Raw genomic sequence first — 271502 nt, forward strand, 5'->3', positions numbered from 1 at the left:
GGTGAAACTCCACCTCTACTAAAAATACAAAAATTAGCCAGTGTGGTGGCTCGTGCCTGTAGTCCCAGCTACTCACGAGGCTGAGACATGAGAATTGCTTGAGCCCGGGAAGCGGAGGTTGCAGTGAGCTGAGATTATACCACTGCACTCCAGCCTGGGTGACAGAGTGAGACTCAGTCTCAAAAAAATAAATAAATAAATAAAAGACATTAGAAAACTAAGTTGAGGCCGGGCATGGTGGCTCTTGCCTGTAACCCTAGCACTTTGGGAGGCTGAGGCAGGAGGATATCTTGACCTCAGGAGTTCGAGACCAGCCTGGGCAACATAGTGAGACCCCGTTTCTTTCAAACAAAAGAAGGAAAACTAAGTTGAAAGTGTTATTTTTGCTTCAATTTTTATTTCTTTACATAAAAGGTTTCTTGTGATACCTGGGTAAAAATTTGATGAGCTGGTTTCATTTTGAAACTCTTTATTTTAAAAATAAGTATGTATCTTTGTATGATTTATAAGTGTACCAGTAGGTAGAAATACATGTGTTCTTGGCCAGATGTGGTGGTGCACTCCTGTAATTCCAGCATTTTGGGAGGCTAAGGTGAGTGGATCACCTGAGGTCAGGAGTTGGAGACGAAACTGGCCAACGTGGAGAAACCCCGTCTCTACTAAAAATACAAAAATTAGCCAGGCATGGTGGCAGGTGCCTGTAATCCCAGCTACTTGGGAGGCTGAGGCAGGGAGAACTGCTTGAACCCAGGAGGCACAAGTTGCAGTGAGCCAAGACTGCGCCATTGCACTCCAACCTGGGCGGCAGAGTGAGACTGTATTAAAAAAAGAAAAAGAAAAAGAAAAGAAATACATGTGTTCTTAAAACCATTTGTATATTTTCATTTGTAGACCACACTGTAGCTAATTATTGTTATTAAATCTTAAGATTTAAGTATATAAAATAAGTATCAGGCTGGGCACAGTGGCTCACACCTGTAATCTCAGCACTTTGGGAGGCCGAGGTGGGTAGATCACAAGGTCAGGAGATCGAGACCATCCTGGCTAACACGGTGAAAACCCATCTCTACTAAAAATACAAAAAATTAGCCGGGTGTGGTGGCACGCACCTGTAAGTCCCAGCTACTCAGGAGGCTGAGACAGGAGAATCGCTTGAACCTGGGAGGTGGAGGTTGCAGTGAGCCGAGATCGTGCCACTGCATTCCAGCCTGGGCGACAGAGCAAGACTCCATCTCAAAAAAAAAAAAGAGATACCTCAGTTACGTTATCAGTAAAAGGGCATTGCAAATATTCTTTTAAATAAAAATTTGCATTCTATATGTTATAAAATACAGAGGATATTAAAAATAAATTTTATCCATGTTTTGGCAATTTCTTTCTTTTAATTGTTTACATATTGAAGCACAAATGCTAAACATAAGTCAGAATGGAAGAATATTTAAAATAATGACTGTGTTTATATCTGATTTATTTCAGATAGATTACCCAAAGTGCATCTTGCCAGATTATCTTCCACTTGAAGATTGACATTTTATTTCTTTTTTGATCTTTATTGTTCCTGTCTTCCACCTCTCAGTGGGTATAGCTCTCTGGTCTGTAGAATGGGACAGTGATCTGGTTTCCGGATTGATAAGTGAGGTATACCTCCTAGTCTTCAATGATTACCTGTAGAAGGTGGAGAAGTTACTGGATATGTTTAATAATATCTCATTACGTTCTCTCTCTTTTTTTTTTTTTTTTAACGACAGAGTCTTAACTCTGTTGCTCCAACTGGAGTGCAGTGGTGCGACCTCAGCTCACTGCAATCTCCACTTCTGGGTTCAAGCGATTCTCCTGAGTCATCTTTCCAAGTAACTGGGATTGCAGCCATGTGCTACCATGCCCAGCTAAGTTTTGTATTTTTCTTTCTTTTATTTTCTTTTTTTTTTGAGACAGAGCCTCACTCTGTTGCCCAGGCTCGAGTGCAGTGGTGTGATCTCAGCTCACTGCAACCTCCACCGCCTGGGTTCTAGCGATTCTCCTGCTTCAACCTCCCAAGTAGCTGGGATTACAAGCACCCACCACCACGCCCAGCTAATTTTTGTATATTTAGTAGAGCTGGGTTTTGCCCTGTTGTCCAGGCTGGTCTTGAATACCTGACCTCAAGTGATCTGCCCACCTTGGCTTCCCAAAATGCTGGGATTACAGGCATGAGCCAGTACTCCTGTTCTCATTCCATTCTTCACCATGGTACTGACCATCCATTTATTCAGCACCAATTGTGTGCCAGACCTTGTGTCAGCATTATGGAGGACTTCCCTTGGTAGGCTTGTTAGCTGTACTTGCAATCTGATTTGGATTCCCAAATCAGCATATAACACCAGGTATTTCTCTAATAGAGTACGTGCCATACTTTATAACTGCCTGTTTATCAATGTCCTCACCTCCCAACATCTGGTTCTTTCAAGGGCAGGGAGCACTGGGTATGGTGTCAGAGTGGTACTCAGTGATGTTTACTGGTGGGTAGAAAGAAGGGTTAGTCCCTGTTTTTGAAGACTTTATGTTCTAGCAGGGAGAAATGAAGGACAAATAGTTCAAGAAATAAACAATTTAGAAATAAAGTCATTTGGTTTGTTTCGCAGAAATGTCTTATTGCTGATTTGCCAGCTTGAGTGGCAAATATATAATAAAACCTGGCCGGGCGTGGTGGCTCACGCCTGTAATCCCAGCACTTTGGGAGGCCGAGGTGGGCGGGTCACGTGGTCAGGAGATCAAGACCATCCTGGCTAACATGGTAAAACCCCATCTCTTCTAAAAATACAAAAATTAGCCGGGTGTGGTGGCAGGCACCTGTAGTCCCAGCTACTTGGGAGGCTGAGGTAGGAGAATTGCTTGAACCCAGGAGGCAGAGGTTGCAGTGAGCCAAGATCGCGCCACTGCACTCCAGCCTGGGCGACAGAGTGAGACTCTGTCTCAAAAATAAATAAATAAATAAATAAAATACATAAAATAAAAATATATGTGTATATATATCATTAAAAAATATATATATATATATAATAAAACCTATGAATAGTTTTTATGGCTGGGTGAAGTGACTCATGTCTGTAATTCTAGCCCTTTGGAAGGCTGAGCAGGGAGGATCACTTGAGCCTAGGCATTTGAGCCCAGCCTGGGCAACATTGCAAGACTTTGTCTCATTTTTTTATATAAATTTTTTTTTTAAATCCTATATACAGTTATTTATTTTTTTCCCAAGGATTATTCCCAAACTACGTACAATTAATGGATTGCCTTGCAGAGTTGGATCAATAATACCTGACACACTTGTATAGCAAGCATACACTTTACACAGTTCCTCGCATCTATTCCTTGAATCCCAGACACTGTATTGGGCACTAGAAACCGGTGATAAATAATAACAGTTATGTACATTTCCTGAAGAATTATGTGGCATTCTTTGTTTTAACCACTTTTGATGCCTTAACTCAATCTCTATTACAATACTATGATATGAGTATCATTTAATATTTCTTTTTGGCAGATGGGAATAATCGAGGCCTAGGGAGATTCCTAGGGAGATTAAACTACTTGGCCAGGTTCACGTAAGTGGTGGATCTAGGATTCAAATTCAGCCGGTCTGAATCTAGAGCCTATTCTTTTAGGTATGATGCTATACTTTAATACAGTAATACACTGTTCAAATGAAACTGTAATGTGTTATTAAATTTGAACATGTCAATAAACATACCAAGCAATAAAACAATTACAGCTTGTGGAAAGTGCTTATGAAAACAGTAAATAAGCTACTTGAGAATGGTCAAGGAAAGGTTTCTTTGATGTGCTATATATACATTCAACAGACACATGGAGGATAAAAAGTAAACAGCCATGCAAAGAGTTCTGGGGAAAGACTGGCCCAGGTGAAGAGAAAGCCAGGTACAAAAACCCCAAAACAGGAAAAACTTTGGTTTGACAATGGAATTACCAAAAGACCAGTGTGACTGAAGTATTGTGCATGAAGGAGTAGCAATAGATGGGGTTAAAGTAATAGACAAAGGCGGCGGGGCATGGTGGCTCACACCTATAATCCCAGCACTTTGGGAGGCCGAGGTAGGCGAATCTCGAGGTCAAGAGATCAAGACCAGGCCAGGCACGGTGGCTCACCTGTATTCCCAGCACTTTGGGAGGCCAAGGTGGGCGGATCACAAGGTCAGGAGTTCAAGACCAGCCTGGCCAACATAGTGAAACTCCGTCTCTACTAAAAATACAAAAATTAGCCGGGTGTGGTGGCATGGGCCTGTAGTCCCAGCTACTTGGGAGGCTGAGGCAGTAAAATCGCTTGAACCTGGGAGGCGGAGGTGGCAGTGAGCTGAGACCATGCCATTGTACTTTAGCCTGGGTGACGGAGTGAGACTCTTATCTCAAAAAAAAAAAAAAGAAAAAAGATCACGACCATCCAGGCTAACATGGTGAAACCCCGTCTCTACTAAAAATACAAAAATTAGCTGAGCATGGTGGTGTGCACTTGTAGTCCCAGCTATTCGGGAGGCTGAGGCAGGAGAGTCGCGTGAACCCAGGAGGCGGAGATTGCAGTGAGCTGAGATCGCGCCACTGCACTCCAGCCTGGTGACAGAGTGAGACTCCATCTCAAAAAAAAAAAAAAAAAAAAAAAAGAAAAGAAATAGACAAAGGCCAGATCATGTAGCCATCTGCAGGAGATGGTAATGATTTTGTCTTTTATTCTAAATGCAATGGGAAGGCCGGGTGCAGTGGCTCACGCCTGTAATCCCAGCACTTTGGGAGGCTGAAGCGGGTGAATCACCTAAAGTCAGGAGTTTGATACCAGACTGGCCAATATGGTGAAACCCCATCTCTACTTAAAATACAAAAAATAGCTGGGCATGGTGGTGCATGTCTATAATCCCAGCTACTTGGGAGGCCGAGGGAGGACAATTGCTTGAACCCAGGAGGCGGAGGTTGCAGTGAGCTGAGATCACGCCACTGTACTCCAGACTGAGTAACAGAGTGAGACTCCGTATCAAAAAAAAAAAAAAAAAAAAGAAAAAAAGAAAAAAAAAGAATACAATGGGAAACTATTGAAGATTTTCAGCTGGTGAGTATCATTGTCTGATTATGTTTTTACAAAGATCACTGCTTTGTCAGTGATGGTTTGCAGTTAAAACAGAAATAAAAGGCCGGGTGCGGTGGCTCACACCTGTAATCCCAGCACTTTGGGAGGCCGAGGCAGGTGGATCACCCGAGGTTGGGAGTTCAAGACCAGCCTGACCAACATGGAGAAACCCATCTCTACTGAAAATACAAAAATTAGCCAGGTGTGGTAGTGCATGCCTGTTATTCCAGCTACTCAGGAGGCTGAGGCAGGAGAATTCCTTGAACCCAAGAGGTGAAGTTTGCGGCGAGCCGATATTGCACCATTTCACTGCAGCCTGGGCAATAAGAACGAAACTCTGTCTCAAAAACAAACAAACAAAACCAGAAATGAAAATAAAAAAGACAATAGAGAAAATAAACCCCAAATCTCAAGAATGAGAAAGAGGACATCATTGTGGATTCTACAGACGTTTAAAAGATATTAAGGGCCAGGCGTGTGTGGTGGCTTATGCCTGTAATCCCAGAATTTTGGGAGGCCAAGGTGGGTAGGCAGCTTGAGCTCAGGAGTTGGAGTCCAGCCTGGCCAATATAGCTAAACGCCATCTCTACAAAAAATACAAAAATTAGCTAGGTGTGTTCGCACGCACCTGTGGTCCCAACTACCTGGGAGGCTGAGGTGGGAGGATGGCTTGAGCCTGGGAGGGGAAAGTTGCAGTGAGCCAAGATTAGGCTGCACTCTAGCTTAGAGAGTAGAGCCAGAACCTGTCTCAAAAAAGAAAAAACAAAAAAAAAGGGAAAAAGAGAAATTTGATAATTTAGATGAAATGGAAAAATACTTTGAAAAATTCAACCAAGACTGACATAGATGAAGCAGAAAATCTGCATAGCCAATTAAAGAAAGTGAGGCCAGGCATGGTGGTTCATGCCTGTAATCCCAGCACTTTGGGAGGCCAAAATGGGAGGATCACTTGAGCCCAGGATTTTGAGACCAGCCCAAACAACATAGTGAGACCCTGTGTCTGTTTTTAAAAATATACCTGGGCATAGTGATGTGCACCTATAGTCTCAGCTACTTGGGAGGCTGAGGTAGGAGGATCAACTGAGTCTAGGGAGGTCAAGGCTACAGTGAGTTGTGATCGCAGTACTGCACTCCAGTCTGGGTGACAGAGTGAGACCCTGTTTCAAAAAATTAAGAAATTGAGTGCTGGGCGTGGTGGCTCACACCTGTAATCCCAGCACTTTGGGAGGCTGAGGCAGGTGGATCACCTGAGGTTGGGAGTTTGACAGCAGTCTGACCAACATGGAGAAACCTCGTCTCTACTAAAAATACAAAGTTAGCCGGGCGTGGTGGCACTTGCCTGTAATCCCAGCTACTTGAGAGGCTGAGGTAGGAGAATTGCTTGAACCTGGGAGGCAGATGTTGTGGTAAGCCGTGATCGTGCCATTGCACTCCAACCTGGGCAACAAGCGCAAAAATCCGTCAAAAAAAAAAAAATCATAATCAAAAACCTTTCCACAGGGCTGGGCGCGGTGGCGCACGCCTGTAATCCCAGCGCTTTGGGAGGTCGAGGCGGGTGGATCTCAAGGTCAGGAGATTGAGACCATCCTGGCTAATATGGTGAAACCCCATCTCTACTAAAAATACAAAAAATTAGCTGGGTGTGGTGGTGGGCGCCTGCAGTCCCAGCGACTTGGGAGGCTGAGGCAGGAGAATGGGGTGAACCCAGGAGGGGAGCTTGCAGTGAGCCGAGATAGCGCCACTGCACTCCAGCCTGGGCGACAGAGCAAGACTCCGTCTCAAACAAACAAACAAAAAAATGTTTTCATGAAGAAAACTCCAGGGCTAGGTAGTGTATTGTACTAAATAGCTAAGGAATAATCTCACAAACTTCTAGAAATTAGAAGAGAGCACTTCCCAACTCATTTTATGATGCCAGTATAACCCTGATACCCAAACCTGACAATGTTGTTACAAAACAGAAAATTACAAATCAGTATCCTTCAAGAACATAGATGGGCTGGGTTTGGTGGTTCACAGCCATAATCCCAGCACTTTGGGAGGCTGAGTTGAGAGGATTGCTTGAGCTTAGGAGTTCAAAACCAGTTTGGGCAACACAGCAAGAGCTTGTGTCTACTAGAAATAAAAAAATATATATATTAACTGGGTGTGATGGCACACTCCTGTAGTCCCAGCTACTTGAGAGGCTGATACAGGAGAATCACTTGAGCCTGGCAGATTGAGGCTGCAGTGAGCTGTCATTGTGCCAATGCACTACAGCCTGGGTGACAGAGCAAGATCCCGTCTCTAGAAGCAAAAACAAAACAACCAAAAAACCAACATAGATGGAAAAATTCTTAACAGCAGAGCAAATCAAATCCAGCAATACCCAAAACGTTTATTGTATGACCAATTTGGGTTTATCTTAGGAATGGAAAGTTTTTTTTAACATTGTGAAATCAACGGTAAAGCTTCTCATAATAGCAGAATAAAGGAGAAAAACCATACAGTCCTTCTATAGATGCAATAACTGCTTGACAAAATCCAGCATTGATTCGTTATCAAAATGAATCATATTTAGAACAGAAGAGGTCTTTCTTAATCTAATAAAGGACATATCGGCAGATTATATCTTTATACTTTCCAACAGTGACCAGAACACATCCCAATTCATATGGTTTTATTTTATTTTGAGATGGGAGTTTCGCTGTTGCCCAGGCTGGAGTGCAGTGGCACAATCTTGGCTCACTGTAACCTCTGCCTCCCAGGTTCAAGCGATTCTCCTGCCTCAGCTTCCCAAGTAGCTGAGATCACAGGCGTGTGCTACCACGCCTGGCTAATTTTTGTATTTTTAGTAGAGATGGGGTTTCGCCATGTTGGCCAGGCTAGTTTCAAACTCCTGACCTCAGATGATCCATCTGCCGCAGCCTCCCAAAGTGATGGGATTTCAGGTGTGAGCCACCAGGTCCCATATGCTTTTCTTATGTGTCATTGACACTCATCCCATCAAGAGGTAGGAACTGTGTCCCCCTTCCCTTGAATCTGACTGAGTGGGCCTGTGACTACTGTGATGTTATGTCACTTGCAAAGGTAGGTCATAAAGCTAAAACAAGGTCCACGTGGTCTTCTTGGAACACTTGCTCTTGGAATCCAGATAACATGCTGTAAGAACACCAAGCAGCTCCTATACAGGAATTATCAACTTGCTAGCCATCTGAGTAAATCATCTTCAAATTAGATCCTTCAACCCTTAAACTTGCTTCATGGAACAGAGACCAGCCTTCCCCACTGAGTCTTGCCTATATTGCAGATTCATAAGCTAAATGAATGATTGTTATTTTAAGTCACTAAATTTTTGAGTTTTGTTGTGTTCTGTTTTTTTTGTTTTGTTTTGTTTTTTGAAATGGAGTCTTGCTCTGTTGCCCAGGCTAGAGTGCAGTGGCACAATCTTGGCTCACTGCAAGCTCCGCCTCCCGGGTTCACCCCATTCTCTTGCCTTATCCTCCCGAGGAGCTGGGATTACAGGCGCCCACCACCACACCCTGCTAATTTTTTGTATTTTTAGTAGAGACGGGGTTTCACCGTGTTAGCCAGGATGGTCTTGATCCCCTGACCTGGTGATCCACCCACCTTGGCCTCCCAAAGTGCTGGGATTACAGGTGTGAGCCACCGTGCCCAGCCTGTTGTGTTGTTAGTTTTGCTTTTGTTTTTATAAAGCATTGGGTAACCATAAAAGGCATCCATGAAAAACCTTCAGCTAGCATCATACTTATTGTTGTAATAATGAATTCTTCCTAAGGTCATGTAGAAAGTAAGGATGTCCAGTGTTACAACTTCTATTTAACCAGTGAACCTAGGCAAAATAAAATAAAATAAAATAAAAATAAAAATATAAAGATAAGTGGAAACAAATTTTATAAATTTTATTCAAATAAAACTGTAAAACTAAATAGAAAATAAAATTTAAAAATGAAAAAGTTGGCCGGGCGCGGTGGCTCAAGCCTGTAATCCCAGCACTTTGGGAGGCCAAGGCGGGCGGATCACAAGGTCAGGAGATCGAGACCACAGTGAAACCCCGTCTCTACTAAAAATACAAAAAATTAGCCGGGCGCGGTGGCGGGCGCCTGTAGTCCCAGCTACTCAGGAGGCTGAGGCAGGAGAATGGCGGGAACCCGGGAGGCGGAGCTTGCAGTGAGCCGAGATCGCGCCACTGCACTCCAGCCTGGGCAACAGCGTGAGACTCTGTCTCAAAAAAAAAAAAAAAAAAAAAAAAAAAAAAATGAAAAAGTAAAACTGCTTCTTTTCACAGATGACACAATTATTTACACAGAAAGTCTTTTTTTTTTTTTTTTTTTGAGACGGAGTCTCGCTCTGTTGCCCAGGCTGGAGTGCAGTGGCCGGATCTCAGCTCACTGCAAGCTCCGCCTCCCAGGTTTACGCCATTCTCCTGCCTCAGCCTCCCAGTAGCTGGGACTACAGGCGCCCGCCACCTCGCCCAGCCAGTTTTTTGTATTTTTAGTAGAGACGGGGTTTCACCATGTTAGCCAGGATGGTCTCGATCTCCTGACCTTGTGATCCGCCCGTCTCAGCCTCCCAAAGTGCTGGGATTACAGGCTTGAGCCACCGCGCCCGGCACAGAAAATCTTAATGGATCTACAAACCAACTATTAGAAATTATAGGTGGTGCTTGCTATGGCAGCACATACACTAAAATTGGAACAATGCAGAAAAGATTAGCATGACATAAATATTCATGAAGTGATAAGTCAAAGATAGCAAAATGAGGCCAGGTGCGGTGGCTCAAGCCTGTAATCCCAGCACTTTGGGAGGCTGAGGTGGGTGGATCACCTGAGGTTAGGAGTTTGAGAGCAGCCTGGCCAACATGGCAAAACCCCATGTCTACTAACAATACAAAAAAATTAGCCGGTGTGGTGGCAAGTGCCTGTAATCCTAGCTACTGGGGAGGATGAGGCAGGAGAATTGCCTGAACCCAGGAGGTGGAGATTGCAGTGAGCTGAGTTTGCGCCACTGCACTCCAACCTGTGAGACCCCGTTTCACACACACACACACAAACACACACACAAGAGAAAAAAGGATGGGCCGAGTGCGGAGGCTCACACTGTTCATCCGAGCACTTTGGAAAGCCGAGGATGGCAGATTTCTTGAGCCCAGGAGTTCTTTGCCTCAGCCTCCCGAGTAGCTGGGACTACAGGCTACACCTTGTTTTGTTGAAACAGCTCATAAAACATTGTACCACAGGTATTGAGACAGTAGAGGTATTTCTGTTGATATCAGGGACAAATACTAATAGAATAACTCCCATTCCAGTGTGTACATATTTGAAAGCCCATGTACATGATAAATATATTAACCTTTTGCCAATTTTTTTTTTTTTTTTTTCAGACCGAGTCACTCTTTCACCCAGGCTGGCGTGATCTCAGCTCACTGCAACCTCCGCCTCTCAGGCTCAAGTGATTCTCCTGCCTCAGTCTCCTGAGTAGCTGGGATTACAGGTGTGCACCATCACACCCGGCTAATTTTTATATTTTAGTAGAGACTGGGTTTCACCATGTTGGCCAGGCTGGTCTTGACCTCCTGACCTCAAGTGATCACCCACCTCAGCCTCCCAAGGTGTTGGGATTACAGGCCTGAGCCACCGCATGCGGCCCCTTTTGTCCATTTAAAAAATGAATAACAAAAATAAGGATAACCGTTATACCACTGATATTTAACATGGCTCTGGATGTTCTAGTCGATGCCTCCAGAACAGAGAAGTATATAAATATGAAAAATCGGTGCATACCACCGCGCCCAGCAAGGAAACATCTTTTAAAAATGGGAGACACCAGGCCATATTAGAGGCTCAATCCAACAGTGAGGGTGAGGCCGATGATACAAGAGAATGAGGCAATAATTGAAGAAGCGATGCCCTTGAGAATGTTTGAAGCCCAGGGATGCCAAGTGCAAGTGGAGCAATTGCCCTTTAACCAGAACACTTTGTCTGCTATTGAAAAAAAGTGGAAAGAGGTTATGAAGAGTGGTTCAGATATCAGAAGTTTTGCAGAATTTATTTATTTATTTATTTGAGACTGATTTTTGTATTTTTAGTAGAGACGGGGTTTCACCATGTTGGCCAGGCTGGTCTTGAACTGCTGACCTCGTGGTCCTCCCGCCTCAGCCTCCGGAAGTGCTGGGATTACAGGCGTGAGCCACCATGCCCGGCTAGAAGTTTTGTAGATTTAGCCGTGGCATGATCAAGGAGTTCCTATCTGACAGTTTCTATTTTCTCAATGAGTTTTCCGAAGAAAAGGGGAGAGGCTGTTTCCCAGGGAGTGCGCAGTTCTGAAGGCTAACCAGGGACGCCTGGTTTTGGGCAACTACAAATGGTTGTGTTCAAACTAAGCGTGTGTCAGACACGGGTTGGAGTGTCAAGAGAGAAGGCAGGAGCGTTTAGTCTGCTTCAGATATGAAGACTCCCTGTATCCCCAAGGCGGCGGCCAGAGGCCTGCTGCTCAGGAGAGGCGCCCCACGTGGAACGTGCCGGCGCAGGAGGGGCGGCCTGGCGCAGGTCATTTGGGACCTCGGCGGGTTGGCGCATGCGCGCGAGACGCGCAGGCGCGCGCCCCTTTCTCTTTTCTGAGTTTTCTGTGTCACCCCGGTTCCGCTGGTTTTTCTGGCTATAGTTCGCCGGTTTTTCTGGCCATAGTCCCCGCGTCCAGCATGGAGCAGCTGGACGAACTGGAGCTGCTGATGGAGAAGAGTTTTTGGGAGGAGGCGGAGCTGCCGGCGGAGCTGTGAGCGGAGCGCGGGGGAGGGTGTGGGAACAAAGCGGGAGATTTGAAAGAAGGAGCGGGAGAGGCCGCGTCCGCACCTCCGCAGACTGACCGGGCCCAGGGCGCAGGGGCCCGGGGCAGCTCCCTGGGCACCCGACGAGCCTCCGGAGTCGGGGCCCGCCTCCCAAGGTGTTCTTTGGGGCCACCCTCAGCCAGAGCCTGGACTTTCCCTCGCCCAGCAGTTCATTGTTTCCCTTGATTTCACCCGTTTCCCTAATTTGAGGAGCTTCGGCCACTGAAATGTTTTTATAATAGGAAATTGCGACCGCCCTAGGCTTTTCTCGATGTTTAGTTGGATGAACTTATCCTTGGGAGATCTCTGCACCCTCAGCCTGGTGTATATAAATGATCAGAGGAAGTTAACCACGGTCATAATGTGGAATTACTTTCAATATAATAGCAATAATGCTAATTAGCGTTGAGGGATTTTTGCGTTTGGGCTTTTGATCAGCAATACCTTTTGAGAAACATCTTTAAGGCATCATAGCCAATCTTGGGAAATTCATGGCCTGAGGCTAGGTGGAGTACATGAATAAAGCGTTTGCAAAATAATAGAACGGTCACATAACAAAAGATAACTTGTAGGGTAATGTGAAAGGCATTTGGTGTTATCACTGGAGAGGTAATGACTTTGGACTCTCGGTTGGTCCCTCACTGATGCCGCAGTCAAACGGGGAAGACTTGGGAGGTACTTAATAGGAGAAGGGCTGTTTTCTTGAGGAGAGATTATTATTTTGCATAATTTTAGACGGCTTGGACCGATGGATGAAAGCATTGAGAAATTGACTTACCCACTTTAAATATAAGGAATAAAGTTCTGAATTACTATGTAAAGGATTGAGCTAATTCGATACGTATTAAGCTTGCGTTCTGTCCAGTGAGATTTTATCGAAAGATTTCCGGCATTACGTTAGCAGGTTGGACTAAATTATTTCTAAGTACAATTCTGTGGCTCATGGTAGGACTTTCAGTGAACCACGGACACTACCCTTTTCCATAACATAAGACTCATATTTACAAAAAGGATCTTGTCCAAAACATCTCCTTTTACTTGTACTTTGGGAAGGCTTGCACCAATGGTAGAAATTTCTTGTTTAATAATATCCAATTTATACTTTCCTTTCTTTTTCTTCCCCCCCCCCCAGAAACGGAGACTTTTTCTGTCGCTCAGGAAGGGGCGCAGTGGCATGACTGTATCTCACTGCAGCCTCAAACTCCTGGGCTCAAGCAATCCTTCCTCCTCAGCCTCTTGAGTAACTGGGACTACAGGTGTGCATCATCATGCCTGGCTTCCAGTGTATTCTTAATCCTCATTGTAATGGGTATCCCACAGAACTCCTTACAGAAATTAAAATGGAAAATCTCATATCATGAGCATGTTTGAAATGGCATTACTTCTGGGAAGTTTTTATAATAGGAATTGTGTGTCTTTGCTCTCTTAATTTTACCTATTTTGGCTAAATGTCATTGCAATAAGCTTTTCAGAAGAAAGAAACCTAGAAAACTGGAAGATTGGTTTGTAGATAAAACAGATTGGATGGCTTCTTATTTCATGGTTGTGCTAAAATAGTTTTGTATGTGTGTGCTTTAGATTTCAGAAGAAAGCGGTAGCTTCCTTTCCCAGAACAGTTCTGAGCCGAGGAATGGATAACCGGTACCTGGTGTTGGCAGTCAGTACTGTACAGAACAAAGAGGGAAACTGTGAAAAGCACCTGGTCATCACTGCTTCACAGTCACTAGAAAATAAAGAACTATGCATCCTTAGGAATGACTGGTAATTTTTATGTGACTTTGAGCACTGATTCGAGTCTTAAGGGTACCATCGTAAAACTCATCAAATGGCTTCTGTGAATGTTACTATAATTTAATTGTTTAAAAGAGAGTAGATTTGATCCTAGCCTAATTCTGCATGAAAATTGTATCTATTACTCTTGTATCTCAAGTATCATATTCCAAAAATTGACTTTTGTTGTCATTTGAAGATCATGTGGGCCAGACATGGTGGCTCACACTTGTAATCCCAGCACTTTGGGAGGCCAAGGTGGGCGGATCACCTCAGGTCAGGAGTTTGAGACCAGCCTGACCAACATGGAGAAACCCCATCTCTACTAAAAATAAAAAAAATTAGCGGGGCGTGGTGGTGCATGCCTGTAATCGCAGCTACTCTGGAGGCTGAGGCAGTAGAATCGCTTGAACCTGGGAGATGGAGGTTGTGGTGAGCCGAGATCGTGCCATTGCACTCCAGCCTGGGTAACAAGAGCAAAACTTGGTCTCAAAAAAGAAAAAGAAAAGAAAAGAAAATCACGTACAAAGAGCCTTATTAATGACTACTTCCTATTTCCCAGTACATTCTAAGATTGCAGCTTAAACGCATGTTAGTGTTAACTAAGAGCAAAATTAATTAACACATATGAACATTCTTAGGCCTTAGATTTCTCTACTCAGAATGTGGTATGTGAGGGGTGGAGTGTAGATGCAGAAAAGCTAGAGGTCTAACTTTGGCTCTTTGTTTAAGCTGTGAATTAGTTTGTTTTTGTTGTTGTTGTTGTTGTTTTTGGAGATGGAGTCTTGCTCTGTTGCCCAGGCTGGAGTGCAGTGGCACGATCTCGGTTCACTGCACCCTCCACCTCCCAGGTTCAAGTGATTTTCCTGCCTTAGCCTCACAAGTAGCTGAGATTACAGGCGTCCGCCACCACGCCCAGCTGATTTTTGTATTTTTATTAGAGACAGGGTTTCACTATGTTGGCCAGGCTAGTCTTGAACTCCTGACCTCAGGTTATCCACCCGCCTCGGCATCCGAAAGTGCTGGGATTACAGGCATGAGCCACCGCTTCTGGCCTAGTTTGAACTAGTTCAGTATGATTTTATTCTTGCTACACTGGGTTTGGCTTCATGCTTCAAGACTTATAGAAGCTGTAGATTTCCTATAAGTCTTAAGAAAGAATTATTAAAACAACCCAATTCATAATTGGAGCTATATATATTACATTAGCAAAGGTTTTTTGATAGCTTTTGCAATAGACTTTACTGGCACTAAGTTGTTTTTCTCTTTGGGATTTATAGAAGACTCTTGAGTATTCTCAGATGTGTTTGGCACGTTGTTTTAGAAGACTTTATCCTGGTATTTTATTTTATTTTTTTGAAGACCCAGAAATTTAGAAATATTTTTTTCTTCTTCAGATAAAATACTCATTTATTTTTTTGAAGCCTCCCTAATGTGTTTAAATGTAGGAACCTAAGCAATGTATTTATACTTTAACTTTGCTTTATTTTCAGGTGTTCTGTTCCAGTAGAGCCAGGAGATATCATTCATTTGGAGGGAGACTGCACATCTGATACTTGGATAATAGATAAAGATTTTGGGTATTTGATTCTGTATCCAGACATTCTGATTTCTGGCACAAGCATAGCCAGTAGTATTCGATGTATGAGAAGAGCTGTCCTGAGTGAAACTTTTAGGGTAAATAATAGTAACAGTTAATGTTTCTGCAGGGTCTGAGAGTGTTACAGAGCACTTTTACATTTATTATTTCAGTTAATCCTCCCAGCAACCCTATAAAATAAATGGTATTAATCAGCTGCATTTTATAGATGAGGAAAAATGGGCTCAGAGAGGTTAAGTGACTTGCCCCGCAGCCACATAACTACGAGGTGGCAGTGCTAGGACTAAAGGCCAGGTTCCTGAGTCCTTCAAATCTTGTTCAGGGCTTAATAAGTAATTATAGTAAGAAAATTAATTTAAATGATAAACTTTTAAATTTAAACACAGCTAGACATTTCCAAACTTGGCTTCATGTGATTCCCACTAAACTAAAAATAAATGTGTAAATCACTGTTTAAAAATGTATTTTGGTAGAAAAATTAACCAGGTGTGGTGGCATGCGCCTGTAGTCCCAGCTACTCAGGAGACTGAGGCAGGAGAATCGTTTGAACCCGGGAGGCGGAGGTTGCAGTGAGCCGAGATCAGGCTACTGCATTCTAGCCTGGGCGACAGAGCGAGACTCTGTCTCAAAACGAATAACAAACAAATTGTATTTTGGGCTATTTCAAACATACTAAGAGATGATTGTAATAAACTCCCATGTACTCAACACCCAGCTTTTAATTTATTTTTCTTGAAACATGCAGTTTTATTTTAAAATAAAATAAGTCTCAAAAAAAGTGTATTTGGGGGCTGGGCGCAGTGGCTCACGCCTGTAATCCCATCACTTTGACAGGCCGAGGTGGGAGGATCACGAGGTCAGGAGTTCAAGACCAGCCTGACCAACATGGTGAAAACCCGTCTCTACTAAAAATACAAAAATTAGCCAGGCATTGGGGTGCGTGCCTGTAATCCCAGCTACTCGGGAGACTAAGGCAGGAGAATCGCCTGAACTCTGGAGGCGGAGGTGCAGTGAGCGGAGATCCTACCACTGCACTTCATTCAGCCTAGGGGACAGAGTGAGACTCCATCTCAAAACAAACAAAAATGTATTTTGGGCTATTTCAAACATACAAAGAGATTATTGTAATAAACTCCCATGTACCCAACACCCAGCTTTTTATTTATTTTTCTTGAAACATGTACTTTTATTTTATTTTGAGTCTCACTGTGTCACCCAGGCTGGAGTGCAGTAGGTCACCAAAGCCTTGACCTCCCAGGCTCAAGCAATCCTCCCACCTCAACCTCCCGAGTAGCTGGAGCTATAGGCATGAGCTACTGTGCTTGGCCTGAATATTAAGTTTTAAAAAACTTTTTGGGCCAGGCGCAGTGGCTCACGCCTGTAATCCTAGCACTTTGGGAGACCGAGGTGGGCGGATCACGAGGTCAGGAGATCGAGACCATCCTGGCTAACACGGTGAAACCCCATCTTCGCTAAAAATACAAAAATTTAGCCGGGTGTGGTGGCAGGCGCCTGTAGTCCCAGCTACTCGGGAGGCTGAAGCGGGAGAATGGCGTGAACCTGGGAGGTGGAGCTTGCAGTGAGCCGAGAGAGAGAGCGGGCCACTGCACTCCAACCTGGGCGACAGAGGGAGACTCCGTCTCAAAAAAAAAAAAAAAAAGGGTCTAGCCTAATACAAGAGTTAATCAAGAAATGAAGTATGAAGTAGTTTTTCTTTTTGAGTAGAGAAAAATTCTTTGCCAAAAATCTCTGCTGTAGGTTAAAAAATATTTTTTTCTTCCCAAACATTACTGTTAAGTAGGTTTAACTTTTATATTTGAATAGTATCTTTTACTTACATGAGTTTATCAGCTATGCCTTTATTGACTTTTCTATTGGGTGGATTATCAAGTGAAATTAGAGTATAATACTTTAAATATTATTTGAGAATATTTTGAATTTTTAAATATTGGTTAATTTTTTTTCAAAATGGAGAACATTGATTTTAAAAGTAACTCATACTCAGCCTGGCCAACATGGTGAAACCCTGCCTCTACTAAAAATACAAAAAATAAAAGTTAGCTGGGCATGGTGGCACACACCTGTAATTCCAGTTACTTGGGAGGTTGAGGCATGAGAATCATTTGAACCTGGGAGGTGAAGGTTGCAGTGAGCTGAGATTGTGCCACTGTGCTCCAGCCTGAGTGTCAGAGCAAGAGTCTGTCTCAAAAAAAAAAAAAAGTAACTCATGCAATAATAATTCAGACAATTCTGAATAGAAGAAAGTGAAAGTCACTTATAATTCCACCCACCAGAAAAAAAATTGTTTAATATTTTGGCATTTGTCTTACCAGTGCATTTTGGCTATGGTGGTTTAATAGATTAGATAATAAATATATACAATTGTGTCTGTTAATATGTTGTGAAATAAATTGTGTGATTTGTTTTTGTAGAGCTCTGATCCAGCCACTCGCCAAATGCTAATTGGTACGGTTCTCCATGAGGTGTTTCAAAAAGCAATAAATAATAGCTTTGCCCCAGAAAAGCTGCAAGAACTTGCTTTTCAAACAATTCAAGAAATAAGACATTTGAAGGAAATGTAAGTAGTTATAAGAGGAACTGCAGGTATAATTTTATTATATAACTTCTGTCCTAGAAACTATAAAGTATTTGTATAGACTATCCAATATAAATTAGTGTAATCTAAAATGCAGATTTCACAGTTCCAGTACACTGTTGGAACTCTGTGTAGAGTTTTTGAAATTGCCCAACAGGATCTTTTTGGGTAAAAATATCTAAATATTTTGTACATGTGCGTAACAGATTCCTTAACTACTTTCAGAGAATGTATAAAGAACTTTTTTTGCATTAGTTCTAGAAACAGTGTGATATACTGAGAATTATATGGGGTTGGGAATAAGATGAAACTAGTTTCAAAATACAGCTTTATGACCAGGTGCAGTGGCTCATGCCTATAATCCCAGCACTTTGGGAGGCTGAGGCAGGCGGATCACCAAGTCTGGAGATTGAGACCATTCTGGCTAACACGGTTAGACCCTGTCTCTACTAAAAATACAAAAAATTAGCTGAGTGTGGTGGTGGATGCCTGTAGTCCCATCTTCTCGGGAGGCTGAGGCAGGAGAATGGTGTGAACCCGGGAGGCGGAGCTTGTAGTGAGCTGAAATCACACCACTGCACTCCAGCCTGGGTGACAGAGTGAGACTCTGTCTCAAAAATAAATAAATAAATAAATAAAAATAAAAAATGTAGCTTTACAGTATTTTTTTGGGGGGGAGATAGGGGTCTTGCTATGTTGTCCAGGCCTTACTCAAACGACTGGGCTCATGTGTTTCTCCCCACCTCAGCCTCCTGTGTATCTGAAACAGGTACATGTCACCATGCCTGGCCTGCCTTACCAGTTTTTGTTTTGTTTTTGAGACGGAGTCTTGCTCTGTCGCCCAGGGTGGCGTGCAGTGGCTTGCTGTCGGCTCACTGCAGCCTCCACCTCCCAGATTCAAGCAATTCTCCTGCCTCAACCTCCCGAGTAGCTGGGATTACAGGCATAAGCCACCACACCTGGCTAATTTTTTTGTATTTTTAGTGAAGACGGGGTTCTGCCATGTTGGCCAGGGTGGTCTTGAACTCATGACCTCCAGTGATCAACCCACCTCGGTGTCCCAGAGTGCTGGGATTACAGACATAAGCCACCATGCCCGGCCTAAAATTTTGATACATATTACCAAATTGCTCTCTATAGACATTGTCCCAGTTTACATTTGTACTGGCAATATATGAGACTTTGTGAGACCGTATGGTCATCTACATCATTTTTAATCAACTGGAAACTGCCTGATTTCAAACAGCCTTTTGCAAGGATAACCTTCACTTTCAGTAGTCTAACTGTGTGTTTCTCTAGATCTTTTTGGATGCTTTGGTATTAGCAGTTGCTTCCTGGCTTGAAGAATTTCAGCTTCTCTTTCAACCTGCGGCTGCTATTTTGCTTAAGACAATTTTGGCAGAGGTAGCATTGTTAATTTTGTTTTCTCTGTTGGACTGGCTCTCTCAGAGGGCTGACACAACTCTGCTCTGTCAGTCTTGGTAAGCTGGAGGTGGCAGAAACCTAGGAAAGTAACAGCTTATTAAATCTGGTATTAGAAATATTGCACAGTTATATGGTAAATGTGTAGTGTCCTAAAGTCTCAATGTCTCATGAATGTGTTATTATGCTGCTCCCTTGAGCAAGTGAGAAAAATTATAAGTTGTATCTTTTTTTTTTTTTTTGAGACAGAGTCTCGCTATGTTGCCCAGGCTGGAGTGCAGTGGCTCACTAGGCTCACTGCAAGCTCCGCCTTCTGGGTTCACGCCATTCTCCTGCCTCAGCCTCCTGAGTAGCTGGGACTACAGGCGCCTGTCACCATGCCCGGAACAGTGCTGACCTATAGTTAGCACTGTATTTGTTGTTATCATCATGGTCTTTATACCTTAATGATTTTCTTTTTTCTTTTTGAATCTCGCTCTGCTGCCTAGGCTGGAGTACAGCACCGCGATATCCTCTCATTACAACCTCTGCCTCCCAGGTTCAAGCTAGTCTCCTGCCTCATCCTCCTGATTAGCTGGGATTACAGGCATGCGCCACCGCGCCCGACTACTTTTTTTGCATTTTTTAGTAGGATGGGGTTTCACCATGTTTGCCAGGCTGGTCTCGAACTCCTGACCTCAGGTGATCCACCCTCCTCAGCCTCCCAAAGTGCTGGGATTAAGGGTGTGAGCCACCACGCCCAGCCTATACTTTAATGAGTTCTTATCATCAGCTAAGTGCTTTACATACATTGTTCTATAATCCTCAGACTAACTATGTAAGGTAGTTATTATCTCCTCCTTACAGATGAGGAAACAGGCTTAATTAACAGTGACTTGCTCTTAGTCATATATCTGGTAGTGCAGAGTTAGGATTCAAACCTAGGTGTGATTTTTATATACAAACTGATAAGCCCCTACCACCCTAGAGTAGTTACTAAGATTGGGGAGCTTAAATATAAAGAAGGAACTGGAATAATCATCCTGGGAGGGTAAGTTTATAACAGCAGTTCTCAAGACTTTTGCTCTCAGGACCCCTTTACACTAAAAAATTATTGAGGACTGGAAAGAGCTTCTGTTTATGTGGGCTATATCTATGATTAATTACTGTACTAGAAATTAGAACAGATGTTTATTAATTCATTTGAAATTAACATGTATATTCATTTATTTTGTTGTTGTTATTGAGACAGTCTTGCTCTGTTGCCCAGGCTGGATTGCAATGGCATGACCTCGGCTCACTGCAACCTCCGCCTCCTGGATCAATCGATTTTCCTGCCTCAGCCTTCCGAGTGGCTGGGATTACAGATGCCTGCCACCACGCCTGGCTAATTTTTGTGTTTTTAAGTAGAGAGGGGGTTTCACCATGTTGGCCAGGCTGGTCTTGAACTGACCTCAAGTGATCCACTCCTCTCGGCTTCCCAAAGTGTTGGGATTACAGGCATGAGCCACCGCACCTAGCCTAAAATATATATTCATTTAAAAATATCAATCTATGCTTGTTAACATAACATTTTAATGAAAAAAACTGTTGTAAAAAATATATAATGCATGTCATTGTTTTACGTTTTTTCAGTTTCTTCTTTCTTCTTTCTTCCTTATTTTTTTTTTGAGGTAAGGTCTCTCTCTGTTGCGCAGGCTGGAGTGTTGTGATGAAATTATCACCCACTATAGCCTCAAACAATCCTCCAGCCTCTATTTTTTTCTTTCTTTCTTTCTTTTTTTTTTGAGATGGAGTTTTGCTCTTGTTGCCCAGGCTGGAGTGCAGTGGCATGATCTCAGCTCACCGAAAACTTCCGCCTCCCAGGTTCAAGCAATTCTCTTGTCTCAGCCTCCCGAGTAGCTGGGATTACAGGCATGTACCACCATGCCTGGCTAATTTTGTATTTTTGGTAGAGACGGGGTTTCTCCATGTTGGTCAGGCTGGTCTTGAACTCCCCACCTCAGGTGATCCACCCGCCTCGGCCTCCCAAAGTCTTGAGATTACAGGTGTGAGCCACAGAGCCTGGCCGTTTTTTTTTGTTTTTTTTTTCTTAAAGCTACAGCACCCAATATTCCCAGGTGGTCTCCCATCCAAGTAGTAACCAAGCTCAACCCTGCTTAGCTTCTGAGATAAGATGAGATCAGCTGCGTTCTGGGTGGTATGGGTGTAAACCAAGCCTCTATTTTTGCAAATGTTTTAAAATATGACTTCATAGAAGATCGTGGATTCTTGTGTCTGCTTCTGCATTCAAAATATTTCTATATTTTATGTCATGTAGCCTCAGAAAATTCAACTGTACTGTCATGAAAGGAAAATGATAAATAATGTATTCATATTGTTATGACATAATTTTGACCTTGTAAGAACCCTGAAAAATTGATAGTTGGGTTTTTTTGTTTCTGCAGATTTCTCACGTAAGAAGTTAACCTTCCTATATACTGTCCTTTGATGTTGTAAGACTGTTACTACCTTTCTGTCCATATGACCCTTTTTCCTCTTTAACGTTTCTACTTTCCATTGCTTGGTTTCAGGAGCAATATCTCAATTTTTTTTTTTTTTTTTTTTTTTGAGACGGAGTCTCGCTCTGTCGCCGGGACTGGAGCGCAGTGGCCGGATCTCAGCTCACTGCAAGCTCCGCCTCCCGGGTTTACGCCATTCTCCTGCCTCAGCATCCTGTGTAGCTGGGACTACAGGCGCCCGCCACCTCGCCCGGCTAGTTTTTTGTATTTTTTTAGTAGAGACGGGGTTTCACCGTGTTAGCCAGGATGGTCTCGATCTCCTGACCTCGTGATCCGCCCGTCTCGGCCTCCCAAAGTGCTGGGATTACAGGCTTGAGCCACCGCGCCCGGCCTCAATTTTTTTTTTATATCCCAAAGGTATAACTGGGACTCTTCCAATTAGACCATGGTATGAATTAGAGCAAATTATCTGAAATTTGATGTCATGTCACTGTTTCAGTGTTATTTGGATTTTTTTTTTTTTTTTCAGACAGGGTCTCACTGTCACCCAGGCTGGAGTACAGTGGTGAGATCACAGCTCACTGTAACCTCAAACTCTTGGGCTGAAACGATCCTTCCGCTTCAGCCTACTGAAGAGCTGGGACTATAGTTCCACACCACCATGCTTGTTGTTATTTGGATGTTTTTTAAAAATTGTGGTTAAATACATATAAAAATCACTGTGTTAGGCTGGGCGTGATGGCTCACCCCTGTGATCCCAGCACTTTCAGAGGCCGAGGCAGGCAGATCACGTGAGGTCAGGGGTTCAAGACCAGGCTGGCCAACATGGTGAAACCCCATCTTTACTAAAAATACAAAAATTAGCTGGGCATGGTGTCGTATGCCTGTGGTCCCATACAGGCATATGACATACAGGCATAGTCACTGAGGGGACTGAGGCAGGAGAATCACTTGAACCTGGGAGGTGAAGGTTGCAGTGAGCCGAGATTGCGCTAGCTTGGGCAACAAGAGCGAAACTCCATCTAAAAAAAAAAAAAAAAAAAAGATTACCTTATTAGGTCACGCGTGGTGGCTCATGCCTGTCATCCCAGCACTTTGGGAGGCCAAAGTGGGCAGATTGCTTGAGCCCAGGAGTTTGAGACCAGCCTAGCCAACATGGTGAAACCCTATCTCTACTGAAAATACAAAAAAATTAGCTGAGCATGGTGTTGTGTGCCTGTAATTCCAGCTACTCTGAAGGCTGAGGGGGGAGAATCACTTGAGCTTAGAAGGCAGAGGTTGCAGTGAGACGAGATCGCGCTACTCTACTCCAGCCTGGGTGACAGTGTGAGACCCTATCTCAAAAAATAAAGAAAAGAGATAAAGAAAAAGAAGAAAAAAAAATTACAATTTTAACTTTTTGTGGGGATGTGTGTGTGTGATGGAGTCTTGCTCTCTTGCCCAGGCTGGAGTGCAATGGCGTGATCTCGGCTCACTGCAACCTCTGCCTCCTGGGTTCAAGCAATTCTCCTGCCTCAGCCTCCCAAGTAGCTGGGATTACAGACATGCACCACCACGTCTGGCTAATTTTTGTATTTTTAGTAGAGACAGGGTTTCACCATGTTGGCCAGGCTAGTCTCCAACTGCTGACCTCGGCCTCCCAAAGTACTGGAATTACAGATGTGAGCCACCGTGCTCTGCCTGTGTTAACCATTTTTAAGGGTATAGTTCAGAGGCAAAGTACATTCACCTTGTTGTGCAACCATCACCTATCTATCTCCAGAACTCTTTGCATCTTCCCAAACTGAAGCTCTGTGCCCTTGAAACAATAACTTCTCCTTTCCTCCTCCCAGCCTCTGGCAACCCCCATTCTACTTTCTGTCTCTGTGATTTTCACTGCTGTATGTGCCTTATATGAATATTAGTCCTTTTGTGACTGGCCTATTTCACTTAGCATAATGTCCTGAAGGTTATTCAATGTTGTAGCATATGTCAGAATTTCCTTCCTTTTTATAGCTGAATAATACTGCATTGTATGGAATATGCCACATTTTGCTTATCCATTTATTGGCTGATGAACAGTTGGATTGCTTATTTGTGTTTTTGTCCTCATTTACTTTTCTAATATTTATACTTTCATATTTACTATCATATTTTTGGCAGGTACCGCTTAAATCTAAGTCAAGATGAAATAAAACAAGAAGTAGAGGACTATCTTCCTTCGTTTTGTAAATGGGCAGGAGATTTCATGCATAAAAACGCTTCGACTGACTTCCCTCAGATGCAGCTCTCTCTGTAAGAAACACATTTTGTTTATATAGTCTTCTTATTTTTAGACCAGGATGCTATTCTGTGTGTTGAATCAAAGTTTTTAAAAGATTGAGCAATTACAATTAGCTGTTTTGCTTGCTTACTTTATAAATTACTGTCCTAAGTATCTTTACATGACAAAAAAGAAACCAGTGAATAGAAAATTTTATTTTCATTATTATAAGATAGCTTATTTTTTATACGTAGATATGTATTTTCTTTTTCTTTCTTTTTTTTTTTTTGAGATGGAGTTTTGCTCTGTCACCCAGGCTGGAGTACAGTGGCACTGATCTTGGCTCCCTGCAACCTCCGCCTCCCTGCAACCTCCGCCTCCCACGTTCAAGAGATTCTCCTGCCTCAGCCTCCCAAGTAGCTGGGATTACAGGCGCCTGCCACCACGCCTGGCTAATTGTGTATTTTTTGTAGAGACGGTGTTTCACCGTGTTGGCCAGGCCGGCCTCGAACTCCTAACCTCAGATGATCCACCTGCCTCGGCCTCCCAAAATGCTGGGATTATAGGCGTGAGCCACTGCGCCCAGCCTTTCTTCTTTTTTTTCTTTTTTGAGACAGAGTCTTGCTTTGTTGCCCGGGCTGGAGTGCAATGGCATGATTTAGGCTTACTGCAACCTCCGCCTCCCGGGTTCAAGCGATTCTCCTGCCTCAGCCTCCCAAGTACCTGGGATTACAGGTGCCCACCACCACACCTGGCTAATTTTTTGTATTTTTAGTAGAGACGGGGTTTTGCCATATTGACCAGGCTGGTCTTGAACGCCTGACCTCAGGTGATCCACACACCTTGGCCTCCCAAAGTACTGGGATTACAGGTGTGAGCCACTATGCCCAGCCTGTATTTTCTTATAAAGTAATCAATTTTTGGCATCCTAATTTTTTTCATTTGATTCTTTTTTTTTTTTTTTTTAAAACGAAGTCTCATTCTCTTCCCCAGGCTGGAGTGCAATGGTGTGGTCTTGGCTTACTGCAACTTCCACCTCCTGGGTTCAAGCTATTCTCCTGCCTCAACCTCCTGAGTAGCTGGGATTACAGGTGTGTGCCACCACACCTGGCTAATTTTTGCATTTTTATTAGAGATGGGGTTTCATCATGTTGACCAGGCTGGTCTCGAGCTCCTGACCTCAACTGATCCTCCCACCTCGACCTCCCAACGTGCTGGGATTACAGGCATGAGGTACTACGCCTGGCCTCATTTGATTTTTTCATGTGTATTTCTCTGTGTTACTAGCATATAGTCTGTGTCATGTGTTGACTGTCATATGGATGTGCTATGTATTTAGTGTGTTTACCCATTTAATGCTGTTTGGCGTTACGTGTATTTTCAAGTTTTTTTTTTTTCCCTCAAAGTGGCATTATTATAATTTTATAGGGGAGATATGTTTTTTTCTGTTATTCATTCAGCAAATATTTATTGGGTGTCTAATATGTGCCAAGTAATGTTTTAGGTGCTTGGATCATGGTAGCAAAAAAGGAAACAAAACATACAACCACCTTCTTTCTGGAGTTTCTATACTACTGCACAAGTAAACAGCAGGGGACCAGACCGTGATCAATGTAGTGCCAAACAATGAGGAGGGTAAGAAGAAAGGGAGAATAGGTAGGTAGTGATGGCAGGGGTATTCCATAGAATGTTCATGGAAGGCCTTTCTCATAAGGTAGCATTTGAGCAGAAGCTTAAAGGAAATGAAGTAGTGAGACATACAGCTGTCTGTCGGAGGAATGTTCCAGGTAGAGGAAACAGGGCAAAAGCCCTGTGGCTGACACATACTAGCTGTGTGTGTAGTATTTCAGCGAGTCAGTGTGATGGCTAGAGCAAAGTGCAGTAGGAGAAGAGCAGCAGTAGTTGCCCTGGAGCCTCATCATCCTGGTCAGGACTTGGATGCTGCTCTGATTAGAATGGAAGCCATTGGAGGGTTTTTATCTGATTTCCTTTTTTTTTTTTTTTTTAAACAGGCAGCATTTTATTTTTCTTTAAATGGGCACAACTTCCATGTATACTAATATTCTCAGTGTTCTCTCAATATTTTCAATATTTTGTAACATTTTGTGATCTAAAAAGTTTGTTTTAAGGGTATCCAGGCATGGTGGCTCATGCCTGTAATCCCTGTACTTTTGGAGGTCAAGGCGCTGTGTCAGCTGAGCTCAGGAGTTTGAGACCAGCCTGGCCAACATGGTGGAACACCATCTCTACTAAAAATATGAAAATTAGACAGGCGTGGTGGTGGGTGCCTGTAATCCCAGCTACTCGGGAGGCTGAGGCAGGAGGATCGCTTGAACCAGGAAACAGAGGTTGCAGTGAGCTGAGATCATGCCACTGCACTCTAGCCTGGGCAACAAAGCGAGACTCTGTCTCAGAAACAAAAGAAAAGCTTTAAGATTTGTGAGTCAGAAAGATTTGGAGTAGTTAGTTCTTTGGACCTATTCCTTGTGGTTCGAAGGATATAATGAGCCTGGATGTGAATCCCAGTTTGGCCATAATTTGGCCGTATAACTACAGCAAGCTCCGTAAGTTGTGTGTGCTAGTTTCTGCTTTGATCTCATTTACTTTTTTTTTTTTCTCTCTCCTTTTTTTTTTTTGAGACAAGGTCTCACTCTGTTGCCTAGACTGGAGTGCAGTGGTGCGATTTAGGCTCACTGCAACCTCTGCTTCCTCCTGAGTTCAAACAGTCCTTCCACCTCAGTCTTCTGAGTAGCCAAGACTGCAGGTGCACACTACACTGCCTGGTAATTTTCGTATTTTTTGTAGAGATGGTGTTTCACCATGTCACCCAGGATGGCTAGTCTTGAACTCCTGGACTCAAATGATCCTCCTGCCTTGGCCTCCCAAAGTGCTAGGGTTACAGGCATGAGCCACCTTGCCTGGCCCTCTAATGGGATTTTCATATGTATTTTTAAAATATTTAGTAGTTTAGAAAAAGGCTTGTCTTGATGTTAGAGTTGAGTTTGTTTGTTTTGTTTTGTTTTGTTTTGTTTTTGAGATGGAGTCTCACTCTATCACTCAGGCTGCAGTACAGTGGCACAATCTTGGCTCACTGCAACCTCTGCTTCTCGGGTTCAAATGATTCTTGTGACACAGCCTCCTGAGTAGCTGGGACTATAGACATGAGCCACCACGCCTGGCTGATTTTTGTATTTTTAGTAGACGAGGTTTCACCATGTTGGCCAGGCTGGTCTCGAACTTCTGACCTCAAGTGATCCGCCTGCCTCGGCCTCCCAAAATGTTGGGATTACAGGCATGAGCCACTGTGCCTGACTGAATTTGTTTTTCATATTTTTTATTTCTGTAGTGGTCGTAAATTTTTCACCAGCTTCCTACACTTAGAAAAAAGCTAGAGTGAGTAGATTGTTTAGCTTTTCTTGTGTTTTAAAAATAAATTTACAGCCGGGTGCGGTGGCTCACGCCTGTAATCCCAGCACTTTGGGAGGCTGAGGCAGGCGGATCACAAGGTCAGGAGTTCCAGACCAGCCTGGCCAACATGGTGAAACCCTGTCTCTACTAAAAATACAAAAATTGGGTGTGGTGGCATGTGCCTGTAATCCCAGCTACTCAGGAGGCTGAGGCAGGAGAACTGCTTGAACCGGGACCCGGGAGGTGGAGGTTGCAGTAAGCCGAGGAGATCACGCCATTGCACTCTAGCCCGGGCAACAAGCATGAAACTCTGTCTCAAAAAAAAAAAAAAATATATATATATATATATATATATATATATAATATATATGTATGTATATACGCATGTTTCATTCTTTTCATTCTTTGTTATTTCTTTGGAACAGATTGACATAGGGGATGGATATTGGGCTTCACTATGATAAACTATGTTTATCAAGTAGTCATCCTTCACCTAGTTCCTTGCTTTGCTTTATAATATTTCTGTCATTCTGGTCTCTATCAATGTTCTGTGACACTAAGAAAGTTGATTTTATTGGCCGGGCGCAGTGGCTCATGCCTGTAATCCCAGCACTTTGGGTGGCTGAGGCGGGCAGATCATGAGGTCAGGAGTTCGAGACCAGCCTGGTCAAGATGGCGAAACCCCATCTCTACTAAATATATAAAAATTAGCTGGGCATGGTGGCGGGCACCTGTAATCCCAGATATTCGTGAGGTCAAGGCAGGAGAATCGCTGGAACCAGGGAGGCAGAGGTTGCAGTGAACCCAGATCGCGCCACTGCACTCTAGCCTGGGTGACAGAGCAAGATCCCATTTCAAAAAAAAAAAAAATGGGGCCGGGTGCGGTGGCTCAAGCCTGTAATCCCAGCACTTTGGGAGGCCGAGGCGGGTGGATCACGAGGTCAGGAGATCGAGACTATCCTGGCTAACATGGTGAAACCCCGTCTCTACTAAAAATACAAAAAACTAGCCGGGCGTGGTGGCGGGCGCCTGTAGTCTCAGCTACTTGGGAGGCTGAGGCAGGAGAATGGCGTGAACCCGGGAGGCGGAGCTTGCAGTGAGCCGAGATCACACCACTGCACTCCAGCCTGGGAGACACAGCGAGACTCCGTCCCCCAAAAAAAAAACAAAAAAAAACAACAAAAAAAAAATGTTAATTTTATCTTCAACTGCTCCTAATTATTTATCCTCATTTACCCTCCTTCCTCCTCCCTCCCTTTTTTCCCCTTCCTTCCTCCTTTATTTCTTTTTGTCATTTACATTTGCTTGAAATTTTTTTTTTTTTGAGATGGAGCCTCACGTTGTCGCCTAGTCTGGAGAGCAGTGGCGCAGTCTTGGCTCACTGCATCCTCTGCCTCCCAGGTTCAAGCGATTCTCTTGCCTCAGCTTCCTGAGTAGCTGGGATTACAGACGCCTGCCACCATGCCCGGCTAATTTTGGCATTTTTAGTAGAGACGAGGTTTCACCATGCTGGCCAGGCTGGTCTCGAACTCCTGTCCTTAGGCAATCCACCCACCTCAGCCTCCCAAAGTGCTGGGATTACAGGTGTGAGCCACTGCACTCAGCTGCTTGACATTTTAAATTACGGTAGATGTCTATTTTTGTAGTTTTTTTGGACATAAGCTTTTCTTTTACTTTTTGTTAATTGTTTTAGCATCCTGTCTGCATGTTTGCTTGTTTGTTTGTTTGTTTTCCTTTGGTGGAGTCTTAACCCAAATGTGTTTTTTTCTTTTTGGTTAAAATTAACCCATTGTTTTTACAATGATAAGCATGATTCTCAGAATTCTGGGTTAATAAATTCTGCAAACATTTATTCAATGCTATATATGTGCCAAGGATTATACCAGGTACTGTTGTTGTAGGGATAACCAAAGCCCTCAGGAACTCAGTGTATTGGTGGTAGATGAAAATAATAAAAGTGAAGGGGTTTGCTGGTGGAGAAAATGTAGGTGACAAAAGCAGCATGGAACCCTTGGAGGTAACAGCATATAAGGGACAGAAGGACAGAATAGTATCTGTTGAAGGAGGCTTAGGATAGGTCAGCAAGGGATTTGCAGCCTGGAAGAAGGGCATCATAGATGCTAGGGAAAGAGGGTGGAATTCAGACTCATCTTTGACTTGCAAAGAATCTTTGAAATAAAATCCTACATTTTTTTGTCAAAATACAAAATTATATACATTTTATATACAATGCACTCATGCTGGCTTAATGATGGGGATATGTTTTGAGAAATGTGGTGTTAGGCAATGTCATCATTGTGTGAATGTCAGAGTGTACTTGTGCAAACCTAGATGGTGGAGCCTACTACACACCTAGGCCATATGGTATAGCCAGTTGCTTCTAGGCTACACACTTGTACAACATGTTACTGTACTGAATACTGTAGGCAGTTGTAATAACGGTTAGTATTTGTGTATCTAAACATATCTAAATATAGAAAAGATAGTGTGTTGCATTACCACCATAGCTAGATGTCACTAGGCAATGGAATTTTTTAGCTACATTATAATCTTATGGGACCACCATCCTATGTTGATGAAATCATTGTTATACAATGGATGACTGTATATATAATTTTTCAAGTCACACAGAACTTTTATTGAAATAGATGATGCATTATGCCATAAGGGAAACACCAATAAATTTTAAAGGATCAGTAGTATCTTAGAGACGATATTCTGCAACTGTACTGTAACAAAGTTAGAATAATTTTGATTCAAAGTTAGATAACAAAAGGATATCTAAAATTCTCATGGTTTGTAAACTAAGGAAATGTTGATAAACATTTTAAAAGGTCAGTCATAAAGGAAATTAACACATTTAGAATAGGTGGTTACATACCAAATTTTGTAGACTATAGCTAAAGTAGTACTTAGAAATTAATTTTTGTTACCATTTAAAAAAATTGTGGTGGCTGGGTGTGGCGGCTTACGCCTGTAATCCCAGCACTTTGGGAGGCTGAGATGGATAGATCACTTGAGGTCAGGAATTAGAGACCACCCTGGCCAACATGGTGAAACCTTATCTCTACTAAAAAATACAAAAATTAGCAAGGCGTGGTAGTGCACGCCTGTAATCCCAGCTACTTGGGAGCCTGAGACAGGAGAGTTGCTTGAACCGGGGAGGTGGAGGTTGCAGTGAGCCGAAATTGCGCTACTATACTCCAGCCTCTGCGACAGAGTGAGACTCCATCTCAAAAAAAAAAAAAAAAAAAACCTGTGGTAATAAACATATAGTGGCCGCGCATGGTTGCTCATAACTGTAATCCCAGCACTTTGGGAGGCCAAAGCAGGAGGATTGCTTGAGACCAGGAGTTCAAGATCAGCCTGGGAAACATGGTGAGAACATAGCTCTACAAAAAAAAAAAAAAAAAAAAAAAAAGGCTGGGCGCGGTGGCTCACGCCTGTAATCCCAGCACTTTGGGAGGCTGAGGCGGGCGGATCACAAGGTCAGGAGATCGAGACCACAGTGAAACCCCGTCTCTACTAAAAATACAAAAAATTAGCCGGGTGCGGTTGTGGGCGCCTGTAGTCCCAGCTACTCGGGAGGCTGAGGCAGGAGAATGGCGTGAACCCGGGAGGCGGAGCTTGCAGTGAGCCGAGATCGCGCCACTGCACTCCAGCCTGGGCGACAGAGCGAGACTCCGTCTCAAAAAAAAAAAAAAAAAAAAAAAATTGGCTGGGCCTAACAACTGATGCCTGTAGTTTCAACTACTTGAAAGGGTGAGGCGGGAGGATCTCTTGAGCCCAGGAGGTCAAAGCTGCATAAACTGTGTTCGTGCTGCTGCATTCCAGCCTGGGTGACAGAGTGAGACTCTGTCTCAAAATAATAATAATAGTAAAGCCACATTGCTTCTTTTTCCAGGGCATTGGATTTTAGTAACAACTTTAAAAGTTTTTTTTCCCTGTATTCTATTAGGTATAGATGTGACATTTCATAAATAATAAGTTTTGCCTTATTTATAAAAGCATATCTGAATATACACCATGAACAAATAACAGTGAGAGAAGATAAATATTTAAGAAATTTCAGACCAAGTGCGGTGGATCATGCTTGTAATTCCAGCACTTTGGGAGACCAAGACAAGAGGATTGGTTGAGTTCACCATGTTGCCCCGCCTTTTGTAGACTCTGTCTCTACAAATTTGAAAATAATTAACAGGGTGTGGTGGTGCACACCTCTCATCCCAGCTCCTTGGGAGGCTAAAACAGAAGGATTGCTTGAGCCCAGGAGGTCAAGGCTACAGTGAGCCGTGTTTATGCCACTGTTCATGCTTGGGCGACAGAGAGAGACCCTGTCTCACTAAGACAGAAAAAAAGAAAAAGAAATTTTAGATAAATTATGACTTCTCTGAATTTCACTATTGTGTTCAACGATTCTGGAAGGATGCATATCTTCCATGAGATTATATTTGAAGCATCTTGAAATAGTTTTTTTTAATGAAAAATTGTATGGGGAGGGGGTAAGGGGGAGGGATAGAGGGATAGCATTAGGAGATATACCTAATGTATAATGGCTACAGCACACCAACTGGCACATGTATATATATGTAACAAACCTGCATGTTGTACACATGTACCCTAGAACTTAAAGTATAATAAAAAAAAAGAAAGAAAAATTATTTAAGACAGCATTTTTTTTTCTTGGAAAATATTCTCATTTGTTAAAAAATTGCTGTCCATGGCCAAGTGTGGTGGCTCATGCTTGTAATCCAGCACTCTAGGAGGCCAAAGCAGGTGGATCATTTGAGGTCAGGAATTTGAGACCAGCCAGGACAACATGGCAAAAGCCTGTCTCTATTAAACAAAAAAAGGAAGAAACAGCTGTCCAACAAAAGAAATGGGGTTGACCATAATAATATGAACTAAACAAAAATCAACTAAATTATCTATTCTAACAACTAGAATTATTCTATTTTTAAAAATCTTCATTTTGATATGATAGGAAATGTTTTATTACTAGAAAAGTCATCTTTTTCATGTAAGATTTCCACTAGATTTAGTATTTTATGTGGCTGGCTTTGAATCTAAAAGTGTAAAATATTTTCCCAGTAGATAGGATTAATAAGAGGTAACACTTATCTTTCTTTTCTTTTAATCTCTTCTGCAGAATAACTGTAACTGCTCTGAAAATGAGTAAATCTTAGATAAGAGAGGAGATTTGTAAGTTATTTCCACCTCTTCTCATTCCTTCAGCATTTATATATTCCCTTTTTTTCTCCTTGTGCTCATGGTTTATTTACCAATTAAGAGATTAAAGTCAGAACCTTTTTATAATAAAAAAAATTGAGTACTTCCTTATTGATAGTGGTAGACATGGTTTCGTTTAGTTATTAAGTAAAGAAAATGGGACACTTGGAAGTGACCATGAGCTCCTTTGAAGATTGTCATCTGGGGGTGTGTGGATGAAGTGTTGGGTGAATGAGCCCCAGACTTCATAGATGATGGAGATAGCCAATTTTTTTTTTTTTTTTTTTTTTGCTACTGAGTCTTGCTCTGTCACTCAGGCTGGAGTGCTGGAGTGCAGTGGCACGATTTTGGTTCACTGCAGCCTCTGCCTCCTGGGTTCAAGCGATTCTTCTGCCTTAGCCTCCCGAGTAGCTGGGATTACAGGCATGTGCCACTCTGCCTGGCTAATTCTTGTATTTTTTTTAATAGTGATAGGGTTTCACCATGTTGGCCAGGCTGATCTTGAACTCCTGAACTCAAGTGATCTGCCTGCCTCGGCATGAGCCACCAGGCCCAGCAGACAACTCATTCTTAATCAGTGTAATCTAGTGTTATGTGAAGGAATACATCTCTCATTTTTTAGGGTGCAACCTCATGCAAGCCATTATATACTAATTTGCATAATAATTGTATATCAGAATACTTAGATTGGAATTGTGGCTCTAGCAATTAAAGTAGCAAGACGGTTGTAATCTAGGCCTGAGAAAATAAGGGCCTGAGTTAAGAAGATTATAGTAGGAATGACTGAAAGGAACAGATGATAAATACTGAGAAAGACTAAATTCCATGAGCAGAACCTGTAGGACAGTGGTTCTTAAACTTGAGCATGCATCAGAATTGTGGAGGGTTGGTTAAACAGACTGCTAGGCCTCACCCCTAGAGTTTGTGTTTGAGTAGGTTTGGAGTGGGTCTTTGAGGATTTACTTTTATAGCAAGTTCTCAGGTGATGCTGATGCTACTGGTCAAGGGATCACAGTTTGCAAATCACTGCTGTAAAAGTAGGTAGACTCTTTCCCTCCCCACATTCTCTGTGTGTAATAGACAGTCAGAGCCAGCAGATGTGAAATGAGCTAAGTGTTCTAATTAAGTGTTTTTGTGCTTTTTTTTTTTTTTCAGGCCAAGTGATAGTAGTAAGGATAATTCAACATGTAACATTGAAGTCGTGAAATCAATGGATATTGAAGAAAGCATTTGGTCCCCTAGATTTGGATTGAAAGGCAAAATAGATGTTACAGTTGGTGTGAAAATACATCGAGGGTGTAAAACAAAATACAAGATAATGCCGCTGGAACTTAAAACTGGCAAAGAATCAAATTCTATTGAACACCGTAGTCAGGTATAAATGTTAATAAGAACATTGTCTGTTTTATACTTTTAAAGATGCAGTCTGCTTTGTATATTTTGGTTCAATTCAGGTCATTTTTATTTCAGTTTCATGTACTTTTCCATTTACATACATTTAGGGTACTCAACTTGTTTTATAAATATATACATGCTACAGTAGAAATGTTTATCAGCCAAGTAATGTAACAGCTGAATTTGTAAGCCAATGTTGCCAGATTCAGGCTGCCAAACGAATCTAAGCAGATGCTCCTAAGAAAAATAATTATTGGCTTGGTGTGGTGTTGGGAGGATCAGCTGAGCCCAGGAGTTCAATACCAGCTTGGACAACATAGCAACACCCCGTCTCTACAAAAAAATCAAAAACAAAAAAATTAGCCAGGCATGGTGGTGCACACCTGTAGTCCTAGCTACTCGGGAGTCTGAGGCCAGAGGATAGCTTGATCCCAGAAGGTTGAGGCTGTAGTGAGCCATGATTGCCCCAAAGCACTTCTGCCTGGGCAAAAGAACAAGACCCTGACTCAAAAGAAAAAAAAAGATACAAAATTAGCCGGACGTGGTGGCGCATGCCTGTAATCCCAGCTACTTGGGAGGCTGGGGCAGGAGAATCATTTGAACTCGGGAGGCGGAGGTTGCGGTGAGCTGAGATCGTGCCATTGCACTCTAGCCTGGGCAACAGGAGTGAAACTCTGTCTCAAAAAAAAAAAAAAAAAAAAAAAAAAGAAAAATTGATGTAAATTTATTCTTTTATTTCCAACCTTTATGTGATTTTATATTGATTTTTATCTGAGATGAAATACAGAGATCTATCTTACCATTATGTTAAATTCAAGTTTTAAAAATTATTTTAGGCCAGGCGTGGTGGCTCACCTCTGTAATCCCAGCACTTTGGGAGGCTGAGGCGGGCACATCACTTGAGGTCAGGAGTTTAAGACCAGCGTGGCCAACATGGTGAAACCCTCTCTCTACTGAAAATACAAAAACTAGCTGGGCGTGGTGGTGTGTGCCTGTAATCCCCAAGGCTGAGGCAGGAGAATCACTTAAATCCAGGAGGCAGAGGTTGCAGTGAGCCGAGGTTGCACCACTTCACTCCAGCCTGGGTGACAGAGTGAGAGTCCATCTTTAAAAAAAAGTTATTTAGCCGGGTGCGGTGGCTCACGCCTGTAATCCCAGCACTTTGGGAGGCCAAGGCGGGTGGATCACTAGGTCAAGAGTTGGAGACCAGCCTGGCCTCCGTGGTGAAACCCCTTCTCTATTATAAAATACAAAAATTAGCCAGGCATGGTGACTCATGCTTGTAGTCCCAGCTACTCTGTAGGCTGAGGTAGGAGGATCACTTGAACCCAGGAGGCGGGGGTTGCAGTGAGCCGAGATCATACCTCTGCATTCCAGCGTAGGCGACAGAGTGAGAATCCGTCTCAAAAAAAAAAAAAATTATTTAAAAAATTACAGTGGCTTACGCCTGTAATCCCAGCACTTTGGGAGGCCGAGGCGGGAGGATCACAAGGTCAAGAGGTCGAGACCATCCTGGCCAACCAATATGGTGAAACCTCTTCTCTACTAAAAATACAAAAATTAGCTGGGGTAGTGGCACACGCCTGTAGTCCCAGCTCCTTGGGAGATGGAGGCAGGAGAATCGCTTGAACCCGGGAGGTGGAGGTTACAGTGAGCTGAGATCGTGCCACTGCACTCTAGCCCGGGCGACAGAGTGAGACTCTGTCTCATAAAAACAAAACAAAACAAAACAAAAATTGGCCGGGTGCAGTGGCTCACGCCTGTGATTCCCAGCACTTTGGGAGGCCGAGTGGATCATGAGGTCAAGAGATCCAGACCATCTTGGCTAACACAGTGAAACCCCGTCTCTACTAAAAATCCAAAAAAATTAGCCGAGTGTGGTGGCAGGCGCCTGTAGTCCCAGCTACTCGGGAGGCTGAGGCAGGAGAATGGTGTGAACCCGGGAGGCGGAGCTTGCAGTGAGCCGAGATTGTGCCACTGCACTCCTGCCTGGGTGACAGAGCAAGACTCCGTCTCAAAAAGAAAAAAAAAATTATATTTCTCCTTGATAAACAATTTTCTGTTGTCCTTCAAAATTATTTTTAATTTACATTAATTATAGTGATTTAACAAATCGGTTAACACTAAGTTGTGTTTTATTTTCTGATTATCGTTATCCCCTCTGCGGATCTCTGCTTTGTCTATCTGTAGTATGTCTTCATAGAAACTTTTTTATTTTTTATTTTTGAGATGGAGTCTTGCTTTGTCTCCCAGGCTGGAGTGCAGTGACGGATCTCGGCTCACTGCAACCTCCACCTCCTAGGTTCAGGTGATTCTCCTGCATCAGCCTCCCAAGTAGCTGGTACTACAGGCATAGGCCGCCATGCCCAGCTAATTTTTTTGTATTTTAGTAGAGATGGGGTTTCACCATATCGCTCAGGCTGGTATCAAACTCCTGAGCTCAGGCAATCCATCTGCCTCGGCCTCCCAAAGTGCTAGGATTACAGGCGTGAGCCACCAAGCCTGGCCTGTAGAAGCTTTTGTTTTTTTATTTTGTTTTATTTATTTATTTATTTTGAGATGGAGTTGCACTCTTGTTGTCCAGGCTGGAGTCCAATGGCACGATCTCGGCTCTCCGCTACCTCTACCTCCTGGGTTCCAGCGATTCTCTTGCTTCAGCCTCCCGAGTAGCTGGGATTACAGGCATGGGCCACCACACCTGGCTAATCATGTGTTTTTAGTAGAGATGGGGTTTCTCCATGCTGGTCAGGCTGGTCTTGAACTCCTGACCTCATGTGATCTGCCTGCCTTGGCCTCCCAAAGTGTTGGGATTACAGGCGTGAGCCACCGCGCCCGGCCCATAGAAGCTTTTAAATCAGAAAAGATAAAACTAAAAGATAGTAACATTATTATATTTTTATGATATAATATTTGCTAAGGGAATAAAAAAACAAGAGTTGATAATATAACTTAAATTTCCATTGCCCTTACAATTTTGCATATTATTTGAACATATATAAAATAAGGTTCAAAATACTGACTTGTATAATCAGATATTAAAGAGACTTTCTCTATTAAATCTTTTTTTTTTTTTTTTTTTGAGACGGAGTCTTGCTGTGTCACCCAGGCTGGAGTGCAATGGCCAGATCTCGGCTCACTGCAAGCTCCGCCTCCCGGGTTCACGCCATTCTCCTGCCTCAGTCTCCCGAGTAGCTGGGACTACAGGCACCCGCCACCTCGCCTGGCTAGTTTTTTTTTTGTATTTTTTATTAGAGACGGGGTTTCACCGTGTTAGCCAGGATGGTCTCGATCTCCTGACCTCGTGATCCGCCCGTCTCGGCCTCCCAAAGTGCTGGGATTACAGGCTTGAGCCACCGCGCCCGGCCTTTTTTTTTTTTTTTGAGACAGAGTCTCGCTCTGTTGCCCAGGCTGGAGTGCAGTGGCGCAATCTCGGCTCACTGCAATCTCCGCCTCCCAGGTTCACGCCATTCTCCTGCCTCAGCCTCCTGAGTAGCTGGGACTACAGGCGCCCGCCACCGCGCCCGGCTAATTTTTTGTATTTTTAGTAGAAACGGGGTTTCACCGTGGTCTCGATCTCCTGACCTTGTGATCCGCCCTCCTCGGCCTCCCAAAGTGCTGGGATTACAGGCGTGAGCCACCGTATTAAATCTTTCTTGCAGGCTGGGCGCGTTGGCTCATGACTGTAACCCAACACTTTGGGAGGCCGAGGCGGGCGGATCACCTGAGGTCAGGAGTTTGAGACCAGCCTGGCTAATGGAGAAACCTTGTCTGTACTAAAAATACAAAAATTAGCCAGGTGTGGCAGCGGGTACCTGTAATCCCAGCTATTTGGGAGGCTGAGGCAGGAGAATTGCTTGAACCACCTGGGATCCAGAGGTTGCAGTGAGCTGAGGTTGCGGCGCTGCACTCCAGCTGGGCAGCCTGGGTGACAGAGGGAGACTTTGTCTCAAAAAAAGAAAAAAAGAAGTCTTTCTTTCTCTTCTTTTTCTTTTTTTTTTTTTTTCTGAGACAAGATTTGGTTCTGTCACCTAGGCTGGAGTGCAGTGGCTCGATCTTAGCTTTGCAACCTCCGCCACCCGGACTCAAGCCATCTTCCCACTTCACCCTCCCAAGTAGCTAGGACTAGAGGTGCACACCACTACGCCTAATTTTTTTTTTTGAGACTGAGTCTCACACTGTTGCCCAGGCTGGAGTGCAGTGGCGCGATCTCAGCTCATTGCAACCTCTGCCTCCCCGGTTCAAGCGATTCTCCTGCCTCAGCCTCCTGAGTAGCTGGGATTACAGTCCCCTGCTACCATGCCCAGCTAATTTTTTGTATTTTTAGTAGAGACGGGTTTCACTATGTTGGCCAGGCTGGTCTCGAACTCCTGACCTCGTGATCTGCCTTCCTCAACCTCCCAAAGTGCTGGGATTACAGGCATGTGCCACCGTGCCGGCCTTATGCCTGACTAATTTTTGTATTTTTTGTAGAAATTGAGTTTTGCGCTGTTGCCCAGCCTGGTCTCGAACTCGTGACCTCACATGATACTCCCACCTCGGCCTCCCAAAGTTCTGGAATTACAGGCATAAGCCACTGCACCCAGCCTTTTGCTATTAATTGTGTACCAAATACTGAAGGTTTTCACAAGAACTTTACATTTGGGAATGAAAAGTAGGGTAACTTTGTTTCACCTATTATTAGATTTTGTGTAGGTGTTGGAAGTGGAAGAAAAAATATTTCCCCTTTTTAAAGACTTTAAATTTTTACTTTGATAATACAGAAATAACTGAAATTACAAACTTAAATACTTGGCTAAATTACAACCCTCTTGAGAAAGGAAAATTATGCCAATAGAAGAAAGGCTGTTTTTGGCCGGGCGCGGTGGCTCACGCCTGTAATCCCAGCACTTTGGGAGGCCGAGGCGGGCGGATCACAAGGTCAGGAGATCGAGACCACGGTGAAACCCCGTCTCTACTAAAAATACAAAAAATTAGCCGGGCGCGGTGGCGGGCGCCTGTAGTCCCAGCTACTCAGGAGGCTGAGGCAGGAGAATGGTGTAAACCCAGGAGGCGGAGCTTGCAGTGAGCTGAGATCGCGCCACTGCACTCCAGCCTGGGCGACAGAGCGAGACTCCGTCTCAAAAAAAAAAAAAAAAAAAAAAGAAAGGCTGTTTTTGAAGTCAAAGATCAGAAGGAATGTGTTTTGTGTATATGAGACTGAAATTTTTAAATTGATTTTTAAAATCACAAGTTTAAATGAAATCACTTTATAATGCTAAACAGGAGCTAAATATAAAAGCATTTTAGACTGGCACAGTGGCTCACGCCTGTAATCCCAGCACTTTGGAAGGCCGAGGTGGGCAGATCACTTGAGGTCAGGAGTTTGAGACCAACCTCACCAACATGGTGAAACCCCATCTCTACTTAAAAAAAAAAAAAAAAAAATTAGCTGGGTGTGGTGACATGTGCCTGTGGTCCCAGCTACTTGGGGGGCTGAGAATTGCTCAAACCAGGGAGGCAGAGGTGGTAGTGAGCTGAGATCGCGCCACTGCACTCCAGCCTGGGTGACAGAGCCAGACTCCATCTCAAAAAAAAAAAAAAAAAAAAAAGCATTTCAATATCTTAAGTGATATCTAGATTCCAAGACTTTTTTCCATTGAGATTGTTGCTCTAATTCGCCATTGCTTCAAGGTAAAGAATATTACTGTATTTAATTTTGTTCAGTTGGAGATTTTATTTTTGCAAGAAGTGCAAGAAAATTTTAATAATAAAGTAGTAATTCTTGTATTAAAAAAATGAGGAAATTTGCTAGAACAAGGCTTAAAAAATTGGAATTTATATTGCATATTTATTATGCAAGAGACAAGACATTGAAAAATTAATTATGATAGTTCATTATTATGTTGGGTATAAGGAAAAAACCAAGGTTCCCTGCTTAAAAGATTTGACTTTTTAATTTTGATAATAAGAAAAGGTTTAAGAAAGTTTTTTTTTTTAGATGGGGTCTTGCTATGTTGACTTGCAGCTAAAGCTGTTACATGAGCTAAAAGGACTATTTTTAACTTGTCTTAGATGGTTTCTCCCAAGAATTTCATGAAACCTAAGGTGGTTAATGACATTTCATACTCTGGAGAAACAAACTCTGTAGAGTTAGTATTACTTGTCATAGTAGCTATCATGTAAATGATAGTCATTTTTGTTTTGGTTCATTTATTTTAAATGGAGAAAATATTGTCTACAGACTGTTAACTTCAAAATGTAAATCATAGTTTGATTAATTTCCTTCTTCAATTTATTGGATATCTAAATATTTGCTTTCTAAGAAAATTCTCTATAGGATTCTTGGTTGTCCAAGTAAAACTGAGAAGCAGAACTATGTTTGTTTTGTGTAAATTAAATTTTTATTTTTTTTAAGACAACATCCTTCTGTTACTCAGGCTGGAATGCAGTGGCACGATCTCGGCTCACTGCAGCCTTTACTTCTCAGGGTCAATCAATCCTCCCACCTCAGCCTCCTGAGTAGCTGGGACTATGGACGCACATCACCATGCCCGGCTAACTTTTTTTTTTTTTGAGATGTGGTCTCCTTCTGTCCCCCAGGCTGGAGTGCAGTGGTGTGATCTCGACTCACTACAATCTCCGCCTCCCGGGTTCAAGCAATTCTCCTGCCTTAGCCTCTCAAGTAACTAGATTACAAGCATGTGCCGTCATACCTGGCTAATTTTTGTATTTTTAGTAGAGACAGGGTTTCACTATGTTGGCCAGGCTGGTCTCGAACTCCTGACCTCAAGTAATCTGCCCGCCTCGGCCTTCCAAAGTGCTGAGAGTTTAGTTATGAACCACCACGCCCAGCCGTACCTGGCTAATTTTTAAATTTTTCTACATACATCTCTTTTTGTAGAAATGGGGGTTTCACTATGTTTTTGTTTTTATGCTTTTAAATTTTTGTGGCACTTAGTAGGTGTATACATTCATGGATTACATGAGATATTTTAATACAGGCATGTAATACTTAATAATCATATAATGGTAAATGGGGTATCCATCCCCTCAAACATTTATTATTTGTGTTACAAATAACCCAGTTATACTCCTTTAGTGATTTAAAAATGCACAGTTAAATTATTTTTGACTACAGTCACTCTGTTGTGCTAGCAAATACTAAGTCTTATTCATTACTCTTTTTTTTTTTTTGGTACCCATTAACCACCCCCACTTCTCCCCCTGACCACCCTCACTATCATTCCCAGCCTCTGGTAACCAACCTTCTACTATCTGTCTCCATGAATTCAATTGTTTTAATGTTTTGCTCCCACAAGTAAATGAGAACATACGAAGTTTTCTGTGTCTGGCTTTTTTTACTTAACATAATGACCATCAGTTGGTCTCACTGTATTGCCCAGGCTGGTCTCAAACTCCTGGGCTCAAGTGATCCTCCTGCCTTGGCCTCCTGAAGTGTTGGGATTGCAGGCCTGAGCCACCATGCCTGGCCTAGATTAAATGTTTGACATCAAATTTGTCGTGTTATCTTTACCAGTTTGGCTCATGTTACTTTTTAAATAGAAATAGCTTTATTGATCTTTTGACTTTAAAATTATGTGTTGGTTGCAAGACAATGTAGGGAAATACAAGAAGTTATAGTTTTGTTTGAGCAAATGTCAATGTTTGCACAGGTTGTTCTGTACACTCTCCTAAGCCAAGAGAGAAGAGCTGATCCAGAGGCTGGCTTGCTTCTCTACCTCAAGACTGGTCAGATGTACCCTGTGCCTGCCAACCATCTAGATAAAAGAGGTTGAGCTGCTTTCTTTTAGTTGTACTTCTTTGCCCATCCCCCACTTCAGCTTCTGGTGATACATATTTATACCTGACAATCTACTCACAGTACTTACTAGGTTATAATTTGTAGCTGTGGGTTTTTTGTTGTTGTTTTGTATGTGTGTATTTTTGTTTTTGTTTTTTGAGATAGAGTCTCACTCTGTTGCCCAGGCTGGAGTGAAGTGGCACAATCTTTTCTCACTGCAACCTCCACCTTCTGGGTTGAAGCAATTCTCCTGCCTCAGTCTCTTGAATAGCTGGGATTACAGGCATGTGCCACCATGCCTGGCTAATTATACTTTTAGTAGAGATGGGGTTTCGCCATGTTGGCCAGGCTGGTCCTGAACTCTTGGCCTCAAGTGATCTGCCCGCCTTGGTCTCCGAAAGTGCTGGGATTATAGGCATGAGCCACTGTACCTGGCTAATTGTGGTATTTTTTAAAAAGAAGTTTAATAATATACTCCATAGTTGAAAACATTATTAATCTTTTAAAATTTTATTATGCAAAACTTTATTTCAAACTTTCTATTTTATATTAAAGAAAGATATTCTAGATAGCTGTATTTATCCTCAGCATTCAGCTAATACCAACTTCACGATGCTTACTAGTTATGAAATACATAGTTTAAAGAACTTATAAAGTGAACAGAAACTTAAAGGAAATGTACCAACATGTTGTTATTCTTTTTTTTTTTTTTTTTTTTTTTTGAGGCAGAGTCTCGCTCTGTCGCCCAGGCTGGAGTGCAGTGGCGCGATCTCGGCTCACTGCAAGCTCCGCCTCCCGGGTTCCCGCCATTCTCCTGCCTCAGCCTCCTGAGTAGCTGGGACTACAGGCGCCGCCACCACGCCCGGCTAATTTTTTTGTATTTTTAGTGGAGACGGGGTTTCATTGTGTTAGCCAGGATGGTCTCGATCTCCTGACCTCGTGATCCGCCCATCTCGGCCTCCCAAAGTGCTGGGATTACAGGCTGCTTGAGCCACTGCGCCCGGCCTGTTATTCTAGTATAGTGGGAAATATGAATACTGTTTTCTCCTTTTTAAAATGTTTTTATTTTTATTTATTTATTTATTTTTTTGAGACCGAGTTTTGCTCTTGTTACCCAGGCTGGAGTGCAACGGTGTGATCTCAGCTCACCGCAACCTCTGCCTCCCGGGTTCAGGTGATTCTCCTGCCTCAGCCTCCTGATTAGCTGTAACACAGTCATTCGCCACCAGTCCCGGCTAATTGTGTATTTTTAGTAGAGACAGGGTTTCACCATGTTAGTTAGGCTGGTCTCGAACCCTTGACCTCTGGTGATCCGCCCTCCTCGGCCTCCCAAAGTGTTGAGATTGCAGGTGTAATCCACTGCGCCCGGCCCTGAAATGTTTTTAAATCTGAAAGTTTTACATATGTAGTGAAAAATACATAATACACTTTATTTAATTCTTAAAAAGACATTAACCTTTTTTTCATAGAATTATTAAAGCTAAGAAACCAGATGGCATTCTCATTGTTTCACCGTATTAGCAAATCTGCTACTAGACAGAAGACACAGCTTGCTTCTTTGCCACAAATAATTGAGGAAGAGAAAACTTGTAAATATTGTTCACAAATGGGCAACTGTGCTCTTTATAGCAGGTAAGTATTGTCTACCAAAGGCATTATTTCTAGTTGAGTATGAACTCAACTAAATATATTTAAAATTGGTGGCCAGTCCAGCATTGGTAACATCATTTTCGTTATTTTTCCTTTATATTTTCCTTTGTGTGTATTATTTCTAAAATTAAGATAATAGGGGGAAAAAAAAAAACACAGTACTTTTTTTTTTTTTTTTTTTTGAGACGGAGTTTTGCTCTTGTTGCCCATGCTGCAGTGCAATGGTGCGATCTCGGCTCACCGCAACCTCTGCCTCTCCGGTTCAAGCAATTCTCCTGCCTCAGCCTCCTGCGTAGCTGGGATTACAGGCATGCGCTACCATTCCTGGCTAATTTTGTATTTTTAGTGGAGAAGAGGTTTCATCATGTTGGTCAGGCTGGTCTCGAACTCCTGACCTCAGGTGATCCACCCATCTCAGCCTCCTGAAGTGCTGGGATTACAGGCATGAGCCACTACGCCCAGCTAATTTTTTGTATTTTTAATAGAGATAGGGTTTCACCATGTTGGCCAGGCTGGTCTTGAACTCCTGACCTCAAGTGATCTGCCTTGGCCTCCCAAAGTGCTGGGATTTTAGGCTTGAGCCACTGTGCTAGGCTGAAGTTAACATAAATACTTTTTTTTTTTTTTTTGTGACAGAGTCTCACTCTGTTGCCTGGGCTGAAGTGCAGTGGTGCAATCTTGGCTCACTGCAGCCTCTTCCTCCTGGGTTCAAGCAATTCTCCTGCTTCAGCCTCCCGAGTAGCTGGGACTACAGGTGTCCACCACCACTCCTGGCTAATTTTTTGTATTTTAATAGAGACGGAGTTTCACTGTGTTGCCCAGGTTGGTCTCGAACTCCTGAGCTCCGTCAATCTGCCCACTTCGGCCTCCCAAAATGCCAGAATTACAGGCGTGAGCCTCTGTGCTCGGCCTTACATAAACACTCTTTAAGGTGTTTTTTCAAGGGATCTCTTAATGGCAGAGGACTGTGAACCATAGGAAGTCTGGGCACATTTCTTTGAAATCTTATGTTTATTGTCAGTGTTTTGTATGCTGTCCTATAGCATGTTTGTTTCTATAGAAAATATTTTAATCTGGTATTAAGTAAAATCCAAATGATTCTCCATGTTTTTATGTGTACCTACGTCACTGAGCTGGGTGTACAGATTGTGATTTTTGAGAAATGAAGTTGTATTAAAAGCCAAAACTTGTTGCATATGGGAATGAAGATTAGAGTATACCCAACCTGAGTTGTTTGGGGGATAGTCACTGAAGGCAAAATAATGCAGTATTGAGTTTCTTACACATTTTGTTTTATAAAAAGCCATATGGCTTATAAAATGTTGAAATGACTTTTAAGGAAAATTAGGGGCTGTGGTTATGAGTTATGATGATCATATATGTGTTCTTATTTTGGAATTATCTCACTTCATGCCCAGCCAGGGAAATGGTTTATAAGCATCTCTAACTTGGAACTTTATATTTAGAGCAGTTGAACAACAGATGGATGGTAGTTCAGTCCCAATTGTGATGCTGCCCAAAATAGAAGAAGAAACCCAGCATCTGAAGCAAACACACTTAGAATATTTCAGCCTTTGGTGTCTAATGTTAACCCTGGAGTCACAATCAAAGGATAATAAAAAGAATCACCAAAATATCTGGCTAATGCCTGCTTCGGAAATGTAAGTAGTCCATTTATTACAGTAAGATTTCAGTAGTTTGGATTAGTTAGTGAGGTGGCATTTGGAATTTATGACAAATACAGGTTATGTAGCATGTTATAGATAAGTGATTTCATTTATTCATGACAACTGCAGATAGCTCTTAGTTGTTGCTAACAAGAGCACCATTCCTGTGTATCCTATGTGCTACAATGATTGCTAGTTAATAATAAAGTTTCAGTAGACTAGATATGCCTCAAGAAATATTGTTGTTGTTTTTTTTTTCTTTTTTTGTTTGAGACAGAGTATTGCTCAGTTGCCCAGGCTGGAGTGCAGTGGCGCGATCTCAGCTCACTGCAAGCTCCGCCTCCAGGTTCACACTATTCTCCTGCCTCAGTCTCCCAAGTAGCTGGGATTACAGGCACCTGCTGCCACGCCTGGCTAATTTTTTGCGTTTTTAGTAGAGATGGGGTTTCACCATGTTAGCCAGGATGGTCTCGATCTCCTGACCTCGTGATCCACCTGCGTTGGCCTCCCAAAGTGCTGGGATTACAGGCGTGAGCCACCGTGCCCAGCCAAGAAATACTGTTTTAAAAATTACTTTTCTTTGGGTGGCCGAGGTGGGTGGATCACCTGAGGTCAAGAGTTTGAGACCAGCCTGGCCAACATGGCGAAACCCCATCTTTACTAAAAATACAAAAATTAGCTGGGCGTGGGGGCGAGTGCCTGTAATCCCAGCTACTCTGGAGGCTGAAGCAGGAGAATCGCTTGAACCTGGGAGGCGGTGGCTGCAGTCAACCAAGATCGTGCCATTGCACTCCAGCCTGGGCAACAAGAGCAAAACTGTCTCAGAAAAACAAAAACAAAAAATTAGCTGGGCGTGGTGGCAGGCGCCTATAATCCCAGCTACTTGGGAGGCTGAGGCAGGAGAATTGCTTGAACCTGAGAGGCGGATGTTACAGTGAACCAACATTGCACCACTGCACTCCAGCCTGGGTGACAGAGCGAGACTCTGTCTTAAAAAAAAAAAAAAAAAATTACTTTTGTCGGGGCGGTGGGTCATGCCTGTAATCCCAACACTTTGGGATGCTGAAGCAGGTGGATTGCTTGAGCTTTGAGTTTGAGACCAGCCTGGGCAACATGGCAAAACCCTGTCTCGGCCGGGCGCGGTGGCTCACGCCTGTAATCCCAGCATTTTGGGAGGCCGAGGCGGGCGGATCACAAGGTCAGGAGATCGAGACCACCCTGGCGAACACGGTGAAACTCCGTCTCTACTAAAAACACAAAAAAATTAGCCGGGCATGGTGGTGGGCACCTGTAGTCCCAGCTTCTCTGGAGGCTGAGGCAGGAGAATGGTGTGAACCCGGGAGGCGGAGCTTGCAGTGAGCCCAGATCACGCCACCTCACTCCAGACTGGGAGACAGAGCGAGACTCCATCTAAAAAAAAAAAAAAAAAACCCTGTCTCTACAAAAAATACAAAAATTACCTGGGTGTGGTGGTGCATGCATGCCTGTAGTCCTAGGCTGAGGTGGGAGGATGGCTTGAGCCAGAGGTGAAGGTTGCAGTGAGCTGAGATTGCACCAGTGCACTCCAGCATGGGTGATAGATCCAGACCTTGACTCAAAAAAAAAAAAAAAAAATTATTCAAAATCCTGTTAAAAGTTTTCAGTATATACTTTTTCATTGGTGATAACATTATAAACTTGAGTATATCTTAAAGTGAATTGTTATATAGTGTATATATTGGTATAATGCAAATTAGTGTGGCTTTTTTTTTTTTTTTTTTTTGAGACGGAGTCTCGCTGTGTCTCCCAGGCTGGAGTGCAGTGGCGTGATCTCGGCTCACTGCAAGCTCCGCCTCCCAGGTTCACGCCATTCTCCCGCCTCAGCCTCCCAAGTAGCTGAGACTACAGGCGCCCGCCACCACGCCCGGCTAGTTTTTTTTTTTTGTATTTTTAGTAGAGACGGGGTTTCACCATGTTAGCCAGGATAGTCTCGATCTCCTGACCTCGTGATCCACCCGCCTCGGCCTCCCAAAGTGCTGGGATTACAGGCTTGAGCCACCGCGCCCGGCCATTAGTGTGGCATTAACTTGATTTTTTAAATACTCGCTTTTTAAAAATTTTTTTTTTTTTTTTTTTTTTTTTTTTTGAGACGGAGTCTCGCTCTGTCGCCCAGGCTGGAGTGCAGTGGCCTGATCTCAGCTCACTGCAAGCTCCGCCTCCCGGGTTCATGCCATTCTCCTGCCTCAGCCTCCCGAGTAGCTGGGACTACAGGCGCCCGCCGCCTCGCCCGGCTAGTTTTTTGTATTTTGTAGTAGATGGGGTTTCACTGTGTTCACCAGGATGGTCTCGATCTCCTGACCTCGTGATCCACCCGTCTCGGCCTACCAAAGTGCTGGGATTACAGGCTTGAGCCACCGCGCCCGGCCTAAAATTTTTTTTTAACTTTTTTGAGATGGAGTCTCACTCTGTCACCCAGGCTGGAGTGCAGTGGCACGATCTCAGCTCATTGCAACCTCGGCTGTCTGGATTCAAGCTATTCTCCTGCCTCAGCCTCCAAGTAGCTGGGATTACAGGTGCCTGCCACTGCGCCCGGCTAATTTTTGTAGTTTTAGTAGAGATGGGGTTTCACCATCTTGGCCAGGCTGGTCTTGAAGTCCTGACCTAGTGATCCACCCACCTTGGCCTCCCAAAGTGATGGGATTACAGGCATGAGCCACCTTGCCTGGCCTAAATACTCGTATTTTAAATGTTTATATTTTCAGTAACTTTTGATACAGATGCAAATTTTCTAAAGGTCCATTTCATAGTCCTTGTGGGATTCACTTAAAAAAAAATAAGTCACTTGTAAAATTAGAATTTTTTTTTTTTTTTTTTTTAAAGACCCAGGGTCACAGTCTACTGCCCTGGCTGGAGTATAGTGGTGCAATCATGGCTCACTGTAGCCTCGAACTTCTGGGATAAAGTTCACAGTCTTCCTGTCTCAACCTGAGTAGCTAGGACCATAGGTGTGCACCACCAAACTTGGCTAACTTTTTTTTTTAGAGATGGGGTCTTGCTGTGTGCCCCAGGCTGGTCGTGAACTCCTGGCCTCAAGTGATCTTGATCACCCAAAGTGCTGGGCCACTGCATTACAGCTGCGAGCCACTGTGCCATGGCTAATTTTTTTGTTTTATTTTATTTTACATTATTGTAGAAACATGGTCTTGCTATGTTGCCCAGTACAGTCTTAAATTCCTGAGCTCAAGTGATCCTCCCATCTTGGCCTCCCAAAGTGTTGAGACTATAGGTATAAGCCACTATGCCTGGCCTAGAATTTATCTTTGCATAGTATTTTTCTTTATGTAAAATTTCATTGCTTTAGCTTCATTTTTTCTTTGCAGAATGAATATTAATGATGTGACTTTAGAAATAATTGGATCATCATTTCCCTAATATTAGACTTTAACACAAGGAAACATTGCAGTGGAGAAAGTTTATGTAATTGTGGATAGACTGCGTATGTGTAGTGAGTATACTATACATATGTAACATTTATGTAAAATTTAATTGCTTTCATTTTTTTAATCTCAGGCCTTTTGTAATATGTAAAACTTTTTTTTTTTTTTTTAGACAAAGTCTTGCTCTGGGCCGGGTACGGTGGCTCACGCCTGTAATCCCAGCATTTTGGGAGACTGAGGGGGGCGGATCACAAGGTCAGGAGATGGAGACCATGCTGGCTAACACAGTGAAACCCCGTCTCTACTAAAGATACAAAATATTAACTGGGCATGGTGGTGGGTGCCTGTAGTCCCAGCTACTCCGGAGGCTGAGGCAGGAGAATCCCATGAACCCGGGAGGCGGAGCTTGCGGTGAGCCAAGATTGCGCCACTGCAATCCAGCCTAGTCAACAGAATGAGACTCTGTCTCAAAAAAACAAAAAAAAATAAATAAAAAAGTCTTGCTCTGTCACATAGGCTGGAGTGTCTCGGCTCACTGCAACCTCTGCCTCCTGGGTTCCAGTAATTCTCATGCCTCAGCCTCCCAAGAAGCTGTGATTACAGGCACGTGCCACTACGCCTTACTAATTTTTGTATTTTTAGTAGAGACAGGGTTTTGCCATGTTGACCAGGGTAGTCTCGAACTCCTGGCCTCAAGCAGTCTGCCCACCTCAGCCTCCCAGAGTGCTGGGATTACAAGTGTGAGCCACTGCACCCAGCCAAATTTTTTTTTTTTTTTTGAGATGGAATCTCACTCTGTCGCCTAGGCTGGAGTGCAGTGGCACAGTCTTGGCTCACGGCAACCTCTGCCTCTGAGATTCAAGCGATTCTCCTGCCTCAGCCTCCCAAGTAGCTGGGATTACAGGCATGTGCCACCACGCCTGGCTAATTTTGTATTTTTAGTAGGGATGGGGCTTCTCCATGTTGGTCAGGCTGGTGTTGAACTCTCAGCCTCACGTGATCTGCCTACCTCGGCCTCCCAAAGTGCTGACATTACAGGTGTGAGCCACCGCACCCAGCCTCAAGATTTTTTAAATGTAAAACTTAGTTGTTTTAGTTTCATTTTTTTCTTTCCAGAATGAATTATTATTATTATTATTTTTTGTGCGGGACGAATTCTTGCTCTGCTGCCGAGGCTGGAGTGCAATGGCATGATCTCAGCTCACCACAACTTCCGCCTCCCGGGTTCAAGTGATTCTCCTGCCTCAGCCTCCTGAATAGCTGGGATTACAGGTGCCCACCACCATGCCTGGCTAATTTTGTATTTTTAGTAGGGATAGGGCTTCTCCATGTTGGTCAGGCTGGCGTTGAACTCTCAGCCTCACGTGATCTGCCCACCTCGGCCTCCCAAAGTGCTGAGATTACAGGCATGAGCCACTGTGCCTGGTTATAATTTTTTTTATATTACATTTGGGAGCAGGTTATTATGTTTTGTTTTCTGTAATGGTATTATATGTATCAGCCCAAGAAGTCGGGGTATCTACCCTTCAGGGATCAAAGTGCCAATAAAACACCGTGTTTGGAGATCCCAGCCTGTGGGTGCAACAAAGGTGGTGTGCTCCCTAACACTTTCTTGCAAGACTGTTGTTGAGCAATTAATGAAAAACTAATAGAGGGCTGAGCATGGTGCCTCAGGCTTGTAATCCCAGCAACTTGGGCGGCTGAGTCTTGTGGGTCACTTGAGGCCAGGGTTTCGAAAGCAGCCTGGCCAACATGGTGAAAACCTGTCTCTACTAAAAACATAAAAAATTAGCTTGATATGGTGGTGTCTGCCTGCAATCCCAGCTACTCAGGAGACTGAGGCATGAGAATCGCTTGAACGGGGCAGGGGTCGGAGGGTGTCTCAAAAAACCCAGAAACTAATAGAATGTTTACTTAACATTTCTAACATTTTTACTGTAGGTTGTGGAAAATGTAAAAATGACAGGCTCAATATTAGTTTTTAAAATTTTTTTGTTTCTTTTTTTGAGATGTAGTTTTGCTCTTGTTGCCCAGGTAGTTGAGCAATAGTGCAATCTTGGCTCACTGCAACTTCCACCTCCCAGGTTCAAGTAATTCTCCTGCTTCAGCCTCCTGAGTAGCTGGGATTACAGGTGAGCACCACCACACCTGGCTAATTTTTTGTATTTTTTATTTTAGTAGAGATGAGGTTTCACCATGTTGGCCAGGCTGGTCTTGAACTTCTGACCTCAGGTAATCCACCTGCCTCATCCTCCCGAAGTGTTGGGATTACAGGCATGAGCCACCACACCCGGCCTCAATAATACTTTTTGGGAGTCAGATGAACAAATAAGTTGTTGGAAAATACAGACACAATACTTATGTATGTAATATAAACGGAAGTTTTTTCTCTTTGGTCTTTTCATAGGGAGAAGAGTGGCAGTTGCATTGGACACCTGATTAGAACCGAACATGTAAAGACAATTTGTGATGGACAATATTTACATAATTTCCAACGTAAACATGGTGCCATACCAGTCACAAATCTACTGGCAGGTGACAGAGTTATTGTAAGTGGAGAAGAAAGGTCACTGTTTGCCTTGTCTAGAGGATATGTGAAGGAGATTAACACGACAACAGTAACTTGTTTATTAGACAGGTAATGAAATGTTACTTTTTTTTGAGAATATCTTTATTGATATATAATTCACATCTGTGTAGTTCATCCATTTAAAATGTACAATTCACTGGTTTTTATTATATTCACAGCATTGTGCAGCCATCACCACAATTAACTTTGAGTATTTTCATCACCCCAAAAAGAAACCCCCAAGGAAGAAGCCCTATACCCTTTAGTAGTCGCTTCTCATTTTCCTCCAATTTCCCCAGCCCAAGGCAACCACTAACCTGCTTTCTGTCTCTGTAGATTTGCCCATTCTGGACATTTTATATAAATGGAATCATGCAATATGTGGTCTTTGGTGACTGACTTTTTTCATACAGGATGCTGTTTTTGAAATTCATCTTCATGTTTTAACATGTATCAGCATTTCATTCTTTTTTTTTTAAATAAATTGAGGTAAAATTCATGTAACATAAAATTGATCATTAACCATTTTAATGTGTAGTATTGAGTGGCGTTTAGTGTATTTCCAATATTATGTCGCCATCATTTCTGTCTATTTCTAAGACACTTTTATTACCCTAAAAGGAAACCTCATTCCTATTACGCAGTCACTTCCCACTCTCTCCTCCCTGAAGTCTCTGGCAACCACTAAATTGGCTTTGTTTCTGTATGGATTCATCCATTCTGGATATATGATATAAGTGGAACCATACAATATGTGACCTTTTGTGTCTTGCTTCTTTCACTTAACCTAATGTTGGAAAGTTTATTCATGTTTTAGCATATATGATACCCTCATTTTTTTTATGGCTGAATATATTCTGTTGTATGGATATACCACATTTTGTTCATCCGTTCACCAGCTGATGGACATTTGAGTTGTTTCCACTTTTTTGCTGTAATGATTAATATTGCTATGAACATTCACATGCATAGTTTTAGGTAGACATATTTTCATTTCTTTCATTTTCTTTGTAGTTACCTAGGCATGGGTCATGTGCTAATTTCGCATTTAACATTTCGAGGAACTACCAAACTGCTAAAGTTTTGTTTAGTACATTATATTCCATAGTGATGATGTGGACGTAATCTTATCTAATTCTTACAACCGCATGTATAGCAGACAGCATAGATGCCATCCTGTGTTAGCTATAATGCTTATTTCTCCTTGCATGCTGGGCACTTACTATTTTGTTCTCTCCTTTTTTAAATAAAAATGTTTATTTTTGCCATTTATAGTTGTGATATAAGTATACCCATTTCAGTTACAACGAAGTGGCTGGTTTAAATAAAAATATGTAGGCGGGGCGCAGTGGCTCATGCCTGTAATCCCAGCACTTTGGAAGGCCGAGGTGGGCGGATCACAAGGTCAGGAGATCGAGACCATCCTGGCTAACATGGTGAAACCCGGTCTCTACTAAAAATACAAACAACTGGCTGGGTGTGGTAGCATGTGCCTGTAGTCCCAGCTACTCGGGAGGCTGAGGCAGGAGAATCACTTGAACCTGGGAAGCAGAGGTTTCGGTGAGCCGAGATCACGCCACCGTACTCCAGCCTGGGCAACAAGAGCGAGACTCAATCTCAAAAAAAAAAAAAAAAAGAGGTTGAGGCTGCAGTGAGCTGAGATCACACCTCTGCACTGCACATAGCCCGAGTGACAGAGTGAGACCCTGTCTTAAAGAAAAAAAAATTGTGGCAGAGAACAATATCCAATTCACTAATAATCCATATTCCCTCTTCTTTCACAGTCAGCTGGATTGTGTTTTCCGGCATTTCTTACAGTTAATACAGGCATGCCTGACCATTTCTTAATGGATAGAGGTCAGCAATTGGGACTCAGTTATATCTGAGTAACTGTAATGGAAATGTCCAGGCTTGTTCCCTACTGATCAGTAATCTTAGTTGAGTCATAACCACCCCTTGTCTAGATGTCATGATATATTCCAGTTGTCTGCTCAGATTTGTGTATCCTTTGCAGTATTTATTTAGTGTCTACCATGTATTAAGTACTTTGCAAATCCTTGAGGAATTTACGGTCTTGCATGTAGACATACGTATTTTCTTTTTTTTTTTTTTGAGACACGGTCTCACTCCAGCCCAGGCTGGAGTACAGTGGCATGGTCACAGTTCACTGCAGCCTGGACTTCCTGGGATCAAGCAATCCTTCTGCCTCAGCCTCCTGCATAGCTGGGACCACACATGCATGCCACCATACTCGGCTAATTTTTAAATTTTTTGTAGAGATGGGGGTCTCACTATGTTGCCCAGGCTGGTCTTGAACTGATGGGCTCAAATGATCCTTCTACCTCAGCCTCCTGAAGTGCTAGTATTATAGGCGTGAGCTGCTACACCCAGCTTATTTTCAGTCTAATATGATATGTGTTCAAATTGATAGGAACACAGAGGAGAAGTATTTAATTCAATTTTAGGAGGCTCAGGGAAGGCTTTTTTTTTTTTTTTTTTTTTTTGGAGACAGTCTCACTGTTGTCCAGGCTGGAGTGCAGTAGCGCAATCTCAGTTCACTGCAGTCTCTGGCTCCTGGGCTCAAGCGATTCTCCTGCCTCAGCCTCCCAAGTAGCTGGGATTATAGGCATGTGTCACCATGCCCGACTAATTTTTATATTTTTAGTAGACATGGGGTTTTACCATGTTGGCCAGTGATCTCAAGTGATCCTCCCATCTCAGCTTCCTGAAGTGTTGGGATTACAGGCGTGAGCCACCGTCCCTGGCCAAGGGAAGCCTTTTCGAAGAGCTAATTCTGAATCTTCATCCTGTGGATTAATAAATTAGTCTGGTGAAACAGTGTGAGAAGAGAATACTATACTGGGCAAACCTGTTGCACAAAGGTGTGATGTAGTGTGACATGAAGCATTCAGGAAAATGCAGGTGATTATGTTATTTCTGGAATATAAAATATAAGGAAGAGAGTTATTAGAGAGATCAGGTCATAGAATGTCTTATATACCATGTTAAAAAGTTTGCCATTCTGGGCCACATAGTGAGACCCCCATCTCTCCAAAAAATTAAAAAATTAGCCAGGTGTGGTAGTGTACATGTGTAGTCCCAGCTACTCAGGGGACTGAGGTGAGATAATTGCTTGAGCCCAGGAGTTCAAGGCTTCAATGAGCCATGATCATGCCACTGCACACTAGCCTAGGCAATAGAGCAAGACCCTCTCTCAAAAAAAAAAAAAAAAAAGTTTAGATTTTATTTATTCTGATGTATTGAAAGGTTTTAAACAGAAGAGTAGAAAATCATTGGATTTGCATTTTCCTTTGGCTACATTATAGAGAATTGAGTTAATTAATGGAAGAAAAACTAAAAGCAAACCTGGAAGCTGTTGCAGTGACCCAGGCTAGAGGCAACTGAGGCAGGGTAGTGTTGGCAGAGCGAATGGAATGACTTTGAGAAGTATTTAGAAAGTAAAATTGGCTGACGTTTGGATACTGATTGGGTATGCGGGTTGGGGAGAGAATGAGGGAGAGGGAAGGATCAAGACAGCAGTGCAAATGCAAATGCCATTAATTGTGATCAGGACCAGAGAAGGAGCATCGGGTTCAGCAGGGATGAGGAGGAGTTCTGCTTTGAAGGTACTGTGCTTTCATAGCCTGGGTTTAGCTAAGTGGAGAGATTTCACTGCCTACCAAATATCCAAACCCAAAGCTTGGGTGAGGAACCAGGTGGGAGAGGAGTGTGAAGTCAGGCCTAAAGATGGAATTTGGAATTTGGAGGTACGTGAGGGCCTGGGACCTTGGGGAAAACAACGAGAAAGAGTATTACAATGAACCAGGGAAGGAATTCTTTTTTTTTTTTTTTTTTTGAGACTGAGTCTGGCTCTGTCGCCCAGGCTGGAGTGCAGTGGCCGGATCTCAGCTCACTGCAAGCTCCGCCTCCCGGGTTTACGCCATTCTCCTGCCTCAGCCTCCCGAGTAGCTGGGACCACAGGCGCCCGCCACTTCGCCCGGCTAGTTTTTTGTATTTTTTAGTAGAGATGGGGTTTCACCGTGTTAGCCAGGATGGTCTCAATCTCCTGACCTCGTGATCCGCCCGTCTCGGCCTCCCAAAGTGCTGGGATTACAGGCTTGAGCCACCGCACCCGGCCCCAGGGAAGGAATTCTAGGGAATACCAGGGATTAAGGGACAGATAGAAGAGCGGGAGAAGGTGGCAGGAAAGAAGCCTGCACTCCAGGTTAGAGGAGGGAAGAGCCATGCATTCAGGATCACTCTGGGGATGGTGAACCCATGTTTGATTGCAAGGGTAAGTGAATTTTCAGCAAATGTTGCAGGTTCCCAATTATTAATTGCTTTGACCTTGGTGCCTTGTACCTTCCCCTTCCCTCTGCCTTTTCCCACCAATCCAGGGCCTCATGCTGTCCTTGATTGGCAAGTGTGACTGAGGACTGGTAGCTATTTTAATAGCTATTCTGGCCCATTTATTATTTTAGCAGATAGCAGGATATTTCTTATACAGACTATGCGAAACAGAAAACATTCATGCATATTTGTTTTGTTGTTTTAGAAACTTGTCGGTCCTTCCAGAATCAATTTTGTTCAGATTAGACCAGGAAGAAAAAAGTTGTGATATAGAGACCCCATTAGGAAATCTTTCTAAATTGATGGAAAACACATTTGTCAGGTTTGTAACAATGAGCAAATTTGAATTTCACTCCACTTTTCTAAGGAATATTACTAAAAGTGCTTTTTCACTTTTCAGCAAAAAACTTCGAGATTTAATTATTGACTTTCGTGAACCTCAGTTTACATCCTACCTTAGTTCTGTTCTTCCACATGATGCAAAGGATACAGTTGCCTGCATTCTAAAGGGTATGCTAAAATCACCATGTCTGCTTTGATTAATTTTTCTTGTTTCTATTTGATTTATACTGTGGTCTAATATCTTGATTAGACTTGCAATTACAATGTTTAGACCAAGACTCTTTGGAAATGGTTTTGTATTGAAGAATAGACTTGAATAGAGACTGCTTTTCTGATAAAATAATTAACTTTTCCTTTGAAATTCAACACTCTTTTTCCTGTTATTTTTGAATTTAAATGTAGGTTTGAATAAGCCTCAGAGGCAAGCGATGAAAAAGGTACTGCTTTCAAAAGACTACACACTCGTCGTGGGAATGCCTGGGACAGGAAAAACAACTACGATATGTACTCTCGTAAGATTATTATTCTTCTGCTTAGAAACGAAATATTTGTATCAGCTTCTCCTCAGTTCAGAGGATGTAATATTTAATATCAAAAGGGCTGAATTTTAATTCAAACTGTCATTGTTTCAAATGAACTTTTTGGAATGACATGAGAAATAGTAAAGCCGAATCACAAACAGTTGTAATCATGTTGTAGGTTTCTTGCATTTAGAATTTTCTAAGATCTCTTTCCGTTAGTGGTATGTGATATAAATCACTGTATGTTTTCTTTTTTTTTTTTTTTTTTTTGAGACGGAGTCTCACTGTGTCTCCCAGGCTGGAGTGCAGTGGCGTGATCTCGGCTCACTGCAAACTCCGCCTCCCGGGTTCACGCCATTCTCCCGCCTCAGCCTCCCAAGTAGCTGAGACTACAGGCGCCCGCCACCACGCCCGGCTAGTTTTTTGTATTTTTAGTAGAGACGGGGTTTCACCATGTTAGCCAGGATGGTCTCCATCTCCTGACCTCGTGATCCACCCGCCTCGGCCTCCCAAAGTGCTGGGATTACAGGCTTGAGCCACCGCGCCCGGCCCACTGTATGTTTTCTTTTCCCTTTAAAGATGATGTTAGAGGCTGGGCATGGTGGCTCATGCCTGTAATCCCAGCGCTTTCGGAGGCTGAGGCAGGCAGATCACTTGAGGTCAGGAGTTCGAGACCAGCCTGGCCAACACGGTGAAACCCCATCTCTACTAAAAATACAAAAATTGGCCGGACGTAGTGGCGGGCGCCTGTAGTCCTAGCTTTACTTGGGAGGCTGAGGCAGGAGAATCACTTGAACCCAGGAGGTGGAGATTGCAGTGAGCCAAGATCATGTCATTGCACTCCAACCTGGGCAACAAGAGCAAAGCTCTGTCCTAAAGAAAAAAAAAAAAAGTTAGAGATTTTTCTTGGATTTTTTTTTTCCATGTCAGTAAATTTCTTTTTTTTTCTTTTTTTTTTTTTGAGACGGAGTCTTGTTATGTGGGCCAGGCGAGGTGGATCATACCTGTAATCCCAGCACTTTGGGAGTCTGAGTCAGGAGGGTTGGTATTTGAGACCAGGTTGGAATGCAGTGGCATGATCACAGTTCATGCAGCCTCAACCTCCTGGGCTGAAACAGTCCTCGTTCCTGAGCCTCCCAAGTAGTTGGGACCACAGGGGTGTACCACCTCACCTGGCTAATTAAAAAAAAATTTTTTTAAAAGAGATGGGATCTCACTTTGTTGCCCAGGCCAGTCTTGAATTTCTGGGTTCAAGTGATCCACTTGTCTCAGCCTCCCAAAGTGCTGGGATTACGAGCATGAGCCACCATGCCTGGCCTATGACATATTATTGATGTATTATTAATAACGTATAATATTGTCATGTGATTTTTGTAAAATGTTTTGGCTTCATAATTTTTTTAAAATCAGCTCTTAGATATGGTTCTTGTTAAATTTATAAACATGTTAAAAATTATCTGGAATTAAAAGTAAGGCTGTTTTTTCTTTTTTCTCTTACCCATTATTAGGTAAGAATTCTCTATGCCTGTGGTTTTAGCGTTTTGTTGACCAGCTATACACACTCTGCTGTTGACAATATTCTTTTGAAGTTAGCCAAGTTTAAAATAGGATTTTTGCGTTTGGGTCAGACTCAGAAGGTTCATCCAGCTATCCAGCAATTTACAGAGCAAGAAATTTGCAGATCAAAGTCCATTAAATCCTTAGCTCTTCTAGAAGAACTCTACAATAGTCAAGTAAGCACAATTATTGTATAATAATGCTAACAGTTAATGTCCACAGCCAGAATGAGGGGAGAAACTCTTGTGATTTTAGTCACATTGACTGAATTTGCACATGTTATATGTACTATACGACCAGTTTATTGCCTTATAGTTTGCTGTTTCCTTCTGAACTGAAATAAGATTTTGGGTTTATTATTTAGGGCTCTCTTCTAGTTTCAAATATCCTAGAAAACTGGTAATTATCAGGATTTCAGCCAGGCGTGGTGGCTCACGCTTGTAATCCCAGCACTTTGGGAGTCCGAGGTGGGCGGATCATGACGTCAAGAGTTCGAGACCAGCCTGGCCAATATAGTGAAACCCTGTCTGTACTAAAAATACAAAAAAAAATTACCCGGGTGTGGTGGCGGGTGCCTGTAATTCCAGCTACTTGGGAGGCTGAGGCAAGGATAATCGCTTGAACCTGGGAGGCAGAGGTTGAAGTGAGCCGAGATCGCGCCACTGCACTCCAGCCGAGGCGACAGTGCGAGACTCCAGGTCAAAAAAAAAAAAAAAATCAGGGTTTCTTAGCAAGTTTGAATTAGAAGCAATGGTACTTAATAGTCTTGTGATGACTGTCTCTAGGCTTTTATATAGAACCTAACTTTTATTTTATTTTCTTATTTAATGTTTATTTATACTGGCAGTTCTTTTTTTTTTTTTTTTTTTTGAGACAGAGTCTGGCTCTGCCGCCCAGGCTGGAGTACAGTGGCCGGATCTCAGCTCACTGCAAGCTCCGCCTCCCGGGTTCACGCCATTCTCCTGCCTCAGCCTCCCGAGTAGCTGGGACTACAGGCGCCCGCCACCTCGCCCGGCTAGTTTTTTGTATTTTGTAGTAGAGACGGGGTTTCACCGGGTTAGCCAGGATGGTCTCGATCTCCTGACCTTGTGATCCGCCCGTCTCGGCCTCCCAAAGTGCTGGGATTACAGGCTTGAGCCACCGCGCCCGGCCTATACTGCTGTCGCCCAGGCTGGAGTGCACCAGCGCAATCTCGGCACACTGCAAGGTTTGCCTCCCGGGTTCACGCCATTCTCCTGCTTCAGCCTCCTGAGCAGCTGGGACTACAGGTGCCCACCACCACGCCCGGCTAATTTTTTTTTTTTTTAGATGGAGTTTCGCTCTTGTTGCCCAGGCTGGGCAATGGCGCCATCTCAGCTCACCACAGCCTCTGCCTCCTGGGTTCAAGTGATTCTTCTGCTTCAGCCTCCCAAGTAGCTGGGATTTACAGGCATGCGTGACCACACCATGCTAATTTTGTATTTTTAATAGAGGTGTGGTTTCTCCATGTTGGTCAGGCTAATCTCGCACTCCCGGCCTCAGGTTACCCTCTTGCCTCGGCCTCCCAAAGCGCTGGGATTACAGGCGTGAACTACCGCGCCCAGCTTTTTTTTTTTTTTTTTTTTTTTTTTTTCTTTTAAGCGAACCTTCCATCAAGTAGCTGGGATTATGGGTGCGGCTGTAGTGCCTGGTTTAACTGATATTTTTGTCTTTAAAAAATTTCCCAAGAATTAGATTTAATAGATTGTTCCTTTACCTTTACCTCCTTTGTCTAATGCTAGCATATTTTTGTCTAATATCTGTTCCTGTTATTTATAAATTTAGAACTGGCTAAGATGTATATCGGGTTAACATTTTTATTAAATTAAATGTTTTATTTTAAGGTAATTGTAGATTCACATGCAGTTGTAAGAAATACTAGAGAGAGCTTGTGTCGCCTTTATCCAGTGGTGACATCTTGCAAATCTGTAGTACAATGTCACACCCAGGATGTTGACATTGATACAGTCCCTATTCTATTACCACAAGATTCCTTGTGTTGCACTTTTTTAGTTGTATCCACTTCTGTCCTGCCTTGCCCCTCTTTAACCTCTGACAGCCATAACTCTGAGACTCTGATCTCCATTTTCATAATTTGGTCGTTGGAGAATGTTACCTAAATGCAGTAGCCTTTTGGGATTGGTGTTTTTCACTCAGCCTGATTATCCGGAGCTTCCCCTAGATAGTTGTATCTATTAATAGTTTGTTCCTTTTTGTTGCCAAGTATTTTTCCAAAATATGAATGTACTGCATTGTGTTTAAGCATTCACCCTCTGAAAATTTGGATTGTTTCCAGTTTTCAGATATTATGAATAAAGCTGCTGTAAACACTCATGTTACAGGTTTTTGTGTAACGTAAGTCTTCATTTCCCTGGGATAAATTCCCAGTAGTACGATTTCTGAATTGATTAGTAGTTGTGTGTTCATTTTTTTTTTTTTTTAATCTGCCAAAGTGTTTTTCTAAGTAGGAACATTTTACATGTATGAGTGATCTCCTCAGCATTTGGTGGCGATACTATTTTTTTTTTTTTTTTTTTTTCTGAGATGGAGTCTCGCTCTGGCACCCAGGCTGGAGTGCAGTGGTGCAATCTGAGGTCGCTGCAACCTTCGCCTCCCGGATTCAAGCAATTCTGCTGCTTCAGCCTCCTGAGTAACTAGGATTACAGGCATGTGCCACCACGCCTGGCTAATTTTGTTGTATTTTTAGTAGAGATGGGGTTTCACCATGTTGGCCAGGCTGGTCTTGAACTCCCGACCTCATGATCCACCTGCTTTGACCTCCCAAAGTGCTGGGATTAGAGGCGTGAGCCACCATGCCCAACTGATACTATTTTTAATTTTAGCCATTTTGGTAGGTGTTTGGAGATTTTAATTTGCATTTACCCAGTAGTTAAAATGTGTGTGTGTGTGTGTGTGTGTGTGTGTGTGTGTATGTGCGTATGTATGTTTGAGACAAGGTCTTGCTCTGTTGCCCAGGCTGGAGTGCACTGGTGAGACCACGGCTCACTGCAGCCCTGACTTATTGGGCTCAAGTGATCTTTCTGCCTCAGCCTCCTGAGTAGCTGGAACTATACAGGCATGTACCACCTCGCCTGCCTAAATATTTTAAATTTTTTAATGTTGTCCAGGCTGATCTTGAACTCCTGGGCTCACGTGATCCTCCTACCTCTGTCTGCCTCCCAAAGCGTTGGAATTACAGGTGTGAGCCAGTGTATCCAGCCATAATGTGGTGGATTTTTTTTTGTTTTGTTTTTGAGACGGAGTTTCCCTGTTACTGCCCAGGCTGGAGTGCAGTGGCGTGATCTTGGCTCACTGTAACCTCTGCCTCCCAGGTTCAAGTGATTCTCCTGCCTCAGCCTCCCAAGTAGCTGGGATTACAGGCATGCGCCACATGTTTTTTGTTTTTTTTTTTTTTTTAGTAGAGACAGGGTTTTACCATGTTGGCCAGGCTGGTCTCGAACTCCTGACCTCAGGTGATCCACCCGCCTCAGGCTCCCAAAGTGCTGGGATTATAGGCTTGAGCCACTGCACCCGGCCCATAATGAGGTTTTCATGTGCTTATTTGTCATCTGTATCTCCTCTTCATGTTTTTGCCCATTTTGGATTATATGCTTTGTAGTGTTGAGTTTTGAGAATTTTTAAGATGTATATTCTAATAGTAGCCCTTTAATGGATATGTGGTTTGCAGGTATTTTCTCTCACTCTATCACTTGCTTTTTATCCTCCTCATAGGGTCTTATGCAGAGCAAAAGGTGGTTTTATTTATTTATTTTTTGAGACAGACACTTACTGTGTCACCCAGGCTGGAGTGCAGTGGTGTGATCTCCACTCACTGCAACCTCTGCCTCCCAGGTTCAAGCAATTCTCCTGCCTCAGCCTTTCAAGTAACTGGGACTACAGGCATGAGCCACCATGCCTGGCTAATTTTTGTATTTTTAGTAGAGATGAGGTTTCGCTGTGTTGGCCAGGCTGGTCTCAAGCTCCTGACCTCAGGTGATCCTCCTGCCTCAGCCTCCCAAAGTGCTGGGATTACAGGCATGAGCCACTGTACCTGGCCGCAAAAGGTTTTTTTTGAGGAAGTCCGGTATATAAATTTTTTCCTTTTATAGATTATACTTTTGGTCTCAAGTCTAAGAACTCTGTCTGGCCCCAGATGCTGAAGGTTTTCTTTTTTGAGACAGAATCTTCCTCTGTCACCCAGGCTGGAGTGCAATGGCCCGATCTTGGCTTGCTGTAACCTCTGCCTCCCAGGTTCGAATGATTCTCATGCCTCAGCTTCCCAAGTAGCTGGGACTACAGGCATGCACTACCATGCCTGGTTAATTTTTTGTATTTTTATTAAATACAAAATATAACCACCTTGCTCTGATGAGTACCCACATGGGCGGTTGTGCTGTTGGCCTACTCATGCTGCACCTGCTTGATGTAGATGACATATTTCTTTCTGTACACCTGGACTACCTTGCCAATTTGCTGACCTTTGTAGTGTCCTTGAACTACCTGGACCTCGTCATCCTTGCGGATGGACATGGAGTGGACATTGTACTTCTGCCACAGCTCCTTGGAGAGCGGGATGACATGATCTTCCTGTGCACGTGCAAGGAGGCATTGAAGTGACGTTTGTGGTTTTTGCTGCGGTCCAAGGTCACGAAGGGATTGAACTTCATGGTGACCCTCTGGCTACCAGTGGCCTCAGGCTTGTTTTGTTTTGTTTTGTTTTGAGACAGTGACTCACTTTGTCACCCAGGCTGGAGTGCAGTGGCATGATCATGGCTCACTGCAGCCTCGACCTCCTTGGCTCAAGTGATCCTCCTGCCTCAGCCCTCCAAGTAGGTGGGACTATAGATGTATGCCACCATGCTCAGCTTATTTTAGTATTTTTTGTAGAGACAGGTTTTCACCGTGTTGCTCGGGTTGGTCTCAAACTCCTGAGCTCCAGCAATCTGCCCACCTTGGTCTCCCAAAGTGTTGGGATTACAGGCGTGAGCCACTGCGCCTGGCCCAGTTATCATATTTTTAGTTCTAAAATTTCCATTTGGCTCCTTTTATCTTCTATTTATTGACCGAGACTTTGTTTTTTGATTCATATTCAAGTGTGTTCATAATCACTCGTTAAAATGTTGTTACCATGCCTACTTTAAAATCTTGGTCAGATAGTTCTGACATCTCTGTCATTCTGGTGTCAGCATTTATAGATTGTCATCTTTTTTCATTGAGCTTGAGATTTTCCTGGTTCGTCTTATAATGATTGTTTTTTTTATTGAAACATGAGCATATTTTATTGTGACTGAAAACTTCTGTTTTAGCTGGCTTCCTCTCACACTGCCGTGGTGGGGGAAGAGGGGGTACCATTTCATTACTGCCAGGTGGGAATCAGAGTCTGGGTTCACCACTCAGTCCTCTTTGACCGAAATGCGAGGTTCCTCATTACCGCTGGGTCTGCTTGGTAGGGGTGGAAGTCTAGGCTTCTGATGTGGTCTCTACTAACATGTGGGGTTGGTACCAGTTACCAGTCATCAGGGATGAAAGACCTGACTCTACTTGGCTTTCTCTGACACCAGCCTGGTGGGGTGTGGGGCACCTTGTTACAGCCTTGAGAAGGGCAGAGATCTACCCTCCTCAGTGTTTGCTGGTGTCTGTGGTTGTGGGGCTATACTTTTTTTCCTGCGATATGTGGCTAGAGTGGTTATTGTGTGAAAATTTTCTGTCTAGCTAGGCTTTCCCTTTCCTGTTCCTTCAGCTAAAGAGAGCAGACTTTGGTTGCAGCTGTTTTTAGTCAGCACCCGCTGGTGTTTCTGGGTTGTGGCTCTCTCAGTTCCAAATCTGGGATCTATGAGGCAAAAAGAAAGCCCAGGGAATCAACTACCATGTTGTTTCTTTGGTCCTAAGCTCCCTAGCTAGTCTGCCTTCTGTCCACCTTTCAGAGTCTTCTTTTGTTTGTTTTATATACATAATGCATAAGGATTTTAGTTGTGTTTGTGGAAAGAATAAGGCAAAGTACTCCATTTTCCCAGAAGCAATGTCCTGGTTGACATTAAGAAAAAAAAAACAACCTAACTAACTTACTGCCTCTTGAATGTTCCAGATTTCCACAGGGAAATATCCGAATGTGAGCATTGGAATTAAATAATATCGAAGAATTCCTGATGCCATAGAACAAAAACCTTTTGATCTTTTCATTTCAAAAATGAGAGAAACAAAGCTACATTTCTTTTACATATTAAATAACTGATCTGTTTTCCTTGTTTTTAGCTTATAGTTGCAACAACATGTATGGGAATAAACCATCCAATATTCTCCCGTAAAATTTTTGATTTTTGTATTGTGGATGAAGCCTCTCAAATCAGCCAACCAATTTGTCTGGGCCCCCTTTTTTTTTCACGGAGATTTGTGTTAGTGGGGGATCATCAGCAGCTTCCTCCCCTGGTGCTAAACCGTGAAGCAAGGTAGGCAGACATTTAAGTGTTAATTTTGAACCAGATTCTTTTCAAGGAGTATATTTAGTACACTGATAAATCTGAATCTGATTTGTTGACAGAGCTCTTGGCATGAGTGAAAGCTTATTCAAGAGGCTGGAGCAGAGTAAGAATGCTGTTGTACAGTTAACCGTGCAGTACAGAATGAACAGGTATTTGTAACAGTGTTAGCTGGGAGTGGTTTTCATATTTGTTTCCGTCTGCTGAAACTAACATTATCTTTTGTAATTCCCTTAGTAAAATTATGTCCTTAAGTAATAAACTGACCTATGAGGGCAAGCTGGAGTGTGGATCAGACAAAGTGGCCAATGCAGTGATAAACCTACCTCACTTTAAAGATGTGAAACTGGACCTGGAATTTTATGCTGACTATTCTGATAATCCTTGGCTGATGGGAGTATTTGAACCCAACAATCCTGTTTGTTTTCTTAATACAGACAAGGTAAAAAAAATTTTTTTCTCTTTAGTTTTTGTCATTTTGTCTTATTATTTAAATTTCTCAGTTTGCATTAGCATATGCCCTGATTAGAGCTTATCAGTTAAAAGGCAAAACTAGGCCGGGCACGGTGGCTCACACCTGTAATCCCAGCACTTTGGAAGGCCAAGGTGGGCGGATCACAAGGTCAGGAGTTCAAGACCAGCCTGGCCAACATGGTGAAACTCTGTCTCTACTAAAAATACAAAAATTAGCTGGACATGGTGGCAGGCGCCTGTAATCCCAGCTACTCAGGAGACTGAGGTATGAGAATTGCTTCAACCTGGGAGGCAGAGGTTGCAGTGAGCCGAGATTGTGCCAATGCACTCCAGCCTGGGTGAGAGTGAGACTCCATCTCTGGGGGGATAAAAAGGCAAAACTAATGTACTTCTCACACTTCAACCCAAAATAGTCTTTTCTTTCTTTTTCCTTTCTTTTTCTTTTTCTTTTTTTGAGACACAGTCTTGCTCTGTTGCCCAGGTGGCACGATCTTGGCTCACTGCAACTTCCTCCTCCCAGATTCAAGCGGTTCTCCTGCCTCAGCCACCCAGGTAGCTGGGATTACAGGCACCCACCACCACACTGGCTAATTTTGTATTTTTACTAGAGATAGGGTTTCATCATATTGGCCAGGTTGGTCTTGAACTCCTGGTTTCAAATGATCTGCCTGCTTCGGCCTCCCACAGTGCTGGGATTATAGGTGTGAGCCAATGTGCCTGGCCCGAAATAGTCTTTCTTTCTATAGGTTGAATATTTTTGGGGGGAGGTTTATTCTGGAGGTCAGTAGATGTCAAAATTGACTTTTGAAGAAGGAAAGCCACAAAGTGAACTCAAGGATATAATTCTATTTCCTAGAAAAGGAATTTGCACTGATACTATCAAAGGGCTGGGTTTACAAATGGACAGTGAGTATAATAAATCGATGTCCTTTTAAAGACTTTTTTAAAAATAGACTTTAAGGCCGGGCACAGTGGCTCATGGCTGTAATCCCAGCACTTTAGGAGGCCGAGGTGGGTGGATCACCTGGAGTCAGGAGTTCGAGACCAGTCTGGCCAACATGACGAAACCCCATCTCTACTAAAAATACAAAACTTAGTTGGGTGTGGGGCGCCTGTAGTCCCAGCTACTTGGGAGGCTGAGGCAGGAGAATTGCTTGAACCTGGGAGGCGGAGGTTGTGGTGAGCTGAGATCACACCACTGCACTCTAGCCTGGGTGACAGAGTGAAACTCCGTCTCAAAAAAAAAAAAAAAAAAAGGTTTTATTTTCTTTTGGAACAGTTTTAGGTTCATAGCAAAATTATGTGGAAGGTACGGAGGTTTCTTATAACCTCCCTCCCCCACAAATGCACACGAAGACCTTTTTACAAACCAATCATTAAACAGAAATCTGCATAAGGACTTTTTTTTTTTTTTTTGAGACAGAGTCTTGCTCTGTCACCCAGGCTGGAGTGCAGTGGTGCAATCTCAGCTCACTGCAACGTCCACCTCCCAGGTTGAAGCAATTCTGCCTCAGCCTCCCAAGCAGCTGGGATTACAGGCAAACACGACCACGCCCAGCCAATTTTTTGTATTTTTATTAGAGACAGAGTTTCACCATGTTGGTCAGGCTGGTGTCAAACTCCTGGCCTCAAGTGATATGCCCTCTTCCACTGCCCCAAGTGCTAGGATTACAGCCGTGAGCCACGGCGCCTGGCCTTTCACAAGGACTTTAAATGACTTGATTCTTATTTCTGGGAACTAAGAATTAAGTTTTTACCCTATATTTCTACATTTTGCTTTATGTAGTGTTTCTCAGCATTGAGTTGGAAGTCTTTACATAAGTTCAAATAAAAATATAGTAACCATCTGGGCTTGGTGGCTCATGCCTATAATCCTGCAACTTTGGGAGGCTGAGGCAGGAGAATCACTTGAGGCCAGGAGTTCAGGGCCAGCCTGGGCAACATAGTGAGACCCTGTTCCTAAAAAAAAGAAAAAAAATTTCTTTATAAAATTATCTAGATGTGCCTGGGCATGGTGGCTCATGCCTGTAATCCCAGCACTTTGGGAGGCTGAGGCAGGCGGATGATTTGAGTTCAGGAGTTCAAGACCAGCCTGATCAACACGGTGAAACCCTGTCTCTACTAAAAATATAAAAAAATTATCCGGGTATGGTGCTTGCCTGTAGTCCCAGCTACTCAGGGGGCTTGAGGTAGGAGAATCGCTTGAACCTGGGAGACAGAGGTTGCAGTGAGCCAAGATCACGCCGCTGCACTCTAGCCTGGGCGACAGAGCGAGACTCTGTCTCCGAACTTAAAAAAAAAAAATTGCCGGGCGCGGTGGCTCAAGCCTGTAATCCCAGCACTTTGGGAGGCCGAGATGGGTGGATCACGACGTCAGGAGATCGAGACCATCCTGGCTAACACGGTGAAACCCCGTCTCTACTAAAAAATACAAAAAACTAGCCGGGCGAGGTGGCGGGCGCCTGTAGTCCCAGCTACTCGGGAGGCTGAGGCAGGAGAATGGCGTGAACCCGGGAGGCGGAGCTTGCAGTGAGCTGAGATCCTGCCACTGCACTCCAGCCTGGGCACAGAGCGAGACACCGTCTCAAAAACAAACAAACAAAAAAATTATCTGGTGTGGCATTGTGCACCTGCAGTCCTAGCTACTTAGGAGGCTGAAGCAGGAGGATCACTGAATTCCAGAGGTTGAAGCTGCCGTGAGCTATGATTGCACCACTGCAATCCAGCTTGGACAACAGAGCAAGACCCTGTCTCAAGAAAATAAAATAAGGATATAGCAACCAATTATATGAGCATATTACTCTAAAATCATTGTCTCCTGTTATTAAGATGGATGGCTGGCGGCCGGGCTCGGTGACTCATGCCTATAATCCCAGCACTTTGGGAGGCCAAGGCAGGCAGATCACCTGAGGTCGGGAGTTTGAGACCAGCCTGACCAACGTGGAAAAACCCCGTCTCCACTAAAATTAGCCGGGTGTGGTGGCACATGCCTGTAATCCCAGTTACTTGGGAGGGTGATACAGGAGAATTGCTTCAACCCAGGAGGCGGAGGTTGCAGAGAGCTGAGATTGCGCCATTGTACTCTGGCCTGGGCAACAAGAGTGAAACTGTCTCAAAAAAAAAAAAAAAAAACAGATGGATGGCCGGATTGGGTGGCTCATGCCTGCAATCCCAGCACTTTGGAGGCCGAGGCAGGCAGATCACCTGAGTTCAGGAGTTTGAGACCAGCCTGACCAACATGGTGAAACCTCGTCTCTACCAAAAATACAAAAATTAGCTGGGCCTGGTGGCGCACGCCTGTAATCCCAACTACTCAGGATGCTGAGGCAGGAGAATTGCTTGAACCCAGGAGGCTGAGGTTGCAGTGAGCCGAGATCACGCCACTGCCCTTCAGCCTGGGCGACAGAGCGAGACTCCATCTCAAAAACATAAAAATAAAATAAATGAAAAAGATGGATGGATGGAGCCAGCTTGATATATGTGTGTGTGTGTGTGTGTGTGTGTGTGTGTGTGTGTGTGTGTTTTTAATGCCCTTGTCTGCATTTCTCAAAGCTGGTTGTTAAAAATAGGGCTCTACTACATGTCTGTGATGGAATTTTCATCTCATAGATACTACCCTTAACAACTCAGGTTGAAGAATTTTATTTTATCTTAACACCTAGGCGCAGGCAGACTTTGGAAAACTGATTCAGATAAACTCATTTCACAAATGACTACTTTCTTTTTTTTTTTTTTTTTTTTTTTGAGATAGAGTCTTGCTCTGTCGCCCAGGCTGGCGCGATCTCGGCTCACTGCAAGCTCCACCTCCCAGGTTTACGCCATCCTCCTGCCTCAGCCTCCCAGATAGCTGGGACTACAGGCGCCTGCCACCACGCCTGGCTAATTCTTTGTATTTTTGGTAGAGACAGGGTTTCACCTTGTTAGCCAGATGGTCTCGATCTCCTGACCTTGTGATCTGCCTGCCTCAGCCTCCCAAAGTGCTGGGATTACAGGCGTGAGCCACCACACCTGGCCACAAATGACAGCTTTCATAAACCATGATTCTAGCTTACTAATTGTAAGTTGCATTTATTTCCTTCACCAGTGATCGCTCAGAATCTTTATTTTTGCTACTTGGATTTTCTCTTTTTTACCATCAGGATTCCAAGTAAGTTGTATTAAAAATAATCAAGTTTGCTTAGGGATGATGTAGGAGGAAAGTAGTCTTTGAAGAGATGTATCAGGTATGGCAGCAGTTTTATCTGCTCCGTTATTTGTATAAAAGGGGACAAGAAAATGGAAAGAGCATAGATATGAGACCCAGATCTAAGTTTGTTTGTTTCTGAGACAGAGTCTCACTCTGACTCCCAGGCTGGACTCCCAACCTCCGACTCCCAGATTCAAGCGATTTTCCTTCCTCAACCTCCCGAGTAGCTGGGATTACAGGGACGTGCCACCACGCCCAGCTAATTTTTGTATTTTTAGTAGAGACGGGATTTCACCATGTTGGCCAGGCTGATCTCGAACTCCTGACCTTGTGATCTGCCTGCCTCCGTCTCCCAAAGTGCTGGGATTACAGGTATGAGCCATCGTGCCCAGCCACCCTAAGTTCAAATACTAGTGCCACAGTTTATTGTGAGGCCTTGGGAAAGTTACTTATTCTTTTCTGCCTTTGATTCCTGTAAAATGGGGGATAACAAAGTAAAGTATGTGAAGTTCAGTGTGTGATCAGCTTTTGTAGGTATTTTAGCCTCAGTCATAGCATGTTTAAGATAGATGGCCTCTGCGTAGCTTTCTGAAAGTGACTAATATTAATATAATTCGTTTTTGTTGATTCTTTCACCTTCATCTTTTAGACAAAGAGATTTTTCATCTCCAAATCAGTAGTACAGTCTTAATGGCCACTTGCTTACTTATAGTACTCTTTACTTTAGAGATTGTATTATCAGCAGGCTGTATATTTTTCTACTTAGGTTCCTGCACCAGAACAAGTTGAAAAAGGTGGTGTGAGCAATATAACAGAAGCCAAGGTCATAGTTTTCCTAACCTCCATTTTTATTAAGGTAATTTAGAATTTTCAAGGCTAATAAATATTAAAGTACAGAATAATAGAATATTAGACTGTAAGAAACTTCTGATCTGACATTAACTCTCATTTATTAAGATAAGGGGATTGAAGCCCCATTGTTTTTATTTTGAGAAAATGTATCTAAGACATGTAATATTTTATAATGACATTTGGAGTTTTCATTTACGATAATAACTTTTTGTAATGTCAGCTGATTCTAATTGCGACAATACTGTGACTATTGTCACAGTAGGGATTGGGGATTGGAAACTTTTCTGTGAAATAAATAGCAGAAGGTGAAATGTATTTCTTTGTACTGTGTGTGTGTGAGCACTGTTTTAATGGCATATAATCCATTACATTGCCATGAAACTCTCAAAATTAAGGGAGCAATGTCTAAGGAATTATTTCATCATGGGAAATACGGACAAATTTAGAGCAAATTCAGTAATTGTATTCAGTCTTTGAGATAGGAAAGTGTTATAAACATCAGTTGGTCATATAATGTAAGCATTTAATTATTAAATTCAGACAAGTTTAACTTAATCAGGATTTCTTTCTTTTAAATTGTGTCTTTTTCTATTTAGGCTGGATGCAGTCCCTCTGATATTGGTATTATTGCACCGTACAGGCAGCAGTTAAAGATCATCAATGATTTATTGGCACATTCTTCTATTGGAATGGTCGAAGTTAATACAGTAGACAAATACCAAGGAAGGGACAAAAGTATTGTCCTAGTATCTTTTGTTAGAAGTAATAAGGATGGAACTGTGAGTTAATTGTGTTTGCTACTGATTGATTTGGGGCATTTCTCTCTCTCTAAAAAATTGTGGGCCAGGCGCGGTGGCTCACGCCTATAATCCCAGCCCCCTGGGAGGCCGAGGCGGGTGGATCACCTGAGGTCAGGAGTTTGAGGCCAGCCTGACCAACATGGCGACACCCCATCTCTACTAAAAATACAAAAATTAGCTGGGCGTGGTGGTGTGCGCCTGTATTCCCAGCTACTTGGGAGACTAAGGCAGGAGAATTACTTGAACCCAGGAGGTGGAGGTTGCAGTGAGCAGAAATTGCACCATTGTACTCCAGCCTGGGCAACAGAGCAAGACTCTGTCTCTAAAAAAATAAAAAATAAAAAATAAATAAATAAATAAAAATTGTGGTTTAACATTGAGAACACGTGGACACAGAGAGGGGAACAACATATACCATGGCCTTTAGGGGCTTGGGGGTGAGGGGAGGGAACTTAATCGACGGGTCAGTAAGTGCTGCAAACCGCCATGGCACATGTATACCTATGTAACAAAATTGCACATTCTGCAGATGTATTCCATTTTTTTAAAAAAATAAAATTGTGGTTTAAAAGAACACATAAAATGTATATCTTACCATTTTTTTCTTTTCTTTTTTCTTTCTTTTTTTCTTTTTTGAGACAGCATTTCCTCTTGTCACCCAGGCTGGAGTGCAGTAGTGCGATCTCGGCTCACTGCAACCTTTTCTCCCAGGTGCAAGTGATTCTTCCGTCTCAGCTTCCCGAGTAGCTGGGATTACAGGCATCCGCCATCATGCCTGGCTAATTTTTGTACTTTTGTAGAGACTGGGTTTCACCATGTTGTCCAGGCTGGTCTCGAATCCCTGACCTCAGGTGATCCGCCCGCCTTGGCCTCCCAAAGTGCTGGGATTCCAGGCCTGAGCCACCGTGCCCGGCCCATCTTACCATTTTTAGGTGTACGGTTTAATTAGTGTTAAGTACATTCACACTGTTGTTCAACAATCTCTGGAACTTTTTTTTTTTTTTTTTTTTTGAGACGGAGTCTAGCTTTGTCGCCCAGGCTGGAGTGCAGTGGCCGGATCTCAGCTCACTGCAAGCTCCGCCTCCCGGGTTTACGCCATTCTCCTGCCTCAGCCTCCCGAGTAGCTGGGACTACAGGCGCCCACCACCTCGCCCGGCTAGTTTTTTGTATTTTTAGTAGAGACGGGGTTTCACCATATTAGCCAGGATGGTCTCGATCTCCTGACCTCGTGATCCGCCCGTCTCGGCCTCCCAAAGTGCTGGGATTACAGGCTTGAGCCACCGCGCCCGGCCGGAACTTTTTCATTTTCAAATCTAACTCTGTATTCATGATTAACCACCCATTTTATTCTTCCCCAAGCTCCTGTAACCACCACTCTACATTCTGTCTCTGAATTTGACTAATCTAAGTACCTCATATAAGTAGAATCGTACAGTATTTATCTTTTTGTGACTAACTTATTTCACTTAGCCAGCTAGTTCATCCTGTTGTAGTATGTGACAGAATTTCTTTCCTTTTTAAGAATGAATAATACTCCATTGTCTCTATGTACCACATTTTATTTATCCATTCATCTGTCAGATGGAATGGTTGCTTCCACCCCTTGGCTGTTGTATTTGAGGCCTGTTTCGTATAAGATCTTCCTTGTATACTTTCAAATTTATAGATAATTGAGGTTTGATTTTTTTTTTTTCCCCAAGACAGGGTCTGCCTCTGTCACCCAGACTGGAGTGCAGTGGCACAATCTCGGCTCACTGTAATGTCCACCTCCCTGGCTCAGTGATTCTCCCATCTCAGCCTCCTGAGTAGCTGGGATTACAGGCATGTACCACCACACCCAGTAAATTTTTTAATTTTTTTGTAAAGATGGCGTTTCGCCATGTTGTGCAGGCTGGTGGGCGACTCCCAAGCTCTAGCAATCCTCCTACGTTCATCTCCCAAAATAGTTTTTTTTGTTTGTTTGTTTTCTTATTTTTACCTCTCCTTAGTTCATTTTTCTCAACTGTATAGTATATCCATATGGTTTTAAAATATACATAATAAAAGGTTTCCTTTGTACTCCATCCCTCATCTACTCAGTTCTTACCTCAGATAGTCTCCTTTTTTTTTTTTTTTTTGAGACAGTTTCCCTTTGTCACCCAGGCTGGAGTGTGGAGGCATGGTTATGGCCCACTGCATCCTTGCCTTGACTTCCTGGGCTCAAGCAGCCCTGGCTCAGTGATCCTCTCATCTCAGCCTCCTGAGTAGCTGGGACCACAGGTGCGCACCACCACGCCTGGCTAATTTTTGTATATTTTGTAGAGATGGGGTCTCACTGTGTTGCACAGGCTGGTCTTGAACTTCTGGTCTCCAGTGATCTACCTGCCTCAGCCTCCCAAAGTGCTGGGATTACAGGCATGAGCCACCATACCTGGCCTCATTCTATTCTTAAATTTGCACAGTTGTCCATTGTATAGGGGTGTGTTATAATATATTCAGCCATTCCTTTGAACTTGAATAATTGAAAATTATATTTCTTACAGGTTGGTGAACTCTTGAAAGACTGGCGACGTCTTAATGTTGCTATAACCAGAGCCAAGCATAAACTGATTCTCCTGGGGTGTGTGCCCTCACTAAACTGCTATCCTCCTTTGGAGAAGCTGCTTAATCATTTAAATTCAGAAAAATTAATATCCTTTTTGTTTTGTATATGGTCACATTTGATTGCACTGTTGTGAGTATTTATATACTTGTTTAAATTAAAACTCTATGTTGCATAAGCTGGTCTTGAACTCCTAAGCTCAAGCGATCCCCCCGCCTACGCCTCCCAAAGTGCTGTGATTACAGATGTGAGCCACGGCTCCCGGCCTATAACCTTTTTTTAACCCGGAACAAATGATTAGATTAAAATGGAGTATTATTTATTTTTTAAGATTTTTTTGTTTGTTTGTTTTTGTTTTTTAAATACAGGGCCTTGCTTTGCCACCCAGGCTGCAGTGCAGTGATATGATCAGAGCTCACTGAAGCCTCAATCTCCCAGGCTCAAGTGATCTTCCTACCTCAGCCTCCCCAGTAGCTGGGCCCACAGGTGCATGCCACCATGCCCAGATAATTTTTGTATTTGTTTTGTAAAGACAGTGTTTCACCATGTTGCCCAGGCTGGTTTTGAACACCTGGGCTTAAGTGATTCACTCGCCTCCTCCCAAAGTGCTGGGACTACAGGTGTCAGCCACCACACTCAGCCTTTTTTTCCCCCAAGAAGTGGTGCCTAACTTCACTCAGGCTGGAGTGTAGTGGTGGGATCACTGCTTACTGCAGCCTTGACCTCCTGGACTCCCACCTTAGCCTTCCCAGTACCTGGGACCACAGGTATGTACCACCATGCCTGGCTAATTTTTAAAATTTTTAGTAGAGAGGAGGTGAGCCACTGCACCTGGCCTTAAGATAAATCATTTTTAAAAAATGTGTATGGGCTGGGCGCGGTGACTTACGCCTGTAATCCCAGCACTTTGGGAGGCCGAAGTAGGTGGATCGCAAGGTTGAGATTGAGACTATCCTGGCTAACATGGTGAAATCCTGTCTGTACTAAAAATACAAAAATTAGTTGGTCATGGTGACATGCGCCTGTAGTCCCAGCTACTCAGGAGGCTGAGGCAGGAGAATCGCTTGCACCCGGGAGGCGGAGGTTGCAGTGAGCTGAGATTGCGCCATTGCATTCTAGCCTGACGACAGGGCAAGACTCCATCTCAAACAAACAAACAAACAAACAAAAAAAGTGTATGAAGTTCTTAGGCTTCATAAGAACTTTGTACTTCTTATGAAGGTATGAATTAGGCTAAGATAAATAACTGAGGCCAGGCGCAGTAGCTCACGCTTGTAATCCCAGCACTTTGGGAGGCCAAGACAGGCAGATTACCTGAGGTTGGGAGTTTGAGACTAGCCTGACCAACATGGAGAAATCCTGTCTCTACTAAAAATACAAAATTAGCCGGGCATGGTGGCGCATGCCTGTAATCCCAGCTACTCGGGAGGCTGAGGCAGGAGAATCTCTTGAACTCGGGAGGCAGAGGTTGCGGTGAGCCGAAATTGCACCATTGCACTCCAGCCTGGGCAACAAGAGCAAAACTCTGTCTCAAAAAAAAAAAAAAGAAAAAAGATAAATAACTCTTATGGCTTAAGGGCGTAATTATTCATAGAATGCCATAAAGATCTGTATTTTTTTTTGTGGTCCTCTAAATCAGATTACAAAATATTAAATAATAACGTCATAAATTTATGCCATTCTGTATTGTGCTAAATATTTCTTCCTTAATTTATTTTACATCATTGATCTTCCATCAAGAGAACATGGAAGTCTTTGCCACATATTGGGTGACTTTCAAAGAGAATAAAACACTATTTCCCTTGCCTTTTCATACTAGGGCAGTATCTCCTCTAGCTCGTGCCTATACAGAAAATTCTATCACCATACAAAATTTCATGCAGTATTTATGTTTTTAAGCACAGGTGTACCCAAAACTGTGAAAAGTCTAAATTTATGGGTTCTATACATGTATTTTTGCCTGACCTAGAGAAAGAGTTTGATAAATTTTTACCAGCTTTGAAGATGGATTAACTTTTGACTTTGGGCTTTAAACTTTTAAGTCAGACATTTCAGGACTAATTTGATTTTGTAGATATCATTGTAAGAACTTTATATGAAAGACTTGATAAAGGGATTTGATTTGTTTTCATCATTTAAGCACAGTCTTGTGATGATGAGAATGTAAGTGTGATTCTTTTCTGTATTTTGAGGTCCCTAATCCAAAGGCCATTTTGCTAGGATTTTTTCTGCTATCAGATGTGTTTTCACTCTAAACCTAGTCTTTTATGACATGAATCGATTACTTCCTGTTAATTTTCTATCCTCCCTTACTATCCCCCTTTTTTGTTTTCAGTATTCAGTATTTCGGTATTCTAGAGTGGATTTTGATATAAAAGAAAATAATTCTTACATCATCTTTTGCAACAAATATTGTTTTCTGAATTGATAACAAATTTAAAAAGTAGATTCCTATTTTCACATATGTTCATATGCCCCTATGTTTGGGGGCATCACTCAGTTTTCCCTTTTTGTGTAAAGATGTTTTGTAAAACAAAATAGCCTCAAGATGATTAATTATTTATATGGGAACAGATTTTAACCTTTAAGGTTAAAATCTTGGGGTAACAGATCTTCTGGGGGTTGGAAATCTTCCATTTCTCTTGAGGGTTTTTTTTAAATGAATGCTAAATATGTTAAAATTTTTGTTTCTACCTCATGTGTTTTTTTAAATTATTACTTGAAGTTTTTTAATAAATTTTTTTACTAATGGATCTTACTGTGTCAATTATTAATACTGAATAGTAATTAAACTCAGGGTTATCATAGTGACAAGTGAATAGTTTAATAGTAATTAAACTCAAGGTTCTAATAGTGACAAGTGAAGTATTGATCATGCTGGAAAGCTGAAACCAAGCAGCACTGATATTATTAAGAGATTTATGAAGGGCACCCAGGATGGGCTTGTTCGTGGAGAGGTTATAGATCAGATAGGACAAACGGGAGAGGTTGCTGTGATGAAACGTAAATATTGGTTAGATATAATGAGAGTATAAATCAGGAAGGAATCTGATAGTAATTTCAGTTTCTGGGAATGAAATGAATAAGAAAGTCCTTTTGCTTCATTACAGGTTCATATGGCTGGAAAAGTAAAGCTCCATAGAAGAGAACCTGGGGATGTGTTCTTTGTTTCCTTTTTTTTTTTTTTTTTTTTTGTTGATCTGTCTTGGTGATAAGAGTTTAGCCATTTAATTGTTTAAAAGAGTTAGGAAGCTGGGCATGGTGGCTCACGCCTGTAATCCCAGCACCTCGGGAGGCTGCGGCAGGTGGATCACCTGAGGTCAGGAGTTCGAGACCAGCCTGGCCAACATGGTGAAACCCTGTCTCTACTAATAACACAAAAAAATTAGCTGGGTATGGTAGTGGGCGCTTGTAATCCCAGTTACTCAGGAGGCTGAGGCAGGAGAATTGCTTGAACCGGGAAGGTGGAGGTTGCAGTGAGCCGAGATCACACCACTACACTCCAGCCTGGGTGACAAGTGCAAGACTCCATCTCAAAAAAAAAAAACAGTATAAAGCCACAATGCAAAGACAATGTGGCTGTTCCAGTGGCCCCTCTCCTGAATCAGTTCAGAGTTCCTGTCCCCCTCCCCCTGACTTCCCTTTTGCTGCTGTCTCCAATTCCTTTCTTTTCTCCTTATTCCTGGCTGTCTAACAGTGGGTTTTCCCCAGAGCTCCAAGTCTGGTTTGGTCCTCTTCTTTCTCCTTGGACAGTTACTGGCTTCACCCATCACCCATGTGGCTGTTTACTAAACCTGTACTACACCCTGTCTTCCAAGTTTTAGTTATATAGCTGCCTTCCAGCCAATGCCTTCAGAATATTCTGTGAACATTTTAGACTTAGTACAAAGAAGTTGGAAATTTCCATCTTCATTTAATGCCTTCCTCCTGTGATCCCTATTTCTGTAAATGACATCATCTCACAGTTCTCTGTGCTTAAAGATCTTGGCATAATTTTTCTTTCTTTAAAACATTTTTGGCCTGGGTGCGGTGGCTCATTCCTGTATTCCCAGCATTTTGGGAGGCCGAGGCGGGTGGATCAGCTGAGGTCAGGAGTTCGAGACCAGCCTGGCCAACACAGTGAAACCCTGTCTCTACTAAAAATACAAATATTAGCTGGGTGCGGTGGCGGGAGCCTGTAATCCCAGCTACTTGGGAGACTGAGGCAGGAGAATCACTTGAGCCTGGGAGGCGGAAGTTGCAGTGAGCCGAGATTGCGCCATTGCACTCCAGCCTGGGCAATAAGAGTGAAACTCCGTTTCAAACAAAACAAAACAAAACATTTTTCCCCCTCTAATTACAGAGCAGTACATATTTTAGTAAGAATTTCAAACACTACATATTTTAGAAAATGAAATTTCCTTTTTTTTTTTTTGAGATGGAATCTAGCTCTGTCACCCAGGCTGGAGTGCAATGGCAAAATCTCAGCTTATTGCAACCTCCGCTTCCCAGGTTCAAGCGATTCTCCTGCCTTAGACTCCCGAGTAGCTGGGATTACAGGCACCTGCCACCATGCCAGCTAATTTTTGTGTTTTTAGTAGAGTCGGCGTTTCACTGTGTTGGCCATGCTGGTCTCGAACTTCTGACCTCATGATTTGCCTGCCTCGGCCTCCCAAGGTGCTGGGATTACAAGCATGAGCCACCGTGCCCGGCCAGAAAATGAAATTTATTTGTAATCTCATCCTTTAGTAATTACATAGTTTGGTTTATGATGATCTAGGCTAGTATTTAAACCAAAATACCACACCCGCAATAAGAAAATCCATTTTACATCATGACTCAATGTAAATTTGTATATGCATATGCATCTGAAACAATACTGCCATAAGACAATATTTACCCTTTGTGATATACCCTGGTATGTTCCATTCTATTCCATTAAAAACAAAGTGTGGCTGGGCACGGTGGCTCACGCCTATAATCCCAGCACTTTGCGAGGTTAAGGTGGGCGGATCGCTTGAGGTCAGGAGTTCAAGACCAGCCTGGCCAACATGGTAAAACCCCGTCTCTACTAAAAATAGAAAAGTTAGCTGGGCATGGTGGTGCACGCCTGTAATCCCAGCTACTCGGGAAGCTGAGGCACAAGAATCACTTGAACCCGATTCAAGCAGGTGGAGGTGGAGGTTGTAGTAAGCCAAGATCATGCCATTGCACTCCAGCCTGGGTGACAGAGTGAGACTTTGTCTCAAATAAAATAAAATGAAAAATAAAAACAAAGCTAATTGCAACCTGTTAAAATTGCTTTCATGTCCCACTAGTAGGTCGGAACCCATGGTTTGTAACAGTGATTATTCTTTAATGGGGTCTTTGTGTATTGGTTGTAACCATATGAAACTATTTTTGCTGTTCCTGTGCATGCCTATTCTGTTTCCCATTTGATCTGCTCTCTAGATTTGTCTGTTCTTCCATCACCATTTAGGCATCTCTACCCACTTAGAAAGACTTTAAGGTGCCACCTTCTCCAAAAAGCCTTTTCTGATTTTTCTCCCAGCCAAAAGAATTATCTTCATCTGCATACAGTACTATAATAGTACCTATATGGAGCTTCATAGTATTTACTGCTTTTATTTATTTATTTATTTCTCAAGAGATGGAGTCTCTGTTGGCCAGGCTAGAGTGCATGGCAGGATCACAGTTCACTGCAACCTCAGACGCCTGGCCTCAAGTTGTCCTGTCACAGCCTCCTGAGTAGCTGGGACTACCAGTGCACACCACTACACCCCGCTAACTAGAAAAAATTTGTTTTTAGAAACAGGGTCATGCTATGTTGGCCAGGGTAGTCTGGAACTTTAGGCCTCACGCAATCCTCCTGCCTCAGCCTCTCAAAGTACTTGGATTACAGGCATGAGGTACCACATCTGGCTGTTTACTGCTTTTTTTCTTTTTCTTTTTTTTGAGATGGAGTCTCACTCTGTTGCCCAGGCTGGAGTGCAGTGGTGAGATCTTGGATCACTATAGCCTCTGCCTTCTGGGTTCCAGTGATTCTCCTGCCTTAGCCTTCCAGGTAGTTGGGATTACAGGTATGCACCACCATGCCTGGCTAATTTTTGTATTTTTAGTAGAGACGAGGTTTCACTGTGTTAGCCAGACTGGTCTCGAACTCCTGACCAGGTGATCCTCCCACCTTGGCCTCCCAAAGTGCTGGGATTACAAGCGTGAGCTACCAAACCCGGCCTGTTTACTGCTTTTTTAAAGCAGCAGTTGTAATTAGTAGGATACTTTAATATTTATCAATATTTTTCATGGATATTTTCTCAAACCCTATAGAGAACCTAGCATAGATAGTCTGTGTTAGCATATGACCCCATGGCAAGTCATTGCCAGAACCCACATTTTCTGATTAGGAATTCTGCAGTTTTCCCGGCCACTATGTGTATCTCCCTTCCCCTGCACCGCCCGGCGTGGTAACATCTTCCAGGTGCTATACAAATGTTCAGAAGCATTACAATTGTCATTGTAAGAAAATCAGGTCATGAGCCAGCTAAGGCTAAGGCTGAAAGCTCTGTGGCATGATGTGACAAGGTGGTCCATCTGGATTCAGTGGACCATATTGCTCATGAAAAAGATGACTTGTAGGCTGGGTATGGTGGCTCATGCCTATAATCCCAGCACTTTGGACGGTTGAGACAGGAGGATCACAAGAGGCCAGGAGTTTGAGACCAGCCTGGGCAACATAGTGAGACCCCATCTCTATAAAAAATAAAATAAAAATTAATGGTAGCTAAATAACTCATGAAACACAAAGAAGGGAAAAGAAAGGCCAGGTGCGGTTGCTCATGCCTGTAATCCCAACACTTTGGGAGGCTGAGGTGGGTGGATCACTTGAGCTGTGGAGTTCGAGACCAGCCTGGCCAACATGGTGAAACCCTGTCTTAAAAAAAAAGGGGGGAACAAAACTAGCCGGGCGAGGTGGCGGGCGCCTGTAGTCCCAGCTACTCGGGAGGCTGAGGCAGGAGAATGGCATAAACCTGGGAGACAGAGCTTGCAGTGAGCTGAGATCCGGCCACTGTACTCCAGCCTGGGTGACAGAGCGAGACTCCGTCTCAAAAAAAAAAAAAAAAGGGGGGGAACAACAGACACTGGGGTCTACTTGAAAGACGAGGATGGGAGGAGGGAGAGAAGTAGAAAAGATAACCATCGGATACTGGACTTAACTGGGTGATGAAATAATGTGTACAACAAACCCCCACGACATGAGTTCACCTATGCAACCAACCTTCACATATGCCCTCAAACCTAAAAGTTTAAACACACACACACACACACACACACACACACACACACACACACACACAAAATAGTTTAGGGAAAAAAGTAATCACAATGCCCCCACCCACACATTGTAACTATTAACATTTTCAAGTACTTTACTCAGTCTCTTACCTATGCATTTATTTTTCTAACTATATATATACGTATATAGGTATATATTCATATTGCTGTATTTATTGGTAAACTAAAACTGGGATCATAAGATGTATATATATATAATTTTTTTTTTTAATAAAAAGCACAAAAATACAAAAAATTAGCTGGGTGTGGTGATGAGCGTCTGTGGTCCCAGCTACTAGGGAGGCTGAGGTGGGAGAATCACTTGAGCCTGGGAGGTGGAAGTTGCAGTGAGCTGAGATCTTGCCACTACTCCAGCATGAGTGACAGAGTGAGACCCTGTCTCAAAAAAAAAAAAAAAGAAAAATCTCTTGTAGCTAATAGGATATGCCTATCTAATTCTACTTGAGTCACTACTGGCCCTTAAGGTGACTAGGGCTCATAATCCTGGGAAATGTGAACCAAGATGGATCCAGGGATGAAGTCTGACTTTTTTTTTTTTTTCCTCTCTGACGTAATCTTGGTATTACAGGCATGCGCCACCACGCCCAGCTAATTTTTGTGTTTTTTGTAGAGATCAGGTTTCACCATGTTAGCCAGACTGGTCTCGAACTTCTGACCGGGTGATCCGCCCGCCTTGGCCTCCCGAGTAGCTGGGACTACAGGCGCGTGCCACCAGGTCTGCCTAAATTTTGTATTTTTAGTAGAGACGGAGTTTCACCATGTTGGTCAGGCTGGTTTCGAACTCCTGACTTCGTGATCTATCCAACTTAGCCTCTCAAAGTACTGGGATTACAGGCATGAGCCACCGCACCCAGCCGAGGTCTGAATTTTAGTGCTTGTGTGGATATTGCTGTAGCACATAATGAAATATTTTTGAATTGTTTTCTTTCTTTTTTCACTTTAGCTTTTTGTAATGAGTTTTATCAACTTGCTTTAGGACGGGCTCTGTGGCTCGGGCCTGTAATCCTAGCACTTTGGGAGGCCGAGATGGGCAGATCCCCAGGTCAAAAGATCAAGACCATTCTGGGCAACATGGTGAAACCCCGTCTTTACTAAAAATACAAACATTAGCTGGGCGGGGTGGCGCTCGCCTGTCATCCCAGCTACTCGGGAGGCTAAGGCAGAAGAATCCCTTGAACCCGGGAGGCAGAGGTTGCAGTGAGCTGAGATCGCGCCACTGCACTCCAACCTGGTGACAGAGCGAGACTCCATCTCAAAAAAAAAAAAAAAAACAAACCCAAAAAACAAAAAAAGTCGTAATTTGGGGCTAACTAGTTTTAGTAGGTTTCTGCCTGCTGTTAATTGCTTCAGATTTTCTAAATTCTTTTGGTCCCCTTTGTGTTTGTGAAGGTGAAGGGGCAGTAGTCAGGCGTGTTATTAGATCAGGCCCCGCCAGCCCGGTGGAAGCAACGTTTGCGTGTGGCCGGCCGCCCCTTGAAATCCGGCCTTCGCGCTCCGGCGAAGCCCCCGGGGCACGGACCGAGGGCCCAGCACTCTGGCTCCTCACACCCGTGGTTTCCATCACGTTCCTTTCCTTCTTGCGGTCCCAGCGGATGCGAGGAGGCTTAGAGACAGGGGGCTTGCTCTCCCGCCCGCCAAAGGCTCCGCGGGTCCCCGCCCGACCTGGGGCGCCGCTCCCCCTGGGGCCGCCCGGGCGCCCTCCCGCCGCCGGGGGCGCTGTGGGCCGCAGCGGGCCTGGCTGCAGATGCGGTGGTGGCCGCCGAGCGCCTGGAGGGAGCTGCTGGCCAGGCCAAGGAAGCCCCAGCCCGAGATCGCACAGCCGCCGCCGCCGCCATGGGTAAGGCGAGCGGGCCGAGACCGAACCCTCGGCCCTCAGTCCCGGGCCGAGGGCTCCGGCCAGGCGGGGTGGACCGTGAGCTGTGGGAGACGCCGAGGCCGGCAGTCGGAACTGGGGCCCGAACCCGGGATGGGCGGGGACTGCCTGGGACTCGGGGGCTCCCGGGGTCGTCATGGCAACGTGCCCCCTCCCTTGTTCCGGCCCGTTCCCGCCCAGGTTCTGAGGCATAGTGGCCGAGGGCTCGAGGTGCCACGGCGTCCAGGAGCGAGGACTGGGCCGGGCAGGGTGTCACTCCGGAGTCGGGGAGCAGTCGGGGAGGGGCGATGACTTTTCAGGTTTGGGGGTGGCGGAGGGAAGACGCATCTCAGGTTTTGGCCTGGGTGCCTGACGCCGAGGGCGGGAGACGGGGAGTGCTGACGCGCAGGAGCCTGGGTGAGCCCGCCGCGATGGTCCTGGGGGGCCCCAGGCCTCTGGGCAGCCTTGCTGGGGGGAAGGGGCAGGAAGAGAAGCAGGGAAGGGGTTGGTCCTGGCAAGGTGCGGGCACTGGCCCTGGGAGTCCTCGCGCGCCTGCGGCCGGGTTTGGGGGTCACGTCCCGGCCGGAGGAGTCCTGGAGCGCAGCCGGGGCGTGGCCGCGGTGTGAGCGCCCCTCGGCGTGGGAACTGCCAGTGCCCAGCACCCATCTGCCTCCCAGCAGCTGCAAAACACCCTTTGTGTGGTTGTGGCATCGCACGTTAGGAATTATGATGGGCTGTGTTAAAAATGAGAGTTGCCACGAATTATGAAACATCAAGTGGTTTCACTCCTGAAAAGTAGTGGGAGTCAGACCACGATGCAGATTTAAAGGAATGTCGTGTGTGGACATTTTTCCACCAGGCAGTTTGGCCACAGCAGTTGTGGCTGTTTGCATTTTAGGTTGCTTAGGATTCAGTGTCAGTCTTCATGCCTAGCTATCTAGAAATCAGAGCTAGAATACTAGATCTTTGGAGACTCTAGGTTTTGTTGTTGTTGTTGTTCAGTGAAGGAAAAACGGACACATTGATGACTTATACATTTGTCAGAGATTATGAAGTGTTATATTAAGTGCTTTGTTTTTCCACACCTTAGTTTTGTCATCTGTGTTTGTTGAAGGTATTTCCACCAGTCACAACAGTGACGAGATGATGGGGAAGCATCTGAATTTCTAAGTAAACAGAATAAAATTTGTGGGAAGGAGGACAATAGTTTTGTGAATTGAAAACATCTTGCTTGATGATACTGTGTCTTCAAAATATCAATTAAAAATCAGGCCTTTTGGAATATACATCTATTAACTTGGTATTCAGACTGGCGCTGTGGCCTTTCTCAACTGTGTGGATGGCTGAGAAGCATTAATGTAAAACTGGTCTCTGCTTTTCTCTTTGAAAATAAAACAGTCATGCAATACAGAACTACAGTCAGAATGAAGAAGCCAGACAGAAAGAGGATAGACTGAAAGAATTGGACGGCTTCTCCTGTCTCCCCTTACTTGTCAGTGTATTTTACCTATCATGTTTGTTGTGGGTGACAGTGGAATCGTAGAATTTTAACTACCTTTATTTTATTGCCAGTTTATTCTGAACGTTTTTGCCTTGGAATTCATCCGTAGATGGTACCTGCTATTCACCTTTTGCATGAGGCCCTTAAACATGTTTTCTTTCAGCCCAAATTTATCTCCACAGAAGATCATTTTAAAAACTCATTCTCTATGAAGAGGTACCAGGAAAGTTAAATAAATACAGGAGAATGACAGATTTGCAGGATCTTGAGAATAATTCATAAACTTTGGCTGGAGTGGTCATGGAGATTTTCTGTTTTCTTTTCTTTTTTTTTTTTTGTGAGACGGAGTCTCACTCTGTCACCAGGTTGGAGCGCAGTGGCGCGATCTCGTCTCACTGCAACCTCTGCCTCCTGGGTTCCAGTGACTCTCCTGCCTCAGCCTCCCAAGTAGCTGAGATTACAGGTGCACACCACCACGCCCAGCTAATTTTTGTATTTTTAGTAGAGACGGGGTTTCACCATGTTGGCCAGGATGGTCTCAATCTCTTGACCTCGTGATCTGCCTGCCTCGGCCTCCCAAAGTGCTGGGATTACAGGTGTGAGCCACCGCGCCCGGCCGGAAATTTTTTACAGTATATGTGAGAGACATAAAGAGAAGTTAATCAAGGGTGTAGTTTAGCTGGGGAGAATTTGTCAACCAAGGAACAGCAAACTACTGTTGGTTTTTATAGGAGAAGGGAAGGGTTTGTGTATTTTTTTCATTGTCATGTCTTGCAAATGATGTTGGATTCCTTTCTTGTGTTTTCAGCTACAAAAGACCCCACAGCTGTAGAGAGAGCAAACTTGTTAAACATGGCTAAACTGAGTATCAAAGGACTCATTGAATCTGCCCTGAGCTTTGGCCGCACTTTGGATTCTGATTATCCCCCCTTGCAGCAATTCTTTGTTGTTATGGAACATTGCCTGAAACACGGTCTTAAAGGTATTGTGAGATTTAAAAAAATTAATTCATTTTAGAATTTCCCCTTTTCCATTTTAAGTGCCCTTGAGAATGGGTTATTTTTTGAGGCCATAATTACTATTACTATGAACTAAAAAATATTGAGTGGATTGATTTTGGGAGAAAATATCTCTTTATGTTTTCTAATAATGGTCTAATAATGATCTTCAGAAAATGCTTAGTTGTTAATGTTTTGTAAACAGAATATTTGATTTTTAAATTTTTTAAACTTACATAATCTGAACTGGTTTCTGTTTTCTAGGACAATTATAGAGTCATATTTTAAAGCTAATGATACTGTTATGAGCTCATTAATACTTCAAACCCTGTTGAAAAGTGCATTGAAATAGTAGATTGTTGAAATAGAAACCTCCTAGATACATACACGAACATATGTAGAAATATCTTCTGGATGGAGTTATTGTAGAAATGTGAGCCATCCTGAAGATGATAACAGCAGATATTGTATTCTACTATCAGCACATATTGAATTATTGTTACATATAAAATGTTTGTTTTATATTTACTTTAAAATATTAATTGCATAATAACTGTGCTTTTACTTATAATAATTGTTCACAGTTTTGGCCTCTAGTTCATATGATGAGTATCTATGTAGAGGGCTGTGTAAGAGTTGTACACTAGAGTGACTATTATAGAGTAAAAGAAGCTTGACTGGCCGGACATGGTGGCTCATGCCTGTAATCCCAGCATATGCCTGTGGTCCCAGCTATTCGGGAGGCTGAAGTGGGAGGATCACCTGAGCCTGAGAAGGTCGAGGCTTCAGTGAGCTGTGATTTTACCACTGTACTCCAGCCTGGGCAACAGAGACCCTGTCTCAAAAAAACAAAAACAAAAACAAAAAAACCAAAGATTTACCTAAACCTTGTTTTAATAAAAAGTACTTCAAAACAAGAAGGAAGCCTTGACATCAAAATTTGAGAAAATCCTATGTGATGTTATTAGCATACTCGTTTCTTTTTCTTTAAAGACTTAAAGCAATTTCTTAAAATATATAAACACTAGCAAACTATACTCTTTTTGTACGTGAATCAAACAACAGAGAAGTACACAGAGCAAAACACGGTTTTTATTCATTCTCTTTTATTAATTTATCTAAAGGAAATTGGGCACCTGTAATCCCAGCACTTTGGGAGGCTGAGGCGAGTGGATCACTTTGAGGTCAGGAGTTTAAGACCAACCTGGCCAGCATGGTGAAAACCCGTCTCTACCAAAATATACAAAAATTAGCCAGACTGGTGATGTTCACCTGTAATCCCAGCTACTCAGGAGGCTGAGGCAAGCGAATCGTTTGAACCTGGGAAGCGGAGGTTGCAGTGAGCTGAGATTGTGCCACTACCCTCCAGCCTGGGGCTACAGAGTGAGACACTGTCTCGAAAGAAAGAAAATGGGAGAATTAGATATTCTCTTATCCCTTTTCTGTTTTTTTTTTTTTCTTTTACTCTAATTGTACTCATGCTATTATTCTGTGACTTCCTTCTTTAAAAAAAAAATGGCTGGGTGCAATGGCTCATGTCTGTAATCTCAGCACTTTGGGAGGCTGAGGCCGACAGATCACTTGAGGTCAGGAGTTCGAGATCAGCCTGGCCAGCATAGTGAAACCCCATGTCTACTAAAAATACAAAAATTAGCTGAATGTGGCACTGCATGCCTGTAGCCCCAGCTACTTGGGAGGCTGAGGCAGGAGAATTGTTTGAACCTGGGAGGCAGAGGTTACAGTGAGCTGAGATCGTGCCACTGCACTCTAGTCTGGGAGAGAGAGTGAGACTCTGTCTCAAAAAAAAGAAATAAATAAAAAATAATAATATAGCTTGGAGATCTTTCCATTTACATAGATGTCTATATCGGAATTATATCAGTATATATATGGCATATTTTATTTAACCATAACCATGCTCCTCTTTTTTTTCTTTTTTGAGATGGGGGTCTCACTCTGTCACCCAGGAGTGCATCTTGATTTTCCCCAAGCCTACTGAAATATAGTTTGCCAAATTATAGCCAAAATAGTTAAATTTAAAACTAGTTTTAGACTGTATTATCCTTTACTTCACAATATATGTTGAACCATGTCCTAGCAGTTATAGGCTTATCTGGATAAATCATTGTAAAGCTACTTTGTGTGTGTGATTTTTCTACCCCCGGGAAAAATTGCCTATCTTGGTTATCCTTGGGTGGTGTATATGATAGGCACCCTTTTTTGCGGGAGATCTGGTCAGTAATAACAAATAAATGTATGGCAATTTCATGGTTTTATATTGACTAAATCTCAGAATAAAATACAAGGAAAAGGAAATTAACAATTTTTCATATTTAAAATTAAAATAACTTCTTAGGCCGGGTGTGGTGGCTCATGCCTGTAATCCCAGCACTTTGGGAGGCTGAGATGGGAGGAACACTTGAGGCCAGGAGTTCAAGACCAGCCGTGTCAACATAGCAAAACTCCATCTCTACTTACTAAAAAAACAAAAAGCAAAAGCATTATTATAAAAAATAAAATAACTTTTTATTTGTGCTATGTTTATTTAATAAACTTATAAAGATCAATCAGCTAGGGCCACTAGCCTTTATTTTGGTACTGGTAGAGAATGAGTGCAGGTATTTTTCACTTTAATTGCCTGACTGCCTATTTGATATGAAAGAATGGTCACTGTGCCTTTTTATCATGCAGGAAAAAAATAGCAGGATGGGCAACAGGATCCTACTTGCACAGGCTCCATATCCACTGGGATATGTAGTGGATAAAAGAGAGGAAAGGTCTCTGAATAATTGTATGTTAAGTTAGAAATGTTGAAACTAAATATTTAAAAATAAGTTACTAAAGTTTTATATGTTGACATTGTGTGTATTATGTGTTTTATGTGTTCTTTTTTTTCAGTAAGAAAATCATTTTTGAGTTATAACAAAACCATCTGGGGCCCTTTGGAACTGGTGGAGAAGTTGTACCCAGAAGCAGAGGAAATAGGAGCCAGTGTCCGGGATCTGCCTGGTCTGAAGTAAGGAGGCCTATTACTTGTTCATCCCTAGCCACAGAAGCGTATTCATTGTACCTCCAAAGTACCTCACACTCTAGCTTATTGTCTTCTCTTAGTCTTAAGTCCCCTTTTTCTAATCCTCTTCTAATAAAATTATGTTCATTCTTTATGGCTCAACTCAAATCCCATTTCCTTTATGAAGTTTTTCTCAGCCCCTTCAATCAGAATTAACCACTCACTGTTCTGCCTTGTATTGTAGGAAATTGAAAGTCCTTTTAAGATAGGATATATCAATTATGCATCTTTGTTTTCTGAGTGTTAAATTAGTTTGACTGTAGTAGAAAGTCAGTAAGTGTTTGATAAAAGACTGATTTAGGCTGAATCCAGGGCACAGGCTCAGGAGATTCCAGTTCTCAGATAAGCCACTTATATACCCTAGGACTGGTGTAAATTACTGTGCTTCCTCTGAAAATTGGTACCTATAATGTCACCAGCCTGTTTCATCAGACAAATGTATGTAAAATATCCTAAAAGTTGGAGTATGTTAGCTAAGAACTCATAAGTATTGAAAATTTTTTATAGGTATAAAGTGTTAAGTCTCAGTTCTTACATTCTTTTTTTTTTTTTTTTGGAGACGGAGCCTTGCTCTGTCGCCCAGGCTGGAGTGCAGTGGTGCGATCTTGGCTCACTGCAACCTCAGCCTCCTGGGTTCAAGTGATTCTCCTGCCTCAACCTCCTGAGTAGCTGGGACTACAGGCACCCGCCACCACGCTGGGCTAATGTTTTTGTATTTTTAGTAGAGATTGGGTTTCACCGTGTTAGCCAGGATGGTCTCGATCTCCTGACCTCTTGATCCGCCCACCTTGGCCTCCCAAAGTGCTGGGATTACAGGCGTGGGCCACCGCACCGGGCCTACTTGGCTAATTTTTGTATTTTTAGTGGAGACAGCGTTTCACCGTGTTGGCCAGGCTGGTCACGAACTCCTGACCTCAAGTGATCCACCTGCCTTGGCCTCCCAAAGTTCTGGGATTGCAAGCGTGAGCCACCATGCCAGGCTGCTTTTGTTTTTAATAACAGATAGAACTTGGGTAAGAGAGGTATGAGATTTAATTTCCTAAATGCAACCGGATTAAAGAAACATTTGAAAACCAGTAAGCAGCACAGTGATTTCTCTTTAATTACTAGCCTGGCACCCTCTTAGCTTTGTTATGATTTCTAGAATTCAGATATAATGTTACCTATGTTTTTGAAGACATTATGGTGCTTTATTGTTGAAACAATTTTTTTTTTTGAGACTGAGTGTTGCCTTGTTGCCCAGGCTGGAATGCAATGGTGCAATCTTGCCTCACTGTAACCTCCGCCTCCTGGGTTCAAGTGATTCTCCTGCCTCAGCCTCCTGAGTAGCTGGGATTATAGACAACCACCACCAAGTCCAGCTATTTTTTTGTATTTTTAGTAGAGATGGGGTTTCACCATGTTGGCCAGGATTCTTTCGAACTCCTGACCTTGTGATCTGCTCGCCTTGGCCTCCCAAAGTGCTGGGATTACAGGCATGAGCCACTGAGCCCAGCCTGGTGAAGTTTTAATATTTATTTTTAGAGGGCTAAGCCCATTCAGGCTAAATATTTCTTTTCTTTTTTCTGAGACAGTGTCTCACTCTGTCGCCCAGGCTTGAGTACAGTGAATCACTGTTCACTACAGCCGGTGCCTACTGGGCTTAAACAGCCCTCCTGCTTCAGCCTCCTGAGTAGCTGGGACTACAGGCACATACCTGGCATTTTGATTTTTTAATTTTAATTTTTTTGACTTAATTTTTTTTTTTTTTTATAGAGACAGGGTCTCCCTATGTTGTCCAGGCTGTCCTCTAACTCCTGGACTCAAGTGATCCTCCACCTTAACCTCTCAAAGTGTAGGGATGACAGGTGTCAGCCACCATGTCCACCTAAACATTTCTTATAGAAGTATTCTCACCACAGTCCTGCACTGCATAACATTTCATTCAATGATAGTGGTTCCATAAGATTATAATACTCTATTTTTACTTTACCATTTCCATGTTTAGATATACAAATACTTAACAATTGTATAGCAATTGCCTACAGCATTCAGTACAGTAGCACGCTATATAGGTTTGCAACCTAGGAACAATAGGGTATACTATATGGTGTAGGTGTGTATACCATCTAGGTTTGCAAATGTACACTCCATGATGAAATCACCTAACAACGCATTTTTCTGAGCGTATCCCTGTCATTAAGCGACACACTATTGTGTTTAGAGTCATTTTTTCCAAGACATTAAGTAGTACCTACATGTCCTACAGGAGGAGCAGATTTACCCAGCTCTCAGGGATTGGTCTGTGTGCTCAAAAAGATAAACCTATAAAAATGAAAACAAAACTATTATAAAAATGCCCTTCTTCCTTGTTAATGTGTACCTCTCGAGATAGAAGATGTGATCTTTGGGCTAGGGCTGTTTTCTGATCAATTGGTTCTTCTCTTTAGGACCCCTCTGGGTCGAGCAAGAGCATGGCTTCGATTAGCCCTTATGCAAAAAAAAATGGCCGATTACTTACGTTGCTTGATTATTCAGAGGGATCTCTTAAGGTTAGTACTATTAAGTCGTGATCTTTTCATTTTTAATTTTATTTATATGCTGTCTTCCAAAAAGGATTTAAGATGTAATATGAAAGGATATGTAACATATAATAAAATGATATAAAATAAAAGGAGGAGCAAAATGAGACAGAAAAACATGATGGAGGCATAACATGGATCAGGAACTAGCCTTATATATGAATACCATAAGCTTGTTATCAGCCAGGATGGGGAAATTTATATATATTACATTTCTTCCTCTTTGTTTAAAATTTTTTTCTTTTCCCCTGCCTGGAAACTGCTATATATAGTACATTTCTCAATTAGTTTTATTTTTCTGAATATGGTTAATTCTATGGATAAAAATTTGTGTTGGAATTTGGGGCTTTAATTTCATAGGCTTTTTGTTTTTTGGGTTTTTTTAGAATTTGAATATCCATATTATTGCTTCAGCTGTATTGTGGGCACACTTTAAATTGAAGGCCAAACATTTATTTTGGCTGGGTGTGGTGGCTCATGCCTGTAATCCCAGCACTGTGGGAGGCCAAGGCGGGTGGATCATTTGAGGTCAGGAGTTCAAGACCAATGTGGTGAAACCCCGTCTCTACTAAAAACACAAAAATTAGCTGGGTGTGGTGGCACATGCCTGTAATCTCAGCTACTTGGGAGGCTGAGGCAGGAGAACTGCTTGAACCCGGTAGAGGGAGGTTGCAGTGACCTGAGATTGTGCCACTGCACTCCAGCCTGGGTGATAGAGTGAGGCCCTGTCTCAAAAAAATAAAATAAAATGAAGGCCAAACATTTATTTAAGACAGACTTTTAGAGCAAGGCAATCAGTTCTCCAAGGGAGTGGGCCCATGGTGGCCCTCCATTCATTCTTGTTCTGTTAGAGTGCCTCTCTGATGTTGTGGAGAATTTAGTCCTGGTTTTGGTTTTACTTGTGACTCTGATTTTACATTGTGGTTTTCCCAGTTGTTAAACGAGAATGACCATATGTTAAGTACCCACAGCTTCTCAGTATTCTGAAGGATAATAAAAGTGATTAAATAATGTACATGGGACTTATTAAAGAAGGCATGAGACAGTGATAACTACTTCTCTGAATGTATGTTGATGAGACTTAGTTTTTGGACCATCGTATTTCTTTCACAACTCTCTTTTTGAACAGTTTTTAGAATGTAGATATCCCAAAGTGTCTTTAATTTATAATCATCTATTAAGATTTATAATACACCTATCAAATGCATTGACTTGAACATGGGCTTTGAAATGTTGCATATGTTCATTTTCTTCGTTAGTCTTTATCCCAAGGTCTTAATAAATCTGAGGATTGAAAGTTTAACTTTAATAAAATATATCATAATCAGATCAGCAGCAGTCACTATATCCGCCTGAGTCAGAAATATCCCAGGGCTTAGTGTTGCCTCTCTTTATTTTTATTTTTTTGAGACGGAGTCTTGTTCTGTTGCCCAGGCTGGAGTGCGGCGGCGTGATCTTGGCTTACTGCAACCTCTGCCTCTTGGGTTCAGGCAATTCTCCTGCCTCAGTCTCCTGAGTAGCTGGAATTACAGGCATGTGCCACTACGCCTGGCTAATTTTTGTATTTTTAGTAGAGGTGGTGTTTCACCATGTTGGCCAGGTTGGTCTTGAACTCCTGACCTCAAGTGATCTTCCTGCCTTGGCCTCTCAAAATGCTGGGATTACAGGCATGAGGCACCGTGTCTGGTGCCACTTTTTCTTTTCATCCCTTTTTGCTCCTCTTTTCTCTCTCTCAAAACATTTTTTCCTCTTTTATCTCCTTCAGTCCTTTTGATTTTTCAATAGAGACATTTAAATTTAAAAAATATAAAAAGTTATTCACATGTGTAAAGCCTAATTTGAAGGTACCTAACTGAGATGGCTTCCATTTCTGTAAGGCAGAAGATTAGGAAGATAACGGTGATTTTAAATTTTAGTTTTTGAAATAAATTTGTGATTTAAAGTCCTTATTTTTTAAATTCACAGTGAGTTTTATGAGTATCATGCACTAATGATGGAAGAAGAAGGAGCAGTAATTGTTGGGCTGCTGGTTGGCCTGAATGTGATCGATGCTAATCTGTGTGTGAAGGGAGAGGATTTAGACTCACAAGTAAGTGAAAGTGATTAGTGCCAAATGCAGAGTGTTTTCAGTTTGCACAGTTCCTCCTTGATCAGGTGTCATTTGAAGTTGTAAACAGGACTGTTAAACACTAAAGGAATATTAAGAGTGACATTCAGTAAAGGTACTTCTGATAAAGTATTTTCTCCCCTTTAAATAAAAAAAAATCTTTATTTACTTCAGGTTGGAGTGATTGATTTTTCTATGTATTTAAAGAATGAAGAAGATATTGGAAATAAAGAAAGGTATGCTTTTCATAAGTTATTTCACATATTGGGTTCTTTATATAGCTCTTTACAAATCATTATAAGATCCATCTATCTACAGTGTGGTTTTATTTTGTTGTTTTCCCCCCTGTGACTTCTTCATTTCATTTTCACTTCCATTACAAGCTTTACAAAGCAGATTATGGAAAATCACTTAGGAGAAGGAGATTTTATTAATTGTATGAAGTGGGACCGTTGGTTATAACTGTAGTTTCTGAGACCCATTTTAATAACTGTTTTTTGGAATAAAAGAGATGAAAGCTTATTATTTACAAGTTTGCAAATACTGGTTTACTTCAAGATCGAACTATGTTTTTTTTTGTTTTTTTTTGTTTGTTTCTTTCTTTTTTGAGACAGAGTCTTGTTCTGTTGCCCTGGCTGGAATGCAGTGGTTCGATCTTGGCTCACTGCAACCTCCGCCTCCTGGGTTCAAGTGATTCTCCTTCCTCAGCCTCCCCAGTAGCTGGGATTACAGGCACCCGCCACCATGCCTGGCTAATTTTTGTTATTTTTAGTAGAGACAGGGTTTTACCACATTGGCCAGACTGGTTTTGAACTCCTGGACTCAAGTGACCTACCTGCCTTGGCCTCCCAAAGTGCTGGGATTACAGGGGTGAGCCACCGTGCCTGGCCCTAATTATGTTTAAATTTAAAATACACTAATGGTATTGTTAAGTCTATTATTGACAAGTGATTTATTCAACAAAGGTTATAGATTCTTAGTACATAGCTTACTGTTATTCTTATGTTTTATTTTAAAGGCAAGACACTTTTATTATTTTAGTTTTATAATTTTAGATGATTTAGATTTTTTTTACTTAATAAATACCTTTTAAACTAGCACAAAGCTACTTTTTTCCTCATTTAGGAATGTTCAAATTGCTGCCATATTGGACCAAAAGAATTATGTTGAAGAATTAAATAGACAACTGAAGTAAGTATTATGGATACTTAGCACATTGATGAATATTGTCTTAGGTTTTTGTTTTTGTTTTTTTCCCTTCAGTTCAGCTTACCCTATTCCTTTCTTCTAAGAGTCTTTGAGAAGGGGTTGAGGGGATAGAGAGAAAATGGAAAGTAAGAATACAGATAATTATTGGAGATAATTCGTTTTAAGCAGAAAATGAGAGTCAGGGTTTTTTTTTTTTTTTTGAGATGAAGTCTCACTCTTGCCAGGCTGGAGTGCAGTGGCGTGATCCCGGCTCACTGCAACCTCCGCCTCCCAGGTTCAAGTGATTCTCCTGCCTCAGCCTCCTGAGTAGCTGGGACTATAGGAGTGCACCACCACGCCTGGCTAATTTTTTTTTTTCTTTTTTTTGTATTTTAGTAGAGATGGGGTTTCACCATGTTGGCCAGGCTGCTCTCAATCTCCTGACCTCATGATCCGCCCACCTTGGCCTCCCAAAGTGCTGAGATTACAGGCGTGAACCACCACGTCCGGCCCGAGAGTCAGATTTTAAAAAAGAATCTTCATCGGATTTAAATAGAAGTTAAAACTTATTGCTGTACCCTTACAAAAAAGTCTAGATAAGGTAAAAGTTTGTTATCATTTTGATGATTCAAAAATTCATTTTTCCTACTTCAGAAGGCTTCATATGTAAATGTGGCTGTCTGTCATCATTCTATGGTGGAAGTTTTTGCCTTCTTACATCGTCAACTGGTCTTTTTTTTTTTTTGAGATGGAGTCTCACTCTGTCCCCCTGGCTGGAGTGCAGTGGCCGGATCTCAGCTCACTGCAAGCTCCGCCTCCTGGGTTCAGGCCATTCTCCTGCCTCAGCCTCCCGAGTAGCTGGCACTACAGGCGCCCGCCACCTCGCCCGGCTAGTTTTTTTGTATTTTTTAGTAGAGATGGGGTTTCACTGTGTTAGCCAGGATGGTCTCGATCTCCTGACCTCGTGATCCACCCGTCTCGGCCTCCCAAAGTGCTGGGATTACAGGCTTGAGCCACCGCGCCCGGCCGTCAACTGGTCATTGAAGCCATCAGTGAATACTCTTGTTGCGAATTTTTGAGACCTGTATGTAAAATAGTAAAATGCAGTTCTAATAGAAATATACGAGATGCGGCCAGGTGCAGTGGCTCATGCCTGTAATCCCACTTTGGGAGGCCGAGGCAGGTGGATCACCTGAGGTCAGGAGTTCGAGACCAGCCTGACCAGTATGGTGAAACCTCGTCTCTACTAAAAAATAGAAAAAATAGCCAGGTGTGGTGGCAGGCACCTGTAATCCCAGCTATTCTGGAGGATGAGGCAGGAGAATCGCTTGAATCCGGGAGGTGGAGGTTGCAGTGAGTCAAGGTTGTGCCATCGCACTCCAGCTTGGGCAACAAGAGTGAAATGTGAAACTCCGTCTCAACAAAAAAGAAAGAAAGAAAGAAATACATGAGACGCGTAGGGGTTTTTTTGTTGTTGTTTTTGTTTTTGTTTTTTTTGAGGTGGAGTCTTGCTCTGTCGCACAAGCTGGAGTGCAATGGCACCATCTCAGCTCACTGCAACCTCTGCCTGCCCTCAGGGTTCTAGCTACCCCCAGGATTCTCCTACCTCACCTTCCCGAGTAGCTGGGATTACCATGCCCACTACCACGCCTGGCTAATTTTTTTGTATTAGTAGAAACGGGGTTTCTCCATGTTGACCAGGCTGGTCTCAAACTGCTGACCTCAGGTGATCCACTAACCTCTGCCTCACAAAGTCCTAGGATTACAAGCATGAGCCACCATGCCTGGCCTTTTTTTTTTTTTTTTTTGAGACAGGGTCTCACCCTGTTGCCCAGGCTGGTGGGTGGAGGGCAGTGGCACAATCAGGCTCACCACAGCCTTGACCTTTCAGGCTCAAGCGGTCCTCCTGCCTCAGCCTCCAAAGTAGCTGGGACGACAAGTGTGCACCACCGTGCCTGGTAATTTTAGATTTTTTCATAGAGATGGGGTCTCATTGTGTTGCTCAGGCTGGTCTTCAACTCCTGGGTTAAAGCAGTCCTCCCATCTCAGGCTCCCAAAGTACTGAAATTACAGGCATGAGCCATTTTGCCCAGCCACATAGGTAATTTAAAACTTCTGGCCGGGCGTGGTGGCTCAAGCCTGTAATCCCAGCACTTTGGGAGGCCGAGGCGGGCGGATCACAAGGTCAGGAGATCGAGACCACAGTGAAACCCCGTCTCTACTAAAAATACAAAAAATTAGCCGGGCGCGGTGGCGGGCGCCTGTAGTCCCAGCTACTCAGGAGGCTGAGGCAGGAGAATGGCGGGAACCCGGGAGGCGGAGCTTGCAGTGAGCCGAGATCGCGCCACTGCACTCCAGCCTGGGCAACAGCGTGAGACTCCGTCTCAAAAAAAAAAAAAAAAAAAAAAAAAAAAAAAAAAAAAAAAAACTTCTGGTAACTACAATAAAAATTTAAAAAAAAACCCCAAAAATTAAAAATATATTTTAGTTTACCCAGTATTCCCCAAATATTATTCCAACATGCAATCAATATAAAAAATTAGGGAACAGGCACAGTGTCTCACTCCTGTAATCCCAGCACTTTGGGAGGCCGAAGTTTGTGGATCACTTGAGATCAGGAGTTTGAGACCAGCCTGGCCAATATGGTAAAACCCTGTCTCTACTAAAAAATACAAAAATTAGCCAGGCATGGTGGCATGTGCCTGTAGTTCCAGCTATTCGGGAGGCTGAGGTAGGAGAATCGCTTGAACCTGGGAGGTGGAGATTGCAGTGAACCGAGATCACGCCATTGTACTCCAGCCTGGTGACATAATGAGACTCTATCTCAAAAAAAAAAAAAAAAAATAGGCCAGGTGTGATGGCTCACGCATGTAATCCCAGCACTTTGGGAGGCTAAGGCAAGAGGATCTCTTGAGCCCCGGACTTCAAGGCTGTAGTGAACTATGATCGCACCACTGCATTCCAGCCTCGGTGACACAGTGAGACCTTGTCTCAAAAAAAAAAAAAAAATTATTATTAGCCTGGCATGGTGGTGCATGTCTGTAGTCCTAGCTACTTTGAGGCTGAGGCGAGAGGATCACCTGAGCCCAGGAGTTTGAGATCAGCCTGGGCAACATAATGAGACCCCCATCTCTTAAAAAACAATTATTATTGATAACATATTTTACACTCTTTTTTTTTGGCACTGTATACAAAGTCCAATATGTATTTTACCCTTATAGCACATTTCAATTTGGACTAGCCACATTTTAAGTGTTTAGTAGCCACATGTGGCTCATGGCGGCCATACTGGACAGCACAGGTATAGTGAGTAATATGTGCTATCTAATTAGAAATGAACTGTTCTCGTTAATTACATTTAATAATTAGTAAAATACCTTTCTTTGGGTGATAGGATTATGAATAATTTTTATTTTATTCTTTGTACTTTTCTATATTTTCTGAGTACTACTCAATGAATATGTATTATAATCAGAAGATACAATTAAACATTTTCCCATTTTAGGACAAGAAACTAATAAGCTGTGACTCTTGCTTTTCTTCTAAAATTGTAGAAATAGGAAAGACTTCATATCGATCTTTTTTAAATGGAGTTTTAATAGAAATCATAGGAAATACACGTATATTTTGTAATTTGTGTTTCTGAGATTGTATTTCTAAATGCAAACTTGTAGTTGCTTAATTATGTTAAAACTTCTAATCATTTTTTGGTAACAGGTAATATTAATATATTTATATGGCTCAAACTTCGAAAGGCACGAAAGGAACATAAAACAAAAGTCTCCCTCTCCCTGATCTTCATCCATCTAGTTTCCCTCTTCACAAGCAATTAATATATTAAGTTCTTGTGTATACAGAGATACTTTATGCTCATAGCAATAATATGTATATATATTCTCATATCTCTTCCCCCTCCCTCTTCTTGCATATTAGGTAGCACACTTTCACACTACTCTATACCTTACTATTTTCACTTAACTTTTTTTTTTTGAGACAAAATCTCTTTGTGTTGTCCCTGGCTTGGGTGCAGTGGTGCAGTCTCAGCTCGCTGCAACCTCCACCTTACTGGGCTTAAGCGATCCGCCCGCCTGGGCCTCCCAAAGTTCTGGGATTACAGGTGTGAGCCACTATGCCTGGCCAACAATTTATCTTGGGGTTATTCCACTCAGTTCAAAAGAATTTTCTTTTTTTTTTTTGAGACAGAGTTTCACTCTTTCACCCAGGCTGGAGTGCAGTGGCGTGATCTCGGCTCACTGCAACCTCCGCCTTCCAGTTTCACATGATTCTTCTGCCTCAGGCTCCCGAGTAGGTGGGATTACAGGTACTCGCCACCATGCCCGGCTAATTTTTGTATGTTTAGTAGAGATGGGGTTTCACCATATTGGCCGGGCTGGTCTTGAACTCCTAACCTCATGATCCACCCGCCTTGGCCTCCCAAAGTGCTGGGATTACAGCGTGAGCCACCGCGGCTGGTCCAGTTCAAAAGAATTTTCTCATTCTCAGTTGTTTAAATCATGTGTGTTAATCAGTTACAGCAATACTGGTGTCTGACTTTTGTATACCTTATGTTTTATAAATGTTTCATTGCACCGGGAGCAGTGGCCCATGCTGTAATCCAGCATGTTAGGAGGCTGAGATAGGAGGATCACTTGAGCTCAGGAGTCTGAGACCAGCCTGGGCAACATGGTGAGACCTTGTCTCTATACACCCAAAACAGTACAAAAAATTAGCTTGTCATGGTGTTGTGCGCCTGTAGTGTCAGCTACTCAGGAGGCTGAGATGGGAAGATCACTTGAACTTTGGAGGTTGAGGCTACACTGAGCTGAGATTGTGGCACTGCACAATAGAAATCATATCGATCATTAAATCATTTATTTATTTATTTCAAAATAAATAAATAAATAAAGATAAAAGTGTTTCATTGCTTTTGGTTTTTCTTTTTTTTCTTTCTTTCTTTCTTTTTTTTTTTTTTGAGACAGGGTTCTCACTCTGTCAACGCAGGCTGGAGTGCAGTGGCCTGATCTTGGCTCACTGCAACCTCTGCCTCCAAGCTCAAGCGATCCTCCTGCCTCAGCCTACCAAGTAGCTGGGAGCACAGGCTCGCTCCACGACACCCAGCTAATTTTTTTGTATTTTTGATAGAGCTGGAGCTTCAACATGTTGCCCAGGCTGGTTCAAACTTCTGAGCTAGGCCATCTGCCCACTTGGTCTCCTAAAGTGCTGGTATTATAGATGTTAGCCACTGCTCCTGGCTTTTCATTGTTTTTCTAATAAAGAGTAGTTATTGTACATTTAGACTATATAGAAAACATATAGAAAAAAGTAGAATTCACTTTTTAATAGAGTCTTGGTCTTGTCGCCCAGGCTGAAATGCAATGGCGCGATCTCAGCTCATTGCAACCTCCACCTTCCAGGTTCAAGCAATTCTCCTGCCTCAGCCTTCCAAGTAGCTGGGATTACAGACATGCACCACCACACTGGGCTAATTTTTGTAATTTTAGTAGAAACAGGGTTTCACCATGTTGGTCAGGCTGGTCTCAAACTCCTGACCTCGTGATCCACCAGCCTCAGCCTCCCAAAGTGCTGGGATTACATATGTGAGCCACCATGCCTGGCCTGAATTCACCTATTATTCCTCACTCAAAACTACTATTGAGGGTTTGTTTTCAAAGTGCTTTTATTGATGATTATTGCATCCTCACATAAAGGCAGGGTGAATATTATTGTCCAATTTTGTAGAAAAGAAACTGAAGCTCAGGAAGGTTTTGCAACTTTCTTTTATTATTATTATTATTTTTTGAGACGGAGTCTTCCTCTGTCACCCAGGCTGGAGTGCAGTGGTGCGATCTCAGTTCACTGCAACCTCGGCCTCCTGGGTTCAAGCGATTCTCCTGCCTCAGCCTCCCGAGTAGCTGGGATTACAGGCGTGTGCCACCACGCCCAGCAAATTTTTGTATTTTTAGTAGAGAGGGAGTTTCATTATGTTGGCCAGGCTAGTTCTGAATTCCTGACCTCGTGATCTGCCTGCCTCAGTCTCCCAAAGTGCTGGGATTATGGGTGTGAGCCACTGTGCCTGGCCAGTTTTACAACTTTCAAGGTGACACAATTAGGAAGTAGAAAAGCAGGGCCCTTAGTCTTACGTCTCCTAGACCTGTGTTTGTCTGTCGTACCATCAGGACATCCTGGTGCTATTTGTGAAAAACTCAAGTTGTCTACCTAAGAATGATTATGTCTTAAAAATGATTTAATATGATTGGAAAAACATTTTTCTTGTTTCACTAGTAAAATTAAAATACCAATACTTGTTTCCGAGGCTGGTATAAAATTTATTGTATCTATTATTGATTTTGCTGAAACATACTATATATAGAACGTTACATTTTATTAGAGAAGGTTTTGAGATGGTAGTATCAAGCAGGCCTTGGACAACATTCTTGTTTTTTTGAGATGGAGTTTCGCCCTTGTTGTCCAGGCTGGATTACAGTGGCATGATCTCAGCTCACTGCAACCTCTGCCTCCCAGGTTCAAGTGATTATCCTGCCTCAGCCTCCCAAGTAGCTGGGATTACAGGCTCCCACCACCACGCTTGGCTAATTTTTGTATTTTTAGTAGAGATGGAGTTTCACCATGTTGGCCAGGCTGGTCTCCAACTCCCGACTTCAGGCGATCCGCCTGTCTCAGCCTCCCAAAGTGCTGAGATTGCAGGTGTGAGCTACCACGCCTGGCCAACATTCTTAATAAAATATACAATAATGTCCAGTCTTGATTCATTTAAATAAAAATGCAAGAAACAAGTGTGTTCATCTGGCATAATCTGACCTTCGACTATTTCCTTTGAAAGACAGCGTGTTTAGCTGCCAGATACTTGTTACTAAGAACCTGATGCTGGGTATCTTGTCTTCATATTTCTCAAACCATGGTTGACTTTGGACGTCTCTAAGTTCTCATGAAAATGGATAGGGTGGGGGGAGGGGGGAGGGATTGCATTGGGAGTTATACCTGATGTAAATGACGAGTTGATGGGTGCTGACAAGTTGATGGGTGCAGCACAGCAACATGGCACAAGTATACATATGTAACAAACCTGCATGTTATGCACATGTACCCTAGAACTTAAAGTATAATAATAATAAAAAATAAAAAAAATAAAAAAAAAAAAAAGAAAATGGATAGGGGAAACAAAATGGAGCTTGAATTAAAGACCATTGTTTATATGCTTCATCAAACCACATAATTATAAAGTAGACATTTAAAGTTCATCCTTTTAAATATAATTTTAACAATACTTAGTAATCTTTGTGTGAAATTTTTATTCCCAAATATTTTCAGTTAAATTTAAGAAGGACCCTAAGAAGACAATGTAAAAAAATGAGTAGGCTGGGTGCTGTTGCTCACGCCTGTAATCCCAGCACTTTGGGAGGCTGAGGTGGGTGGGTCACGAGGTTAGGAGTTCGAGAACAGCCTGACCAACATGGTGAAACCCCGTCTCTACTAAAAATGCAAAAATTAGCCGGGCATGGTGGCATACGCCTGTCAACCCATAGGCTGAGGCAGAAGAATTGTTTGAACCCGGGAGGCGGAGGTTGCAGTGAACCAAGATTGCGCCACTGCACTCCAGCCTGGACAACTCCGTCTCAAAAAAAAAAAAAAAAAAAAGAATCAGTAGCACCAAATGGAATTTTAATAGAAATATTATTTTGCTACACTCTTTGTTGCCCTCCTAGCTAAATCAAGTTATCTAAGTTAATGAAATTTTCCACACCCAGAAATGTGGACAAGGCAGTTGGTGCCTGTCGGTAAACATAGTAAGTCTAGGATAACATATTTTTTTGTGCTTTTTTGAGTTTGTGTGATTTTGAATGAGTTTTTTTCTTTCTTAATTTCAGCAGCACAGTCAGCAGCCTCCATTCAAGAGTTGATTCATTAGAAAAGTCAAATACTAAGCTGATTGAAGAGGTATTGTCTAATGGATAAATGTATTTCATGGAACTAGTGTTTGTGATCCTTTTCCATTTTAAGTATGAGTGCATTAAACATATGCACACACGAACATACACTCATCATTGTGATGCGATACTTGTAATACAGTTGTAACTGATGATTATACGTTCTAGAGAAACTATATTCTTAGGCAAATCCTCAGTTATAAGAATCTGTGAGATACTACATTTGAAATACTCAACTTCTAAAAATGAGCCTCAGAGACTCTTCAGTAGATAAGCTGTGATTTTCATTTTAAAATCTGGATGACCTATATTTACCTAGTGTAATCACCTGTAGTTAGAAATTCTTGTTAAGTGCAGTAAACCACGATGGCACATGTATACCTGTGTAACAAACCTGCACGTTCTGCGCATGTATCCCAGAACTTAAAGTATAGTACAAAAAAATAATAATACACATTAAAAAAAAGAAATTCTTATTAAAACGATACCGTCCCTCTGTTCCACTGTTCCACTAGTCAGATTACTTTTCTTCACAGGCATCACTGCATGATCATGGTGACCTTTTTTCCACCATCCCATGTGTAAAACTCATCCCACGTGCTCTGGTTTCTTATGTTGTGAAAGTAGCTATCTGGCGATCCCAGAGTGCATTTGAAGCAGACCCAGAAATTTATCTCAGCTCTCTTTTTTGTAGAGTTGCTTCTAGGTGTGTTGTTTGTTTTTTTTTTTTAATCTATTAAACCAAAGAATTATTACTTAACATATTTTCAGAAATATTTAGGCTTCTGTTATTTGTATTGTGAACCCTATTTTCCGTGTTAATTAACATTCTCATTTCTTTTAAAATTGGCCCAATTTTTCCAAACCAAGGAACACATGATAACTTACATGACTGCAGTTAAGAATGCATCTTTATTTTGATGGTTGGGCTCCTGATCAGGACCATTATAGAGCTGCTCACTAGTTTGTGCCTCTTATTGACTTTAGTAGGACTGTGAAGTTCAGGTTGATCCCTGATAAAGTGTTCAGAAATGTGTTAATTGCAAACCATTATTAGGGAATGGTCTCTGCTTTGCTTTCATAGGATCTCTCTTTCCATTCTGGGCCTCAGAGTCCCACCACTTAATCATGCATGTTTAACTCATGGTGAGAATTGTGTCTCTTGTTTGTCATAGTCACTTAAGTTCCTGTTAAATGTCCAGATTTCATGGGGTGTCCTACTCAGTTACCACAAATGTCTGTATTACATTTTTCAATGATAGCACAACCTCCTTTCCTTATATGTGTTTTTATCTTTACACAAGTCTTTAAAGCCTTTGTTATTTAATGCATAATTCTCTATTTGTTTACTCAGAAACTTTGTATTCTGGACATACTGTAAATCATACAGTAAGCATAATATGTTTATTATAAGCATAACAAATTAGCCTAATGTGTTTCAACTATAAAAGAAAATAGGAATAGTTCAAAAGGAAATAAGAGTTTAATTTTTAAAATTGGTATCTTGGGATAATAATGAGCATATTTTTCTTATGAACGTTTCTTTGAATGTGACAGACCTTTTGCTAGTTGTGAGATTTTATTTTCTGTTGTTTATGGCCATGCACATAACCTGGAAAGCAAGTATAAGGGTGTTTAAAATCTTTTTTCTTGCCCGTTTCATAATTTTTAGTTAGCAATAGCAAAGAATAACATCATTAAACTCCAAGAAGAAAATCATCAATTACGAAGTGAAAATAAATTGATTTTAATGAAAACACAGCAGCACCTAGAGGTAAGTATAGACTGCTTTCAAGCAGACAATCTCATGTCAGAAATTACTATTTTTAGGGACTTTTGCATGAAGTAGGTATTTCTGTGCTGTATTAATAGTAGTGATTATAGAATGAAAAATTTTGTTTTCTTCCTAGGTTACCAAAGTAGATGTGGAAACTGAGCTTCAAACATATAAGCATTCTCGTCAGGGGCTAGATGAAATGTACAATGAAGCCAGAAGGCAGCTTCGAGATGAATCTCAGTTACGACAAGTAGGTTATATTGAAAATTATATTAGCAAAATCATCCTGGGAGTAATTTACTCTCTAGCAAGCACCATTTAAAATCTCTTTCAGCCTTATCCTTTTTGGTGTGGTATATAGCAAGTTCACCCCTTAATCTTCTCAAATTTTCTAAGCTTCCACTATATCAATGTTTTGTTGTTGTTTTGAGACGGAGTCTCACTCTGTCGCCCAGGCTGGAGTGCAGTGGTGCGATCTTGGCTCACTGCAGCCTCTGCCTCCCGGGTTCAAGTGATTCTTGTACCTCAGCCTTTAAAGTAACTGGGACTACAAGGCATGTGCCACCATGCCTGGCTAATTTTTGTATTTTTTGTAGAGACGGGATTTCACCATGTTGGCCAGGCTAGTCTCGAACTCCTGGCCTCGAGTAATCTGCCTGCCTTGGCTTCCCAAAGTGTTGGGATTATAGGCATGAGCCACTGCGCCCGGCGTATTATTGTTTTGAGACAGAGTCTCGCTCTGTCACCCAGGCTGGAGTGCAGTGGTGCGATCTTGGCTCACTGCAGCCTCTGCCTCCCAGGTTTAAGCAATTCTTGTACCTCAGCCTCCCAAGTAGCGGGACTACAGGCATGTGCCACCATGCCTGGCTAATTTTTGTATTTTTTATAGAGATGGCGTTTTGCCATGTTGGCCAGGCTGGGCTGGAACTCCTGGCCTCAGGTGATCCACCTGCCTTGGCCTCCCAAAGTGCTGATATTATAGGCATAAGCCACTGTGCCTGACCTGTATCAGTGTTTTTTAAACTGTAAGTTACAATATGATTGTGAATGAATGGGTTGTGACCAACGTTATAGTAAATGAAACAGAACAACATATTCAAATATTAGGAAAGTCATATTTAAAATTAACTTTTTTTTAACCTTTGAAATTGTGAAATATAATGCCAACAGAAAAATATGAATATACAGCTTAATGAATTATAACGCAAATAACCTGTGTAACCACCACCCAGGTCAAGAGAATATTGCCCATCTTTTTAATCATCTTTTCTCTTTGTCTTTAATGTTAATAAATTTCTTTTTCTTTCTTTCTTTTTTTTTTTTTTTTTTGAGATGGAGTCTCCCCCTGTCGCCTAGGCTGGAGTGCAGTAGTACGATCTCGGCTCACTGCAAGCTCTGCCTCCCAGGTTCACGCCATTCTCCTGCCTCAGCCTCCCGAGTAGCTGGGACTACAGGTGCCTGCTACCACGCCTGGCTAATTTTTTGTATTTTTAGTAGAGACGGGGTTTCACCATGTTAGCCCAAATGGTCTCGATCTCTTGACCTCGTGATCTGCCCGCCTTGGGCTCCCAAAGTGCTGGGATTACTGGCATAAGCCACCTTGGCAGGCCAATAAATTTCTTAAGATAAATCATAAGAAACTTTTAAATTCTTCTGATAAAAAATTCTTAAGAAATTAAACTAGTTGCCCAGGTGCGTTGGCTCACACCTGTAATCCCAGCACTTTGGGAGGCCGAGACTGGTAGATCACAAGTCAGGAGATCGAGACCATCCTGGCTAACATGGTGAAACTGTGTGTCTACTAAAAATATATATATAAAAAAAAAAATTAGCCAGTCGTAATGGCAGGCCCTTGTAGTCCCACCTACTCAGGAGGCTGAGGCGGAGAATGGCGTGAACCTGGGAGACGGAGCTTGCAGTGAGCCAAGAATGCGCCACTGCACTCCAGCCTGGGCGACAGAGCGAGACTCCATCTCAAAAAAAAAAAAAAAAAGGAAATTAAACTGTGCTTTGAGTTACTTTGGCCTTTACTTGTATAGACCACTTCATTTCCTTTTGTTTAAGGAAAATTAATATTCAATTTATGAAGCACAAAAATGATTAATTCTTGTACCAGTAAAAGAGTAATGATTAACAGAATATAGAAAATGCTTTCATTTTAGCAAAAACTGCATTTGAAAATATTTACTTATTTTTTGAGACAGGGTCTTACTCTGTTGCCCAGGTTGGAGTGCAGTGGTGTGATTTTGGCTCACTGCAACTTTTGCCTCCTGGGTTCAAGTGATTCTCTCACCTCGGCCTCCCTAGTAGCTGGGACTACAGGCGTGTGCCACCACACCTGCCTAAGTTTTTGTATTTTTTTGGTAGAGACGGAGTTTCACCATGTTGGTCAGGCTGGTCTCGAACTCCTGACCTCAAGTGATCCACCCACCTCGGCCTCCCAAAGTGCTGGGATAACAGGTATGAGTCACTGCACCTGGCCCTGCATTTCAAAATGTTTATTGTGTTGTTAGAGGGCCTGGTTGATTCCCTTTAGTGGACTTAAAAAGTGTAGTCTGTATATTGAATGGACAACCTTTATTAAAGTATATCTAATTTTTACATCCTGAAGTAGCATGTGAATTGAGGATATATTGAAATTGCAGGATGTAGAGAATGAGCTAGCAGTACAAGTTAGTATGAAGCATGAGATTGAACTTGCCATGAAGTTGCTGGAGAAAGATATCCATGAGAAACAAGATACTCTGATAGGCCTTCGACAACAGCTAGAGGAAGTTAAAGCAATTAACATAGAGATGTATCAAAAGTTGCAGGTAAGGATTGTTCTTAAATTTCATTTTATGGAAATTGAAAGTGAATATTTGTAGAAAGGTTTTGGTTTTTAAGAGATAAGCCCATTTTAACTGTGCCGTATTAGTTATGAAGGCCAATGTCTTTTTTTTCTAAATGAAAGCTCTTAAATGTAATGAAAAAGGTATCAACAAACAAAATATCCCCTGTCTATCCCTGTCTAAATTTTTAATGTTGAAAGGTTAAGAGTATGAAGATTAAATCTTTTGGGAAAACTCTCAATTTAAACTACAAAACATTTTTGTGAACTTCCTTTTACAGTGTAGTCCTAAGAAATATTTAATTTTGGTTGAAATGCTACACTATCATAATAGTAAATTTTCTTTTTTTTTTTTTTGAGACAGAGTCTTGCCCTGTTGCCCAGGCTGGAGTGCAGTGGTGTGATCTTGGCGCACTGCAACCTCTGCCTCCCAGGTTCAAGCGATTCTCCTGCCTCAGCCTCCCTAGTAGCTGGGACTACAGGCATGTACCAATACACCCGGCTAATTTTTGTGTTTTTAGTAGAAATGGGGTTTCACAGTGTTGGCCAGGCTGGTCTCGAACTCCTGACCTCAGGTGATCCGCCCACCTCGGCCTCCCAAAGTGCTGGGATTACAGGCGTGAGCCACCATGCCTGGCCCATAATTGTAAATTTTCTAAGATGATATTGCTATTAAGTAGACTTGTTGCCAAAATCCTTTATTTAATTAATTTGAAAAATATCATATTTTACAAGAATGTATTCTGTCATCTTCCAAAAATATTGAAGGTGGAGTTTTTTTCTTTATTATACTTTCTTTTTTAAATTTTTTCTTTTTTTCTTTTATTTTCTGTAGAGATGAGGTCTCACTATATTGCCCAGGCTGGTCTCAAGAGATCCTCCCACCTTGGCCTCCCAAAGAGCTGGGATTACAGGTGTGAGCCACCACACCTGGCCTATTACATTTTAAATGAAGACTAATAGAGGCCAGGTGCCATGGCTCATGCTATAATCCTGGCAGTTAGGGAGGCCAAGATGGGAGGATTGCTTGAGGCCAGGAGTTTGAGACCAGCCTGGTGAACATAGCAAGACCCCATCTTAAAAAAAAAAAACAGAAACAAAAACGACTAATAGCACTAATACACAAAAATGACTAATACACAATTATTTTATGTATAAAGTAACTCTGTTCATTTCAAAGTAACAGTCCCATAGCAAAATGGTATAAGAAACTTATAAATACTCAGGTTAAAAGATGAGAACTCTACTTGGGAGGCTGAGAGGTGGGATAACTTGAGCCCAGGAGTTCAAACCCAAACTGGGCAGCATAGTGATACCCTGTCTATTAAAAAAAACCACACACACAGGAAAAAAAAAATCAAAAGCACTGTAGCTTTTGTTTTTATAAATAGGGTTCTGAAGATGGCTTGAAAGAAAAAAATGAAATAATTGCCCGACTAGAAGAAAAAACCAACAAAATTACTGCAGCCATGAGGCAGCTGGAACAAAGGTACAGCATTTCCAGTCTTAGTTTCTTTTTTTCTTTTCTTCTCCCCTTTTTCTTTATTCAGTTCCGACACCTGCCACAAAAACTGTTAGGAAGATATAGATTAGGACACGTTTTTTGTTTAAGCCCAGCAGGATTTTGTGTTTTTGTTTTGGTTGTTGCATGGAATCAAGTTGCTTTATATTATGCTGAATCATTTGAAGTTGTCATATTGTAGATTTTTCTTGGAGGCCTAATATCAGTAGTTTCATGTTATTCAATTACATAAAACAAATACACAAATAAAAACGTCAAAAAAAATAAAAATGAACAAACAGAGTGAGATTATCCCTAATTGATTTCCATGCATGTTAATTATCGTATTCTTTGCCATTCGCCATCTGTTTATATGAAATCAAGCATTCCGAATTGGTGGTTTAGTTTTGTTTCTTTGAGCTAGGACCCTCAACCCAACCGAAGATATAATTTTGTTTAAATTGAATTGTTTTATATTGGCATTTTTCACTTTTATTGTTGGAAAATGTAATGTATTTCCATTGCCCTGTCATGTTGGTGTCAACATATGTCTTTTATCATTGCTTTCTTTGAATCTATTTATGAAAAACATAACTATTAATGCTTTATTGACATGAATATTCTTTTATTGACATCCTCTTTCTTCTTTTTTCTTTTTTGTTTTCTTTATCCCCATTTTTACATTTTGGACATCTTTATTACCTTTTTCTGTCTTTGATTTCTTTCCATTCCATTATGAAGTGATAACGATTTGTTAACTCAAACTAGGACAATTGCAATGTCATTGGTGAAATGTGCCAGCAGTGACACGCAGGACCAGTACAAGCTGGTCAAAGATATATCTTTCTGAAGACCACTTGTATTTAAACAGACTAAATGAAAAGAGAATCAACAATTTTATAATACATTAAATAGAAAGGAGTCTATGCTACTAAATATTCTAAAAGGGTGTTAGGAACCCTGCACATTTCTTGGTCAGCTGCTATGGTAATACACTGCCATTAAGCAGAGTGGGTGCACTTGGATTTCTAGACATACATTCCTCAAACCTTGTGCACAAAGGGTGATTTGAGTATTGACCCTTTGGAGGTCAGGATTTTCAAATGCAGTTTTATCTTTTTAGCTACTTTTTGATGAAAAATATAAAGATTGTTTAAAAATAACTTAACCTTTGGTTTTATACTGCGTTGGCACAGATATTTTTTTCTCATTGGCCCACTCTTTGCCCAACGGTTCCCTTACTGATTTTTACATATGCTTCAAAATAACTTATAACCCAGACTGGCCAACATCCTGTGCTTCAGCTTCTCAGTTTTCCAGTTCTCCCTTGCCCTCTTCTGTGATAGCACAACTTCAAGGCCTACCTCACTCTTTTATTTTCCTTTTTGTAACCTTAGAGAAAAGCTTGGGTCCATCCCCAGCACCTGAATATTTTAATTTAATCTTAGATTTGGATATAACTTGAATGATAGCTCTCCTTTCCTTGGAAGCAGCATTTATACCCCTGAAATATGTGAGGGTTGCTCCATTGGTATGGTTTTAAGGAAGAAAGGAAGAGGAAGAGTTTTTTTAGTTAGTTGAACCGAAATTTCTCTTGTGATTTCCTGCAAGGAGTTAATATCCTTTGAATCTTGGTAAATATTTTCTTATAAAAATATTGAAGTTAAATGTAAGAAATCCTAGACGGCCAAAGAAGGCAGGGAGTGGAGCTAAGCACAGGAAAATGCAACGACTTACAAATAAAAACAGGAAAGATGAAAATATTTTAGCTAATTTTTAATATTAAATGGTGAGGAACAAAAATGATCTCTAGTGAATGATGCCAACTGGCACCAAATTCTTTTTAAATCTTAAACATGTATGCACACATGCACACACACACATGCATAGAGCTTCGGCATAATTTAGTAAATGCATAAAGATGCTGTAAGAAGGAGTTGGCTCTCATTTGGAGTAATTGCAGGTCTTTGCTCTTGGCCTTGTAGCACACTTGATTCCTGGCATACACATCCTAGCTTAACATATAACAGTGTGGCTTCTTCACCTAGTGTAGGCATAAATCCTTTACTTTTCATGGTTTTGAAAAAAGGTAGTAACATACCTATTATGCTTTGAAATTTGATTCATTATGCTCTGCATAAGTGGTAAAGGCTGTATTGCTTTGCACTGTTAATTACGAACAAGAAATAAAACAAATTTGAAGATAGTATTCTGGGCATACTACATGTTATATTGACAAAAAAATCACAGAACAACTTCTAGACATTGTGTGACTCTTTCACGTTTGAGTTTGTGAGTTTTTCCCCAAACTTTGTTTTCATTTAGAAATGTTTCTATTTCCCCATTTTTCTTTTATTTGTCTTCTTCACCCTTTTACACCCTAGTTCTAGCCTCAGTTTTACCCAAAGTTGATTTGAATTACACCAGATTGCAGCAAGCAGAGAAGGCGCAGATGGAAGCTGAAGATGAGGATGAGAAATATCTACAAGAATGTCTCAGTAAATCTGACAGTCTGCAGAAACAAATCTCCCAAAAGGAGAAACAGCTGTGAGTATTTCACTCTTAGAAACAAATACTTGTGTTAACATAACCCCCTCATTTTTTTGCACATGATGATAGAATACCAATATCTTTATTTATCTAATGATACCAGCTAGCTTTTAGTGTTTACTTTCAAAAACAAAAAAAAGGCCAGGCGTGGTGGCTCACGCCTGTAATCCCAGCACTTTGGGAGGCTGAGACAGGGAGATCACGAGGTCAGGAGATCGAGACCATCCTGGCTAACATGGTGAAACCCCGTCTCTACTAAAAATACAAAAAATAATTAGCCGGGCGTAGTGGTGGGCGCCTGTAGTCCCAGCTTCACGGGAGGCTGAGGCAGGTGAATGGCGTGAACCCGGGGGGGGCGGAGCTTGCAGTGAGCCGAGATCGCGCCACTGCACTCCAGCCTGGGCGACGGAGCGAGACTCTGTCTCGAAAAAAAAAAAAAGAAAATATAATTGTAATAATACTTATGTTTTTACTCCCTTTATGATTTACAAAGTACTTTCAACTCTGTTTTGCTGTCTTCTTGCTCTAGGAGAGTTTTATTCATTCTTCTGTTATTTAACATTAATCTGATGGTCATTATATTTCTAGGTGCTGAGTATAATAGGCTTTTGTAACTACAAGAAACTTATATTATTAAAGGACATGCTGTTTTCTGAGAATATATATGTATATATTTTTGAGATGGAGTTTCACTCTTGTTGCGCAGGCTGGAGTGCAATGGCATGTGACCTCGGCTCACTGCAACCTCCACCTCCCAGGTTGAAGTGATTCTTCTGTCTCAGCCTCCTGAGTAGCTGTGATTGCAGTTGCCTGCCACCATGCCCAGCTAATTTTTTGCATTTTTAGTAGAGACGGGGTTTCTACTAAGACCATGTTGGCCAGCCTGGTCTCAAACTCCTGACCTCAGGTGATCCACCTGCCTCGGCCTCCAAAGTGCTGGGATTACAGGCATGAGCTACCGCACCCGGCCGAGAACATTTTTTTAAAATCAACTTTGTTTTTTTTTTCCTTTGAGATGGAGTCTCACTCTGTCGCCGAGGCTAGAATGCAGTGGCATGACCTTGGTGGCTCACTGCAGCCTCTGCCTCCTAGGTTCAAGCAATTCTCCTGTCTTAGCCTCCTGAATAGCTGGGACTACAGGCTTATGCCACCACACCCAGCTAATTTTTTGTATTTTTTAGTAGAGATGAAGTTTCATGATGTTGGCCAGGCTGGTCTCATACTCCTGACCTCAGGTGATCTGCCCACCTTGGCCTCCCAGAGTGCTAGGATTACAGGCATGAGCCCCTGTGCCTGGCCAACTTTTTTTTTTTTTTAATTTTCTCTGATTTTTTTTTTTTTTTTGAGACAGAGTCTTGCTCTGTCCCCTGGGCTGGAGTGCAGTGGCGTGATCTCGGCTCATGGCAAGCTCTGCCTCCTAGGTTCATGCCATTCTCCTGCCTCCGCCTCCTGAGTAGCTGGGATTACAGGTGCCCTCCACCACTCTCGGCCAATTTTTTTTGTATTTTTAGTAGAGACGGGGTTTCACTGTGTTAGCCAAGATGGTCTCGATCTCCTAACCTCGTGATCCATCTGCCTCAGCCTCCCAAAGTGCTGGGATTACAGGTGTGAGACACCGTGCCTGGCCAGTTGTCTTTAATTTTTTTTTTAACTTTTATTTTAGGTTTGGGGGTACATGTGAAGGCTTGTTACTAGGTAAACACGTGTCATGGGGGTTTGTTGTGTATATTATTTTATCACCCAGGTATTAAGCCCAGTACCCAATAGCTATCTTTTCTGCTCCTTTTCTTCCCCCCATCCTCCCCACTCAGATAGAACCCTGTATCTGTTATTTCCTTCTCTGTGTTCATAAGTTCTTATCATTTAGCTCCTGAACATTTTTTTTTAAATTGTGGAAATGGAGTCTTGCTATATTGTTCAGACTGATCTCTAACTCTTGGCCTCAAGCGATTTTCCTGCCTCAACTCTCGAAGTGTTGGGATTACAGAAGTGAGCCACCATGCCCAGCTTCTGAGAACATTTTTATTAGTACTTTGCATGATCTATATATCACCAACCAGGAAGGATGTTAGTATATGTCATTGTGCTGAAAAAAAGCAAGTTGCAGACAATATGCCAAATGTGATTCAATTTAAAAAACAAAATTAAAACCATGTATGCATATATATTTATACATAGAAAATATTTTAAAGAATACAGATTCTGGGGAGTGGTTATTTCAGGTGAATGCTGGTAGGTTGAGGTTGACAGGGACATTTTAGTTTTATTTTATAAATATCAGTATTTTTCCCCCAGTTAATATGTACCAATTCTGTTATTAAAAGAAAACAACAGTAAGAACAAACAAAGCAACAATGGAAAGTAGTTATTTATTATATTAACAGATCATTAAAACAAGACCACATGCCGTGTATGAAGTATAAGTTGCTAAGCTGCCTTTATACCCATTGAAGTGTTTGTTAAGTTCTTCTCTATCCTTGGTGATTTTCTGTCTAGTAGTTTTTAATTATTGAGAGAGAATTTGTTGAAATATCAAACTGTGATTGTGGATTGGTATATTTATTTTTTCAATTCTGTTTTTGCTTATTGTATTCTAAAGCTCTGTTATTTGATGCCTACATATTCAGGACTGTTAATATATCTTCTTGGTAGAGTGACCCTTTTGTCATTATATGATGTACTTCTCTGGTAATTTTTTTTTGCTCTGAAGTTAATTTTTCTGATATTAATATAGTTACTCCTGCTTTCTGTTGATTAATGTTTGTATTTTTCCTTTTTTTTTTTTACTTTCAGTGTACCTTTGTAATGTTTGAAGTTTCTTTTTTTTTTTTTTTTGGAGAGACAGGATCTTGCTGTGTTGCCCAGGCTAGCCTTGCACTCCTAGCTTCAAGTAATCCTCCCATCTTTGCCTCCCAAAGTGTTGGGATTACAGGTGTGAGCCACCATCCCCGGCTTGAAGTTTCTTTTCCTTTTTTTTTAAAGACAGAGTCTCACTGTGTTGCCCAGGCTGGAGTGCAGTGGCATGGTCATAGCTCACTGCAGCTATGACTCAAGCAATCCTAGGCTCAAGCAATCCTCCCAACCTCAGCTTGCAGAGTAGCTGGGACCTTAGGCGTTGTGCCATCATACCCAGCTAATTTATTTTTATTTTTATTTTTTAGTAGAGAAAAGGTCTTGGTATGTTGCCCATACTGATCTTGAACTCCTGAGCTCAAGTGATCCTCCCACCTTGGCCTCCCAAAGTGTGGGATTACAGGCATGAGCCACTGCTCCCAGCCTGAAGTTTCTTATAGACAGCATATAGTTCATGTTTTGTTGTTGTTGTTATTTGTTTTTTAGAGACAGGGTCTTGCTTTGTTGCCAGGTTGGAGTATAGTGGTACCATTATAGCTCATTGCAGCCTCTAATTCTGGGCTCAAGAGATCCTCCTGCCTCAGCCTCCTGAGTAGCTAGGACAACAAGCATGTGCCACTGCACCTGGCTAATAAAACAATTTTTTTTTTAAGAGATGGAGGTCTTGCTATATATCCTAAGCTGGTCTGGAACTCCTGGCCTCAAGTGATCTCTCTGCCTCAGCCTCCTAAAGCATTTGGATTACAGGCATGAGCCATCGTGCTTGGCCTGCTTCATGCTTTTAAAATCAATTCTCCCAACTCTGTCTTTTCATAGTATGTTTAGTCCATTTATATGCATTGTAATTATTGATATAGTAGAGCTTAAGTCAGCCATTTTGTTGTTTAATTTGTTTTTCCTATTTGTTGTTCCTCTGTTTAATTTTTCCTGCCTTCCCATAAGTTACATGAACATTATTTAGAATTCCGTTTTGATTTATCTGTAGCACTTTTGAATGCATCTCTTTGTATAGATTTTTGGTGTTTGCTGTGGACATTATATTACACATATGCTATTTTTCCACAGTCTGTTGGCATTAACATTTTACCACTTTGGATGAAGTGTGAAAACCTTACCTCTATTTAAGTATTCATACTTTCTCCCTTCTTTAATATAATTTGCTTAATGATCTCTTTTACATATATTGGGAATCATGTTAGACAATATTGTAATATGTTGTGCAACCATAAACAGAATTTAATGTTTAAATTTAATCTAATTTAGAAAACTTCATTATTCTTTTTTATTCCTGAAGCTCCAGGTTTTTTTGTGTGTGTCTGAACTTTCTTTAAACATTTTTTTTTTTTTTTTGATACAGGGTCTTGCTCTGTCAGCCAGGCTGGAGTGCAGTGATGTGATCACAGCTCACTGCAGCCTTGATTTCCTGGGCTTAGTAATCTTCCCATCTCAGGCTCCTGAGTAGCTGAGACTATAGGTGCATATCACCACACCTGGCTAATTTTTGTATTATTATTATTTTTTTTTGGTAGAGACGGGGTTTCTCCATGTTACCGGGAATAATCTCGGACTCCTGGGCTCAAGTGATCAGCCCACCTTGGCCTCCAAAAGTGCTAGCATTATAGCCGTGAGCCACCGTGCCTGGCCTCTTTTTTTTTTTTTTTAAAGAGAGAGGCGTCTCACTGTGTCACTGAGGCTGGAATACAGTAGTGTGATCATGGCTCACTGCAACCTCGAGCTCCTGGGCTTAAGCAATGCTCTTGCCTTTACCTACCAAGTAGCTGGGACTATAGGCATTAGCCATCATGCCAACTAATTTAAAAACTTATTTTATTTTACTTTTTTGAGATAGGGTCTTATTTCTCTCTCGCCCAGGCTGGGGTATAGTGGCGTGATCATAACTCATTGCGGCTTTGAACTCATGGGCGCAAAGGATCCTCTCGCCTCCGCCTCCTGAGTAGCTAGGATGGTAGAGCATACCACCACACCTGGCTAATTTTTATAGGGACAGGATGTTGCTATGTTGCCCAGGCTGGTCTTGAACTCCTGGCCTCAAGCAGTCCCTCTGCCATGATCTTCCAAAGTGTTAGGATTACAGGCGTGAGCCACTGCACCTGGCCTTAAATTTTTTTTTTTTTTTTTTTTTTTTTGAGATGGAGTTTTGCTCTGTCACCCAGGCTGGAGTGCAGTGGCCGGATCTCAGCTCACTGCAAGCTCTGCCTCCCGGGTTCACGGCATTCTCCTGCTTCAGCCTCCCGAGTAGCTGGGACTACAGGCGTCTGCCACCACGCCTGGCTAATTTTTTGTATTTTTTAGTAGAGATGGGTTTCACCATGTTAGCCAGGATGGTCTCGATCTCCTGACCTCGTGATCCACCCATCTTGGCCTCCCAAAGTACTGGGATTACAGGCTTGAGCCACCGTGCCCGGCCAAATTTTTTTTTAGAGATGAGGTCTTATTATGTTGCTCAGGCTAGTCTTGAATGCCTGGCCTCAAATAATCCTCTGGCGTCAGCCTTCTGAGTAGGTAGGATTACAGGTGTGAGCCACCATGCCAAGCTCTTTAGCCATTCTTTTCGGGTATGTCTGTTGGCAGTAAATTCTATTTTACCTTCATTTCTGAAGGATATTTTCATTGGGTATAGAATTCTGGGTTGGCAGTTCTTTTAGCACTAGAGAAATCTTACACCACTTTCTCTTGGCCTTTATGGTTTTCTGATTAAAAATACACTGTCATTTGAATTGTTTCTCTTTAGGCGTTAATGTCATTTCTGTCTTACTGCTTTCAAAAAAATTTTTTTTGGGGATTTAACCTATTTAGGATTTGATCAGCTTCTTATATCTGTAGGTTTATGTCTTTGTCAAATTTGGGAAATTTTCAGCCATTACTTTTTCAGATATATTTTTTTTTAGTGTCAGTTGCCTTCTCCTCCCCTTCAGAGACTCTTGATACCATGAATGTTGGGTCTTTTTTTTTTTGAGACGGAGTCTTGTTCTGTCACCAGGCTGGAGTGCTGTGGTGCGATCTTGGCTCTCTGCAACCTCCTGGATTCAAGTGGTTCTTCTGCCTCAGCCTCCTGGGTAGCTGGGACTACAGGTGCGTGCCACCATGCCCAGCTAATTTTTTTTTTTTTTTGAGGTGGAGTCTCAGCCTGTCACCCAGGCTGGAGTACAGTGGTGCGATCTCAGCCCACTGCAACCTCTGTTGCCTGGTTCAAGCGATTCTCCTGCCTCAGCCTCCTGAGTAGCTAGAATTACAGGTGCCTGCCACCAAGCCCGGCTAATTTTTTTTTTGTATTTTTAGTAGAGACGGGGTTTCACCATCTTAGCCAGGTTGGTCTTAAATTCCTGACCTTGTGATTCACCCGCCTTGGCCTCCCAAAGTGCTGGTATTACAGGCGTGAGCCACTGCGCCTGGCCTTTTTTTTTTTCCCGAGATGGAGTCTCACACTGTCGCCTAGGCTGGAGTGCAGTGGCATGATCTTGGCTCACTGCAAGCTCCGCCTCCCGGGTTCATGCCATTCTCCTGCCTCAGCCTCCTTAGTAGCTGGGACTACAGGTGTCCGCCACCACACCCGGCTAATTTTTTGTAGTTTTAGTAGAGACAGGGTTTCACCATGTTAGCCAGGATGGTCTCGATCTCTTGACCTCATGATCCGCCCACCTTGGCCTCCCAAAGTGCCGGGATTATAGGCGTGAGCCACTGTGCCCAGGCGATCTTTTTTTTTTTGTTTTAGTAGTCCCACCAGTTCCTGTTCAGATTGGATTATTTCTGTTGTTATATTTTCAAATTCATTCATTCTTCCCTCACCATCTTCATTCTTCTCTTGAGCCCTTTCAGCAAGATTATTGTATTTTTCAGTCCTAAGATTTCCATTTGATCTATTTTCTTTTGTTGTTTGTTTTGTTTTTGTTTAGTTTTGAGATAGGATCTTGCTGTTGACCAGGCTGTAGGGCAGTGGCATGATCATGGCTCACTGTGAACTTCAACTTCTGGACTCAAGTGATCCTTCTGCCCAAGCTTCCTAGGACTACAGGCATACACCCCTATGCTTGGCTAATTTATTTTTGTTTTTATTTTTTGTAGAGATGAGGGCTATGGTATATTGTCGAGGCTGGTCTTGAACTCCTGGTCTCAAGTGATCCTCCTGTATTGGGCTCCCAAAGTGTGGGGATTATAGATGTGAGCCATGTTGCCTGGCCAGGCTCTTTTTTATGTTTATTTCCTTTCTTCTTTCTTTCCTCATGATTTTTCAGATGTGTCTTAATTGGTAGTGGGAGCATTTTAATGGTGGCTGCTTTAAAATTCTTGACAGATAATTACACCATCTGGAACTATGATGTTAGCATCTGTTGATTGATGTTTCTCACCTAACTTGAGACCTTCCTGGGCCTTAGTATAACAGATGTTTTTCAGTCGCATCCAGGATACTTTGGGTAGAATAAGACTCTGGATTTTATATATTGTTTTGGCAGGCCTCCACTGAAACCACACTAGTAGGGGGATGTGGACAGTAACCCTTTACGTCAAATGGAGTTGGAAGCCCAAGACCATTCCAGGTGGGATGGAATAGGGTGCCTAATAACTGCAGGGATTGAAATCTGAATCTTCCAGTCAGCTTCCACTGATACTGTGGAGAAGGGGAGTGGTGTCATGTTACTGTTGGCGGGTAGTGGAAGTCCAGGCTCTCCTCTTGGTTTCTGCTGAAACCATCTTGGAAGAGAGAGGACGAGAAGCCTCATTACCACTGGGTGGAGGTAATCCAGGCTCTCAATTGGCTTTCACTGATACTGTGGGGGTGGTTAAGAAATGCCTTGTTAGGCCAGGCATGGTGGCTCACGCCTGTAATCCCAGCACTTTGGGAGGCGGAGACGGGTGGATCACCTGAGGTCAGGAGTTCGAGGCCAGCCTGGCCAACATGGCGAAACCCCGTCTCTACTAAAAATAGAAAAATTAGTGAGGCGTAGTGGCTGGTGCCTGTAATCCCAATTACTCGGGAGGCTGAGGTGAGAGAATCACTTGAACCTGGGAGGCAGAGGTTGCAGTGAGCCAAGATTGTGCCACTGCACTCCTGCCTGGGTGACAGAGCAAGACTCTGTCTCAAAAAAAAAAAAAAAAAGGAAAAGAAAAAAGAAATGCCTTTTTACTGCTGCATGCAGATTCAAGACCCAGGTTACTCTTCCATTGTTACCAGTGAGGTTGCTTGAGAGACACTTTGTTTTATTTTTTCTTTGTTTTTTCCCTTAGATCCAGGGATAGACTGCATTAGTTTACTTTCTGTTTTTCTGAGACAGAGTTTTCGCTCTGTTGCCCAGGCTGGAATGCAGTGGTACAATCTCGACTCACTGCAACCTCTGCCTCCCGGGTTCAAGTGATTCTTGTGCCTCAGCCTCTTTAGCAGCTGGGATTACAGGCGCGTACCGCCATGCCTGGCTAATTTTTTGTAGAGATGAGGTTTTGCCATGTTGGTCAGGCTGGTCTCGAGCTCCTGACCTCAGGTGACCCACCTACCTTGTCCTCCCAAAGTGATGGGTTTACAGGCATGAGCCACTGTGCCTGGCCCAGATTAGTTTACTTTCTGTTGATATAACTGGGTACCTGAGACTGGGTAATTTAAAAAGAAAACAGGCTTATTTCTTACAGTTCTGGAATCTGGGAAGTCCAAGATTGGGCAGCCACATTTGGTCATCTTCTGGTGAGGGCTTTGTGCTGCATCCTAACATGGCAGAAGACATCACAGGGCAAGAGGAGTGTACTGAGAGTCAAACTGGCTTTTGTTTATTATTTTTATTTATTATTTTTCTTATAGAGATGTGGTCTCACTATATTGCCCAGGCTGGTCTTGAACTCCTAAAGTGATCCTCCTACCTTGGCCTCCCAAAGTGCTTGGATTACAGGTGTGAGCCACCATTCCTGGCCTACCAAACTGACTTTTATAACAGACCCATTCTTGTGATAACCCATTAGTCCACTACCCTGTTAATTCATTCATGAAGGCAGAGACCTCATGAGCCAATTACCTCTTAAAGGCCTCACCTGTTTGTTTGTTTTTGTTTTTTTTGAGACAAGGTCTGGCTCTGTTGCCCAGGCTGGAGTGCAGTGATACGATCTCAGCTTACTGCAGCCTTGACCTCCCCAGTTCAGGCAATCCTCCTGCCTCAGCACCCCTAGTAGCTGGGACTATAGGCACACACCACCACACCTGGCTAATTGTGTTTTTTGTAGAGACGAGGTTTCACCATGTTGACCAGGCTGGTCTCAAACTCCTGACCTCAAGTGATCCGCTTGCCTTGGCCTCCGAGAGTGCTGGGATTACAGGCGTGAGCCACTGTGCCGGCAAGGCCTTACCTCTTATGCTGTTAAACTGGGCATTAAGTTTCAATGTAAGTTTTGAAGAGGACAAACATTCAAACCATAACAGATGCCTTATTACTGCTGGGGGTTAGGAGGGTTCAGGCTCCCACTTGACATTTTCTGATACTACCACAGCAGGGTGCAAGAAGGTTACCTTATCATTGCCAGGCAAGAGTAGAAATCCAGGCTCCTCACTCAGCTTTTGCTGACTGAGGTTTGTTGCGGGGGCATGGGTTTTTTCTCAGGTGTTTTGCTGGAATAGGACATTTATTGTCCAAAGTTTTCTGTCTTGCTAGGCTATTTCCTGGCCCTTTGGCATGGGAACAGCTCTTCTTGGGGCTTTTTTTTTTTTGTCTATGCCCATTAGTATTTAATGGGTTGAGGGCTTCATCAACACCTAATCTGACCTATATGTGAGACAAAAAGAAACCTGAGGTAACTCATCACCATGTTGTTCTTTGATTCCTGGAGTTCCTAGCTGATCAAACATCTTCTCTTTACTTTCTGAAGTCTTCTTTTGTTGTTGTTGTTTTGAGGTGGAGTTTCACTCTTGTTGCCCAGGCTGGAGTGCAATGGCGCGATCTCGGCTCACTGCAACCTCCGCCTCCCGGGTTCAAGCGATTCTCCTGCCTCAGCCTCCCAAGTAGCTGGGATTACAGGCATGTGCCACCATGCTCGGCTAATTTTGTATTTTTAGTAGAGACGGGGTTTCTCCATGTTGGCCAGGCAGGTCTTGAACTCCCGACCTCAGGTGATCCGCCTATCTGGGCCTCCCAGAGTGCTGGGATTACAGGCGTGAGCCACTGTGCTTGGCCTTGGAGTCTTCTTATGTATATTTTACATATAATGTCCAGAGTTTTTAACTGTACTTAGTTGGAGGGATAGGGGTGCTTACTTCATCTTTTCCAGAACCAGAATTCTGTACTCCATTTAAATCTACCACAAATATAATAATTTGAGGAATTTGAGGAATTAATATGTAGAATTCCCTGGCTTTAGTCCAGGGTATATTACTGTGGTTAAAAACCTACAGACCGAGCCTGGTGGCTCACGCCTGTAATCCTAGAACTTTTGAGAGGCTGAGGCAGGTGGATCACGAGGTCAGGAGTTCGAGACCAGCCTGACTAACATGGTAAAACCCCGTCTCTACTAAACATTTTTAAAAAATTAGACAGTCGTGGTGGTGGGCGCCTGTAATCCCAGCTACTCAGAAGGCTGAGGCAGGAGAATCGCTTGAACCCAGGAGGTGGAGGTTGCAGTGTGTCAAGGTCGCACCACTGCACTCCAGCCTAGGTGACAGAGCACGACTCCATCTCAAAAAGAAAAGAAAAGAAAAGAAAATCCATATTATTTCTACACTGTGAAAACTGTGAAACTGAAATCCACTCCCAAAGCCAAAAGCAGGGCCAGGCGTGGTGGCACATGGTTGTAATCCCAGTGCTTTAGGAGGCTGAGGCAAGAGGATTGCTTGACGCCAGGAGTTTAAGACCAGCCTGAGCAACATAATGAGACCCTGTCTCTACAAAAAGAAAGAAAGAAAGAAAAAATTAGCTGGGTGTTGTGGCACACACCTGTAGCCCCAGCTGCTCAGCAGGCTGAGGCAAAAGGATTGCTTGAGCCCAGGAGTTCAAGGTTGCTGTGAGCTGATTGTGCCACTAAACTTCAGCCTGCTGGGTGGCAGAGTGAGTTCTTGTCTCTAAAAACAGAACAAAACAAAAACCCCAAAACATTCAGAAAAAACAATTCCTCTTAATTTTAAGTTACAAGGAGCATTTAAGTCATCAGATTTATTAATGGTGCCCTGGGTTTGTTGTGTAAGTCTCTATGCCTTGTCAAATGAAGCACATGAAGAACACGACTGGGATACTTGGCCCATCAGTAGAATAGTCTTGAAACTCTGGTACTCTGTTACTGAATTACCTTTCTAGTGTTTGACAAAAGCATGGGTAAGACAATCTGATATTCTGCAGTAATGCAACTTATTCTGTAGTGATAACCCAATTTTTTTTTTTTTTTTTTTGGTCACAGTGGCACGATATCAGCTCACTGCAACCTCCACCTCCTGGGTGCAAGCAATTCTCATGCTTCAGCCTCCCGAGTAGATGAGATTACAGGCACCCGCCACCATGCCCAGATAGTTTTTTGTTTTTAGTAGAAACAGGTTTCACCATGTTGGCCAGGCTGGTCTCAAATTCCTGACCCCAGGTGATCCACCCGCCTCGGCCTCCCAAAGTGCTGGGATTACAGGCATGAACCATAAATATATATATTTTAGAGTCTCACTCTGTTGCCTAGGCTGGAGTGCAGTGGTGCGATTTTAGCTCACTGCAACCCCTGCCTCCAAGGTTCAAGCGATTCTCGTGCTTCAGCCTCCTGAATAGCTGGGATTAAATGTGTGTGCCACCACGCCTGGCTAATTTTTGTATTTTTAGTACAGACAGGGTTTCGCCATGTTGGCCAGGCTGTTCTCGAACTCCTGACCTCAGGTGATCCACCTGCCTCGGCCTCCCAAAGTGCTGGAGTTACAGGCATGAGCCACTGTGCCCAGCCTGAAAATGTTTTCTAAGTTTATTGTTTAGTTTAAAATTTTGATTATAGTGGTTTTTATTTAGACATTTTAATTCTTTATGTACTTACATCTTCCTTTTTCTTTTTCTTTTTTTTTTGAGATGGAATCTTGCTCTGTCACCCAGGCTGGAGTGCAGTGGTGAGATCTTGGCTTACTACAACCTCCGCCTCCTGGGTCCAAGCGATTCTCCTACCTCAGCCTCCCAAGTAGTAGCACACCCGGCTAAATTTTGTATTTTTAGTAGAGATGGGGTTTCACCATGTTGGGCAGGCTGGTCTTGAACTCCTGGCCTCAAGAGATCTGCCCGCTTTGGCCTCCCAAAATTTTGGGATTACAGGCATGAGCCACCATGCCTGGTACATCTTCCTTTTTTCCTTTTATGGTTTTTGCTTTCAGTATTCAACATGTATTCTGACAATATATTTATATAACTTAAAAACAAAATTTTCCTTTGCTTTTTCATTCACTTTTTTTTTTGATTCTGGATGATGAGGCCATTCGACAGGGTACTGTGTGCTTTGGTTACTTCAGTGTTTGTAACATACACAGTAAGTCCTCACATTATGTAACATACACAGTAAATTCTCACTTAATGTCATTGACAGGTTCTTGGAAACTCTGACTGAGTGAAATGATGCTAAATGAAACCAGTTTTATCATAGGCTACTTGATGTGAAGAAGAGTTAAGTTTCTACTGCATAATTATTTTCACAAAAAATCACTAAACTGCTAACTAAAGACCTTCTGGTCTTCTAGTATTAAATATTGAAGTAAATGTGAGTTATACATACATTTAAGGAAAGATGAATAAAAACGAGTAAGCTCATTCTTTGCCCAATTATTACAGTTCGGGCTCACTGGTGGCCGGAGCCTATCCTGGCAAGTTGGGCACCCAGTGGGAACTAGTCTTCCACAGGACACTATTCCATCACAGGATGTACCCAAACACACCCACACTCAGGCTGGGACAATGTAGATAATGCCAGTTCATCTAATGTGCACATCTTTGGGATCTGGGAGGAAACTGGAGTACCTGGAGAAGACTTACACAGACATGGAGAGAACGTGCAGACTTCACACAGACAGTGGCCCCAGTGGGAATCAGTTTTTTTTTCTTGTCAATGTTATAAGGAAGTAACAGTTGAAGAGATGCTGTTCAAATTTTAAATTTGTAGTAAAATAGTATTTATCAATAATTTGTAAATTCCATTTTCAGGTACTCTTCTCTTCAACCTGAATTACAAAATCTAAAATTTATTCCACTGGAAAATATATGGCTGTATATGGAAATGCTAACTATGAGGAAATAAAAACTAATCTAAATATTAACACAAAAATATTAAAATAATGTACTCAACATTATAATGTTGCAATTAAAATATAAAGTATTAGTAACTGTAGTATTGTTAGTAGATAAATGCCTCACTTGTTATAACTGTTTATGAGAAATAATCATGGAAGTGATTTGTGTTCTTTTTTTTAGTCAGCTTAAAATGTGGAAATTCAACTATGTTTGCTTTGCCAGCTAGCACCTTTAGAATAATTCAGGAGTTTTGGTGGCAGGCCTATAGTCTCAGATGCTGAGAGGCTGAGGTGGGAGGATCACTTGAGCCCAGGAGTTGAGTCCAGCCTGGCAACATAGCAAGACCCTGTCTCCAAAAAAAAAAAAAAAAAGAAGAAGAAGATTGCAGGAATGCTTTCAGAATTGGCATTTCCAGGCAGTGTGGACTTTCTCCCAATGTCTGCTTGGTTTTAGGTCTTTCATGTAATTGGTCAGCTTCCAACAGTAATTTGCAAACTAGCACTCTGCAACAGGGCTGATTTTGCCGTTACTGAAGTTAAACTGATTTAGCAATTGCTATAATTCTTATATTGGAATAAAGTTTTTTTGTAAAATTTTTCACATGGCATAGAAGTGTAAGACTATTAGAATCTTATGTTCCTCCTCTTAGTTCCATTCCCAAGATGTAACCAGTTTTAATATTATGGTGTTTGCCTTTCCAAGGCATTTTCTATGCTTATGCAATATTTATGTCTATGGAATTAATTAATGATGTAAATGGTTTAGCAAGGATTGTTTCATGGCTGGCAAATGAGTCAATATTTTGTGGTTGGAAAACCCTGTGCTGCTGAACTTGTTTACCGAAAAATATTTGTGAAAGAAAATGTCTGAAAAATGCATTACAAAGGCCAAAGTAGTAAACCAAAAGGGTGATTTTAGTAAAGAATACATAACAACTGTCATGTGAGAAATAGCACTGAGCTTCTGTGTATTATTTGTCATTCAAGGGTGCAACTGGAAACTGACTTGAAGATTGAGAAGGAATGGAGGCAGACTTTGCAGGAAGATCTTCAAAAGGAGAAAGATGCCTTATCTCATCTTAGAAATGAGACTCAACAAATCATTAGTCTTAAAAAAGTAAATAGTGGTAAAACTTTAAAAATTCTATCTTGACAAATGTTAACTTATTTAAAAAGATAAATTATAATTTACATTATACCAAGGAAATGGATGTACTAGTCATCTTAAAAAGTATCAGTGAAGAGATTAAGTAAATGGAAAATAGTTGATACATATAGCAGCTAGGAAAGAGCTTTGGACACAATTTGTTTCTTTTAAAAAGCTAAAGGATGTTTGTTTCTGATTAATGGTATATATACATTCTGGAGTTTCTTGTTTCTTTCTTTTAAATTGCATTTTCTGTCTTTTATTGTTCTGAAGGAGTTCCTTAACCTCCAGGATGAAAATCAGCAGTTGAAAAAAATATATCATGAACAAGAGCAAGCTCTTCAAGAACTCGGCAACAAACTTAGCGAGTAATTTCTTTTTTTCCTTCAACTAAGTAGTCATTATTGACTTTTATGAAAGATGTAAGTGTGCCAGATCTATTAGGGAGAAAAGTTTAGATACAGGAAAGATATGAACTAGGCAGGGCGTGGTGGCTCACGCCTGTAATCCCAGCACTATGTAATTCTGGGCCAAGGCGGGCGGATCATGAGGTCAGGAGTTCAAGACCAGACTCGCCAATATGGTGAAACCCTGTCTTTACTAAAAATACAAAAATTAGCTGCTTGTGGTGGCGTGTGCCTGTAATCCCAGCTACTTGGGAGGCTGAGGCACAAGAATCGCTTGAACCCAGGAGGTGGAGGTTGCAGTGAGCTGACTCCAGCCTGGCAACAGAGCAAGACTCTGTCTCAAAAGAAAAAAAAAAAAAAAAGAGAAAGATATGAACTATTAAACAAAACAAAAACTATAAAGATTAAAAAATGAGACTAGACTAGAGAGATTTTATTTAAAGTTTTACTCATTTTAGTAGACTTAGCTTTGAATATTTCCCAATAGATGAAAACTAACACTCTTGTTCAATTTCTTCGATATCAGAGAATTCAGAAGTTATTAATATATTTTTCTTAGAAAAACAGAAGCTGAGGTTTCAAAATATCCAGGGAGCTGTCTTTCAGATTGTTTTGAGAAGAAGCCAGCATCATGAGAAGTGGAGGTTGTTTCATGCCTCCCGGAGACAGGGCTTAACTTCATACAGTTTGGCTTTGTTGAAGTAAAATGTCATTGGGATCCTGTAAAGACAAGATGGAGAAATGGTGTTCTGCCTTTCTCACATTTCCTTTTTTTTTCAAAGACAGGGTCTCGCCTAGGCTGGAGTGTAGTGGTATAATCATAACGCACTGCAGCCTTGACCTCCTGGGCTCAAGCAACCCTTTCACCCTTCAGCTTACCAAGTAGCTGAGACTACAGGCATGCACCATCATGCCCTACTAATTTTTATTTTTATTTTTATTTATTTATTTATTTTTTGAGACGGAGTCTGGCTCTGTCTCCCAGGCTGGAGTGCAGTGGCCGGATCTCAGCTCACTGCAAGCTCCGCCTCCCGGGTCCACGCCATTCTCCTGCCTCAGCCTCCCGAGTAGCTGGGACTACAGGCGCCCGCCACCTCACCCGGCTAGTTTTTTTTGTATTTTTTAGTAGAGACGGGGTTTCACCGTGTTAGCCAGGATGGTCTCGATCTCCTGACCTCATGATCCACCCGTCTCGGCCTCCCAAAGCGCTGAGATTACAGGCTTGAGCCACCGCGCCCGGCCTAATTTTTATTTTTTATAGAGATGGATGGGGTCTTGCATGTTGCCCAGGCTGGTCTCAAACTCCTGACCTCAAGCAGTCTTCCCACCTCAGCCTCCCAAAATGCTGGGATCACAGGTGTGAGTCACTGTTCCCAGCCACATTTTCCTTTTGTTCCCCGCCACATTTTCCTTTTGTTCCCCATGGTCTGTGTTTTGGGTTAGCAGCTTTGTGCCTGATTGAACATACTACCAGATATTTGGAATAAGCTCAAGGAGGTTTAATTTAGTATTGAATGTACCACTGCCACATTTAAAAAATATAGTCACTTTAAATTTTTAAAATTTATTTTTATTTGATTTGAAACAAGTCTTTCAAGTTGCCCAGGCTGGAGTGCAGTGACGCAGTCACAGCTCACTGCATCCTTGATCTCTCAGGCTCATGCTGTTCTCTTATCTCAAGCCTCCGGAGTAGCTGGGACCACAGACGCACACCACCTTGCCTGGCTAATTTTTTTAAAATTTTTTGTAGAGTTAGGATCTTGCTGTGTTGCTCAGGCTGAACTCCTGGGCTCAAGACATCATCCTGCCTCAACCTCTCAGAGTGCTGAGATTACAGGTGTGAGCTACTGCGCCCAGCCCACTTTTTTAAATACGGAAAAGTAAAAATAAGAAAGCTACAGTGTCTCATAATCTCATTACCGATACAAATCTCTTTGATGTTTTATATGATTAGAACATTCAAATAGTACATAAAGGTTTAAGATAAAAAAGCAAGTACTTCCCTTCTCCTGAGTGTTAATCCCCAAAGTTTAGCTAACCTCAAACAATTCTATATGTAAACATCTTGTCATTGATTTAGATAAAATTAGTTAGATGGACATATATGTCATTTGTATATATTCAATTAAGTAGAAATCATACTAGAATGGAGACTTAGTTGCTAAAGGTGGGATTCCATTAAAAGATAATGCAACCAATTTCCAAGGACATAAGAAGGAGTAATTCACTAGAACCACAAAAGGAAATATTAGATCTCAAAAAGATAAAGCTGTTTTTGTCTTTACAGCTTTTCAGAGAACAATTCGCATTGTGGTTCTGATAAGCAAGATTTCAATTCCAATCTAGCGTCTATTTATTGAGCACTTTGAGGCAGACCCTGTGCAAAGTGCTTATTACCTTATTTTCCATTTATTTATTGACAGACACTGAGCTTCTACTATGTGCCAGGCACTATACTAAGTGCTAGACACTCAACAGTGAACAATCCTCACAATAAAAAATAAGCATCTTTGCATTTACTAAGATCATAACGGTTTAATATTAAAACCATGGAATAGTAAACCTAGGAATATGTGTTACTTTTCACCCATTCCCCAACTAATACTTTTTTATGTGTGTGTGAGAGGGAGTTTTGCTCTTGTCACCCAGGCTGGAATGCAGTGGTGCTGTCTCAGCTCACTGCAACCTCTGCCTCCTGGGTTCAAGTGATTCTTCTGCCCCAGCCTCCTGAGTAGCTGGGATTACAGGTGCCCGCCACCACACCTGGCTAATTTTTAGTAGAGACAGCATTTTACCATGTTGGCCAGGCTAGTCTTGAACTCCTGACCTCAGGTGATCTGCCCACCTTGGCCTCCCAAAGTGCTGGGATTACAGGCATGAGCCACCACGCCCGGCCCCTCACTTCATACTTAATAGAGACTTTATAGTTGTATTACAGGCATGATCATATAAATGTCTAGATGTTGCCTTTATTTATTTATTTGAGGCAGGGTCTCACTCTGTCACCCAGGCTGGAGTGCAGTGGTGTGATCTGGGCTCACTGCAACCTCTACTTACTGGGTTTGAAAATTGAAATATTTACTCTTATCAGCTTATTATTGAAAGATTATTATTGTTATTATTATTATTTTTTTTTCCGAGATGGAGTCTTCCTCTGTTGCCCAGGCTGGAGTGCAGTGGTGCTGTCTCGGCTCACTGCAAGCTCCACCTCCTGGGTTCACACCATTCTCCTGCCTCAGCCTCCACAGGCGCCTGCCACCACACCCGGCTAATTTTTTTTGTATTTTGGTAGTAGAGATGGGATTTCATCGTTTTAGCCAGGATGGTCTTGATCTCCTGACTTCATGATCCTTCTGCCTTGGCCTCCCAAACTGCTGGGATTACAGGCATGAGCCACCACGCCTGGCCTGAAAGATTATTTTTTTAAAAAAATTAAATAGAGACAGAGTCTCACTATGTTGCCTAAGGCTGGTCTCAAACTCTGGCCTCAAGCAGTCCTCTCGCTTTGGCTTCCAAAAGCATTGATATTACAGGTGTCAGCCACTACATCCAACTTGAAGGATTCTTTTTTACATTTTTATTTATATATTTTATATGGAGGTGGAGTCTCACTCTGTTGCCCAGGCTGATCTCAAACTCCTGGGCTCAAATGAGCCTCCCGCCTCCTCAGCCTCACAAAGTGTTGGGATTACAGGTGTGAGCCACTACACCTGGTCTGAAGAATTCTTATAAAAAGATAGATTTGGGCCAGGTGCTGTGGCTCACGCCCGTAATCCCAGCACTTTGGGAGGCTGAGGTGGGCAGATCACTTGAGGTCAGGAGTTCGAGGGCAGCCTGGCCAACATGGCGAAACCTCATCTCTACTAAAAATACAAAAATTAGACGGGCATGGTGGCATGTGCCTATAGTCCCAGCTACTTCGGAGGCTGAGACAGGAGAATATGTATATATGTATATATGTATACACATGCGTACATATATACATATATGTATATACATATATACGTATAAACATGTATTTATATATGTGTGTGTGTATATATACACATATATGTATATATTTCCTTTCAGGCTTATTTTCATTTTCTTAATTATTAAATTAGACGTCTACTGTAATTATACAGAAGAATAGTAATTACTCAGAAGAAGAGTCAATGTTTAAAGCATTCCAAATCTATCTTTTTTTTGGAGACAGAGTTGCTCTGTCACCTAGGCTGGAGTGCAGTGGCGCAATCTCGGCTCTCTGCAACCTCCGCCTCCTGGGTTCAAGCAATTCTCCTGTCTCAGCCTCCTGAGTAGCTAGTACTACTACTATATATATTTATATATACGTATATATATATAAATATATATTTATATATATTTATACGTATATATATACACACACGTATATATAAATATATATAGTAGTAGTACCAGCTATATATGTAAATATATATGTATATATACAAAATCTCCTACCTCAGCCTCCCAAGTAGCTGGGATTACAGATGTGTGCCACCACATCTGGCTGATTTTGTATTTTTAGTAGAGGTGGGATTTCACGATGTTGATCAGGCTAGTCTCGAACTCCTGACCTCAAGTGATCTACCCACCTTGGCCTCCCAAAGTGCTGGGATTACAGGCGTGAGCCACTGTGCCTGGCTGAGAAAGGTATTCTTGTACATTATGGTTATTGGAATTGTAGCTGATGCTCCTTTCTTTAGGACACTTAGGCAATATGTATCATAGAGAGGCTTTTTTGAGTCCATATTTATGAATAAGGACATTTAAATCAGGAATCTATCAATATCAGTAAATTTTCATAAAAAAGTATTTCCCAGGCCGGGCACGAGACCAAGTGTCGCTCTGTCATCCAGGCTGGCATGCAGTGGCATGATCTTGGCTCACTGCAACCTCTGCCTCCTGGATTCAAGTGTTTCTCCTGCCTCAGCCTCCAGAGTAGCTGGGATTACAGGTGTGTGCCATCACTCCCGGCTAATTTTTGTATTTTTAGTAGAGACAGGTTTTACCATGTTGGCTAGGCTGATCTCGAACTCCTGACCTCAGGTTATCCGCCTGCCTTGGCCTCCCAAAGTGCTGGAATTACAGGCATGAGCCACTGTGCCCAGCCAAGAAAACATTTTCTGTGGTGAATACCATTAAGCCATTTTAATTCCATATTCAATTTTTCTGTACAGCACAATTAAATCATCACTGTTGTGGCCACTATTCCCAACAGAGTCAGTTTTCCTGAGGCACATTTTGTAGATGTGAATTTAGCCAAGAAAATGTGATTATTATGTCTATATTTTTACAGTGTGTAGTTTTACATTGATTATTTCCACCATAAGAGTCAATATGAGATAGGTGAAAGACTCACACTTCATTTTTATGTCTTGGAATGAAGAGCATTTTATAGGGCAAAGCAGATTTTTAATGTTCTGCTTCAGTAGTAGAGGCTTTAGTATCTGATGTATCATTTGATTCAGAAATTTCATTTATAAGAGAATTAATACTGATGTTTTAGTCATTCCAATTTTGTTGTTGTTGTTTGGTTTTTTTTTTTTTTGGAGACAAGAGTCTCGCTCTGTTGCCCAAGCTGGAAGGCAGTGGTGTGATCTTGGCTCATTGCAACCTACACCTTCCAGGTTCAAGCAATTTTCCTGCCTCAGCCACCTGAGTAGCTGGGAGTACAGGTGCATACCACCATGCCTGGCTAATTTTTGTATTTTTGGTAGAGATGAGGTTTCACTATGTTGGCCAGGCTGGTCTGGAACTCCTGACCTCAAGTGATCTGCCCACCTCGGCATCCCGAAGTGCTGGGATTACAGGTAGGAGCCACCATGCCTGAACTAGTCATTGTAATTTTAATAAACAACTTTTGTGGTGAAAAATTTGAAACACGTTGAAAGATTAACAGTAGATAATAATTATATAAACTATTTTATATTCTTTTTCATTGTATATACCAAGTAACCATTTACTATAGTGATGTGGCAGATACTCAGTAACAAGTCAGTAGCTGCAAGCTGTTCAGGATATATTGTGAAAATAGCTGGTTATGGAAAACTATGTAGATAATTATTCCATTTAAAATATATACACAGATGTATAGAGAAGATTACCTCTGGGTAATGGGATCACAGGTAATTAAATATTGTTTTTTATAATTTGCATTTTCATTAACATATGTATTTTCTTTTTTAAAGAAGAAACAAAATTAAATTATACCAATTGGGGCTGGGCACGGTGGCTCACGTGTAATCCTAGCACTTTGGGAGGCCGAGGCGGGTGGATCACCTGAGGTCAGGAGTTTGAGACCAGCTTGGCCAACGTGGCAAAACCCCATCTCTACTAAAAATACAAAAATTAGCTGGGTGTGGTGGCGGGTGCCTACAATCCCAGCTGGTCGGGAGGTTGAGGCAGGAGAATCGCTTGAATCTTGGGGGCAGAGGTTGCAGTGAGTCGAGATCATGCTATTTCACTCCAGCCTGAGTAAAAGAGCAAAACTCCGTCTAAAAAAAAAAAAGTTATACCACTTGGTAGTAAGTTGATTCCAATACATGTATTTTCTTTTTTCTTTTTCTTGTTTTTTGAGGTGGTGTCTTACTCTGTTGCCCAGGCTGGAGCTCACTGGCACAATCTTGGCTCAATGCAACCTCTGCTTCCCCGGTCCAAGTGATTCTCCCTGCCTCAGCCTCCCGAGTAGCTGGGATTACAGACGCCCCTCACCACGCCCAGCTAATTTTTTTGGTATTTTTAGTAGAGATGGGGTTTCACCCATGTTGGCCAGGCTGGTCTTGAACTCCTTCCTGACCTTAGGCGGTCTGCTCACCTCCGTCTCCCAAAGTGCTGGGATTACAGGCATGAGCGACTGCACCTGGCCCAACATACATATTTTCAAAAGGTGGAAAAGTGCCAGGCTTGGTGGCTCACACCTGTAGTCCCAGCACTTTGGGAGGCCAAGATGGGCGGATCACTTGAAGTCAGGAGTTCAAGACCAGCCTGGCCAACATGGTGAAGCCCTGTCTCTACTAAAAATACAAAAATTAGCCTGGGAGTGGTGGCGGGTGCCTCTGATCCCAGCTACTCAAGAAACTGAGGCAGGAGAATCACTTGAACCTACGAGGTGGAGGTTGCAGTGAGTTGAGATCGTGCCACTGTACTGCAGCCTGGGTAACAGAATGAGACTTCATCAAAAAAGTGGAAAAGTATTTGCAGCTGTGTCTTTCACAGTATTTTCTTTTTTGTTGCTTTTTTTGAGAGATGGCGTCTCGCTCTGTCACCCTGGCTGGAGTGCAGTGGTGTGATCTTGGTTCACTGAAACCTCTGCCTCCTGGGTTCAAGCGATTCTCCTGCCTCACCTTCCCAAGTAGCTGGGACTACAGGTGTGTACCACTATTTCCAGCTAATTTTTGTATTTTTTTTTTTTTTTTGAGACAGAGTTTCACTCTTTTTGCCCAAGCTGGAGTGCAATGGCGCGATCTCGGCTCACCACAACCTCCGCCTCCTGGGTTCAAGCGATTCTTCTGCCTCAGCCTCCCGAGTAGTTGGGATTACAGGCATGTGCCACCACCCCGGCTAATTTTGTATTTTTAGTAGAGACGGGGTTTCTCCATGTTGGTCAGGCTGGTCTTGAACTCCCAACCTCAGGTGATCCACCTGCCTCGGCCTCCCAAAGTGCTGGGATTACAAGCGTGAGCCACCGCGCCCGGCCTAATTTTTGTATTTTTAGTAGAGATGGAGTTTCACTGTATATTGACCAGGCTGGTCTCGAACTCCTGAACTCAGATGATTCACCCGCCTTGGCCCCACAAAGTGCTGAGCCACCACACCTGGCTCACAGTATTTTCTTCCTTAGCACTTCTGTATTTGCTAGAGAAATAGTGTGCATAATGGTTAGCATGTGCCCTTTGGGGTCACAGACAAGGGTTTGAATCCTGGCTCCCCCAGTTGCCAGCTCTGTGACCTCTTACAAGTGACTAAACTTCATCAGACATTTCTTCATCTTTAAAATAGGTTTTTGTATAGATTACATGAGATATGCATGCAAAGGCACAGAGTAAACCTACAATAAATGATAGCTATTAATATTGTCATGATCACATGAAAATGCCAGTATTTCTTAAAAAGCAAGTTTTAAACCTAAAATATTTTTGCTTTAGGACATTTAGAAAATATAGGAGAATATGAAATATTCCACTAGCCAGAGAAGACCATAAAGATCATATACTATACATAATTTTGTATCCTATGAAATACCAATACCTACTGAAATACTGAATGTTCTATATTTAAATACGTGTACTGAAATTTGGACCTATTTGTAATCTTTTTAGATCAAAACTTAAAATTGAAGACATAAAAGAAGCCAACAAAGCATTGCAGGTGAGTAGAACGTTTTCCTAAACTGGGAAGGTATGTGAAAGTCTCCAATGGAAGGTAAAGCCCTGTGTGAATCTAATGTATTATTGATGAATCCCAGGATATATAGATGCCAAAGCACTGAATGAGGAGCTTGGATGCTGGGAGTTCATCTCTTCCCTGTACCACTAGAGTCACATTATTAATAACATTCCTTTAGAAACTGACCTTAGAGGCCGGGTGCAGTGGCTCACGCCTGTAATCTCAGCTCTTTGGGAGGCCGAGGCAGGTGGATCATTTGAGGTCAGGAGTTTGATATCAGCCTGGCTAACGTGGTGAAACCCCATCTCTACTAAAAATACAAAAATTAGCCAGGTGTGGTAGTGGGCGCCTGTAATCCCAGCTACTCAGGAGGCTGAGGCAGGAGAATTGCTTGAGCCCAGATGGTGGAGGTTGCAATGAGCAGAGATCACGCCATTGCACTCCAGCCTGAGCAACAGAACAAGACTCCATCTCAAAAAAAAAAAAAAAAAAAAAAAAAAAAAAAAAAAGAAAGAAAGAAACTGACCTTAGAAATAATTTTACTTTCGGCCGGGCGCGGTGGCTCAAGCCTGTAATCCCAGCACTTTGGGAGGCCGAGACGGGTGGATCATGAGGTCAGGAGATCGAGACCATCCTGACTAACACGGTGAAACCCCGTCTCTACTAAAAAATGCAAAAAAAACTAGCCGGGTGAGGTGGCGGGCGCCTGTAGTCCCAGCTACTCGGGAGGCTGAGGCAGGAGAATGGCGTGGACCCGGGAGGCGGAGCTTGCAGTGAGCTGAGATCTGGCCACTGCACTCCAGCCTGGGAGACAGAGCCAGACTCCGTCTCAAAAAAAAAAAAAAAAAAAAAAAAAGAAATAATTTTACTTTCCTACAAAGTATGGCATGATAGAGTGAAATTGCCTATGAACTTGAGAATCTTGAGTTCCTACGCCAGTCTATTACTTACTTTCAGCAAGTCATGTATCCTCATTGAGCCTCAGCCTCCTCTTCGGAAATAGGCTGATGATTCTGCATAGGGTTGCTCTGAATATTGAGTAGGTTAATACATGTGAGTGAAAGTGGTTGGTACAGCTTACCAGTATGGTTGTGAATGTGTCTGAATCCTTGCTACAACATAGAAGAAAGGACAGTGTCTGTGTGATCACTTCAGTGACAGGTGGCTTCCTACCCAACAGCTTCATTTTTTAAAATCAAAAAGTGTTACATGATACTGGGTGTGGTGGTTCACACCAGTAATCCCAGCACTTGGAGGGGCCGAGGCAGGAGGATTGCTTGTGGCCAGGAGTTCAAAACTAGCCTGGGCAACATAGACCTTGTTTCTACTAAATAATAAGAAAAAATTAGCCAGGTGTGGTGGTGCAGGTCTGTAGTCTCAGCTACTTGGGAGGCTGAGGTGGGAGGATTACTTGAACCTGGGAGGTTGAGGCTACAGGGAGCCTTGATCACGCTACTGCACGCCAGCCTGGGTGACAAAAAAATGTTACATGAAAATCATTAAAAAAAAATAATACTAAGAAGATTTAACACCAAATAATATAAATAATAATAATAATGATGATGGTAGCAGTCTCTTGTTCTTCACTCCCTTGTCCTTTATCTGCCCTAGCTCCTGCCACCCAAAGGGAGCTACTTTCAGTTTTTTAGCTGTTTCTTCTGGCATTTATCCCTGTATTTCTAACTAATATTCAGTATGTACTATTTGCTGTTGATTCAGCAGTTTTAGACTTATATATTAACTTCTTCATATGGTGGATGTAGAGTTTTGCTCACTCTCATTTTGGTCTTTCCGGTCTCCCAGTATAATTAAGTAAAGTTTTTTGTGGCATTCATTTACTTTATATATATATTTTATTTATGTTATTTTATTTATTATTTTGTTTGAGATGGGGTCTTGCTGTGTTGCCCAGGCTGGAGTACACTGGCACAATCATAGTTCACTGCAGTCTCACACTCTTGGGCTTAAGCTGTCCTCTTGCCTCAGCCTCCAGAGTAGCTGGAATCACAGGCGCGTGCCACCTCGCCTGGCTAATTTTTACATTTTTTGTAGAGACAGTATCTGCTGTGTTGTCTAGAGTGGTCTTGAACTCCTGTCCTCAGGCAGTCCTCCGGTCTTGGCCTCCTGAAGTGCTGGGATTACAAGCATGATCCACCACACCTGTCTTATTCTATATATTTTTTTGAGATGGAGTCTTGCGTCTTCACCCAGGCTGGAGTGCAATGGCATGATCTCAGCTCACTGCAACCTCTGCCTCCAGGGTTCAGTGATTCTCCTGCCTCAGCCTCCCCAGTAGTTGGAATTACAGGCACCTGCCACCAAGGCCAGCTATTTTTTTTCTTTTCTTTTCTTTTCTTTTTTTTTTTTTTGAGACGGGGTCTTGCTCTGTTACCCAGGCTGGAGTGCAGTGGCACGATCTCAGCTCACTGCAACCTCTGCCTCCCGGGTTCAAGCGATTCTCCTGCTTCAGCCTCCTGAGTAGCTGGGACTACAGGTGTGTCCTACCACACCCGGCTAATTTTTGTATTTTTAGTAGAGACAGTTTCGCCATGTTGGCGAGGCTGGTTGCAAACTCCTGACCTCAGGTGATTCACCTGCCTCGGCCTCCCAGAGTGCTGGGATTACAGGTGTGAGCCACCGCGTCTAGCCCCTACTCTGAATTTTTTATTATGCTATTTAAATGTTGTTCCTTGCTGAGCCAGGTACTGTGATTATGTTTTCTTACTTGAACTACTTTATTCTTCCTGTGGAGTTAATAATTGCCCTCTTTTTTTTTTTTTTTTTGAGATGGAGTCTGCCTCTGTTGCCCAGGCTGAAGTGCAGTGGCATGATCTCAACTCACTGCAGCCTCCACCTCCCAGGTTCAAGTGATTCTTCTGCCTCAGCCTCCTGAGTAGCTGAGATTACAGGCACGTGCCACCTGATTTTTGTATTTTTAGTAGAGATGGGGTTTCACCATATTGACTAGGCTTGTCTAGAACTCCTGACTTCGTGATCCGCCCACCTCAGCCTCCCGAAGTGCTGGGATTACAGATGTGAGCCACCGCACCCAGCCGCCCCTCTCTTTTTAAAAACAAATTAGTTGTATAACATTTGAGTTTTCTCATACCTTGAAACACCTCTATTAAAAAAAGCTTCTTGATAAAGTTTTCCACGTGGTAAAATATATCAGGTAATTGGTTAGGTCATTATTTTTTCTTGATGCCTTGCCTCCAACTTCAAGAGTTCTCCACTTTACTGCTCATGTTTCCCTTTGCTGGTATTCTCAGAATTTCCTTTACCTTCTCTCTTTGTGGGAGCTCCTCTTGCCTGAATTCTATAACTTCTCTCTTGGTATACTCCCTTATTTTGGGCAACACATCTTTCAGTAGCTTCCTGAAAATGGTGAATGAAGATAGAGATTGTAAGAATTTACACATCTGGAGACTGGGCATGGTAGCTCATACCTGTAACCCCAGTGCTTTAAGAGCCTGTAGTGGGAGAATTGCTTGAGGCCAGGAGTTTGAGATCAGCCTGGGTAGTATAGCAAGCCCTTGTCTCTACCAAAATTTAAAAAAAGAAAAAAATAATAATTTGTGTATCTGAATATACCTTTATTTTATCCTCACGTTTTTTTTTTTTTTTTTTTTTTTTAGAGACAGTCTTCCTCTGCCACCAAGGCTGGAGTACAATGGCGTGATCTCGGCTCACTGCAACCTCCCCCTCCTGGGTTCAGGCGATTCTCCTGCCTCAGCCTCCCAAGTAGCTGGGATTACAGGCACCCACCACCATGCCCAGCTAATTTTTATATATTTAGTAGAGATAGGGTTTTACCATGTTAGCAAAGCTGGTCTCTAACTCCTGACCTCAGGTGATCTGCCTGTCTTAGCCTCCAAAAGTGCTGGGATTACAGGTGTGAGCCACCTCGCCAGGCCGTATCCTCACACTTTTTAAGAAGATGGGGCCGGACGCAGTGGTTCACACCTGTAATCCCAGCACTTTGGGAGGCCAAGGTGGGTGGATCACAAGGTCAAGAGATTGAGACCATCCTGGGCAACATGGTGAAACGCCGCCTCTATTAAAAATACAAAAATTAGCTGAGCGTGGTGGCACGCACCTGTAGTCCCAGTTACTTGGGAGGCTGAGGCAGGAGAATCACTTGAACCTGGGAGGTGGAGGTTGCAGTGAGCTGAGATCATGCCACTGCATTTCAGCCTGGGTGACAGAGTAAGATTCCGTCTCAAAAAAAAAAAAAAAAGATGGGTGGAGGCTGGGCGCAGTGGCTTATGCCTGTAATCCCAGCACTTTGGGAGGCCAAGGCAGGTGGACCACAAGGTCAGGAGTTAGAGACTAGCTTGGCCAACATGGTGAAACCTTATCTCTACTAAAGATACAAAAGAAAAAATTAGCCAGGCGTGGTGGGACATGCCTGTAATTCCAGCTACTTGGGAGGCTGAGGCAGAAATATTGCTTGAACCCGGGAGGCGGAGGTTACAGTGAGCCAAGATCGCACCATTGCGCTCCAGTCTGGGCAACAGGGTGAGACTCCGTCTCAAAAAACAAACAAACAAACAAACAAACAAAAAAGATGTGTGGATACATGGATATTTGCCGAAACCATCATTATGTAAACTCTAAAAAAAAGTTTTGTGAAATATGCATATGAGAGTGCATATTAGTACAACTTAAAAACACTTGTGGGGTCAGGCACGGTGGCTCACGCCTGTAATCCCAGAACTTTAGGAGGCCGAGACAGGCAGATCACCTGAGGTCAGTAGTTTGAGACCAGCCTGACCAACATGGAGAAACCTGTTTCTACTAAAAATACAAAATTAGCCAGGCATAGTGGCACATGCCTATAACCCCAGCTACTCAGGAGCCTGAGGCAGGAGAATTGCTTGAACCCGGGAGGCGGAGGTTGTGGTGAGCTGAGATCATGCCATTGCACTCCAGCCTGGGCAACAAGAACAAAACTCTATCTCTAAAAAAACAAAACAAAACAAAAACTTGTGTATTCTCTGCTTAGGTTAGCGATAATAGAACATGACCAGTACCTTAGAAGCCCCATCTGCTTCTCAATTGCACTCTCCTCTTTATAGTATCTCTCCTGTATTTTGTGTTATTACTTTGTTTTGCCTTATACTTATTACTCACATCTATCTTTAACAGAATATTATCTGCTTTTCCCAGTTTTTTTATGTGGAAACTGGATTCATATGTGAGTTGATTTTTTTCTTTTCCATGCTGTTGACCAGCTGAAGAGTCTGGAACAGCCATGCTAAACAGTTTTTCACATTCTGGATTTTCTCTGAATGTTTGTAGTGTTTACTTGTTTCTGTCTACTTGTTGCCTGTGAACTGGAAGTTAAATCTAAAGCCTTGATTAGGCCAAGCACGGTGGCTCACGGCTGTAATCCCAGCACTTTGGGAGGCCGAGCCAGGTGGATCGACCTGAGGTCAGGAGTTCGAGACCAACCTGGCCAACATGGTGAAACCCCATCTCTACTAAAAATGTAAAAATTAGCCAGGCGGCCGGGCACGGTGGCTCACGCCTGTAATCCCAGCACTTTGGGAGGCCGAGACAGGCGGATCACAAGGTCAGGAGATCGAGACCATCCTGGCTAACATGGTTAAACCCCGTCTCTACTGAAAATACAAAAAATTAGCCGGGAGTGGTAGTGGGCGCCTGTAGTCCCAGCTACTCGGGAGGCTGAGGCAGGAGAATGGCGTAAACCCGGGAGGCGGAGCTTGCAGTGAGACCAGATCGTGCCACTGCACTCCAGCCTGGGTGACAAAGCAAAGACTCCGTCTCAAAAAAATAAAAAAAAAAAAAAAAAAAAAAATTAGCCAGGCATGGTGGTGTGCGCCTGTAGTCCCACCTACTTGGGAGGCTGAGGTAAGAGGATCATTTGAACCCGGGAGGCGGAGGTTGTAGTGAGCCAAGATCCTACTACTGCATTCCAGCCTGGGCGAGACTCCATCTAAATAATAAAATAAAATAAAGCCTTGGTTGGATTCAGGTGTAACCTTCTGTGGGATATTTTTTCTGCAGGCATATTTTTAACATGCAATGGACTATTATTTGCTAATTTTTCCTTTAAAAATAGCATCCTGTCATATTTTGTGTTTGATATTATCATTAAAAAATGTTTTTCTTTAATTAAAAAATTTTTTTTTAGAGAAAGTGCCTCTGTTGCCCAGGCTGGAGTGCAGTGACTCCATCCATCATAGTTCACTGTAAGCTTGAACTTCTGGATTCAAGCGATCCTCCCTCTCAGCCTCCTGAGTTGCTAGGACCACAGGTATACATCACCATACCCCACTAATTTTTATTTTTTAGAGATGGTGGGGGTCTCACTGTGTTGCCCAGGCTGGTCTCAAACTCCTGGGCTCAAGTGATCCTCCCACCTCAGTCTCCCAAAGTAGTGGGATTACAGGTGTAAGCCACTGTACCCGGCCTCATTATTGATTCTCTGAAGTTTTCTCAAATGTTGTGATATCCCCCAATTTCAATAAAAGGCACAAATAAGGGTTATTGGAAACCTTGTGTGTATATTGGTTGGGTGGGTTGTTGTAGACTAGTAGGCCTCACCATAGAGAAATCTGCTGTGATTAGTGAACTATTGGGTACCCTCTGCTTATGTTTAGTATTTACAGTACTTTTCTCTGTAGCAGTGAGTTTCTCCAGAGAAGAATCCCATAGTATCCTATCTAGGGGGTGTAAGTCTAGCAGCTAACATCCTGGAATTGGGCAGAGAAAAATTGCTGTTTATTTGCAGAGCAAGAGGTTGTTCCGTTCTAGTCTTAGCTCTTCTGGTAAACGGCTGTTTCCTTGAGCAGGCAGCTTCAGTTCTCTAGGCTTTAAATTTTCTCATGTGTAAAATGAGAGGGCTACAGGTGCTCATGTCTGAGATCCCTTCACAGGGACACACTAGGCTTAGCTTAAAGTGAGCTTCTCTCCCTGGGAGGGCGGCAGGTAAGTTCAATGAAAAGAAGTCTCCAAAGGCCTAGTCTCAAGGTCTAGTCTCCAAAGTCCTAGTCTCAAAGTCAGCAAGGTTGTTTCAGAACCTAACGCTCTTACAAGCTGCTTCCACTAGGTGGCTTTGGGACATTTGGCAAATCACTTTCCTTTGTATGGTTTTCATCAAGTTAGATTATCTTTTAGGGTCCCTTCCTGCTGCTGCCTTTTTTTTTTTTACCCTCAGAGACAGAGTTTCCTCTGTTTCCCAAGCTGGAGTGCAGTGGCATAATCATAGCTCACTGTAACCTTGAACATCTGGGTTGAAGCAATCCTCCCACCTCAGCCTCCCAAGTAGCTGGGACTACAGGTGCATGCCACCACACTTGGCTAATTTTTTTTTTTTTTTTAGAGATGGGGTCTTGCTATGTTGCCCAGGTTGGTCTTGAACTCCTGGTCTAAAGAGAGCCTCTCACCTTGGCCTTTCAAAGTCTCCAAAGTGCTGGGATTACAGGTGTGAGCCACTGCACCTGGCCCCCATCCTGCATTAAAAAATATATATATATATATATTCTATGATTCAAGCCATCTGACTCTTTGCTGGTGTTTGTCTGATATGAACTATCTAGTTTAAAAAAAAAAAAAAGCCCTTATAATCCTGTGTTCTAAGGAGACTTAGGCTTCCTCACATGCAGTAGCCAACACTGTATTATCTCTGCTGTACAATAAGTGCTAGTTATTAAGACTGTGAATGAAACAAAAAGACCTGAAATTAACCTTGTGATCTTGATCTGTGAATGCTTAGTCTTTTTTTTTCTTCAAAGAATTCTGCTTTTGGAAAAGTCTTTTAAGAAAACTCATGTTTCTAGAAATGTGTCTATGGGCCTTTCTTTCTTAGAGAATTTTTCTCTCTAAGGTAATAGGGTTCCTGTGATAGGTAATAAAGGTTCCTGTGCTTCAGTAGTAATTTATAGGTTGCAGTTGCTCCATGTCCAAGTTGGAATCTTCTGTTATACTTGGGTTCTTTGGTCTGGGCTGTTTTAGGAACATGTTCTAGGAAATCAATCAGTATTGAGTCTCCTCCTTCATCTGGGTCTTCTCATTGTAAAGCTGATAATCATCTAACAAAGTTGCCTTCATAGGGGAAAAAAGGTCTTTCTAGCCAAGATTGGTTAAGCAAGCTGGTTAACAATGGGTCAAGTAGGCTGGGCGTGGTGGCTTATGCCTGTAATCCTAGCACTTTGGGAGGCTGAGGTGGGCGGATCACCTGAGATCAGGAATTTGAGACTATCCTGGCCAACATTTTGAAACCCCATCTCTACTAAAAATATAAAAATTAGCTGGGCATGGTGGCGTGTGCCTGTAATCCCAGCTACAGGGAGGCGGAGGCAGGAGAATCACTTGAACTCGGGAGACAGAGGTTGCGGTGAGCCGAGATTGCACCACCGCACTACAGCCTGGGCAACAGAGTGAGACTCTGTCTCTTTTCAAAAAAAAAAAAGGTCAAGTTGTTATAAATACTGCCTAAGACTACTTACATCCATTTTTTACTAACGTTTACATAGCAGCTATTAAATATGTTATAAAAGTTGAGGGAAATAGCCATGTAAAACTTAAGGTGAGGTCCTTTTTTTCCCCCTTTTTTCTGGAGACAGGGTCTCACTCTGTTGCTCAGGCTCGAGTGCAGTGGCACAATCATAGTTCACTGCAGCCTCAAACTCCTGGGCTTAGGCGATTCTCCCTTCTCAGCTTCCAGAGTAGCTGCAACTATAGGCTTATGCCACGCAGCCTGGTTAATTTTTTTGTAAAGATGGAGTCTGTGTTCCTCAGGGCAGTCTTCCCGGCCTCAAGCAATCCTCCTGCCTAGGCCTCCTAAAGAGGTCTTATAAAATAATGAACTCAAATATCTGATTTCCCTAATTTCCTTCAAATTTTAGGGTCTTAAGGTATAAGTTATACATAATGCCAACCTATTGCATTTCACACAGTGAGAATTTATCTTTAAACATTGTTGGACTAGGATACCCCATTCTCCATGATGTGCTTATTTCACATCGCACGCCTGTATCAAAACATCCCATGTACCCCATAAATATGTAACTACTATGTACCCACAAACATTTAAAAAATAAAATGCTGTTGGAGTATTTTTAAGGTTCTTTTAATCTTTAAGTTTCTTTCCTGAAGAGAATTCCCATCAGTAACAGATTTTTACCTCTTTAAAGCATTTTTACATGTGTATATTCTAACATACACAATTGTATAGAAAGAGTAAAATGAACCATTGCCTATATTCAATATTTATCATGTGCAGTCCTGATTTTTCATTTTTTCAATTTTTATTTTTTAAGAGACAGACTCTATGTCGCCCAGCTTGGTCTCGAACTCTAGACCACAAGCGATCCTCTCACCTCAGCCTCCCGAGTAGCTGGAATTACTGGTGTGAGCCATTGTCGCCTGGCTGCAATCTTGTTTTTATACTTAATCCACATCCCCGTCCCCCACCCAGAATATTTTGAGGCTAATACCATACATATTTTATCTACAAATATATACATCTCTCAAAGAAAATAACTTATTTTCCATTCTTCATATATCTATCCTATAAATAATGTTCTTGGGGGAAAAGTTTTCACATATAATTTTTAGCGTTACCAATTTGAGCATTAATATTTTCTTCCTACTAGGGACTGGTTTGGCTGAAAGACAAAGAAGCAACACATTGTAAACTTTGTGAAAAGGAATTCTCACTCTCTAAGAGAAAGGTAAGGGAGGTAGGAAGTGAGTCCCAAAATTTGGGGTGCAAAAATGCTTCTTATTAAAGTTTTTTTTTTCCCCTCTGATTTATTTAATAGCACCACTGTAGAAACTGTGGGGAAATTTTCTGTAATGCCTGCTCTGACAACGAACTACCTTTGCCTTCTTCACCAAAACCAGTACGGGTTTGTGATTCCTGTCATGCATTGCTGATTCAGAGATGTTCATCTAACTTGCCCTGAGACTCCAGAACTAAATCCTTATGTATGAAATTACCTACAATGAATGTTATGATGTTGTATACAAAGGTAACCAGACAGCTCTTCTTAAGTGGCTTTCGGTCAGTATTTGGTACCAGTTTATCTTCTACATATTCAGATCATGGAAATTACAAGTTATATGATATTTCCTTCCCCATTGTTATTCAAAATGAATTTTCAACACAGCATGCTTAAAAATCATGTAACTCATTAAAAGGCCAGATAGCAGAGTTAACACAACTTGCCTTATCTTGTAAAGGCCTTTTTAAAAATAAGGCTTCAGATTGTTTTTTTCTTCTGAATTCTGTCAATTTGGTGGTGCCTGCAATTCTCTTAATGCACTTTAAAGCTTCACAGTTCTGAGACTGGAAATGCATAAAACTTTTTAGAAGTATTAATATTCTAATTCAACAGATTTTCATTGTAAGATTTCAACTATATTTATTTGCCCTTTCTTCTCCCCCTCTCCCATTGCTTCTTTTGCATTAGACAGGGCCAATATTTTGTCCTACAGAATTTCCTCTTGGTCTTTTTAAAAATCAGTTATTGTGCTTGCTGCTGATTTTCAGCTACAGTGGATTAAATTAAAAGAGGCATTATTTGGCCTCGGCCTCAACTTTTTTCCTTCTAATCTTGAAAGGAATTTACATATAACCATCTTTCTTGTTTTTTTTTTTTTTTTAGACGGAGTCTGTTGCCCAGGCTAGAGTGAAGTGGCGAGATCTTGGCTCACTGCAACCTCTACCTCCTGGGTTCAAGTGATTCTCCTGCCTCAGCCTCCTGAGTAGCTGGGATTACAGGCACACACCACCACACCCGGCTGATTTTTTATTTTTAGTAGAGATGGGGTTTCACCATGTTGGCCAGGCTGATGTTGAACTCTTGACCTCAAGTGATCCGCCCGCCTCAGCCTCCCACATATAACCATCTTTCTTTCCCTGATTTATAGATCTTCCCATATGCTGTTTCACTAAATTGCTGTTTTTTAAGGGGTGACTCAGACCCCAATTCAAAGATGAAAACACAAATCCCTCCTCAGAAAAAAAAGTATGTAATAATAGGAGATATTACAGGCTCCTTATAAAGATCCTCTCCTCTAAGCATTAAAAGTGAGGAAAAAAATCAGAACTTTGCTTTGGTAATGTATTAGAGTTTGGTTCAAAAAATTTTGTATTAACATTTTCATTGGAGTAAATTTTAGGAAGCATCACATTGTAGTGGCCTACCTGTATACATCCACAGTAAAATTTCACCATGTCCATTGAGCACCTCTATGCCAAGGGCATTGAGATGATGAAATATATGTACTTGAGCTATTTCTTTTTTTTTCGAGATGGAGTTTCACTCTTGTTGTGTAGGTTGGAGTGTGATGGCACGATCTCCACCTCCTGGATTCAAGCAGTTCTCCTGCCTCAGCCTCCCAAGTAGCTGGGATTAGACATGTGCCACCATACCCAGCTAATTTTGTATTTTTGGTAGAAAAAGGGTTTCACCATGTTGGCCAGGCTGGTCTCGAACTCCTGACCTCAGGTGATCCACCTGCCTCAGCCTCCCAAAATACTGGGATTACAGGAATGAGCCACCACACCTGGCCAGTACACTTGACCTATTTCAAGCTGACTCAATGAACACTAATCCTAATCCAAGTTATATTGCTTATGGCATACCAAGAATTTAACTTGTATAAATTACCTCTGAATAGTCACATAAACACTATCACCATTCAGTATCTTATTTTTTACATTAATTTTTAACTGTGCACTTTAAGTTTGTGAGCCTATAAAAAATACATAGCAAATTTATGGATTAAGAGCATTGTATTTAGTGGTTAATCCTAGGTACCTCCCTGCCCACAAAGGAGTTGCTTATTAATACTGCAGGATCTTTTCCTCATGAATATATACTTCTATGAAATTTAAAATTTTCTGAATAGCCTAAGTATACTTGAAGATCTATTTTCTCCAAAACCCGTAAATTTCCAGTCAGCTTTTAAAGTGTCAGATGTCACACAGATTTTTAGATGGTCTTTCTCGAATACTGATAGAAATGTCCTCGATAGAAATTATATTCTTGAACCATTTTATATTGATAGGTGGGATGGGCTAACATTTTTATGATTATTGAATAAGCATAAATGAAAATTTTCAAATAGGCTTTTTTATTACTGTGCTTAGAACAAATTTTTAAATGTGACTTAAGTTGCTTAAATTCCAAGGCTGATTTCATTCACCAAACCAAGATTTTTAGTCACCCTTTAAGTTTCTCACTTTTCAAAACTCATGTATCACCACTGACTTTTTTTTTTTAGGCAGCTTTTATGACAGCAACTTGCTCCATGTAGTTTTGGCTTAAAAATTATGCTAACTTTGGATTTTTTTGTTACAGAACTTTTAACAATCTGTATTTTGTGATTGTGAACTCGTATTCGTTTTACATTTCAATACAGACTTAACATACCATTCCCTCACCTAGCAGTACTACCACAATATTGCTATCAATCATGGTGCCAAGGAATTACAATTGTAATTCTTCTAACCTATGTTTAAAAAATAAAATGTGAATTTTATGAATTAAATAAAGATTTGGAAAATTAGCCTGCTTTAAAAGGGCAACTTTGGTGTCATTAATACTGTATATACTTTTACTGCTTATGTTAAGAGGGTAATCCTGGGAAAATAAAACACATGTAACTTTCAAAAAAGACAAGTGGTGTATGCCCTATTATTTAAATTGCTCATTAAAGGAAGTAGGTACAAGCATTAAGATGAATCATAGCTTCCATCAAGAGGCTCCACATATATAGGCTGCCCCAGGGCTCCCTCTCCTAAATCGTAGACATCGTATGTAGTACCTTCTACCAATCTGATTTTTGAATTAGTAACTGACACAAAGCATTCTAGGACAGACGCCATACTATTATTATCTCCCACATTGACATTTATTAATAACATTTCTGGCAAAAACAAGTAACAAGTTCAAGAACTGATTTCACATCAACAGGTTTCATTTTGATCCATTAGCCAATTTGGAAAAAAGCCATATTGATCAAAGGGATTAAAATTAAAAAGCACCTTTTCCTTGCTACATATAGATTCTTTGAACTAAAACTCCAAGCAGATATCAGATACAAAACCCAACTGCAGGATTGTTTTAATTGACTATGACATGGACTTGTTGCTTACATTTTTTAAAAGTCATCATTTATACAGTTATTTAAAAACCATATGCTCTATTGGGCAGAAAACTTAAAATACATTTGTGAGAATTATACTCCATAGTAAATACCTATGTACTTATACTGAATTCTTGTGTCACTGAGAACCTTAACCCTACTCTTAAGACATCTTGCAATAACCTGCAACTATCAATTTTTTGGAGACATTTTTGGTATTTCGGTCAAGTGCTGAAGGGATTTTACTCCAAAATCTAGGGCTAGAACAAACTTCCAACACTCCCATACCCAGGTAATACAATTATGAATATTCAGAAATCAATACCTCTTAGATCGTTTCAGAGCTATGCCTGATAAATGACATTTGAAAAATAATAATATAGAAATAATTAGCTGAATTTATACTCCTGAAGCCACTTCATCTTGAGGCTTTATATTTACAGTGTTGTCCAGGAGGAATTAAAGAAAAAAGTTACACTAATTATTTGTCAAGCTCTATTCCAGATGTCTGCTTAAGACTTGCAGTTTATGCGAAGGTGAACCATTATCTTCTAAAATTACACCACACTACGTCTTGTAGAACTAATAGTAAAATACATCAACCCAAATCTTATGAAGGCAGCACATCTTTAGGAGTAACTAGTATATAAAAAGTATCAACATCAGTGGTTTGAATATAAAAATTTATTTTTAAGTCAAAGTATGCAACAAATAAACCTACAGAAAACAGATTTTCCCATCACAATCTGTTGCTTTACCAAATAATATTTTGAAAACACATTCCTTCAGTCATTATAAAGTTCTTAAAATACAAAAGAAATTAAATCTGTAAGAAAGTCTAGTAGACCAGATGCTGTTGTCAAGACTTGTATGTTGGTGTTTTTGCTTTCAGTACATCCCACGCCATCCACCTCCACTCATGCCACCTTGCCCGTAGTAACCTCCACTGCCTCCACCACCACGGCCTTAAGAAAAAGATATTAAGAATCACTCAGCAGGAGATATCTGTGCATAAAGTAATAAAAGTAATACCTGCACTTTAAAGTTTGCACTACATATGGGGACTAACACAAACTGAACTAGAGATACTCACCATAACCACCCAAGCCATCAGGAGTACCATATCCTCCACTGTAATTGTTTCCCATTCCCATTCTTCCAACTGATCCATAGCCTCCCTGATTATCTTTAAAAAAAGAAAAGAAAAGAAAAAAAATTGAGACTCATTGATAAGTAGCTAACCCTGCATATTTTAAAAACTTTACATACCCATTCCATCTCTTCCGTAGCCTCCCATTCCAGAACCTCCCATGCCAGAGCCGCCTCCAGGAGTAGAATTCAAGAAGAGTTCAATATATCGATGTTCTTTAAGAAAAAAAGAGTAACGGGAGAAAGGAATGATGGATCAAATTCATCAATACAAGCTTTCTAAAAAACATCAGTTAAGTAATATTAAACAAAGTATGCTTATCAATTACTAGTACAGCGATATATAAAGCCCACAAAAAGCCATTATAGAGGTCAAATGGTTTTAGATCCCAACAATTGCCAAGCATTGCCTACACATCTTAGAGCCTCTTACTTTGTAAATTCACGTCTAGGAAATAAGCGTGCCAAAGACATCACTTACGCATGTTATTTTTATCTTTAGACATGGCAGCTACTGCATCTTCATGTGTCACAAACTCTACATCTGCTTCTCCTGTGGCTCTGCCATCAGCTCCAATATCAATATGAACTCGTATTGGATTTAGTGGTGAGAAGAACTAAATAAAGAAAACACCTGTTACTTTTCTATTGAGAATATTAAAAGTAAATTACCACATACTTTGATTTTTCCTCATCAATTAGAAAATTGCCCTGCCAGACTAATAACTTAAGTCAACTACAAAGGTTCTGTGAATATACAGAGTATACACTTAGGGATAATGTAAAGAATTTACTGCTTTTAAAATAAGGAGATAGGCTCATGCCTGTAATCCCAGCTACTCAGAAGGCTGAGACAGAGAATCGCTTGAACCCGGGAGGAGGAGCCTGCAGTAAGCCAAGATCACGCCACTGCATTCCAGCCTTGGGGAGACAGAGTGGGAGACTCCGTCTCAAAAAAATACAGAGAGAGAGAGAGAGAGAGAAATGGGGATATCATGATTTGGAACCATGGGGTTTGAATAAACCTACTATTTAAAACTATATGAAATTGTTCCCCAAAAGGTATCATTTGGTTCTAATCACAAGGTAGCCAGGTTTTAAACTATCATTAAATGCACTTGGAACTCAGGCCAATTGATTCCCAGTAAGATCTAGAGCAAACTATTGCATTTAAAGCCAGATAGTACTTTTGGCTTGAATGGCCATTGGGTCTCTAATGTAACTACTCAACAGGTAAAGGAATGGTGTGACCGGATTCAGCCCGTCAACTGAAGTTTGCTGACCTCCTAACAAATCTGAAACCAACCAGTTTCACATCAATGACAACAGCAGTATCTGTTATTTTCAACTCCTCAGTTTCTAATCACTATCTAGCCTAGAAAGCCAAACCAAATCATTAATACTTATATATTCACTCTTTCAAAATCTAATACAGACCAGGCGTGGTGGCTCACGCCTATAATCCCAGCACTTTGGGAGGCTGGGGCAGGCAGATCACAAGGTCAGGAACAGCCTGATCAACACGGCAAAACCCCGTCTCTACTAAAAGTACAAAAAATCAACCAGGCACGGTGGAGTGTGCCTGTAATCCCAGCTACTCAGGAGGCTGAGGCAGGAGAATAACTTGAACCCGGGAGGCAGAGGTTGCAGTGAGCCGAGATCACGCCACTGCACTCTAGCCTGGGCGACAGAGCAAGACTCCGTCTCAAAAAAGAAAAGAAATGAAAACAAAAAATAAAACAAAAAAACAGTACAACAAAAGACACCAGCACAACATGGTATACAGTCATCACCATTCTATGCGGATCAGTCTTTCATTATATTCTTAACTGGACTTCATGAATGTAGCTTTTTACTTGCTTGAATCGTATGTAGGTTAACACACAATGGATACAAAAATATCCATCAGTGATTAGAGTTAAAGGTAGATCTATTTTTATATTCAAGGGATTTTGATTAAGCTATAAACACGAGACCATTAAGAATGCTTAAAAATGTAGATACCAGGATAAGTATAAAACCACTAATAGTTATTAAAAATTACTCACATTAGCAATGTCATTTTCAGTTGCACGAAAAGGCAACCCTCTCATATGTACGAAATGACCACCATGAAAACCTGAACTTGCATCACCAGCTCCACCATAGCCATGTCCTCCCATACCTAGAAAACACAATTTGCCAAGATTATAAACTCTTACAGATCTAGGTAGGGAAGTATACATACATACTATACAAGGTATAAAGCTCTGTATAGGAATGCACTGAAATTTATCTGAATTACCTTTCTTATACAAGTTTCCTATATTACCACTGAGCTTGCAAAGCAAATACTAAAATTTACCTATGAATAAAAATGTCTTTAATATTTATTTTACCTCTTCCATCTCTCATTCTGTCATCAAAGCCATCATTCCCATAGCCGTAATTATTATAGCCACCATAGTCATCAAAACCTCCATAACCTGTGTAATTTAAGGAGAAATACATGACTACACACTTTCCAGAGATAAATTTTATAATCCAGTTTACAAAAACATTTTGTGGTAAACAGTATGTGTAACTTGATTGCAAGTTTGCAATTTCCAACTTAAAGTCTATGAAAAAAGCAGTCAACATGTGATGGAAATTTAAACTCTCAAAAGGTTAAGTTCAGACATGTAAATTAAATTTCATCCTTAAGCAAAAAAAGGTCAAAATACGCCAACATCTAAATTTTAATTTCTGTGTAAGTTTTCTAGGTGCCAATATGTGCATCAATCAAGTCCCACAGCTAGCCATGGGAATCCATATTTTCATGAACAGGTTTTAAAACCTAACAGGTACTGAAATTACTGCCATTTCTGTATTTCTTGACAAAGTGTCAGGAACATTAAGAAAATGACAACAGAACCTTTGTTCATTAGATACACATACCACCATCATATCCATCACCTCCTCGTCGCATTCTGTCATACATACTTCCACGCCCAGCTCCATAATAACCCCCTCTTCCTCCTATTGGTCTATCATATGGTCCCGGTCGCTGTCCCAGCAATCTTCTTGGTGGATCATAAAATCCTTTGATTTCACTCCTGCTACTTCTGAAGATCTCAATATACCTATTTAAAAATGTTTTAAGGTACAGGTTTCAGCATAAATGTATTAGTGTAAATTAGATACTGGGCAAAATGCAGTAAGTTTTTCTACATCTAGATACATAACCCAATTTAAATTGCCTAAATACACCGTAAGTTAACAGTTTAAACCTACAAACTTAGTTAAATATTTAAGTTTTACAAAGAAATTAGTCACTGAAAACAATTCATAAAGTATAAATATATTTTTACTTTGTCTTTTTTAGTAAATAGGTGTTTTAAAGGAAATAGGTGATTATACAAAAGCATTTATCAACAACATCCTATAGAGAAATGGAAACAATCTACTTTTAATTTAACTATTAGCATTAATTCCCCACCCAAATCTGTAGTTTCCAAGTTAAATTTAGATTAATTATCAATTCTTTTAAACTACCCCAGAAAAATGTTATGGCTACCCCCCCATTTAAGCAATAGTGACCCACAACCCCCAAAAATAAAAATTTAACACCATCCCAAACTCTCCATCCCCACCTGTGCCCTATTCTTTCCTTGTGTTTCCCCAGAGCATTTTCTGCTATCTCCTTTGAAGCAAACTGCACGAAGGCCTCCCCTGTGCTTCTCCCCTGGTAGTCCATCGTCAATGTTATCCCATTTGGCACGATTTCCAACCCTTTAACCCAAGGACAAATAACCCCATCAAGGGGAACAGTGTTAAAGGCTGAAACATTCCCATCTGAATCAAATATTTAAAACAAGTCTAAACAAAACAAAACAAAAAAGCTTAGTTTCCCATCACCCCATAAATACAAATGAAAGATTTTTTTCAAATAATACTGGATTAAATAAATCTTTTTTGCGACCAGTGTAAAAACACTGTGTAATTACACATACTCTAAAAGCCCACCTATATTACATGAAAAAAGGCTACAAATCGAATATATGCTCCATATACTAATTCACGGTTCATTTCATCACAATTCTCAAATATGTTACTGCACATTAATTAGGTTTTACATATTCTACACATTCTGTATTGAATATTAATTGGAGCATATTATTTTAATACATTAACCAAGACTATCATAGTTAAACTTCAAAGTTCCAAAATCAAAATGGGTTTTACAAATTAAAAACAGTGAAACAATACAAATATAAAATTACAATATTACTAAACTTTGACTAATACTAGAGGTACCTTGAAAGAACTGAACTATTTCCTCTTTGCTGCAACCAAATGGTAGTCCACGAAGTCGTACTGTCCCATCACTAGCGTCATTTGGACCATTATGTTTCATAACCCAATCCATCTCAATACCGTTTGATTTAAATGCTATAAAAAATAAACAAGCACATAGAGCAGTCAATCAAAACATACTCTTGTCAAGAGGTAATGAAGAAACACCTCTCAGAGGTGCCACAAGAGGAAATGTAACATGGCGCCAACTCCCGTGACAATGCCATGACAAAACTGTAGACCACCTTTCATATTTTGGGGTAGGGAAAAAGCAATGAGACCTGAGCCCTCCTACGGAAAAGTACTGAATTTCTTAGTATCAATATTATGTATTGCCTAATTTTAAGAAAACTTGCATAATTCTACTACCAGAGTCTTCAAACTATTTGACTGTGTCCCCTGAATGCCAACTCTAGCCTTTCCTTATCTCTCAACTTTTGATTCACCACTTTTCAGGTTTTTATTCACCTGATTATTCAAATTCTTTAAAACTTATTCAGAAGTTGCATATAATACCAGTATCCACTAACATCAAAAACCTAAGTAAAAAATGCAATGAGTACTGACTCATGTTGGAAAAACATCACATAAGTCTAACCCTTTTAAATGCACTACAATTTTGAACACATCAAACTGTCTTTGAAGGGCCAACACTCTCACCTCTATTTTAGCCAAATCTAGTTTAAACTCACCAAGAGTAAGATTATAAAATGACTGAATTAGATTAAAACTGAGGTCAAAGGCTGCTCAAAAGTGAATGCCTTCCAACAGTACCTGTGTTTTTGAAGCCACTGGACAGTGTATAGAAACCAGTTTACTCAGCTTTTTAATCAAATAGATTTAAACACAAACTTTAAAAAATACATAATATACTTTTTAATAAAGCATAAAAGGTACATCTAGAAGCCCCCCTTCCCCTCCTAAATGACTTCAGTTCCCAGTTCCCTTCCCCAGAGGCAACCATCCTTCCGTTTAAAATTACATAGTATTTACAAAAGAGGCGAATGCAGAAGTCCTTCAGCTGCAGAAACTTACCAGAACCTTACAAATTTCACTATGCAGCTGTAGGAATCCTACTCACCTGAGTATTTCAAACCTTTCCCTCACCACCTCCTCCCCTGTAAACAAAACAATTTGTTCATTTGATTCCTTTATTTTTGAAGATCATATTTCGTATCAACAGCATTCACTAATGCTTAATTTCATGTCATCTATTTGTTGGTGCAACTCTTAGGGGTGGCATCTGCAAAGGGTAAAGTTTTTTTTTCCTAGAATTCATGCATTTAAAATATGCACACAAATAAATAGTATGAATCCCTATTCTGCCGTTCACTGGTTACCTAAACCACTTAACCTCTGAGCCTCTTCAATTGTAAACTATAGCAGTGGTATCTATACCTCACTGCACTCTTCAAGTGCTTGGTCTGCCTCATGTTAAGCATTTACTGATGGCAACTGTTACTGGATTTTAAGGGGCCCTGCAAAAGCCAACAAGATATACCATACACGAAATATGTGAACCTTAAAGGACAGAAAACAATTCAAACCTCGAAGAGAACTGAGAATTGCTAAAAATTTTATTTCCCAAAGCCAGCGAAGGCTTTTAAAAGTTTAATACTGAAGAGTAGCTCTGAGAGGAGGAGGCCCCAACCCAGTTTGAAAAAAAAAAGTTCAGAGATGTTTTGAAAACGCCTAGCGTTTTATTTTTTTTAAATAGCACAAACCTAAAAAATAAGTGTTTCCCATAAAGGGTGATTTACACATAACGGAAAAAGTGGTACAGATCTACCCTAACTGATTCATGAAAAATTTAAGAACTCTGCAAATTCAACCTTAATCTGTTGTGAAAGGATCTTAGTAGTTTGCATTTAAGGAGCAAATGCTTAAAAAAAAAAAAAAAGAAAAAAAGAAAAAATTACTTTACTCATAAATCTTACCAATTCACAAGAAAAAAATACCAGCAAGCCAATTGGATTTTTGGATCGGTCTGTACCAATTATAAGACCCAATGAAAACAAAAAAGTGTTATCGATGTTATCTATAATAAACACTAAACTGTTAACACAACTTTTAATTGCGTAAAACCCAACCAAATTCAAATTCGGAACACTTAATCTATTTTACAGGGTGACCCTGTATGCAAAGCACATACAATAATGAGAGCCTCACTCTACCAACCCCTTCAAAACTAAAAATCCTACCTACAAAACAAAAACAAGAAAAACTCTAAGGGCACAGGAAGAAGCAATCTGCTCTAATAAAGCTGTCAGAAACTACTTAAAACACTTTACTAATTATTCAGGATAATCCACCTCAACCTTTCTTTGCAACAATGTCATGGCTAATCACTACTCTGCTTTAAGAATTCTAGGTGCTAGTAACAATAAAATATACCACAGTTAAAATATGAGGATGGCTTTGGTCAGTTTTATGAAACTTTAAATATAATTTTTTAAACATTACACCAAGTGAAACAAGCCAGTCACAAAAGACTACATATTGTGTAACTCTATTTGTATTCATGATTGTCTGAGGCTTGACGGGAGGGAGAATGCCAGCAAGGGGAATGACCAGTAAAGGGTATTGGTATCTTTTTGGAGTGACAAAAATGTTATAAAATTAAATTGTAGTGACGGTCACACAACGCTGTCAATGTACTAAAATCCACTAAAATGTACATTTAAAATTGGTGAAGTTTATGGTATGTGAATTATATACCGAAGTCATTAAAGAAAAAACATCCATTAGAGAACAAATGAAATAGAGAATCCTCTTAACACGGAGGCACAGCTTATCTTCTGAAGTAATGCATAAACGACTTTATGCATCAATAAATAACTTTCTAAATGGCAGCCCAGTGGTCAAGAAATGAGAATGAATTTTATTTTTTGGAAAAAGTGCTGATGATCTAAGTTTAACAGAAAATGTACATCATTCCTTCCCAATGGGCTTGCTCTTTAAAAAAACAAAAACACTAGACACGCCCCTAACAGCTTAAGGAGGTACGGTCTCTAAAATGTTAGTTTACTATGAACCATGTTTTTATCTACTGCAATTTAGTCAGTTGTTTACCAATACAACGAAATCAAAGATAACATTATTTTAAAAAGACAGTAAGATGGACTTCCAGATAATGGCACAACTGAAAAAGAGGACAGAAAAAAGGTGTGTGTGTGTAGTCCAATCCAATTAGTAAAGCTATTTGTTACAGCATATATAACTTTATAGGACAGTCTGGACTATCTTTTCAAAGGGCCACTCAAAGCTACTGTTTCAAGGTAAGATTTTCGTAAACTTTTCCTTGGCAATCTTGACAAAGCATCACTGAACATCTTCAACAATAGTAAGTTTTTGTTTTTAGAGCTGGAAAAGTAGGTAACAATATTCTTAAAAAGTTTTACATGAATTATCAGAAATTCTTACTCTCAGGCCTTTCCCGTCCCTTTTGCACTGTGTCTTCAATGAAAATTACGGATCCAGTTCTCAGGACCCTCATCCGAATCACACCACCACCACGTGACTGGGTTTACAATTTTTCTGTTTAATAGGCTTATTCCCTTGTTTAAAATACGATTACAGTGTATTATACTCCTACATTTAAAAAAAAAAAAAGGCCTAGACACCAAAAGAAAATAAGCCATAACCGTATTTTGAAGTATTTTACTTCTAGAGCCTTAATGCCAAGAAAAAAAAAACTGCACAAAATACAACTCTTGGAAGATTTAATATCGAAAGGAACTCAATTCCCATACATACACATCTACCATCACTGGGTTGTTTTAACTGTTTCCCAAAAGTGAAACTTAAAAACAAAGTCTAATATAGATGCCAAACTACGCAAAACAATTGCTACATCACCCACCCCCACCCCCAAAGTTCAAAAAGCAACAATCACAGTTCACTGGGCCCAGACGACCTACTTGAAACATGCCCATTTCACATTCCTATTTGATAAATCACCCACTTTTCTGCTTACAAAATCACCCCCGAAGTCCTTATTAACGTTTAAACATGAAAAAAAAAAAAAACCCCTTTGGAAAATCAGTACGTACTCTTTTCGAAGTTCCAAATCTGGAATATAAGGGCCGGCTAAGCGTCCTTTATTCCTCCCAGGAGACTTTCCGTTTATCTAGCTGCCCTAGAGACCAGAGAGCTAGGGAGAGTACGCCCCTTCCCCCACCCCCCAGCAGCCAAGCCTGGCTTAAAACCCTTCGCCACCGGGCGGCGGAATTACAAAGGAGGCCGTCTGCCTCCTTTGTCCTGGATTTGAGAGTTGAGCACCTTCGTCGCCATTGGCTTTCCTCCCCCAGCTCCAGCCTCTCTCATCTTGGGAATCTGCGTCAGAAGTCACTCGCAGTCCCGTCAGCCCAGGTAGCCCTGCCGAGACTGCGGAGGAAGGGAGGCCACGGTGGGAGGCCAGGCCCATCCGGCGCCATTTCCATCGGGAGCGCGCCCGGCAACCCCGATCCTCCCTCCACCCAACTGCCCGGTCTTTCCCTGCTCGCTTCACTACCCACCCTCATCCCTTCCAGGGAGCTTTGACCACCCCCTCCCCTGGCCTTCTGAATCAGTTTTCGGAAGCTGGGAGACAAAAAGTAAAAAGAGCGGGGAAGGGCGGGAAGCCGAGGTGGCCGCGCCACTGTACCCAAAATGGCGGAGGCCAAGCCAGCAGGGAAAGGGGGAAATGCTGGATGTCCCCTACTTCGGGCCTCGGCGTCGTCCACTGAGTTCCACCTGAGCAAGTCCTCCCATCGGCAGGCTGCCCTCCTTGAAGTGGGAGATGGTCCGGGAGGCGCAACCCCGCCGCTTCCAAGCGGCGGCCTCCGAGCGGCGACCACCGCACTAACCCCCAACCCAGCCCCTCCCGGCCTCTTTCGTCCTTCTCCCGACTCCGCTCTCGAAACCACCAGCCCAACCTACCCCCTTTTACTTCAGATACCCTGTCAGGCGATAGTTACGCCGACTCTGCTGCTCGCGGGGTCCAGTCGAGAGAAGGGAGAAGTTGTTTGCCTCGTGTAGCGCTCACCACAACGGTTCTCTCAACCGTCTCCAGCGGTGACAACCGCTTAGGGAGCTGCGCAGCACAGCAACTGGCTTGGGGGGATGGGAGGGAGCGAGCAAGAAGTGGGGGGCGGAGCGAGAACTGCGAAGGCGGCCGGCCCCACTCTCGCGAGACGGGAAAGTCAGGTTCGCCTGGCGCTGGCAGCACGAAGCGCGCCTGCGCGGTGGTGGGCTGCCCAGCTGTTGGGGGCGAGATAGACAGAGCAGAGGCTGGTCCAGGTAAAGAGCTGTCGTGTGTGCAGTCTTTCTTGCTTACGGTAGAACCATCCAGTTTTCGGGGCATACCATTCTGCCGCCTCGGGGCGATGGCAATGAAAGTTCTGCCAGTGTGTAGAAGGAACTGTGCTGTCGCGGTCTGGAGAAGTTCTCCAGTGATCTGCCCCCACCGTGAACAAATTCCGTGAGGGCCCCGCCCTTGCTCGGCATCGACGGCGCGGAAAGGGCGCCACGTGGTTCGGCCGGCAGACGCGGGGCGGATTTTCTGGTCCACCATGTTTGCATTGTGCAATGAAAAATAGAAGTGTTTCTGGGCCGCGAAGATGAAAACGTCCACCGAGGCCGATTTCGGCTCTCGGGCTGGGTGTCCGCCTCCTTCTGGCCCGGAGCTGCTGGCCGTCCCCCAGCGCGGTTCGTCCCGGTGCGCCGCGCGGGACCCGGGTTTCTTGGGTGAATTCCTGTACACGTTTCCGTTCTCTCTGCAAATCCTTCCTCTCTTTCTCCTCTGGCCTTCGCATTTTCATCTCTCCCGCCGTCAGTGCCTCGGGGACTGATTAGCCTGTGGAGGCCGACGTTGGGTTGTTTTCTATAGTTTTGCGTTGTTGAAAATTGCGCTTCCAAGTGACACCTAATAAGTACATTTTGGTTTTGCAGTCATGCCACTAAGGTTCTTAATGACACATTATGGCCTTTTTTTTAAGTTCCAAAAAAGGCCGGCCGCGGTGGCTCACGCCTTTGAGAGGCCGAGGCGGGAGGATCGCCTGAGCCTAAGGGTTGGAGACCAGCCTGGGCAACATAGTGAGGCGCTGTCTTTACAAAAAATACAAAGATTAGCTGGGCGTGATGGCAGCGCACGGGAGTAGATGGGACTCCCGAGTAGTCCCAGCTACTCGGGAGGCTGGGCAAGAGGATGGTTTGTGCCCTGGAGGTTGAGGCTGCAGTGAGTCGTGATTGCACCAGTGCGCTCCAGCCTGGGCGACCTTGTGTCAAAAACAACAACAACAAAAAAAAACCCGAATTTCTGCGCGAAGAGTTAAGGGGAAGCCTGGGAAAGAGATCAGTGCAAGTTCATCCTGGCTAACACGGTGAAATCCTATCTCTACTAAAAAAAAAAAAAAAAAAAAAAAAAGCCGAGCGTAGGTGGCTTGCCCCTGTAGTCTCAGCTACTCAGGAGGCTGAGGCAGGAGAATGGAGTGGACCCAGGAGGTGGAGCTTGTAGTGAGCCGAGATCGCACCACTGCACTCCAGCCTTGGTGACCGAGCGAGACTCCGTCCCACACCCTCCCACACACACAAAAAATCAGTGCAAGTTCCAGTGCAAGGCGTCAGGAAGATGGCATAATGTTAGAAATGTGGGTGAAGCTAGATTGTAGATAGTCTTCAATGTCTGGCCAAAAGACTTTGAACTTTGTGGTACAGACATTGGGAAGTCTGTTGGAGGTAGGGTGGGAGGTGTTAGCAACGTAGGAGGATGTATAATTTTTTCTCCCATGAGATCTGCGGTGTGTAGGATGTAAGACATTTTAAGGCTTTAATTCATCCTCAAACCTGCCTAAGACGAGTGTGGGGCAGTAAGAACATGGTGCTCACATACCCACAATGGCCCACTCCCTAAAAGTACTGAGTGGAAGGCAGAAAGGACAGTGTTATCACAATTAAAAGAGATGGAAAACCAAACAAGGATGCTGTGATAACAATGGCTCATATTTATTTTTCAGGGTTGTAAAGAGTCAGCAAATTGAGTATAGTGTGTAGCATAACCTACACACTGTACTCTTACAACCCTGAAAAATAAGTATCTTCATTTTATAGATGAAGTGCCTAAGTCCTAGAGAAGTGAAAATAGTTGCCCAAGGTCACACAGTTGAGTGGTAGAGCTAGAATTGGAGCCCATATGGTTTTACCCAAGGGCCAGGGTCTTAAAACACTATGAACCTTCGTGAGGTTACAAATATCTATAACTTAAGGAAACAGACATCGTTTTTGGAAAATTGAGGTTATGTCACCTAATTAACACTGGAGTTACCATTTCAGGAGACCTGTGGTTACTAGCTTATTGGCTGGAGACTTTTTGAACAGGCCTGAAACTTTATAGTCCCATTATCACTGACACTGTGAGTCCCAACCCCTCTCCCTCCTTTTAAAAAAATAATTGCTGTATTAATAAGACTCTAAGCTCCCACAATTCTGATGGAGTTCTTCCCTTGGTCCTCCTAGGTTCAAGTTACATGGCTATTTTTATCCTTTCGGTCTTTCAAACTGATTTGGTAGATGGAATTCTGTAATCTCCTTCACTCCTTGCTTGAATTCAATTTGTTTTACTGCCTGACTGAATTTGGCATTCCTGCCGCATATTTTGTGTGGTTATGGGTCACAATCTGAAAATCATTCTAATGACATGAATGATTTTTCACTACCAAACTGCTGCTTGCTTGCTTGCTTGCCATAATTTCTTTGGATTACGCACTCTTTGCCAATGTGCATGCTCAGTAAGGACTTGAAATTGGTTTACACATTCCCTTTGCCTTTTTATTGTTACAGTAGGAAGTTTTGAGTTAAAAAATACACTATATAGGCTGGGTGTGGTGGCTCATGCCTGTAATCCCAGCACTTTGGGAGGCTGAGGCAGGTGGATCACGTGAGGTCAGGAGTTTGAGACCAACCTGACCAACATAGTGAAACTGTCTCTACTAAAACTACAAAAATTAGCTGGGCATGGTGGCACATGCCTATAATCTCAGCTACTTGGGAGACTGAGGCACAAGAATTGCTTGAACCTGGTGGGGCAGAGATTGCAGTGAGCCGAGATCGTGCCACTGCACTCCAGCCTGGGTGACAGAACGAGTCTCCGTCTCAAAACAAAAAACAAAATGCTACATAGGCATAAATGTACATTTTATTTGGCTTCCTACTTTACTACTTCTCTTAAAACAACAACAACAACAACAAAATCTTGTCAACTATTCCCATTTGCAAGTTGTATCCTGTAAATAAGGCTTGGTGAGACTGGCTCACCACTGCTCCAGTGATCCCTACAGAATTGTTTCCAGACCTATCTCTGTGGGATTGTTTCCATAGAGATGGTTAGAACCAAGGACTCCCAGCTGCTTTTGGGACTTTCTTTGTCTTCCTTTCCATCATTCCAGTGCTTTCCTGTTAGCACAGAGATCAGAGGGACCCTGGAGAGGATCTTGTTAGAGACCATAATGAGAGAAAAGATGAAAAAGGAAAAGGAAATAGAAGTACCCATGCGACCCAGAGGAAAACAAGACAACGAACACGTGATCATGTGTTACACTATCAGGTTGAAGAGGAGAGGAAAATTCCGTGCAGAGCCTGAGAGAAAAAAAAGAAAGAGAAATGGAAAGAGATTACACCCTTGGGGGGGAGGGAAGGCACATAAACGAAAATTTGGTTAAGATATTTGTTCACATATCCCCAATGGCATTGTAAAGTACCATAAAAACTGGATTATCATAATCTTTTGCCTATATGAAAAGCAAATAAGCTAAAAAATGTAACAAAATCCACTAAATCTCATCTAATTAAGGTAGTTAATACCTTTTAAACACTAAGTTTGTGTAAGACTGTGAAATGCTTATTCTTTGGTTTACATCCTATATCTATTGTCTTTAGAAAACACTGATCTCGGCCGGGCGCGGTGGCTCAAGCCTGTAATCCCAGCACTTTGGGAGGCCGAGACGGGCGGATCACAAGGTCAGGAGATCGAGACCAGCCTGGCTAATACGGTGAAACCCCGTCTCTACTAAAAAATACAAAAAACTAGCCGGGTGAGGTGGCGGGCGCCTGTAGTCCCAGCTACTCAGGAGGCTGAGGCAGGAGAATGGCGTAGACCCGGGAGGCGGAGCTTGCAGTGAGCTGAGATGCGGCCACTGCACTCCAGCCTGGGCGACAGAGCGAGACTCCGTCTCCAAAAAAAAAAAAAAAGAAAAGAAAACACTGATCTCCTTTACTATGGTTCAACATTGTTTCTCAAGACAAGGCTGAATTACACAGTTTATATTCTTGATATTTTTTTGTTTCTCTGAGTCACCTAAGTGTTCTTTGTGAATCTGGCAACCAAAAGACCTATTCAATCTTAATAATTATACTAAGTAAACAAATGAAAACTCAAAAGGAAGAAAGCACCTAAACACATTTTTTCTCTAATTTTTGAAAATAAACATTCTTTTTGTTCCAGTGAATTGCTGTGAAGGCTAGGGAAAGCGGCTTAAAAAGATAGCTACTTAAATAATTGAAATCAAATTATTATACTGCTTTTCATATGTCATAAGCACATTAATAACTTCGAAAATACAGCATTGATAATACGGTAATAGACCATTTCCCCCAACATGATTTTTTTTTTTTTTTTTTTTGAGGTGGAATCTTGCTCTGTCGCCCAGGCTGGAGTACAGTGGCATGATCTCGGCTCCCTGCAACCTCCGCCTCCTGGGTTCAGGCAATTCTCCTGCCTCAGCCTCCTGAGTAGCTGGGATTACAAGCATGCGTGACCACGCCCAGCTAATATTTGTATGTTTAGTAGAGATGGGGTTTCACCATGTTGGTCAGGCTGGTCTTGAACTCTTGACCTCGTGATCCACCTGCCTCAGCCTCCCCAAAATGCTGGGATTACAGGCGTGAGCCAGAGCGCCCGGCCCCAACCAGATTTTAAGCTTCTTGGTGGTAGATAAAAATATAGCTCTTGTTATTCATATACCTATGTTTTTCAGTCTACAGACAATAACGATGGTCACACTGGGGGCAGTAAGTAATTCATTTTCACTGCAGTCTTGCAAAGTTATTGTTTCATGGACCAAGAAATGAAAAAACCAGGAGATAAAGTAATGTTTCAAAGTTTACCAAAAAAGTAAATGGCAAAACTTAGACTTGACTTCGTAATCAGGGAGTCCCAGTTCTGACACTAGCTACCAGTGAATTGATTCTGAACCAGTTAACTTTTCTGAACCCCAGTTTTTTTTGTTTTTTGAGGTGGAGTCTTGCTCTGTTGCCAGTGGCGCGATCTCGGCTTACTGCAACTCTCGGCTCCCTGGTTCAAGCGATTCTCTTGCCTCAGCCTCCTGAGTAGCTGGGATTACAGGCATGTGCCACCACACCCAGCTAATTTTTATAGTTTTGGTAGAGACGGGGTTTCACCATGTGGCCGGGATGGTCTCGATCTCTTGACCTCGTGATCTGCCCACCTCAGCTTCCCAAAGTGCTGGGATTACAGGCATGAGCCACCATGCCTGGCTACCTCAGTTTCTTAATCTCTAAAATGGGTTGTTAGGTTATTGGAGATTAGTAATTGAAATAATGTTAATTCTAGTTCCATGCTGTTTTATTTATTTGTGTTTGTCAGAGCATTGTTAATGAATCTGGTTCATTCCTGCTAAACTCATTTAATAACAGTGAATTTAATAGAATTTTTAAAGTAAGTACAGTATCCTAAGAACTATATTGGGAGCTAGGAAATTATTTCAGTGAAATCTGTAACTCATATGAACTATTCTGTGGGCAGAATAAATAATATTTCACATGTAATGTACTGCTGATTTTCCAATATAGGCAGATGCAGCTGTTATTAATAAATGGAAATTGATTTGAGAGCATTACTGAATTCCTAGTAGGTCAGCATATGTTTCCATCCATCCATAAAAACTACAAGTACAGCTTGGCACAGCGGCTCATGCCTGTAATCCCAGCACTCTAGGAGGCCGAAGCTGGCGGATCACTTGAGGTCAGGAGTTCAAGCTCAGCCTGGGCAACATGGTGAGACCACGTCTCTACTAAAAATACAAAAATAATTAACTGGGCATGATGCTGCACACCTGTAGGCCCAGCTACTTGGGAGGCAGAGGTTGTGGTGAGCTGAGATCGTGCCACTGCACTCCAACCTCTGCAACAACAAGACTCTGTCTCAAAAAACAAAAACAAAATAAAAAACCAAGTACATTCTATAATGTTGGATGAGCTAAAAAAAAAAAGAAAAAGAAAAAATGCAAGTACATAATGCGAACCTGTCCCTGACTTTCAAGAGCATACAGATACATTCCATTACATTAAACTATAGCAAGTGATAAAATAGGGTAAGCACAGAGTATTTGGGGAGCGTAGAATCTGGCCATTCACACAGTCTAGGGCTTCAGAGAAAGCTTTCTGAAGGAGACAACTCCTGAGCTAAGTGTTGGAGGATAAGTAATATTTAGCTGGGCAATGAAAAATAGGAAAAGCATTTACAGTTGAGGACGCAGTAAGATCCAAGGCATGGATGTACAAAATAACTTGGCAGAAGTGGAAACTCTAAGCAGGTGAAACATTGTAAAATAAGGAAGTAGATATGAACCAGATCTTGGAGAAGTTTGTGTGCTACCCTATGGAGCTGGAATTTTAAGATTGATGATCAATGTAGTGTTTTTTGGGGGTTTTTTTGTATTGTTTTTGAGATGGAGTCTCACTGTGTTTCCCAGGCTTGAGTGCAGTGGCATGATCTCAGCTCATTGCAACCTTTGCCTCCCAGGTTCAAGTAATTCTCCTGCCTTAGCCTCCTGAGTAGCAGGGATTACAGGCATACACCACCATGCCTGGCTAATTTTTGTATCTTTAGGTAGACACGGGGTTTCACCATGTTGGCCAGGCTGGTCTCAAACTCCTCACCTCAAGTGATCCACCTGCCTTGGCCACACAGAGTGCTGGGATTATGGGCATGAGCCACCACGCCTGGCCAATGTAGTGGGTTTTTGTTTTGTTTTGTTTTGTTTTTTCCCCCGAGATGGAGTCTTGCTTTGTCATCCAGGCTGGAGTGCAGTGGCACAATCTCGGCTCACTGCAGCTTCCGCCTCCCAGGTTCAAGCAATTCTCCTGCCTCAGCTTCCTGAGTAGCTGGGATTACAGGTGCCTGCCACCACACCCAGCTAATTTTTGTATTTTCAGTAGAAACAGCGTTTCACCATGTTGGCTAGGCTGGTCTTGAACTCCTGACCTCGTGATCTGCCTGTCTCGGCCTCCCAAAGTGCTGGGATTACAGGCGTGAGCAACTGTGCCTAACCCAATGTAGTGTTTTAATTAGATAGTTCTGATTAAAGTGTGGAGAGTTGGCCGGGTGTGATGGCTCACACCTGTAATCCTAGCACTTTGGGAGGCCAAGGCAGGTGGATCATTTGAGGTCAGGAGTTCAAGACCAGCCTGGCCAACATGGTGAAACCCTGTCTGTACTAAAAATACAAAAATTAGCCGGGCAGTAGTGGCGCATGCCTGTAATCCTAGCTGCTTGGGAGGCTGAGGCAGGAGAATTGCTTGAGCCTGTGAGGTGGAGGCTGCGGTGAGCCGAGATTGTGCCACTGCACTCCAGTCTGAGCAGGTGAGACCCTTGTCTCCAAATAAATAAATAAATAAATAAATAAATAAATAAAGTGTGGAGGGTAGATATTGGGAGGGTAAGAAGAGAGAAGGCTAGGAGAAGGACCAGTAGAGATGATAAGCGGAGGCTGCAGTGAGCCAAGATTGTGCCACTGCACTCCAGTCTGGGCAAGTGAGACCCTGTCTCTAAATAAATAAATAAATAAATAAATAAAGTGTGGAGGGTAGATACTGGGAGGGTAAGAAGAGAGAAGACTAGGAGAAGGACCAGTAGAGATGATAAGCACTTAAACTAGAGCAATGGTATTAGGGATAGATACAGGAGGCTCTCTTTAAGAAATATTTGGCTGGGCACAGTGGCTCACACCTGTAATCCCAGCACTTTGGGAGGCCAAGGCGGGCGGATCACGAGGTCAAGAGATCGAGACCATCCTGGCCAACATGGTGAAACCCCATCTCTACAAAAAATACAAAAATTAGCTGGGCATGGTGGCATGCACCTGTTACACAGGCACCTGTTATCCCAGCTACTTGGGAGGCTGAGGCAGGAGAATCGCTTGAACCCGGGAGGCAGAGGTTGCAGTGAGCTGAGATTGCACCACTGCACTCTAGCCTGGCAACAGAGCAAGGCATGGTGGCGCATACCTGTAGTCCCAGCTCCATCTCAAAAAAAAAAAAAAAGAAAGAAAAAAGAAAAATTTAGGAGCTATTTATCAGCAGGGTTTAGTGCTTGAGTAGAGAGCCTGTGCATGGGTGAGTAAAAAGAGGTCAAGGATGAATTATTTTTGGCTTAGGGTTGGATGCTGAGAATTGTAACTGACATAGGAAATACAGGAATATTGGGTGTGTTGATTTTGAGATGCCATGTACTGTCTGAGTGAATGTGTCTAGTAGGAAATTAATCTGGGATAGGAATGTAGATTTGGCATTCATTGACATATATTTTGCTTTTATACTTCAAAATAAGTTTTTTGGGATGGCCTTAGGCTAAGTAAATTTGCTGTGGAATCTGTTATAAAAACCAGAATGAGAATTTATTATTTACAATGAAAAATATAACTGTCAAACAAATGGAATGCAAATTGTCCCACTGTTTTTGTGGGGGATACTTCTGAATATTCTACGTGAAAGGAAGTATACTCTATTAGTTATTATTGCCGTGTAACAAATTGCTCCAAAACTTAACAGCTTAAAACAACAAACTTTTATTATTTCACAATTTCTGTGGGTCAGAAATCTTGGGGCAGCTTAGCTGAATGCTTCTAGCCCAGGATCTCTTTTTCTTCTTTTTTGAGATGGAGTCTCCCTCTGTCCCTCAGGCTGGGGTGCAGTGGTGCCATCTCAGCTCACTGCAACCTCTGCCTCCTGGGTTCAAGCTGTTCTCCTGCCTCAGCCTCCTGAGTAGCTGGGATTACAGGCATGCTCCATGAAGCCTGGCTAATTTTTGTATTTTTAGTAGAGATGGGTTTTCCCCATGTTGGCCCAGCTGGTCTTGAACCCCTGACCTCATGTGATCCACCCACTTTGGTGTCCCAAAGTGCTAGGATTACATGTGTGAGCCATCCCATGTCCAGCCTAGGGTCTCTTATAAAGGTATAATTAAAGCGTCAGCTGGACCTACAGTTATCTCAAGGGTTAACTAGGGTAGGATCTGCTTAAAAACTCACTCCCATGGCTATTGGCAGGCCTCAGATCATTTTAAAAAAAAAAAAAATTTTAGATTTTGGAATAGTTGTAGATTTACAGAAAAATTGCAAAGATATTACATAGAGTTCCTATATGTGGCTCACTCAGTTTCCTCTGTTAGCATCTTATATTTGGCTGGCACAGTGGCTCACACCTGTAATCCCAGCACTTTGGGAGGCCAAGGAGGGAGGATTGCTTGAGACCAGGAGTTTGAGACCAGACTGAGCAACATAGTGAGATCTCATTTCTGCTAACAATTGTTTTTTTTTTTTTTTTTTTTTTTAATTAGCCAGATGTGGTGGTGTGTGCCTCTAGTCCCAGTTAACGGAGAGGCTCACTTGAGCCTGTCCAAGGTTGCAGTGAGCTATGATTCTACCGCTGCACTCCAGCCTGGGCAACAGAGTGAGGCCCTGTCTCAAAAAAAACAAAACAAAACAAATCTTACATTGATGGTAGTAGCTATGCTACATTTGTCACAAGTTATGAAATTACACTGGTCCATTACCTTTTTTTTTTTTTTTGAGACAGGGTCTCACTGTGTCACCCAGTCTGGAGTGTAGTGGTACAATCATGGTTCATTGCAGCCTCGACCTCCCAGGCTCAAGCAGTCCTCCTGCCTTAGCCTCCCAAGTAGCTGGGACTGCAGGTGTGTGCCACCAAGCCGGTTTTTTTTTTTTTTTAATTTTTTGTCGAGACGAGATCTCTGTATGTTGCCCAGCCTGGTCTCGAACTCCTGGACTCCAGTGAGCCTTCTACCTCAGCCTCCCGAAGTGCTAGGATTACAGTTGTGAGCCACCATGCCCAGCTCTGATCCATTGCTATTAACTAAACTCCAAATTTTAGGTAGAGCTCAGTAGTTTTCCCCTAATGTCCTTTTTCTGTTCCAGGATCCCATCCAGGATACCACATTACATTATCATCATGTCTCCTTAGCATCTGTTGGTCAGGTATTTTGTGGAATATCCTTCAATTTGGGGTTTTTCTGATGTTTTTCTCAGAATTAGACAGGGGTTATAGATTCTTGGGAGGAAAACCACAGAGGTAAAGTGCCATCCTCTTCACATGGTAATAACATGACTCTTTACCTTGATCACCTGGCTGAGGTAGTGTTTGCTAGGTTTCTCCACTGTAAAGTTACTCTTTACTGTCTTTCCATACTGTGTTATTTGGAAGCAACTTACTGAGTGCAGCCCATACTCAGGGTCCAGGGGAAGTTAAGCTCCATCTCCTGGAAAGGAGATTAGGTAGTTAGCTAGATAAGCTATTTGGAATTCTGTAAGGAAGTTTGTCTCTTCTCCTCCATTTATTTATGTAGTCTTTCATTTATGTGGGTATGGGTTATGGATATTAATTTTATCTTTGGGTTATAGTCCAATACTATGTTGCTTATTTTGTTATTCAAATTGTTCTTGCTTAGGCCATTGGGAGCTCTTCCAGGTTGACTCCTGTATTCCTTTTTATTTATTTTTTTGAGTACTGGCTTGCTTTCTAGTACTAGAAGAGATTCCAGCCTCACCTGCTCTTTTCTCTGCACTTATGCTACAATCAGTCATGTCTCCAGGAAGCTCCAGGTCTTTTTACTATTGGAGAATGTTGTTTAATTTCCACATTTTTTTGAATTTCCCAAATTTCCTTTCCCATCTGTTATGTAATTTCATTCTATTGTGGTTGAGGGACATGCTTTTTATTATTTCAGCCCTTTACATTTATTGAGACTTCTTTTATGGGCTAACAAATGGCCTACTCTGGAGAATGTTTCATGTGCTCTTGAGGAGAAGTGTTGTCTGCTGTTGTTGTGAAGTGTTCTGTAGGCGTCTGTTGGGTCTAGTTGGTTTATAGTGTTACTCAAGTCTTCTGTTTCCTTGATGATCTTCTGTCTAGCTGTTTCATCCACTGTTGAAAGTAGGCATTGAAATCTCCAGCTACAGTCGGTTCTCTGTACCTGTGGATCCTGTATCTGTGGAGTTAATCAACCATTGATCAAAAATACTAAAAGAAGAAAGAAGGAAAAGAAAAAGAAGAAAGAAAAGAAAAAAAACCTAAAAATATTAAAAGGGGTTGGGGCTGGGGTCGGTGTCTCATGCCTGTAATCCCAGCACTTTGGGAGGCCGAGGTGGGTGGATCACCTGAGGTCAGGAGTTCCAGACCAGCCTGGCCAACGTGGTGAAACTCCATTTCTGCTAAAAGTACAAAAGTTAGCTGGGCGTAGTGGTGCGTGCCTGTAGTCCCAGCTACTCGGGAGGCTGAGGCAGGAGAATTGCTCAAACACCGGAGGCAGAGGTTGCAGTGAGCTGAGATCGTGCCATTGCACTCCAGCCTGGGCAACAGAGTAAGACTCTGTCTCAAAAAAAAAAAAGGGGGGGTAGATAGAGCACAATGGCTCACACCTGTAATCCCAGCACTTTGGGAGGCTGAGGCGGGCAGATCACCTGAGGTCAGGAGTTTGAAACCGGCCTGACCAACATGGAGAAACCTGGTCGCTACTAAAAGTACAAAATTAGCCAGGCATGATGCCACATGCCTGTAATCCTAGCTACTTGAGAGGCTGAGGCAGGAGAATTGCTTGAACCCTGGAGGCGGAGGTTGCTGTGAGCCGAGATTGTGCCACTGCATTCCAGCCACTGTATTCCAGCCGGGGCAGCTAGAGCGAAACTCCATCTCAAAATAAATAAATACATAAAAATAAATAAATAGCTGGGTGCGGTGGCTCAAGCCTGTAATCCCAGCACTTTGGGAGGCCAAGACGGGCGGATCACGAGGTCAGGAGGTTGAGACCATCCCAGCTAACACAGTGAAACCCCATCTCTACTAAAAAATCCAAAAAACTAGCCGGGCGAGGTGGCGGGTGCCTGTAGTCCCAGCTACTTGGGAGACTGAGGCAGGAGAATGGCATAAACCTGGGAGGCGGAGCTTGCAGTGAGCCGAGATCTGGCCACTGCACTCCAGCCTGGGCGACAGAGCGAGACTCCATCTCAAAATAAATAAATAAATAAATAAATAAATAAATAAAATAAAATAAAAAAGTTTGTGTCTTGTGGAAAGCATTTAGTTAGTTTTTTGTTTCGTTTTGTCTTTTTCTTTTTTTGAGACGGAGTCTTCCTCTGTCACCCAGGCCATAGTGCAGCGTTGTGATCTCAACTCACTGCAAGCTCCGCCTTCCAGGTTCAAGTGATTCTCCTGCCTCAGCCTCCTGAGTAGCTGGGTTTACTGGCACACACCACCACACCTGGCTAATTTTTTTTTTTTTTTTTTTTTTTGAGACGGAGTCTCGTTGTCTCCCAGGCTGGAGTGCAGTGGCGCCATCTCGGCTCACTGCAAGCTCCGCCTCCCGGGTTTACGCCATTCTCCTGCCTCAGCCTCCCGAGTAACTGGGACTACAGGCGCCCGCCGGAACGCCCGGCTAATTTGTTTGTATTTTTAGTAGAGACGGGGTTTCACTGTGTTAGCCAGGATGGTCTCGATTTCCTGACCTCGTGATCCACCCGCCTCGGCCTCCCAGAGTGCTGGGATTACAGGCATGAGCCACCGCGCCTGGCCAATTTTTGTATTTTTAATAGAGACGGGGATTCACCATGTTGGCCAGACTGGTCTCGAACTCCTGGCCTCAAGCAGTCTACCTGCCTTGGCCTCCCAAAGTGCTGGGATTACAGGCCTGAGTCACTATGCCCAGCAAATTAGATTACTTTTTAAAATGCAGTGTACTGATCTTTGCCCTTTGTTTGGAGAGTTTAAGCACTTAAACGTAATTACTGATAAGGTAGAGTTCCTGACTGCTATTTTGATGTTTGTTTTCTATATGTCTCATGTCTTTGTTGTTCCTTTTACTCCTGCATTACTGCCTTTTTTAAGGTAACTTGATATTTTCATCCTATTTTTTTCCACTCTCCATCAGTTTAGTCCCAACTAGATATTTTCTTGTGTACCATTGTTATTTCTCTTTCCTTCTCCTCCCTCCCTCCCTCCCTCCCTCCCTCCTTCCCTCCCTCCCACCTTCCCTCCCTCCATCCCTCCCTTCCTTCCTTCCTTCCTTCCTTCCTTCCTTCCTTCCTTCCTTCCTTCCTTCCTTCCTTCCTTCCTTCCTCCATTTCTTCTTTCCTCTTTCTTTCTTCTTTGAGACAAAGTCTCACTCTGTTGCTTAGGCTGGAGTACAGTGATATGATCATACCTCACTGCAGCTGTGAACTTCTGGACTCAAACAGTCCTCTTGCCTCATCCTCCCACAGTGTTGGGGTTATAGATGTGAGCCACTGTACCCAACTCACTTCATTTTCTATATATTTTGAGTCATTTTCTAACGGTTGCCTGGAGAATTATATTTAACATTTAAGTTTGTAATAATCTAGTTTAGATTAACAGAAACTTAATAGTATAAAAAACTGCACTTATATAACTCCATTCCCACCTCACCTGTTTGTGATTTTCTTGCCATTCAAATATATCTTTTTACATTTTATGGGCATCAATACAGATTTATGACTATTGCTTTATGTAGTTGTCTTTTTTTTTTTTTTTTTTGAGACAGGATTTCACTCTGTTACCAAGGCTACAATGCAGTGGCATGATCATATCTCACTGCAGCCTCCAACTCCTGAGCTCAAGGGAACCTCCAGCCTCAACCTTTCATGCCACCCTCCCTGGCTTTTTTTTTTTTTTTTTTAAATAAAGGCAGGGTCTTGCTGTGTTTCCTAGACTGGTTTTGAACTTCTGGCCTCAAGCAGTTCTCTCACCTTTCTCCCAAAGGGATTATGGGCACTAGCCACCTTGTCTGGTCTACTGGTGCTCTTTATTTACTTTATTTTTTTATTGTGGTAAAAACTACCTAACATTATATTTACCCTCTTAACCATTTTGAAGTTAAACTCAATAGTAATAAGTATATTCATATCATTGTGCAACGAATCTCTAAACTTTTTGTTTTTTTGTTTTTCATGGGACAGGGTCTTACTCTGTCACTGCCCAGGCTGGAGTGCAGTGGTGTGATCTCAGGTCACTGCAACCCCCGCCTCCTGGGCTCAACCAGTTCTCATGCCTCAACCTCCCGAGTAGCTGGAATAACAGGCACACACCACCATGCTCAGCTGATTTTTGTATTTTTAGTAGAGACGGGGTTTCACCATGTTGGCCAGGCTGGTCTTGAACTCCTGACCTCAAGTCATGCACCCTTCTAGGCCTCCCAAAGTGCTAGGATTACAGGTGCAAGCCACCATGCCTGGCCATCAGAGCTTTTTCAAAACCCCTTCTGGACATCTCATTCCCTTGCTATTTCTTATCAACTTTTGATTAGCCTATCATTTGCCTTAGCTATTATCCACTGACTTAGGCAGCCATGGTGCTATTAAACAGTTGCTGTTTGTTTTTGACAAACAACCCTGGAGGAGAGGCTGTTTGTGTTGGGTGAGCTTTGACTCAGGTCAATAAAGATAAGCCACAACTGGGCGTAGTGGCTCACGCCTGTGATCCCAGCACTTTGGGAGGCCGAGGCAGGTGGATCACCTGAGGTCAGGAGTTCGAGACCAGCCTGACCAACATGGCAAAACCCCGTCTCGACTAAAAATACAAAAACTAGCTGGGCATGGTGGCAGGTGCCTGTAATCCCAACTACTTGGGAGGTTGAGGCAGGAAAATCGCTTGAACCCGGGAGGTGGAGGTTGCAGTGAACCAAGACCGTACCATTGCATTCCATCCTGGGCAACAGAGTAAGACTCTGTCTCAAATAAATAAATTAATTTAAATTAAAAATAATACAAAAATCAACCTGGTGTGGTGTCGTGCTCCTGTAATCCCAGCTACTTAGGAGGCTGAGGCAGAAGAATCGCTTGAACCTGGCAGGCGGAGATTGCAGTGAGCCGAGATCGCGCCACTGCACTCTAGCCCGGGTGACAGAGTGAGATTCTGTCTCAAAAAAAAAAAAAAAAAAGGCAATCCTAAAGAATATGTGGACCCAGTTTTCCTCATTAATTTCAAGATAGAGCAAAACTCCACCAGTGCTTTATAAAAAGATTCATAAGTCTTTAACTGTGAAACTGCAAATTCTAAGTTTAGGCTGGGTATAGTGGCTCACGCCTGTAATCCCAGCACTTTGGGAGGCTGAGGTGGGTGGATCACCTGAGGTAAGGAGTTTGAGACCAGCCTGGCCAACATAGTGAAACCCCATCTCTACTAAAAATGCAAAAATTAGCTGGGCGCAGTGGTGCACGCCTGTAATCCCAGCTACTTGGGAGGCTGAGGCAGGAGAATCGCGTGAACCTGGGAGGCAGAGGTTGCAGTGAGCCAAGATTGTGCCCCTGCACTCCAGCCTGGGTGACAGGGTGAGACTTTGTCTCCACAAATAAATAAATAAGTAAAAATAAAAATACAAATTAAGTTTAAAATATAAACCTCCAGTTCAATTTGATTGTTAAGTACAGCTTCCTTAATAGAGCAGCAGAAAGAACCTAAACAATTTGTGGCATATGGAAAAGGGCTTTTTTGTTGTTGTTGTCTTTTTTTGGCATGTGGTAAAGGTTTTACCACTACAAAGTACTGAACCATGTTTTCTTATTTAGAAAGCATCTTAATATCAATTTATAACTATTTTCTGAAGTCCCTTCCAGGCCCTTGAGCTTTTGAGGAGCAAGAATGTGGATCTTAACACCAAAGTGTTTTCATAAAATTTGTTTGGTAAATGGTAAATCATGATGATAATATGAGAATCCTAAATTTTAGCAGAAAAGTGAAAAAATTCCCAAACATCAGGTGTTTGAACATAAATCCGGTTGAGGAATTCAGAACTAACCTATGAACATTTTAACAAAGGTGGTGTTCGGAGCTTCTGTGACGTCCAGGAAGTATGCATAAAAGTAAACACAAAGTAGTTGAACACTACATATATAGTATTTGAATAGATCTATATTAGTAGCTAGGTGAAACTAATTTAGAAGTTAATTTTCTTCAGGCAACAAAACAAAAAGTAGACAAATGGGATTACATTAAACTAAAAAGCTTCTGTACAGCAAAGGAAACAATCAACAGAATGAAGAGACAAAGTATGGAATGGGAGAAAATATTTGCAAATTATACATCTGATAAGGGATTAATATTCAAAAAATATAAGAAACTCAGCCAGGCATGTTGGCTCATGCCTGTAATCCTAGCACTTTGGCAGGCCAAAGCAGGCAGATCGCTTGAGCCCAGGAGTTTGAGACCAGCCTGGGCAACATGGCAAGACCCCCTCTCTACAATAAATATAAAAATCAGTCAGGCGTGATGGTGCATGCCTGTAGTCCAGCTACTCAGGAGGCTGAGGTGGGAGAATCACCTGAGCCTGGGGAGGTCGAGGCTGCAGTGAACTATGATTGATTGCACCACTGCACTCCAGCCTGGGTGACAGAGTGAGACCCTGTCTAAAAAAAACGGCTGGCCTGGTGGCTCACGCCTGTAATCCAGCACTTTGGGGGGCCGAGGTGGGCAGATCATGAGGTCAGGAGATCGAGAACATCCTGGCTAACATGGTGAAACCCCGTCTCTACTAAAAATACAAAAAAAAAATAGCCAGGCGTGGTGGCGGGCGCCTGTAGTCCCAGCTACTCGGGAGGCTGAGGCAGGAGACTGGCGTGAGCCCGGGAGGTGGAGCTTGCAGTGAACCGAGATTGGGCCACCGCACTCCAGCCTGGGGGACAGAGCGAGACTCCATCTCAAAAAAACAAAAAAAAAGATAAAGAAAAAAGGAAGAGAGAGAAAATAAAGAAACTCAATAACAGAAAGAAACTCAGTAACTACTGTTTAGAAGGACGGGGTTTCACCATGTTGGCCAGGCTAATCTGGAACTCCTGACCTCAGGTGATCCATCTGCCTTGGTCTCCCAAAGTGCTGGTATTATAGGCGTGAGCCACCGCGCCTGGCCAATTTTAGTTCAGTGCTTCAAACTGAAAACACACTGAAAGCCCAGTGTGCTTTCAGCGGTATACGTTAATGGTGTGTACCCATACAACCATTTTGCTTTTTATTTTCAGTATTCAATAAATTACATGAGATATTCAGCACTTTATTATAAAATAGGCTTTGTGTTAGATGATTGCCCAACTGAAAACCAATATAAGTGTTCTAAGCATGTTTAAGGTGGGCTAGGCTAAGCTATATTTTTTGGTAGGTTGGGTATATTAAATGCATTTTCAATTTATGATATTTTTAACTTATAATGGATTTGTTGAGATGTAACCCCATCAAAAGTAGAGGAGTGTCTATATTTATGCAATAGAATATTATTCAGCCATAAAAAGAAGAAAATCCCATCATTTGCATCAACATGGGTGAACCTGGAAGGCATTATGCTAAGTAAAGTAAGCCAAATGCAGAAAGACAAATACTGCATAATCTCACTCATTGAGGAATCTAAGAAAGTTGACATCATAGAAGTAGAGAGTAGAATGGTGGTGGTCAGAGGCAGGGGTGGTTGGAGGAGGGGAGTGGGTGGGGAAATCTGGCCAAAGGATACATAATTACAGTAGATAGGAGGAATAAGTTCAAGAGATCTATCGTATAGCACCATGACTATAGTTAATAAGACAATATACTGTATTCTTGAAAATTGCAGAGAGTGGATGTTAAGTGTTTTAATCACAAAAATAATAATTATGTGAGGTGATGCATTTCTTAATTAGCTAGATTTAATGATTTCACAATGTGTGTATATATATATACACTTAAAAACATTATATTGTACATGATAAATATTATTTTATCTGTCAATTAAAAGAAACCATAAAGTAAAAAGAAAATTTTTCTTTCAGATTTTGATTTAAAACTTACTTACACTTTGTAATGCTTTTTGATACTTATTTTCTTTTCACCAACTGAAAAAAAATAGATGGTGTTTGGATACACTTTTAATGCCAGTACTCTATTATTAAGTGTATTTTCTTTCTTTTTTTCTCTCTTTTTTTTTTTTTTTGAGACAGAGTCTCTCTCTGTCACCTAGGCTGGAGTGCAGTGGTACAATCTCAGCTCACTGCAACCTCAGCCTCCCGGGTTCAAGCGATTCTCTTGCCTCAGCCTCCTGTGTAGGTGGGATTACAGGTGCCTGCTATCATGCCTGGCTAATTTTTGTATTTTTAATAGAGACGGGGTTTCACCATGTTGGCCAGGCTGGTCTGGAACTCCTGACCTCAAGTGATCCACCCACCTCAGTCTCCCAAAGTGTTGGGATGACAGGTGTGAGCCACCTTGCCTGGCCTACATATTTATATTTTCTTTTTCTTTCCTTTTTCTTGAGACAGAGTCTCGTTCTGTCACCAGGCTGGAGTGCAGTGGCGTGATCTCGGCTCACCGCAACCTCCAACTCCCTGTTCAAGTGATTCTCCTGCCTCAGCCTCCCTAGTAGCTGGGATTACAGGCATGCACCACCACGCCCAGCTAATTTTTGTATTTTTAGTAGAGACGGGGTTTCATCATGTTGGCCAGGATGGTCTTGATCTCCTGACCTCATGATCCGCCTGCCTCGGCCTCCCAAAGTGCTGGGATTACAGGCATAAGCCACCATGCCTGGCCAATATTTATTTTTTTCAAATAACTCAACTGATATTTATTAATGAGTAGCCTAGTTTTGAGGCGGAAGTCATAAGCAATAGTGAAGTGGGTTCTTTTTTTTTTTTTTTTGAGACAGAATCTCACTCTATTGTCCAGGTTGGAGTATAGTGGCATGATCTCAGCTCACTGCAACTTCCGCCTCCCAAGTTCAAGCAATTCTCCTGCCTTGGCCTCCCAAGTAGCTGGGGTTATAGGCATGAGCCACCACACCTGGCTAATTTTTTAATATTTTTGGTAGAGATGGGTTTCACCACATTGGCCAGGCTGGTCTCGAACTCCTGACTTCAAGTGATCTGCCTGCCTCGGCCTCCCAAAGTGCTGGGATTACAGGCGTGAGCCACCGCTCCGGGCTGTGAAGTGGGCTCTTTTGTGCTAACAGCTACAGAATAACAGGAATTTGCGTTGACAGGAAAACTGTAAACAAACTAAGACTATTACAGAGGGACAAATATGTCTCACTCTCCGCAGGAACATCCATAGGCAGGTTTAATGACTAAGCTATTTGGACAAGAGATTTTCCTACATTTACATGGCACATGGAACCAAGATTAAAATTCAAGAGAATGGTCTCAAAACACACACACACACACACACACACACACACACACACACACACGCCCCATGCAGGCCAGGTGCAGTGGGGCACACCTGTAATACCAGCACTTTGGGAGGCCTAGGTGGGAGGATCACTTAAGTCAGGAGTTCTAGACCAGCCTGGCCAACATGGCAAAACCTCGTCTCTACAAAAAATACCAAAAGATTAGCCAGGCATGGTGGCACATGCCTGTAATCCCAGCTACTTGGAAGGCTGAAGCAGGAGAATCGCTTGAACCCAGGAGGCAGAGGTTGCAGTGAATGGAGATTGTGCCACTGCAATCCAGCCTGGGTGACAGAGTAAGACTCTGTCTCAAAACAAAACAAAAAAAAAGAATAATCTAAGAAATGCAAATGAAAACAAGATATTTTAAAATCTATCAGATTGGCCAGGTGCCATGGCTCACGCCTGTGATCCCAGCACTTTGGGAGGCCAAGGCGGGCGGATCACGAGGTCAGGAGATCGAGACCATCCTGACGAACACGGTGAAACCCCATCTCTACTGAAAATACAAAAAAATTTAGCTGGGCGTGGTGGCAGGCGCCTGTACTCCCAGCTTCTAGGGAGGCTGAGGCAGGAGAATGGCGTTAACCCGGGAGGAGGCGGAGCTTGCAGTGAGTGGAGATCGCGCCATTGCACTCTAGCCTGGGCGACAGAGCGAGACTCCATCTCAAAAAAACAAAACAAAACAAAAAACTATCAGATTAGCAATTAGTCAGACACTCTCATATACTGTCTAAATTGGTATACTTTTTCTGCAGATAAATTTAACTGTTTAAGTTAAAACATCTGTACGCTTTGACCCAGGGATTTCACTTTTAGGAATATATATAAAATAATCAGGAACACAGAACAAAATTTACATTCAGCAGGTTTGATCACTGCATTATCTTTATAAGTGAAAAATTAGAAACAACTTAAATATTCACCCAAAGGGATATGGGTAGACAACTTAGAGCATATCCATAAACATATTGTAACTCATTAAAATGATGTTTTTGAAGCATTTGGTGTCTTTGGAAAATACTCATGCTATACAGTATTTTCCAATTGTATTGGAATGGCCCTCCAATTATGCTATTTTATATAAGGGACTTGAGCATCTGTGGGACTATGGTATCCTCAGGGGGTCCTGGGATCTATCCCCTGTGAATACAGAGGGGCAATTTACTGTTAAGTGGGTAAAAATTCTGATAAAAGCTATACATCCAGAGCATTCATAATGTTATTGCTAATTTGTGCACTTATGGGTCTTTATTTTCCAAGTGTATTATAATCAGCATATTTTAAAATTAAAAAATGCATTATTTTAAAAAAGGGTAATAATATTCATTGGGAGACTGTAAGCAACATACATGCCTCTTGGACGTTTCATGGACTTCATTAAAAACAGAGCCTAAGCTAGTTCTGGCTACTCTAAGAAAGACTATGATTGTGCGGCTAAGTTCTATGTATAATACGAAAAGTCAGTACAAAATATGGGAAAAAAATCAATTTAGCCAGTATTTTAAAATGAATTTCATTTTAGAGGTTTTAAAAAGTTAGGGGATTGGCTGGGCACAGTGACTCACGCCTGTAATCTCAGCACTTTTGGAGGCCGAGGAAGGCAGATCACCTGAGGTCAGGAGTTTGAGACCAGCCTGGCCTACACTGTGAAACCTTGATGCTACTAAAAACACAGAAATTAGCCAGATGTGGTGGCGGGTGCCTGTAATTCCAGCTACTCGAGAGGCTGAGGCAGGAAAATCGCTTGAACCGGGGAGGCAGAGGTTTCAGTGAGCCGAGATCAGTGCTACGGCACTCCTGCCTGGGCAACAGAGAAAGACTTTGTCTCAAAAAAAAAAGAAGTTAGGGGATTATACGACTTTAAATATAGTATGTTTGAATAATTGCTTGACTTTGTGTCTGGGAACTGTTCTTTGCGTCTGGACACCAAGTAAAACATTAACTTTTTGATTTTTTTTTTTCCCAAGAAGAAGACATAAAGCAGGCTACCAGCAATTTTGAGAACTTGCAAAAACAGCTTGCAAGGAAAATGAAGCTTCCTATTTTCATAGCAGATGCATTCACAGCAAGAGCATTTCGTGGGAATCCTGCTGCTGTTTGCCTCCTAGAAAATGTAAGTGCTTGGTTTTGAATTACAGTACCTGCAATTCTAGATTCCTGTAGAAACAATTACTTATTTTAAAAGACTGGTTTCACCTATTCGTTTACCAGTTTGGTTTGTGTGCTTTGCCATCATATCAGTAATGTTCATGTATGCAGGTTGATTTTGACCAAAGTATTTGATAAAAATGCCTATGCCTCAGGTACGTCCAGTGAAATGAAGATTCAGATAAAGAGGAACTAGAGCCGATTTTAAAAAAGGAGAGCTACAGCTACCTTTTAGCCATCAGGTTTTCATTTAGTTAGCACCAAGTGTTGAGAATGAAATTAGATGAGTTCTGTGTGACTAGACATAGCCGATTTCACATTTAGCATAACAGATCCTAGCTGAGTATCTTTAACCTTACCTATAGCTCAGGCAATTAGAAATTCTTTTCAGGATCAAGAAAACGAGACATTTTGCAAGGAATTAAGTAGTTAAGTAGAGAGGTAGAAGGAATTAAGCTATAATATATAAATAACTTATTGAAAGACTCATTTTTAAAGTGGCTTTTTGATTAGGATAAATATTAATGGAATAGTTAAATATTAATGGAATAGTTAAATATTAATAGAATAGTTAAAAAGATAAATATTAATGGAATAAATAGTTAAATATTGTTAATAGTTAATATTTAAATATTGACCCTCAAGGTCAAGGAATATTGACCTTGTGTTGGTCCCTAAGTAGTAAGAAACAAGGTAAGGTGTCCTTTCACTCAGAGCAGTTAGCACAGAAGTAGATTATCTGAAAATTACTTCAAGAGGACAGTTAGCAATTGATGATCTTAAATAAGTCATATTAAGTTGGGCAAAGTGTGTGTTGGGGCCTTCAAGGACAGTGAATCTCAACCTGGCTATACATGAAAATCACCCAAGGAACTTTGAAAATGCTGTCTTCTAGACCAATTACAGCAGACTCTGGGAGTGGGGGGCAGCAGTGTTTTGTTTTGTTTTGTTTTGTTTTGTTTTGTTTTGTTTTGTTTTTGAGATGGAGTTCTGCTCTTGTTGCCCAGGCTGGAGTGCAATGGCGTGATCTGAGCTTACTGCAACATCTGCCTCCCAGGTTCAAATGATTCTCTTGCCTTAGCCTCCCGAGTAGCTGAGATTATAGGTGCCCGCCACCATGCACAGCTAATTTTTTGTATTTTTAATAGAGATGGGGTTTCATTATGTTGGCCAGGCTGGTCTTGAACTCCTGACCTCAGATGATCCACCCACCTCAGCCTCCCAAAGTGCTGGGATTACAGGCATGAGCACTGTGCCCAGCCAGCAGTGTTTTTTTAAAGTTTCCCAAGTGATTCCAGTGTGCAATCATGATGGAGAACTGGGCTGGGTACGGTGGCTCTTGCCTATAATCCTAGTACTTTGGGAGGCTGAGGCAGGAGGATTGCTTGGGGCCAGGAGTTTGAGACCAACCTGGCCAACACAGTGAGACCCTGTCTCTGAGAAAAAAGAAAAAAAAAAAAAAGGACTGCTGAGGTGAACATTGTTTTCTTATTGCTGTTGTTGTGTTTTTTAATTTTTAAAAAATTTTTTTTATAAAACAGAAATGGGGTCTCGGTATGTTGACCAGGCTGGTCTCAAACTCCTGGATTCAAGTGATTCTCCCATCTTGGCCTTCCTAAGTGCTCAGATTACAGGCCTGAGCCACTGCACCTGGTGGAATATTATTAATTGACTCCTTTTCACACTTCTCCCTCAAGTGGAGCAGTAAGATGGCCATCCAAGAGTCCTTGTCTTACCTTAACTCTACATTCATTATGCAGACTTGAGCTGGTGTTTTCTCTCCACAAAATGCAGAAGGTAATAAAGTTAATAAACTTTGTCCATTATTACAAGAGCTTGGGAAGATTAATATGAAAACAATTAACCACATTCCAAATCATGACTTTTCTTCAGAAACAATCTGGCAGACACAACTTCCTGTCAAGGAATTGTGGAATTGACTATAACTGCTTGTCAAAAGTCTTAATACACTTGCCCCATGTCCCCATGTAATATCCTTGAAGAGTTTTGACAGTAGTTTATATTGAATAGAATATATTCCATTTTTATCAGATAACAAGAATTGGATTATTCTCCAACTTACTCCTTTTATTTCCAGTAAATTCACCAAACATCAGATTTATAGGATTGATCTCTCTCTCTCTCTTTCTTTCTTTTTTCCTCTCTCTTTCTACCTATGTCTCCATTAAAACATATTTTGTATGTTAATTATATATTTGGAAAAACTAGGAAATAAAAATTTAAGCAAAGAACTTGTAGTTTAAAACAACATGCTTTAGTATGAATGGAAGAAGGAAAAAGAAGATAAGGAAGTCCATGATTTGGGGACGCTCTCTAAAAAGTTTTCCAATTCACTTCTTTTGAGGCTTTTGGGCCTGTGAGACCAGGATAATTTCATGGCCTGTCAGGGACACCTGAATAGGTATCTAAAGATTAGTTTGCTAGGCCTCTTAGTCATGCTTTTCCGCTCTTTGGATGTGAGAATCTTGTCCTCCTGGAGGCGAAGGTAGCACTTTTCCTAATTCATAATCAATAAAAATTATAATAGAAGTATAAATGGTGGTGTCTGCCCTTGGGTTCGTTGTCCTGAGATGGTGGAGAGAATACAGGTGGCCACAGGAAAATGTCAGAGATAAATAGACGCTAAACCTTATAATATTGACCACAATTCATTCAGCCAGGCTCTGGGCTAGGAGCCAGAGGTACAAAGGTTAACAAGTGCACCCGCCCTTGAGGTGCTCAGAGTCTAGTGCGGAAAATGGGCATGTAAACTGATCATTATTCAGTAGTCACCACAGAGGCTAAAAGACCTGAAGGTACCAGGTACAAAGGTACCAGGACTCAGAGAATGGAATAATGTTAGGTTTTATGAGGTAAAAACACTTCAGATTTTAAGTGCAGGGCTTCAGAGAAATTTTTTTTTTTTGTAGCTTTGTTTTAAATTATTCAAAATTTGACCAGGATGAGACTAACCACAGGAAAACCTGCTGGATAGACTAAAGACTAGGTAGGTCATGGTGCTTTGAGCTTTTTGAACATTTGATAAAAGACTACTAAAAGTAATGTAAAAACTTCTGAGTAATAAAGTTCAAGAGCTTCTATAATATTCTAAAGGATTTTTTGTTTGTTTTCAAGACAAGTCCGTTTTTCAACTTTTTTTATTTTTTATTTTTTTTGAGATAAGCAATCTTCCCACCTCAGCCTCCCAAAGTGCTGGGATTACAGGTGTGAGTCACCATGCCCAGCTGACATTTTTAAATTTTTAAATTTTTCACATGAGAAGCATATAACACTATATATTAGGTGAAAACAAAAACAGATTAAGGTCTAAGTGGAACATAAAACAAATATTTGAAAAAAATTTAACAAAAATTGTCTGGGTGCTGTGGCTCACACCTGTAATCCCAGCACTTTGGGAGGCTGAGGCAAGCAGATCACCTGAGGTCAGGAGTTTGAGACCACCCTGGCCAACATGGTGAAACCCTGTCAAATTAGCCAAGGTTAAAGACCAGCCAAAAATTAGCCAGGTGTGGTGATGTATGCCTGAAGTCCCAGCTACTCCAGAGGCTGAGGCAGTAGAATTACTTGAACCTGGGAGGCGGAGGTTGCAGTGAGCTGAGAAAGCACCACTGCACTCCAGCCTGGGTGACAGAGTGAGACTCTGTCTCAAACATAAATACATAAATAAATAAATAATTAAAAAAATTGATGGTGTCCTCAGATGCCTGACAATCCGTTTGACAATAGAGACCTTGTAGAAGCATGGAAAATGTGTAGAAGCAATGTAAAAACGAAAACAGACACATTATGATGACAGCTGGTAAAAAACTAGAGGGACCCATGACTAGCTGCTGGTTGTGCTGGCAATAACCAGTGGTGCTTTTCTTTTTAATTGTATTTTTTTTTTTTTTTTCAGAGACGGGACATTGCTCTCTCCCCTAGACTGGAGTACAGTGGCACGATTATAGCTCACGGCAGCCTTGAACTCCTGGGCTCAAGCTATCCTCCTGCCTCAGCCTCCTGAGTAGCTGAGACAACAGGTGTGCATCACCACGCTCAGCTAATTTTTATTTTTTGTAGAGACAGGGTCTTGCTCTGTTGCCCAGGCTGGTCTCTAACTTCTGGCCTCAGGGGATCCTCTTACCTCAGCCTCCCAAAGTGCTTGGTCAAGAGCCACTGCACCCAGCTTAGTGTTTTGTAGATTTTAGCTTACAAGTTTTCCACTTCCTTGATGGTTTTAGAACTTTCTCCATCCAGGTGTGTTGACTTTACTGGAATCTTGTCTACAGCAGAGGGACAAATGAACAATAAGGACTGATAAGTCAGGGCTGTCATATTCAGGCTGCCATATTTCAAAACTGCCACAAGATGGGAGTATTTTAAACCTTTACTCTGATTTTCTGATCATTCATCTTTGTGGGTCATAGGGTGATGGAGCCTCAGTATCCCAAAGCAGTGCACTGGAACTCAGAAAGGCAAACATCACTCTGTTTTTGCTGTTGGAAATTTGATTCACATGAGACGGCCAAAGGGAAATGGATATTAAAGCAAGGGAATTCATAACTGTTGGTTTGCGACTGTTTTGTGCAGTGTTTGAAAAGAAGCTTCTAGTGTAAAATGGAAAAATTGTTGGAAAGAAAAGCCAATATTTTGAACGAACGCATCCTCTCTCTTTTGTTTGTAAAGCTTTCAAAGTTGAAGTCTCTCCATGATTCACCATTGTCTTGACCTTTGGTTGCAGTGTAGGAATTCAGTGAAAGTCCAGCTGCCAGTGGTACATGTTGTGGGCCGCTACTGTTAAACTTTCCACGTGTCTGTGGTCCCTCAGGCAAATAGCAGGTGCATTTTTCATTGTCCTGAAATAGAAGTTACAGTTATATAAATTCAAATTGCAAGAAACGCAGTATACCAAGGTAGAGAGGATTAAAGAGCTGGTGGGCAGTGGAGTTTGCATCCTAGCTAATGTGTGAAAGGGCCCATTTGCAAAGAAATCTATTACCAATAGATGGTGAGCTTCACTACAACGTAGATGTTTTAATACTTTTAAAGACTTATCCTAAAGGTCACAGGGAGCTATAGACAAAGAAAGTAAGGACAAAGATGGGAAATTTGGCCAGATCAGATAGAGGAAGGACTAGCAGGCACTTTAGGTTTCTGCAGGCAAGAAGGCAAGTCCAGGAAGGCCAGCAAAGGCTTTTCTTGATCACTTTTCGATTACCACTGAGACCTGTGATTGCAGACTCTGCACTAAGGGGCTAAAATACCTCCCAGTTTCTATCAGGTGTCGTGTGCATGGGCATCTGGACCAGTTTCCACAGAAAACATTCAACAGGCCATGGGAAGTGCTTGAGTTCAGTTGTTAACATTGTTGTCTTGTTGACTGGGACTTTCCAGCGGCCCCCTCTACTCCTCTACTTAGGTGGGATTTCTCACTTATCCAGGCCCATAGGTGCCCACAGGTGGGACAGGTACTCATCCCACCACATTTTCATCATCCTATTTCTAGAATTCTAGAGTGTCCGTTATGTTAAAGTTTAATCTCTGATTTAACAAGAGAACAGGCGGGTGCAGTGGCTCATGCCTGTAATCTCAGCACTTTGGGAGGCCGAGGTGGGCGGATCACCTGAGGTCAGGAGTTTGAGACCAGCCTGGCCAACATGGTGAAATCCCATCTCTAATAAAAATACAAAAATCAGCTGGGTGTGGTGGCACGCACTTGTAATCCCAGCTACTCAGGATGCTGAGGCAGGAGAATCACTTGAACCTGGGAGGCGGAGCTTGCAGTGAGCTGGATCGCACCACTGCGCTCCAGCCTGGGTGACAGAGCGAGATTTCCTCTCAAAAAAAAAAAGAAAGAGAGAGAACAGAAGTGAGATCAAGAAACTTGCCTAAGAAGCTATCCTAATACAAAGCCCTTTGCACACACTTTTCTGTCCAAATCACTGAAATCTCCCCTCTTTTCTAAGTTCACCACAAGGCCTTATCTTTAAAGTTTTAGAGTATTTATTGTGAAAATCTATGTGTCTCAATTACATATTCTCTAGTATTGTTCACAGTTGCTGTCTGTGGCTGTCTTGACTCCCCACCTAGATGCTAGATCCATGGCTTATACACGAGGGTTTCTCAAACTTTAATGTGTACACGATCACCTGGGGAGCTTGTAAAAATGGAGATACTGATTCAGAAGGTCAGAGGCCCAAGATGGGGGGCCTTGGACTCTGCATTTCTAACAAATCCCCTTAGTTGTGTTGCCATGCTCCTGGCCCACACAGCACTCATTAGTTGGTTGATTGCTGTTCTGTCTTAGAAACCTTTTGGGGGTCCATTTTCTCTGCTAGACATTGGTTTTCCCTGTCTGTAGCATGTTAAAGGGTTAATAATCGTTTGTCTTTGTGATGGGCAGGCCATGTAGTATGGCTGGTTAAAGCATGACTTTGAGCCACTCAAATAAAAAGCTAACATGTATCAAGTACCTACTATGTGTTGGGCACTGGAATGAGTTATTTCTCTTTCTCTCTCTCTCTCTCTCTCTCTGTTTCTTTCACTCTCTCTCTGGGTGAGCTGGGGCGTAGAGGCGCACACCTGTAATCCTAGCACTTTGGGAGGCCTATATGGGCGTATTGCCTGAGCTCAGGAGTTCAAGACCAGCCTGGGCAACATGGTGAAACCCCATCTCTACTAAAATACAAAAAATTAGCCGGGCATGGTGGTCTGCACCTGTGGTCCCAGCTACTCAGGAGGCTAAGGTGGGAGAATCACTTGAACCCAGGAAGCATAGGTTGCAGTGAGCTGAGACAGTGCCACTGTACTCTAGCTGGGGCAACAGAGTGAGACTCTGTCTCAAAAAAAAAAAAAAAAAAAAGAGGGCTTATTATGTTTCCTGCCATGATTGATTGATTGATTGATTGATTTTTCAGACAGAGTCTCGCTCTGTTAACCAGGCTGGAGTGCAATGGCAAGATCTCGGCTCACTGCATTCTCTGCCTCCCGGGTTCAAGCGACTACTGCCTCAGCCTCCTGAGTAGCTGGGATTACAGGCGTGCACCACCACGCCTGGCTAATTTTTGTATTTTTAGTAGTGATGGGGTTTTACCATGTTGGCCAGGCTGGTCTCTAACTCCTGATCCAGGTGATCCACCCACCTCGCCCTCCCAAAGTGCTGGGATTAGAGGCATAAGCTACCACACCTGGCCCCTGCTAGGATTTTTATGTCAGCTGGTAGTTTTAAAATCATGACTGATTTTTCACAATAATCACAGTTTTATGCCCTATACAATTATATGGAACATGTTTCAAAAGATTTTGAATCAAAGACAAAGAGTGTTTAATTTGCATAACTCAGAGAAGTGAATTATGAATCTATTAATATAAAATTATAATTTTTCTGGGTTTCAGGAGATCAAGAGCAATAAATCTGGCCAAAATAAAAATGCATTTGTCTTGAAACTTCTTTAAAATTCTAAATCTAACTAGTAGATTTCAGTTAGAAAGAGTTTCAGGAGATCAAGAGCAATAAATTTGACCAAAACAAAAACGCGTTGTCTTGAAACTTCTTTAAAATTCAAAATCTAACTAGTAAGCGTTTTATTGATTAAAAATGGATTTTTCTTCTCAAAACAAAAACATATTTCAAGTCCACTTTTGTTTTTTGTTATTGTTTTTGTTTTTGTTTTGAGACGGAATCTCGCTTTGTCACCCAGGCTGGAGTGCAGTGGCGCGATCTCGGCTCACTGCAACCTCCGCCTCCCAGGTTCAAGCAACTCTTCTGCCTCAGTCTCCCAAGTAGCTGGGATTACAGGCACGTGCTACCACTCTCGGCAATTTTTTTGTATTTTTAGTAGAGACGGGGTTTCTCCATGTTGGCCAGGCTGGTCTTGAACTCCTGACCTCGTGATCTACCTGCCTTGGCCTCCTAAGGAGCTGGGATTACAGGCGTGAGCCGACGCTCCCAGCTGGGTCCACTTTTTTCTTTTTTTTTTTTTTTTGAGACGGAGTCTCACGCTGTTGCCCAGGCTGGAGTGCAGTGGCACGATCTCGGCTCACTGCAAGCTCCGCCTCCCGGGTTCCCGCCATTCTCCTGCCTCAGCCTCCTGAGTAGCTGGGACTACAGGCGCCCGCCACCGCGCCCGGCTAATTTTTTGTATTTTTAGTAGAGACGGGGTTTCACTGTGGTCTCGATCTCCTGACCTTGTGATCCGCCCGCCTCGGCCTCCCAAAGTGCTGGGATTACAGGCTTGAGCCACCGCGCCCGGCCCACTTTTTTCTTGAGTTGAGGAATGTGTGTGTGTGTGTGTGTTTGTATGCATGTATATATCTTCACAATAAACCTTGACTTAAGTGCTATTATTCCCATCTTAAAGGTGTGGAAACTGAGGCCATAAGATTAAATGACTTGCCCACTTTTACACTGCTACTAGGGCCTCACCCAGGATAGAAATTCAATTCTGTTTTCAAACCCACATAATTTTTTAAAACATTTTATTTTGAAAAATTAAAAACCTACAGAAAAGTTTCAAGAATGGTACAGTGAACATGCATATTCCCTTCCCCTAGATTCACTAGTTGTTACTATGTAAAAAATATTTTTTTAGAGTCAGGTTCTCATGATGTTGCGCAGGCTGGTCTTCAACTCCTAGGCTCAAGCAATCCACTCTCCTTGGCCTCCCAAAGTGCTGGGATTATAGGCATGTGCCTGGCCAGTTGTTACTATTGTCCACATTTGCAAAGCCCTCATTCTTTTTCTTTTTCTTTTCTTTTTTGTTTTTGAGACAGGATCTTGCTCTGTCACCCAGGCTGGAATGCAGTGGCACAATCATGGCTCACTGCAGCCTTGACTTCTGGGCTCAAGTGATCCTCCCACCTCAGCCTCCCACGTAGCCTGGACCATAGGCAAGCACCACCATGCCCGGCTAAATTTTTTATTTTTATTTTTTATAGAGACTGGGGGGTGGTCTTGAACTCCTAGTCTCAAGCAATCTTCCTGCCTTGGCCTCCCAAAGTGCTGGGATTACAGGCATAAGCCACCATGCCCAGCTAAAGCCCTTGCTCTTTTTTTTTTTTTTTATCTTTTTTACAGAGACAGGGTCTTACTATGTTACCCAGGCTGGTCTTGAACTCCTGGACTCAAGCTATCCTCCCTCCTCAGCCTCCCAAAGTGCTGGGATTACAGGCGTGAGCCACCACGCCTAACTAAGCTCTCATTCTTAATCACTGTAGTGTTTATTAGGTATATTGTGGTCTTAGGATATTATATGATCTCTCTGTTTAATTTCTTCATTTGTAAGGGTATAAAAATATTTACATTGAGGGTTTTAAAAATGAGATTAAGTGAAATAATGTACTTAGTTTTTCAACAAATGTTTGTTGACCTCCTACTGTGCTGGGGTGAATACCAGGCATTGTTCCAGGTCCGGACAAAGCAAGACAGCACAGTCCGTACTCCAACAGAACTTAGAATCAGAGGTGGGGAGGCCAGACGATAAAGGGCATACCAGGCAATTTCAGGACATCTAAGCACTGGTGAGGAGACAACACCTTAAGCACAGTGGTCTGGGAAGGCTTACTGGAGGAGGTGACCCCTGGCCTGAAGCCCTTCCCACGAAAGGGAGTAAACCATGCAAAGACGGGGGAGGAGTGGTCCAGCCTGCCCAGAGTGAGTGCTAAACCTCTTTTTCACCAACAAAGCAAGGGAGATTGGGGTACTTCCTTGCATGGCGTTTGTTTTTAGAAGAGAGCACACTCTGTCAGCTAGACTAGATCTTAATGTGACAAAAGACAGGCCAGGCCAGCCAGTTTTTCACAGTCTATTCCAGCTTGTACATTTATAACTCTTCTTCACAGGGTACTGCAAACATGGGTTTCTGAGAACCAATCTTTATAAAAGTGTCTTGAATTCCTTGGTAATTATTTCCTTTTAAGCATATAACTTTTATTATTAATAAACTGCTTTTAAATTAATGGTAGTTGTTGTCCAAAGGAAGTCTGATCTGTGTTACTGAAACCTCAATGATCTTATGTTTCTAATTAAGGAATTGGAAGAAGACATGCATCAGAAAATTGCAAGGGAGATGAACCTCTCTGAAACTGCTTTTATCCGAAAACTGCACCCGACAGACAACTTTGCACAAAGTAAATATGCTTTTTTTTTTTTTTTTTTTTTAAAGAACTGCTCTGTCGCCCAGGCTGGAGGGCAGTGGCATGATCTTGGCTCACTGCAACCTCCACTTCCTGGATTCAAGGAATTGTGCCTCAGCCTCCCAAAGTGCTGGGATTATAGGCGTGAGCCACCGCTTTACAATCATTCTTGAATGACACCAGAAATTATTTTTAGGTGGGGGGATGATCTTTAAGGAAAATGCCCCCTTATTATTTGCATGCAGACAGTAGATAGAGCGGGAGATTCTGATTTGGTTTTCAGTTCATCTGGGGGAGAGGGTGTTGGTGAACCTGAATGTTTCCATTCCAGATCTAGCACTGGGGAGCCCTACGATGCTTGCCTAGCCATCATTCCTCCTTTTACAACATGTTTTGGCTATTCATCATTCTAGAGAAATATTTAGGAAAGAAGAAGATGAGAAATCTGTGACCTGCTTACATGGGAATGATCTCATCTCTCTTTGGCTTTTCCTACCCTCAGGTTCCTGCTTTGGACTAAGATGGTTTACACCGGCAAGTGAGGTTCCGCTCTGTGGCCACGCCACCCTGGCTTCTGCAGCTGTGCTGTTTTACAAAATAAGTAATGTGATTTTCTTTAATGAATCTAACACTTAGCAAATGGCTTTTTTTTTTTTTAAGTTCTCACACAGACTTATTCTGATGGTCCAAAGTGACTGGTATAAAGACTTTGCAGAGTTTACTTCATGCTATTCGTAATGCAGAAACAAAACTAGCGACCTTCAATAGCACTTTTACCTTTCTGAGTATGTGCCCACCATCACTGGAAAGCTGCAGTCAGAATGCTATTTTTTAAACCGGAGATCTCTGGTCTTTGTGAAGCTTGCATGGGCAGAATTGTCATCTCATACGATATGAGATTGGGGACCAACAGGAACATTTCACTCCAATTATTTCCCCTCCCACATTGAAATTCATTTCACAGTAAGAGATTCTTCAATAAACTTTCTTTTTTTTTTTTGAGATGGGGCCTGGCTCGGTTGCCCACGCTGGAGTGCAGCGTTGGGATGTCAGTTCACTGCAACCTCTGACTCCTGGGCTCAAGCCATCCTCCCACTTCAACCTCCAAAGTAACTGGGACCACAGGTGCACACCACCACACCTGGCTAATTTTTGTATTTTTGGTAGAGACGGGGTTTTGCTGTGTTGCCCAGGCTGACCTCAAATTCCTGAGCTCAATTGATCCACCCACCTTGGCCTCCCAAAGTGCTGGGATTACAGGCATGAGCCACCACGCCCAGCCAATAAGAGCTTCTTTGCTCTGAATTTTAAAGATTCCTGGGCCCCCACTGTATATATACATTCACCTTAAGAGGAGTTGCAGCACCTTAATTCTGCCAGTTTCTATCTTAGCTGCATTTAGTTTAATGGACAAAGATCAGGGCCTTGTGGGGATGGGACAGAGGAGAGATTCCTGGGAAATGCCCTAAAACAGGAGGTGGAAGCAGCCAGAAACAAGCATAGACAGCAAACGGAAATGGAAACAAGGAAAGAAACAGGATAATACGACAGAAGGTCACTGTGGGGGTTGGGCAAAACCCCGTCTCTACTAAAAATACAAAAATTAGCCAAGTGTGGTGGCGCATGCCTGTAGTCCCAGCTACTCAGGAGGCTGAGGCAGGAGAATCGCTTGAATCTGGAAGGCGGCGGTTGCAGTGAGCTGAGATTGTGCCATTGCACTCCAGCCTGGGCGACAGGGCAAGACTCCGCCTCAAGGAAAAGAAAAAAAAGAAAGCAGGATTGAATAGAGGGAGAAATTGAACTGCAGAGTAGTAGCAACAAAGAAAGGCCTAGGCCAAATCCATGGGGAGCTCTAAAGCTGGACATTTTTTCAAGTAGTATAGTTCCAAGTAGAGGCAGAGATTCAGGCCTTTTTATCCTCCATGGACCAGTCCCCAAAACCTGGAAAAGATGTATGACTTTGGGCAAGGTAGCTCTACTCAGCCAAAGGTAACTCCAAGAGAGTGACTCAGTTGAGAGCTGTAGGCCGCCAGCACTCTGGGCAAGCAGGGTCAGGGCCGGGTGTAGGCAGAGCCAGCAAGGCCCCAGGTTGCAGCTGAGAGCAGGTGCCTCCTTACATTTTGTACCCTATGGTACTTCCTTGCCTCATGGAGTCCCAGTCCTGAGGCCATGGGTCAGACATAGAATCTGGATCAGCACCCACTAGAGAAGGGGAACTTTGGGCTAAAGGATAAGATGAAGCATCTGTGGGATGAGCTAGAGTGAGAGGAGGAGCATCCCAGGCAGAGGCTAGCAAGTACAAAGCCCCTGGGACCTGTCTATATGATTGGCAGGGATAAAGTTGAGAGGCCATATAATATAATTCAATATACATTTCAAAAAGATGATTTTGGTATCTGTGGATAGGGGACACATGCAAAGGCAAGCAGACATTCTGAAATGTTTAGGAATTGAGTCTTGAAAAATAAGATTTACTGAAATTAAATTGAGTGTCTTTTGTTTTTTTGTTTTTGTCTTTTTTGAGATGGAGTTTTGCTCTTGTAACCCAGGCTGGAGTGCAATGGCAAGATCTTGACTCACTGCAACCTCTGCCTCCTGTGTTTAAGCGATTCTCCTGCCTCAGCCTCCCAAGTAGCTGGGATTACAGGCGCCTACCACCACGCCTGGCTAATTTTTGTATTTTTAATAGAGATGGGGTTTCACCATGTTGGCCAGGCTGGTCTCAAACTCCTGACTTCAGGTGAACCACCTGCCTCGACCTCCCAAAGCAAGATTGAGTGTCTTTTGAAAACTGGACTCCACATGGGTTGGTTTGATGCTGAGGTTTGGAATAATAACACCCTGGAACCCCCCATAGGGCAGTCTTAAGGTTAGATAAGATATGAAAAAATGCTTTGTAAATAGTAATGTCTTATATCGATCATAATGAGAAAAATTAAGCTTTGTGTTTCCAAATGTCAATTTTATGCTCAATGAAAGTTAATAAGTCAAAGTTCTTCACCTTTGACATGTGATTTAAGTTTTACAGAAATATTAAGAGAGAGAAAAGAATTAGGTCACCATTCTTTGTTTTCACTAAAAATGTTACACACACTGATAAGTAGCCCAAGCTGCATCAGTAACAGGGGATGGCAGTATTTGTGGTGCATTCTTTAAATCACATTGCTGTGTAAAAAGTTTGGTTTATTTAGGATAAACCACATTTATTTCATATAAGACTGATATTTACAACTTAAATGTTTTGTTATTCCCTTGGCATATCTTAGACTAGAACAGGTTATGACTCTATGGTTGTTGCTGCAGGATATTTTAAAATCTGTATTAGAAACATTTTAGACTAGGTGCAGTGGTTCATGCCTGTAATCCCAACACTTTGGGAGCCAAGGCAGGAGGATCTCTTCAGTCTAGAACTTAGAGACCAGCCTGGGCAACATAGTGAGACCCTGTCTTTACAAAATATTTAACAATTATCCAGGCATTATGGCTCATGCCTGTAGTCCCAGCTACTCGGGAAGCTGAGGATTGCTTGAGCTCAGGAGGTTAAGGCTGCAGTGAGCCAGTCCCCAGCCTGGGCAACAGAGTGAGACAGTTCCTCAAAGAAAGAGAAAACATTATAAAAGGTAGGTTTAATGTATTAACCTCATTTTATAGATGAGGAAACCGAGATTTAAGGAGGCTGGCCAGGTGTGATGGCTCATGCCTATAATCTAAGCACTTTGGGAGGCTGAGGCAGGTGGATCACTTGTGGTCAGGAGTTTGAGACCAGCCTGACCAACATGATAAAACCTCGTCTCTACTAAAAATACAAAAATTAGCTGGGTGTGATGGTGCACACCTGTAATTCCAGCTTCTTGGGAAGCTGAGGTGGGAGAATCACTTGAACATGGGAGGCAGAGGGTACAGTGAGCTGAGATCGCGCCACTGTACTCCAGCCTGGGCAACACAGTGAGACCCTGTCTCAAGAAAATAAAAAAAGGGCCGGGCGCAGTGGCTCAAGCCTGTAATCCCAGCACTTTGGGAGGCCGAGACGGGCGGATCACGAGGTCAGGAGATCGAGACCATCCTGGCTAACACGGTGAAACCCCGTCTCTACTAAAAACTACAAAAACTAGCCGGGCGAGGTGGCGGGCGCTTGTAGTCCCAACTACTCGGGAGGCTGAGGCAGGAGAATGGCGTAAACCCGGGAGGCGGAGCTTGCAGTGAGCTGAGATCCGGCCACTGCACTCCAGCCTGGGCGACAGAGCGAGACTCCGTCTCAAAAAAAAAAAAAAGAAAATTAAAAAAGGAGGCTAAGTTAGTAAGGGCACAGTAAGCAGTAAAGAGCTGGGATCTGAAGACTTGAAGTATGACGCCATATCCAATCAGTTTTGTTCTTGGTTCTCAAGTTAGAATCTAGTGAGAGTTTTCTCCATTCTAGACCCCAGCAACCCAAACCTCGCTCCATCATAGAAAAGGATGGCATTGCCAGAAAATCTAAGATAATGCAAAGGTGTTTGAAATGGACATGTACATATATGACAAAGTTAATTTCCTATTTCTTGATTCCTATTTTGGCCAGAAAACATGAATAGCACACTCACGTTTGTCACTCTGAGTGGAGAACTAAGGGCCAGACAAGCAGAGGATGGCATTGTCCTGGACTTGCCTCTTTATCCAGTGTACCCCCAGGTCAGCTCTTTGTGATTATTGCCCTAAGCCGTGTACAACTGACAGCTCTCCTGTTTTATAATAATTTTGTTTTTTTCCCCCCCATCTAGGACTTCCATGAAGTAGAGGACTTGATAAAGGTTGGTAAAAAGAATCAAACCTGAACCTAGTTATTTGTTGTTGTTTGCACACAAAGATTTGGTACCATTTGATCCCTAAAGATAGGCATTCTACCAATATAAATGTTACAGTGTTTCAGGTTTGAATTTTAATATTCAGTCTATTTGGTGAGAAGGTTGACCAGTTTTCCTTGGCTCCTGATTGTCAGTGCTGGCCCCATGGTAGGATGGAGGGAAGAGACACTGTTATGTGACAGGCTGAAAGGCACAAAAGAACCAATGGAGGTGGTGAAGAAGAGAGAGAATGGGATGTCTTAAGGAAATGTAAGTTTCTGGGAGGAGACCAGCCTCTAGGGAAATTAAGGGATGTTGAATTTCTGTACTTTTCTAGCTAGAAGGAGAGGAATGGGTCCCGAGCATGGCCATGCTAGTTCAGGTATGAAAGTTTTGGAGACAAGACAAATTTAAAAACAAACTGCTTTAAACATACTGGTAAGAAAGTGGAAAAAACCTTATAATGGTAGACCTTGTTCATGGTAGAAAGAACTTAACTTATCCTCAGTCAGCATTTATTAAATGGGATAACAAAGGGTTGTAAGTATTGTCATTTTGTGTTCTTCCCTAGAAACTGGCAGTAAGATTCCCAGCCGAGAATTAAACTTTTTTTTTTTTTTGAGACGGAGTTTGCTCTTGTTGCCCAGGTTGGAGTGCAATGGTGTGATCTTGGCTCACCACAACCTCCACCTCCTGGGTTCTAGCAGTTCTCGTGCCTCAGCCTCCCGAGTAGCTGGGATTACAGGCATGCATCACCATGCCTGGCTAATTTTGTATTTTTAGTAGAGATGGGGTGTCTCCATGTTGGTCAGGCTGGTCTTGAACTCCTGAGCTCAGGTGATCTGCCCGCCTCGGCCTCCCACAGTGCTGGGATTATAGGCGTGAGCCACCGTGCCCACCCTTAAACTTTCAAATCAACATATGAACCCATGCAGATAAGGGCAGGGTTCGAGAGACTAAGGCTCTGGAGAACAGATGGGATCTGGCTGTAGGAGTTCCCATTTCTTGAGGAAGTGATGTTGATCAGCCCATAGTCACAGAGGCAGAAAACCCAAGTACCACCCAAGGCAGAAGGAATTCTGGATGTGGGAACTGGAGTGTCTTGGCCTCTAACAAAGATTAGAGAACCTGAAGCCACCTAGTGACTACCATACAACTACCATGTAATTACCATCTGCTGGGCCTGGCAGCTAGGGCTGGTGCCAAAGGATGGCTTGGTGGTGTGGGAAGGGGTTATCTCCTCATAATCCCCCTCAATGCCCCAAGCCACCCTCAAACAAACATACAAACAAATGATGTTCCTGGATTTCAGCAAGATTATGTGCAGTCAGGTAGAGTGAACCAGGGTATCTTGAGAACAGGTTATGTTATTGATCTGTCACATACAATCTAGTGAAAGTGTTGTGCTTGCCAAGCAGAGCAGCGTAAGACGAGCCCTCTAGTCCCTACTTCCAATCAAACTGCTAGCCCTGAGTCCTTGCCACGTGGAATGTTCTAATTGCTGCTGCAGATACTCCACATATATGATTTTATTTAAACCTCATAGCTCTAAGAGGTGGACATGAGGCCATCTCTAAAGATGGTGGACAGTAGGGATTTAGAGCTTTTTCTCTGACCTTCTCAGACCTGGGCCAAGAGATGTGTGTGTGTGTGTGTGTGTGTGTGTGTGTGTGTGTGTGTGTGTGTGTGTGTGTGAGAGATCTTTGGCCTTTCTAAGTCTCTTTCTCCTTCTCAGTGGGGAGAATACCTACTTGAAGGAGTTGTGCATTGAGGCACATAGTAGGCACTTGTGAGCAATGCCTATTTTTTTTTTTTTTTTTTTTTGAGACGGAGTCTCACTCTGTCTCTCAGGCTGGAGTGCAGTGGTGCGATCTCAGCCAAGTGATTCTTGGCTCACAAGTGATTCTTGGTTCACCAGGTTCAAGTGATTCTCTTGCCTCAGCCTCCCAAGTAGCTGGGATTACAGGAGTGCACCACCATGCCCGACTAATTTTTGCATTTTAGTAGAGATGGGGTTTTGCCATGCTGGCCAGCCTGGTCTCGAGCTCCTGACCTCAGGTGATCCACCTACCTCAGCCTCCCAAAGTGCTGGGATTATAGGTGTGAGCCACTGCACCGGGCCGCAATGCCTGTTTTGAGGCTCACAGAGGCCTGTTTGGTAGCCAAGAGACTGACCATCCTTGGGGAACACCTTAAGCTCTGAAACTGCACTAACACTCTTGGGGACTGGAGACGATGGGTGTGTTTGGCTCACAGTGGATGTTCAATGAGAGGTCATTTCCTATTTGAGGGGATCAAGGACTTGGCCCAGGGCATGCCCCTGAGGAGTTTTTGGTCTGTCTCCACAGACTGCCATAGGCAACACACTGGTCCAGGACATCTGTTATTCTCCAGATACCCGAAAGCTCCTCCTCCGCCTCAGTGACACTTACAACAGGTAAGATTTTTGGTCGTATCAGCACTTTGGGGAGGGCTGAGTGCCCAGATTTATAGCTCTGCCTTGGTCTGGCTGTGCTGTGTCTAGTCAAACCATGATTTACGCCGCCAGAGCGTTTCTTTCCCCAGTAGGAAGACATTCCCACTTGTTCTTCCCTGCTTTCCTGCTGAGCTGTTTGAGCAAGCTGCAGCCTGGCCTGTTTTACAGAATCTGTGTGGTGAGTGGGCTGTGAAATGGGTTTGTCCTAATCCGTCTCATTTATGAACCAGGTCATTTCTGGAGAACCTGAAAGTGAACACGGAGAATCTGCTGCAAGTTGAAAACACAGGGAAGGTGAAAGGGCTTATTCTTACCCTTAAAGGAGAGCCTGGTGGGCAGAGCCAGTCGTTTGACTTTTACTCCAGATATTTTGCACCGTGGGTTGGTGTGGCTGAAGACCCAGTGACAGGTACTTTTTACTTGAGCCCAGGCGAGGGTTAAACAATGGAAGAGGAGGATCACACATAGTTATTAAATGCACTTCATGTGACCTTTCAGGTGGCTTGGGTTTTGAGCTGCCTTATTCCTCTATCTTTCCCCATTCCTACCATCCCTTCACTGAAGTCTCACATGAAAAACGTGAAATAGAGCAGGCAGATAGCAGGGTTAAACCTGAGTGTCAGGCAGCCTGGGTTTACACTCCGAGCTTCCTAGCTCTTGACCTTGGGCAAGTGACTTGACTTTTAAAGTTCTCAGTTCCCTGCTCTATAAATTGTATGTAATACCTGATAGGGGTATAACAACACAGTGCCTGTTAAAGGCTTAACACAGTGCCTGGCACATGGTAAGTGCCCAATAACTACTAGCTGTTATATTGTATTCTGTTTTTTTGAGATAGGGTCTCATTCCATCACCCAGGCTGGAATGGAGTGGCACGATCTCAGCTCACTGCAACCTCGGCCTCCCAGGTTCAAGTGATTCTCCTGCCTCAGTCTCCCGAGTAGCTGGGACTACAGACGTCCGCCACCACACCTGGCTATTTTTGTATTTTTAGTAGAGATAGGGTTTCACCATGTTGGCCAGGATTGTCCTGAACTCCTGACCTCAAATGGTCCCTCCTTGGCCTTCCAAAGTGCTGGGATTACAGGCATGAGCCACTGCACCTAGCCAACTACTAGCTATTTTAATATTAACAACAAAACTAGCTCCTTGAGCCAACACTTCTAGATTGTCTGCCACCTGGGAGCAGAGGGATGAGTCAAAGATGGGGAGAAATGTCATGACTCCTACTCTCACCCTCTTTGGGAACAGTGGGCTGCACTGCAAAGGACGAGAAAGCTTGATGTGGGAGGATGTGGGTGGGATGGTGAAGGGGCCACAGGAGGCTGGGCAGAGCCTTCAAGGCTCCGTTCTGGTAAGATGACAGGGCCTGGATGGCTCAGTCACTCTGTGAGGAACAAAACACGTGAAATTCAAAACTCAGCAAACAAGCACTTTTAAAGACTCAGGAAAATGCCCAACAATATCCAAACAGTCCAGCTTCCCCATGGAAGAAAAGTTCTGAGCAGATCTGCACATGCATAGCTGCTTCACAAAGATTTTAATTGGCACAGAGTGCAAGTTTTTTTTGTTTTTTTTTTTTCTGTAGTAATGCTTTTCTAGAGTGTAAAGGCCCTTGGACTTGGATTTTGATGACCAACCATCTGGGTTTGCTTGGGACTGAGGGGTTTCTCAGGATACGGAACTTTCAGTGCTAAAACCAGAACAGTCTCGTGCAAACCAGGATGGTTGGTTGCCTTACTTGAATATCCCATAACACCTTTTTTTTTTTTTTTTTTTTTTGAGAAGGACTCTCTCTCTGTTGCCCAGGCTGGAGTGCAATGGCATGATCTCAACTCTCTGCACCCTCTGCCTCCCAGGTTCAAGAGATTCTCCTGCCTCAGCCTCCCGAGTAGCTGGGATTACAGGCACCTGCCACCATGCCAGGCTAATTTTTTGTATTTAAGTAGAAAGAGGGTTTTGCCATGTTGGCCAGGCTGGTCTCGAACTCCTAGCCTCAGGTGATCCACCCGCCTCGGCCTCTGAAAGTGCTGGGATTACAGGCGTGAGCCACCATGCCCGGCCCCATAACACTTAATAGGTTTTCCTAAATGAGAGGCTTTTCCTCCCCATCTTTTTCTCTGCAAAATATTTTTCTGTCAGTTATTGCTGTATATTTTGTTATTTCATTTTAAAATCTAATCTCTGATCTAAATCTAGAGTACAAACATGAAAAAATACCTCACTAAAAAAGAAGTTCTTTTGGCACCAAAAGCTCAGGAATGTTAGCTTGGTGGAAAATTTAGCCTTTTGGCCAGGTACAGTGGCTCATGCCTGTAATCCCATCACTTTGGGAGGCCGAGGTGGGAGGACTGCATGAGGCCAGGAGTTTCAGAGCAGCCTGAGCAACATAGGGAGACCCCATCTCTACAAAAAAATTAAAGATGTAGAAAGACTTTTATACAAGGCTGGGCACAGTGGCTCATGCCTGTAATCCCAGCCCTTTGGGAGGCTGAAATGGGTGAATCACTTGAGGTCAGGAGTTCAAGAACAGCCTGGCCAACATGGTAAAACCCTGTCTCCAACTAAAAATACAAAAATCAGCTGGGCGTGACGGCGCATGCCTGTAATCCCAGCTACTCAGGAGGCTGAGGCAGGAGAATCACTTCAGCCTGGGAGGCAGAGGTTGCAGTGAGCCAAGATTGTGCCACTGCACTCCAGCCTGGGCGACAGAGCAAGACTCCATCTCAAAAAAAAAAAAAAAAAAAAAAAGAAAAAGAAAAGAAAAGAAAAAAAAATTATGCAAAGGCCTTGATTCTCCTACCAAGGGCTAACAATTAGCTGGTAGACAAGACAAGAATTAAAACCTGCAGTCTAATTCAGCCTTAAGAAACTGTAACGACCAGTTACAGTGGCTCATACCTGTAATCCCAGCACTTTGGGAAGCTGAGGCAGATGGATCTCTTGAGATCAGGAATTTGAGACCAGGCTGGGCAACATGGCGAAACCTCATCTCTACAAAAAATACAAAAATTAGCCAGGCATGGTGACATGCACCTGTAGTTCCAGCAACTTGTGGGGGGCTAAGGTAGGAGGATGCCTTGAGAATGGGATGTCCACACTGCAGTGAGCCATGATTGTGCCACTGCACTCCAGGCTGGACAACAGAGCATGACTCTGTCTCAAAAAATAAATAAAATAAATAAAAATTAAATAAAAGAAAAAGACAAAAGGAAAGAAAAGAAACTGTAAGACCATTTGATACATAATTTGGCAGAGTTTATCCATAAATTCTATGTCTTCCTTTCTATCTCCATTCATAATTCTATACCCTGCGGTGGCCTGGCCAACATAATGATTTAGGTGATCTAGGGTTTAGTCAAACTGGATAATTGATTGTAATTGCTTAGAAATTTACCACAAAATCGCCCGTTTTCTTTGGGATTATCTCCTAACTTTTCACTTCTTTTGAGGGTCTGCACATGCTGTTCTCAGCAGCTACTGGTCCCAGCAGCTGGGGAAGAAAGAAATGCATGGTAGGACAGCTCTTTACCAATTTCTTTTTATTTGCCTAATTCAAAGCTAGTGTTCCTTCTCATATGTACTATCCCCTTGAAAATGTAATAAAATGTTACGTATCACCCATCATGGTTTTAAAATTCCTTCACTCTTAAAGATCCTCCACCCCAAACATCCTTCACCTCTGTCTCCCCCTATATACAGAGACTGTACAGACACAGACACAGTAACTGCCCAATAAGTGTTTGTTGAATAAAATTAGCTGTATAACTTTGGCCCAGAGAGGTTATTTATAATGTGATGGGTTGAGACTGGATGATCACCAAGGTTCCTTACTGCTATTGCTCATCACAGGATTGAATCAAACAAATTACTTTGGAACCAAGTCCCCTAGTGATTAATGTATTGCTTAGAGGCAAAGAAAAATGATGGCAGCCGATGGAGGCTGCACTGCCCTGATCATCCAAGGAGTAGTCTGTGACCCTGATTTGTAGAGAATAGGGTGGCTATTCATTTTCCTTGGAGAGTCTAATTATTCTCCTAAGTACTGAGCTCCTGGAAGATTGAGGCTGTGCCTGTTTTGTCTGCCTGGCACACGTGGTTGCTTGAATATGTTATGAGTGAATGAACTCCCTCTGTCCTATTCAGCGCTGAGAAGATGGGGGCCTTCTCAGGAGGACTGAGACCACCCTTCTTCATCTTCTTAGAGTTATAGGCCTGCCTCTATTGTTTCAAACATCTTTGCTTACTCCTAGAGAGAGCTGGGGAAGAAGCGATGAGTGGGTTGTGTCTGGGCCATTACAGGAATTAGTAGAGGAGGTGGCCCAGGAAAAGGCTCAGGACTGGAGTATGTGGAGCTGTGTGTTTTGTAGATCAAATTGAGTTTGTGGCTCTCTCAGTCTGCAAGAGAATGGGGATGGGAGTGGGCAGTACCATAAACAGATGAAGGAGTTTATTCTTGAAACTGATCTGGGAGGACTCTAAGATTTGTAATAAGTCTTTCACTATGCTTTGTTAATTTAAAAGGGTGAAAATACTCTTAATTTGACTTGTTTGTTTTCTTTAGCGTTTCAGTGTTCCCAACGAGGAGGAGAGCTGGGAATTTCACTTCGTCCAGCTGGAAGGGTTGACATTAGAGGAGGTGCAGCTGTTGTTTTAGAGGGCACGCTGACAGCCTAGAGGTGCGCTGACTGCTGCTGTCTCTAATCACCAAGTATTTTCTGCGTAAAAAGAAATGTAAGGGACTGCCATTAGCAAATGTGCATAGTAGTCTACTTAATCCTCATGTTTAAAATTGAAAAATGGGCCAGGCACAGTGGCTCACGCCTGTAATCCTAACACTTTGGGAGGCCGAGGTGGGCGGATCACCTTAGGTCAGGGGTTCGATACCAGCCTGGCCAACATGGTGAAACCCTGTCTCTACTAAAAATACAAAAATGAGCTGGGTGTGGTGCCGTATGCCTGTAATCCCAGCTACTCGGGAGGCTGAGGCAAGGAGAATCGCTTGAACCCAGGAGGCAGAGGTTGCAGTGAGCCAAGATCGCACCACTGCACTCCAGCCTGGGCGACAGAGTGAGACTCCATCCCCACAAAAATAAATAAATAAATAAATAAATAAATAAATAAATAAATATTGAAAAATGAAGACATTTTAATGGAGATTTAATAATGCTTCCAGACTAATGAACTAATGGAGTTTTGGCTCCACTCATGAGTGTATTTGAAATGTAAGTAACCAGCTACAAAGAATAATGTCTCTTCATTTGATTATGACTACCAATCAAGAGAAGGAGGAATACATTTCTGAGGAGTGAAGCTAAATCATTTGAACTTAAATGAGTACCTGATTTTGCAGCCATTAAAATGAATCAATAACTATGTGGAAATAAAGAAAAAATATTTTATAATATAATACTAAGAAAGAAAGAGGACAGTAGGCCATAAAATGTTAGCAATGTTATGCTATGTCTATGTAGATAAGCATGGGCCATTAAAAATAGCAAACTGGAAACAGTTCATGTGTGGGGGGCAAGATTGGAAGTAATTTTAATGTATCTAAGAAGTGATTTCCTTTATTGTTGTACTCATGTACAAAGACTAAAGATCAGGACAAATCCAGAAAATAAAAACAAAACAGTATTTATTAGGCTACTTCCTGTCGTAGTGAAATTAAACACTAAAAGTAATGTAATCTCAGCTGGGTGTGGTGGCTCATGCCTGTAATCCCAGCACTTTGGCAGGATGAGGCAGGAGGATCGTTTGAGCCTAGGAGTTTAAGACCAGCCTGGGCAACACAGCGAGACCCTGTTTCTATTTAAAAAAAAAAGTAATGTAATTTCAATCTTTTTCTTGATATATGACTTGAGAATGATATTGTAAAAGGAATTCTTCTCTTCAATAAAATGGGTTTTAACATAACTTTAAATTCAGTTAAATCTACAATATTGAACACCTATAGGTGACTTAGGGATGGGGACTTTTTCACGTCATTAAGAGTGTTTGTTTAAGGTGATCTCACTGATGGTAGTTCTCAGCCATCTCAAAAACTGCAAGCTAATCAGTTAGACATTCTTTAATGACCCCAATTTTTTCACTTTAATTGCTACCATGTTTTCTGTTTTTACTGATTTTTGCTAAAGCATGTAAGAGTGAATTTATTATAGCAGTAATCTTGTGTTTCTCCTGATTTGCAATAAAGTCAGTCATTCACCAGCTTTAATGCCTTAACTTAATGAGTAACCAGTGCCCCCCGCCCCCCCAGACCTCACAACTGATCACAACACTCCCATGGGTCATGATACCAAGGGTGAGAATCACCAGAGGGTTTTCCCCCAATTTTGGATTTTCCCAACCTGAGACTGAACTATATGAATAAGTTTATATAAATGCATAGTTGAGAGGGCCTGAATTTGATCAGATCTGAATGTGATCTTTCAAATGTGTGCTAAATTCTTTTTTTTTTTTTTTTTTTGAGACAGAGTCTTGCTCTGTCGCATAGGCCGGTGCCATCTTGGCTCACTGCAACCTCTGCCTTCCAGGTTCAAATGATTCTCATGACACAGCCTCCAAAGTAGCTGGGATTACAGGCACCGACCACCATGCCTGGCTAATTTTTGTATTTTTAGTAGAGATGGGATTTTGCCATGTTGACCCGCATGGTGATCTCAAACTCCTAGCCTCAAGTGATCCACCTGCCTTGGCTTCCCAAAGTGCTGGGATTACAGGCGTGAGCCACTGTGCCCGGTGGTGCTATGTGCTTTTTTTTTTTTTTTTTTTTTTTGAGACGGAGTCTCGCTCTGTCGCCCAGGCTGGAGTGCAGTGGCGCGATCTCGGCTCACTGCAAGCTCCGCCTCCCGGGTTCACGCCATTCTCCTGCCTCAGCCTCCCAAGTAGCTGGGACTACAGGCGCCCACAACCGCGCCCGGCTAATTTTTTGTATTTTTAGTAGAGACGGGGTTTCACCGTGGTCTCGATCTCCTGACCTTGTGATCCGCCCGCCTCGGCCTCCCAAAGTGCTGGGATTACAGGCGTGAGCCACCGCGCCCGGCCAGTGCTATGTGCTTAATAGATATTTTTGGGAAAGAAATCTCTGAGATAACTCTGGATTCCTTTTCGCATGAAAGTTGTTATTTGTAGCACCTGACTTGACTTTTCCTCCTATATTTTCAAACCACATATTCGCTTGTGTGATTTTTGTTTGAAATTGTCCAATGGGTAGTTGAGTCCAAATAGTCAGAATACTGATTATGCTGTTTTCTGTACAGATGCTGTTTATGTAAGAACACTGATTATGTTTACTGTGTTTCCTCAGCCTGCTGAAAATGGACTCAGGGGCTGCAACACACATGTGTGTGGGAAGTAGCCGCCAGGGAAGCAGGGACCAGGGCAGGACAAGCACACCTGAATAGATAAACAAAACATCTATTTATCTTTATATAAATATGCCTACATGTATATAAAAATAAACATATTTAAACACTAAGGCCAGGCGTGGTGGCTCATGCCTGTAATCCTAGCATTTTGGGAGGCCGAGGTGGGTGGATCACTTGAGGTCAGGAGTTCGAGACCAGCCTGGCTAACATGGGGAGACCCCGTCTCTATTAAAAATACAAAATTAGCCGGATGCGATGGCAGGTGCCTGTAATCCCAGCTACTCAGGAGGCTGAGGCAGGAGAATCACTTGAACCCAGGAGGCAGAAGTTTCAGTGAGCTGAGATCACACCCTGCACTCCAGCCTGGGCAACAGAGCAAGACTGTCTAAAAATAAATAAATAAACACTAAAATCACATTTGGTCTTGACCTGTGCATGTGTAATCAAATTCTACTAAATAAATACATTATGATGGGATTTTAATTCATCAAGCTGGGAAGCTTATCATGTCTTGATGATATCTATGATTTAAGTCCATTTTGCCATTTTGCTGACTCTTCTTATTTTGGCTTTTTAGTCACTATGCAGCTTTGTAATGTTTGTTTCTTTGTTTTTAAGAGAAAAGGTCTTGCTCTTTTGCCCTTGCTTGTTGCCCAGGCTGGAGAGCAGTGGGGTGATCATAGCTCATCGCAGCCATGAACTCCTGGGCTCAAGTGATCCTCCCACCCCAGCCTCCTGAGTAGCTAGGACTACAGGCATGTGCCTCCATGCCCAGCTAATTTTTGAATTGTTTGTAGAGACAGGGTCCTGTTATGTTGCCCAGTCTGGTCGTGAACTCTTGGCTTCAAGTGATCCTCCTGCCTTGGCCTCCCAAATGATTGGCATTACAGTCATGAGCCACTGTGCCTGGCCAGCTTTTTATGTTTTTATACAAATATAAAAAGTGACATCTCTGGGTAGCAACAGCAAAGAGCCTCTAGGGTATACAATGTACAGTGAGTTATCTGCTGATATGAGCAGGGCAGGTTTGAGAGCCCTAGTTCCAGATAGGTTTGTTCCTGCCTCTTCCACCTCTGCCCACCTCTTGCCTACCTGATCTTACTGAGAATGGCCGGAGGTGAATGCAGAGGGAGGTTGTGAGAGCTGTTTCTGCTTGTATTAGTCCTTTTTCACACTGCTGATAAAGACATACCTGAGACTAGGTAATTTATAAAGAAAAAGAGTTTAGTGGACTCACAGTTTTACATGGCTGGGGAGGCCTCATGATCATGGCAAAGGTGAAAGGCATATTTTACATGGTGGCAGGCAAGAGAGAATGAGAGCCAAGCAAAAGGGGGAGACCCCTTATAAAACCAGCAGATCTAGTGAGACTTATTCTGTACCACAAGAACAGTATGGGGGAAACTGCCCCCATGATTCAATTATTTCCCACCACCAGGTTTCTCCTACAACATGTGGGAATTATGGGAGCTACAATTCAAGGTGAGATTTGGGTGGGGACACAGGTAAACTATCATTCCATTCTTGGTCCCTCCCAAATCTCATGTTCTCACATTTCAAAGCCAATCATGCCTTCCCAACAGTCTCCCAAAGTATTAACTCATTTCAGCATTAACTCAAAAGTCCACAGTCCAAGCTTCATCTGAGACAAGGCAAGTCCCTTCCACCTATGAGCCTGTAAAATGAAAAGCAAGTTAGTTACTTCCCACATGCAATGGGGGTACAGGCATTGAGTAAATACAACTGTAACAAATAGGAGAAATTGGCCAAAACAAAGTGGCTACATACAGGTCCCAGACAAGTCTGAAATCCACTGGGGCAGTCAAATCTTAAAGCTCCAAAATGATCTCTTTTGACTCCATGTCTTAATCCAGGCCACACTGATGAAACAGATGGGCTCCCACAGCCTCAGGCAGCTCTACCCCTGTGGCTTTGCAGGGTATAGCCCCCTCATGGCTGCTTTCATAGGCTGATATTGTCTGTGGATTTTCCAGGTGCATGGTGCAAGCTGTTGGTTGATCTACCATTATGGGGTCTGGAGGACAGTGGCCCTCCTCTTACAGCTCCACTAGGCAGTGCCCCAGTGGGGACTCTGTGTGGGGGCTTGCACCCCACATTTCCCTTCCACAGTGCCTTAGAGGTTCTCTACGAGGGCTCCATCCCTGTAGCACACTTCTGCCTGGACAACCAGGCATTTCCATAAATCCTCTGAAATCTAGGCAGAGGTTCCTAAACCTTGATTCTTGACTTCTGTGCTCCTGCAGGCTCAACACCATGTGGAAGCTGCCAAGGCTTGGGGCTTGCACACTCTGAAGTAATGGCCTGAGCTATACCTTGGCCCCTTTTAGCCATGGCTAGAACAGCTGGGATGCAGGGCACCAAGTCCCTAGGCTGCACACAGCAGGAGGGTCCTGGACCTGGCCCACAAAACCATTTTTTCTCTCCTAGGCCTTTGGGCCTATAGTGGGAGGAGCTGCCACAAGGTCTCTGACATTCCCTGGAGACATTTTCTCCATTGTGTTGGTGATAAACATTTGTCTACTTGTTATGCAAATTTCTGCAGCTGGCTTGAATTTCTCCTCAGAAAATGGGTTTTTCTTTTTCTATTGCATCCTCAGACTGCAATTTTTTTGGACTTTTATGCTTTGTTTCCCTTAAAACTGAATGCTTTTAACAGCACCCAAGCCACATCTTGAATGCTTTGCTGCTTTGAAATTTTTTCGGCCAGATACTCTAAATCATCTCCTTCAAGTTAAAAGTTCCACAGATCTCTAGGGCAGGGGCAAAATGTTGCTAGTCTCTTTGCTAAAACATAGCAAGAGTCATCTTTACTCCAGTTCCCAACGAGTTCTTCATCCCTGAGACCACCTCAGCCTGGATTTCATTGTCCATATCATTATCAGCATTTTGGTCAAAGCTGTTCAACAAGTGTCTAGGAAGTTCCAAGCATTCCCACATTTTCGTGTCTTCTTTTGAGCCCTCCAACTGTTCCAACCTCTGCCTGTTACCTAGTTCCAAAGTTGCTTCCACATTATTGGGTATCTTTACAGCAGTGCCCCACTCCTGGTACCAATTTACTGTATTAGTCCGTTTTCATGCTGCTGATAAAGGCATACCTGAGACTGGATAATTTACAAAGAAAAAGAGGTTTAATGGACTTACAGTTCCACATGGCTGGGGAGGCCTCACAATTATGGCAGAAGGTGAAAGCATGTCTTACATGGTGGCATGCAAGAGAGAATGAGAGCCAAGAAAAAGGAGAAACCCTTTATAAAACCAGCAGATCTCGTGAGACTTATTCACTATCACGAGAACAGTATGGGGGAAACCGCCCCCATGATTTAGTTATCTCCCACCAGGTCCCTCACACAAGTTGTGGGAATTATGGGAGCTACAATTCAAGATCAGATTTGGGTGGGGACACAGCCAAACCATATACTGCTTTCAAGTTTAATGTTGCTATTGGTTGAAAAAAGTGCTCCCAGTAAAGTTGGCATCCCATCTCTGGTGTATTGAATTAGACTAGGTTATGCTAAAGTATAAAATATCTACAAAATCACAGTGGCTTAAAATAACAAACATTTTATTTGACCTCAGTTGTCTAGTACAGGTCAGGAGGGGTGCTGTTCCTTGTGATCATGCAGGGGCTCAGGCTGATTTTTCATTCTGCCATCTCAATATGTGGTCTCTGTGGTTGTGGCAGCAGGAGGAAAGAGTGTGTGGAGACCTTCCTGTGTTTTGGCTCAGAAGTGATAGGTGTCAATTCTGTTCACAGCCTTTGGCCAGAACTGGTCACATATCTCCACCTAACAGCCAGAAAGCTGAGAAATGTGAGAGCTCGTGGATGTATTCTGTGTACAGTAAATATAATTGCTATGCCTGGGAAAGATTTTCAGGCCACTCAGATGGTTCCCTCTAGGATGACATTACATGGGTAAACTTATAGCCCAGGGGATTAGGGGTACAGTCTCAAAAGCCTATTATGTAAATGCACCAAGAGTAAATCTTTCAGCGGCAAACTCACATTAACCTAGCACATAGAGACTGACATAAAGCCAGAACACCAATTTGTTATTTTACAATGAGAAATGTAACCACAGAATAGATTAGATCAGAGCATTTTCTCCCTATTTGCATATCTGTTTGGGAAACCAAATTGTAATCAGAAAGCTGCTTGGTGACCAGGGAGCCAAAACAAGGAGCAAAATGGACTTAAATGACAGATGTCATCAAGACCTGATAAGCTTCCCCACTTTGACAACACAATAAAATCCCATCATACTGCACTTACTTTAGTCGAATTTGACTACGTGTGCTCAGGTCAAGGCCAAATGTGGTTTTAGTGTTGATTAATTGATTGATTGATTGAGATAGGGTGTTTCTCTGTCACCCAGGCTGAAGTGCAGTGGCGTGATCATAGCTCATTGCAGCCTTGACTTCTTGAGCTCAAGCCATCCTCCCACCCCAGCCTCCTGAGTAGCTGGAACCACAGGCACATGCCACCACTCCTGGCTAATTTTTTGATTTTTTTGTAGAGATGAAGTCTCACTATGTTGCGCAGGCTGGTCTCAAACTCCTGGGCACAAGTGACCTTCCTGCCTTGGCCTCCCAAAATGCTGAGATTATAGGTGTAAGCCGCCACACTTGGCCTAAATATATCCATTTTTGATACAACTATGGTCCCTAGTTCAAGCAAACATCTCTGTCGGATACTCAACAAAACAGTGATTTGTTCTAGCATTGTAGAAAAAAAACTGGTAGTGCTATGCTTGTGAACTGGTGTATTTGTCTACTATGCTTTACAGGTTATTCATGGGACTTTCTTTCTTTTTCTTTCTTTCTTTCTCTCTCTTTCTCCTTCTTTCTTTCTTTCTTTCCTTCCTTCCCTCCCTCCTTCCTTCCTTCTTTCCCTCCTTCCCTCCCTCCCTCTTTCTTTTTTTCTTTCTTTCTCTCTTCTCTTCTCTTTTCTTTCTTTCTTTCTTTCTTTCTTTCTTTCTTTCTTTCTTTCTTTCTTTCTTTCTTTCTTTCTTTCTTTCTCTCTCTCTCTCTCTCTCTCTCTCTCTCTCTCCCTCCCTCCCTCCCTCCCTCCCTCCCTCCCTCCCTCCCTCCCTCCCTCCCTTCCTTCCTTCCTTCCTTCCTTCCTTCCTCCCTTCCTTCCTTCCTTCCTTCCTTCCTTTTTGAGACAAAGTCTCACTCTGTGGCCCAGGCTGGAGTGCAGTGTCATGATATTGGCTTACTGCTACCTCTGCTTCATGGTTTCCAGTGATTCTCTTGCCTCAGCCTCCCGAGTTGCTGGGACTACAGGCGCCCACCACCACACCTGGCTGATTTTCATATTTTTAGTAGAAACAGTTTCACCATATTGGCCAGGCTGGTGTTGAACTCTTGACCTCAGAAGATCTGCCTGCCTTTGCCTCCCAAAGTGTTGGGATTACAGGTGTAAGCCACCACACCTGGCCTATTTGTGGGATTTTCAAGGATAATCTTGGAAAACTTAATTTTTGCGTTATACACTATGGTAGCCTGCTTCCAAAATGGTTTCCAGTGATCCCCATCTTCTGCTATCAGGCCCTTAGGCAGTCCCCTCCCATATTGCACCAGGATTGGTCTGTGAGACCAGTGGAATATCCAGAGGTAAAGCAGTTAGGTTATAAAAGGCTGCACCTTCTGTTTTGGTCAGTTTCTGTCCATCTACCTCCCTCTCTTGAATGCCTTTCCCTGTGGGAAGCCAGCTGCCTCATCATGAGCAGCCTTAAGAAGAAGCCCATGTAGCAACGAACTTAAGCCTTTGACCAACAGCCACATAAATGAGCTTGAAAGTGGACCTTCCCCGCTCTGGTCATCCTCAGATGATGCCATCCCACTGACACCTTGACAGTAGCCTTGTGAGAGACCCTGAACCAGAGGTACCCAGCTATGCTGCTCCAGATTGTTAACCCACAGAGACTGAGATAATAAATGTTCGTAGTTTTAAGTAGCTAAATTTGACGTAATTTGTTTTGCAGCAAAAGAAAACGAATGCACATGCTGTCTTTATCTTTTATTTTTATTTTTTATTTACTTTTTTGGGACAGAGTTTCACTCTTGTTGCCCAGGCTGGAGTGCAATGGCACGATCTTGGCTCACTGCAACCTCCACCTCCTGTGTTCAAGCAATTCTCCTGCCTCAGCCTCCCAAGTAGCTGGGATTACAAGTATGTACCGCCACGCCTGGCTAATTTTGTATTTTTTAGTAGAGAGAGGGTTTCTCCATGTTAGTCAGGCTGGTCTTGAACTCCTGACCTCAAGTGATCCACCTCCCTCGGCCTCCCAAAGTTCTGGGATTACAGGTGTGAGCCACCGCGCCCAGCCTTTTATCTTCTTTTTTAGAGACATAGTCTTGCTCTGTGTTTATCTTTTTAATTTTATTATGAAAATTTCAAACATATGCAAAAGTAAAGAATAGTGTGATGAGCCCCCATGAACCTATCCCTCGGGTTCAACAGTTTTAGTGCATGGCCAGTCATCTATACCCCACTTCAGAGCCCACTTCTTTTCTCCCCTGGATTATTTTGAAGAAATCATACACTCTCATCAGCAAATATTTAAGTATTTATCTTTTAAATATAAGTACTCTTAAAAAAAAAAGTAACCTTAACACTAGTATCACTTCTGTGATAGACCATTAAGGTGGTGTGGTGTTCATGCCCTTATGTGATCACCTCCCCTTGAGAGTGACTTGCTCATAACCAATAAGTACAACAAAGATGACGGAATGTATATGATTACATCTATGTATTGCATGGTTATGTTATATAAGATTGTAGCATGGTCGTGTTGGAGACTCCTTCTCCCTTGCTGGCTATGAGGATGCAAGTTACCATGTTGGGGAATATAAACCAAAAACTATCTGAGACAGGTCTCAATCAATTTAGGAAACTTATTTTGCCAAAGTTAAGGACATGCCTGTGACAGTCTCAGGATGTCCTGATGACATGTGCCAAGGTAGTCCGGCTACAGTTGGTTTTGTACATTTTAGAGAAGACACAAGGCATCAATCAATCAATACATGTAAGATGTCCATTGATTCAGTCTGGAAAGGTGAGACAACTGGGAGCAGGGGCTTCCAGGTCATAGGTGGATTCAAAGATGTTCTGATTGGCAATTGGTTGAAAGGGTAGATAGGAATCAATAGAAAGGAATATCTGGGTTATGATAAGGGGTTGTGGAGACCAAGGTTTTATTGTTTTTGATTTTGTTTTTTTTTTTTATTTTATTTTAAGTTTCAGGATACATGTGCAGAATGTGCAGGTTTGTTACATAGGTATACATGGGCCATGGTGGTTTGCTGCACCTATCAAAAATCTAGGTTTTAAGCCCTGCATGCATTAGGTATTTGTCCTAATGCTCTCCCTCTCCTTGCCAAGGTTTTATCATGCAGTTGAAGCCTCCAGGAGCAGGCTTCAGAGAGAAAGATTGTAAATGTTTCTTATCAGACTTAAAGAGTCTGTTCTATCAGTAATTCCAAAAGGGAGGAGGGTATAACGAGGCATGTCCCCTTCCCATCATGGCCTGAGCTAGTTTTTCAGGTTAAGTTTGGAATGCCCTTGCCAAGAAGAGGGGTCCATTCAGATGGCTGAGGGGCTTAGAATTTTATTTTTGGTTTACAGGAACCCAAAAGGAACTCAGGGTGGTCTCTCAAAGCTGAAGGCAGCCTGTAGACAATAGCCAGCAGGAAAATGAAGCTCTCAGTCCTATGAAAGCAAGGACCTGAATTTTGCCAACAACCTGAGTAAATTTGGAAGCAGGTCTTTCCCCAGTTGAGCATTCTTATGAGACTGAGACCTCAACCCTCACTAATACCTTGATTGCAGCTTTGAAGAGAACTCAGTTGTGCCTGGACTTCTGATCCACAGAAACTGTGAAATAATAGATGTGTGTTGTTTTCAGCTACTAAGTTTGTGGTAATATTGGTGCAGTAATAGAAAACGACTATCCAAAACATTGGAAGCAATTACTTAATATTATTGAATATCCAGTTAATGTTCCAATTCCCCAATTGCCTTATATATTTTTTTCTGCGGTTTTGTTTTGTTTTGTTTTGTTTTGTTTTGAGACAGCGTCTGACTCTGTCACCCAGGCTGGAGTGCAGTGGCACAATCTTGCCTCACTGCAACCTCCACCTCCCAGGTTCAAATGATTCTCTTGCTTCAGCCGCCCAAGTAACTGGGACAACAGGCATGCGCCATCAGGCCTGGCTAATTTTTGTATTTTTGTATTTATTATTATTATTATTTTTGAGATGGAGTCTCACTCTGTCGCCAGGCTGGAGTACAGTGGCCCGATCTTGGCTCACTGCAGCCTCCGCCTCCCGGATTCAAGTGATTCTCCTACCTCATCCTCCTGAGTAGCTGGGACTACAGGTGTGCACCACCACACCTGGCTAATTTTTGTATTTTTAGTAGAGATGGGGTCTCACCATGTTGGCCAGGCTGGTCTCAAACTCCTGACCTCAAGTGATCCGCCTGCCTTGGCCTCCCAAAGTGCTGAGATTACAGACATGAGCCACTGCGCCCGGCCTTTTCACAGTATTTTTCTAAGACATGCTGACTTTAGCCTGCACTTGCATGAGGTGTGAGTCCACTGTATGTAACCTGCCTCATAGCACAGTCTGGATTCTTCTTTCCATGCCTTAGCCTTTCTCTCAGATAAGAACTGCCTGGGCCCTGCCAAAGCTTGACTCCCTGAGCAAGATTTTCCAGAGCTTCCATGCTAACCAGTGCTGTCCTTCCACATGGATCAGATTATAGTCAAGCCATTCTGTTCCTTTAATGTTGCTAGACATTGCCCAATGTCCCAGGGAGGTGGGGGTGAGGGGGAAAATTCATTATTCTGCTGAGAACCACTGTTTTAAGTTTATCTCCCTTTTTTTCTTTCATTTCTTTGTTTGTTTTGTGCCTTAACTCTCAGAGGGTGAATTGTTTTCCTCTTTCCAAGTTCTTTTCAGGAGGGGAATCCCCCCTGCTGTCCATCCCTGTATCCTGCGAGATAGGTACCCAGCTGGGATCTGATTTCACAGCCTGGGGTCAGATTTGTTGTAAAGCAATCTTACATGGTTGGTAAAAAGCAATGTAAGACACCCTGCTAGAAGCTGGCAGGGCAGAGAGCTGTGGGGCAGGCTGCAAACGTGATTAGAGAGGGAGCTTACTGGGCTCTCAAGGGACTCACGCTAACTGTGGAGACCAGGCTCATCCTTTTATGAAAAGATAATGAGCTCTTGTGTGGGTCTGTGATTAAGGCCCACATATGGCACAGACACCAAGGGCGAAAGCAGGGGAGTATTGAAGAAAAGGGCTTAGAGAGATGAGGGTATGAGCAAAGATTCAGAGATGAACGCTCAGGGCATGTGTGGGTTTTGTCTAGGGTTTCTACATCTAGAAAGTAGTTGTTAGGTTCTAGGGGCACACAGAGAGAAATTTAAAAAAACAGCAATTTTTAAACTAACAATCCAGTTGAATAGATAACATGTAAACACAAGGACAGATAAACAATACTGAAAGTTATTCTTACTGGGGTTTTTTTTTGGAAACTATTAAAATCTATAAAAAGAACTTAGAAATCATAGCAATGGTGAGTCATTCCCAGTATATGAGTAAACTGTAGAACCGTAGTTCTCCCGACGATCAGCATCAGCACCACCTGGGAGCTTGTTAGAAATGTGCATTCACAGCTGGGTGTGGTGGCTCACGCCTGTAATCCCAGCACTTGGAGAGGCTGAGGCAGGCAGATCACCTGAGATCAGGAGTTCGAGACCAGCCTGGCCAACATGGTGAGACCCCCCCATCTCTACGAAAAATATAAAAGTTAGCTGGGCATGGTGGCACTCACCTGTAATCCCAGTTACTCAGGGGGCTGAAGCAGGAGAATCACTTGAACCCAGGAGGCAGAGGTTGCAGTGGGCCGAGATCGTGCCACTGCACTCCAGCTTAGGTGACAGAGCAAGACTCTGTCTCCAAAAAAAAAAAAAGAAAGAAAAAGAAAAGAGAAATGCACATTCACAGGCCCTGTCCTAGACCAACTGAATTAGAAGCTCCGGGGAGGAGACCCAGTGATCTGTGTTGTAACAAGCCATCCAGGTGATTTTGGAGTATGTTTAAATTCGAGAACCGTTAGGTGTTTAGGCTTTCAGACTTAGCCACCATTTTCTTCACTCCTGAGTAACAATTGCCTGTGCAGTTCAATAAATTTTAAATGTATATTGCCCCACGATCTCCCTAACTATACCAACACACTTGCTACTTAATGCACTTTTAGAGAAGCTTTTATTTTTTTAAATTTTTTATTAGCTTCTAGCTCTGTTCAGCATAGAAAAATTAGCTGTGCTCAGGTGGGAGCTGTTCAGTAATGTGTTGGTAATAAACAGATTAGTTAATCAGCGATGATTTATTAATGATGAATTAATTATACCTGATTGTACAGTTCTGCTAGCTAAATGGAGCTTTAAAGGAGTTGTTTTATTAATCATCACGGTGCTAATTGCAGAGTCTTACAGAAAAATCACTAATTAAACATGCAGCCATATGCAGAGCAAGTTGGGTTGCTGAGACCTGCAAGAATAGAACATACTCATTTTTAAGGAAGCCAAAACAAACTTTATTTTATGCAATATTAGGGAATTGACTTGGCAATGTTAATTAATCACTGCACATTAATATTGTACTTTTTTTCCAGCAGGAATTGATCCATATATCAAAACTCATGTAGTATTCTTGTGAGATCTGTCATAGGGGAAGTATTGCTCAATATTTTCTGTTTACACATACGCAACCTACTATAACAGAGATCATTGGTTAATGGGATGGGACTTAGAGAAGAAAGAGTAAAAAATTACATACCAGGCCTTTGTACTTTATTCAGAGCATCAAGTGAGTGGGAGATGGTGAACTCCTAGAGACCAGAAACACTCCTGCGTGTTGAATCACAAAAAGAGGATTCATAGCCTTGTGCTATTGGAGCAAAGAAAGAAATGAGACCGTCCAGTTGAAAAGGTATCAGATAAACTCAAAGACAGATAAATAACAGGGAAAGTGTTTTCAAATTTTAGCTCAAGGTAGATTAAAGAGGCAGTTCATGACTTTTTCTTGGTAACGAACATTTGTCACTTGGGGTTATTCAGCATCCAAACACCATTGTCCTGGCACCTGAAATTGGGAAATTCTCATTGTGAGTAGTCTAAGGAGGTAGTACCCAACTTCTATCATGGAAGCCAAAGTGGCCAGATGCCATCTCTTCCTGCAAATCAGAGACTGGGCATGCTACTCACACTCAACCAAATCAGAGACATTGTCCTGGGAATTTGGTAGCTTCTCAGAATAATGGCTGCAGAAACAGTATTTGTTTAATTTTGGTCTAGTAGGTAATGGAATCAAGTCTGTTGTATGAACATATGATAAATGTGTGATGATGATGAGGATGATGATAGCGATGACAAACTTCAAGCTTGTCTTAATTTTTCTGGATTCCTCCATCTTGGACATTTCCTATCCTGTTCATTGGTTTAGGAATGAATATGTGATACAATTCTGGCCAATGAGACATGAGGGTAAGTTTTCAGTTCAGGGAGTCAAGTGAGGAAAAAGGTGGGATGAAGCAGCATTTGACATGCATAGGTTTACTTAACCCCCTGATTTTCAGTAAGGTATCCCTCCTTCAGCTGTGCGTGGTGCCTTTGAGTCTTGAGATCTTCTGTTTTATATTCTCCAAAGAAAAAACCTCTAGTCTTTTTTCCCATGGTGGGGCAAGGAAATTGCCCAATGTGTGGGAGCTGTTCAGCACGTATGTATTATTTTAATCTATCTATCTATCTATCTATCTATCTATCTATCTATCTATCTATCTATCTATCTATCTATCTATCTCTCTATCTCTCTATCTATCCATCCATCCATCCATCCATCCATCCATCCATCCATCTATCTATCTATCTATCTATCTATCTATCTATCTATCTATCTGTCATCTGTCATTTTTTTTTAGACAGTTTCACTCTTGTGGCCCAGACTGGAGTGCAAAGGCACGATCTTAGCTCACTGCAACCTCCTTCTCCTGGGTTGAAGTGATTCTCCTGTTTCAGCCTCCCAAGTAGCTGGGATTACAAGCATGCACCATCATGCCCAGCTAATTTTTGTATTTTTAGTAGAGATGGGAGTTTCACCGTGTTGGTCAGGCTGGTCTTGAACTCCTGACCTCAAGTGATCGCGCCTGCCTCAGCCTCCCAAAGTGCCGTCCCTAGCCAATATTATATGTGTTTTAACATAAGTATACAATGTCTATCGGTCATTGAGATCAAGATATAGAATGTTCCCATCACTCTAAAAGGTTCTCTTGTGCTCTTTCTTGGCAAAATAAAACAAAGCAAAACAACTCTCCATATCTCACTCCCTAAAATTATCACTATTCTGAAACTTCTATCACTATAAATTGCTTGCTTTTTTTTTTTTTTTTTTTTGAGACAGGGTCTTGCTCTGTCACCCAGGCTGGAGTACCATGGCTGAATCATGGCTCACTGCAACCTCAACCTTCCAGGCTCAAGCAATTCTTCCACCTCAGCCTCTCGAATAGCTGGGACTATAGTAGGTGCACGCCATCACACCTGGCTAATTTTAGTATTCTTTGTAGAGATGAGGTTTTACCATGTTGCTTAGGCTGGTCTTAAGCAATCTGCCTACCTTGGCCTCCCAATGTGCTGAGATTACAGATGTGAGCCACTGTGCCCAGCCTATTCTTTGGCTTTTATAAATAGATTCATAAAGTATATACTATCTGGTTTTGGTTTCTTTCATTCAACATGTTTTTTAGATTTATACATGATGGCGAGTTTATTCTTTTTTATTGCTGTGTAGCATTTCATTGTGTAACTATATTACTCTTTATTTTTACCATTTTTTGGTGATCATTTGGGTTGTTTCTAGTTTTCGGTTACAAATACATTCTTGTATATGTCTTCTGGTAGACATATACACGCATTTACTTTGAAGAGCATACTTAGGAGTATAATTGAGTAATAGGTTTATTATATGCTTAACTTTGATACTGCCAAATGGTTTTCTAATGCAGTTGAATGAATGTACACTTTTCACCAGTAACATCTGAGAGTTCTACTTGCTCTACATTCTCACCAGCATTTGGTAGTGTCACTCTTTAATTGTAGTCATTTTGGGAGAGAGTAGTGCTATCTCATTGTGGGCTTTAAATTGCATACCCCAGCGAGTTCTGGTGTTGAACAGCTTCATCATAGGTTTGTTAGACTTTTGGGATCTTCTTTTGTGAAAATGCTGGTTCAAATTTTTGTCTACTTCACAATTGAGTTGTCTTTTTTATTGATTTGTAGGGGTTCTTTATATTTTTTGGACATGAATCCTTCATCAGATGTATATACTGTGAATATTTTGTCCTAGTTTGTGGCATGGTCATTCACTTTTTTAATGGTATCTTTTAATAACAAATTACTTTAATAAAGCCTAATTTATCAATTTGATCTTTTATGATTAGTGTTTTTTGTGTTCAGTCTACGAAATCTTTGCCTTCTCCAAGAATACGAAAATTTCTCTCTATGTTTTCTTTTAGAAATTATTTTACTTTTCACATGTAGATCTATGACTTACCTCAAAGTTATTATTATTATTTTTTTTGAGACAGAGTCTTGCTCTGTGGCCCAGGCTGGAATGCAGTGGTGTGATCTCAGCTCACTGCAACCTCCACCTCCTGGATTCAAGCGATTCTCCTGTCTCAGCCCCCTGCATAGCTGGGATTACAGGCATGTACCACCATGCCCTGCTAATTTTGTATTTTTTGTAGAGAAGAGGTTTCACCATGTTAGCCAGGCTGGTCTTGAACTCCTGACCTCAGGTGATCTGCCTGCCTTGACCTTCCAAAGTGCTGGGATTTCATGCGTGAACCACCACACCTGGCCCTCAAATTAATTTTTGTGTATTGTAAAGTAGGGGTCAAGTTTCATTCTTTTTCTATGTGGATAACCAACTGCTCTGGCACTACATACTAAAAAAACCACTTTCCCTCACTAAATTCAGTTCTTAAATCAACTAACTGTATCTGTAGGGTATTTTTCTGGATTTTCTATTGTGTTCCACTGGCCTGTTTATCTTTGCACCAACATGCAGTCTTAATTTAATGTAACATTATAGTAAATTTTGATAGCTGAAAGTGTAAGTTAGCCAACTTTTGAGGATGATAAAGTCTTTAAAATCTTGCTGGGAATTTTATTTGGATTGCATTGACTCTATAGATCAATCTATAGAGAGCTGACATCTTAACAAGATTTAGTCTTCTAATCAATGAATTCTTCTTCCACAAGTTTTCTATTTCTCTTAGGAATATTTTGTAATTTTCAGTGTAGGACTTACACATCTTTCACTAGATTTATTTCTAGGTTTGTGATTTTTAAAAATGTTATAAATGGTAGTTTAAAATTTCAGGCTGGGTGTGGTGGCTCATACCTATAATCCAGCACTGTGGGAGGCTGAGGTGGGAGGATTGCTAGAGCTCAGGAGTTTGAGATCAGCCTGGGCAATAGAGGGAGACCTCATCTCTACTTAAAGAAAAAAAAAAAATTAGCTAGGCCTGGTGGCATGTGCCTGTAGTCTTAGCCTGGGAGATTAAGGCTGCGAAACTGCAGCAACCTATGATTTTGCCACTGCACTCCAGCCTGAGTGACAACATGAGACCTAGTCTCAAAAAAAAAAAAAAAAAAAGGAAAAAGAAAATTTTATCTTCCAGTAATTTATTATAAATATATATGCAACTGATTTTATATGTTTAGCTTCTTTTCAGTGACCTTAATAGAATTTATTAATTCTAATTGCTCGTACATTCTTTTTTTTGAGACAGAGTCTCACTTTGCCGCCCAAGCTGGAGTGCAGTGCGGTGATCTGGTTTGCTGTAATCTCCGTCTCTTGGGTTCAAGCAATTCCCCTGCCTCAGCCTCCCAAGTAGCTGGGATTACAGGCACACACCACCATGCTCAGCTAATTTTTGTAATTTTTGTATTTTTAGTAGAGACAGGTTTTCACCATGTTAACCAGACTGGTCTTGAACTCCTGACCTCAAGCGATCTGTCCACCTCAGCCTCCCAAAGTGCTGGGATTACCTGCGTGAGCCACTGCACCTGGCTGCTTATAGATTCTTTTGGTTTTTCTACATAAACAGCCATGCCATTTATGAATAACAAAGGCATTTTTACTTCTTCCTTTCTACCTTTTAGTAACCTTTATTTCCTTTTCTTGCCTTATTGCACTGGCTGAGACCTCTGGTACAATAGTGAATAGAAGTGATAAGAGTGAACATCGTGTCAGATGCAGTGGCTTACACTTGTAATCCCAGCACTTTGGGAGGCTGAGGCGGGTGGATCATGAAGTCAAGAGATTGAGACCATCCTGGCCAACATGGTGAAACATGGTCTCTACTAAAAGTACAAAAATTAGCCGGGTGTGGTGGCACACGCCTGTAGTCCCAGCTACTCGGGAGGCTGAGGCAGGAGAATCACTCGAACCTGGGATGTGGAGGTTGCAGTGAGCTGACATTGTGCCACTGTGCTCCAGCCTGGCAACAGAGTGAGACTCTGTCTCAACAACAACAAAAAAAGAGTGAACATCCTTGACCTTGAGGAAAAATGTTCAATATTGAATAACGTCATTGAATATGACGTTAGCTGTAGCTTTCTTGTAGATATTCTATATCAGATTAAGAAATTTTTTTCTGTTTAGTCTGCTGAGAACTCTACTTCCTTCCTCCCTTCCTTCCTTCCTTCCTCTTTCTCTCTTTCTTTCCTGCCTTCCTTCCTTCTTTCCTTCTTTCCTTTTTCCCTTCTTTCTTTCTTTCTTTCTTTCTTTCTTTCTTTCTTTCTTTCTTTCTTTCTTTCTTTCTTTCTTTCTTTCTTTCTTTCTTTCTTTCTTTCTTTCTTTCTTTTTCTTTCTTTCGACAGGGTCTTGCTCTGTCACTCAGGCTAGAGTTTACTAGTGGGATCATAGCTTAACAGCCTTGAACTCCTGGGATCAAGCGATCTTCCCACCTCAGCCTCCTGAGTAGCTGAAATTACAGGTACATGACATCATGCCCGGTTAATTTTTTTTTTTTTTTTTTTTTAATTTTGTAGTGATGGAGTCTTGCTATGTTGCGCAGGCTGGTCTCAAACTCCTGGCTTCAAGTGATTTCCCCACCTCAGAAGCCCACAGTGTTGAGATTACAGGTGTGAGCCACCTTGCCCCACTGAACATTTTCTTTTGGTGTGAATAGATGTTGCATATTGTAAAATGTTTTTCCTTCTTTATTGAAATTATCCTATGGATTTTCTCCTTTATTTTGTTAGTGAGGACGAAATACCTTAATTTCAGATGTTAAACCAACCTTATATGCCTGAAATACATACTAATTGGTAATAATATTTTCTTATTTTTATGCATTGTTAGATTCTATTTGTTTATATTTTATTTACGATATTGAATATATGTTCATAAGTGATATTGACCTATAATTTTCCTTTCTTCTAATGTCCTTGTTAAGTTTTAGTGTCAGGTTATGTTGACCTCATAAAATGAGTTGAGAATTGATTCCTCTTTTCCTATTCTCTGGAAGAGTTTGTGTAAGATTTTATTCCTTAAATGTTTGGAAAAATCACCAGTGCAACCTTATTGGATACTCTGGTACTCAACCTAAATCTCTTCTAAGGTTTAATGCACCCTGTCTCCAACTGCTCAATTGTCTGATGCTGACAGCTCACAGCATGTTCCTCCTTGGGAGCTACCTTCAGCTGCAGGGAACTGCCTCACCCAAGATTAAGCTTATTTCCAGGGTGCTAAGATAGGAATACTGAAGCCTAGCCCCTTTCCTGAAATTGATTCAATTCTCAATGGTTATCTCAGCTCTAGGGCTTGCCTGAGGTCTGGGTTGCAACTGCATTGTGAGTCAGTTTTTATTTCTGGCCAATCCTGCTTTCAGTTTCCTACAGATGTGTCTCCCACTCCTGCATGAAATTCAACATCTAAGAATCTGTTTTCAGGGAAACCAATCTAAGACCAAACCATATGGGCTGGTGTTTTCTTGGTAGAAGCCTTTTAATAATTGATTCAATTTATTTAACAGTTGACCAGTTAATTTATTTAACTATTGAATAGTTAATAGTTGTATAACCATTCAAATTTTCTATTTCTTGTATCAGTTTTGGTAAATTGTGCTTTCCAAGGACTTCTTCCTTGGAAAGTCTCTGTTTTTAGTTTATTGACATAAGGTTGTTCATAGTATCCTTTCATATTTTTAATGTCTGTAGGATATGTAGTGATATCCCTTATTTTATTCCTAGAGATGGCAATTTGTGTTTTCTTTGTTACAGATTAGTTGCTAGGAGTTTATCAATTTTATTATTATTCTCAAAAAATCAATTTTTGGCTTTGTGGATTTTTTCCAGCATAGATTTATTTTTTATTTAATTCATTTTTGCTTTTATCTTCTTGTTTTCTTTCTTCTCCTTTCTTTTGAGTTTATTTTTCTATCCCACAATGTTTAGAGAACACATACTGTTTGATTTCAATCCCTTGAAATTTGTGAAGACTTGTTTGTGGCCCAAAACATGGTCTACTTGGATAAATGTTCTGTGTGTATGTATTAGTCTGTTCTTGCATTGCTATAAATAACTACCTGAGACTGGGTAATTTATAAAGAAAAGAGGTTTAATTGGCTCATAGTTCCACAAGGAGTACAGGAAACATGGGTGGGGAGGCCACAGGAAACTTACAATCATAGTGGAAGGTGAAGAGGAAGGAATCACATCTTACATGGCTGGAGCAAGAGGAAGAGAGAGAGAAGGGGGAGGTGCTACACACTTTTAAGCAACCAGGTCTCATGAGAACTCATTCATTATCGTGAGCAAGGGGGAAGTCCACCTCCATGATTCAGTCACCTCCTACCAGGCCCCTCCCCCAACAATGGTGATTACAATTTGACATGAGATTTGGGTGGGGACACAAATCCAAATCATATTAGTGTACTTGAAAAGAATGTGTATTCTATATTGTTGGTGCAATATTTTATGGACCAAGTTAGTTAATCATGTTTTTCATCTTCTATATCTTACTGATTTTTTTTTTTTTTTTTTTTTTTTTTTTTTTTTTTTTTTTGAGACAGAGCCTCACTCTGTCACACAGGCTGGAGTGCAGTGGTGCGATCTCGGCTCACTGCAAGCTTCGTCTCCTGGGTTCATGCCATTCTCCTGCCTCAGCCTCCCGAGTAGCTGGGACTACAGGCACCCGCCACCATGCCTGGCTAATTTTTTGTATTTTTTTTTTCAGTAGAAATGGGGTTTCACCGTGTTGCCCAGGATGGTCTCGATCTCCTGACCTTGTGATCTGCCCGCTTGGCCTCCCAAAGTGCTGGGATTACAGGCGTAAGCCACTGCTCCCAGCCTTACTGATGTTTTTGTATGCTTTTGCTATCAATTACTCATAGAAGTTGTTAAAATCTCTAACTATGAAGATGGATGTTATCCTTGTTTTTAGTGCTGTCAAGTTCTCCTTTATCTATTTTGAACCTGTATTATCAGGTACATATTAATTTTTTAATGTATACGATTGTGTTAGCCCTCTTAATAAGGTATAATATCTCTTGTAATATTTCTTGTGTTAGGGTCTACTTTGCTTTATATTAATAAAGCACAACTGTTTTCTTTTGGATAGTGTTTGCAGAGTTTATCCTTTTCATCTTTTTAAAAACTTTCAACCCATCTGTGTAATTTGCTAGGGTCTCAACTGAATGTTGGGTGTTCACTGAAGTTTCTCCACTTTGGCTAGATCCAAATCCCAATGTCTCCCAGCACTGTGAAAACTCCAGATCTCCACCCAGCACTCAGTCTTCTAGTCACTGTTCTTGCATGGCCCAGGAATTGGCCAAGACCTGAAAGAGGTTTCCACACAGACTTCTTGGTTTCCTTTTTTGTAGCACTGCTTCTGGCACCCTGCACCACCTTTAATCTCAATTGACTCCTCAGCCTTCAACTATGAAATCTACCTCTCCTCCCTACACCCCTACACCCACCTTAGGCCATAAAATTTTATTGGCTGACCAGGAAAAGAGGCAGGGGTAAGTGTCCCTCCCATTCCCTCACCCAGGGGAACCCCTCTTCTGGAGGATGGAAGCCCAGAAGCCAGTGGACTCAGAGGACCTTGGAGGCAGGTGGGTTGTTTTTGGGCATCCTGGCCCAAGGACAGGCTTCAGTAAATGGTAATCTCCTCCTCCAGCTGTGACTTGATGTCCATGAACCTCTCGTGCTGGTTCTGCTGCTGGCTGTCAGCACCCACGTCGCCCTGCTGGGCTTCAACACTCCTGACCAGTGCCTGGATCTGTGCCAGCTTGGCTCCAAAGAGGGTCCTTGCTTCTTCCAATGTGCCTTCCAGGGCAGCCTTCATGCTGAGCTGCAACTGCAGCTCAATGTCAAAACCTGGGGGGTTCACCACAGGTCAGTGACCTTGAATTTGCTCATCTAGAGTTGCTCACGTGGCTGGCAACCTCCTGATTCAGCTCCTGGGACTGGCTGGTTAACCAGGCTTCAGCACCCTCCTGGTTCTGCTCAACCATGACCTCCTATTTGCTTCTCAAGTCATTCAGGATCTAGGCTGGGTTGATGCCTGGAGTGGAATCTATCACCACACTGACTAGGCCTCCCACCTGGCCCCTCAGGGCACCAATTCCTTTCTGGTAATTTTTCTTCAGGTAGGCCAGCTCCTCTTTCAGGCTTTCCAACATCCCCATCTCCAGGTCAGTCCTGGCCAGGCTCACCTCACCCAGCACCCTGCATAGAACGTTGATGTGGATCTCAAGGCTCAGACCCAGGGCCAGCTCCTTAAACTTGGTTCGGAAGTCATCTGCAGCCCGATGGGTGCTGTTGATCATCAGGACAATCCTGAAGTTCTCAGTGGTGGCAGTGAGAATCTTGTCCCGTAGGTCCTTGATGGTCTTAAAGTAGTGGGTGTAGTCACAGGCGGGCCCAGGCCCTTGCTTCTGGTACCAGCCACGGGCCCTCACCTCCAGCTCTCAGGTGACCTCTTCCAGGGCGTTCACCTTGGCCAGGTAGGAGGCCAGGCAGGTGGTTGTTGAGGGTCTACATGGTGATCTTCTCATTGCGTGCCAGCAGCCCGTTGGACCTGGCCAGGACATTAGCACAGCTGCCACTGTAGCCCCCATTGTCCCCACCATAGCCCACAGAGAAGGATGAGGACAAGAAGCCAGCAGAGGATACTGACACACTGCGGCCTGTTGGATGCTGGGCATGTAGAACGTGTCCCCTGCCTCAAAATGCATGGAGCTGCCACTCAAGCCCCAGGAGGACGAGGCTGGTCTGTGACTGGTGACAGCTGCAGGAAGGCATGGCAAGGCAGCAGACGTGAGCGACTCTGGTCTGAGGAGCATTGATGACAGGAGGAGCCTGAAGTCTACTCCTAACCCGTGAGACGCTCTTCTCCCCTGGCTGTGTTCCATGGCCCCACAGCTTGGCCCAGAAAATGGGAGAAAGCCAGGGTGAATGTGGAACTCACCTGTGTGAGTCCCTCTATGATCACAGCCCCTTCCCTCTGTGATCACAGCTTGGTATTGCTAACTGCTTAATGTCTGCAACCCTGGGTTTTCACATTTTGTCCAGGTTTTTTATTTCAATTTTATTTTTAACAGTCGGAGGTTAAGTTAAGTCTGATACCAGTTACTTTATGATGGCCCAAATTGAGCATTTTAATACCACTTTTTTTTTTTTTTGGAGACAGAGTCTTGTTCTGTTGCCCAGGCTGGAGTGCAGTGGCCTAATCTCAGCTCACTGCAACCTCTGCCTTCTGGGTTCAAGCAGTTCCCCTGCCTCAGGCTCTCAAGTAGCTGAGACTACAGGTGCCCACCATCACACTTGGCTAATTTTGTATTTTTAGTAGAAATGTGGGTTCATCATGTTGGCCAGGCTGGTCTTGAACTCCTGACCTCAAGTGATCCGCCGACCTCAGCCTCGCAAAGTGCTAGGATTACAGGGACGAGCCACTGTGCCCAGCTTAATACCACTTCTTTTTTTTTTTTTTTTGAGACGGAGTCTTGCTCTGTCACCCAGGCTGGAGTGCAGTGGTGCGATCTCGGCTCACTGCAAGCTCCGCCTCCCGGGTTCACGCCATTCTCCTGCCTCAGCCTCCCGAGTAGCTGGGACTACAGGCACCCGCCACCTCGCCCGGCTAGTTTTTTGTAATTTTTAGTAGAGACGGGGTTTCACCGTGTTAGCCAGGATGGTCTCGATCTCCTGACCTCGTGATCCGCCCGTCTCGGCCTCCCAAAGTGCTGGGATTACAGGCTTGAGCCACCGCGCCCGGCCAATACCACTTCTTAAAGAACCTTCAAACAAGCCTGTCTTCTCCACTGTCTAGAACTTTCTTGGGTAACTAGTGCTACCAATTCCTGAGCCTTTTCAGAATTCAATCATGGAAATTCTATTGGTTCCTGTGTTGCTCCACGGTCAGTGTAGCCTTGCTCCTCAGATCACTCGGTCAGCTACCACTTGTTCATGCCTTTACCTTCTACGGTTTTATTGTTGTTACCTCTCACTGTTCTCTCAATCTTGTGGACTATGTTTTCTAAAACATCTTTACCACATGACCCAGTAGTTATACTTCTAGGTATAAACCTAAAATAATAGAAAACAGTGGCTCAAAGGGCCAGGCATGGTGGCTCATGCCTGTAATCCCAGCACTTTGGGAGACTGGGGTGGGCAGATCACCTGAGGTCAGGAGTTGGAGACCAGCCTGGCCAACATGGTGAAACCCCGTCTCTGCTAAAAGTACAAAAATTAGCCAGTTGTGACAGTGCACATCTGTAATCACAACTACTCAGGAGACTGAAGCAGGAGAATCTCTTGAACATGGGAGGCGGAGGTTGCAATGGGCTGAGATTTGCGCCACTGCACTCCAGCCTGGGCGACATAGCAAAACCCTGTCTAAAAAAATAAAAAAGAAAACAGTGACTCAAACACACACTTATATGCCAATGTTCATAGAGCATTATTCACAATAGTTAAAAGATGGAAAGAAGCCAAGTGCCCATCAATAGAGGAATGGTATATACATACAATGAGATACCATTTAGCTATAAAAAGGAATGATGTTTTGATATGTGCTACAACATGGACGGATCTCGAAAACACGCTAAATGAAAGAACCCAGACACAAAAGGACACATATTGCATGATTCCGCTTATATAAAGTGTTTAGAATAGGCAAATCCATAGAACAGAAAGTAGATTTCAAGTTACCAGGAGCTAGGAAAAGGTGAGAAGAGGAGTTACTGCTTAATGGTGACAGAATTGCTGTTTGGGGTAATGAAAGGGTTTTGAAAATAGTGGTGATAGTTGCACAACATTGTGAAGTAATTTAATGCCACTGAGTTGTACAATTAAGATTTGTTAAATGGTGAGGTTACTGGAGGCTGAGAAGGGCACAAGGTTGAGGGGATATCAGAAGAGATTTGTTAAAGGACACAAAATTACAGCTAGAGAGGAGGAATAAGTTCTAATGTTCTATAGCACTGTAGGTAACAATAACTACAGTTGATAATACATTATATATTTTCAAATAGCTGGAAGAAAGAATATTGAATGTTCCCAACACAAAGAAATGATAACTGGGTGCAGTGGCTCACGTCTGTAATCCCAACACTTTGGGAGGCTGAGGTGGGTGGACTGCTTGAGGCCAGGAGTTTGAGAACAGCCTAGGCAACATGGTGAAACCCCATCTCTACTAAAAACATAAAAATTAGCTGGGCATGGTGATGCATGCCTGTAGTCCCAGCTACTCAGGAGGTTGAGGCATGAGAATTGCTTGATCCCAGGAGGTGGAGGTTGCAGTGGGCCAAGATCGCACCACTGCACTCCAGCCTGGGCAACAAAGCAAAACTCTATATCAAAAAAAAAAAAAAAAGAAAAGAAAAGATAAATGTTTGAGATAATGGATATGTTAAGTACCCCGATCTGATCACTATATATTATACATATCAAAACATCAATATGTAGTCCATAATATATACAATTTTTATGTATCAATTTAAAAAATTAAAATGTTAAATGGAAAAGTGTCAGTGAAGTGTCAATAAACATTCAGAAAAAAGATAAAAATGGCTTCAATGGTAAATGTTATATATGTTACCACAATAATGCATTTTTTAAAATTATGTTTATTCTCATTTTAGTGGATTTTAAGACTGAGCTAAATTAGATGCTTGTGTTTGTCATCTTTTCCTCTCTCTGTTATTATCATTTTTTCTTTTAAAATAATCATAAACAACAGACATGTTTACAGAATAGGACAAAACCTTTTCTCACTAAACAATTTAAAAATTGAGTTGCTAACCTAATGCCCCATCATCCCCAACTACATTAGTGTGTATTTCCTGTGAACAAGAGCATTCTCCCACATATACGAAATAAAACCATCAAACTCTGGAAATCAACTTGGACACATTATTGCTCACTTATCTTCAGACCTGATTCATGTTTTTAGCAATAGTCCTTAAAGGCAATATGCCCTTTATAGCAAAAGGATTTAGTCCCAAATTACACATGCTATTCAATTTTTCTTTTTTTCTTTCTTTTTTTTTTTTTTTTTTTTTGCAGTTTTTACATTTATTTAAACAGAAAACGTGCACATGAGCTGTCTACTCATTTTCTTCACTGCGCAGCCTGGCGTTGGGGTTGGTGACTCTGATGGCCAGCTGGGCAGCTCTTTCCACGATGGCTTTGCGGTTCTTGGAAGAAACATTGTGAGCAATCTCGGCACAGTAAGATTTGTTGCACATCAGCAGCACTTCCAACTCCTTGACGTTGTGGACCAGGAACTTCCGGAAGCCACTGGGCAGCATGTGCTTTGTTTTTTTGTTGCTCCCATAACCAATGTTGGGCATCAAGATCTGGCCCTTGAATCTTCTACGAACCCTGTTGTCAATGCCTCTGGGTTTCCGCCAGTTACGCTTAATTTTGACATATCGGTCTGACTGGTGCCGGATGAACTTCTTGGTTCTTTTTTTGACGATCTTGGGCTTCACAAGGGGTCTGAGGGCGGCCATGATGCCTTCGAGGAGGAGATGGCTGCCACCTCCGTAGGCAGCGCCGAGGAAGAGAGAAGGGCTCAATTTTTCATATCTCCTCACTTTCCAATCTGAAATAGTTGCTCAGTCTTTCCTTGACATTCATGACATTGGCACTATTAAAGATTACAGGCCAGTTTGGTGTGGCGTGTCTCTCAATTCGAGTTTGGTGTGTCCTTGTGGTTAGATTCAGGATATGCACCTTTGGCAGGTCTATCAGAGGTGATACTGTGACCTTGTTGCATCCTATTAGGTGGCACATGATTTTGATGAGCCCCTGGTGCTGCTGATGACCTTCACTCTGATTTCTTTTTCTTTCTTTTTTTTTTTTTAAAGGCAAGTCTTGTTGTATTGCCTAGGCTGGAGTGCAGTGGTGTGATCATAGCTCACTGCAGCCGCCTCAAACTCCTGAGCTCAAGCAATCCTCCCACCTTGACCCCAAAAGTGCTGGAATTTCAAGCATCAGGCACCATCCCTGGCCCACTCTGATTTCTCGATGAAGGTGGTGTCTACTAGCTTTCTTTACTGTAAATTGCCTATTTCCCCTTTATAATTAATAAATATTTTGTGGGGAGGTACTTTGAAACAATTTAAATATCTTTTTCCTCATCAAACTTTGAATTTATAATTTATATTTCTCCGGATTCATGGTTTTCTATATTATACAATGAACTATAATGTATTACTATTGATTTTTATTTTGATGTTCAAATTATCTCAAATTTGTTCAGGGAAAGCCTATTAAAGCTGACTTTTGTCCACATCATTCTTTGAGCACTTCTTTGCTTTTTGGAATGATAAGCTAGGTATTCCAGTGTATCTTGTATTTTTCAAGTACCAGCCCTGGAATCAGCCATTTCTACAAGGAGCCCTGATTCCTTCTAGTGCAAAATGGCAGCTTAGATGCCAGGATCTAGTTGCCAGATCTACTCATTGCTGTTGGATGTTGCTGCTCCATCCTCTCTCAGTGGACAGAGTTAGGAAATATGTGTTTTACACACACACATGCACTCCTTTATATTTATTTCTATATCTATCTATATATGTTGAAAGCCATGAATTCAAACGAATACCTCCAATTCTAATTCAACATGACCAGTCCTTTCTGCATTTGTAACTCCCTTCACCATCAGTGAGAAACCTAATTTCCATTATCGTTAATATATTTACTTATTTGATGAGTCTTCCTATACCTAACCCATCTCACATCTCTGCACCCCATACTCTGCAAGAGAGCCGTCTTATCCCTGCCTGGACTCTGATTTCCATTCCAAGCTACCACCATGCTTGCTTGCACAGATATTCTCCTCTCCCTGATTGGTTTCTGTCACCTTGGATCCCTTCTGTGTCTGTGTGTCCACAGTGAGGCGTATTCCACTCGTGTACTGATTTGCCTCCTTATCTCAGGGCTTTTATTGAATGCTGAGTGCTTAGTTTTCTACTCCTGTATTTGCTCAGAGATCCATCTGCAAATACTGAGTCTTTTTCCTCTTCCCCCCAACTCTCACTTCTTCCTTCCCCAGCCAGTCCTCCTCCCTCCCCATCCTCTACCCCATGAAATTGTTGTTGGCAATGTGGTACATTCTTCCATTCTCTTCTCCATGTTCATATAATAATATATCAGCTTATGAACACACTTACATATGATTCTTGTTTTATATATGTTTGTTTTAAAGTAATGGTGTCATGTTCTATAACCTTCTCTGCACCTCCTTTTTTCTGATGTAACAGTCAACTGACATGACTCTTTAGCTCTTGCTCTAGCTTATTCTTTCTAATGTTTGAACTTTATTCCAAAGTATAGCTATACCACAATTTATTCAACCAATCCCCTCAATCTCCTATTGAAAACCTTCTTTCTTTCTTTTCTTTCTTTCTTTCTTTCTTTCTTTCTTTCTTTCTTTCTTTCTTTCTTTCTTTCTTTCTTTCTTTCTTTCTTTCTTTCTTTCTTTCTTTCTCTTTCTTTTTTTCTTTCTTTCTTTTTTTTTTTGAGATGGAGTCTCTCTCTGTCACCCAGGCTGGAGTGTAATGGCACGATCTCAGCTTACTGCAACCTCCACCTCCCGGGTTCAAGCGATTCTCCTGCCTCAGCCTCCCAAGTAGGCTTGGGAGGGAACAAACAAACAAACAAACATGCGCCACCATGCCCGTCTAGTTTTTGCATTTTTAGTAGAGAAGGGATTTCACCATGTTGGTCAGACTGGTCTTGAATTCCCGACCTCAAGTGATCTACCCGCCTTAACCTCCCAAAGTGCTAGGATTATAGGCATGAGCCACTGCACCCAGCCTTAAGTATTATTTTTATTAAACATTTTAATACTTGTTACACAAAATTTGCTATAAAATTTACAAAGTTTTATTTATTTTAATTTTATAATTGTTTCAAAATTATTAGTGCAAACATTTGATAGATGATTCAAGTAATGCAAAAGTATACACAGTGATAAGTAAGTCTCCCTCCCAGCTCTGATCCCTAATCTACCATTCCCTTCCTCAGAGGCAACCACTCTCAAATTTTTATTCTCCTAGTTAAGTTTATACATGTACAAATGTATCAATGTGGGTATGTTTGTCTATGTACATATGTCTCTGTGCATATACATAGGTCTAACATTAATGGTGGCCTACTAATCACATTGTTTTGCATCTTAATTTTTAAATTTGATATATATTTGGGTAACGATTTTTTAAAAATTTTTTTTAGATGGAGTCTTGCTCTGTCACCCAGGCTGGAGTGCAGTGGTACAATCTCAGCTCACAGCACCCTCTGCTTCCCGGGCTCAAGTGATTCTCCTGCTTCTGCCTCCTGAGTAGCTGGGATTACAGGCATCTGCCACTGCAACTGGCTAATTTTTGTATTTTTATTAGAGATGGGGTTTTACCATGTTGGCTAGGATGGTCTTGAACTCCTGACCTCAAGTGATCTGCCTGCCTTAGCCTCCCAAAATTGCTGGGATTGCAGGCGTCAGCCACTGTGCTCGGCGTGGGTAGCCGTTATTAACCCCATTTTATAGATGAGGAAAGCAATGCTCAGAAAGGAAACTGACCTTCTTAAGGTCACTCAGTAAAGTGGTTAGGTCTGGATTGAAAACCAGGCTATATGACTGCAAACCTAATGCCCTTTCACACTTCAAGGACTACCCCTCAAGTATTGTTCTGGTTACTATTCTGTGTAACAAGTTACTCCCACAATTTAGAGGCATAAAACAACCATTTATTACACATACAGATTCTGTGGGTTGGGAATTTGTACAGGACATAATGGGGAAAGCTTGTCTCATCTTGGTTTCACCTGGGTGGCTCAAAGGCAGAGGTTGTGGTCATCTGAAGGCTTGTTTGCTCACATGTTTGGAGCCTGGGTTGGGAACACTCAGATAGCCGGGAGCTGAAACAATTAGAGCTCCTTGGGCATCTTTAATTCTATGTGGTCTCTTCACATGATGTTTCTAGCATGGAAGGTTTAGGATCACTGGACTCCCTCCCCATTGGCTTAGCTCATAAGGCACATGCCCTGAGTGAGCCAAGTGGAAGCTGTGTCACCTTTTGTGACTTAGACTCACACCGTTTCGCTTCTGCTACATTCTACTGTTGGAGGCATTTACAAAGTTCTATCGAGGCTCAAGGGACATGAATCCAACCTCTTGATAGAGAAGCATCAATATCACATTGTAAGAAGAGCATATAGGATGAGATATATTTAACTGCAGCTACCTTTGGAAAATAGAATCTGCCACATGAGTTTTGGGAAGTTTCTTATATTCTTGGGAAGATGGGAGCATAACTGGTTAGCAGGAACAAGGATACCTTCACTAAAAAGAAAACTTGGCCAGGTGTAGTGGCTCACACCTGTAATCCCAGTACTTTGAGAGGCTGAGGCAGGTGGGTCACCTGAAGTCAGGAGTTTGAGACCAGCCTAGCCAACATGATGAAACCCTGTCTCTACTAAAAATACAAAAATTAGCCGGCCGTGGTGGTGGGCGCCTGCAATCCCAGCTACTCAGGAGGCTGAGGCAGGAGAATCGCTTGAAGCCGGGAGGCGGAGATTGCAATGAGCTGAGATCGCACCATTGCACTCCAGCCTGGGTGAGAGAACAAGACTCTGTCTCAAAAAAAAGAGGAAGAAGAAGAAAACCTGATGTAAATCTTGAACCTTTTTTATACTGAGCCAAGGCACCTCCTGTCATTGAACCATCATCACCAAACATATGGATGTGCTTACAGTTCATCATCAAAGACTTTTGAAAATGTTCTCAGACTATTGAGCCAGAAGATACTTTCAAGGAACCAGCAACATTTAAGTGTCAGCTTTCAAGGACTTTATGGCTCTTGAGCATGCTTTGCAAAATAGATGGGCCAAATTGGATCCGTTTCACAGTCCTGCATCATTCTGAGGATGAAACAGTGTTCCTTGGCTTCATCTTCTTGGGGCAGTGACTTCTAGTCACTGTTTCCTGATGCTGCCAAATACTTCTGGGGAGGCCAGAGTGGCCACTCTCAGGGATGCATGGCCTATGACTTTGGGTAATAGTCAGCTGAAGTTATCTCAATACCTTTGGGCCACGTTATTTTAAGTTACAATAGACAGTTTGTGTATTTCATCAACCAACTGGAGGTACTTTCTAGCTAAAAATCACGATTTCAGCATAAACGAAAAGAAGAGGTAAGTTAAAAGTGAACACCTGTTCTTCTAAAATTGCTCTACTGCAGATACCAGCCCTAGAGAGTTGGCAGATGGTTTTGTGTTTCTAAGCCTGACCTTAGCAGCCCTTCATCAATCTTGAGCTGATTAATTCTCAGGAAAGAGAAGACTCCGGCTTCCCAGGGTACCCAAGACATCTTTGATTTAGTTACTACCTGAGACCAATTAATTAGGCCACACTGATTCTCTCAAGTTTTTCTAACAAAGCTAGGAAACATTGGGCACAGCCTGGTTGGAGCAGCTTTTTGTGAGCTCATTAATTACCCCAGTCATGGATACTCCTAAAAGATAAAGAAAAAAGCATCATGCTGCACCAGGGAAGATGAGTGATCTCCAAGGCTGGCAGCTATCCAGTGGTATGACTCCTACAGCCAAGGGGCTCCCAGATTTAAAAACTTCCACCTACAGAACTGAAACTATCAACTGCTTCTCCCTCAGCATCCTTACTCATTGCTGTCCCGGGAAGCTTGTTACTCTGTAGAGAGTTTGCCCCTTGGTTTTCTGGAACTTTTAATTTTTTTAATTTAGGGGCTTTACAGAAATTATTTTTCTTAAAGTCAGATAGGATGGTATTGGGTTTTTATGATATAGAAGTAATTCACAGTCAGCTCTCAGTTATCCTTTGGTTGGATTACCTGGGGATCTCTCTTACTTTTCTCCCCCACATAGAGCTCTTCTGCCTCTCACTTGGCTTGGTTTCTTTCCTAGCCATTCAGTCTTTGTTCTTCCAAGCGTTAGGGCTAAACTGAGAAGAGTAAGGGCCAGATCTGGGCATGTGTTGTTGATGTAATGAGAGGTGATTAAGGAGAAGTAATAGAACAGTACACCCACTTTTAAAGATTAGTATCTCCAGAACTCTGCCCCATTAAAAGATAACCAAAAGCTAACTTTTGCTAATAAGAACTTTCTCTCCATAACAGATGTTATTTTTGGCAGTGCATGCATTAATTTTAAAAAATTAATATATTAAACATATACAAAAGCAAAGCAAATTACTATACTTACCCTACCCTGCCACCAACCAATGAAGTACATGTTATGCCGTTTCAACACTTATCAACTCATGATCAATTTCATTTCATAGGTGCCCCCAAACTCAGGTGCTCTGTGCTCTGTGTTTGGGTTCACCCCCCAACCCTGTTTCCTCAGCTAACATGCCCAGAAGGAGGTGACCTAGGTGTGCTGGACTCCTGCTGTCTCGTCCTCCACTCCACTCATGAGGACTGAGGCTTGAGAACACCTCGAGTGTCACATTCTATTATACTTGATGGGGACACTCGAGGCGTCCTGGTGGCAGGCAGGACAAAAGGACAGCTGTGCTGGGCTGCCCACAAATTAGGGCATCTTTGGAGGTTGTCCTCCGATTCTCAATTAATTTTTAGGAGAGCTTTAATTATGCCACCAACAGTCCTCACTTGAACAATCACAAGCACTTCAGCTGGGGGGGAAAAGAGTGACTGACTGGATTTGCATAATCATTTACCCTAATTAGAATGTCAAAAGTTGGTGGCAAAGAGGCCTAGTTGTGCTGTGACTTAGGATCATTTTAATTTAGTCCAATTTCCCATTATTACAACTGCCTTCCTCTTTGCACCTCAGATCCTCTTTCCTTCTAAATGATTTGTAGCTAAACCAAAACTGAAACAATTAGTAACTCGCTTGTTAGGCTGAACTGAAGAAGTCTAAGGGGTTTCTTTCCTTAATTGGAAACACAATTTTAGTTTCCATCTAAATTTATAATTGCATGGATATCATTCAGAAGCCTACTCTCTTTGTGTGTGCGTGCGCGTGGCCGTGTGTGTGGAAGGGGGTAGAATCATCTTCAGGTTGTACTACAAGAAACAAATAATGTCTTTGAATAGTCACTTTATTCCAATGTTTGAACACAAGGATTGGTGTGTAATAATAGCTGTATAAGATATACTCATTAATAGAACAATATTATTTTAAATAATTTGTAAAGCTTCCATGATGAATGTTTTGGACTACAGGTTTGAAAGTACAAAGGCAGCTGAGAATAAGCAGAACTCCAGATCTCAGGCATAGAACCACCCTGACCCATTAGAGACTGCTTAGGCACGCATGGGTGATTTCTGGGTCCGGCTGGTGAGCTACTTACCCAGGTCCTAGTTAAATCAGGCATCCTCTGTTTTTCCGCCCTCATTCCCTTTTAACAGCAGGAGGCCACCTATTTAATTAGTTGGGGGTGGGAGCGTCTGTAATCTCCTGGGGGTGGCTTCAGCCCCAGGGTTGGATAAGAGGGTGAATCCATTGCCGGGTGTGGCTGGCCTCTCCCCTGCAACATATGGGGAACCCACCACGTCTTCAGCCCAAGTTCCAGCAGCAAGCATTAGTGGAGAGGCCTTCCCTGCTGGGAACACACCCTGCAAAGCCAAGGGCAGGCGGCGTCACTACTAGAGGTCAAGGCAGTTCTTAGACCAAACAGCATCTGGCGAACTGTGCCAATTGGAAATCAATGGCCCTCCCTGGGTGGGTTTAATTTTATGGTTATTTGCACAAACTTACAGCCCCTAACGGGCAGGGGAGAGCTCCGAGCATCCTCCCAGGATTGTTGCAATGGAGTCGGACGTCTTCACAGTGCATCGATAAGTTGAATTGAAGAGTCTGTTTACTAGGGGTTAGTGTTGGAGCCTAGCTGTCATGCTAAGACAGAGTAAGGATGAGGTTAGCCATCATTTATCCAGGGCCTGGAGATTTGATCCTCAGTGCAATATGTGCAAGCCCCAAATGACTTACCACATTGTCTCTAGCCTGAAGAAGACACGGAGGTTCCTCTGCATGTAGCAACATTGAATCATTATGTTCAATTATGTTCAAAGTGCCAACTCCATTTTAAGGAGACCAGTTTTTCTTTATATAAGATTTTGTAGTAGTTACATATAAGATTTTGTAGTAGTCACATAAGATTTTCTTTATATAAGATTTTAGAGCAGTTAAGAGGTTGTGTACTGCAGTCAGGCAAATCCAGGTTCCACCACTCACCTGCAAAAGGTACGTAGGGCAAGTTTCGTAACCTCCCTGGAGCTCGCTTTCCTCATCTGTAAATGGGGATGATAATATACCCCCATCACTGAGCTGCTGAAAGGATGAGGTAAGATGATATGTTGAAGGGGCTTAATATAGTGCCTGGTACATTAATGCACTTTTTAATAAATCTTGGGTGTTAAAGATGACAATAATGATAATAATAATAATCCCAGCCATAGGATAGGCTTGTTAACATAGGCAGGAACAGTGGCGTTGAAGTAGTAGGGCTAGTTTAAAAACCTTCAACTTTTAACATTTTTACCATTGAACTCCATAGTCTTAAAGTTGTATGAAAATTCTTTAACTTGTTTCTTTCTCCCTTGCTCTGACTTGTTAAACTTACTTGTTTCTCATCAAAGAGATGAGGATCCAGTCAGCATGCTGTATTTTGATTCACCCTGAGATGAATGGGTTATTGCTCTGGAAGCACTTCATGCCAGTTCCCGGGTCCCATCTGAACCAGAACTTGGGGTACCTAGCAACAGCTATGGCAATGGCTGCTGTCATGTTTCTCAGGTGGATCATTCCCAGGTGAGAGATGGATAAGGAAGATCAAGTGATGGTCCATGTGGGAGAAAAGCTTTCATGTAGCTAGGGATGGGGTTGCTTTTTTCAGGGCCAGACATTGATGGAGTGTGGGCTGCCTGGCCACATGTACCTCAAGCTATCCTCTCTCCCATCAGAGGCAGTTTCATTGCAATGGATGCCAAGAGAATAGGTGCTCTTGAAGACCTCTGCCTCTGCATGGGGCTGGGTGAGGAGCATGGGAGAGGAAGGGCCAGATCTACCAGATGAGTAGAGAGCAGCGGCGGTGGGGAGGACTGTGCTACAAACCAGAATCACAGCTTCTGCAAGATGCTTGATTACTTTTCTTTTTTTTTTTTAGTTAATCTATAGCTTCAGCTGGCTTCCATCATTGGGGCAGGATCCCTCTTTCTCTAGCAGGTCCTTCTTTCTCTAGTAGACACAACCTGCAGTGGCTTCTGGCTCACAACTGATCTCCCAGTGATTATGTTGGTGCTCCCTACCCTGTTCTCTGGCCAAAGCTAGAGACACCTGTCAAGCTGGCCAGCTACATTCTCTCTCCTGGCTATTTGAAAACATGACTGAAATAGACAAGTCAGTTTGAGCAGAGTCGTCTCATGATAGTGCTCCAGTGCCAGGAGCAATAGCTCCCAAGGTTACCTTCATTTACGTCCTGACAGAGAATTGATGGTTTAAGCTTCACTTGATTTAGTGAGCTACTCCCAGTATCTTTCTCATAAATCCCGTTTTTTTTGCTTACATTAACCAAAGAGGCCGGGCGTGGTGACTCACGCCTGTAATCCCAGCACTTTGGGAAGCTGAGGCAGGTGGATCAGCTGAGGTCAGGAATTCGAGACTAGCCTGGCCAACATGGTGAAACCCTGTCTCTACTAAAAATACAAAATTAGCCAGGCGTGGTGTCGTGTGCCTGTAATGCCAGCTACTCTGGAGGCTGAAGCAGGAGAATCGCTTGAACCTGGGAGACGGTGGTTGCAGTGAGCCGAGACCAAGCCATTGCACTCCAGCTTGGGTGACAGAGTAAGACTCCGTCTCAAACAAAATAAGAAATAAAAATAAATAAATAAATACATTAACCAAAGAATGGTTGTTTTCTTTTTTTCTTTTTGCTTCTGAAAGATGCTTGAGTGATACTATTTCCCAACAAAAATTTAAAAAAAAAAACCAAACAGAGTGAGAATGAGTTTTGTACAGTAGGCTTGTGATGTTTGCAAATGGTTTAACCCAAAACCTCTGGATTTTCTTTTTTTCTTTTTTCTTTTCTTTTTTTTTGAGACAGTCTCGCTGTGTCACCCAGGCTGGAGTGTAGTGGTGTGATCTCGGCTCACTGCAGCCTCCACCTCCTGGGTTCAAGGGATTCTCCTGCCTCAGCCTCCCAAGTAGCTGGGACTACAGGCCGCCACGATGCCCAGCTAATTTTTGTATTTTTAGTAGAGACAAGGTTTCACTATGTTGGCCAGGCTGATCTTGAACTCCTGGGCTCGTGATCCACCCACTTCGGCCTCCCAAAGTGTTGGGATTACAGGTGTGAGCCACCGTGCCTGGCAGATCACCTGAGGTTGGGAGTTCGAGACCAGCCTGACCAACATGAAAAAACCCTGTTTCTACTAAAAATACAAAGTTAGCCAGGCGTGGTGGCACATTATTGTAAACCCAGCTACTCGGGAGGCTGAGGCAGGAGAATTGCTTGAACCAGGGAGGTAGAGGTCGAGGTGAGCTGAGATCACGCCATTACACTCCAACCTGGGTAACAAGAGTGAAACTCAGTCTCAAAAAAAAAAAAAAAAAAAAAAAAGAGAATATCATAATGTAACATTTTCCCCATAAAGGGCACCTGAGCTGTAAGGCACAAGAGTGTAAGGCTGCACGGTGATGCAGGTGCCAGATGGTTAGCCAGCTGGATCTGTTCCTTGGCTAAGTGATTTGCATCCATATCTGGTAACCTGGGATTCAAATTTATGCCTACCCAAAATGCCCAAGTGGATTTCCTCGAGAAGAGGTGACTCTGGAATGTTAATTCTTCAAATACCAAGGTCCACTGTACCAGAAAAAAGGCTTCGGGCTCATCCAAGCTGCACAAACTTGTACAGCTAAGTACCTTCCTTTTCTTTATGAACCACAATGCCTTCAGTGATGAGCTGGAAATGAATCTTGGCTATGTTACTCCTACAGTGAGGCAGGCCACGGATTTCCCACAGTTATCACTGGGAATGGCTTCTTCCATAATATCCATCATTGTAATTCATGTTTGGGCACTGATTCGAACTTGGAGGGCTCTGGCTTTGACTTCTCCAGAAAGCTTCATCTGAGGATCTGAATGTGAGGTTGGGTTCATTTATCTCTGACAGCTCTGGAGCTGGGCAAAATTCTGACCAAGAGACTGAAATCTTTCTCCTCCCTCCCTCAAATAGGGAGGCGTTCTATATGAGGTCATCGAAGGCTGGGTAACTTTGTAGCTGAGCTGAAGCTAGAATTCCTTGTAAGGGCCAGTTCATTTCCTTCTCTTCTCTGGCATGGAACTCATCCCCCCTGGGTGGCCATGACATAACCTATCCTCACTTCTGCAGGAGTTAGCATCGGCGGCACTGCTTTAGATTATCACACATATCACAGGATCTACCAAAACCTCCTCTAAGCTTCCAAGGGTTTTCATGCTTCCATGTCAGGAATTAGCAGTTACAACCTTCTCATGCCCTCCTGTCTTGAGGGCTCCTGTACCTTACATTTATCTCTCTAAGTCTCCTTTCCTTCCCCCTCCCCACAACACACATGGTAGGTAACATCAGGACTGGGACCAGTCCAGCAGGGAGCAGCTAGGGATGTCTCCAGGAAGGTTGTGAAATCAGCAAAGAGTTGGAAGAATATCTGGGACCCCAGAGGGAGGCTCTGTGAGATTCACTGACCTGTAAGCAGGCCACCTCCGTGAGGCCAAGGCACTGATGGTGACCACCAGCACCTGAAGACACACACCGCTCCTCTTCTGAATTCTGTGCCCATTTCTGAAGCATCGCCAAATACAACCTTGAAATGGAAATTTTCTGCAGACTGATTTTTTTTTCCTAATTTCAGGAGCCCACATGATGATGATCGACTCATTCGCCCCAATCCTAGCACACAATTTTAAAATTTGGTGTAATGGCCGGGCACGGTGGCTCACACCTGTAATCTTGACATTTTGGGAGGCTAAGGCAGGTGGATCAGCTGAGGTCAGGAGTTTGAGACCAGCCTGACCAACATGGTGAAACCCTGTCTTTACTAAAAATACAAAAATTAGCCGGATGTGGTGGCGCATGCCTGTAATCCCAGCTACTCAGGAGGCTGAGGCAGGAGAATTGCTTGCACCCAGGAGGCAGAGGTTGCAGTGAGCTGAGATCGCACCACTGCACTCCAACCTGGGCGACAGAGCGAGACTCCATCTCAATAAATAAATAAATAATAAATAAATAAATGTGGTGTAATGGAGAATTCCAAACAGAGAGACTAGTACCATATAATGAACCACAATGTGTCCATAAACAGCTTTGACAATTATTAACTAGTAGCTGTCTGATTTTGTTCCACCAATACCTTCACCTATTTCCCCCTACCCTGAGTTATTTTAGAGTAAATCCTACACATTACTGTATACAGTTTCATTTATGTTTTAGTATGTACCCCTAACATATAAGGCCTTAAACAATGTAACCATGATATCTTTATTATATCTAAAATAATAATAATTCTTTTTGTTTTAGAGATAGGGTCTTGCTGTGTCACCCGGCTTGAGTGCTATAGAGTGATCATAGCTCACTGTAAGTTTGACCTCTTGCGTTGAAGCAATCCTCCTGCCTCAGCCTCCCAAGTATCTGGGACTACAGGTGCATGCAACCTCACCTGGCTAGTATTTAAATTTTTTGTAGCATCAGGGTCTTGCTATGTTGCCCAGATTGGTCTCGAACTCCTGGCTTCAAGTGATCCTCCTGCCCCAGCCTCCCAAAATGCTGTGATTACAGGTGTGACAGGTGTGAACCACAATGTGCAACCTAATAAATCTTTTTTTTTTTTTAGATAGAGTCTTGCTCTGTTACCCAGGCTGGAGTGCAATGGCATGATCTTGGCTCACTGCAACCTCTGCCTCCTGGGTTCAAATGATCCTCCTGCCTCAACCTCCTGACTAGCTGGGACTACAGATGTGTGCCATCACACCCAGTTAACTTTTGTATTTTTAGTAGAGACAGGGCTTCACTATGTTGGCCAGACAGGTCTTGAACTCCTGACTTCAGGTGATCCTCCTGCCTTGTTCTCCCTAAGTGCTGGGATTATAGGCATGAGCCACTGTGCCCAGCCAATAATTCTTTATTATTACCAGCTATTTAGTCAGGGCTTAAATCTCCCTGATAGCCTCAAAAATATTTTTAGAGTTGGTTTATTTGAATCAGGATCAAACAAGACTCACACATTGCATTTGGTTGATATGGTTCTAATCTCTTATTCTAATTCTACACATTTCCCTCCTTTAAAAAAAATGCAGTATATTTGTTGGAGAAACCAATCAATTGTCTTACTCAGTTTCTTAATCCTGGATTTTGCTGATTGCCTCCCCATGGTCTCTCTTAACATAATTCTCTCTCCCCTGAATTTCATACAAATTAATCATTAGATATAGAGACCTAATGAAATTCAGGTTCGATTTTTTAGTAAGTATACTAGATGCTGTGTTTTTCCATTGTGAGGCACATGATGTCTCATTCTGTTTTTCTTTTTAGTGGGTTAACTGAACAACAGTTAGAAGCATTCACATAGCAGAGGCAGGTTATTCATCGACATGTGCATACCACCAGGCCTTGGGTAATACACTATGGGGTAGGCCAGAGTTTGAATCTGACCCTGCCACCACTTCCCATCTCTCTGCTGGCACTTCCTTCATTTCCTGGGTTCCTGTATACACAGCCAAATTCTAGGCTGGCTGCAGACTGGATTCAGGGCACGATTCCCAAAATAATTGAGAAAACAGCAGAAGCAGGAAGGTCACTCTCACCTTTTCCCTGCCCTTCTCCCCTGAAGCAGGTCAAATGACTGGTGGGCAGGCCACCTGAGGTCGGGAGTTCGAGGCCAGCCTGGCCAACATGGTGAAACCCCATCTCTACTAAAAATACAAAAAAGTTAGCCAGACTTGGTGGTGCACACATGTGGTCCCAGCTACTCGGGAGGCTGAGGTGGGGGAATCACTTGAACCTGGGAGGTGATGGTTGTAGTGAGCCAGGATCGGGCCACTGCACTCTAGCCTGGGCGACAGAGTGAGACTCCATCTCAAAAAAAGAGAGGTGACCCCCTTATACCTGGAGGAAAGGAATATCCTTTTCTTTGAAGACACAAGGAAGAATCTGAACAAACAGGCCTTGCTAAGTTCCCCCAGTTTATCACCATTAGATCATACCCCCTTTGTGCAATCACACTTCTCCACAACTATCCACTTCTTCAAACCTGGCACACAAAATATGCAGGTTTACCTATATATGCAGGTTTACCTATATATGCAGGTTTACCTATATATTTGGTTTTGAGAAAAACCATAATCATAGTAAAGGCTCTAAAAAGTCCTGCAGTTAAAAAAAACCAAAAACAGTCATTGAGTTGGCTCTCCCTATCCATGGATTTTACATCCATGGATTCAATCAACTGTGGATCAAAAATATTTGAGAAGTCCGGGTGCGGTGACTCATGCCTGTAATCCTAGCGCTTTGCGAGGCCAAGGTGGGTGGATCACCTGAGGTCAGGAGTTCGAGACCAGCCTGGCCAACATGGTGAAACCCCGTATCTACAAAAAATACAAAAATTTTCTGGGTGTGGTGGCGCATGCCTATAATCCCAGCTACTCGGGAGGCTGAGGAAGGAGAATCGCTTGAACCCGGGAGGCACAGGTTGCAGTGAACCGAGATTGCACCACTGAACTCCATCCTGCCCGACAGAAGCGAGACTCCACCTTAAAAAAAAAAAATTTGTTTTTTGAGAAAAAAAATTGTGTCTGTATTCAACATGCACAGACTTTTTTCTTGTCATTATTCCCTAAACAATATGGTACAACAATAATTTCCATAGCATTTACTTTGTGTTAACTATCACAAGTAATCTGTGAATGATTTAAGGCATATGGGAGGATGTGCATAGGTTATATGCAAATACAACATCATTTTATATCAGGGGCTTGAGCATCCATAAATTTTGGTGTCCAAAGAAGGTCCTGAAGCCAATCCCAACAGGAACCAAAAGATGACAGTGGCCGGGCGCGGTGGCTCAAGCCTGTAATCCCAGCACTTTGGGAGGCCGAGACGGGCAGATCACGAGGTCAGGAGATCGAGACCATCCTGGTTAACACGGTGAAACCCCGTCTCTACTAAAAAAAAAAATACAAAAAACTAGCCGGCCGAGGTGGCGGACGCCTGTAGTCCCAGCTACTCGGGAGGCGGAGGCAGGAGAATGGCGTGAACCCGGGAGGCGGAGCTTGCAGTGAGCTGGGATCCGGCCACTGCACTCCAGCCTGGGCGACAGATCGAGACTCCGTCTCAAAAAAAAAAAAAAAAAAAAAAAAAAAAAAAAAAAAAGATGACAGTATAGCTTTGTCTAAGCCAGAATTTTTTTTTCTTAGTTGAAGGGTAGCAGTTTCAGGACACAATTTGGGAAACACACTTCGGAGGACTAACAAAGCCGAGCTGGATAAAGTGAGCAATGGGAAAAAGGAGGGACTGGGGTTTGAGTCAGCACTTTGGAATTACTCTGAACCACTCGATTCTGGGGACATGTTGGGGATCCTGTCAGTAAGAGGTTCTTTTAATGGGCTTCTGCAGAAAACTTACAGGAGCGTTTCTTAGCCTGAAGTGGTTAAGCATATAAGCCAACTTTGGCTTCTGTCCTAGATGACTTACCTGAGTCATGCGTGCCACCAAGGAGCATGGAGGCATGGAACCAGTGTTACCTGGGACCCAATTCAGTGTTCCTCGGATAGCAGCAAAGCAAGCTTGCTAAAGTGAATCAAGTGACAAATTTTATGGCAATTGGGAGTAGCCACTAGGGAACAGGACACATGTGCTGAAAAGAAAGGTCATGAGTGTCACTTGTCACCTGAGCACTGCAGTCAGCAGGGATGTCATGACTGTCAAAGTGCTGGGTGCTCAGGTCCACCCCTGGTCCACCAAAGCCTCAAGAGCAGGCAGTCCCAGGGAGGTGAACATGCAAATAATGGCAGCCAGGGCTGGAGGAACTGACTCGGGGGTAAAATTGGCCTGTGAGCAGGATAGTCAGATGCTCAGTGGCAGAGGGACAAGGCAAACTGAGACTCTATTTTGGCACCAATGTGCAAAGATTTGATTTTCTGTGAAGAGATGCAGAGGCTCCAGGTAGGGTGCAGTGTGGGAGTAATCCAGTGGTGGGTGCTGGGGCTGGGAAGGTAGGTGTGTGTGGTTAGGCAGGCCCCTAGTCCTCTGCTGAGAGAAGAGCAAGAGTCCAGGTCCTCAGAGGAGAGATCTCATGGTGGATGAGTGACCCCAATTACCCAAGCTGATGGGAACTTTGGGAACCCAAGGAGGAGGGCTATGGGGGAAGGAGTTTTGCAGGAAGGTCCAAAGAAGAAGGTGAGGTTTATGCATCTTCAGGAGCCTTCGGCTCACTCCCAGGTACATCAGACAACACCTAGTGGGAAATGGGGCTCCAAGGAACCCTTGGACTTGGTTCACAGAATGAGGCTCATCTGTGCCTGCAGATTGCTAGATCCTGTGCCTACAGTTTAGCAGAATGGGGACCAGCTGGGCCTGACACAGCGGCTGCTTACAAATCTCAGCATATTTAATGAGCGCAACCAGGTCCCAGCTCCTTTTCTAGGAACTGGGTTGGGTGCACAGTGAAGAAGAAGGCCATGTTCCTGCCACCGAAGCTCTTACAGACAAGGGCCAGTGCAGCACAGAGCATGAGCTCTGTGGAGAAAGAGAGCTGGGTTCAAATCTGGCTGCTGTGTTGCTCAGTTTAACTAGGGCCTTGGTTTTCTTGGCCACGAAATGGGATTACAACTGTCCTCACTCAAAGACGGTTATGAGAATTGGAGTTAATACTGGGTGAGCCTTTAGTATTTCCTGAAGGTGCAAATATTGTTGTGGTGATGATAACACCATTATTTTTTTTTAAGTTTAAGGTCAGCCTGAATAAGTAAGAACTTCAGTCAGCCAAGCAGCAAATATGTATTTATTGAACATTCTAGCAAGAACCAGACATCGAAAATTTGTCCCTTCTCTCAGAGAATTTCTAGTCTATTGGGAGAAGCAGGAAATAAACATATAAGAAGATATCAGCAATACCAGTTTTAAATATTCATGAGGGGAGAGATTTTTGCAGTTTGTTTAGCACTATCTCTAGGGCCTAAAACAATCCCTGGTGCATAGTAAGTACAATAAATATTTGTCAAACCTGGCACAGTGGCACACGCCTGTAATCCCAACACTTTGGGAGGCTGAGGCAGGCGGATTGCCTGAGCTCAGGAGTTCGAAACCAGCCTGGGCAACACGGTGAAATCCCGTCTCAAAAAAAAGAAAAAATTAGCTGGGTATGGTGGGCACGTGCCTGTTGTCTCAGCTATTCTGGAGGCTGAAGTGAGAGGATCACCTGAGCCCAGGGAAGTTGAGGCTGCAGTGAGCCATGATGTGCCACTGTACTCCAGCCTGGGTGACAGTAAAACCCTGTCTCAAAAAATGAAATAAAATAAAATAAGATTAAAAATTTGTTGAATAAATGAACAAATGAAAATCAGTTTGAAACAATGAAACAAGTTGGTATATAGTCACCACAGGAATAGAAAAGACTATACACTCATATGGCTTCCAGTTTGTGGTTCTACTTAACGATCGCCTAGGAATCTGATTGGGACAGATGTCTGGCCAGCTAGCCATGGTGTCTTTTTGCTTCCCTCTCAGTGGAGGTCAGTAGGAGGCAGGCGCACAGCCAAGAAGTAAGAGTCAAAAACAATGGTAAGGAGCGATGGGAATACAACCTCAGAATCAGAAGACCTGGGTGTCTGGACACTTAGAATAACTTGTTTAGCCAAGCTGCTGAAATTGCACAAGGAAACAAAAAAGCCTAAACCAACTAAAATAAACAGAAAACCACTTCCCACGGGGCAGGGAGCCGACATCAGCGGCTGGCCTGGGCAAGCGAAGCCTCTGGGCTTTAACTCTGAGCTGACTCAGATACCGCCTGAAACCTGGATGTATGAGAGCCATCCTTTGGGGAAGAAAGCCACCTGCTCACTGTGAAATAGCAAATGCCACCATTTCAGAGCAGAAACAAAGCAGCAGGTCTGTTGCCATTGCTTTTGGAGGGCATGATCTCTCTCGAAAGGGGCCATTAGCAAAAGGAAAAAGAGCTGTGTTGCTGGGGGCTGGGAGAGGCAATGTCTACTCTCTCCCTGTGTGTGGGGTCCCTCTACCCCAAGACAGAAATTCAAAGAATGATGTAAAACAAATATCAGTAACATTTATATTATTTTCCCATACTCTAATGGGTTGTCTTATGCACCTGTTGAGGAGCAAGACCCTGGTTTACTGCTCAGGGTAGGATTTTAATATCTGTTAAATGGGTCTTACCTGCAGAATTAGATTGTGAATTCCAATAGGCTAAAGGCTGTCTTATCACTGATGTTGCCTGGCACAGGTCTGAACAGATAGAAATAGTAATCCCTGTCCAAGAGACAAAGTCTCGAATCCTAGTGGACACATGGACACTGTGCAGAGGGTTTCTCTCCACTGGGAAGTAGGGATAGGTCTTGTGGCCTTACTGTGGTCTCGATGAAATATCCCTTGCTCCAGTCAGGGTCCAGTCAGGAAAGCAGAGCTACTCTGAGCATAATGGAAGAAGGAATTTCTTAGGAGGACAAGGCCTTACACAATTGGGAGAGGAGCTAGGGACATAAAGGTCCAAAAAAGAAGTTGCTGGCCGGGCACAGTGGCTCACGCCTGTAATCCCAGCACTTTGGGAGGCCCAGTTGGGCGGAACATCTGAGGTCAGGAGTTAGAGACCAGCCTGGCCAACATAGTGAAACTCCATCTCTACTAAAAACACAAAAATTAGCTGGACGTGGTGGTGCACGCTTGTAATTCCAGTTACTCGGGAGGCTGAGACAGGAGAGTTACTTGAACTCGGAAGTGGAGGTTGCTGTGAGCCAAGATTGCACCACTGCACTCCAGCCTGGGCGACAGCAAGTCTCCATCTCCAACAACAACAACAACAACAACAACAAACAAACAAACAAAAAAAGAAGTTGTTGAAGGATTGGATGAGAGTCCCTAAGCAGCACTGGCTTGGGTGAATGAATCCGAGCATGCAAGGACTCCGGAAGCCAGGGATGTCCAGCTGCTGAAGCAAGGGCAGGGAGGTGACAGAGAAGTCAGGTGCTCTGTGGCTGCCACCTCCTTGAGTTCACATGAAGCATCTGGTGGCGGGCCTGGGGCTGCTGTTGCTCAGCAGGGCCAACAGTCGAGAGGGTGTGTGCTGGATGTGGAATAAGAAGACAAGCACAAACGGCTCCATCTGCATCTCTGTGTCTGTCTCTCCTGTCCCTCAACCTGCCGTCATCTCCAGAGTTTCGTGACTTTACTTATGCCTCCCATAGCTCATGCAACTGCTCGTTTGCCCAACTCAAATCTGGAGCCACACAGGGAAAAGCATTCTGAGAAATGTAGCTTTCAGCCTAAGTATGTCACAAAAAGCTTAGCACATCCTTAAGACCCATTCCCTTTGTTCTGGTTCTATATGCATAAAGCAACATCATGATTGTCAATTTGTCTTCTCAAATACCTCAGTACCAAGAAGGAAGGGGCCTGGATGGTAAATGCAGATATTTCAGTCACTGGACAATTAGAGCATCCCCTGAAAATGAACACTTTTAAATATATGTCTACAACTGTAAAACTGAACCTCAAACTCTAACGATATCACTAAACTTACTAACAAGTAAGGCTTTCCCTGAGCAGCCTTTTGGCTTCTGTCACTGACTTTTTTTTTTTTTTTTTGAGACGGAATCGTGCTCTGTCGCCCAGGCTGGAGTGCAGTGGCATGATCTCGGCTGACTGTAACCTCTGCTTTCCAGGTTCATGCGATTCTCCCGCCTCAGCCTCCCGAGTAGTGGGGACTACAGACCTGTGCCACCATGCCCCGTTAATTTTTGTAGTTTTTTTGTAGAGACAGGGTTTTGCCATGTTGGCCAGGCTGGTCTCCAACTCCTAACCTCAGGTGATCTACCCATATCAGCCTCCCAAAGTGCTTGGATTACAGGCGTGAGCCACGGCACCTGGCCAGTCTCTGACATTTCAAACCAGATTGCTCCAATACCAAAGGCAAAATGAACTTATTTGAATTTTCCCTTCTCTCCCTGTCCCTGTTCTCCTTAAGGTACCAGCATTCAAGAGCAGAAAATTGAAGCAAAAATGAGCAGGAGTGGGTGGCTATTCCATATCCTGGAAAATTGCAGCAGGTTATTTTGTTTATTTAAGCAAGCAGCTATATTACATTTAATTGTATGCCAGGCATAGATCTAAGTGCTTTACAAAGAGAAACTAATTTAATCCTATTGTATGAGCTTGATTATACTATTACTATTCCTCTTTTACATATAATATGAGAGGCACAGAGAAGTTAAGTTGGCCAAGATCATACAACCGAGATTCATATCATGACTTTATAGTTCGATGTATAAAAGTTTCAAAAATTATTCATTTAATTCAAAATCTTCAGAAACTGATGCCAAGTTCATTTTTATTATCTTTTTTTTTAAAAAAAAACATTCATAATATGTAATCCTTGCTGTCATTTAAAAGGTGACTTTCTTAGGGACCAGGCAGGGTCCTTTGCAGGCCTAGTCTTATTTAATGCGATCTCCCCTATGAGGTAGGTATTATGACTCCTACCTTGCAGGTGGAGAAACAGGAGAAGTGACTTGTGTAAGAGCATACAGCTCAGCTAGTTGCTGGGGGGGTCCAGGATTCAAAATGGACTCCAAAGATGGTGTTATGTTTAGCCACAGTGCCAACAGGACTCTAAGATCCACTAGCAAGAAGAGTGAAGGCAGAGGGCAAACTGTGCAAGTCGGTCTGGCTCATGGCAACTAGAGTCTAAATCAAAGTGCCTAGCCAGAAGTCTCCAGCAGTGTGCCAAGTGACCGGAAGCTGGAGAACCTCCTGGGGTCCTTTGGTGAGCTTGGATTTTTCTGGTGATTGATCACTGCGGAGACCTGGGACAGGGCCCCCCATTGCTGTCATCTTTCTCTTGACCTCATGATTAGTCCCTGTCCCTTCTTTCTGTCCTTCACTGGCTTTTCTCTTCCCTGGACCTTTGAGTGGCAGGGAGCAGAGGCACAAGATTTGGCCTCTCCCTTCCTCTCTCTAAGCATATCAGTCCTTCAATCCTTTTGTGGGATTTTCTCCTCCTAGTAACTACGCAGGACATTATAAAGCTACAGGAACTTGGCTGGGCACAGTGGCTCATGCCTGTAATCTCAGAACTTTGGGTGGCCGAGGCGGGCAGATCACTGAAGTCAGGAGTTTGAGACCAGCCTGGTCAACATGGTAAAACCCCATCTCTACTAAAAATACAAAAATTAGCTGGGTGTGGTAGAGCACGCATGTAACCCCAGCTACTCAGGAGGCTGAAGCAGGAGAACTGCTGGAACCCAGGAGGCAGAGATTGCAATGAGCCAAGATCGTACCACTGCACTCCAGCCCAGAAGACAGAGTCAGATTCCACCTTTAAATAAATAAACAAATAAGTAAATAAAGCTACAGGAACTGTTAACACACTGCACTTTTGGTTTTCAATAAAACAGGAGTGGACCTCAGCTTCATTGTTCCTTTGTCCTTTGTTGGCTTTCCTCTTAGTCTCTAGGGGACCCAGAGTCTCCTGACTGCTACACTCTCCATAATGAAGTCTCAGTCTTCAATATCCATAGTTTTCTCTGCAAATTTCAGAATTAATATTTTTTGCCAAGTGTTTTCCTTTCTCTCTTTTAATTGTGTGTGTGTGTGTTTGAGAGCTTTCATCTTAAAAATTAAACACAGTTTTGGATAATAAAGGAATGTTTACCCTTAAAACTATTCTACACATTTTATGTAATAATTTCTAACCATGGATCTTTTACCTCTAAAATAATATTTTCTATTTTTCCATTCCTTCTGCATGTGTAAACTCCTTCTTCCCTGGGCCCACCCCCAATTCCTGCCATCTCCTTATCTCCATCTGCCAGTTTTGATTTCTGGCCAACCACCAGATGTATGGTAACCACCAATTGAACTGGTAGGATCATATATTCAGTATGGAAACACTGTGGAAATTAGTCTGACATACATATTCTTCTGGCCCAAAAAGCTATGGAATTTTTTTTTTTTTTTTTTTTTTTTTTTTTTTTTTTTTTGAGACAGGGTCTTGCTCTGCCACCCAGGCTGGAGTCAGTGGTGCAATCATAGTTCACTGCAGTCTTGACCTTGACCTCCTACACTCAAGCTATCCTCCCTTACTTAGCCTCCCAAGTAACTGGTACTACAGGGATTCTCCATTACTCCCAGCTAATTAATTTTATTTCTGTAGAGACAGGGCCTTACATGTTGCATAGGCTGGTCTCGAATTCCTGTGCTCAAAGGATGGTGTGGGCCACTGCACCCAGCCTGTTTTTTAAGAAGTCATTCTGCATTCAAAATGTGCAGCTAGCTCCTGTTCCCTACAGGTGAGGGAACATGAATCATTGTCTGGGTTATTCAAGAGGAATGTGCTCATTCTGGCCAGCATCTATCATTTATCTAGTTTATTGTTCCAGTCACTCATTCCAGGTTTACTGACTACTTATTTTCTAGTGTCTAGTGTGCTAGACACTAGGGTTATAAAATAACTGATACTGTGCTTTATGCACAAAATTGCTAATCCTATTACTGAAAATTTCATTAGTGACTTGTCTGACTAGGAAGTCACGGGTAGATATCAGTTGGCCCATTGCAAAATGAGGGGCTTGTATTAAGTGATCTTATAATTTTAAAGCCTCTAAAATGAAGGTATACAGGAGATTTGACTTCTTGCCTTAATCTAATCATTAAATTGCTTAGTGCCTTTTAGTACAATGTTCAGTCTCTAGATTTCAGTCTCCTTCTCCTCTGTAAAATGAATGATGGCCGAGCATGGTGGCTCACGCCTGTAATTCCAGCACTTTGGGAGGCCGAGGCGGGTGGATCACCTGAGGTCAAGAGTTTGAGACCAGCCTGGCCAACATGGTGAAACCCCGTCTCTACTAAAAATACAAAATTAGCCAGGTGTGGTGGTGCACGCCTGTAAATTCAGCTATTTGGGAGGCTGAGGCAGAAGAATCACTTGAACTTGGGAGGTGGAGGTTGCAGTGAGCTGAGATCGCACCACTGCACTCCAGCCTGGGCAAAAAGAGTGAAACTCCATCGCAATAAATACATAAATAAATACATAAAGTAAAATAAAATAAAATAAAATAAATGTACTAGAGCAGGTTAGAAAAACTGTCCAAGGAACTTTGTTTTGAGACAGGGTCATACTTTGTTGCCCAGGCTGGAGTGCAGTGGTGATCACTGCTCACTGCAGCCTCCATCTCCCAGACTCAAGTGATTCTCACACTTCAGCCTCCCAAGTAGCTGGGACTACAGGTGCATGCCACCACACCTGGCTAATATTTTTACAACATTTTTCACAGAGATAGGGTCTCACTATATTGCCTAGGCTGGGCTGAAGCAATCCTCCTGCCTTGGCCTCCCAAAGTGCTAGGATTATAGGCATGAGCCACTGCACTCAGCCAAGGAACTTTGTCAATAGATCTTTCTAGGATAAGAGGGTTCTGTGTTCAAGGAGGTCTCAGAAATGCTGGAGTCAATAGGTTTCTTTACTCCAGGATTTCTCAGAAACTTTACTGTGCCAATTTTGCTTCATGACTCTCCAAGAGGAAGACAGCAGATAATGTTTCCCAAATTTATTTGACAATGGAACCCTTTCCCCCAGAAGCATCTTTTTCATACGAATAATGTCTTTCAGAATACATTTGGGAAATGTCTTAAACATGCCCTCTAAAACCCTTTATTGCAGCAATTCTCTCTACCCTTGGATCAACTTCATATCACAGGTATCTGCTAGTTTATGTTCTAATATAACTGTTGTGTGCACAGTACTATTTCCTGTTTCTCTTCAAGTTATGCTTTCATTGTCTTTGGTACTTGGGCTACAATCTCATCAATCCTGGGTACGTGGCCTGCAAAATCATACATCTCATTAGCACTTTGGACAATAATGTCCAGAACAAATGTACAGTCCATTTTGCAGAGAAACATTCCACAGAGCAGCACAGAGGGAGCTCTTTGGAGGAAAGGGATGAAGTAAATGAATATGAAGAACAACAGCATTAATAGGGCAGAATTCCTCAGAAACACAGAAAAATATATTTGACATTTTGATGACTATATAACATAGTTTTTTCTGTCACAGGACTGCTGTTCCCAACCAAGACTGTTATGACTCAAAGTAACAGAGCTGAGTGGCTCCATGTAAAGTCTGTGTTCAACATCTGTCACGCTGGAGATCATTAATGTTCAATTGCTTCCTATTGTCTTCCTGTCATTCGACTTCATTTCATTGTCATTGCTTCAGCTGGGGGATTAATCAACTATTTATGGGAAGACAGGACTTGGAGTCAGGGCAGTCACAATGGGGTTATAGTCTGAGCAATGGTGGGGAAAGCAAGTCACGGTTAAAAGACTCCTGGTTTGTGACAGTTTGTTGATACTTTAATTAAATAAACATATTTGAGAATAATGTTGACATGTCCATATCTCAAAAGGAGAAAGAGCATACTTGCTCTTCCTAAAGAATCCAGTAAGGATTCTGGATTGAACCTATCTGGAGGTAGTTTTCTGGCTCATTATCCAGAGTACCCAGGATTGATGAGATTGTAACCTGAGTACCAAAGGCAATGAAAGCATAACTTGAAGAGAAACAGGAAATAGTACTGTGCACACAACAGTTACATTAGAACATACACTAGCAGATCGTCATTATCAATAGCAGAAATCATGCTTTGCTATTATTCCAGGGGGCAGTTGACACAACTGAAATGTTCAAAGATACAAACTATTTTCAAAAATTGTGCTTTAGGAACTATTTTTTAAAACCTCACAAGTTACTTAGATGTTCTCATTTTGCACAAAAATGTGCATTATGATTAGTTTTTTTTTTTATTTAAATGTTAAATGATTAAATGATTAGTTATCATCTCAGTGCATTTCCCACAAACATTTATGAACCTGTGGCAGGGGAAATGAAGTATAAATACTGAATTAATTTGCCTAAGTATCTGAACTCAAGCAACCCAATTATATAATTAGAATAATATAAAGTGTTATACACACGTTAATATCTTTTGATATGTTATAATAATTCTTTCATAGAAAACAGCCAAATTATTTGCACAGTAAAATTCCATGTCTGCAATAATATTGGAACCTGCTAATTTGTTCCAATTTACTTAATAACTAAAATTAAAATGTCAGTATATTAGATCAGCGTTATGCAAAATTGTCACACTTCTCAACAAAGCTACATCATCTTATGCTACAGTCCCGATGTATCTCATAATGCCAAAACCGACATCTTCACACAGATGATTTCTAATAATTTACAAATCCTCGGTTAAGTTTTTGACACGTAAGCTGCCCACTGATATGGGAAAAGATAGACCAAGCTCTGCCCCAACCCCCACCTTGTTATTCTTTTGGGGACAGCCAGGCCACTCCAGATGGTGTGTTAGTTAGTGTTGGACATAGCTTTGGAGAAACTTCAACAGACTAAGGCTGTAATGTCAGGATTTTGCTGTGAGTCGCCCCCTCCCCCCCGCAGTTCCCAGGGTAGGAAGGTGCTGAGATAGAAGCCGAGGGACGCCCGCCCACCTGCCACCACCTGTTCCCTCCTTCAGCTCTCTGCTATAAATTCTCCTCCCTCCAAGACTCATCCCGCACTCTCCGACAGCTACTGCGCTAAAAGCGCTCCTTCCCTGAGCTTCGGGAAAGAGTTCATCTTCCTGCAAAGGAGTCTCAGGCTTTCCCAGAGGACTTGAAAGGCCTTCCTCGAACCAGCTACACCAAACTCTGCTGCAGAAGGTTTCCTTCTCTTTTTCAACTTCACGTTGAGAAAATGACTTTCTCTTGAGCATCTCAATTTCCCCTAAATTTGGGCAAGTGAAGAGATATCAGCCTGGTCATCCAGTAGGACAGAAGGCCGAGTCCCGCACTCCGCCCTGTAAACTATTTGATTGCACGTGAGTTGCTTTGTTTATGACTTATTTGCTCAGAAGAGCCACGTTGGGAAGCGGCTCGAGAAACCAGCCCACGCGCAGGTCCTGAGCGGGCGTGCGTGCGAGGTTGGCGCCTCGCTGCTTGGCGCCAGGGATGAAGTCCTGCAAACCCGGCGGCCCGCCGGCGGGAGCGCGCGTTGCACCCCCGTGCGCGGGCGGCGCCGAGTGCGCGGGCACGTGCTCCGGGGCCGGGCGGCTGGAGAGCGCCGCGCGCAGGCGCCTGGCGGCCAACGCGCGCGAGCGCCGCCGCATGCAGGGGCTCAACACGGCCTTCGACCGCTTACGGAGGGTGGTTCCCCAGTGGGGCCAGGATAAAAAGCTGTCCAAGTACGAGACCCTGCAGATGGCGCTGAGCTACATCATGGCTCTGACCCGGATCCTGGCCGAGGCCGAGCGATTCGGCTCGGAGCGGGACTGGGTGGGTCTCCACTGTGAGCACTTCAGCCGCGACCACTACCTCCAGTTCCCGGGCGCGAAGCTGCCTGGCGAGAGCGAGCTGTACAGCCATAGACTCTTCGGCTTCCAGCCCGAGCCCTTCCAGATGGCCACCTAGGGCGCGCGCCTCCGCGGCGGTGGATGCCCGGCAGCCGCTCCGAGCCGCGGCCCTGCCCCAAGTAGCCCAGAAGCCTCCGGCAGCCCCGGATTCTAAGAATGCGTTCCTCGAGGAAAATCAGTCAATTCTCAGATTACCTTTATTTGCATCATCAGACCTATGGACGCAATAATTTAATTGCCTTTCTTTTCCCCTCCTTCTATTTTGTAGATTTCATTAATGGATCTTGTGAATGGGTTGATTGCTGTGGAAATAATGCCCCCTTTCCCCTTTTCTGGGCTACTCTGAGGGAAAACAATCTTAGGAAAAAAAATAGGATTAGGCTATTCTGTTCCAGTCCTCAGAGAAATAATCACTTTCTTAAACTTTGTGAGTTTGTCCTGTTCAGGTGAAGTTACGGTATCCATTACTTGTGTTTGCTCACAATAGAGCTACCTTCCTGTTGTGTAAATGCGTTTTTGCTTTAGTGCATTGTGTGTGCATGCATGAAGTAGAAACACTTTTTTTTCGGGGTACAGTACATGGGTATCGGTGCTCTGTATTTTTTTAAACTGTGTACACATTATTATAGATTTTATAAAATATAAATAAAAACGTGGATTTGTTTTTCATGCTAACTACCTTGCCAGTTTCCTGATGGCGCTAAAGAACTCTTTGGAGGTGATGATATAGAATGCTTCCCTGAGCAAAGATGTGGAATGTTTAAACCTAATATGACCAATAAACAAATGTGCTGCTCTGTAGTACTTCCTCAAAAAGCTGATGAGAGTACATGTAATTAATTTGAACATTTTCTCTGTCAACTTGTAAATTTTTTGTTGATTTTTTAAAAGATTAAAGTGAAATATTTAGCTTTTAAGTAACTAGATACACAGTTCCTCAATATTTTATTACCCACATTAAGCAGATTACTAAGTCCTTACAAGTACCCAAATGTATGTAGTTATATGTATACAGTAATGTATATATACACATATATACAGGAACACGCACATGTATTTCTAAAACTAACACATAAATTAAAAATATTGCCTTTGGAAGTGATTTTCTTTTTTTTTTTCAGACAGAATCTCGCTCTGTCGCCCAGGCTGGAGTGCAGTGGCGCGATCTCGGCTCACTGCAAGCTCCGCCTCCCGGGTCCACGCCTCCCGAGTAGCTGGGACTACAGGCGCCCGCCACCATGCCCGGCTAATTTTTTTGTTTTTTGATATTTTTAGTAGAGACAGGGTTTCACCGTGTTAGCCAGGATGGTCTCGATCTCCTGACCTTGTGATCTGCCCGCCTTGGCCTCCCAAAGTGCTGGGATTACAGGCATGAGCCACTGCTCCCGGCCGGAAGTGATTTCCTTTTAATCAGTACAAGTTGGACAATGAGGGCTTCACTACCATCAAGACCAATCAAAATGGGAGCAAAATAATAAACATGGTATTGATCTGAATTACTTTTATTAATTTGCTTAACCATTGCATGAATAAACCAAGCCTTCATGTAAAGAGTGACTTGGTGAAGAGTGGTACATGCATTTAGGAGAATGTCTTACTCATAATTAGGAAAAGCAGGACTCTAAGTTATCTATGCATTTGGAATTTGTCTTGTCACAAGTCAACAAAAAACACCAATCACTCCCAAAACTCTTTTATTTTGGATTCCAAAGTCTAACCTCAGACACAGCTGCCTCTTCGCAGTTTATCCACAGACTTTATTACAATTTTTATTTTCTTAGTTATCCCTATCAAAATCCATTTGGTTTGTAATGAGGGAAAGTGTCTTCCCCAGCCCATACCTACATTTACACTTAAAAAAATCACAAGTGGGCCAGGCACAGTGGCTCATGCCTGTAATCTCAGTACTTTGGGAGGCCGAGGCAGATGGATCACCTGAGGTTAGAATTTCGAGACCAGCCTGACCAACATGATGAAACCCTATCTCTACTAAAAATACAAAATTAGCCAGGCGTGGTGGCGTATGCCTCTAATCCCAGCTACTCGGGAAGCTGAGGTAGGAGAATCGCTTGAACCTAGGAAGTGGAGGTTGCAGTGAGCCGAATTGCGCCATTGCACTCCAGCCTTGGCAATAAGAGCAAAACTCCGTCTAAAAAAAAAAAAAAAAAAAAAATCACAAGTGTATTTTCAGAAGCCCTTAGGGAGTTTGAAGCTGCATTTCCCTTTCCAGGTGATATCTGTTAATAAGAAACAGAGGAGAGCTCAGAACTTTGCTTACTGCAAATTTGATAGTAAACTGAAAATTTAGAAACTGCAAATTCGATAGTGAAATGTTTAACCTCTTGACTTCAACAACTCTTAAAAGACGCTGTGTAATCTAGCAGACAAACAACACAATTCTAGAAGTGATGATGCCAGGACCCCTTTCTAGTCACAACTCCACTCTGCAGTGTGCACTTGGGTCAACAGCAAGATTCAAGGCATTTGCCTTCCTCGCTATTAGGGCACAATAGTCTACTTACTCAGATCTCCTGAAAAGCTTCATTAGTAACTCCAGTAAGTGTGCAGAGTTTGAGAATGAGCAAAATCGGTGCTTTTGTCAGAGAACATCTCAAAAATATATTAAGATCATTAGTCATTTTCCAGGTAGGGTGTCACATCTCCCTCTCTGAACTGTAAGTACCTTGTGAAAGAGTAGTATGCTTTTCATTATCTGTCTATGGCTTCTAGTATAGGGCTTTGCACAGAAAAAAAATTATTTTTTCAACAGATATTTCATTTTTGGCTACTAATTTAACAACACTTTCTTAAGAAATAAAACAATTTAATTAAAATGATGGGATTCTAATCTCATACTTCTTCCCTAACCTCACTCCTCCAAAAGAATGGGAGTCTGTCTTTGAAATATTAAGCCTTTAGCTGTCTACTTCTGTGTTTTGAAGATTTCTGGAAGCAACTTAGCTCTTGTCAAATTTCTAAACTTTCCACTCCACTCAATGTACTATTTTTTTTTTTCCTGGAAGACATTTGAGGGAACAGTAAATGAGCCTCAGTGATAAAATCCAATCTTTGATGAAACTCTTCAAACTGTATGTTGAGAGATCCATTGTGGTTTATGAAGTAGGAGCTCAGATAAAACCAAGTCTAAAATCTTTCTGCAGTCAAGATTCATCTATCATGATATGTAATAGAATTTAGATTACCAAGCAACCTAAAACTTGCTATAGTATTTTATACTGTTCATCTTGAAAATTCATTTTCTTTCTAGTTTGACAAGACATTAAAATTCAAAAATATTTTTGTATCTGCGCTCCCTTTTTTCAACAAATCAACAAATATTATCAAGTACCTACACATACCCAGTCTTATGTGACACCATTCTTGTCCTTAGCTAGACAACCAAAAGAGAACACACATGTTCTAATCAATAAGTAGTCCTAAACAGAGTTTAGCCGAATCCTTCAATAGTGTAGTACCAGGGATATGTGCTATAAAAGCTCCTAAGAGAGGGGCATTAAATAATAAAGGAAGACCTCCTCTGAAAGTTTAACTAGCTATTATTATATGTGGGCACTCCCTGGGTGCAGGCTAGAGACTGAGCTCCCAAACCCCAAGGTCAGAACTCTTGAAGAACCACATACAAATGAACGGGACTATCAAGATGGGAAAGGTGACTGGGCACCGTGGCTCATTCCTGTAATCCCGGCACTTTGGGAGCCTGAGGCAGGAGGGTAACTTGAGGCCAGGAATTCAAGACCAGCCTGGGCAGCAAAACGAGACTCTATCTCTACAAAAAAATTAGCTAGGTGTGGTGGTGTGCATCTGTAGTCCCAACTACTCTGGAGGCTGAGTCGGGGGAGGATTGCTTGAGTCCAGGAGTTCCAGGTTGCAGTGAGCTATGATTGTGCCTCATCACTCCAGCCTGGGTGTCAGAGTGAGATCCTGTCTCAAACACAAAAACAAAAACAAAAAAAGATGGAACAATCCAGCATTAATCTCATTACCAAAAACTGGTTATACTGACTTCTTATACTTTCTATTTGTAGATCTTAAGAAGATGAGGCTAAACATCCAATATAGCCAGCTTCTTAATGAGTTGACATTTATACTAATGAAGATCTAAAATTTCTGCTAGATATGGCCCAAATGGGGGTGTATTTAGGTTGTGGTTAGTGGAGCTGCAAGATTCAACAATTAAGGTTCAATTCACTTAAATTTTGCCATATTACAGTAAAAGCAAAGTGCTATTTTGGTACTGAATTTGGCTAGTATCTACTCTCTGTCTAGACATCACTGAAGGTATCTCTTTTCTACACCTATGGGTGAAAGAAATTTCTTTCTTTTCTTTTCTTTTTTTTTTTTAAGATGGTGTCTCGCTCTGTCACCCAGGCTGGAGTGCAGTGGTGCAATCTCGGCTCACTGCAAGCTCCACCTCCTGGGTTCGTGCCATTCTCATGCCTCAGCGTCTCGAGTAGCTGGGACTACAGGCGCCCGCCACCATGTCTGGCTAATTTTTTGTATTTTTAGCAGAGATGGGGTTTCACCATGTTAGCCAGGATGGTCTTGATCTCCTGAACTCTTGTTCCGCCCATCTCGGCCTCCCAAAGTGCTGGGATTACAGGTGTGAGCCACCGCACCTGGCCAGAAATTTCAAAGTACATATAAGACTATAAATATATGATCTGTTGTTGCATATGTACACCTTTTTCCTTCTCTGGTTATACATATACTAGTAGGTACAAATGTTAACAAGTATTATATTGAATTTACATAGGATTTTTAGATTGCTATTTCAGATGAATAGTGTATCCCCAAAATACCGAAGCTGAAAGACAACAGTCATACATCGCTCAACAATGGGCATACATTCTGAGAAATGCATTGTTAGGTGATTTCATCGTTGTATGAACATCATAGAGTGTACTTACACAAACTAGATGGTCTAGCCTGCTATACACCTAGGCTATATGGTATAGCCTATAGCTCCTAGTCTATAAACCTGTGCAGCATGTTACTGTACTGAATACTGTGGAAAATTGTAACACAATGGTAATTATTTGTGTTTCCAAACATAGAAAAGGTATAGCAAAAATACAGTATAAAAGATAAAATATGGCACACCTATATAGAGCACTTACCATGAATGGAGCTTGCAGGAATGGAAGCTACTCTGGCTGAGCCAGTGAGTGAATGGTGAGTGAATGTGAAAGCCTAGGGCATTACTGTACAGCACTGCAGACTTTATAAACACTGTACACTTAGGCTACACTCAATGTATAAAATATTTTCTTTCTTTAATAATAAATTAACCTCAGCTTATTGGTGATTTTTTTACATTTTCAAACTTTTTGACTCTTGTAAAAGCACGTTGCTTAAAACACAAACACACTGTGCAGCTATACAAAAATATTTTATTTCTATTCTTATGCTATACAATTTTTTTTAATTAAAATTTAATTTTTTTTTTTTTTTTTTTTTTTTTTTTTTTACTTTTTAAACTTTTTTTGTTAAAAACTAAGACATAGAAACACACATTAATGGCCGGACATGGTGGCTCATGCCTGTAATCCCGGCACTTTAGAGGGCTGAGTTGGGTGGATCATCTGAGGGCAGCCCAGCCTGGCCAACATGGTGAAACCCTGCCTCTACTAAAAATACAATAATTGACTGGGCATGGTGGCACATGTCTGTAGTTCCAGCTACTCAGGAGGCTGAGGCAGGAGACTCGCTTGAACCCTGGAGGCGGAGATTGCAGTGAGCTGAGATCGCACCATTGCACTGCAGCCTGGGTGACAGAGCAAGACTCCATCTCAAAAAAAAAAAAAAAAAGAAAGAAAGAAACACACATTAACCTGGGCCTACACAGGGCCAGGGTCATCAGTGTCACTGTCTTCCTCCTCCACATTTTGTCGCACTGGAAGGTCTTCAGGGGTGGTATCAGGCCTGGAGCCATCTCCTATGATAACAATGCCTTCTAGAAAACCTGAAGAACATGCCTGAGTCTGTTTTACAGTTACCCATTCTTTTTACAGGTAGAAGAAGTATACTCTAAAAGTATGTTAAAATAGACACATAAACCAGTAAGATAGTTGTTTATTTTCATTATCAAGTATTATGTACTGTACCTAGTTGTGTGTGCAGTTGTTTGAATATATATGAGTGGCAGAGCAGTTGGTTTGTTTATAGTAGCATCGCTACAGACATGTTGAGTTATGTGTTGCGCTATGATGTTACGTTACTGTATTAGTCCATTCTCACACTGCTATGAAGAAATACCAGAGACCGGGTAACTTATAAAGAGAAGAGGTTTAATTGACTCACAGTTCCACATGGCTGGGGAGGCCTTGAGAAATTTATAATCATGGCAGAAGGCACCTCTTCACAGGGTGGCAGGAGAAAGAATGAGTGCCAGCAGGGGAAAAGCCAGACTCTTATAAAACCATCACATCTCGGGAGACTCACTCATTTTCAAGGGAACAGCATGGGGGAAGCTGCTCCCATGATTCAATTACCTCCACCTGGTCCTGCCCTAGACACATGGCGATTATGGGGATTACAATTCAAAGTGAGATTTGGGAGGGGACACAGAGCCAAACCGTATCAGTTACCTACAAATTCACTAGGTGATAGGAATTTTTCAGCTCTGTTATAAGCTTAACAGACCACTGTCATATGGGTGATTGACTAAAACATTGTTATGCAGCAAATTACTGTTCTGGAAAACAAGAATTTACCCATCTCATATACTAAGTATATTGTTTAATTTTAAAATTTTCTGTATATTATGCTGTTTTAACACTTAAAAAAACCTTTCTGGGCTGGGTGTGGTGGCTTCTTCCTGTAATCCCAGAACTTTGGGAGGCTGAGGCAGGAGGATCACTTGAGCCTGGGATTTGAGGCCAGTCTGGGCAACATAGTAAGCCCCTGTCCCTACAAAAAATTTAAAAGTTAGCTGGGTGTGGTGGTGTGCGCCTATAATCCTAGCTACTTGGGAGACTGAAGTGGGAGGATTGCTTGAGCCCGGAAGTTTGATGTTACGAGTACCACTGCACTCCAGCCTGGGTGAAAGAATGAGACTGTTTCTTAAAATAAAACAAAACAAAACAAAATAACAACAAAAAACTTTTCTGGTTGGAGAGAGACTGCCCCTCTTAAGGCTGGCCAGTTTTTAAGGATAGCAAAGGACCCAGAGGAAAGCTTGCCTTTAGTATGCAGACTAACCAATCCAGAGATCTGGCCTGTACATACCAGGAGGTAATATTCACCTGCCTTAATTATCTCAGGGCCAGATACCAGGTAGCTAGGGACCTCTCCTTAGAGCCTGTCTGAATTATTTAAACAAGCCAATCCTGCCCTGCCTTGCCTTCCTCACAGGAACTCCAATAAGGGCCGTGGCCTAGGCTCTCACCCTGCTCCAGGCCCTTCTGCCTCCTGATCGAAGCTGGTGCTTCCCCATGTGGCCCTGGATGGTGTGATATGCCTCCTGTTTCTAGGATCTGTGGATACAATAAAGTTTGTTTTCTTGAGCCTTTCCTATGACTCCTCTCATGAACACAACTGACTGACATCACATAACAGAACACAGAATACTAAGAGAGTGGGAGAAAAAAAAAAAAAAAGCAAAACAAGCCCAACAATTAATTGAGAATAAATAAAATTTTAATGAATAAAGAAACAGTCCACCACATCCTTTAAATTGCCTTTAAAAACATGCAGCTTATATTAAATTCTGATTCATAAATTTAATTTTTATTCTTCTAATTGCAAAATTTCCAAACCAAACACAATCCCAACAAATCCTTAAGAAAGCATGACTAGGGAACAGCAACGGGTGTCATGTAGATGATGTGTTCTACCAGAATACAATACCATGTGCCTTCTGAGGAAGGACGTGATTTATGCTCGCAGACATTTTGGCTTAAATGATCACTGGTTTTCAGTTCCACGGAAGGTCTTCACATGCATGATGTGGAGGAACAGGGATAAAAGCCAAGATCTGTTAATGGCTTTCCAGTAATAGAGGCGAAATATACAGTTTATACAATGCACACATTTCAAAATAGCCACTATAATGGCTTTTGCATTAAGATTTCAACAATCAAAAAAAGTACTCTAGAAAATAAGTTGACTCCAGCTTCCTGAGATGGAAGCATACCATATTTGCGAGCCTTCTGGGGCCTGATGTGTTTTCAAGTGGGAAGAACTCATGCAAGGAAAGGGAGAAAAAGCGTTACAAGGTGTCACTTGATTTGGATTGAATTAAGTCAGCTGTGGGTGCTCCACGACTCCTTACTTGAAGTGTGTGTGTGTTTGTGTGTGTGTGGGTGTGCAAGCACACATACATCATTTGTCAGTCTTTATGTGAATCAACAGGATTAAGTTCAGACTTGATGTAGCTGAGAATGCAAAAACAGAGACCAAAGGATATGCTTATTTTTGAGGGTCCACGTATACCAGGTATTCTAAAGCTGATTCATTTCAATGTAAGGCCACTGAGACGCTGGCATGGGATGTTTCTTCATTAGGGTTGGGACAGCACTGTGGAGTTGTCCTGAACTACTTACGCCAGAAAGGAATACAGAAACTCCCTTGCTGCACGGTGGAGTCATCATTTCCACTAGCTTCAATCATAGATGCAGGAGTCAAAATTCCCCTAGGCTATTCTGCCTATGCTGAAGTAAATTTCCCTGGAATCTCCCTACAGAAAGCAGACAGGATATTTCTTGAAATCCATTTGATTTTTCTTTAGGTTTGTCCATTTATTTCTTTGCTGCATGCCATCTTGGAAGACAAAATCCCATCACTGTGTACTACCCTTCTAAGGAAGCACAAAGTAGTGGGCAGGAAAGAAATGTGAACTTTTTTTTTTTTTTTTTTTTGAGACGGAGTCTCGCTTTGTTGCCAGGCTGGAGTGCAGTGCCGCGATTTTTGGGTCACTGCAACATCCGCCTCCCGGGTCAAGTGATTCTCCTGCCTCAGCCTCCCAAGTAATTGGGACTACAGGCATGTGCCACCACATCCAGCTAATTTTTGTATTTTTAGTAGAGATGGGGTTTTGCCATGTTGGCCAGAATGGTCTCGATCTCTTGACCTCATGATCTGCCTGCCTCGGCCTCCCAAAGTGCTGGGATTACAGGCATGAGCTGCCACGCCCAGCCAGAAATGTGAACTTTTTAAACAAGTTAACTATTTACTCTGGAGAAAAATATTTTAAACATTAAAACATTTTTTAAAATATATATTTTAAAAAACTGCTACCACTTTTTTGCGGGGAAGTTGTCTAAACTCTTCATAAATATTTATTTATGCATTTATCCTACCCTCCATCCTCAGAAAACCTCAGTACTTTGCTTATTTTATAGATAAAGAAACAGAGACCCCAGAGTTATGAAAATATTAGAGAATCTATCTAACCTCATTTGAATGACTAAAATCCTCCTTAGAATTCACCTAAGAATTTACAAACTAAGAAGCTTTCCTAATGCTATTAAATATTCTACAAATTTTTATCTGGACAGGGAGATAATGAAAAGAGAAGATTAAGTCAACAAATTTAATGCTAATGATTGCAAAAACTATGTGAAAATCATAAAAGAGGATAAGGTGTCTCTCAAATCATGATTTTCAACTCAACCATTAGTGGAAACATTTTTTACTAATATTGTGTTAAAATATAGTTGCATTCAAATCTTCTCATTTGAATTATTTTAGGATTTTTACTGCGCTTAAAACATGCAGTAAAACTTTTATACTGTATACACATTTAGTCATCTTTTGGCAGTGACAATTATAGTCAATACTAGTATACATTCACTGGATTCTTACAACAGTAATTGTGTGGAAAGTACAGGAATCTGTCTCTTGTTTGCTGATAACTCATTGAATCTATGTAGAAACATCGGATTTTTTTGACTTTTGGAATATTGTGCAATTAACTTTTACCATGCTAGCTATATAAAAATAATTTATGTTTCTTGTGAGTATAAAAACACCTCTTATTGTAACAAGACTATATTCATATCTCTATGAATTTCCAGTTCAAACTGTGCTTCCCCATCTTTAAATCCCATTTTTCAATATGTCTTTGTTTTCAGTTAAGAAGCATTTAAGAATGAAAATCAAAATCCAGTTATCTTTCTGTTGCTCCAGAAATATTTTAACCAGGTTATAACACATGTAGTAATTTATGCAATACAAATAAGACTTGTTTATAAAAATTACTTTTAAATGTCAAGTAAGGCCCAGGGCAGTGGCTCACACCTGTAATCCCAGAACTTTGGGAGGCCAAGGTGGGTGGATTACCTGAGGTCAGGAGTTGGAGACCAGCCTGGCCAACATGGCAAAACCCCATCTCTACCAAAAATACAAAAAAAAATTAGAAGGGCGTGGTGGCATATCCCTGTAATCCCAGCTACTTGGGAGGCTGAGGCATGAGAATCTCTTGAACCCAAGAGGCAGAGGTTGCAGTGAGTTGAGACTGTGCCATTGTACTCCAGCCTGGGCAATACAGTGAGACACTGTCTCAAAAAAAAAAAAAAAAAGAAATCAAATACATTTGCACATTTAAAAATTCGGGAGACTGAGGCAGGAGAATTGCTTGAACCCTGGAGGTGGAGGTTGCAGTGAGCCGAGATTGCGCCACTGCACTCCAGCCTGGGCAATATAGCAAGACTCCATCTCAAAAAAAGAAAAAAACAAAACAGAAAAAGAATTGGTCCAATTGCTTCTTGACCTTTTAGCTAAGACCAAGTGTAGTATCTGCTCTTATCGGTTCTATGAAAAAAGAAAAATTGGTTCATTCATTATCAAAAAGTAATCTTTAAACCTGGAAACTATAACTACTTTCTACGTTTTAAAGAAAAATGTACATTTATTTCAGCCTTAAAATACTATTGTCAAATAATGTTGAAATATTTTAATTTTTTTATTAGAGAAACAGTTTCTATTCACTTATATGTTAAAATCACCTAGCAAATTAGTGTTTATAGCAGTATAGCCATTTTCAATACTCTCAGCATTTATGACACAATTCTCAGAGGATTGAAAAGTGTGCTTTTTCTTTATTTATTTCAAGTTCAAGGCTATTTCTCTTTGGAATTTGAAGTGGCTATTATGTACATATTAACCAAAGGCAGCTTGTTTACGGCTCTATAATACCAAGTATGCTAACTAATATAATTAGACAGAAATAAGAGGCAAACATATTTTTAGCAAATAGGCAATTTTTTTTGCACTGCACAGATTTTTAAAAACATGATATTAGCAACTTTTTAGCATACTGATGACCACTGCATTGTCAAAGTTTAGAAGATGCTTGGCATTCTTCAAGCAATGCTTCAGTAATGAACTTTCTGAAATATTGATCCACTTAAAACAAGAAAAAGCTATTAGTGATTAAAAGGACTTTGACTCTATTGAAGTCTAAGTAACTGTTCATCTACTGGTAAGGCATGTTGATTTTCAACTCAACCATTAGTGGAAATATTTTCAATGCAGGTTACCCAAGGACCCTGGAAGGGACCCTGAATAAAGGCTATTATGAGTAAATTTGCCTACATTTATGGTTTCCCTGGCAGTTTTGAGTTTACAACCAACTTATTAATAGCCCATATGCAAATAAACTCAAGGTCCCAGCTTGGAAGGTACTTTGGGAGCACGTGGAGGAGAAGGAAGAAAGGAAGAGGCTGTGATCAGCAGGAACACTTCGGGTGTCTGAGTCAGTTTCCTCTATTTCCCCTCACAGCTTGATTTTCTAAAAAATTCTGCCAGCAATTTTATTAAACAGAAGTGGATGGGAGGGAGAAAGCAATTGATTTTAAAAATTTAGCACCTCTGTGAAGTTAAAAGACTCTTGGGCATTTAGAATTTGTTCAGTTGGACTGCTTTCTTCTGGATACCAAGCCAAGATGCATGGAACTGGAGAGTTAGGTCATTGTGGAGCAGGAAGGACCCTGGCAGGCCTTGGGGAAGGGATGAGATGGGACAAGTTAGAGCAGTGAGATTATAGAACATGGGGCACAGGGCACCTGGGAGATAAACACAGAATGAAGGCTAGATGCAGAAAGGATCATAGACACTCTAGCTTTGACACATCACAGGCACCAAAAAAGAGGAGGAAATAGTCTTTCTTCTCTTATTCACTGCTTTGTCTGGTTCCCTGTTCTGGGGACCATAACCCAATCTAGTGTAATAGGTACAGGTATGCCTTGGAGATACTGAGAGCTCTGCTCCAGACAATAAAGCAAGTCACATAACTTTATTGCTTTCCCAGTGCATATAAGAGTTACGTTTATACTGTAGTCTATTAAGTGCGCAATAGCACTGTGTCTAAAAAACAATGTACATACCCTAATTAAAGAATACTTTGACAGGGCACGGTGGCTCATACCTGTAATCCCAGCACTCTGAGAGGCCCAAGCGGGAGGATCGCTTGAGCCCAGGAGTTTGAGACCAGCTTGGGCAACACAGTGAGACCCTGGATCTACAAAAACTTAAAAAATTTAGCTAGGTACTGTGGTGAGAGCCTGTAGTCCCAGCTACTTGAGAGGCTGAGGTGGGAGGATGGCTTGAGCCTGGGAGGCAGAGGTTGCAGTGAGCAGAGATGACACCACAGCACTCCGACCTGGGTGACAGAGCCAGACTCTGTCTCAACAACAATAGCAACAACAACAATGAACCAACCAAAAAAACTTAACTGCTAAAAAAAAATGCTAACAATAATCTGAGTCTTCACAGACTCATAATCTTTTTGCTGTCAGAGGGTCTTGTCTTGACGTTGACGACTGCTGACTGATCAGGGTGGTGGTTGCTGAATGTTACAGTGGCTGTGCCAATTTCCTCAAATAACAGTGAAGTTTGCTGCATTGGTCGACTTTTCCTTTCATAAATGATTTCTCTGCAGCATGCAATGCTGTTTAATAGTACTTCACCCACAGTACAACTTCTTTCAAAATTAGAACCAATCCTCTCAAATCCTGCTGCTCCTTTATCAACAAAGTTTATGTTATACTCTAAATTGTTTGTTGTTATTTCAACAATGTTCATAGCATCTCCACCAGCAGTAGTTTTCATTTCAAGAAACCACTTTCTTTGCTCAGCCATAAGAAGCAACTTCTGATCTGTTCAAGTTTGATCATGAGATAGCAGCAATTCAGCCCCATCTTCAGGCTCCACTTCTAATTCTAGTTCTCTTGCTATTTCTGTCCATCTGCAGTGACATGTTCCATTCAAGTCTTGAACCTCTTGGTCATCCATGAGGGTTGGAATCAAATTCTTCCAAACTCCTGTTCATGTTGATATTTTGACCTCCCATGAATCATGAATGTTCTTAACGGCATCTAGAATGGTAAATTCTTTCCAGAAGCTTTTCAATGTACTTTGCCCAGATCCGTCTGAGGAATCACTGTCTATGGCAACTATAGCCTTAAGAAATGTGTTTCTTAAATAATAAAACTTGGGAGTCAAAATGACTCCTTGATCCATGGGCTGGATCAAGAATGGATGTTGTATTAGCAGGTGTGAAAGCAACATTAATCTTCTTGTACGTGTCCATCAGAGCTCTTGGGTGACCAGGTGCATTGTCAATGAGCAGTAATATTTTCAAAGGAAACTTTTTTTCTCAGTCTCAACAGTGGCCTTACAATATTCAGTCAATCACACTGTAAACGGATGTGCTGTCAACCAGGCTTTGCTGTTCCATTTATAGAACACAGGCAAAGTAGATTTAGCACAATTCTTAAGGGCCCTAGGATTTTCAGAATAGTAAATAAGCATTGGTTTCAACCTAAAGTCACCAGCAGCATTAGCCCCTAATGAGAGAGTCGGCCTGTCCTTCGAAGCTTGGAAGCCAGGCACTGACTTCTCCTCTCTAACTAGGAAAGTCGCAGACGGCATCTTCTTTCAATACAAGGCTGTTTCATCTACGTTGAATATCTGTTGTTTAGTGTAGCCACCTTCATCAATGATCTTAGCTAGATCTTCTGGATAACTTGCTGCAGCTTCTACATCAGCACTAGCTGCTTTGCCTTGCGCTTTAAGGTTATGGAGACGGCATCTTTCCTTAAACCTCATGAACCCACCTCTGCTAGCTTTCAGCTTTTCTTATTTTATTTTATGTTATTTTATTTTTTTGAGACGGAGTCTTGCTCTGTCGCTCAGGCTGGAGTGCAGTGGCACGATCTCAGCTCACTGCAAGCTCCGCCTCCCGGATTCACACCATTCTCCTGCCTCAGCCTCCCAAGTAGCTGGGACTATAGGCGCCTGCCTCCACGCCTGGCTAATTTTTTGTATTTTTAGTGGAGACGGGGTTTCACCATGTTAGCCAGGGTATTCTTGATCTCCTGACTTCGTGATCTACCCACCTTGGCCTCCCAAAGTGCTAGGATTACAGGCGTGAGCCTCACGCCTGGCCTTACTTCCAACTTTTCTTCTGCAGCTTTCTCACCTCGCTCAGCCTTCACAGAATTGAAGAGAATTAGGACTTTGCTCTGACTAGGCTTTGGCTTATGCGAATGTTGTGACTGCTTTGATCTTCTATCCAGACCACTCAAATTTTCTCCATATCAGCAATAAGGCTGTTTTGCTTTCTTATCATTTTTGTGTTCACTGGAGTAGCATTTACTTCCTTCAAGAACTTTTCCGTTGCATTCACAACTTGGTTAACAGGTACAAGAGGTCTAGCTTGTGGCCTAGCTCAGCTTTTGACGTGTCTTCCTCTCAAAGCTCAATCATTTCTAGCTTTTGATTTAAAGTGAGAGACGTACTACTCTTTCTTTCACTTGAACAGTTAGAGGCCAATGTAGGGTTATTAATTGTCCTAATTTCAATATTGCTGAGTCTCAGGGACTAGGGAGGCCCAAGGAGAGGGAGAGAGATGTGGGAACAGCCAGTTGGTAGAGCTGTCAGAACACACAGAACATGTAGCGATTGAATTTGCTGCCTTCTGTGGGTGCAGTTCTTGGTGCCCCAAAGCAATTATAATAGCAACATCGAAGATCCCTGAACACAGATCACCATAACTACATCATAATGTTGAAATTTTGAATTGTTGCCAGAATTACCAAAATGTGACACAGAAACAGGCAGTGAGAGCACATGTTCTCGCAGGGTTGCTACCGACGTTCAATTTGTAAAAACTGCAGTATCTGCGAAGCACAGTGAAGTGAGATGCAGTAAAAGGAGGTATTTCTGTGCTATAATCAGTCATGAATTAGACGGGGTTCTCTGGATTCACTTGGGAATCTAGCGTTGGGTGATATGTGTATAAGGAAATATAGTCTCAGTTTTAAACAACCACTTTACAAATGAGTATGTGGAGCACAACCCGTTTATCATTTGAGGATTATGCAGGTGAGACCGTCCTTACCAAAGTCATCTTTTGACTCCTCTGGGAATGATTCTTCCGGATACGTGTCCTTCAGGGCCCTAAGTCTACTTGCTGCTTGTCTATTGACCATGTTTTCTTATTGAATGCCTACAAAAGTTAAGTGATGAATAAAAAGAGAAGGATGCATTTAAACCAGTTCTGCTATTTGGAAATTCTGAGTAAATCCTTAGTTTGGTGAAGAGTGATATATCTCAAAAAGGCAGTTTTGGTTTAAATGGTGCATTTTCTTTCTCCATTTTTCCCTTTGATCCCCAATGCCATGACTAGTTAAGTTATGAAAAGCCCTTCAGTTGCTTGAAGAGAAGGGTGCTCATGGGATCTGCATAGATTTTTGAAATAAATGGCGAGGCAAATTGCATCAACTTTCCTTCTTTCCTTGGTCCATTTTTTGCAGGTTTCTGTGCTTCCTTTGGGGGTTTCATGAATGCTGCATGTCTAACGAATGTAGCACAAAATAGTAGGGTCTAATAAAGCCAATGTTGTAAAAGCCAGTGTGTGTGCTTATTCCTATTTTCCGGGCACATATTGCACGTGTAACCAGGGCAGTACCTTCCTCATGGATTCCAGCACTACAGTTTTGTGCCATCTGCATCCCCTCAGACTTTTACAGGTAAGTTCTATGATCAAATCATGGTAATGAAATGATTCTTCTCAACCTTGGTTGCTCATCGGAATCACCTGGGAAGCTTTAAAAACTACTGATGCCTGTGTCACAACCCCAGGGCTATTGATTCAGTTGATTTGAGAAATGGCCTGGGTGTTGAGATTTTTTAAAAATCTCCCCAGGAGATTTTAATGTGCAGGAAAGGTTAACATTCATTGCTTAGACTGAATACACTTTATATAGAAATAAACTTACTTATATATGATTTAAAATTCCATTTAGGTCGATAAATATTTATTGAGTGACTACTCTATATAAGGCATGAAGACAAACACCTGACACAGTCCGTACCAACAAGTAGCCAAAACCTAATGCAAACAAGAGTGGGCTAGTGCAAGAGGGAGGGCAGGCAGGTACACAGAGGCTGTGTTCTGTACAAAACACTGTAGAGGCCAGGTGCAGTGGCTCATACCTGTAGTCCCAGCACTTTGGGAGACTAAGGCTGGTGGATTGCTTGAGGTCAGGAGTTCGAGACCGGCTTGGCTAACATGGTGAAACCCCGTCTCTACTAAAATTACAAAAATTAGCCAGGCATGGTGGGGGGTGCCTGCAATCCCAGCTATCTCGGGAGGCTGAGGCATGAGAATTGCTTGAACCCTAGGAGGCAGAGGTTGCAATGAGTGAGATCACACCCCTGCACCCCAGCCTGGGCGACAGAGTGAGACTCTGTCTCAAAAACAAACAAACAAAAAAACACTGTAGAAAGTAATCTTTTCTTCCTCCAGACTCAAGGAATTTTGTATAAGTCTTCAAAGAAAGTAGAATTCTATTTGGTTGGAGATGTATTTGGTTCTATTTTAGGAGATCCTAAAATATATCAGAGGTAATGGCATTTGAGATGGACTTGAAGGAACTGATAAGGCTTCCGTAGGTGGAGACTGAGGAGAACCTTCCAGGCAGAAGCAGAAGAAAGGCATATGGCTGGAAAGCGGGGTCTTGTGTGTGGTTTGCTGCTGTGTTGGGTACGTTTTCTGAGTAATGGATGAAAAGCTTTGGGATCATATTAGGGTAGCACAGGGCAGGTCAGCTGGTACCTGAGTTGGCTCCAGGTAGCCATTAGGGGTTTGAACACTTGAAATAATATTAATATAACTGGAGCAGTTACTGAGTAGGGAGAAACAGCAGGACTAGAGGCAGGAAGACCAGAAGGAGTACGTTATGGCTGAAGTCAGAAGTATTGAGGTCAAGTGGCCGGACCTGGTGGCTCATGCCTGTAATCCCAGCACTTTGGGAGGCCAAGGCAGGCATATCACTTGAGGTCAGGAGTTCAAGACCAGCTTGGCCAATATGGTGAAACCCCGTCTCTACTAAAAATACAAAAATTAGTTGTGTGTGATGGCTCACGTCTGTATTCCCAGCTACTCGGGAGGTTGAGGCAGGAGAATTGCTTGAACCCGGGAGGCAGAGGTTGCAGTGAGCCAAGACTGTACCACTGCACTCCAGGCTGGGTGACAGAGCAAGACTCCATCTCAAAAACAAACAAACAAACAAACAAACAAAAAACAAGACTATTACTGAGTGCAAGTGAAGGAAGTAATGGAAGTCTGAACTGGAGCACTGCAGGGGAAAGGAAGAAACTCCTGACTATAAGAAGAA

The 271502-nt window shown here is 42.4% G+C and overlaps 6 protein-coding genes and 1 pseudogene across 60 annotated transcripts; 4 read left to right on the forward strand and 3 right to left on the reverse strand.

Annotated features, from left to right (window-relative positions):
* Positions 1 to 10496: 10496 nt before the first annotated feature.
* Positions 10497 to 76073, forward strand: DNA2 (DNA replication helicase/nuclease 2). 7 transcript variants are annotated; one of them, XM_045362072.2, is made up of 22 exons: positions 11711 to 11887; positions 13072 to 13195; positions 13518 to 13700; positions 15203 to 15386; positions 17742 to 17887; positions 23950 to 24081; positions 33842 to 34061; positions 41734 to 41851; positions 43331 to 43493; positions 44978 to 45172; positions 51002 to 51232; positions 55719 to 55835; positions 55914 to 56023; positions 56258 to 56367; positions 57885 to 58109; positions 64204 to 64397; positions 64490 to 64579; positions 64665 to 64869; positions 69854 to 69943; positions 70536 to 70718; positions 73262 to 73408; positions 75041 to 76073. In XM_045362072.2, the coding sequence occupies exons 3-22, from the start codon at positions 13570 to 13572 to the stop codon at positions 75107 to 75109; spliced, it is 3060 nt and encodes a 1019-aa protein (XP_045218007.2). In that variant the 5' UTR covers positions 11711 to 11887; positions 13072 to 13195; positions 13518 to 13569; the 3' UTR covers positions 75110 to 76073. The 7 variants fall into 7 exon arrangements, with proteins under 7 accessions (XP_045218008.2, XP_045218007.2, XP_045218006.2 ...); XM_045362073.2 differs by lacking the exons at positions 11711 to 11887; positions 13072 to 13195 and adding an exon at positions 10497 to 10606; XM_045362071.2 differs by lacking the exon at positions 13072 to 13195.
* Positions 21402 to 21520, reverse strand: LOC123566940 (5S ribosomal RNA; annotated as a pseudogene).
* A 6321-nt stretch (positions 76074 to 82394) lies between the features above and the next one.
* RUFY2 (RUN and FYVE domain containing 2) lies at positions 82395 to 146204 on the forward strand. 23 transcript variants are annotated; one of them, XR_012417869.1, is made up of 19 exons: positions 82395 to 82921; positions 84814 to 84987; positions 87902 to 88019; positions 90503 to 90604; positions 92600 to 92723; positions 92916 to 92977; positions 93867 to 93932; positions 101816 to 101885; positions 103548 to 103649; positions 103786 to 103902; positions 106298 to 106465; positions 107874 to 107971; positions 110368 to 110530; positions 124596 to 124725; positions 125029 to 125123; positions 133484 to 133532; positions 143174 to 143251; positions 143342 to 143551; positions 144188 to 146204. XR_012417869.1 is itself a non-coding variant. In XM_005565693.5 (18 exons), exons 1-18 carry the CDS (start codon positions 82813 to 82815, stop codon positions 143483 to 143485), a joined length of 1926 nt encoding a protein of 641 aa, XP_005565750.1. In that variant the 5' UTR covers positions 82395 to 82812; the 3' UTR covers positions 143486 to 146204. The 23 variants fall into 23 exon arrangements, 7 of the variants coding, with proteins under 7 accessions (XP_005565750.1, XP_015311757.1, XP_005565751.1 ...); XR_010578001.2 differs by having other exon boundaries at positions 110411 to 110530; XR_012417870.1 differs by having other exon boundaries at positions 101819 to 101885.
* Positions 146205 to 146419: 215 nt separating this feature from the next.
* On the reverse strand, positions 146420 to 157230 carry HNRNPH3 (heterogeneous nuclear ribonucleoprotein H3). Of its 11 annotated transcripts, none has more exons than XM_005565712.3 (10): positions 157078 to 157230; positions 152100 to 152234; positions 151436 to 151574; positions 150786 to 150925; positions 150203 to 150289; positions 149873 to 149988; positions 148306 to 148441; positions 147945 to 148040; positions 147769 to 147861; positions 146420 to 147640 (listed from the first exon to the last, which is right to left on the reverse strand). In XM_005565712.3, exons 2-10 carry the CDS (start codon positions 152209 to 152211, stop codon positions 147564 to 147566), a joined length of 996 nt encoding a protein of 331 aa, XP_005565769.1. In that variant the 5' UTR covers positions 152212 to 152234; positions 157078 to 157230; the 3' UTR covers positions 146420 to 147563. The 11 variants fall into 11 exon arrangements, with proteins under 11 accessions (XP_005565769.1, XP_005565768.1, XP_015311761.1 ...); XM_005565711.3 differs by having other exon boundaries at positions 150741 to 150925; XM_015456275.2 differs by having other exon boundaries at positions 157059 to 157230.
* PBLD (phenazine biosynthesis like protein domain containing) lies at positions 156401 to 202415 on the forward strand. 17 transcript variants are annotated; one of them, XM_065521015.1, is made up of 10 exons: positions 156401 to 156509; positions 178593 to 178738; positions 188802 to 188901; positions 189410 to 189508; positions 193466 to 193575; positions 193665 to 193694; positions 196076 to 196164; positions 196434 to 196612; positions 199656 to 199718; positions 200768 to 202415. In XM_065521015.1, exons 2-10 carry the CDS (start codon positions 178655 to 178657, stop codon positions 200878 to 200880), a joined length of 867 nt encoding a protein of 288 aa, XP_065377087.1. In that variant the 5' UTR covers positions 156401 to 156509; positions 178593 to 178654; the 3' UTR covers positions 200881 to 202415. The 17 variants fall into 17 exon arrangements, with proteins under 17 accessions (XP_065377087.1, XP_073858079.1, XP_005565763.1 ...); XM_074001978.1 differs by having other exon boundaries at positions 199678 to 199718; XM_005565706.4 differs by having other exon boundaries at positions 178596 to 178738.
* Positions 202416 to 227200: 24785 nt separating this feature from the next.
* On the reverse strand, positions 227201 to 227748 carry LOC102128774 (large ribosomal subunit protein eL32). Its single transcript, XM_005565713.5, has one exon. It carries the CDS (start codon positions 227690 to 227692, stop codon positions 227285 to 227287), a length of 408 nt encoding a protein of 135 aa, XP_005565770.1. The 5' UTR covers positions 227693 to 227748; the 3' UTR covers positions 227201 to 227284.
* Positions 227749 to 253023: 25275 nt separating this feature from the next.
* On the forward strand, positions 253024 to 254760 carry ATOH7 (atonal bHLH transcription factor 7). Its single transcript, XM_005565714.5, has one exon. The coding sequence runs from the start codon at positions 253457 to 253459 to the stop codon at positions 253913 to 253915; it is 459 nt and encodes a 152-aa protein (XP_005565771.1). The 5' UTR covers positions 253024 to 253456; the 3' UTR covers positions 253916 to 254760.
* The last annotated feature ends 16742 nt before the right edge of the window (positions 254761 to 271502 follow it).

Source organism: Macaca fascicularis, chromosome 9, assembly GCF_037993035.2.
Source record: "Macaca fascicularis isolate 582-1 chromosome 9, T2T-MFA8v1.1".
NCBI classification, from domain to species: Eukaryota; Metazoa; Chordata; class Mammalia; order Primates; family Cercopithecidae; genus Macaca; species Macaca fascicularis.

Coding starts and splice junctions, on each gene's coding strand:
- RUFY2 (XM_065521012.2), top strand. CDS start 82,619: ATGGGCGGGGACTGCCTGGGACTCGGGGGCTCCCGGGGTCGTCATGGC. Junction 103,903..106,297: donor ATGAATCTCAGTTACGACAA/GTAGGTTATATT, acceptor TTGAAATTGCAG/GATGTAGAGAATGAGCTAGC. Junction 125,124..133,483: donor CTCGGCAACAAACTTAGCGA/GTAATTTCTTTT, acceptor TAATCTTTTTAG/ATCAAAACTTAAAATTGAAG.
- ATOH7 (XM_005565714.5), top strand. CDS start 253,457: ATGAAGTCCTGCAAACCCGGCGGCCCGCCGGCGGGAGCGCGCGTTGCA.
- LOC102128774 (XM_005565713.5), bottom strand. CDS start 227,692: ATGGCCGCCCTCAGACCCCTTGTGAAGCCCAAGATCGTCAAAAAAAGA.
- PBLD (XM_045362085.3), top strand. CDS start 157,739: ATGAAAACGTCCACCGAGGCCGATTTCGGCTCTCGGGCTGGGTGTCCG. Junction 178,739..188,801: donor CTGTTTGCCTCCTAGAAAAT/GTAAGTGCTTGG, acceptor TTTCTAATTAAG/GAATTGGAAGAAGACATGCA. Junction 196,165..196,433: donor CTCAGTGACACTTACAACAG/GTAAGATTTTTG, acceptor TTTATGAACCAG/GTCATTTCTGGAGAACCTGA.
- HNRNPH3 (XM_005565711.3), bottom strand. CDS start 152,211: ATGGATTGGGTTATGAAACATAATGGTCCAAATGACGCTAGTGATGGG. Junction 149,989..150,202: donor CAGAATGAGAGATGGAAGAG/GTAAAATAAATA, acceptor TGTGTTTTCTAG/GTATGGGAGGACATGGCTAT. Junction 148,041..148,305: donor TAAAGATAAAAATAACATGC/GTAAGTGATGTC, acceptor TTTTTCTTAAAG/AACATCGATATATTGAACTC.
- DNA2 (XM_045362071.2), top strand. CDS start 11,814: ATGGAGCAGCTGGACGAACTGGAGCTGCTGATGGAGAAGAGTTTTTGG. Junction 55,836..55,913: donor ATGGAAAACACATTTGTCAG/GTTTGTAACAAT, acceptor TTCACTTTTCAG/CAAAAAACTTCGAGATTTAA. Junction 56,024..56,257: donor AGTTGCCTGCATTCTAAAGG/GTATGCTAAAAT, acceptor ATTTAAATGTAG/GTTTGAATAAGCCTCAGAGG.